The sequence below is a fragment of the Gorilla gorilla genome, chromosome 19, assembly GCF_029281585.2.
Source record: "Gorilla gorilla gorilla isolate KB3781 chromosome 19, NHGRI_mGorGor1-v2.1_pri, whole genome shotgun sequence".
In the NCBI taxonomy this organism is placed as follows: Eukaryota; Metazoa; Chordata; class Mammalia; order Primates; family Hominidae; genus Gorilla; species Gorilla gorilla.
The window spans coordinates 112,362,256-112,612,948 of record NC_073243.2 but is presented as its reverse complement, the minus strand read 5'-3'; the positions used below and the strand labels follow the sequence as shown (position 1 = coordinate 112,612,948).

The window sequence follows — 250,693 nt, the reverse complement described above, 5'->3', positions numbered from 1 at the left end:
CCTGGGCCCTGACCCTAAAACCCTAACCCTTCGCCCTTACCCTAAAACCCTAACCCTTCACCCTTACCCTAAAACCCTAACCCTAACCCTAGTGAGCCTAGACCACACATTGCACTCCAGCCTGGGTGACAGAGCATGACTCTGTCTCAAAAAAAAAAAAAAAAGAAAAAAAGACAGAGAAAAGAAAGCCAACAAGACACCATTAGGCAACCCATTGTCAGGTTATGGGAGTTTGAAAAGGAAAATAGAGAAAGGAGAAGAAAGCTTATTTAAAGAATGGCTGAAGACTGCCTAAATCATGGGAAAGATTTACACATCTAAATCCATGAAGCTTAAAGATTCCTAAAGAGGTTCAAACCAAATAGATACTCACCAAGTCACAATATAATCAAATAGTCAAAAGTTAAAGAAACTTTGCAGGTCAGGACAGAATCGAATAATACATTCAAAGTGCTGAAAGAAAAAAAGTGCCAGCAACTAATACTATGTCTGACAAAGCTGTCCTTCAGAAAGAAAAAAGAAATAACGTGCTTCCTCGACAAACAAAGCTGAGGGCATTCAGGACCACTAGGTCTACCTTAAAAAAATGCTTAACGGAGTTTTTCAAGTAAAAATGAATGAAGTTGGGAGCAGTGGCTCATGCCCGTAATCCCATTTTGGGAGGCTGAGGTGGGTGGATCACCTGAGGTCGGGAGGTCAAGACCAGCCTGGCCAACATGGCAAAACCCCACCCCCAGTAAAAATACAAAAAATTAGCCAGGTATGAAGGCCACTGAGATCGTGCCACTGCACTCCAGCCTGGGTGACAAGAGTCAAACTACATTTCAAAAACAAAAAAACAAACAAAAAAAACAAAACTTGAGGCCTGGTCTTCTGCTCCTCTCCAACCCCCACTTCTCTGGGCCCAAGCCACCTGGGCTGAGGAGGGGGTGAGGTGTGAGCCCCTGCCAGGAACTCCCTGCCCGGACCAAGTACTCGGCCCCCAGGCCTGCATTCAGTGAGGCCTCCCGTGGCGTCAGCATGTTCGTGTGGAGGAATGTGGAAGGTCACTCTGTGGCCGTGTTCCCCTGGTACTCCATCCCCTTCCTGACCCCTCCCTGCAGCCACACGAGGCCCAGCAACCTGCCAGTTACTCAGTGGCCTCCAACCAGAGAAAACAACCTGCCAAGTTGGCAGCTGTTGCTCATGAGCATCCACCAGGTGGCACAGGGAGTGTTGACCCTGGGCGGCCCCCTGGAGCCACCTGCCCTGAAAGCCCAGGGCCCGCAACCCCACACACTTTGGGGGTGGTGGAACCTGTTAAAAGCTCACCTCCCACCATGGAGGAGGAGCCCTGGGCCCCTCAGGGGAGTCCCTGCTGGACAGTGAGACAGAGAATGACCATGATGATGCTTTCCTCTCCATCATGTCTCCTGACACCCAGTTGCCTCTACCACTCAGATGATGTCAGGCCCAGTCCCTCAGTGCCCTGCGCAAGGAACAGGACTCATCTTCTGAGAAGGATGGACGCAGCCCCAACAAATGGGACAAGGACCACATCGGTGGCCCATGAGTGGCGGTCATGATCTTCAGCAAGCGGCACCAGGCCCTGGCAGGGCGCACCAGGGTCACTCCAACCAGGATATCCGGACCGTCAGCCAGATGCTGACTCTGGCCCAAAGACTTCTACTCAGTATGGAGCTCCAGGCCACTTTGCAGCCCCTGGTGAGGGAGGTGTACATACCATGAATTGTGGGACCTTCAGAGCTTTTCACTTTTCGGAAAATAGCTCCTGTTGGGGCTACAAGATGGAGTGTGAAGAGGGCCTTGGGACACAGGGAGGTGTCTGTGGACTAGGGGGAGTTCATGCACCCCTTCTTTCCCCAGAGGGGCTGGACTCAAGTGAGTATGGGGGTGGGGGCTCCTGCACTTCGACACAGGCAGCGGGAGGGTTTTCTCCCCATTCCCTCTGCACTCCCAACTTGAGCTATACTTTTTAAGAAAGTGATTCACCCTGCCTTTGCCCCCTTCCCCAGAACAGAACACGTTGATCATGGGCGATATTTTTCATTGTGCCAAACAGTTGCCATGACCGTCATTAAACCTGTTTAACACCAAATAATAAGGAAAATAAAATAAAAAATTCGGGCTTGGTGCAGAAACTCACCCCAAATAAATCACCTACCAAAATATTTACATAATGGTGGAAATATTCCAAAATTCAATATTTTGGGATTTATACACAAAAGATAAACAAATTAGAGGCCAAGAGGCTGCCAGAAGGGAAAAACGGGGCCTGGGAAGGCTGTTGTGAGGAATGAGCTGGGCCTAAAGAGGCCACTGGCAGGCGGGAGCTGGGCCTGCCGAAGCGGCCGAGAGGCAGGAGCTTTGGACTCGGGAGGCCGCAATGAGGCGAGAGCTAGCTGGGCATGGAGAGTCCGCTGTGAGTCCGCTGTGAGTCCGGGCCCGTGCAGGCCTTCGAGAGGCAGGAGGCCGGGCCTGCAAAGGCCCACTGGAGGTCAAGTTCTGGGCCTGAAGAGGCCACCAAAAGTCAAAAGCGGGGCCTGGGAAGGCCGCCAAGAGCCATGAGCTGGTCTGGGCTGAAAGAGGCCACTGGGAGGCAGGAGGAGCTGGGCCTGGAGAGGCTGACTCGAGGAAGTTTTGCACCTGGAGAGGCCGCCGAGAGGACGGAGCTGGGCCCGGGGAGGCCGACTTGCTGCTCTTCCGGGCCCAATTCCAGGCCGACTTGACGACAACTTGGGCCTGCTGGGAGCTGGGCAGGAGCTGAGTCCAAAGACGTTGTTGGGAGGCCAGAGTCAGGCCTGCAGACGCAGCCGGGAGGAAGAGCTGGGCCCGGAGAGGATGCCGGGAGGCTGCAAGTGGGTCTGGAGAGGCCGATTTGAGGAGGCCCGGCCTCCGCCTCCCGCATGGCGGCCTCTGCAGGCATAGCTGTTTCTCCTGGCTGCATCTCCCGCCTCCCAGCAAACAAGCTTTTTTGGCTCAGCTCCCGCCTGCGTTTGTAGACCCTGAAGTTTCTGCAACCAAGCTCTTCAGACCCACATCCCACCTCCCAGTACCTGAACAGTCCCAGCTCCGGCTGGAGAACAGAGTCTGTAGGCCCCGCTGTTGCCTCCCAGGGGAGTCTCCAAGCCCAGCTCTCACCCCACCACGACCTCCCAGGCCCAAGTCGCTGCCTGCCTCACAGCAGCCCGCGTGCGACCCTGCTCCTCCCTCACGGTGGCCTGTTGAGGCAGGGGCTCACGCTGACCTCTCTCAGCGTGGGAGGGGCCGGTGTGAGGCAAGGGCTCACGCTGACCTCTCTCAGCGTGGGAGGGGCCGGTGTGAGGCAAGGGGCTCACGCCGACCTCTCTCACCGTGAGAGGGGCCGGTGTGAGGCAAGGGCTCACGCCGACCTCTCTCAGCGTGGGAGGGGCCGGTGTGAGGCAAGGGGCTCACGCCAACCTCTCTCAGCGTGGGAGGGGCCGGTGTGAGGCAAGGGCTCACGCCGACCTCTCTCAGCGTGGGAGGGGCCGGGGTGAGGCAAGGGGCTCACGCTGACCTCTCCCAGCGTGGGAGGGGCCGGTGTGAGGCAAGGGCTCACGCTGACCTCTCTCAGCGTGGGAGGGGCCGGTGTGAGGCAAGGGCTCACGCTGACCTCTCTCAGCGTGGGAGGGGCCGGTGTGAGACAAGGGCTCAGGCTGACCTCTGTCAGAGTGAGAGGGGCCCGTGTGAGGCAAGGGGCTCATGCCGACCCCTCTCAGCGTGGGAGGGGCCGGTGTGAGGCAAGGGCTCACGCTGACCTCTCTCAGCGTGGGAGGGGCCGGTGTGAGGCAAGGGGCTCATGTTGACCTCTCTCAGCGTGGGAGGGGCCGGTGTGAGGCAAGGGCTCATGCCGACCTCCCTCAGCGTGGGAGGGGCCGGTGTGAGGCAAGGGGCTCATGTTGACCTCTCTCAGTGTGGGAGGGGCCGGTGTGAGGCAAGGGGCTCAAGTTGACCTCTCTCAGCGTGGGAGGGGCCGGTGTGAGGCAAGGGCTCACGCCGACCTCTCTCAGCGTGGGAGGGGCCGGTGTGAGGCAAGGGGCTCACGTTGACCTCTCTCAGCGTGGGAGGGGCCGGTGTGAGGCAAGGGCTCACGCCGACCTCTCTCAGCGTGGGAGGGGCCGGTGTGAGGCAAGGGGCTCACGCCGACCTCTCTCAGCGTGGGAGGGGCCGGTGTGAGGCAAGGGGCTCACGCCGACCTCTCTCAGCGTGGGAGGGGCCGGTGTGAGGCAAGGGGCTGACGCTGACCTCTCTCACCGTGGGAGGGGCCGGTGTGAGGCAAGGGGCTCACGCCGACCTCTCTCAGCGTGGGAGGGGCCGGTGTGAGGCAAGGGGCTGACGCTGACCTCTCTCACCGTGGGAGGGGCCGGTGTGAGTCAAGGGCTCACGCCGACCTCTCTCAGCATGGGAGGGGCCGGTGTGAGGCAAGGGCTCACGCTGACCTCTCTCAGCGTGGGAGGAGCCAGTGTCAGGCAAGGGGCTCACGCTGACCTCTCTCAGCATGGGAGGGGCCGGTGTGAGGCAAGGGCTCACGCTGACCTCTCTCAGCGTGGGAGGAGCCAGTGTGCGGCAGGGGCTCATGCCTCTGGGCAGGGTACCAGAGGCATGGGCATCAACAGGCCACCGTGAGGGAGGAGCTGGGCCGCATGCGGGCTGCTGGGAGGCAGGCAGGGACTTGGCCCCAGGTGGCCGCTGTGGGGGCAAGAGCTGGGCCTGGAGAGGCCCCTGGGAGGCAAGAGCGGGACCTGCAGAGGCCGTTCTCCAACCATTGCTGGGCCCGTACAGGCCACCGGGCGGCAGGAATGAGGCCCAAAGAACTTGGCTGGAGAAAGTTCGTGACCTACAAAGGCGGTTGGGAGCTGGGCAGGAGTTGAGCCAAAAGAGCTTGCTTACTTGCTGGGAGGCATGGCTGGGAGATGCCGACTTCAGGACAACTTGGGCCTGCAGAGGTCACCGGGAGGCCCAAGCTTGGCGTGGAGGAGCCCACCGACCGGAGACCATTTGGGTCCTGCAGGTGCCATTGGAGGGCAGGAGCTCATCGTGGAGGGGGCACCGTGAGGCCTGACCTGGGCCTGGGGAGCTTGGCTTGAGGAAGCTGTGGGCCGACCAAGGACGCCAGGAGATGGGTAGGCACTGAGTCCAAAGAGGTTGTTGAGAGGCAGGAGTCAGGCCTGGAGACGCAGCCAGGAAGAGGAGCTTGGCCCGGAGAGGACGCCTGGAGGGTGCAAGTGAGTCTGGAGAGGCCGACTTGAGGAGGTTCTCAGCCCGGAGAGGCCGCCGGAAGGGAAAAACTGGGACTGGAAAGGCTGTTGTGAGGAATGAGCCCCATGGGCCTGAAGAGGCCACTGGCAGGCGGGAGCTGGGTGTGTAGAAGCTGCTGAAAGGTTGGGAGCTTGGCTTGGGGGGTCCACAGTGAGGCAGATGCTGGGCCTGAAGAATCTGCTTAAAAAGATTTAAGCACATTTACATTTATTAGGCACTTTATTTCCATTATTACATATATATAAATATATACACGTATTATATATCCAATATATAATAAAATGATTATACAACTCACCATAATGTAGAATCAGTGGGCGTGTTAAGCTTGTTTTCCTGAAACTGGATGGTCCCACCTGAGCGTGATGGGAGAAAGTGACAGATCAATAGGTACTAGATACTCATAAGCACAGCGCAACCTAGATCCCTCACATGCACGGTTCACAACAGGGTGCGTTCTCCTATGAGAATCTAATGCTGCTGCTCATCTGAGAAGGTGGAGCTCAGGCGGGAATGTGAGCAAAGGGGAGTGGCTGTAAATACAGACGAAGCTTCCCTCACTCCCTCACTCGACACCACTCACCTGCTGTGTGGCTCCTTACGGCTCCATGGCTCAGGGGTTGGGGACCCCTGCTCAAGTGCATCCAAAGCGACCCTTCCCACACCAGTCTTCATAGTAGTCAAGGGCAGCAACCACTTAGCCCCCAAGGCATGTGACTCAGCTGGCATTTCATCACAATCAACAGTAAGTGGAAGCTTGAGACACTGTGAGGTCACTTCCTGGAAATCACCCTAACCCTGGGCCCTGACCCCAAAACCCTAACCCTGGGCCATGACCCTAAAACCCTAACACTGGGTCCTGACCCTAAAACCCTAACCCTGGGCCCTCACCCTAAAACCCTAACCCTGGGCGCTGACCCTAAAAACCTAACCCTGGGCCCTGGCCCTGACCCTAAAACCCTAACCCTGGGCCCCGGCCCCAACCCTAAAACCCTAACCCTGGGCCCTGGCCCTGAGCCTAAAACCCTAACCCTGGGCCCTGGCCCTGACCCTAAAACCCTAACCCTGGGACCTGGCCCTAAAACCCTAACCCTGGGCCATGACGCTAAAACCCTAACCCTGGGTCCTGACCCTAAAACCCTAACCCTGGGCCCTGACCCTAAAACCCTAACCCTGGGCCCTGACCCTAAAAACCTAACCCTGGGCCCAGGCCCTGACCCTAAAACCCTAACCCTGGGCCCTGGCCCTGACCCTAAAACCCTAACCCTGGGCCGTGGCCCTGACCCTAAAACCCTAACCCTGGGCCCAGGCCCTGACCCAAAAACCCTAACCCTGGGCACTGGCCCTAACCCTAAAACCCTAACCCTGGGCCCTGGACCTGAACCTAAAACCCTAACCCTGGGCCCTGGCACTGATCCTAAAACCCTACCCCTGGGCCCTGGCCCTGAGCCTAAAACCCTAACCCTGGGCCCTGGCCCTGAGCCTAAAACCCTAACCCTGGGCAATGGCCCCGACCCTAAAACCCTAACCCTGGGCCCTGGCCCTGAGCCTAAAACCCTAACCCTGGGCCCTGGCCCTGACCTTAAAACCCTAACCCTGGGCCCTGGCCCTGAGCCTAAAACCCTAACCGTGGGCACTGGCCCTGAGCCTAAAACGCTAACCCTGGACCCTGGCCCTGAGCCTAAAACCCTAACCCTGGGCCCTGACCCTAAAACAACCCTAACTTTGGGCCCTGGCCCTGACCCTAAAACACCCCTAGCCCTGGGCCCTGGCCCTGACCCTAAAACAACCCGAACCCTGGGCCCTGACCCTTAAACAACCCTAACCCTGGGCCCTGACCCTAAAACAACCCTAACCCTGGGCCCTGACCCTAAAACAACCCTAACTCTGGGCCCTGACATTAAAACAACCCTAACCCTGGGCCCTGGCCCAAATTGTAATGAGGTCTGTTGGGCAAAATTCCATATAAGCATAGTATAAATTAATAAAGCAAATCGTGATAAATTAGTACGATTCACTTTCTGGAGTTTCTGACAATAAAAGTAAGGAAAATGCAGAACACAAAGACAGAGAGTAAAAAGAGAAATTAGGAAAGCTTTCTTCATGTTTAATAGGAAGACACTGGCCGTGTTCGTGCAGCGGCAGTATGTCGTGACATGACATACCTTGGAGAGAAGTTAACAGATGAGGAAGTTGATAAAAATCATCAGAGAAGCAAAATACTGGTAGCGACACTCAAGGAAACCACGAAATTTCCATAACTTATGTCAGCAAAGTGGGAATATTGTACAGTGTGTGTTGAAGTTCCTATACAACATTGTTTATCTGCCCTTTGTTTGTTTGTAAGGAATGTATATACTAAAAGTTCTTCTTGCTGTCAAAAGAATATGTGTGAATAAGTCATTTTAACTTATTCTTCTGTTTTTCTTTTATCTTCCTGCCATCATCCCACAGCCTTACTTTAGAAATTTTTCCTTTAGAAAATTGAACAATTGCTCCTTGTGGTGGCACATACCTCGAGGATGGGAGGCAGGGGTGGAAGGGTCACTTGAGGCCATTAGTTTGACACCAGCCTGGCCAACAAAGTGAGACCCCATGTCTGCAAAACAATTTAAAAATTAGCCAAGTATCGTCATGTATACCTACAGTCCCAGCTACCTCAACTTACGGAGAAAGTTCAGGGCCTGGAGAGAAGGCTGGGCGGCAGGAGCTGGGTCTAAAGAGGCCATTGTAACGATGGAGCTGTGCCTGTGGAGGCTGTTGTGAGGCAGTAGGCTCATCTGCGGAGACTGCCGTGAGGTAGGGTATGGGCCTAAATAGGCCATTGTGAGTCATGAGCTTGGTCTGTAGAGGCTGACTGGAGAGAGTTCTGGGCCTGGCGAGGCTGCCGGGAGGTAGGAGCTGGGCCAAAAGATTTAAGCACATTTACGTTTATTAGGCACTTCATTTCCATTATTACACTGGAATATATAATAAAATAATTATAGAACTCACCATAATGTAGAATCAGTGGGCGTGTTAAGCTTGTTTTCCTGAAACTGGATGGTCCCACCTGAGCGTGATGGGAGAAAGTGACAGATCAATAGGTATTAGATTCTCATAAGCACAGCACAACCTAGATCCCTCACATGCACGGTTCACAACAGGGTGCGTTCTCCTATGAGAATCTAATGCTGCTGCTCATCTGAGAAGGTGCAGCTCAGGCGGGAATGTGAGCAAAGGGGAGTGGCTGTAAATACAGACAAGCTTCCCTCACTCCCTCACTCGACACCACTCACCTGCTGCGTGGCTCCTTACGGCTCCATGGCTCAGGGATTGGGGACCCCTGCTCAAGTGAATCCAAAGCGACCCTTCCCACACCAGTCTTCATAGTAGTCAAGGGCAGCAACCACTTAGCTCCCAAGGCATGTGCCTCAGCTGGCATTACATCACAATCAACAGTAAGTGGTAGCTTGAGTCACTGTGAGGTCACTTCCTGGAAATCACCCTAACCCTGGGCCCTGACCCTAAAACCCTAACCCTGGGCCCTGACCCTTAATCCCTAACCCTGGGCCCTGACCGTAAACACCTAACCCTGGGCCCAGGCCCTGACCCTAAAACCCTAACCCTGGGACATGGCCCTGAGCCTGAAACCCTAACCCTGGGCCCTTGCGCTGAGCCTAATACCCTAACTGTGGGCCCTGGCCCTGACTGTAAAACCCTAACCATGGGACCTGGCCCTAAAAGAACCCTAACCCTGGGACCTGGCCGTGACCCTAAAACAAGCCTAAACCTGGGCCCTAGCCCTGACCCTAAAACAACCCTAACCCTGGGCCCTGGCCCTGACCCTAAAACACTCCTAACCCTGGGCCGCGGACCTGACCCTAAAACAACCCTAACCCTGGGCACTGACCCTAAAACAACACTAACCCTGGGCACTGACCCTAAAATAACCCTAACCCTGGGCCCTGGCCCTGACCCTTAAACAAGCCTAACCGTGGGCGCTCGACCTGACCCTAAAACAAGCCTAACCCTAGGCCCTGGCCCTGACCCTGACCCTAAAACAACCCTAAACGTGGGCCCTGGCCCTGACCCTAAAACAACCCTATCCCTGGGCCCTGGCCCTGACCTAAAACAACCCTAACCCTGGGCCCTGGCCAGACCCTAAAACAACCCTAACCCTTGGCCCTTGCACTAAATCAACCCTAAACCTGCGCCAAGGACCTGACCCTAAAACAACCCTAACCCTGGGCCCTGACCCTGAAACAACCCTAACCCAGGGCCCTGACCCTGAAACAACCCTAACCCTGGGCCCTGACCTTGAAACAACCCTAACCCTGGTCCCTGACCCTGAAACAACCCTATCCCTGGGCCCTGACCCTAAAACAACCCTAACCCTGGGCCCTGACCCTAAAACAACCAAAACCCTGGGCCCTCACCCTGAAAAAACCCTAACCCTGGGACCTGACCCTGAAACAACCCTAACTCAGGGCCCTGATCCTGAAACAACCCTAACACTGGGCCCTGGCCCTGACCGTACAACAACCCTAAACCTGGGCCCTGGCCCTGACCCTAAATCAACCCTAAACCTGGGCCCTGGCCCTGACCCTTAATTAACCCTAACCCTGGGCCATGGCCCTGAGCCTAAAACCCTAACCCGAGGCCCTGGCCCTGAGCCTAAAACCCTAACTCTGGGCCCTGACCCTAAAACAACCCTAACCCTGGGCCCTGGCCCTAACCCTAAAACAAACCTAACACTGGGCCCTGGCCCTGACCCTAAAACAACCCTAACCCTGGGCCCTGGTCCTGACCCTAAAACAACCCTAACCCTGGGCCCTGGCCCTGACCCTATAACAACCCTAACCCTGGGCCCTGGCCCTGACCCTAAAACAACCCTAACCATGGGCCCTGGCCCTGAGCCTAAAACAACCCTAACCCTGGGCCCTGGCCCTGACTCTAAAACACTAACCCTGGGCCCTGACCCTGAGCCTAAAACCCTAACCCTGGGCTCTGACCCTGATCCTAAAACCCTAACCCTGGGCCCTAGCCCTGAGCCTAAAACCCTAACCCTGGGCCCTGGCCCTGAGCCTAAAACCCTAACCCTGGGCCCTGGCCCTTACCCTAAAACCCTAACCCTGGGCCCTGACCCTGATCCTAAAAATCTAATCGTGGGTCCTGACCCTAAAACAACCCTACCCTGGGCCCTGACCCTAAAACAACCCCAACCCTGGGCCCTGACCCTAAAACAACCCTAACACTGGGCCCTGACCCTAAAACAACACTAACCCTGGGCCCTGACCCTAAAACAACACTAACCCTGGGCCCTGACCCTAAAACAACCCTAACCCTGGGCCCTGACCCTTAAACAACCCTAACCCTGGGCCCTGACCCTAAAACAACCCTAACCCTGGGCCCTGACCCTAAAACAACCCTAACTCTGGGCCCTGACATTAAAACAACCCTAACCCTGGGCCCTGGCCCAAATTGTAATGAGGTCTGTTGGGCAAAATTCCATATAAGCATAGTATAAATTAATAAAGCAAATCGTGATAAATTAGTACGATTCACTTTCTGGAGTTTCTGACAATAAAAGTAAGGAAAATGCAGAACACAAAGACAGAGAGTAAAAAGAGAAATTAGGAAAGCTTTCTTCATGTTTAATAGGAAGACACCGGCCGTGTTCGTGCAGCGGCAGTATGTCGTGACATGACATACCTTGGAAAGAAGTTAACAGATGAGGAAGTTGATAAAAATCATCAGAGAAGCAAAATACTGTTAGCGACACTCAAGGAAACCACGAAATTTCCATAACTTATGTCAGCAAAGTGGGAATATTGTACAGTGTGTGTTGAAGTTCCTATACAACATTGTTTATCTGCCCTTTGTTTGTTTGTAAGGAATGTATATACTAAAAGTTCTTCTTGCTGTCAAAAGAATATATGTGAATAAGTCATTTTAACTTATTCTTCTGTTTTTCTTTTATCTTCCTGCCATCATCCCACAGCCTTACTTTAGAAATTTTTTCTTTAGAAAATTGAACAATTGCTCCTTGTGGTGGCACATACCTCGAGGATGGGAGGCAGGGGTGGAAGGGTCACTTGAGGCCATTAGTTTGACACCAGCCTGGCCAACAAAGTGAGACCCCATGTCTGCAAAACAATTTAAAAATTAGCCAAGTATCGTCATGTATACCTACAGTCCCAGCTACCTCAACTTACGGAGAAAGTTCAGGGCCTGGAGAGAAGGCTGGGCGGCAGGAGCTGGGTCTAAAGAGGCCATTGTAACGATGGAGCTGTGCCTGTGGAGGCTGTTGTGAGGCAGTAGGCTCATCTGCGGAGACTGCCGTGAGGTAGGGTATGGGCCACAATAGGCCATTGTGAGTCATGAGCTTGGTCTGTAGAGGCTGACTGGAGAGAGTTCTGGGCCTGGCGAGGCTGCCGGGAGGTAGGAGCTGGGCCAAAAGATTTAAGCACATTTACGTTTATTAGGCACTTCATTTCCATTATTACACTGGAATATATAATAAAATAATTATAGAACTCACCATAATGTAGAATCAGTGGGCGTGTTAAGCTTGTTTTCCTGAAACTGGATGGTCCCACCTGAGCGTGATGGGAGAAAGTGACAGATCAATAGGTATTAGATTCTCATAAGCACAGCACAACCTAGATCCCTCACATGCACGGTTCACAACAGGGTGCGTTCTCCTATGAGAATCTAATGCTGCTGCTCATCTGAGAAGGTGGAGCTCAGGCGGGAATGTGAGCAAAGGGGAGTGGCTGTAAATACAGACAAGCTTCCCTCACTCCCTCACTCGACACCACTCACCTGCTGCGTGGCTCCTTACGGCTCCATGGCTCAGGGATTGGGGACCCCTGCTCAAGTGAATCCAAAGCGACCCTTCCCACACCAGTCTTCATAGTAGTCAAGGGCAGCAACCACTTAGCTCCCAAGGCATGTGCCTCAGCTGGCATTACATCACAATCAACAGTAAGTGGTAGCTTGAGTCACTGTGAGGTCACTTCCTGGAAATCACCCTAACCCTGGGCCCTGACCCTAAAACCCTAACCCTGGGCCCTGACCCTTAATCCCTAACCCTGGGCCCTGACCGTAAACACCTAACCCTGGGCCCAGGCCCTGACCCTAAAACCCTAACCCTGGGACATGGCCCTGAGCCTGAAACCCTAACCCTGGGCCCTTGCGCTGAGCCTAATACCCTAACTGTGGGCCCTGGCCCTGACTGTAAAACCCTAACCATGGGACCTGGCCCTAAAAGAACCCTAACCCTGGGACCTGGCCGTGACCCTAAAACAAGCCTAAACCTGGGCCCTAGCCCTGACCCTAAAACAACCCTAACCCTGGGCCCTGGCCCTGACCCTAAAACACTCCTAACCCTGGGCCGTGGACCTGACCCTAAAACAACCCTAACCCTGGGCACTGACCCTAAAACAACACTAACCCTGGGCACTGACCCTAAAATAACCCTAACCCTGGGCCCTGGCCCTGAACCTAAAAAAAGCCTAACCCTGGGCCCTGGCCCTGACCCTTAAACAAGCCTAACCGTGGGCGCTCGACCTGACCCTAAAACAAGCCTAACCCTAGGCCCTGGCCCTGACCCTGACCCTAAAACAACCCTAAACGTGGGCCCTGGCCCTGACCCTAAAACAACCCTATCCCTGGGCCCTGGCCCTGACCTAAAACAACCCTAACCCTGGGCCCTGGCCAGACCCTAAAACAACCCTAACCCTTGGCCCTTGCACTAAATCAACCCTAAACCTGCGCCAAGGACCTGACCCTAAAACAACCCTAACCCTGGGCCCTGACCCTGAAACAACCCTAACCCAGGGCCCTGACCCTGAAACAACCCTAACCCTGGGCCCTGACCTTGAAACAACCCTAACCCTGGTCCCTGACCCTGAAACAACCCTATCCCTGGGCCCTGACCCTAAAACAACCCTAACCCTGGGCCCTGACCCTAAAACAACCAAAACCCTGGGCCCTCACCCTGAAAAAACCCTAACCCTGGGACCTGACCCTGAAACAACCCTAACTCAGGGCCCTGATCCTGAAACAACCCTAACACTGGGCCCTGGCCCTGACCGTACAACAACCCTAAACCTGGGCCCTGGCCCTGACCCTAAATCAACCCTAAACCTGGGCCCTGGCCCTGACCCTTAATTAACCCTAACCCTGGGCCATGGCCCTGAGCCTAAAACCCTAACCCGAGGCCCTGGCCCTGAGCCTAAAACCCTAACTCTGGGCCCTGACCCTAAAACAACCCTAACCCTGGGCCCTGGCCCTAACCCTAAAACAAACCTAACACTGGGCCCTGGCCCTGACCCTAAAACAACCCTAACCCTGGGCCCTGGTCCTGACCCTAAAACAACCCTAACCCTGGGCCCTGGCCCTGACCCTATAACAACCCTAACCCTGGGCCCTGGCCCTGACCCTAAAACAACCCTAACCATGGGCCCTGGCCCTGAGCCTAAAACAACCCTAACCCTGGGCCCTGGCCCTGACTCTAAAACACTAACCCTGGGCCCTGACCCTGAGCCTAAAACCCTAACCCTGGGCTCTGACCCTGATCCTAAAACCCTAACCCTGGGCCCTAGCCCTGAGCCTAAAACCCTAACCCTGGGCCCTGGCCCTGAGCCTAAAACCCTAACCCTGGGCCCTGGCCCTTACCCTAAAACCCTAACCCTGGGCCCTGACCCTGATCCTAAAAATCTAATCGTGGGTCCTGACCCTAAAACAACCCTACCCTGGGCCCTGACCCTAAAACAACCCCAACCCTGGGCCCTGACCCTAAAACAACCCTAACACTGGGCCCTGACCCTAAAACAACACTAACCCTGGGCCCTGACCCTAAAACAACACTAACCCTGGGCCCTGACCCTAAAACAACCCTAACCCTGGGCCCTGACCCTTAAACAACCCTAACCCTGGGCCCTGACCCTAAAACAACCCTAACCCTGGGCCCTGACCCTAAAACAACCCTAACTCTGGGCCCTGACATTAAAACAACCCTAACCCTGGGCCCTGGCCCAAATTGTAATGAGGTCTGTTGGGCAAAATTCCATATAAGCATAGTATAAATTAATAAAGCAAATCGTGATAAATTAGTACGATTCACTTTCTGGAGTTTCTGACAATAAAAGTAAGGAAAATGCAGAACACAAAGACAGAGAGTAAAAAGAGAAATTAGGAAAGCTTTCTTCATGTTTAATAGGAAGACACCGGCCGTGTTCGTGCAGCGGCAGTATGTCGTGACATGACATACCTTGGAAAGAAGTTAACAGATGAGGAAGTTGATAAAAATCATCAGAGAAGCAAAATACTGTTAGCGACACTCAAGGAAACCACGAAATTTCCATAACTTATGTCAGCAAAGTGGGAATATTGTACAGTGTGTGTTGAAGTTCCTATACAACATTGTTTATCTGCCCTTTGTTTGTTTGTAAGGAATGTATATACTAAAAGTTCTTCTTGCTGTCAAAAGAATATATGTGAATAAGTCATTTTAACTTATTCTTCTGTTTTTCTTTTATCTTCCTGCCATCATCCCACAGCCTTACTTTAGAAATTTTTTCTTTAGAAAATTGAACAATTGCTCCTTGTGGTGGCACATACCTCGAGGATGGGAGGCAGGGGTGGAAGGGTCACTTGAGGCCATTAGTTTGACACCAGCCTGGCCAACAAAGTGAGACCCCATGTCTGCAAAACAATTTAAAAATTAGCCAAGTATCGTCATGTATACCTACAGTCCCAGCTACCTCAACTTACGGAGAAAGTTCAGGGCCTGGAGAGAAGGCTGGGCGGCAGGAGCTGGGTCTAAAGAGGCCATTGTAACGATGGAGCTGTGCCTGTGGAGGCTGTTGTGAGGCAGTAGGCTCATCTGCGGAGACTGCCGTGAGGTAGGGTATGGGCCACAATAGGCCATTGTGAGTCATGAGCTTGGTCTGTAGAGGCTGACTGGAGAGAGTTCTGGGCCTGGCGAGGCTGCCGGGAGGTAGGAGCTGGGCCAAAAGATTTAAGCACATTTACGTTTATTAGGCACTTCATTTCCATTATTACACTGGAATATATAATAAAATAATTATAGAACTCACCATAATGTAGAATCAGTGGGCGTGTTAAGCTTGTTTTCCTGAAACTGGATGGTCCCACCTGAGCGTGATGGGAGAAAGTGACAGATCAATAGGTATTAGATTCTCATAAGCACAGCGCAACCTAGATCCCTCACATGCACGGTTCACAACAGGGTGCGTTCTCCTATGAGAATCTAATGCTGCTGCTCATCTGAGAAGGTGGAGCTCAGGCGGGAATGTGAGCAAAGGGGAGTGGCTGTAAATACAGACGAAGCTTCCCTCACTCCCTCACTCGACACCACTCACCTGCTGTGTGGCTCCTTACGGCTCCATGGCTCAGGGATTGGGGACCCCTGCTCAAGTGCATCCAAAGCGACCCTTCCCACACCAGTCTTCATAGTAGTCAAGGGCAGCAACCACTTAGCTCCCAAGGCATGTGCCTCAGCTGGCATTACATCACAATCAACAGTAAGTGGTAGCTTGAGTCACTGTGAGGTCACTTCCTGGAAATCACCCTAACCCTGGGCCCTGACCCTAAAACCCTAACCCTGGGCCCTGACCCTAAAACCCTAACCCTGGGCCCTGACCGTAAACACCTAACCCTGGGCCCAGGCCCTGACCCTAAAACCCTAACCCTGGGACATGGCCCTGAGCCTAAAACCCTAACCCTGGGCCCTTGCGCTGAGCCTAATACCCTAACTGTGGGCCCTGGCCCTGACTGTAAAACCCTAACCATGGGACCTGGCCCTAAAAGAACCCTAACCCTTGGACCTGGCCGTGACCCTAAAACAAGCCTAAACCTGGGCCCTAGCCCTGACCCTAAAACAACCCTAACCCTGGGCCCTGACCCTAAAACAACCAAAACCCTGGGCCCTCACCCTGAAAAAACCCTAACCCTGGGCCCTGACCCTGAAACAACCCTAACTCAGGGCCCTGATCCTGAAACAACCCTAACACTGGGCCCTGGCCCTGACCGTACAACAACCCTAAACCTGGGCCCTGGCCCTGACCCTAAATCAACCCTAAACCTGGGCCCTGGCCCTGACCCTTAATTAACCCTAACCCTGGGCCATGGCCCTGAGCCTAAAACCCTAACCCGAGGCCCTGGCCCTGAGCCTAAAACCCTAACTCTGGGCCCTGACCCTAAAACAACCCTAACCCTGGGCCCTGGCCCTGACCCTAAAACAAACCTAACACTGGGCCCTGGCCCTGACCCTAAAACAACCCTAACCCTGGGCCCTGGTCCTGACCCTAAAACAACCCTAACCCTGGGCCCTGGCCCTGACCCTATAACAACCCTAACCCTGGGCCCTGGCCCTGACCCTAAAACAACCCTAACCATGGGCCCTGGCCCTGAGCCTAAAACAACCCTAACCCTGGGCCCTGGCCCTGACTCTAAAACACTAACCCTGGGCCCTGGCCCTGAGCCTAAAACCCTAACCCTGGGCCCTGACCCTGATCCTAAAACCCTAACCCTGGGCCCTAGCCCTGAGCCTAAAACCCTAACCCTGGGCCCTGGCCCTGAGCCTAAAACCCTAACCCTGGGCCCTGGCCCTTACCCTAAAACCCTAACCCTGGGCCCTGACCCTGATCCTAAAAATCTAATCGTGGGTCCTGACCCTAAAACAACCCTACCCTGGGCCCTGACCCTAAAACAACCCCAACCCTGGGCCCTGACCCTAAAACAACCCTAACACTGGGCCCTGACCCTAAAACAACACTAACCCTGGGCCCTGACCCTAAAACAACACTAACCCTGGGCCCTGACCCTAAAACAACCCTAACCCTGGGCCCTGACCCTTAAACAACCCTAACCCTGGGCCCTGACCCTAAAACAACCCTAACCCTGGGCCCTGACCCTAAAACAACCCTAACTCTGGGCCCTGACATTAAAACAACCCTAACCCTGGGCCCTGGCCCAAATTGTAATGAGGTCTGTTGGGCAAAATTCCATATAAGCATAGTATAAATTAATAAAGCAAATCGTGATAAATTAGTACGATTCACTTTCTGGAGTTTCTGACAATAAAAGTAAGGAAAATGCAGAACACAAAGACAGAGAGTAAAAAGAGAAATTAGGAAAGCTTTCTTCATGTTTAATAGGAAGACACCGGCCGTGTTCGTGCAGCGGCAGTATGTCGTGACATGACATACCTTGGAGAGAAGTTAACAGATGAGGAAGTTGATAAAAATCATCAGAGAAGCAAAATACTGGTAGCGACACTCAAGGAAACCACGAAATTTCCATAACTTATGTCAGCAAAGTGGGAATATTGTACAGTGTGTGTTGAAGTTCCTATACAACATTGTTTATCTGCCCTTTGTTTGTTTGTAAGGAATGTATATACTAAAAGTTCTTCTTGCTGTCAAAAGAATATGTGTGAATAAGTCATTTTAACTTATTCTTCTGTTTTTCTTTTATCTTCCTGCCATCATCCCACAGCCTTACTTTAGAAATTTTTCCTTTAGAAAATTGAACAATTGCTCCTTGTGGTGGCACATACCTCGAGGATGGGAGGCAGGGGTGGAAGGGTCACTTGAGGCCATTAGTTTGACACCAGCCTGGCCAACAAAGTGAGACCCCATGTCTGCAAAACAATTTAAAAATTAGCCAAGTATCGTCATGTATACCTACAGTCCCAGCTACCTCAACTTACGGAGAAAGTTCAGGGCCTGGAGAGAAGGCTGGGCGGCAGGAGCTGGGTCTAAAGAGGCCATTGTAACGATGGAGCTGTGCCTGTGGAGGCTGTTGTGAGGCAGTAGGCTCATCTGCGGAGACTGCCGTGAGGTAGGGTATGGGCCTCAATAGGCCATTGTGAGTCATGAGCTTGGTCTGTAGAGGCTGACTGGAGAGAGTTCTGGGCCTGGCGAGGCTGCCGGGAGGTAGGAGCTGGGCCAAAAGATTTAAGCACATTTACGTTTATTAGGCACTTCATTTCCATTATTACACTGGAATATATAATAAAATAATTATAGAACTCACCATAATGTAGAATCAGTGGGCGTGTTAAGCTTGTTTTCCTGAAACTGGATGGTCCCACCTGAGCGTGATGGGAGAAAGTGACAGATCAATAGGTATTAGATTCTCATAAGCACAGCGCAACCTAGATCCCTCACATGCACGGTTCACAACAGGGTGCGTTCTCCTATGAGAATCTAATGCTGCTGCTCATCTGAGAAGGTGGAGCTCAGGCGGGAATGTGAGCAAAGGGGAGTGGCTGTAAATACAGACGAAGCTTCCCTCACTCCCTCACTCGACACCACTCACCTGCTGTGTGGCTCCTTACGGCTCCATGGCTCAGGGATTGGGGACCCCTGCTCAAGTGCATCCAAAGCGACCCTTCCCACACCAGTCTTCATAGTAGTCAAGGGCAGCAACCACTTAGCTCCCAAGGCATGTGCCTCAGCTGGCATTACATCACAATCAACAGTAAGTGGTAGCTTGAGTCACTGTGAGGTCACTTCCTGGAAATCACCCTAACCCTGGGCCCTGACCCTAAAACCCTAACCCTGGGCCCTGACCCTAAAACCCTAACCCTGGGCCCTGACCGTAAACACCTAACCCTGGGCCCAGGCCCTGACCCTAAAACCCTAACCCTGGGACATGGCCCTGAGCCTAAAACCCTAACCCTGGGCCCTTGCGCTGAGCCTAATACCCTAACTGTGGGCACTGGCCCTGACTGTAAAACCCTAACCATGGGACCTGGCCCTAAAAGAACCCTAACCCTGGGACATGGCCGTGACCCTAAAACAAGCCTAAACCTGGGCCCTAGCCCTGACCCTAAAACAACCCTAACCCTGGGCCCTGGCCCTGACCCTAAAACACTCCTAACCCTGGGCCGTGGACCTGACCCTAAAACAACCCTAACCCTGGGCACTGACCCTAAAACAACATTAACCCTGGGCACTGACCCTAAAATAACCCTAACCCTGGGCCCTGGCCCTGAACCTAAAAAAAGCCTAACCCTGGGCCCTGGCCCTGACCCTTAAACAAGCCTAACCGTGGGCGCTCGACCTGACCCTAAAACAAGCCTAACCCTAGGCCCTGGCCCTGACCCTAAAACAACCCTAAACGTGGGCCCTGGCCCTGACCCTAAAACAACCCTATCCCTGGGCCCTGGCCCTGACCTAAAACAACCCTAACCCTGGGCCCTGGCCAGACCCTAAAACAACCCTAACCCTTGGCCCTTGCACTAAATCAACCCTAAACCTGCGCCAAGGACCTGACCCTAAAACAACCCTAACCCTGGGCCCTGACCCTGAAACAACCCTAACCCAGGGCCCTGACCCTGAAACAACCCTAACCCTGGGCCCTGACCTTGAAACAACCCTAACCCTGGTCCCTGACCCTGAAACAACCCTATCCCTGGGCCCTGACCCTAAAACAACCCTAACCCTGGGCCCTGACCCTAAAACAACCAAAACCCTGGGCCCTCACCCTGAAAAAACCCTAACCCTGGGCCCTGACCCTGAAACAACCCTAACTCAGGGCCCTGATCCTGAAACAACCCTAACACTGGGCCCTGGCCCTGACCGTACAACAACCCTAAACCTGGGCCCTGGCCCTGACCCTAAATCAACCCTAAACCTGGGCCCTGGCCCTGACCCTTAATTAACCCTAACCCTGGGCCATGGCCCTGAGCCTAAAACCCTAACCCGAGGCCCTGGCCCTGAGCCTAAAACCCTAACTCTGCGCCCTGACCCTAAAACAACCCTAACCCTGGGCCCTGGCCCTAACCCTAAAACAAACCTAACACTGGGCCCTGGCCCTGACCCTAAAACAACCCTAACCCTGGGCCCTGGTCCTGACCCTAAAACAACCCTAACCCTGGGCCCTGGCCCTGACCCTATAACAACCCTAACCCTGGGCCCTGGCCCTGACCCTAAAACAACCCTAACCATGGGCCCTGGCCCTGAGCCTAAAACAACCCTAACCCTGGGCCCTGGCCCTGACTCTAAAACACTAACCCTGGGCCCTGGCCCTGAGCCTAAAACCCTAACCCTGGGCCCTGACCCTGATCCTAAAACCCTAACCCTGGGCCCTAGCCCTGAGCCTAAAACCCTAACCCTGGGCCCTGGCCCTGAGCCTAAAACCCTAACCCTGGGCCCTGGCCCTTACCCTAAAACCCTAACCCTGGGCCCTGACCCTGATCCTAAAAATCTAATCGTGGGTCCTGACCCTAAAACAACCCTACCCTGGGCCCTGACCCTAAAACAACCCCAACCCTGGGCCCTGACCCTAAAACAACCCTAACACTGGGCCCTGACCCTAAAACAACACTAACCCTGGGCCCTGACCCTAAAACAACACTAACCCTGGGCCCTGACCCTAAAACAACCCTAACCCTGGGCCCTGACCCTTAAACAACCCTAACCCTGGGCCCTGACCCTAAAACAACCCTAACCCTGGGCCCTGACCCTAAAACAACCCTAACTCTGGGCCCTGACATTAAAACAACCCTAACCCTGGGCCCTGGCCCAAATTGTAATGAGGTCTGTTGGGCAAAATTCCATATAAGCATAGTATAAATTAATAAAGCAAATCGTGATAAATTAGTACGATTCACTTTCTGGAGTTTCTGACAATAAAAGTAAGGAAAATGCAGAACACAAAGACAGAGAGTAAAAAGAGAAATTAGGAAAGCTTTCTTCATGTTTAATAGGAAGACACCGGCCGTGTTCGTGCAGCGGCAGTATGTCGTGACATGACATACCTTGGAAAGAAGTTAACAGATGAGGAAGTTGATAAAAATCATCAGAGAAGCAAAATACTGGTAGCGACACTCAAGGAAACCACGAAATTTCCATAACTTATGTCAGCAAAGTGGGAATATTGTACAGTGTGTGTTGAAGTTCCTATACAACATTGTTTATCTGCCCTTTGTTTGTTTGTAAGGAATGTATATACTAAAAGTTCTTCTTGCTGTCAAAAGAATATATGTGAATAAGTCATTTTAACTTATTCTTCTGTTTTTCTTTTATCTTCCTGCCATCATCCCACAGCCTTACTTTAGAAATTTTTTCTTTAGAAAATTGAACAATTGCTCCTTGTGGTGGCACATACCTCGAGGATGGGAGGCAGGGGTGGAAGGGTCACTTGAGGCCATTAGTTTGACACCAGCCTGGCCAACAAAGTGAGACCCCATGTCTGCAAAACAATTTAAAAATTAGCCAAGTATCGTCATGTATACCTACAGTCCCAGCTACCTCAACTTACGGAGAAAGTTCAGGGCCTGGAGAGAAGGCTGGGCGGCAGGAGCTGGGTCTAAAGAGGCCATTGTAACGATGGAGCTGTGCCTGTGGAGGCTGTTGTGAGGCAGTAGGCTCATCTGCGGAGACTGCCGTGAGGTAGGGTATGGGCCTCAATAGGCCATTGTGAGTCATGAGCTTGGTCTGTAGAGGCTGACTGGAGAGAGTTCTGGGCCTGGCGAGGCTGCCGGGAGGTAGGAGCTGGGCCAAAAGATTTAAGCACATTTACGTTTATTAGGCACTTCATTTCCATTATTACACTGGAATATATAATAAAATAATTATAGAACTCACCATAATGTAGAATCAGTGGGCGTGTTCAGCTTGTTTTCCTGAAACTGGATGGTCCCACCTGAGCGTGATGGGAGAAAGTGACAGATCAATAGGTATTAGATTCTCATAAGCACAGCGCAACCTAGATCCCTCACATGCACGGTTCACAACAGGGTGCGTTCTCCTATGAGAATCTAATGCTGCTGCTCATCTGAGAAGGTGGAGCTCAGGCGGGAATGTGAGCAAAGGGGAGTGGCTGTAAATACAGACGAAGCTTCCCTCACTCCCTCACTCGACACCACTCACCTGCTGTGTGGCTCCTTACGGCTCCATGGCTCAGGGATTGGGGACCCCTGCTCAAGTGCATCCAAAGCGACCCTTCCCACACCAGTCTTCATAGTAGTCAAGGGCAGCAACCACTTAGCTCCCAAGGCATGTGCCTCAGCTGGCATTACATCACAATCAACAGTAAGTGGTAGCTTGAGTCACTGTGAGGTCACTTCCTGGAAATCACCCAAACCCTGGGCCCTGACCCTAAAACCCTAACCCTGGGCCCTGACCCTAAAACCCTAACCCTGGGCCCTGACCGTAAACACCTAACCCTGGGCCCAGGCCCTGACCCTAAAACCCTAACCCTGGGACATGGCCCTGAGCCTAAAACCCTAACCCTGGGCCCTTGCGCTGAGCCTAATACCCTAACTGTGGGCCCTGGCCCTGACTGTAAAACCCTAACCATGGGACCTGGCCCTAAAAGAACCCTAACCCTTGGACCTGGCCGTGACCCTAAAACAAGCCTATACCTGGGCCCTAGCCCTGACCCTAAAACAACCCTAACCCTGGGCCCTGGCCCTGACCCTAAAACACTCCTAACCCTGGGCCGTGGACCTGACCCTAAAACAACCCTAACCCTGGGCACTGACCCTAAAACAACACTAACCCTGGGCACTGACCCTAAAATAACCCTAACCCTGGGCCCTGGCCCTGAACCTAAAAAAAGCCTAACCCTGGGCCCTGGCCCTGACCCTAAAACAACCCTAACCCTTGGCCCTGGCCCTGACCCTAAAACAACCCTATCCCTGGGCCCTGGCCCTGACCCTACAGCAAGCCTAACCCTGGGCCCTGACCTTGAAACAACCCTAACCCTGGTCCCTGACCCTGAAACAACCCTATCCCTGGGCCCTGACCCTAAAACAACCCTAACTCAGGGCCCTGATCCTGAAACAACCCTAACACTGGGCCCTGGCCCTGACCGTACAACAACCCTAAACCTGGGCCCTGGCCCTGACCCTAAATCAACCCTAAACCTGGTCCCTGGCCCTGACCCTTAATTAACCCTAACCCTGGGCCATGGACCTGAGCCTAAAACCCTAACCCGAGGCCCTGGCCCTGAGCCTAAAACCCTAACTCTGGGCCCTGACCCTAAAACAACCCTAACCCTGGGCCCTGGCCCTGACCCTAAAACAAACCTAACACTGGGCCCTGGCCCTGACCCTAAAACAACCCTAACCCTGGGCCTTGGCCCTGACCCTAAAACAACCCTAACCCTGGGCCCTGGCCCTGACCCTATAACAACCCTAACCCTGGGCCCTGGCCCTGACCCTAAAACAACCCTAACCATGGGCCCTGGCCCTGAGCCTAAAACAACCCTAACCCTGGGCCCTGGCCCTGACTCTAAAACACTAACCCTGGGCCCTGGCCCTGAGCCTAAAACCCTAACCCTGGGCCCTGACCCTGATCCTAAAACCCTAACCCTGGGCCCTAGCCCTGAGCCTAAAACCCTAACCCTGGGCCCTGGCCCTGAGCCTAAAACCCTAACCCTGGGCCCTGGCCCTTACCCTAAAACCCTAACCCTGGGCCCTGACCCTGATCCTAAAAATCTAATCGTGGGTCCTGACCCTAAAACAACCCTACCCTGGGCCCTGACCCTAAAACAACCCCAACCCTGGGCCCTGACCCTAAAACAACCCTAACACTGGGCCCTGACCCTAAAACAACACTAACCCTGGGCCCTGACCCTAAAACAACACTAACCCTGGGCCCTGACCCTAAAACAACCCTAACCCTGGGCCCTGACACTTAAACAACCCTAACCCTGGGCCCTGACCCTAAAACAACCCTAACCCTGGGCCCTGACCCTAAAACAACCCTAACTCTGGGCCCTGACATTAAAACAACCCTAACCCTGGGCCCTGGCCCAAATTGTAATGAGGTCTGTTGGGCAAAATTCCATATAAGCATAGTATAAATTAATAAAGCAAATCGTGATAAATTAGTACGATTCACTTTCTGGAGTTTCTGACAATAAAAGTAAGGAAAATGCAGAACACAAAGACAGAGAGTAAAAAGAGAAATTAGGAAAGCTTTCTTCATGTTTAATAGGAAGACACTGGCCGTGTTCGTGCAGCGGCAGTATGTCGTGACATGACATACCTTGGAGAGAAGTTAACAGATGAGGAAGTTGATAAAAATCATCAGAGAAGCAAAATACTGGTAGCGACACTCAAGGAAACCACGAAATTTCCATAACTTATGTCAGCAAAGTGGGAATATTGTACAGTGTGTGTTGAAGTTCCTATACAACATTGTTTATCTGCCGTTTGTTTGTTTGTAAGGAATGTATATACTAAAAGTTCTTCCTGCTGTCAAAAGAATATGTGTGAATAAGTCATTTTAACTTATTCTTCTGTTTTTCTTTTATCTTCCTGCCATCATCCCACAGCCTTACTTTAGAAATTTTTTCTTTAGAAAATTGAACAAGTGCTCCTTGTGGTGGCACATACCTCGAGGATGGGAGGCAGGGGTGGAAGGGTCACTTGAGGCCATTAGTTTGACACCAGCCTGGCCAACAAAGTGAGACCCCATGTCTGCAAAACAATTTAAAAATTAGCCAAGTATCGTCATGTATACCTACAGTCCCAGCTACCTCAACTTACGGAGAAAGTTCAGGGCCTGGAGAGAAGGCTGGGCGGCAGGAGCTGGGTCTAAAGAGGCCATTGTAACGATGGAGCTGTGCCTGTGGAGGCTGCTGTGAGGCAGTAGGCTCATCTGCGGAGACTGCCGTGAGGTAGGGTATGGGCCTCAATAGGCCATTGTGAGTCATGAGCTTGGTCTGTAGAGGCTGACTGGAGAGAGTTCTGGGCCTGGCGAGGCTGCCGGGAGGTAGGAGCTGGGCCAAAAGATTTAAGCACATTTACGTTTATTAGGCACTTCATTTCCATTATTACACTGGAATATATAATAAAATAATTATAGAACTCACCATAATGTAGAATCAGTGGGCGTGTTCAGCTTGTTTTCCTGAAACTGGATGGTCCCACCTGAGCGTGATGGGAGAAAGTGACAGATCAATAGGTATTAGATTCTCATAAGCACAGCGCAACCTAGATCCCTCACATGCACGGTTCACAACAGGGTGCGTTCTCCTATGAGAATCTAATGCTGCTGCTCATCTGAGAAGGTGGAGCTCAGGCGGGAATGTGAGCAAAGGGGAGTGGCTGTAAATACAGACGAAGCTTCCCTCACTCCCTCACTCGACACCACTCACCTGCTGTGTGGCTCCTTACGGCTCCATGGCTCAGGGATTGGGGACCCCTGCTCAAGTGCATCCAAAGCGACCCTTCCCACACCAGTCTTCATAGTAGTCAAGGGCAGCAACCACTTAGCTCCCAAGGCATGTGCCTCAGCTGGCATTACATCACAATCAACAGTAAGTGGTAGCTTGAGTCACTGTGAGGTCACTTCCTGGAAATCACCCTAACCCTGGGCCCTGACCCTAAAACCCTAACCCTGGGCCATGACCCTAAAACTCTAACACTGGGTCCTGACCCTAAAACCCTAACCCTGGGCCCTGACCCTAAAACCCTAACCCTGGGACATGGCCCTGAGCCTAAAACCCTAACCCTGGGCCCTTGCGCTGAGCCTAATACCCTAACTGTGGGCCCAGGCCCTGACTGTAAAACCCTAACCATGGGACCTGGCCCTAAAAGAACCCTAACCCTGGGACCTGGCCATGACCCTAAAACAAGCCTAAACCTGGGACCTAGCCCTGACCCTAAAACCACCCTAACCCTGGGCCCTGGCCCGGACCCTAAAACACGCCTAACCCTGGGCCCTGGACCTGACCCTAAAACAACCCTAACCCTGGGCACTGACCCTAAAACAACACTAACCCTGGGCACTGACCCTTAAATAACCCTAACCCTGGGCCCTGGCCCTGACCCTAAAAAAAGCCTAACCCTGGGCCCTGGCCCTGACCCTAAAACAACCCTAACCCTTGGCCCTGGCCCTGACCCTAAAACAACCCTATCCCTGGGTCCTGGCCCTGACCCTACAACAAGCCTAACCCTGGGCCCTGGCCCTAACCCTAAAACAAGCCTAACCCTGGGCCCTGGCACTAAAACAAGCCTAAGCCTGGGCCCAGGTCCTGACCCTAAAACAACCTTAACCCTGGACCCTAGCCCTGACCCTAAAACAAGCCTAACACTGGGCCCTGGCCCTGACCCTAAAACAAGCCTAACCGTGGGCGCTCGACCTGACCCTAAAACAAGCCTAACCCTAGGCCCTGGCCCTGACCCTAAAACAACCCTAAAAGTGGGCCCTGGCCCTGACCCTAAAACAACCCTATCCCTGGGCCCTGGCCCTGACCTAAAACAACCCTAACCCTGGGCCCTGACCCTGAAACAACCCTAACCCAGGGCCCTGACCCTGAAACAACCCTAACCCTGGGCCCTGACCCTGAAACAACCCTAACCCTGGTCCCTGACCCTGAAACAACCCTATCCCTGGGCCCTGACCCTAAAACAACCCTAACCCTGGGCCCTGACCCTAAAACAACCCAAACCCTGGGCCCTCGCCCTGAAAAAACCCTAACCCTGGGCCCTGACCCTGAAACAACCCTAACTCAGGGCCCTGATCCTGAAACAACCCTAACACTGGGCCCTGGTCCTGACCGTACAACAACCCTAAACCTGGGCCCTGGCCCTTACCCTAAATCAACCCTAAACCTGGGCCCTGGCCCTGACCCTAAAAGAAGCCTAACCCTGGGCCCTGGCCCTGACCCTAAAACAACCCTAACCCTGGGCCCTGGCCCTGACCCTAAAACAAGCCTAACCCTGGGCCCTGGCCCTGACCCTACAACAACCCTAACCCTGGGCCCTGGCCCTGACCCTAAAACAACCCTATCCCTGGGCCCTGGCCCTGACCCTAAAACAAACGTATCCCTTGGCCCTGGACCTGACCTAAAACAACCCTAACCCTGGGCCCAGGCCCTGACCCTAAAACACCCCTAAACCTGGGCCCTGCCCCTGACCCTAAAACAACCCTAATGCTGGGACCTGGCCCTGACCTAAATCAACCTTGACCCTGGGCCCTGGCACTAAAACAAGGCTAACCTTGGGCCCAGGTCCTGCCCCCAAAACAACCCTAACCCTGGGCCCTAGCCCCGACCCTAAAACAACCCTAACGCTGGGCCCTGGCCCTGACCCTAAAACAACCCTAACCCAGGGCCCTATCCCTGACCCTAAAACAAGCCTAACGCTCGTCCCTGGCCCTGACCCTAAAACAAGCCTAACCCTGGGCCCTGGCCCTGACCCTAAAACAAGCCTAAACCTGGGCCCTGGCCCTGACACTAAAACAAACATAACCCTGGGCCCTGGCCCTGACCCTAAAACAACCCTAACCCTGGGACCTGACCCTGACCCTAAAACAACCCTAACCCTCGGCCCTGGCCCTGACCGAAAACAACCCTAAACCTGGGCCCCGGCCCTGACCCTAAAACAACCCTAACCCTGGGCCCTGGCACTAAAACAAGCCTAACCCTGGGCCCAGGTCCTGACCCTAAAACAACCCTAAACCTGGGCCCTGTCCTTGACCCTAAAACAAGCCTAATCCTGGGCCCTGGCCCTGAACCTACAACAACCCTAACGCTGGGCCCTGGCCCTGACCCTAAAAGAAGCCTAAGCCTGGGCCTTGGCCCTGACCCTAAAGCAACCCTAACCGTGGGCCCTGGCCCTGATCCTAAAACAAGCCTAACCCCTGAGCCCTGGCCCTGACCCTAAAACAACCCTAACCCTGGGCACTGGCCCTGATCCTAAAACAAGCCTAACCCTGGGCCCTGGCCCTGACCCTAAAACAACCCCAACCCTGGGACCTGGACCTGACCCTAAAACAAGCCTAACCCTGGGCCCTGACCCTGACACTAAAACAACCCTAACCCTGGGCCCTGGCCCTGACCCTAAAAAAACCCTATCCCTGGGCCCTCGCCCTGACCTTAAAACAAGCCTAACCCTGGGCCCTGGCCCTGACCCTAAAACAACCCTAACCCTGGGCCCTGGCCATGACCCTAAAACAAGCCTAACCCTGGGCCCTGGCCCTGACCCTAAAACAACCCTAACCCTGGGCCCTGTCCCTGACCCTAAAACAAGCCTAACCCTGGGCCCTGGCCCTGACCCTAAAACAAGCCTAACCCTGGGACCTGGCCCTGACCCTAAAACAAGCCTAACCCTGGGCCCTGGCCCTGACCCTAAAACAACCCTAACGCTGGGCCCTGGCCCTGACCCTAAAACACCCCTAAACCTGGGCCCTGTCCCTGACCCTAAAACAACCCTAATGCTGGGCCCTGGCCCTGACCTAAAACAACCCTGACCCTGGACCCTGGCCCTGAACCTAAAACAAGCCTAACCCTGGGCCATGGCCCTGACCCTAAAACAAGCCTATCCCTGGGACCTGGCCCTGACCCTAAAACAACCCTAACCCTGGGCCCTGTCCTTGACCCTAAAACAAGCCTAATCCTGGGCCCTGGCCCTGACCCTAAAACAAGCGTATCCGTGGGCCCTGGACCTCACACTAAAACAACCCTAACCCTGGGCCCTGGCCCTGACCCTAAACCAAGCCTAACCCTGGGCCCTGGCCCTGACCCTACAACAACCCTAACCCTGGGCCCTGGACCTGACCCTAAAACAAACCTATCCCTGGGCCCTGGCCCTGACCCTAAAACAAACGTATCCCTTGGCCCTGGCCCTGACCTAAAACAACCCTAAACCTGGGCCCTGGCCCTGACCCTAAAACACCCCTAAACCTGGGCCCTGGCCCTGACCCTAAAACAACCCTAATGCTGGGCCCTGGCCCTGACCTAAATCAACCCTGACCCTGGGCCCTGGCACTAAAACAAGGCTAACCTTGGGCCCAGGTCCTGCCCCTAAAACAACCCTAACCCTGGGCCCTAGCCCTGACCCTAAAACAACCCTAACGCTGGGCCCTGGCCCTGACCCTAAAACAACCCTAACCCTGGGCCCTGTCCCTGACCCTAAAACAAGCCTAACGCTCGGCCCTGGCCCTGACCCTAAAACAAGCCTAACCCTGGGCCCTGGCCCTGACCCTAAAACAAGCCTAAACCTGGGCCCTGGCCCTGACCCTAAAACAAAACTAACCCTGGGCCCTGGCCCTGACCCTAAAAGAAGCCTAACCCTGGGCCCTGGCCCTGACCCTAAAGCAACCCTAACCGTGGGCCCTGGCCCTGATCCTAAAACAAGCCTAACCCTGGGCCCTGGCCCTGACCCTAAAACAACCCTAACCCTGGGCCCTGGACCTGACCCTGAAACAAGCCTAACCCTGGGCCCTGGCCCTGACCCTAAAACAACCCTAACCCTGTGACCTGGACCTGACCCTAAAACAAGCCTAACCCTGGGCCCTGACCCTGACCCTAAAACAACCCTAACCCTGGGCACTGACCCTAAAACATCCATAACCCTGGGTACTGACCCTAAAATAACCATAACCCTGGGCCCTGGCCCTAACCCTAAAACAACCCTAACCCTGGGCCCTGGCCCTGACACTGAAACAACCCTTACCCTGGACCCTGGCCCTGACCCTAAAACACCCCTAAACCTGGGCCCTGTCCCTGACCCTAAAACAACACTGATGCTGGGCCCTGGCCCTGACCTAAAACAACCCTGACCCTGAGCCCTGGCCATGACCCTAAAAGAACCCTAACCCTGGGCCCTGGCACTAAAATAAGCCTAACCCTGGGCCCAGGTCCTGAGCCTAAAATGACCCTAACCCTGCGCCTTGGCCCTGACCCTAAAACAACCCAAATCCTGGGCCCTGGCCCTGACCCTAAAACAACACAAATCCTGGGCCCTGGCCATGACCCTAAAACAAGCCTAACCCTGGGTCCTGGCCCTGACCCAAAAACAAGCCTAACCCTGGGCCCTGGCCCTGACCCAAAAACAAGCCTAACCCTGGGCCCTGGCCCTGACCATAAAACAACCCTAACCCTGGGCCCTGTCCCTGACCCTAAAACAACCATAACCCTGGGCCCAGGCCCACACCCTAAAACAGGCCTAACCCTGGGCCCTGGCCCTGACCCTAAAACAACCCTAACCCTGGGCCCTATCCCTGACCCTAAAACAAACCTAACGCTCGGCCCTGGCCCTGACCCTAAAACAAGCCTAAACCTGGGCCCTAGCCCTGACCCTAAAACAACCCTAACCCTGGGCCCTGGCCCTGACCCTAAAACAAGCCTAACCCTGGGCCCTGGCCCTGACCCTAAAACAAGCCTAACCCTGGGCCCTGGCCCTGACCCTAAAACAACTCTAACGCTGGGCCCTGGCCCTGACCCTAAAACACCCCTAAACCTGGGCCCTGTCCCTGACCCTAAAACAACCCTAATGCTGGGCCCTGGCCCTGACCTAAAACAACCCTGACCCTGGACCCTGGCCTTGACCCTAAAACAACCCGAACCCTGGGCCCTGGCACTAAAACAAGCCTAACCCTGGGCCCAGGTCCTGACCCTAAAACAACCCTAACCCTGGGCCCTGGCCCTGACCCTAAAACAACCCTAACGCTGGGCCCTGGCCCTAACCCTAAAACAACCCTAACCCTGGGCCCTGGCCCTAACCCTAAAACAAGCCTAACCCTGGGCCATGGCCCTGACCCTAAAACAAGCCTATCCCTGGGACCTGGCCCTGACCCTAAAACAACCCTAACCCTGGGCCCTGTCCTTGACCCTAAAACAAGCCTAATCCTGGGCCCTGGCCCTGACCCTAAAACAAGCGTATCCGTGGGCCCTGGACCTCACACTAAAACAACCCTAACCCTGGGCCCTGGCCCTGACCCTAAACCAAGCCTAACCCTGGGCCCTGGCCCTGACCCTACAACAACCCTAACCCTGGGCCCTGGACCTGACCCTAAAACAAACCTATCCCTGGGCCCTGGCCCTGACCCTAAAACAAACGTATCCCTTGGCCCTGGACCTGACCTAAACCAAGCCTAACCCTGGGCCCTGGCCCTGACCCTACAACAACCCTAACCCTGGGCCCTGGACCTGACCCTAAAACAAGCCTAACCCTGGGCCCTGACCCTGACCCTAAAACAACCCTAACCCTGGGCACTGACCCTAAAACATCCATAACCCTGGGTACTGACCCTAAAATAACCATAACCCTGGGCCCTGGCCCTAACCCTAAAACAACCCTAACCCTGGGCCCTGGCCCTGACACTGAAACAACCCTTACCCTGGACCCTGGCCCTGACCCTAAAACACCCCTAAACCTGGGCCCTGTCCCTGACCCTAAAACAAGCCTGATGCTGGGCCCTGGCCCTGACCTAAAACAACCCTGACCCTGAGCCCTGGCCATGACCCTAAAAGAACCCTAACCCTGGGCCCTGGCACTAAAATAAGCCTAACCCTGGGCCCAGGTCCTGAGCCTAAAATGACCCTAACCCTGCGCCTTGGCCCTGACCCTAAAACAACCCCAACGCTGGGCCCTGGCCCTGACCCTAAAACAACCCTAATCCTGGGCCCTGGCCATAACCCTAAAACAAGCCTAACCCTGGGCCCTGGCCCTGACCCAAAAACAAGCCTAACCCTGGGCCCTGGCCCTGAACCTAAAACAAGCCTAACCCTGGGCCCTGGCCCTGACCATAAAACAACCCTAACCCTGGGCCCTGTCCCTGACCCTAAAACAACCCTAACCCTGGGCCCAGGCCCAGACCCTAAAACAGGCCTAACCCTGGGCCCTGGCACTGACCCTAAAACAACCCTAACCCTGGGCCCTATCCCTGACCCTAAAACAAACCTAACGCTCGGCCCTGGCCCTGACCCTAAAACAACCCTAACCCTGGGCCCTGGCACTAAAACAAGCCTAACCCTGGGCCCTGGCCCTGACCCTAAAACAAGCCTAATCCTGGGCCCTGGCCCTGAGCCTACAACAACCCTAACGCTGGGCCCTGGCCCTGACCCTAAAACAAGCCTAACCCTGGGCCCCGGCCCTCACCCTAAAACAACCCTAACCGTGGGCCCTGGCCCTGACCCTAAAACAAGCCTAACCCTCGGCCCAGGTCCTGACCCTAAAACAACCCTAACCCTGGGCCCTGGCCCTGACCCTAAAACAACCCTAACGCTGGGCCCTGGCCCTGACCCTAAAACAACCCTAACCCTGGGCCCTGGCCCTGACCCTGAAACAAGCCTAACCCTGGGCCCTGGCCCTGACCCTAAAACAACCCTAACCCTGGGCCCTATCCCTGACCCTAAAACAAACCTAACGCTCGGCCCTGGCCCTGACCCTAAAACAAGCCTAACCCTGGGCCCTGGCCCTGACCCTAAAACAAGCCTAAACCTGGGCCCTGGCCCTGACCCTAAAACAACCATAACCCTGGGCCCTGGCCCTGACCCTAAAACAACCCTAACCCTGGGCCCTGGCACTAAAACAAGCCTAACCCTGGGCCCTGGCCCTGACCCTAAAACAAGCCTAATCCTGGGCCCTGGCCCTGAACATACAACAACCCTAATGCTGGGCCCTGGCCCTGACCCTAAAACAAGCCTAACCCTGGGCCCTGGCCCTCACCCTAAAACAACCCTAACCGTGGGCCCTGGCCCTGACCCTAAAACAAGCCTAACCCTTGGCCCAGGTCCTGACCCTAAAACAACCCTAACCCTGGGCCCTGGCCCTGACCCTAAAACAACCCTAACGCTGGGCCCTGGCCCTGACCCTAAAACAACCCTAACCCTGGGCCCTGGCCCTAACCCTAAAACAAGCCTAAACCTGGGCCATGGCCCTGACCCTAAAACAAGCCTATCCCTGGGACCTGGCCCTGACCCTAAAAGAACCCTAACCCTGGGCCCTGTCCTTGACCATAAAACAAGAATAATCCTGGGCCCTGGCCCTGACCCTAAAACAAGCGTATCCGTAGGCCCTGGACCTGACCCTAATACAAGCCTAATACTTGGCCCTGGCCCTGACCCTAAAACAAGCCTAAACCTGGGCCCTAGCCCTGACCCTAAAACAACCCTAACCCTGGGCCCTGGCCCTGACCATAAAACAAGCCTATCCCTGGGCCCTGGACCTGACCCTAAAACAACCCTAACCCTGGGCCCTGGACCTGACCCTAAAACAACCCTAACCCTGGGCACTGACCCTAAAACATCCCTAACCCTGGGTACTGACCCTAAAATAACCATAACCCTGGGCCCTGGCCCTAACCCTAAAACAACCCTAACCCTGGGCCCTGGCCCTGACACTGAAACAACCCTTACCCTGGACCCTGGCCCTGACCCTAAAACAACCCTAACACTGGGCCCTGGCCCTGACACTGAAACAACCCTTACCCTGGGCCCTGGCCCTGACCCTAAAACACCCCTAAACCTGGGCCCTGTCCCTGACCCTAAAACAACCCTGATGCTGGGCCCTGGCCCTGACCTAAAACAACCCTAACCCTGGGCCCTGGCCATGACCCTAAAACAACCCTAACCCCGGGCCCTGGCACTAAAATAAGCCTAACCCTGGGCCCAGGTCCTGAGCCTAAAACGACCCTAACCCTGCGCCTTGGCCCTGATGCTAAAACAACCCTAAGGCTGGGCCCTGGCCCTGACCCTAAAACAACCCTAATCCTGGGCCCTGGCAATGACCCTAAAACAAGCCTAACCCTGGGCCCTGGCCCTGACCCAAAAACAAGCCTAACCCTGGGCCCTGGCCCTGACCCTAAAACAAGCCTAACCCTGGGACCTGGCCCTGACCCTAAAACAACCCTAACCCTGGGCCCTGTCCCTGACCCTAAAACAACCCTAACCCTCGGCCCTGGCCCTGACCCTAAAACAACCCTAATCCTGGGCCCTGGCGCTGACCTAAAACAAGCCTAACCCTGGGCCCTGTCCCTGACCCTAAAACAACCCTAACCCTGGGCCCTGGCAGTAAAACAAGCCTCACACTGGGCCCAGGTCCAGACCCTAAAACAACCCTAACCCTGGGCCCTGGCCCAGACCCTAAAACAGGCCTAACCCTGGGCCCTGGCCCTGACCCTAAAACAACCCTAACCCTGGGCCCTATCCCTGACCCTAAAACAAGCCTAACCCTCGGCCCTGGCCCTGACCCTAAAACAAGCCTAACCCTGGGCCCTGGCCCTGACCCTAAAACAAGCCTAAACCTGGGCCCTGGCGCTGACCCTAAAACAAACCTAACCCTGGGCCCTGGCCCTGACCCTAAAACAACCCTAACCCTGGGCCCTGGCACTAAAACAAGCCTAAACCTGGGCCCTGGCCCTGACCCTAAAACAAGCCTAACCCTGGGCCCTGGCCCTGAACCTACAACAACCCTAACGCTGGGCCCTGGCCCTGACCCTAAAACAAGCCTAACCCTGGTCCCTGGCCCTAACCCTAAAACAACCCTAACCGTGGGCCCTGGCCCTGACCCTAAAACAAGCCTAACCCTGGGCCCTGGCCCTGACCCTAAAACAAGCCTAACCCTGGGCCCTGGCCCTGACCCTAAAACAACCCTAACCCTGGGCCCTGGCCCTGACCCTAAAACAACCCTAACCCTGGGCCCTGGCACTAAAACAAGCCTAAACCTGGGCCCAGATCCTGACCCTAAAACAACCGTAACCCTGGGCCCTGGCCCTGACCCTAAAACACCCCTAACCCTGGGCCCTGGGCCTGACCTTAAAACAACCCTAACCCTGGGCCCTGTCCTTGACCCTAAAACAAGCCTAATCCTGGGCCCTGGCCCTGACCCTAAAACAAGCCTAACCGTGGGCCCAGGACCTGACCCTAAAACAAGCCTAACCCTGGGCCCTGACCCTGACCCTAAAACAACCCTAACCCTGGGCCCTGGCCCTGACCCTAAAACAACCCTAACCCTGGGCCCTGGCCATGTCCTAAAACAACCCTAACCCTGGGCACTGACCCTAAAATAACCATAACCCTGGGCCCTGGCCCTAACCCTAAAACAACCCTAACCCTGGGCCCTGGCCCTGACACGGAAACAACCCTTACCCTGGACCCTGGCCCTGACCTTAAAACAACCCTAACCCTGGGCCCGGGCACTGACCCTAAAACAACCCTAATCCTGGACCCTGGCCCTGACCTAAAACAACCCTAAACCTGGACCCTGTCCCTGACCCTAAAACAACCGTAAACCTGGGCCCTGGCACTAAAACAAGCCTAACACTGGGCCCTGGCCCTGACCCTAAAACAAGCCTAAGCCTGGGCCCTGGCCCTGACCCTAAAACAACCCTAACCCTGGGCCCTGTCCCTGACCCTAAAACAAGCCTAACGCTCGGCCCTGGCCCTGACCCTAAAACAAGCCTAACCCTGGGCCCTGGCCCTGTCCCTAAAACAAGCCTAAACCTGGGCCCTAGCCCTGACCCTAAAACAACCCTAACCCTGGGCCCTGGCCCTGACCCTAAAACAACCCTAACCCTGGGACCTGGCCCTGACCTAAAACAACCCTAACACTGGGCCATGGCCCTGACCTAAAACAACCCTAAACCTGGGCCCTGGCCCTGACCCTAAAACAAGCCGAACCCTGGGCCCTCGCCCTGACCCTAAAAAAACCCTAACCCTGGGCCCTGGCCCTAACCCTGACCCTAAAACAACCCTAACCCTGGGACCTGGCTCAGACCCTAAAACAAGCCTAACCCTGGGCCCTGGCCCTGACCCTAAAACAAGCCTAACCCTGGGCCCTCGCCCTGACCCTAAAAAAACCCTAACCCTGGGCCCTGGCCCTGACCCTAAAACAAGCCTAACCCTGGGCCCTGGCCCTGACCCTAAAACAACCCTAACCCTGGGACCTGGCCCTGACCTAAAACAACCCTAACACTGGGCCATGGCCCTGACCTAAAACAACCCTAAACCTGGGCCCTGGCCCTGACCCTAAAACAAGCCGAACCCTGGGCCCTCGCCCTGACCCTAAAAAAACCCTAACCCTGGGCCCTGGCCCTAACCCTGACCCTAAAACAACCCTAACCCTGGGACCTGGCTCAGACCCTAAAACAAGCCTAACCCTGGGCCCTGGCCCTGACCCTAAAACAAGCCTAACCCTGGGCCCTCGCCCTGACCCTAAAAAAACCCTAACCCTGGGCCCTGGCCCTAACCCTGACCCTAAAACAACCCTAACCCTGGGACCTGGCTCAGACCCTAAAACAAGCCTAACCCTGGGCCCTGGCCCTGACCCTAAAACAAGCCTAACCCTGGGCCCAGGTCCTGACCCTAAAACAATCCTAACCCTGGGCCCTGGCCCTGACCCTAAAACAACCCTAACCCTGGGCCCTGGCCCTGAACTTAAAACAACGCTAACCCTGGGCCCTGGACCTTACCCTAAAACAACCCTAAACCTTGTCCCTGGCCCTGACCCTAAAACAACCCTAACCCTGGGCCCTGTCCCTGACCCTAAAACAACCCTAACCCTGGGCCCAGGCCCAGACCCTAAAACAGGCCTAACCCTGGGCCCTGGCACTGACCCTAAAACAACCCTAACCCTGGGCCCTATCCCTGACCCTAAAACAAACCTAACGCTCGGCCCTGGCCCTGACCCTAAAACAACCCTAACCCTGGGCCCTGGCACTAAAACAAGCCTAACCCTGGGCCCTGGCCCTGACCCTAAAACAAGCCTAATCCTGGGCCCTGGCCCTGAGCCTACAACAACCCTAACGCTGGGCCCTGGCCCTGACCCTAAAACAAGCCTAACCCTGGGCCCCGGCCCTCACCCTAAAACAACCCTAACCGTGGGCCCTGGCCCTGACCCTAAAACAAGCCTAACCCTCGGCCCAGGTCCTGACCCTAAAACAACCCTAACCCTGGGCCCTGGCCCTGACCCTAAAACAACCCTAACGCTGGGCCCTGGCCCTGACCCTAAAACAACCCTAACCCTGGGCCCTGGCCCTGACCCTGAAACAAGCCTAACCCTGGGCCCTGGCCCTGACCCTAAAACAACCCTAACCCTGGGCCCTATCCCTGACCCTAAAACAAACCTAACGCTCGGCCCTGGCCCTGACCCTAAAACAAGCCTAACCCTGGGCCCTGGCCCTGACCCTAAAACAAGCCTAAACCTGGGCCCTGGCCCTGACCCTAAAACAACCATAACCCTGGGCCCTGGCCCTGACCCTAAAACAACCCTAACCCTGGGCCCTGGCACTAAAACAAGCCTAACCCTGGGCCCTGGCCCTGACCCTAAAACAAGCCTAATCCTGGGCCCTGGCCCTGAACCTACAACAACCCTAATGCTGGGCCCTGGCCCTGACCCTAAAACAAGCCTAACCCTGGGCCCTGGCCCTCACCCTAAAACAACCCTAACCGTGGGCCCTGGCCCTGACCCTAAAACAAGCCTAACCCTTGGCCCAGGTCCTGACCCTAAAACAACCCTAACCCTGGGCCCTGGCCCTGACCCTAAAACAACCCTAACCCTGGGCCCTGGCCCTAACCCTAAAACAAGCCTAAACCTGGGCCATGGCCCTGACCCTAAAACAAGCCTATCCCTGGGACCTGGCCCTGACCCTAAAAGAACCCTAACCCTGGGCCCTGTCCTTGACCATAAAACAAGAATAATCCTGGGCCCTGGCCCTGACCCTAAAACAAGCGTATCCGTAGGCCCTGGACCTGACCCTAATACAAGCCTAATACTTGGCCCTGGCCCTGACCCTAAAACAAGCCTAAACCTGGGCCCTAGCCCTGACCCTAAAACAACCCTAACCCTGGGCCCTGGCCCTGACCATAAAACAAGCCTATCCCTGGGCCCTGGACCTGACCCTAAAACAACCCTAACCCTGGGCCCTGGACCTGACCCTAAAACAACCCTAACCCTGGGCACTGACCCTAAAACATCCCTAACCCTGGGTACTGACCCTAAAATAACCATAACCCTGGGCCCTGGCCCTAACCCTAAAACAACCCTAACCCTGGGCCCTGGCCCTGACACTGAAACAACCCTTACCCTGGACCCTGGCCCTGACCCTAAAACAACCCTAACACTGGGCCCTGGCCCTGACACTGAAACAACCCTTACCCTGGGCCCTGGCCCTGACCCTAAAACACCCCTAAACCTGGGCCCTGTCCCTGACCCTAAAACAACCCTGATGCTGGGCCCTGGCCCTGACCTAAAACAACCCTAACCCTGGGCCCTGGCCATGACCCTAAAACAACCCTAACCCCGGGCCCTGGCACTAAAATAAGCCTAACCCTGGGCCCAGGTCCTGAGCCTAAAACGACCCTAACCCTGCGCCTTGGCCCTGATGCTAAAACAACCCTAAGGCTGGGCCCTGGCCCTGACCCTAAAACAACCCTAATCCTGGGCCCTGGCAATGACCCTAAAACAAGCCTAACCCTGGGCCCTGGCCCTGACCCAAAAACAAGCCTAACCCTGGGCCCTGGCCCTGACCCTAAAACAAGCCTAACCCTGGGACCTGGCCCTGACCCTAAAACAACCCTAACCCTGGGCCCTGTCCCTGACCCTAAAACAACCCTAACCCTCGGCCCTGGCCCTGACCCTAAAACAACCCTAATCCTGGGCCCTGGCGCTGACCTAAAACAAGCCTAACCCTGGGCCCTGTCCCTGACCCTAAAACAACCCTAACCCTGGGCCCTGGCAGTAAAACAAGCCTCACACTGGGCCCAGGTCCAGACCCTAAAACAACCCTAACCCTGGGCCCTGGCCCAGACCCTAAAACAGGCCTAACCCTGGGCCCTGGCCCTGACCCTAAAACAACCCTAACCCTGGGCCCTATCCCTGACCCTAAAACAAGCCTAACCCTCGGCCCTGGCCCTGACCCTAAAACAAGCCTAACCCTGGGCCCTGGCCCTGACCCTAAAACAAGCCTAAACCTGGGCCCTGGCGCTGACCCTAAAACAAACCTAACCCTGGGCCCTGGCCCTGACCCTAAAACAACCCTAACCCTGGGCCCTGGCACTAAAACAAGCCTAAACCTGGGCCCTGGCCCTGACCCTAAAACAAGCCTAACCCTGGGCCCTGGCCCTGAACCTACAACAACCCTAACGCTGGGCCCTGGCCCTGACCCTAAAACAAGCCTAACCCTGGTCCCTGGCCCTCACCCTAAAACAACCCTAACCGTGGGCCCTGGCCCTGACCCTAAAACAAGCCTAACCCTGGGCCCTGGCCCTGACCCTAAAACAAGCCTAACCCTGGGCCCTGGCCCTGACCCTAAAACAACCCTAACCCTGGGCCCTGGCCCTGACCCTAAAACAACCCTAACCCTGGGCCCTGGCACTAAAACAAGCCTAAACCTGGGCCCAGATCCTGACCCTAAAACAACCGTAACCCTGGGCCCTGGCCCTGACCCTAAAACACCCCTAACCCTGGGCCCTGGGCCTGACCTTAAAACAACCCTAACCCTGGGCCCTGTCCTTGACCCTAAAACAAGCCTAATCCTGGGCCCTGGCCCTGACCCTAAAACAAGCCTAACCGTGGGCCCAGGACCTGACCCTAAAACAAGCCTAACCCTGGGCCCTGACCCTGACCCTAAAACAACCCTAACCCTGGGCCCTGGCCCTGACCCTAAAACAACCCTAACCCTGGGCCCTGGCCATGTCCTAAAACAACCCTAACCCTGGGCACTGACCCTAAAATAACCATAACCCTGGGCCCTGGCCCTAACCCTAAAACAACCCTAACCCTGGGCCCTGGCCCTGACACGGAAACAACCCTTACCCTGGACCCTGGCCCTGACCTTAAAACAACCCTAACCCTGGGCCCGGGCACTGACCCTAAAACAACCCTAATCCTGGACCCTGGCCCTGACCTAAAACAACCCTAAACCTGGACCCTGTCCCTGACCCTAAAACAACCGTAAACCTGGGCCCTGGCACTAAAACAAGCCTAACACTGGGCCCTGGCCCTGACCCTAAAACAAGCCTAAGCCTGGGCCCTGGCCCTGACCCTAAAACAACCCTAACCCTGGGCCCTGTCCCTGACCCTAAAACAAGCCTAACGCTCGGCCCTGGCCCTGACCCTAAAACAAGCCTAACCCTGGGCCCTGGCCCTGTCCCTAAAACAAGCCTAAACCTGGGCCCTAGCCCTGACCCTAAAACAACCCTAACCCTGGGCCCTGGCCCTGACCCTAAAACAACCCTAACCCTGGGACCTGGCCCTGACCTAAAACAACCCTAACACTGGGCCATGGCCCTGACCTAAAACAACCCTAAACCTGGGCCCTGGCCCTGACCCTAAAACAAGCCTAACCCTGGGCCCTCGCCCTGACCCTAAAAAAACCCTAACCCTGGGCCCTGGCCCTAACCCTGACCCTAAAACAACCCTAACCCTGGGACCTGGCTCAGACCCTAAAACAAGCCTAACCCTGGGCCCTGGCCCTGACCCTAAAACAAGCCTAACCCTGGGCCCAGGTCCTGACCCTAAAACAATCCTAACCCTGGGCCCTGGCCCTGACCCTAAAACAACCCTAACCCTGGGCCCTGGCCCTGAACTTAAAACAACGCTAACCCTGGGCCCTGGACCTTACCCTAAAACAACCCTAAACCTTGTCCCTGGCCCTGACCCTAAAACAACCCTAACCCTGGGCCCTGGCCCTGACCCTAAAACAAGCCTAACCCTGGGCCCTGGCCCTGACCCTAAAACAACCCTAACCCTGGGCCCTGACACTGACCCTAAAACAAACCTATCCCTGGGCCCTGACCCTGACCCTAAAATAAACCCAACCATGGGCACTAACCCTAAAACAATCCTAACCCTGGGCCCTGACCCTAAAACAACCCTAACCCTGGGACCTGGCCCTGACCTAAAACAACCCTAACCCTGGGCCCTGGCCCTGACCTAAAACAACCCTAACCCTGGGCCCTGGCCCTGACCCTAAAACAACCCTAACCCTGGGCCCTGGCCCTGACCCTAAAACAACCCTAACCCTGGGCCCTGGCCCTGACCCTAAAACAACCCTAACCCTGGGCCCTGGCACTAAAACAAGCCTAACCCTGGGCCCAGGTCCTGACCCTAAAACAACCCTAACCCTGGGCCCTGGCCCTGACCCTAAAACAACCCGAACCCTGGGTCCTGGCCCTGAACCTAAAACAAGCCTAACGCTGGGCCCTGGCCCTGACCCTAAAACAAGCCTAACCCTGGGCCCTGGCACTGACCCTAAAACAACCCTAACCCTGGGCCCTGTCCCTCACCCTAAAACAAGCCTAACCCTGGGCCCTGGCCCTGACCCTAAAACAACCCTAACCCTGGGCCCTGGCCCTGACCCTAAAAGAAGCCTAACCCTGGGCCCTGGCCCTGACCCTAAAACAACCCTAACCCTGGGCCCTGGCCCTGACCCTAAAACAAGCCTAACCCTGGGCCCTGGCCCTGACCATAAAACAAGCCTAACCCTGGGCCCTGGCCCTGACCCTAAAACAAGCCTAACCCTGGGCCCTGGCCCTGACCCTAAAACAAGCCTAACCCTGGGCCCTGGCCCTGACCCTAAAACAAGCCTAACCCTGGGACCTGGCCCTGACCCTAAAACAAGCCTAACCCTGGGCCCTGCCCTGACCGTAAAACAACCCTAACGCTGGGCCCTGTCCCAGACCCTAAAACACCCCTAAACCTGGGCTCTGGCCCTGACCTTAAAACAACCCTAATGATGGGCCCTGGCACTGACCTAAAACAACCCTGACCCTGGGCCCTGGCCCTGACCCTAAAACAACCCGAACCCTGGGCCCTGGCACTAAAACAAGCCTAACACTGGGCCCAGGTCCTGACCCTAAAACAACCCTAACCCTGGGCCCTGGCCCTGACCCTAAAACAAGCCTAAGCCTGGGCCCTGGCCCTGACCCTAAAACAACCCTAACCCTGGGCCCTGTCCCTGACCCTAAAACAAGCCTAACACTGGGCCCAGGTCCTGACCCTAAAACAACCCTAACCCTGGGCCCTGTCCCTGACCCTAAAACAAGCCTAACGCTCGGCCCTGGCCCTGACCCTAAAACAAGCCTAACCCTGGGCCCTGGCCCTGTCCCTAAAACAAGCCTAAACCTGGGCCCTAGCCCTGACCCTAAAACAACCCTAACCCTGGGCCCTGGCCCTGACCCTAAAACAACCCTAACCCTGGGACCTGGCCCTGACCTAAAACAACCCTAACCCTGGGCCATGGCCCTGACCTAAAACAACCCTAAACCTGGGCCCTGGCCCTGACCCTAAAACAAGCCTAACCCTGGGCCCTCGCCCTGACCCTAAAAAAACCCTAACCCTGGGCCCTGGCCCTAACCCTGACCCTAAAACAACCCTCACCCTGGGACCTGGCTCTGACCCTAAAACAAGCCTAACCCTGGGCCCTGGCCCTGACCCTAAAACAAGCCTAACCCTGGGCCCAGGTCCTGACCCTAAAACAATCCTAACCCTGGGCCCTGGCCCTGACCCTAAAACAACCCTAACCCTGGGCCCTGGCCCTGAATTTAAAACAACCCTAACCCTGGGCCCTGGACCTTACCCTAAAACAACCCTAAACCTTGGCCCTGGCCCTGATCCTAAAACAACCCTAACCCTGGGCCCTGGCCCTGACCCTAAAACAAGCCTAACCCTGGGCCATGGCCCTGACCCTAAAACAACCCTAACCCTGGGCCCTGACACTGACCCTAAAACAAACCTATCTCTGGGCCCTGACCCTGACCCTAAAATAAACCCAACCATGGGCACTAACCTTAAAACAATCCTAACCCTGGGCCCTGACCCTAAAACAACCCTAACCCTGGGACCTGGCCCTGACCTAAAACAACCCTAACCCTGGGCCCTGGCCCTGACCTAAAACAACCCTAACCCTGGGCCCTGGCCCTGACCCTAAAACAAGCCTAACCCTGGGACCTGGCCCTGACCTAAAACAACCCTAACGCTGGGCCCTGGCCCTGACTTAAAACAACCCTAACCCTGGGCCCTGGCCCTGACCCTAAAACAACCCTAACCCTGGGCCCTGGCACTAAAACAAGCCTAACCCTGGGCCCAGGTCCTGACCCTAAAACAACCCTAACCCTGGGCCCTGGCCCTGACCCTAAAACAACCCGAACCCTGGGCCCTGGCCCTGAACCTAAAACAAGCCTAACGCTGGGCCCTGGCCCTGACCCTAAAACAAGCCTAACCCTGGGCCCTGGCACTGACCCTAAAACAACCCTAACCCTGGGCCCTGTCCCTGACCCTAAAACAAGCCTAACCCTGGGCCCTGGCCCTGACCCTAAAACAACCCTAACCCTGGGCCCTGGCCCTGACCCTAAAAGAAGCCTAACCCTGGGCCCTGGCCCTGACCCTAAAACAACCCTAACCCTGGGCCCTGGCCCTGACCCTAAAACAAGCCTAACCCTGGGCCCTGGCACTGACCCTAAAACAACCCTAACCCTGGGCCCTGTCCCTGACCCTAAAACAAGCCTAACCCTGGGCCCTGGCCCTGACCCTAAAACAACCCTAACCCTGGGCCCTGGCCCTGACCCTAAAAGAAGCCTAACCCTGGGCCCTGGCCCTGACCCTAAAACAACCCTAACCCTGGGCCCTGTCCTTGACCATAAAACAAGAATAATCCTGGGCCCTGGCCCTGACCCTAAAACAAGCGTATCCGTAGGCCCTGGACCTGACCCTAATACAAGCCTAATACGTGGCCCTGGCCCTGACCCTAAAACAAGCCTAAACCTGGGCCCTAGCCCTGACCCTAAAACAACCCTAACCCTGGGCCCTGGCCCTGACTATAAAACAAGCCTATCCCTGGGCCCTGGACCTGACCCTAAAACAACCCTAACCCTGGGCCCTGGACCTGACCCTAAAACAATCCTAACCCTGGGAACTGACCCTAAAACATCCCTAAACCTGGGAACTGACCCTAAAATAACCATAACCCTGGGCCCTGGCCCTAACCCTAAAACAACCCTAACCCTGGGCCCTGGCCCTGACACTGAAACGACCCTTACCCTGGACCCTGGCCCTGACCCTAAAACAACCCTAACACTGGGCCCTGGCCCTGACACTGAAACAACCCTTACCCTGGGCCCTGGCCCTGACCCTAAAACACCCCTAAACCTGGGCCCTGTCCCTGACCCTAAAACAACCCTGATGCTGGGCCCTGGCCCTGACCTAAAACAACCCTAACCCTGGGCCCTGGCCATGACCCTAAAACAACCCTAACCCTGGGCCCTGGCACTAAAATAAGCCTAACCCTGGGCCCAGGTCCTGAGCCTAAAACGACCCTAACCCTGAGCCTTGGCCCTGACGCTAAAACAACCCTAACGCTGGGCCCTGGCCCTGACCCTAAAACAACCCTAATCCTGGGCCCTGGCAATGACCCTAAAACAAGCCTAACCCTGGGCCCTGGCCCTGACCCAAAAACAAGCCTAACCCTGGGCCCTGGCCCTGACCCTAAAACAAGCCTAACCCTGGGACCTGGCCCTGACCCTAAAACAACCCTAACCCTGGGCCCTGTCCCTGACCCTAAAACAACCCTAACCCTCGGCCCTGGCCCTGACCCTAAAACAACCCTAATCCTGGGCCCTGGCGCTGACCTAAAACAAGCCTAACCCTGGGCCCTGGCCCTGACCCTAAAACAACCCTAACCCTGGGCCCTGGCAGTAAAACAAGCCTCACACTGGTCCCAGGTCCAGACCCTAAAACAACCCTAACCCTGGGCCCTGGCCCAGCCCCTAAAACAGGCCTAACCCTGGGCCCTGGCCCTGACCCTAAAACAACCCTAACCCTGGGCCCTATCCCTGACCCTAAAACAAGCCTAACGCTCGGCCCTGGCCCTGATCCTAAAACAAGCCTAACCCTGGGCCCTGGCCCTGACCCTAAAACAAGCCTAAACCTGGGCCCTGGCCCTGACCCTAAAACAACCCTAACCCTGGGCCCTGGCCCTGACCCTAAAACAACCCTAACCCTGGGACCTGGCACTAAAACAAGCCTAACCCTGGGCCCTGGACCTGACCCTAAAACAAGCCTAATCCTGGGCCCTGGCCCTGAACCTACAACAACCCTAACGCTGGGCCCTGGCCCTGACCCTAAAACAAGCCTAACCCTGGTCCCTGGCCCTCACCCTAAAACAACCCTAACCGTGGGCCCTGGCCCTGACCCTAAAACAAGCCTAACCCTCGGCCCTGGCCCTGACCCTAAAACAACCCTAACCCTGGGCCCTGGCCCTGACCCTAAAACAAGCCTAACCCTGGGACCTGGCCCTGACCCTAAAACAACCCTAACCCTGGGCCCTGGCCCTGACCCTAAAAACCTAACCCTGGGCCCAGGCCCTGACCCTAAAACCCTAACCCTGGGCCCTGGACCTGAACCTAAAACCCTAACCCTGGGCCCTGACCCTAAAACAACCCTAACTTTGGGCCCTGGCCCTGACCCTAAAACACCCCTAGCCCTGGGCCCTGGCCCTGACCCTAAAACAACCCGAACCCTGGGCCCTGACCCTTAAACAACCCTAACCCTGGGCCCTGACCCTAAAACAACCCTAACCCTGGGCCCTGACCCTAAAACAACCCTAACTCTGGGCCCTGACATTAAAACAACCCTAACCCTGGGCCCTGGCCCAAATTGTAATGAGGTCTGTTGGGCAAAATTCCATATAAGCATAGTATAAATTAATAAAGCAAATCGTGATAAATTAGTACGATTCACTTTCTGGAGTTTCTGACAATAAAAGTAAGGAAAATGCAGAACACAAAGACAGAGAGTAAAAAGAGAAATTAGGAAAGCTTTCTTCATGTTTAATAGGAAGACACTGGCCGTGTTCGTGCAGCGGCAGTATGTCGTGACATGACATACCTTGGAGAGAAGTTAACAGATGAGGAAGTTGATAAAAATCATCAGAGAAGCAAAATACTGGTAGCGACACTCAAGGAAACCACGAAATTTCCATAACTTATGTCAGCAAAGTGGGAATATTGTACAGTGTGTGTTGAAGTTCCTATACAACATTGTTTATCTGCCGTTTGTTTGTTTGTAAGGAATGTATATACTAAAAGTTCTTCCTGCTGTCAAAAGAATATGTGTGAATAAGTCATTTTAACTTATTCTTCTGTTTTTCTTCTATCTTCCTGCCATCATCCCACAGCCTTACTTTAGAAATTTTTTCTTTAGAAAATTGAACAAGTGCTCCTTGTGGTGGCACATACCTCGAGGATGGGAGGCAGGGGTGGAAGGGTCACTTGAGGCCATTAGTTTGACAGCAGCCTGGCCAACAAAGTGAGACCCCATGTCTGCAAAACAATTTAAAAATTAGCCAAGTATCGTCATGTATACCTACAGTCCCAGCTACCTCAACTTACGGAGAAAGTTCAGGGCCTGGAGAGAAGGCTGGGCGGCAGGAGCTGGGTCTAAAGAGGCCATTGTAACGATGGAGCTGTGCCTGTGGAGGCTGTTGTGAGGCAGTAGGCTCATCTGCGGAGACTGCCGTGAGGTAGGGTATGGGCCTCAATAGGCCATTGTGAGTCATGAGCTTGGTCTGTAGAGGCTGACTGGAGAGAGTTCTGGGCCTGGCGAGGCTGCCGGGAGGTAGGAGCTGGGCCAAAAGATTTAAGCACATTTACGTTTATTAGGCACTTCATTTCCATTATTACACTGGAATATATAATAAAATAATTATAGAACTCACCATAATGTAGAATCAGTGGGCGTGTTCAGCTTGTTTTCCTGAAACTGGATGGTCCCACCTGAGCGTGATGGGAGAAAGTGACAGATCAATAGGTATTAGATTCTCATAAGCACAGCGCAACCTAGATCCCTCACATGCACGGTTCACAACAGGGTGCGTTCTCCTATGAGAATCTAATGCTGCTGCTCATCTGAGAAGGTGGAGCTCAGGCGGGAATGTGAGCAAAGGGGAGTGGCTGTAAATACAGACGAAGCTTCCCTCACTCCCTCACTCGACACCACTCACCTGCTGTGTGGCTCCTTACGGCTCCATGGCTCAGGGATTGGGGACCCCTGCTCAAGTGCATCCAAAGCGACCCTTCCCACACCAGTCTTCATAGTAGTCAAGGGCAGCAACCACTTAGCTCCCAAGGCATGTGCCTCAGCTGGCATTACATCACAATCAACAGTAAGTGGTAGCTTGAGTCACTGTGAGGTCACTTCCTGGAAATCACCCTAACCCTGGGCCCTGACCCTAAAACCCTAACCCTGGGCCATGACCCTAAAACTCTAACACTGGGTCCTGACCCTAAAACCCTAACCCTGGGCCCTGACCCTAAAACCCTAACCCTGGGACATGGCCCTGAGCCTAAAACCCTAACCCTGGGCCCTTGCGCTGAGCCTAATACCCTAACTGTGGGCCCAGGCCCTGACTGTAAAACCCTAACCATGGGACCTGGCCCTAAAAGAACCCTAACCCTGGGACCTGGCCATGACCCTAAAACAAGCCTAAACCTGGGACCTAGCCCTGACCCTAAAACAACCCTAACCCTGGGCCCTGGCCCGGACCCTAAAACACGCCTAACCCTGGGCCCTGGACCTGACCCTAAAACAACCCTAACCCTGGGCACTGACCCTAAAACAACACTAACCCTGGGCACTGACCCTTAAATAACCCTAACCCTGGGCCCTGGCCCTGACCCTAAAAAAAGCCTAACCCTGGGCCCTGGCCCTGACCCTAAAACAACCCTAACCCTTGGCCCTGGCCCTGACCCTAAAACAACCCTATCCCTGGGTCCTGGCCCTGACCCTACAACAAGCCTAACCCTGGGCCCTGGCCCTAACCCTAAAACAAGCCTAACCCTGGGCCCTGGCACTAAAACAAGCCTAAGCCTGGGCCCAGGTCCTGACCCTAAAACAACCTTAACCCTGGACCCTAGCCCTGACCCTAAAACAAGCCTAACACTGGGCCCTGGCCCTGACCCTAAAACAAGCCTAACCGTGGGCGCTCGACCTGACCCTAAAACAAGCCTAACCCTAGGCCCTGGCCCTGACCCTAAAACAACCCTAAAAGTGGGCCCTGGCCCTGACCCTAAAACAACCCTATCCCTGGGCCCTGGCCCTGACCTAAAACAACCCTAACCCTGGGCCCTGACCCTGAAACAACCCTAACCCAGGGCCCTGACCCTGAAACAACCCTAACCCTGGTCCCTGACCCTGAAACAACCCTATCCCTGGGCCCTGACCCTAAAACAACCCTAACCCTGGGCCCTGACCCTAAAACAACCCAAACCCTGGGCCCTCGCCCTGAAAAAACCCTAACCCTGGGCCCTGACCCTGAAACAACCCTAACTCAGGGCCCTGATCCTGAAACAACCCTAACACTGGGCCCTGGTCCTGACCGTACAACAACCCTAAACCTGGGCCCTGGCCCTTACCCTAAATCAACCCTAAACCTGGGCCCTGGCCCTGACCCTAAAAGAAGCCTAACCCTGGGCCCTGGCCCTGACCCTAAAACAACCCTAACCCTGGGCCCTGGCCCTGACCCTAAAACAAGCCTAACCCTGGGCCCTGGCCCTGACCCTACAACAACCCTAACCCTGGGCCCTGGCCCTGACCCTAAAACAACCCTATCCCTGGGCCCTGGCCCTGACCCTAAAACAAACGTATCCCTTGGCCCTGGACCTGACCTAAAACAACCCTAACCCTGGGCCCAGGCCCTGACCCTAAAACACCCCTAAACCTGGGCCCTGCCCCTGACCCTAAAACAACCCTAATGCTGGGACCTGGCCCTGACCTAAATCAACCTTGACCCTGGGCCCTGGCACTAAAACAAGGCTAACCTTGGGCCCAGGTCCTGCCCCCAAAACAACCCTAACCCTGGGCCCTAGCCCCGACCCTAAAACAACCCTAACGCTGGGCCCTGGCCCTGACCCTAAAACAACCCTAACCCAGGGCCCTATCCCTGACCCTAAAACAAGCCTAACGCTCGTCCCTGGCCCTGACCCTAAAACAAGCCTAACCCTGGGCCCTGGCCCTGACCCTAAAACAAGCCTAAACCTGGGCCCTGGCCCTGACACTAAAACAAACATAACCCTGGGCCCTGGCCCTGACCCTAAAACAACCCTAACCCTGGGACCTGACCCTGACCCTAAAACAACCCTAACCCTCGGCCCTGGCCCTGACCGAAAACAACCCTAAACCTGGGCCCCGGCCCTGACCCTAAAACAACCCTAACCCTGGGCCCTGGCACTAAAACAAGCCTAACCCTGGGCCCAGGTCCTGACCCTAAAACAACCCTAAACCTGGGCCCTGTCCTTGACCCTAAAACAAGCCTAATCCTGGGCCCTGGCCCTGAACCTACAACAACCCTAACGCTGGCCCCTGGCCCTGACCCTAAAAGAAGCCTAAGCCTGGGCCTTGGCCCTGACCCTAAAGCAACCCTAACCGTGGGCCCTGGCCCTGATCCTAAAACAAGCCTAACCCCTGAGCCCTGGCCCTGACCCTAAAACAACCCTAACCCTGGGCACTGGCCCTGATCCTAAAACAAGCCTAACCCTGGGCCCTGGCCCTGACCCTAAAACAACCCCAACCCTGGGACCTGGACCTGACCCTAAAACAAGCCTAACCCTGGGCCCTGACCCTGACACTAAAACAACCCTAACCCTGGGCCCTGGCCCTGACCCTAAAAAAACCCTATCCCTGGGCCCTCGCCCTGACCCTAAAACAAGCCTAACCCTGGGCCCTGGCCCTGACCCTAAAACAACCCTAACCCTGGGCCCTGGCCATGACCCTAAAACAAGCCTAACCCTGGGCCCTGGCCCTGACCCTAAAACAACCCTAACCCTGGGCCCTGTCCCTGACCCTAAAACAAGCCTAACCCTGGGCCCTGGCCCTGACCCTAAAACAAGCCTAACCCTGGGACCTGGCCCTGACCCTAAAACAAGCCTAACCCTGGGCCCTGGCCCTGACCCTAAAACAACCCTAACGCTGGGCCCTGGCCCTGACCCTAAAACACCCCTAAACCTGGGCCCTGTCCCTGACCCTAAAACAACCCTAATGCTGGGCCCTGGCCCTGACCTAAAACAACCCTGACCCTGGACCCTGGCCCTGAACCTAAAACAAGCCTAACCCTGGGCCATGGCCCTGACCCTAAAACAAGCCTATCCCTGGGACCTGGCCCTGACCCTAAAACAACCCTAACCCTGGGCCCTGTCCTTGACCCTAAAACAAGCCTAATCCTGGGCCCTGGCCCTGACCCTAAAACAAGCGTATCCGTGGGCCCTGGACCTCACACTAAAACAACCCTAACCCTGGGCCCTGGCCCTGACCCTAAACCAAGCCTAACCCTGGGCCCTGGCCCTGACCCTACAACAACCCTAACCCTGGGCCCTGGACCTGACCCTAAAACAAACCTATCCCTGGGCCCTGGCCCTGACCCTAAAACAAACGTATCCCTTGGCCCTGGCCCTGACCTAAAACAACCCTAAACCTGGGCCCTGGCCCTGACCCTAAAACACCCCTAAACCTGGGCCCTGGCCCTGACCCTAAAACAACCCTAATGCTGGGCCCTGGCCCTGACCTAAATCAACCCTGACCCTGGGCCCTGGCACTAAAACAAGGCTAACCTTGGGCCCAGGTCCTGCCCCTAAAACAACCCTAACCCTGGGCCCTAGCCCTGACCCTAAAACAACCCTAACGCTGGGCCCTGGCCCTGACCCTAAAACAACCCTAACCCTGGGCCCTGTCCCTGACCCTAAAACAAGCCTAACGCTCGGCCCTGGCCCTGACCCTAAAACAAGCCTAACCCTGGGCCCTGGCCCTGACCCTAAAACAAGCCTAAACCTGGGCCCTGGCCCTGACCCTAAAACAAAACTAACCCTGGGCCCTGGCCCTGACCCTAAAAGAAGCCTAACCCTGGGCCCTGGCCCTGACCCTAAAGCAACCCTAACCGTGGGCCCTGGCCCTGATCCTAAAACAAGCCTAACCCTGGGCCCTGGCCCTGACCCTAAAACAACCCTAACCCTGGGCCCTGGACCTGACCCTGAAACAAGCCTAACCCTGGGCCCTGGCCCTGACCCTAAAACAACCCTAACCCTGTGACCTGGACCTGACCCTAAAACAAGCCTAACCCTGGGCCCTGACCCTGACCCTAAAACAACCCTAACCCTGGGCACTGACCCTAAAACATCCATAACCCTGGGTACTGACCCTAAAATAACCATAACCCTGGGCCCTGGCCCTAACCCTAAAACAACCCTAACCCTGGGCCCTGGCCCTGACACTGAAACAACCCTTACCCTGGACCCTGGCCCTGACCCTAAAACACCCCTAAACCTGGGCCCTGTCCCTGACCCTAAAACAACCCTGATGCTGGGCCCTGGCCCTGACCTAAAACAACCCTGACCCTGAGCCCTGGCCATGACCCTAAAAGAACCCTAACCCTGGGCCCTGGCACTAAAATAAGCCTAACCCTGGGCCCAGGTCCTGAGCCTAAAATGACCCTAACCCTGCGCCTTGGCCCTGACCCTAAAACAACCCAAATCCTGGGCCCTGGCCCTGACCCTAAAACAACACAAATCCTGGGCCCTGGCCATGACCCTAAAACAAGCCTAACCCTGGGTCCTGGCCCTGACCCAAAAACAAGCCTAACCCTGGGCCCTGGCCCTGACCCTAAAACAAGCCTAACCCTGGGCCCTGGCCCTGACCATAAAACAACCCTAACCCTGGGCCCTGTCCCTGACCCTAAAACAACCATAACCCTGGGCCCAGGCCCACACCCTAAAACAGGCCTAACCCTGGGCCCTGGCCCTGACCCTAAAACAACCCTAACCCTGGGCCCTATCCCTGACCCTAAAACAAACCTAACGCTCGGCCCTGGCCCTGACCCTAAAACAAGCCTAACACTGGGCCCTGGCCCTGACCCTAAAACAAGCCTAAACCTGGGCCCTAGCCCTGACCCTAAAACAACCCTAACCCTGGGCCCTGGCCCTGACCCTAAAACAAGCCTAACCCTGGGCCCTGGCCCTGACCCTACAACAACCCTAACCCTGGGCCCTGGCCCTGACCCTAAAACAACCCTATCCCTGGGCCCTGGCCCTGACCCTAAAACAAACGTATCCCTTGGCCCTGGACCTGACCTAAAACAACCCTAACCCTGGGCCCAGGCCCTGACCCTAAAACACCCCTAAACCTGGGCCCTGCCCCTGACCCTAAAACAACCCTAATGCTGGGCCCTGGCCCAGACCTAAATCAACCTTGACCCTGGGCCCTGGCACTAAAACAAGGCTAACCTTGGGCCCAGGTCCTGCCCCCAAAACAACCCTAACCCTGGGCCCTAGCCCCGACCCTAAAACAACCCTAACGCTGGGCCCTGGCCCTGACCCTAAAACAACCCTAACCCTGGGCCCTATCCCTGACCCTAAAACAAGCCTAACGCTCGTCCCTGGCCCTGACCCTAAAACAAGCCTAACCCTGGGCCCTGGCCCTGACCCTAAAACAAGCCTAAACCTGGGCCCTGGCCCTGACACTAAAACAAACCTAACCCTGGGCCCTGGCCCTCACCCTAAAACAACCCTAACCCTGGGACCTGGCCCTGACCCTAAAACAACCCTAACCCTCGGCCCTGGCCCTGACCTAAAACAACCCTAAACCAGGGCCCCGGCCCTGACCCTAAAACAACCCTAACCCTGGGCCCTGGCACTAAAACAAGCCTAACCCTGGGCCCAGGTCCTGACCCTAAAACAACCCTAACCCTGGGCCCTGTCCTTGACCCTAAAACAAGCCTAATCCTGGGCCCTGGCCCTGAACCTACAACAACCCTAACGCTGGGCCCTGGCCCTGACCCTAAAAGAAGCCTAAGCCTGGGCCCTGGCCCTGACCCTAAAGCAACCCTAACCGTGGGCCCTGGCCCTGATCCTAAAACAAGCCTAACCCTGAGCCCTGGCCCTGACCCTAAAACAACCCTAACCCTGGGCCCTGGCCCTGATCCTAAAACAAGCCTAACCCTGGGCCCTGGCCCTGACCCTAAAACAACCCTAACCCTGGGACCTGGACCTGACCCTAAAACAACCCTAACGCTGGGCCCTGGCCCTAACCCTAAAACAACCCTAACCCTGGGCCCTGGCCCTGACCCTAAAACAAGCCTAACCCTGGGCCATGGCCCTGACCCTAAAACAAGCCTATCCCTGGGACCTGGCCCTGACCCTAAAACAACCCTAACCCTGGGCCCTGTCCTTGACCCTAAAACAAGCCTAATCCTGGGCCCTGGCCCTGACCCTAAAACAAGCGTATCCGTGGGCCCTGGACCTCACACTAAAACAACCCTAACCCTGGGCCCTGGCCCTGACCCTAAACCAAGCCTAACCCTGGGCCCTGGCCCTGACCCTACAACAACCCTAACCCTGGGCCCTGGACCTGACCCTAAAACAAACCTATCCCTGGGCCCTGGCCCTGACCCTAAAACAAACGTATCCCTTGGCCCTGGCCCTGACCTAAAACCACCCTAAACCTGGGCCCTGGCCCTGACCCTAAAACACCCCTAAACCTGGGCCCTGGCCCTGACCCTAAAACAACCCTAATGCTGGGCCCTGGCCCTGACCTAAATCAACCCTGACCCTGGGCCCCGGCACTAAAACAAGGCTAACCTTGGGCCCAGGTCCTGCCCCTAAAACAACCCTAACCCTGGGCCCTAGCCCTGACCCTAAAACAACCCTAACGCTGGGCCCTGGCCCTGACCCTAAAACAACCCTAACCCAGGACCCTGTCCCTGACCCTAAAACAAGCCTAACGCTCGGCCCTGGCCCTGACCCTAAAACAAGCCTAACCCTGGGCCCTGGCCCTGACCCTAAAACAAGCCTAAACCTGGGCCCTGGCCCTGACCCTAAAACAAAACTAACCCTGGGCCCTGGCCCTGACCCTAAAAGAAGCCTAAGCCTGGGCTCTGGCCCTGACCCTAAAGCAACCCTAACCGTGGGCCCTGGCCCTGATCCTAAAACAAGCCTAACCCTGAGCCCTGGCCCTGACCCTAAAACAACCCTAACCCTGGGCCCTGGCCCTAATCCTAAAACAAGCCTAACCCTGGGCCCTGGCCCTGACCCTAAAACAACCCTAACCCTGGGACCTGGACCTGACCCGAAAACAAGCCTAACCCTGGGCCCTGACCCTGACCCTAAAACAACCCTAACCCTGGGCCCTGGCCCTGACCCTAAAAAAACCCTATCCCTGGGCCCTCGCCCTGACCCTAAAACAAGCCTAACCCTGGGCCCTGGCCCTGACCCTAAAACAACCCTAACCCTGGGCCCTGGCCATGACCCTAAAACAAGCCTAACCCTGGGCCCTGGCCCTGACCCTAAAACAACCCTAACCCTGGGCCCTGTCCCTGACCCTAAAACAAGCCTAACCCTGGGCCCTGGCCCTGACCCTAAAACAAGCCTAACCCTGGGACCTGGCCCTGACCCTAAAACAAGCCTAACCCTGGGCCCTGGCCCTGACCCTAAAACAACCCTAACGCTGGGCCCTAGCCCTGACCCTAAAACACCCCTAAACCTGGGCCCTGTCCCTGACCCTAAAACAACCCTAATGCTGGGCCCTGGCCCTGACCTAAAACAACCCTGACCCTGGACCCTGGCCTTGACCCTAAAACAACCCGAACCCTGGGCCCTGGCACTAAAACAAGCCTAACCCTGGGCCCAGGTCCTGACCGTAAAACAACCCTAACCCTGGGCCCTGGCCCTGACCCTAAAACAACCCTAACGCTGGGCCCTGGCCCTAACCCTAAAACAACCCTAACCCTGGGCCCTGGCCCTAACCCTAAAACAAGCCTAACCCTGGGCCATGGCCCTGACCCTAAAACAAGCCTATCCCTGGGACCTGGCCCTGACCCTAAAACAACCCTAACCCTGGGCCCTGTCCTTGACCCTAAAACAAGCCTAATCCTGGGCCCTGGCCCTGACCCTAAAACAAGCGTATCCGTGGGCCCTGGACCTCACACTAAAACAACCCTAACCCTGGGCCCTGGCCCTGACCCTAAACCAAGCCTAACCCTGGGCCCTGGCCCTGACCCTACAACAACCCTAACCCTGGGCCCTGGACCTGACCCTAAAACAAACCTATCCCTGGGCCCTGGCCCTGACCCTAAAACAAACGTATCCCTTGGCCCTGGCCCTGACCTAAAACAACCCTAAACCTGGGCCCTGGCCCTGACCCTAAAACACCCCTAAACCTGGGCCCTGGCCCTGACCCTAAAACAACCCTAATGCTGGGCCCTGGCCCTGACCTAAATCAACCCTGACCCTGGGCCCCGGCACTAAAACAAGGCTAACCTTGGGCCCAGGTCCTGCCCCTAAAACAACCCTAACCCTGGGCCCTAGCCCTGACCCTAAAACAACCCTAACGCTGGGCCCTGGCCCTGACCCTAAAACAACCCTAACCCTGGGCCCTGTCCCTGACCCTAAAACAAGCCTAACGCTCGGCCCTGGCCCTGACCCTAAAACAAGCCTAACCCTGGGCCCTGGCCCTGACCCTAAAACAAGCCTAAACCTGGGCCCTGGCCCTGACCCTAAAACAAAACTAACCCTGGGCCCTGGCCCTGACCCTAAAAGAAGCCTAACCCTGGGCCCTGGCCCTGACCCTAAAGCAACCCTAACCCTGTGACCTGGACCTGACCCTAAAACAAGCCTAACCCTGGGCCCTGACCCTGACCCTAAAACAACCCTAACCCTGGGCACTGACCCTAAAACATCCATAACCCTGGGTACTGACCCTAAAATAACCATAACCCTGGGCCCTGGCCCTAACCCTAAAACAACCCTAACCCTGGGCCCTGGCCCTGACACTGAAACAACCCTTACCCTGGACCCTGGCCCTGACCCTAAAACACCCCTAAACCTGGGCCCTGTCCCTGACCCTAAAACAACCCTGATGCTGGGCCCTGGCCCTGACCTAAAACAACCCTGACCCTGAGCCCTGGCCATGACCCTAAAAGAACCCTAACCCTGGGCCCTGGCACTAAAATAAGCCTAACCCTGGGCCCAGGTCCTGAGCCTAAAATGACCCTAACCCAGCGCCTTGGCCCTGACCCTAAAACAACCCAAACGCAGGGCCCTGGCCCTGACCCTAAAACAACCCTAATCCTGGGCCCTGGCCATGACCCTAAAACAAGCCTAACCCTGGGCCCTGGCCCTGACCCAAAAACAAGCCTAACCCTGGGCCCTGGCCCTGACCCTAAAACAAGCCTAACCCTGGGCCCTGGCCCTGACCATAAAACAACCCTAACCCTGGGCCCTGTCCCTGACCCTAAAACAACCCTAACCCTGGGCCCAGGCCCACACCCTAAAACAGGCCTAACCCTGGGCCCTGGCCCTGACCCTAAAACAACCCTAACCCTGGGCCCTATCCCTGACCCTAAAACAAACCTAACGCTCGGCCCTGGCCCTGACCCTAAAACAAGCCTAACACTGGGCCCTGGCCCTGACCCTAAAACAAGCCTAAACCTGGGCCCTAGCCCTGACCCTAAAACAACCCTAACCCTGGGCCCTGGCCCTGACCCTAAAACAAGCCTAACCCTGGGCCCTGGCCCTGACCCTACAACAACCCTAACCCTGGGCCCTGGCCCTGACCCTAAAACAACCCTATCCCTGGGCCCTGGCCCTGACCCTAAAACAAACGTATCCCTTGGCCCTGGACCTGACCTAAAACAACCCTAACCCTGGGCCCAGGCCCTGACCCTAAAACACCCCTAAACCTGGGCCCTGCCCCTGACCCTAAAACAACCCTAATGCTGGGCCCTGGCCCTGACCTAAATCAACCTTGACCCTGGGCCCTGGCACTAAAACAAGGCTAACCTTGGGCCCAGGTCCTGCCCCCAAAACAACCCTAACCCTGGGCCCTAGCCCCGACCCTAAAACAACCCTAACGCTGGGCCCTGGCCCTGACCCTAAAACAACCCTAACCCTGGGCCCTATCCCTGACCCTAAAACAAGCCTAACGCTCGTCCCTGGCCCTGACCCTAAAACAAGCCTAACCCTGGGCCCTGGCCCTGACCCTAAAACAAGCCTAAACCTGGTCCCTGGCCCTGACACTAAAACAAACCTAACCCTGGGCCCTGGCCCTCACCCTAAAACAACCCTAACCCTGGGACCTGGCCCTGACCCTAAAACAACCCTAACCCTCGGCCCTGGCCCTGACCTAAAACAACCCTAAACCTGGGCCCCGGCCCTGACCCTAAAACAACCCTAACCCTGGGCCCTGGCACTAAAACAAGGCTAACCTTGGGCCCAGGTCCTGCCCCTAAAACAACCCTACCCCTGGGCCCTGGCCCTGATCCTAAAACAAGCCTAACCCTGGACCCTGGCCCTGACCCTAAAACAACCCTAACCCTGGGACCTGGACCTGACCCTAAAACAAGCCTAACCCTGGGCCCTGACCCTGACCCTAAAACAACCCTAACCCTGGGCCCTGGCCCTGACCCTAAAAAAACCCTATCCCTGGGCCCTAGCCCTGACCCTAAAACAAGCCTAACCCTGGGCCCTGGCCCTGACCCTAAAACAACCCTAACCCTGGGCCCTGGCCATGACCCTAAAACAAGCCTAACCCTGGGCCCTGGCCCTGACCCTAAAACAACCCTAACCCTGGGCCCTGTCCCTGACCCTAAAACAAGCCTAACCCTGGGCCCTGGCCCTGACCCTAAAACAAGCCTAACCCTGGGACGTGGCCCTGACCCTAAAACAAGCCTAACCCTGGGCCCTGGCCCTGACCCTAAAACAACTCTAACGCTGGGCCCTGGCCCTGACCCTAAAACACCCCTAAACCTGGGCCCTGTCCCTGACCCTAAAACAACCCTAATGCTGGGCCCTGGCCCTGACCTAAAACAACCCTGACCCTGGACCCTGGCCTTGACCCTAAAACAACCCGAACCCTGGGCCCTGGCACTAAAACAAGCCTAACCCTGGGCCCAGGTCCTGACCCTAAAACAACCCTAACCCTGGGCCCTGGCCCTGACCCTAAAACAACCCTAACGCTGGGCCCTGGCCCTAACCCTAAAACAACCCTAACCCTGGGCCCTGGCCCTAACCCTAAAACAAGCCTAACCCTGGGCCATGGCCCTGACCCTAAAACAAGCCTATCCCTGGGACCTGGCCCTGACCCTAAAACAACCCTAACCCTGGGCCCTGTCCTTGACGCTAAAACAAGCCTAATCCTGGGCCCTGGCCCTGACCCTAAAACAAGCGTATCCGTGGGCCCTGGACCTCACACTAAAACAACCCTAACCCTGGGCCCTGGCCCTGACCCTAAACCAAGCCTAACCCTGGGCCCTGGCCCTGACCCTACAACAACCCTAACCCTGGGCCCTGGACCTGACCCTAAAACAAACCTATCCCTGGGCCCTGGCCCTGACCCTAAAACAAACGTATCCCTTGGCCCTGGACCTGACCTAAACCAAGCCTAACCCTGGGCCCTGGCCCTGACCCTACAACAACCCTAACCCTGGGCCCTGGACCTGACCCTAAAACAAGCCTAACCCTGGGCCCTGACCCTGACCCTAAAACAACCCTAACCCTGGGCACTGACCCTAAAACATCCATAACCCTGGGTACTGACCCTAAAATAACCATAACCCTGGGCCCTGGCCCTAACCCTAAAACAACCCTAACCCTGGGCCCTGGCCCTGACACTGAAACAACCCTTACCCTGGACCCTGGCCCTGACCCTAAAACACCCCTAAACCTGGGCCCTGTCCCTGACCCTAAAACAACCCTGATGCTGGGCCCTGGCCCTGACCTAAAACAACCCTGACCCTGAGCCCTGGCCATGACCCTAAAAGAACCCTAACCCTGGGCCCTGGCACTAAAATAAGCCTAACCCTGGGCCCAGGTCCTGAGCCTAAAATGACCCTAACCCTGCGCCTTGGCCCTGACCCTAAAACAACCCCAACGCTGGGCCCTGGCCCTGACCCTAAAACAACCCTAATCCTGGGCCCTGGCCATAACCCTAAAACAAGCCTAACCCTGGGCCCTGGCCCTGACCCAAAAACAAGCCTAACCCTGGGCCCTGGCCCTGAACCTAAAACAAGCCTAACCCTGGGCCCTGGCCCTGACCCTAAAACAACCCTAACCCTGGGCCCTGTCCCTGACCCTAAAACAACCCTAACCCTGGGCCCAGGCCCAGACCCTAAAACAGGCCTAACCCTGGGCCCTGGCACTGACCCTAAAACAACCCTAACCCTGGGCCCTATCCCTGACCCTAAAACAAACCTAACGCTCGGCCCTGGCCCTGACCCTAAAACAACCCTAACCCTGGGCCCTGGCACTAAAACAAGCCTAACCCTAGGCCCTGGCCCTGACCCTAAAACAAGCCTAATCCTGGGCCCTGGCCCTGAGCCTACAACAACCCTAACGCTGGGCCCTGGCCCTGACCCTAAAACAAGCCTAACCCTGGGCCCCGGCCCTCACCCTAAAACAACCCTAACCGTGGGCCCTGGCCCTGACCCTAAAACAAGCCTAACCCTCGGCCCAGGTCCTGACCCTAAAACAACCCTAACCCTGGGCCCTGGCCCTGACCCTAAAACAACCCTAACGCTGGGCCCTGGCCCTGACCCTAAAACAACCCTAACCCTGGGCCCTGGCCCTGACCCTGAAACAAGCCTAACCCTGGGCCCTGGCCCTGACCCTAAAACAACCCTAACCCTGGGCCCTATCCCTGACCCTAAAACAAACCTAACGCTCGGCCCTGGCCCTGACCCTAAAACAAGCCTAACCCTGGGCCCTGGCCCTGACCCTAAAACAAGCCTAAACCTGGGCCCTGGCCCTGACCCTAAAACAACCATAACCCTGGGCCCTGGCCCTGACTCTAAAACAACCCTAACCCTGGGCCCTGGCACTAAAACAAGCCTAACCCTGGGCCCTGGCCCTGACCCTAAAACAAGCCTAATCCTGGGCCCTGGCCCTGAACCTACAACAACCCTAATGCTGGGCCCTGGCCCTGACCCTAAAACAAGCCTAACCCTGGGCCCTGGCCCTCACCCTAAAACAACCCTAACCGTGGGCCCTGGCCCTGACCCTAAAACAAGCCTAACCCTTGGCCCAGGTCCTGACCCTAAAACAACCCTAACCCTGGGCCCTGGCCCTGACCCTAAAACAACCCTAACGCTGGGCCCTGGCCCTGACCCTAAAACAACCCTAACCCTGGGCCCTGGCCCTAACCCTAAAACAAGCCTAAACCTGGGCCATGGCCCTGACCCTAAAACAAGCCTATCCCTGGGACCTGGCCCTGACCCTAAAAGAACCCTAACCCTGGGCCCTGTCCTTGACCATAAAACAAGAATAATCCTGGGCCCTGGCCCTGACCCTAAAACAAGCGTATCCGTAGGCCCTGGACCTGACCCTAATACAAGCCTAATACTTGGCCCTGGCCCTGACCCTAAAACAAGCCTAAACCTGGGCCCTAGCCCTGACCCTAAAACAACCCTAACCCTGGGCCCTGGCCCTGACCATAAAACAAGCCTATCCCTGGGCCCTGGACCTGACCCTAAAACAACCCTAACCCTGGGCCCTGGACCTGACCCTAAAACAACCCTAACCCTGGGCACTGACCCTAAAACATCCCTAACCCTGGGTACTGACCCTAAAATAACCATAACCCTGGGCCCTGGCCCTAACCCTAAAACAACCCTAACCCTGGGCCCTGGCCCTGACACTGAAACAACCCTTACCCTGGACCCTGGCCCTGACCCTAAAACAACCCTAACACTGGGCCCTGGCCCTGACACTGAAACAACCCTTACCCTGGGCCCTGGCCCTGACCCTAAAACACCCCTAAACCTGGGCCCTGTCCCTGACCCTAAAACAACCCTGATGCTGGGCCCTGGCCCTGACCTAAAACAACCCTAACCCTGGGCCCTGGCCATGACCCTAAAACAACCCTAACCCCGGGCCCTGGCACTAAAATAAGCCTAACCCTGGGCCCAGGTCCTGAGCCTAAAACGACCCTAACCCTGCGCCTTGGCCCTGATGCTAAAACAACCCTAAGGCTGGGCCCTGGCCCTGACCCTAAAACAACCCTAATCCTGGGCCCTGGCAATGACCCTAAAACAAGCCTAACCCTGGGCCCTGGCCCTGACCCAAAAACAAGCCTAACCCTGGGCCCTGGCCCTGACCCTAAAACAAGCCTAACCCTGGGACCTGGCCCTGACCCTAAAACAACCCTAACCCTGGGCCCTGTCCCTGACCCTAAAACAACCCTAACCCTCGGCCCTGGCCCTGACCCTAAAACAACCCTAATCCTGGGCCCTGGCGCTGACCTAAAACAAGCCTAACCCTGGGCCCTGTCCCTGACCCTAAAACAACCCTAACCCTGGGCCCTGGCAGTAAAACAAGCCTCACACTGGGCCCAGGTCCAGACCCTAAAACAACCCTAACCCTGGGCCCTGGCCCAGACCCTAAAACAGGCCTAACCCTGGGCCCTGGCCCTGACCCTAAAACAACCCTAACCCTGGGCCCTATCCCTGACCCTAAAACAAGCCTAACCCTCGGCCCTGGCCCTGACCCTAAAACAAGCCTAACCCTGGGCCCTGGCCCTGACCCTAAAACAAGCCTAAACCTGGGCCCTGGCGCTGACCCTAAAACAAACCTAACCCTGGGCCCTGGCCCTGACCCTAAAACAACCCTAACCCTGGGCCCTGGCACTAAAACAAGCCTAAACCTGGGCCCTGGCCCTGACCCTAAAACAAGCCTAACCCTGGGCCCTGGCCCTGAACCTACAACAACCCTAACGCTGGGCCCTGGCCCTGACCCTAAAACAAGCCTAACCCTGGTCCCTGGCCCTCACCCTAAAACAACCCTAACCGTGGGCCCTGGCCCTGACCCTAAAACAAGCCTAACCCTGGGCCCTGGCCCTGACCCTAAAACAAGCCTAACCCTGGGCCCTGGCCCTGACCCTAAAACAACCCTAACCCTGGGCCCTGGCCCTGACCCTAAAACAACCCTAACCCTGGGCCCTGGCACTAAAACAAGCCTAAACCTGGGCCCAGATCCTGACCCTAAAACAACCGTAACCCTGGGCCCTGGCCCTGACCCTAAAACACCCCTAACCCTGGGCCCTGGGCCTGACCTTAAAACAACCCTAACCCTGGGCCCTGTCCTTGACCCTAAAACAAGCCTAATCCTGGGCCCTGGCCCTGACCCTAAAACAAGCCTAACCGTGGGCCCAGGACCTGACCCTAAAACAAGCCTAACCCTGGGCCCTGACCCTGACCCTAAAACAACCCTAACCCTGGGCCCTGGCCCTGACCCTAAAACAACCCTAACCCTGGGCCCTGGCCATGTCCTAAAACAACCCTAACCCTGGGCACTGACCCTAAAATAACCATAACCCTGGGCCCTGGCCCTAACCCTAAAACAACCCTAACCCTGGGCCCTGGCCCTGACACGGAAACAACCCTTACCCTGGACCCTGGCCCTGACCTTAAAACAACCCTAACCCTGGGCCCGGGCACTGACCCTAAAACAACCCTAATCCTGGACCCTGGCCCTGACCTAAAACAACCCTAAACCTGGACCCTGTCCCTGACCCTAAAACAACCGTAAACCTGGGCCCTGGCACTAAAACAAGCCTAACACTGGGCCCTGGCCCTGACCCTAAAACAAGCCTAAGCCTGGGCCCTGGCCCTGACCCTAAAACAACCCTAACCCTGGGCCCTGTCCCTGACCCTAAAACAAGCCTAACGCTCGGCCCTGGCCCTGACCCTAAAACAAGCCTAACCCTGGGCCCTGGCCCTGTCCCTAAAACAAGCCTAAACCTGGGCCCTAGCCCTGACCCTAAAACAACCCTAACCCTGGGCCCTGGCCCTGACCCTAAAACAACCCTAACCCTGGGACCTGGCCCTGACCTAAAACAACCCTAACACTGGGCCATGGCCCTGACCTAAAACAACCCTAAACCTGGGCCCTGGCCCTGACCCTAAAACAAGCCTAACCCTGGGCCCTCGCCCTGACCCTAAAAAAACCCTAACCCTGGGCCCTGGCCCTAACCCTGACCCTAAAACAACCCTAACCCTGGGACCTGGCTCAGACCCTAAAACAAGCCTAACCCTGGGCCCTGGCCCTCACCCTAAAACAAGCCTAACCCTGGGCCCAGGTCCTGACCCTAAAACAATCCTAACCCTGGGCCCTGGCCCTGACCCTAAAACAACCCTAACCCTGGGCCCTGGCCCTGAACTTAAAACAACGCTAACCCTGGGCCCTGGACCTTACCCTAAAACAACCCTAAACCTTGGCCCTGGCCCTGACCCTAAAACAACCCTAACCCTGGGCCCTGGCCCTGACCCTAAAACAAGCCTAACCCTGGGCCCTGGCCCTGACCCTAAAACAACCCTAACCCTGGGCCCTGACACTGACCCTAAAACAAACCTATCCCTGGGCCCTGACCCTGACCCTAAAATAAACCCAACCATGGGCACTAACCCTAAAACAATCCTAACCCTGGGCCCTGACCCTAAAACAACCCTAACCCTGGGACCTGGCCCTGACCTAAAACAACCCTAACCCTGGGCCCTGGCCCTGACCTAAAACAACCCTAACCCTGGGCCCTGGCCCTGACCCTAAAACAACCCTAACCCTGGGCCCTGGCCCTGACCCTAAAACAACCCTAACCCTGGGCCCTGGCCCTGACCCTAAAACAACCCTAACCCTGGGCCCTGGCACTAAAACAAGCCTAACCCTGGGCCCAGGTCCTGACCCTAAAACAACCCTAACCCTGGGCCCTGGCCCTGACCCTAAAACAACCCGAACCCTGGGTCCTGGCCCTGAACCTAAAACAAGCCTAACGCTGGGCCCTGGCCCTGACCCTAAAACAAGCCTAACCCTGGGCCCTGGCACTGACCCTAAAACAACCCTAACCCTGGGCCCTGTCCCTCACCCTAAAACAAGCCTAACCCTGGGCCCTGGCCCTGACCCTAAAACAACCCTAACCCTGGGCCCTGGCCCTGACCCTAAAAGAAGCCTAACCCTGGGCCCTGGCCCTGACCCTAAAACAACCCTAACCCTGGGCCCTGGCCCTGACCCTAAAACAAGCCTAACCCTGGGCCCTGGCCCTGACCATAAAACAAGCCTAACCCTGGGCCCTGGCCCTGACCCTAAAACAAGCCTAACCCTGGGCCCTGGCCCTGACCCTAAAACAAGCCTAACCCTGGGCCCTGGCCCTGACCCTAAAACAAGCCTAACCCTGGGACCTGGCCCTGACCCTAAAACAAGCCTAACCCTGGGCCCTGCCCTGACCGTAAAACAACCCTAACGCTGGGCCCTGTCCCAGACCCTAAAACACCCCTAAACCTGGGCTCTGGCCCTGACCTTAAAACAACCCTAATGATGGGCCCTGGCACTGACCTAAAACAACCCTGACCCTGGGCCCTGGCCCTGACCCTAAAACAACCCGAACCCTGGGCCCTGGCACTAAAACAAGCCTAACACTGGGCCCAGGTCCTGACCCTAAAACAACCCTAACCCTGGGCCCTGGCCCTGACCCTAAAACAAGCCTAAGCCTGGGCCCTGGCCCTGACCCTAAAACAACCCTAACCCTGGGCCCTGTCCCTGACCCTAAAACAAGCCTAACACTGGGCCCAGGTCCTGACCCTAAAACAACCCTAACCCTGGGCCCTGTCCCTGACCCTAAAACAAGCCTAACGCTCGGCCCTGGCCCTGACCCTAAAACAAGCCTAACCCTGGGCCCTGGCCCTGTCCCTAAAACAAGCCTAAACCTGGGCCCTAGCCCTGACCCTAAAACAACCCTAACCCTGGGCCCTGGCCCTGACCCTAAAACAACCCTAACCCTGGGACCTGGCCCTGACCTAAAACAACCCTAACCCTGGGCCATGGCCCTGACCTAAAACAACCCTAAACCTGGGCCCTGGCCCTGACCCTAAAACAAGCCTAACACTGGGCCCTCGCCCTGACCCTAAAAAAACCCTAACCCTGGGCCCTGGCCCTAACCCTGACCCTAAAACAACCCTCACCCTGGGACCTGGCTCTGACCCTAAAACAAGCCTAACCCTGGGCCCTGGCCCTGACCCTAAAACAAGCCTAACCCTGGGCCCAGGTCCTGACCCTAAAACAATCCTAACCCTGGGCCCTGGCCCTGACCCTAAAACAACCCTAACCCTGGGCCCTGGCCCTGAATTTAAAACAACCCTAACCCTGGGCCCTGGACCTTACCCTAAAACAACCCTAAACCTTGGCCCTGGCCCTGATCCTAAAACAACCCTAACCCTGGGCCCTGGCCCTGACCCTAAAACAAGCCTAACCCTGGGCCATGGCCCTGACCCTAAAACAACCCTAACCCTGGGCCCTGACACTGACCCTAAAACAAACCTATCTCTGGGCCCTGACCCTGACCCTAAAATAAACCCAACCATGGGCACTAACCCTAAAACAATCCTAACCCTGGGCCCTGACCCTAAAACAACCCTAACCCTGGGACCTGGCCCTGACCTAAAACAACCCTAACCCTGGGCCCTGGCCCTGACCTAAAACAACCCTAACCCTGGGCCCTGGCCCTGACCCTAAAACAAGCCTAACCCTGGGACCTGGCCCTGACCTAAAACAACCCTAACGCTGGGCCCTGGCCCTGACTTAAAACAACCCTAACCCTGGGCCCTGGCCCTGACCCTAAAACAACCCTAACCCTGGGCCCTGGCACTAAAACAAGCCTAACCCTGGGCCCAGGTCCTGACCCTAAAACAACCCTAACCCTGGGCCCTGGCCCTGACCCTAAAACAACCCGAACCCTGGGCCCTGGCCCTGAACCTAAAACAAGCCTAACGCTGGGCCCTGGCCCTGACCCTAAAACAAGCCTAACCCTGGGCCCTGGCACTGACCCTAAAACAACCCTAACCCTGGGCCCTGTCCCTGACCCTAAAACAAGCCTAACCCTGGGCCCTGGCCCTGACCCTAAAACAACCCTAACCCTGGGCCCTGGCCCTGACCCTAAAAGAAGCCTAACCCTGGGCCCTGGCCCTGACCCTAAAACAACCCTAACCCTGGGCCCTGGCCCTGACCCTAAAACAAGCCTAACCCTGGGCCCTGGCACTGACCCTAAAACAACCCTAACCCTGGGCCCTGTCCCTGACCCTAAAACAAGCCTAACCCTGGGCCCTGGCCCTGACCCTAAAACAACCCTAACCCTGGGCCCTGGCCCTGACCCTAAAAGAAGCCTAACCCTGGGCCCTGGCCCTGACCCTAAAACAACCCTAACCCTGGGCCCTGTCCTTGACCATAAAACAAGAATAATCCTGGGCCCTGGCCCTGACCCTAAAACAAGCGTATCCGTAGGCCCTGGACCTGACCCTAATACAAGCCTAATACGTGGCCCTGGCCCTGACCCTAAAACAAGCCTAAACCTGGGCCCTAGCCCTGACCCTAAAACAACCCTAACCCTGGGCCCTGGCCCTGACTATAAAACAAGCCTATCCCTGGGCCCTGGACCTGACCCTAAAACAACCCTAACCCTGGGCCCTGGACCTGACCCTAAAACAATCCTAACCCTGGGCACTGACCCTAAAACATCCCTAAACCTGGGAACTGACCCTAAAATAACCATAACCCTGGGCCCTGGCCCTAACCCTAAAACAACCCTAACCCTGGGCCCTGGCCCTGACACTGAAACGACCCTTACCCTGGACCCTGGCCCTGACCCTAAAACAACCCTAACACTGGGCCCTGGCCCTGACACTGAAACAACCCTTACCCTGGGCCCTGGCCCTGACCCTAAAACACCCCTAAACCTGGGCCCTGTCCCTGACCCTAAAACAACCCTGATGCTGGGCCCTGGCCCTGACCTAAAACAACCCTAACCCTGGGCCCTGGCCATGACCCTAAAACAACCCTAACCCTGGGCCCTGGCACTAAAATAAGCCTAACCCTGGGCCCAGGTCCTGAGCCTAAAACGACCCTAACCCTGAGCCTTGGCCCTGACGCTAAAACAACCCTAACGCTGGGCCCTGGCCCTGACCCTAAAACAACCCTAATCCTGGGCCCTGGCAATGACCCTAAAACAAGCCTAACCCTGGGCCCTGGCCCTGACCCAAAAACAAGCCTAACCCTGGGCCCTGGCCCTGACCCTAAAACAAGCCTAACCCTGGGACCTGGCCCTGACCCTAAAACAACCCTAACCCTGGGCCCTGTCCCTGACCCTAAAACAACCCTAACCCTCGGCCCTGGCCCTGACCCTAAAACAACCCTAATCCTGGGCCCTGGCGCTGACCTAAAACAAGCCTAACCCTGGGCCCTGGCCCTGACCCTAAAACAACCCTAACCCTGGGCCCTGGCAGTAAAACAAGCCTCACACTGGTCCCAGGTCCAGACCCTAAAACAACCCTAACCCTGGGCCCTGGCCCAGCCCCTAAAACAGGCCTAACCCTGGGCCCTGGCCCTGACCCTAAAACAAGCCTAACCCTGGGACCTGGCCCTGACCCTAAAACAAGCCTAAACCTGGGCCCTGGCCCTGACCCTAAAACAACCCTAACCCTGGGCCCTGGCCCTGACCCTAAAACAACCCTAACCCTGGGACCTGGCACTAAAACAAGCCTAACCCTGGGCCCTGGACCTGACCCTAAAACAAGCCTAATCCTGGGCCCTGGCCCTGAACCTACAACAACCCTAACGCTGGGCCCTGGCCCTGACCCTAAAACAAGCCTAACCCTGGTCCCTGGCCCTCACCCTAAAACAACCCTAACCGTGGGCCCTGGCCCTGACCCTAAAACAAGCCTAACCCTCGGCCCTGGCCCTGACCCTAAAACAACCCTAACCCTGGGCCCTGGCCCTGACCCTAAAACAAGCCTAACCCTGGGACCTGGCCCTGACCCTAAAACAACCCTAACCCTGGGCCCTGGCCCTGACCCTAAAACAACCCTAACCCTGGGCCCTGGCACTAAAACAAGCCTAAACCTGGGCCCAGATCCTGACCCTAAAACAACCGTAACCCTGGGCCCTGGCCCTGACCCTAAAACACCCCTAACCCTGGGCCCTGGGCCTGACCCTAAAACAACCCTAACCCTGGGCCCTGTCCTTGACCCTAAAACAAGCCTAATCCTGGGCCCTGGCCCTGACCCTAAAACAAGCCTAACCGTGGGCCCAGGACCTGACCCTAAAACAAGCCTAACCCTGGGCCCTGACCCTGACCCTAAAACAACCCTAACCCTGGGCCCTGGCCCTGACCCTAAAACAACCCTATCCCTGGGCCCTGGCCATGTCCTAAAACAACCCTAACCCTGGGCACTGACCCTAAAATAACCATAACCCCGGGCCCTGGCCCTAACCCTAAAACAACCCTAACCCTGGTCCCTGGCCCTGACACGGAAACAACCCTTACCCTGGACCCTGGCCCTGACCTTAAAACAACCCTAACCCTGGGCCCGGGCACTGACTCTAAAACAACCCTAATCCTGGACCCTGGCCCTGACCTAAAACAACCCTAAACCTGGACCCTGTCCCTGACCCTAAAACAACCGTAAACCTGGGCCTTGGAACTAAAACAAGCCTAACACTGGGCCCAGGTCCTGACCCTAAAACAACCCTAACCCTGGGCCCTGGCCCTGACCCTAAAACAAGCCTAAGCCTGGGCCCTGGCCCTGACCCTAAAACAACCCTAACCCTGGGCCCTGTCCCTGACCCTAAAACAAGCCTAACGCTCGGCCCTGGCCCTGACCCTAAAACAAGCCTAACCCTGGGCCCTGGCCCTGTCCCTAAAACAAGCCTAAACCTGGGCCCTAGCCCTGACCCTAAAACAACCCTAACCCTGGGCCCTGGCCCTGACCCTAAAACAACCCTAACCCTGGGACCTGGCCCTGACCTAAAACAACCCTAACCCTGGGCCATGGCCCTGACCTAAAACAACCCTAAACCTGGGCCCTGGCCCTGACCCTAAAACAAGCCTAACCCTGGGCCCTCGCCCCGACCCTAAAAAAACCCTAACCCTGGGCCCTGGCCCTAACCCTGACCCTAAAACAACCCTAACCCTGGGACCTGGCTCTGACCCTAAAACAAGCCTAACCCTGGGCCCTGGCCCTGACCCTAAAACAAGCCTAACCCTGGGCCCAGGTCCTGACCCTAAAACAATCCTAACCCTGGGCCCTGGCCCTGACCCTAAAACAACCCTAACCCTGGGCCCTGGCCCTGAATTTAAAACAACCCTAACCCTGGGCCCTGGACCTTACCCTAAAACAACCCAAAACCTTGGCCCTGGCCCTGATCCTAAAACAACCCTAACCCTGGACCCTGGCCCTGACCCTAAAACAAGCCTAACCCTGGGCCCTGGCCCTGACCCTAAAACAACCCTAACCCTGGGCCCTGACACTGACCCTAAAACAAACCTAACTCTGGGCCCTGACCCTGACCCTAAAATAAACCCAACCATGGGCACTAACCCTAAAACAATCCTAACCCTGGGCCCTGACCCTAAAACAACCCTAACCCTGGGACCTGGCCCTGACCTAAAACAACCCTAACCCTGGGCCCTGGCCCTGACCTAAAACAACCCTAACCCTGGGCCCTGGCCCTGACCCTAAAACAAGCCTAACCCTGGGCCCTGGCCCTGACCCTAAAACAAGCCTAACCCTGGGCCCAGGTCCTGACCCTAAAACAATCCTAACCCTGGGCCCTGGCCCTGACCCTAAAACAACCCTAACCCTGGGCCCTGGCCCTGAACTTAAAACAACGCTAACCCTGGGCCCTGGACCTTACCCTAAAACAACCCTAAACCTTGTCCCTGGCCCTGACCCTAAAACAACCCTAACCCTGGGCCCTGGCCCTGACCCTAAAACAAGCCTAACCCTGGGCCCTGGCCCTGACCCTAAAACAAGCCTAACCCTGGGCCCAGGTCCTGACCCTAAAACAATCCTAACCCTGGGCCCTGGCCCTGACCCTAAAACAACCCTAACCCTGGGCCCTGGCCCTGAACTTAAAACAACGCTAACCCTGGGCCCTGGACCTTACCCTAAAACAACCCTAAACCTTGTCCCTGGCCCTGACCCTAAAACAACCCTAACCCTGGGCCCTGGCCCTGACCCTAAAACAAGCCTAACCCTGGGCCCTGGCCCTGACCCTAAAACAACCCTAACCCTGGGCCCTGACACTGACCCTAAAACAAACCTATCCCTGGGCCCTGACCCTGACCCTAAAATAAACCCAACCATGGGCACTAACCCTAAAACAATCCTAACCCTGGGCCCTGACCCTAAAACAACCCTAACCCTGGGACCTGGCCCTGACCTAAAACAACCCTAACCCTGGGCCCTGGCCCTGACCTAAAACAACCCTAACCCTGGGCCCTGGCCCTGACCCTAAAACAACCCTAACCCTGGGCCCTGGCCCTGACCCTAAAACAACCCTAACCCTGGGCCCTGGCCCTGACCCTAAAACAACCCTAACCCTGGGCCCTGGCACTAAAACAAGCCTAACCCTGGGCCCAGGTCCTGACCCTAAAACAACCCTAACCCTGGGCCCTGGCCCTGACCCTAAAACAACCCGAACCCTGGGTCCTGGCCCTGAACCTAAAACAAGCCTAACGCTGGGCCCTGGCCCTGACCCTAAAACAAGCCTAACCCTGGGCCCTGGCACTGACCCTAAAACAACCCTAACCCTGGGCCCTGTCCCTCACCCTAAAACAAGCCTAACCCTGGGCCCTGGCCCTGACCCTAAAACAACCCTAACCCTGGGCCCTGGCCCTGACCCTAAAAGAAGCCTAACCCTGGGCCCTGGCCCTGACCCTAAAACAACCCTAACCCTGGGCCCTGGCCCTGACCCTAAAACAAGCCTAACCCTGGGCCCTGGCCCTGACCATAAAACAAGCCTAACCCTGGGCCCTGGCCCTGACCCTAAAACAAGCCTAACCCTGGGCCCTGGCCCTGACCCTAAAACAAGCCTAACCCTGGGCCCTGGCCCTGACCCTAAAACAAGCCTAACCCTGGGACCTGGCCCTGACCCTAAAACAAGCCTAACCCTGGGCCCTGCCCTGACCGTAAAACAACCCTAACGCTGGGCCCTGTCCCAGACCCTAAAACACCCCTAAACCTGGGCTCTGGCCCTGACCTTAAAACAACCCTAATGATGGGCCCTGGCACTGACCTAAAACAACCCTGACCCTGGGCCCTGGCCCTGACCCTAAAACAACCCGAACCCTGGGCCCTGGCACTAAAACAAGCCTAACACTGGGCCCAGGTCCTGACCCTAAAACAACCCTAACCCTGGGCCCTGGCCCTGACCCTAAAACAAGCCTAAGCCTGGGCCCTGGCCCTGACCCTAAAACAACCCTAACCCTGGGCCCTGTCCCTGACCCTAAAACAAGCCTAACACTGGGCCCAGGTCCTGACCCTAAAACAACCCTAACCCTGGGCCCTGTCCCTGACCCTAAAACAAGCCTAACGCTCGGCCCTGGCCCTGACCCTAAAACAAGCCTAACCCTGGGCCCTGGCCCTGTCCCTAAAACAAGCCTAAACCTGGGCCCTAGCCCTGACCCTAAAACAACCCTAACCCTGGGCCCTGGCCCTGACCCTAAAACAACCCTAACCCTGGGACCTGGCCCTGACCTAAAACAACCCTAACCCTGGGCCATGGCCCTGACCTAAAACAACCCTAAACCTGGGCCCTGGCCCTGACCCTAAAACAAGCCTAACCCTGGGCCCTCGCCCTGACCCTAAAAAAACCCTAACCCTGGGCCCTGGCCCTAACCCTGACCCTAAAACAACCCTCACCCTGGGACCTGGCTCTGACCCTAAAACAAGCCTAACCCTGGGCCCTGGCCCTGACCCTAAAACAAGCCTAACCCTGGGCCCAGGTCCTGACCCTAAAACAATCCTAACCCTGGGCCCTGGCCCTGACCCTAAAACAACCCTAACCCTGGGCCCTGGCCCTGAATTTAAAACAACCCTAACCCTGGGCCCTGGACCTTACCCTAAAACAACCCTAAACCTTGGCCCTGGCCCTGATCCTAAAACAACCCTAACCCTGGGCCCTGGCCCTGACCCTAAAACAAGCCTAACCCTGGGCCATGGCCCTGACCCTAAAACAACCCTAACCCTGGGCCCTGACACTGACCCTAAAACAAACCTATCTCTGGGCCCTGACCCTGACCCTAAAATAAACCCAACCATGGGCACTAACCTTAAAACAATCCTAACCCTGGGCCCTGACCCTAAAACAACCCTAACCCTGGGACCTGGCCCTGACCTAAAACAACCCTAACCCTGGGCCCTGGCCCTGACCTAAAACAACCCTAACCCTGGGCCCTGGCCCTGACCCTAAAACAAGCCTAACCCTGGGACCTGGCCCTGACCTAAAACAACCCTAACGCTGGGCCCTGGCCCTGACTTAAAACAACCCTAACCCTGGGCCCTGGCCCTGACCCTAAAACAACCCTAACCCTGGGCCCTGGCACTAAAACAAGCCTAACCCTGGGCCCAGGTCCTGACCCTAAAACAACCCTAACCCTGGGCCCTGGCCCTGACCCTAAAACAACCCGAACCCTGGGCCCTGGCCCTGAACCTAAAACAAGCCTAACGCTGGGCCCTGGCCCTGACCCTAAAACAAGCCTAACCCTGGGCCCTGGCACTGACCCTAAAACAACCCTAACCCTGGGCCCTGTCCCTGACCCTAAAACAAGCCTAACCCTGGGCCCTGGCCCTGACCCTAAAACAACCCTAACCCTGGGCCCTGGCCCTGACCCTAAAAGAAGCCTAACCCTGGGCCCTGGCCCTGACCCTAAAACAACCCTAACCCTGGGCCCTGGCCCTGACCCTAAAACAAGCCTAACCCTGGGCCCTGGCACTGACCCTAAAACAACCCTAACCCTGGGCCCTGTCCCTGACCCTAAAACAAGCCTAACCCTGGGCCCTGGCCCTGACCCTAAAACAACCCTAACCCTGGGCCCTGGCCCTGACCCTAAAAGAAGCCTAACCCTGGGCCCTGGCCCTGACCCTAAAACAACCCTAACCCTGGGCCCTGTCCTTGACCATAAAACAAGAATAATCCTGGGCCCTGGCCCTGACCCTAAAACAAGCGTATCCGTAGGCCCTGGACCTGACCCTAATACAAGCCTAATACGTGGCCCTGGCCCTGACCCTAAAACAAGCCTAAACCTGGGCCCTAGCCCTGACCCTAAAACAACCCTAACCCTGGGCCCTGGCCCTGACTATAAAACAAGCCTATCCCTGGGCCCTGGACCTGACCCTAAAACAACCCTAACCCTGGGCCCTGGACCTGACCCTAAAACAATCCTAACCCTGGGAACTGACCCTAAAACATCCCTAAACCTGGGAACTGACCCTAAAATAACCATAACCCTGGGCCCTGGCCCTAACCCTAAAACAACCCTAACCCTGGGCCCTGGCCCTGACACTGAAACGACCCTTACCCTGGACCCTGGCCCTGACCCTAAAACAACCCTAACACTGGGCCCTGGCCCTGACACTGAAACAACCCTTACCCTGGGCCCTGGCCCTGACCCTAAAACACCCCTAAACCTGGGCCCTGTCCCTGACCCTAAAACAACCCTGATGCTGGGCCCTGGCCCTGACCTAAAACAACCCTAACCCTGGGCCCTGGCCATGACCCTAAAACAACCCTAACCCTGGGCCCTGGCACTAAAATAAGCCTAACCCTGGGCCCAGGTCCTGAGCCTAAAACGACCCTAACCCTGAGCCTTGGCCCTGACGCTAAAACAACCCTAACGCTGGGCCCTGGCCCTGACCCTAAAACAACCCTAATCCTGGGCCCTGGCAATGACCCTAAAACAAGCCTAACCCTGGGCCCTGGCCCTGACCCAAAAACAAGCCTAACCCTGGGCCCTGGCCCTGACCCTAAAACAAGCCTAACCCTGGGACCTGGCCCTGACCCTAAAACAACCCTAACCCTGGGCCCTGTCCCTGACCCTAAAACAACCCTAACCCTCGGCCCTGGCCCTGACCCTAAAACAACCCTAATCCTGGGCCCTGGCGCTGACCTAAAACAAGCCTAACCCTGGGCCCTGGCCCTGACCCTAAAACAACCCTAACCCTGGGCCCTGGCAGTAAAACAAGCCTCACACTGGTCCCAGGTCCAGACCCTAAAACAACCCTAACCCTGGGCCCTGGCCCAGCCCCTAAAACAGGCCTAACCCTGGGCCCTGGCCCTGACCCTAAAACAACCCTAACCCTGGGCCCTATCCCTGACCCTAAAACAAGCCTAACGCTCGGCCCTGGCCCTGATCCTAAAACAAGCCTAACCCTGGGCCCTGGCCCTGACCCTAAAACAAGCCTAAACCTGGGCCCTGGCCCTGACCCTAAAACAACCCTAACCCTGGGCCCTGGCCCTGACCCTAAAACAACCCTAACCCTGGGACCTGGCACTAAAACAAGCCTAACCCTGGGCCCTGGACCTGACCCTAAAACAAGCCTAATCCTGGGCCCTGGCCCTGAACCTACAACAACCCTAACGCTGGGCCCTGGCCCTGACCCTAAAACAAGCCTAACCCTGGTCCCTGGCCCTCACCCTAAAACAACCCTAACCGTGGGCCCTGGCCCTGACCCTAAAACAAGCCTAACCCTCGGCCCTGGCCCTGACCCTAAAACAACCCTAACCCTGGGCCCTGGCCCTGACCCTAAAACAAGCCTAACCCTGGGACCTGGCCCTGACCCTAAAACAACCCTAACCCTGGGCCCTGGCCCTGACCCTAAAAACCTAACCCTGGGCCCAGGCCCTGACCCTAAAACCCTAACCCTGGGCCCTGGACCTGAACCTAAAACCCTAACCCTGGGCCCTGACCCTAAAACAACCCTAACTTTGGGCCCTGGCCCTGACCCTAAAACACCCCTAGCCCTGGGCCCTGGCCCTGACCCTAAAACAACCCGAACCCTGGGCCCTGACCCTTAAACAACCCTAACCCTGGGCCCTGACCCTAAAACAACCCTAACCCTGGGCCCTGACCCTAAAACAACCCTAACTCTGGGCCCTGACATTAAAACAACCCTAACCCTGGGCCCTGGCCCAAATTGTAATGAGGTCTGTTGGGCAAAATTCCATATAAGCATAGTATAAATTAATAAAGCAAATCGTGATAAATTAGTACGATTCACTTTCTGGAGTTTCTGACAATAAAAGTAAGGAAAATGCAGAACACAAAGACAGAGAGTAAAAGGAGAAATTAGGAAAGCTTTCTTCATGTTTAATAGGAAGACACTGGCCGTGTTCGTGCAGCGGCAGTATGTCGTGACATGACATACCTTGGAGAGAAGTTAACAGATGAGGAAGTTGATAAAAATCATCAGAGAAGCAAAATACTGGTAGCGACACTCAAGGAAACCACGAAATTTCCATAACTTATGTCAGCAAAGTGGGAATATTGTACAGTGTGTGTTGAAGTTCCTATACAACATTGTTTATCTGCCGTTTGTTTGTTTGTAAGGAATGTATATACTAAAAGTTCTTCCTGCTGTCAAAAGAATATGTGTGAATAAGTCATTTTAACTTATTCTTCTGTTTTTCTTCTATCTTCCTGCCATCATCCCACAGCCTTACTTTAGAAATTTTTTCTTTAGAAAATTGAACAAGTGCTCCTTGTGGTGGCACATACCTCGAGGATGGGAGGCAGGGGTGGAAGGGTCACTTGAGGCCATTAGTTTGACAGCAGCCTGGCCAACAAAGTGAGACCCCATGTCTGCAAAACAATTTAAAAATTAGCCAAGTATCGTCATGTATACCTACAGTCCCAGCTACCTCAACTTACGGAGAAAGTTCAGGGCCTGGAGAGAAGGCTGGGCGGCAGGAGCTGGGTCTAAAGAGGCCATTGTAACGATGGAGCTGTGCCTGTGGAGGCTGTTGTGAGGCAGTAGGCTCATCTGCGGAGACTGCCGTGAGGTAGGGTATGGGCCTCAATAGGCCATTGTGAGTCATGAGCTTGGTCTGTAGAGGCTGACTGGAGAGAGTTCTGGGCCTGGCGAGGCTGCCGGGAGGTAGGAGCTGGGCCAAAAGATTTAAGCACATTTACGTTTATTAGGCACTTCATTTCCATTATTACACTGGAATATATAATAAAATAATTATAGAACTCACCATAATGTAGAATCAGTGGGCGTGTTCAGCTTGTTTTCCTGAAACTGGATGGTCCCACCTGAGCGTGATGGGAGAAAGTGACAGATCAATAGGTATTAGATTCTCATAAGCACAGCGCAACCTAGATCCCTCACATGCACGGTTCACAACAGGGTGCGTTCTCCTATGAGAATCTAATGCTGCTGCTCATCTGAGAAGGTGGAGCTCAGGCGGGAATGTGAGCAAAGGGGAGTGGCTGTAAATACAGACGAAGCTTCCCTCACTCCCTCACTCGACACCACTCACCTGCTGTGTGGCTCCTTACGGCTCCATGGCTCAGGGATTGGGGACCCCTGCTCAAGTGCATCCAAAGCGACCCTTCCCACACCAGTCTTCATAGTAGTCAAGGGCAGCAACCACTTAGCTCCCAAGGCATGTGCCTCAGCTGGCATTACATCACAATCAACAGTAAGTGGTAGCTTGAGTCACTGTGAGGTCACTTCCTGGAAATCACCCTAACCCTGGGCCCTGACCCTAAAACCCTAACCCTGGGCCATGACCCTAAAACTCTAACACTGGGTCCTGACCCTAAAACCCTAACCCTGGGCCCTGACCCTAAAACCCTAACCCTGGGACATGGCCCTGAGCCTAAAACCCTAACCCTGGGCCCTTGCGCTGAGCCTAATACCCTAACTGTGGGCCCAGGCCCTGACTGTAAAACCCTAACCATGGGACCTGGCCCTAAAAGAACCCTAACCCTGGGACCTGGCCATGACCCTAAAACAAGCCTAAACCTGGGACCTAGCCCTGACCCTAAAACAACCCTAACCCTGGGCCCTGGCCCGGACCCTAAAACACGCCTAACCCTGGGCCCTGGACCTGACCCTAAAACAACCCTAACCCTGGGCACTGACCCTAAAACAACACTAACCCTGGGCACTGACCCTTAAATAACCCTAACCCTGGGCCCTGGCCCTGACCCTAAAAAAAGCCTAACCCTGGGCCCTGGCCCTGACCCTAAAACAACCCTAACCCTTGGCCCTGGCCCTGACCCTAAAACAACCCTATCCCTGGGTCCTGGCCCTGACCCTACAACAAGCCTAACCCTGGGCCCTGGCCCTAACCCTAAAACAAGCCTAACCCTGGGCCCTGGCACTAAAACAAGCCTAAGCCTGGGCCCAGGTCCTGACCCTAAAACAACCTTAACCCTGGACCCTAGCCCTGACCCTAAAACAAGCCTAACACTGGGCCCTGGCCCTGACCCTAAAACAAGCCTAACCGTGGGCGCTCGACCTGACCCTAAAACAAGCCTAACCCTAGGCCCTGGCCCTGACCCTAAAACAACCCTAAAAGTGGGCCCTGGCCCTGACCCTAAAACAACCCTATCCCTGGGCCCTGGCCCTGACCTAAAACAACCCTAACCCTGGGCCCTGACCCTGAAACAACCCTAACCCAGGGCCCTGACCCTGAAACAACCCTAACCCTGGGCCCTGACCCTGAAACAACCCTAACCCTGGTCCCTGACCCTGAAACAACCCTATCCCTGGGCCCTGACCCTAAAACAACCCTAACCCTGGGCCCTGACCCTAAAACAACCCAAACCCTGGGCCCTCGCCCTGAAAAAACCCTAACCCTGGGCCCTGACCCTGAAACAACCCTAACTCAGGGCCCTGATCCTGAAACAACCCTAACACTGGGCCCTGGTCCTGACCGTACAACAACCCTAAACCTGGGCCCTGGCCCTTACCCTAAATCAACCCTAAACCTGGGCCCTGGCCCTGACCCTAAAAGAAGCCTAACCCTGGGCCCTGGCCCTGACCCTAAAACAACCCTAACCCTGGGCCCTGGCCCTGACCCTAAAACAAGCCTAACCCTGGGCCCTGGCCCTGACCCTACAACAACCCTAACCCTGGGCCCTGGCCCTGACCCTAAAACAACCCTATCCCTGGGCCCTGGCCCTGACCCTAAAACAAACGTATCCCTTGGCCCTGGACCTGACCTAAAACAACCCTAACCCTGGGCCCAGGCCCTGACCCTAAAACACCCCTAAACCTGGGCCCTGCCCCTGACCCTAAAACAACCCTAATGCTGGGACCTGGCCCTGACCTAAATCAACCTTGACCCTGGGCCCTGGCACTAAAACAAGGCTAACCTTGGGCCCAGGTCCTGCCCCCAAAACAACCCTAACCCTGGGCCCTAGCCCCGACCCTAAAACAACCCTAACGCTGGGCCCTGGCCCTGACCCTAAAACAACCCTAACCCAGGGCCCTATCCCTGACCCTAAAACAAGCCTAACGCTCGTCCCTGGCCCTGACCCTAAAACAAGCCTAACCCTGGGCCCTGGCCCTGACCCTAAAACAAGCCTAAACCTGGGCCCTGGCCCTGACACTAAAACAAACATAACCCTGGGCCCTGGCCCTGACCCTAAAACAACCCTAACCCTGGGACCTGACCCTGACCCTAAAACAACCCTAACCCTCGGCCCTGGCCCTGACCGAAAACAACCCTAAACCTGGGCCCCGGCCCTGACCCTAAAACAACCCTAACCCTGGGCCCTGGCACTAAAACAAGCCTAACCCTGGGCCCAGGTCCTGACCCTAAAACAACCCTAAACCTGGGCCCTGTCCTTGACCCTAAAACAAGCCTAATCCTGGGCCCTGGCCCTGAACCTACAACAACCCTAACGCTGGGCCCTGGCCCTGACCCTAAAAGAAGCCTAAGCCTGGGCCTTGGCCCTGACCCTAAAGCAACCCTAACCGTGGGCCCTGGCCCTGATCCTAAAACAAGCCTAACCCCTGAGCCCTGGCCCTGACCCTAAAACAACCCTAACCCTGGGCACTGGCCCTGATCCTAAAACAAGCCTAACCCTGGGCCCTGGCCCTGACCCTAAAACAACCCCAACCCTGGGACCTGGACCTGACCCTAAAACAAGCCTAACCCTGGGCCCTGACCCTGACACTAAAACAACCCTAACCCTGGGCCCTGGCCCTGACCCTAAAAAAACCCTATCCCTGGGCCCTCGCCCTGACCCTAAAACAAGCCTAACCCTGGGCCCTGGCCCTGACCCTAAAACAACCCTAACCCTGGGCCCTGGCCATGACCCTAAAACAAGCCTAACCCTGGGCCCTGGCCCTGACCCTAAAACAACCCTAACCCTGGGCCCTGTCCCTGACCCTAAAACAAGCCTAACCCTGGGCCCTGGCCCTGACCCTAAAACAAGCCTAACCCTGGGACCTGGCCCTGACCCTAAAACAAGCCTAACCCTGGGCCCTGGCCCTGACCCTAAAACAACCCTAACGCTGGGCCCTGGCCCTGACCCTAAAACACCCCTAAACCTGGGCCCTGTCCCTGACCCTAAAACAACCCTAATGCTGGGCCCTGGCCCTGACCTAAAACAACCCTGACCCTGGACCCTGGCCCTGAACCTAAAACAAGCCTAACCCTGGGCCATGGCCCTGACCCTAAAACAAGCCTATCCCTGAGACCTGGCCCTGACCCTAAAACAACCCTAACCCTGGGCCCTGTCCTTGACCCTAAAACAAGCCTAATCCTGGGCCCTGGCCCTGACCCTAAAACAAGCGTATCCGTGGGCCCTGGACCTCACACTAAAACAACCCTAACCCTGGGCCCTGGCCCTGACCCTAAACCAAGCCTAACCCTGGGCCCTGGCCCTGACCCTACAACAACCCTAACCCTGGGCCCTGGACCTGACCCTAAAACAAACCTATCCCTGGGCCCTGGCCCTGACCCTAAAACAAACGTATCCCTTGGCCCTGGCCCTGACCTAAAACAACCCTAAACCTGGGCCCTGGCCCTGACCCTAAAACACCCCTAAACCTGGGCCCTGGCCCTGACCCTAAAACAACCCTAATGCTGGGCCCTGGCCCTGACCTAAATCAACCCTGACCCTGGGCCCTGGCACTAAAACAAGGCTAACCTTGGGCCCAGGTCCTGCCCCTAAAACAACCCTAACCCTGGGCCCTAGCCCTGACCCTAAAACAACCCTAACGCTGGGCCCTGGCCCTGACCCTAAAACAACCCTAACCCTGGGCCCTGTCCCTGACCCTAAAACAAGCCTAACGCTCGGCCCTGGCCCTGACCCTAAAACAAGCCTAACCCTGGGCCCTGGCCCTGACCCTAAAACAAGCCTAAACCTGGGCCCTGGCCCTGACCCTAAAACAAAACTAACCCTGGGCCCTGGCCCTGACCCTAAAAGAAGCCTAACCCTGGGCCCTGGCCCTGACCCTAAAGCAACCCTAACCGTGGGCCCTGGCCCTGATCCTAAAACAAGCCTAACCCTGGGCCCTGGCCCTGACCCTAAAACAACCCTAACCCTGGGCCCTGGACCTGACCCTGAAACAAGCCTAACCCTGGGCCCTGGCCCTGACCCTAAAACAACCCTAACCCTGTGACCTGGACCTGACCCTAAAACAAGCCTAACCCTGGGCCCTGACCCTGACCCTAAAACAACCCTAACCCTGGGCACTGACCCTAAAACATCCATAACCCTGGGTACTGACCCTAAAATAACCATAACCCTGGGCCCTGGCCCTAACCCTAAAACAACCCTAACCCTGGGCCCTGGCCCTGACACTGAAACAACCCTTACCCTGGACCCTGGCCCTGACCCTAAAACACCCCTAAACCTGGGCCCTGTCCCTGACCCTAAAACAACCCTGATGCTGGGCCCTGGCCCTGACCTAAAACAACCCTGACCCTGAGCCCTGGCCATGACCCTAAAAGAACCCTAACCCTGGGCCCTGGCACTAAAATAAGCCTAACCCTGGGCCCAGGTCCTGAGCCTAAAATGACCCTAACCCTGCGCCTTGGCCCTGACCCTAAAACAACCCAAATCCTGGGCCCTGGCCCTGACCCTAAAACAACACAAATCCTGGGCCCTGGCCATGACCCTAAAACAAGCCTAACCCTGGGTCCTGGCCCTGACCCAAAAACAAGCCTAACCCTGGGCCCTGGCCCTGACCCTAAAACAAGCCTAACCCTGGGCCCTGGCCCTGACCATAAAACAACCCTAACCCTGGGCCCTGTCCCTGACCCTAAAACAACCATAACCCTGGGCCCAGGCCCACACCCTAAAACAGGCCTAACCCTGGGCCCTGGCCCTGACCCTAAAACAACCCTAACCCTGGGCCCTATCCCTGACCCTAAAACAAACCTAACGCTCGGCCCTGGCCCTGACCCTAAAACAAGCCTAACACTGGGCCCTGGCCCTGACCCTAAAACAAGCCTAAACCTGGGCCCTAGCCCTGACCCTAAAACAACCCTAACCCTGGGCCCTGGCCCTGACCCTAAAACAAGCCTAACCCTGGGCCCTGGCCCTGACCCTACAACAACCCTAACCCTGGGCCCTGGCCCTGACCCTAAAACAACCCTATCCCTGGGCCCTGGCCCTGACCCTAAAACAAACGTATCCCTTGGCCCTGGACCTGACCTAAAACAACCCTAACCCTGGGCCCAGGCCCTGACCCTAAAACACCCCTAAACCTGGGCCCTGCCCCTGACCCTAAAACAACCCTAATGCTGGGCCCTGGCCCAGACCTAAATCAACCTTGACCCTGGGCCCTGGCACTAAAACAAGGCTAACCTTGGGCCCAGGTCCTGCCCCCAAAACAACCCTAACCCTGGGCCCTAGCCCCGACCCTAAAACAACCCTAACGCTGGGCCCTGGCCCTGACCCTAAAACAACCCTAACCCTGGGCCCTATCCCTGACCCTAAAACAAGCCTAACGCTCGTCCCTGGCCCTGACCCTAAAACAAGCCTAACCCTGGGCCCTGGCCCTGACCCTAAAACAAGCCTAAACCTGGGCCCTGGCCCTGACACTAAAACAAACCTAACCCTGGGCCCTGGCCCTCACCCTAAAACAACCCTAACCCTGGGACCTGGCCCTGACCCTAAAACAACCCTAACCCTCGGCCCTGGCCCTGACCTAAAACAACCCTAAACCAGGGCCCCGGCCCTGACCCTAAAACAACCCTAACCCTGGGCCCTGGCACTAAAACAAGCCTAACCCTGGGCCCAGGTCCTGACCCTAAAACAACCCTAACCCTGGGCCCTGTCCTTGACCCTAAAACAAGCCTAATCCTGGGCCCTGGCCCTGAACCTACAACAACCCTAACGCTGGGCCCTGGCCCTGACCCTAAAAGAAGCCTAAGCCTGGGCCCTGGCCCTGACCCTAAAGCAACCCTAACCGTGGGCCCTGGCCCTGATCCTAAAACAAGCCTAACCCTGAGCCCTGGCCCTGACCCTAAAACAACCCTAACCCTGGGCCCTGGCCCTGATCCTAAAACAAGCCTAACCCTGGGCCCTGGCCCTGACCCTAAAACAACCCTAACCCTGGGACCTGGACCTGACCCTAAAACAACCCTAACGCTGGGCCCTGGCCCTAACCCTAAAACAACCCTAACCCTGGGCCCTGGCCCTGACCCTAAAACAAGCCTAACCCTGGGCCATGGCCCTGACCCTAAAACAAGCCTATCCCTGGGACCTGGCCCTGACCCTAAAACAACCCTAACCCTGGGCCCTGTCCTTGACCCTAAAACAAGCCTAATCCTGGGCCCTGGCCCTGACCCTAAAACAAGCGTATCCGTGGGCCCTGGACCTCACACTAAAACAACCCTAACCCTGGGCCCTGGCCCTGACCCTAAACCAAGCCTAACCCTGGGCCCTGGCCCTGACCCTACAACAACCCTAACCCTGGGCCCTGGACCTGACCCTAAAACAAACCTATCCCTGGGCCCTGGCCCTGACCCTAAAACAAACGTATCCCTTGGCCCTGGCCCTGACCTAAAACAACCCTAAACCTGGGCCCTGGCCCTGACCCTAAAACACCCCTAAACCTGGGCCCTGGCCCTGACCCTAAAACAACCCTAATGCTGGGCCCTGGCCCTGACCTAAATCAACCCTGACCCTGGGCCCCGGCACTAAAACAAGGCTAACCTTGGGCCCAGGTCCTGCCCCTAAAACAACCCTAACCCTGGGCCCTAGCCCTGACCCTAAAACAACCCTAACGCTGGGCCCTGGCCCTGACCCTAAAACAACCCTAACCCAGGACCCTGTCCCTAACCCTAAAACAAGCCTAACGCTCGGCCCTGGCCCTGACCCTAAAACAAGCCTAACCCTGGGCCCTGGCCCTGACCCTAAAACAAGCCTAAACCTGGGCCCTGGCCCTGACCCTAAAACAAAACTAACCCTGGGCCCTGGCCCTGACCCTAAAAGAAGCCTAAGCCTGGGCTCTGGCCCTGACCCTAAAGCAACCCTAACCGTGGGCCCTGGCCCTGATCCTAAAACAAGCCTAACCCTGAGCCCTGGCCCTGACCCTAAAACAACCCTAACCCTGGGCCCTGGCCCTAATCCTAAAACAAGCCTAACCCTGGGCCCTGGCCCTGACCCTAAAACAACCCTAACCCTGGGACCTGGACCTGACCCGAAAACAAGCCTAACCCTGGGCCCTGACCCTGACCCTAAAACAACCCTAACCCTGGGCCCTGGCCCTGACCCTAAAAAAACCCTATCCCTGGGCCCTCGCCCTGACCCTAAAACAAGCCTAACCCTGGGCCCTGGCCCTGACCCTAAAACAACCCTAACCCTGGGCCCTGGCCATGACCCTAAAACAAGCCTAACCCTGGGCCCTGGCCCTGACCCTAAAACAACCCTAACCCTGGGCCCTGTCCCTGACCCTAAAACAAGCCTAACCCTGGGCCCTGGCCCTGACCCTAAAACAAGCCTAACCCTGGGACCTGGCCCTGACCCTAAAACAAGCCTAACCCTGGGCCCTGGCCCTGACCCTAAAACAACCCTAACGCTGGGCCCTAGCCCTGACCCTAAAACACCCCTAAACCTGGGCCCTGTCCCTGACCCTAAAACAACCCTAATGCTGGGCCCTGGCCCTGACCTAAAACAACCCTGACCCTGGACCCTGGCCTTGACCCTAAAACAACCCGAACCCTGGGCCCTGGCACTAAAACAAGCCTAACCCTGGGCCCAGGTCCTGACCGTAAAACAACCCTAACCCTGGGCCCTGGCCCTGACCCTAAAACAACCCTAACGCTGGGCCCTGGCCCTAACCCTAAAACAACCCTAACCCTGGGCCCTGGCCCTAACCCTAAAACAAGCCTAACCCTGGGCCATGGCCCTGACCCTAAAACAAGCCTATCCCTGGGACCTGGCCCTGACCCTAAAACAACCCTAACCCTGGGCCCTGTCCTTGACCCTAAAACAAGCCTAATCCTGGGCCCTGGCCCTGACCCTAAAACAAGCGTATCCGTGGGCCCTGGACCTCACACTAAAACAACCCTAACCCTGGGCCCTGGCCCTGACCCTAAACCAAGCCTAACCCTGGGCCCTGGCCCTGACCCTACAACAACCCTAACCCTGGGCCCTGGACCTGACCCTAAAACAAAACTAACCCTGGGCCCTGGCCCTGACCCTAAAAGAAGCCTAACCCTGGGCCCTGGCCCTGACCCTAAAGCAACCCTAACCCTGTGACCTGGACCTGACCCTAAAACAAGCCTAACCCTGGGCCCTGACCCTGACCCTAAAACAACCCTAACCCTGGGCACTGACCCTAAAACATCCATAACCCTGGGTACTGACCCTAAAATAACCATAACCCTGGGCCCTGGCCCTAACCCTAAAACAACCCTAACCCTGGGCCCTGGCCCTGACACTGAAACAACCCTTACCCTGGACCCTGGCCCTGACCCTAAAACACCCCTAAACCTGGGCCCTGTCCCTGACCCTAAAACAACCCTGATGCTGGGCCCTGGCCCTGACCTAAAACAACCCTGACCCTGAGCCCTGGCCATGACCCTAAAAGAACCCTAACCCTGGGCCCTGGCACTAAAATAAGCCTAACCCTGGGCCCAGGTCCTGAGCCTAAAATGACCCTAACCCAGCGCCTTGGCCCTGACCCTAAAACAACCCAAACGCAGGGCCCTGGCCCTGACCCTAAAACAACCCTAATCCTGGGCCCTGGCCATGACCCTAAAACAAGCCTAACCCTGGGCCCTGGCCCTGACCCAAAAACAAGCCTAACCCTGGGCCCTGGCCCTGACCCTAAAACAAGCCTAACCCTGGGCCCTGGCCCTGACCATAAAACAACCCTAACCCTGGGCCCTGTCCCTGACCCTAAAACAACCCTAACCCTGGGCCCAGGCCCACACCCTAAAACAGGCCTAACCCTGGGCCCTGGCCCTGACCCTAAAACAACCCTAACCCTGGGCCCTATCCCTGACCCTAAAACAAACCTAACGCTCGGCCCTGGCCCTGACCCTAAAACAAGCCTAACACTGGGCCCTGGCCCTGACCCTAAAACAAGCCTAAACCTGGGCCCTAGCCCTGACCCTAAAACAACCCTAACCCTGGGCCCTGGCCCTGACCCTAAAACAAGCCTAACCCTGGGCCCTGGCCCTGACCCTACAACAACCCTAACCCTGGGCCCTGGCCCTGACCCTAAAACAACCCTATCCCTGGGCCCTGGCCCTGACCCTAAAACAAACGTATCCCTTGGCCCTGGACCTGACCTAAAACAACCCTAACCCTGGGCCCAGGCCCTGACCCTAAAACACCCCTAAACCTGGGCCCTGCCCCTGACCCTAAAACAACCCTAATGCTGGGCCCTGGCCCTGACCTAAATCAACCTTGACCCTGGGCCCTGGCACTAAAACAAGGCTAACCTTGGGCCCAGGTCCTGCCCCCAAAACAACCCTAACCCTGGGCCCTAGCCCCGACCCTAAAACAACCCTAACGCTGGGCCCTGGCCCTGACCCTAAAACAACCCTAACCCTGGGCCCTATCCCTGACCCTAAAACAAGCCTAACGCTCGTCCCTGGCCCTGACCCTAAAACAAGCCTAACCCTGGGCCCTGGCCCTGACCCTAAAACAAGCCTAAACCTGGTCCCTGGCCCTGACACTAAAACAAACCTAACCCTGGGCCCTGGCCCTCACCCTAAAACAACCCTAACCCTGGGACCTGGCCCTGACCCTAAAACAACCCTAACCCTCGGCCCTGGCCCTGACCTAAAACAACCCTAAACCTGGGCCCCGGCCCTGACCCTAAAACAACCCTAACCCTGGGCCCTGGCACTAAAACAAGGCTAACCTTGGGCCCAGGTCCTGCCCCTAAAACAACCCTAACCCTGGGCCCTGGCCCTGATCCTAAAACAAGCCTAACCCTGGGCCCTGGCCCTGACCCTAAAACAACCCTAACCCTGGGACCTGGACCTGACCCTAAAACAAGCCTAACCCTGGGCCCTGACCCTGACCCTAAAACAACCCTAACCCTGGGCCCTGGCCCTGACCCTAAAAAAACCCTATCCCTGGGCCCTAGCCCTGACCCTAAAACAAGCCTAACCCTGGGCCCTGGCCCTGACCCTAAAACAACCCTAACCCTGGGCCCTGGCCATGACCCTAAAACAAGCCTAACCCTGGGCCCTGGCCCTGACCCTAAAACAACCCTAACCCTGGGCCCTGTCCCTGACCCTAAAACAAGCCTAACCCTGGGCCCTGGCCCTGACCCTAAAACAAGCCTAACCCTGGGACGTGGCCCTGACCCTAAAACAAGCCTAACCCTGGGCCCTGGCCCTGACCCTAAAACAACTCTAACGCTGGGCCCTGGCCCTGACCTTAAAACACCCCTAAACCTGGGCCCTGTCCCTGACCCTAAAACAACCCTAATGCTGGGCCCTGGCCCTGACCTAAAACAACCCTGACCCTGGACCCTGGCCTTGACCCTAAAACAACCCGAACCCTGGGCCCTGGCACTAAAACAAGCCTAACCCTGGGCCCAGGTCCTGACCCTAAAACAACCCTAACCCTGGGCCCTGGCCCTGACCCTAAAACAACCCTAACGCTGGGCCCTGGCCCTAACCCTAAAACAACCCTAACCCTGGGCCCTGGCCCTAACCCTAAAACAAGCCTAACCCTGGGCCATGGCCCTGACCCTAAAACAAGCCTATCCCTGGGACCTGGCCCTGACCCTAAAACAACCCTAACCCTGGGCCCTGTCCTTGACCCTAAAACAAGCCTAATCCTGGGCCCTGGCCCTGACCCTAAAACAAGCGTATCCGTGGGCCCTGGACCTCACACTAAAACAACCCTAACCCTGGGCCCTGGCCCTGACCCTAAACCAAGCCTAACCCTGGGCCCTGGCCCTGACCCTACAACAACCCTAACCCTGGGCCCTGGACCTGACCCTAAAACAAACCTATCCCTGGGCCCTGGCCCTGACCCTAAAACAAACGTATCCCTTGGCCCTGGACCTGACCTAAACCAAGCCTAACCCTGGGCCCTGGCCCTGACCCTACAACAACCCTAACCCTGGGCCCTGGACCTGACCCTAAAACAAGCCTAACCCTGGGCCCTGACCCTGACCCTAAAACAACCCTAACCCTGGGCACTGACCCTAAAACATCCATAACCCTGGGTACTGACCCTAAAATAACCATAACCCTGGGCCCTGGCCCTAACCCTAAAACAACCCTAACCCTGGGCCCTGGCCCTGACACTGAAACAACCCTTACCCTGGACCCTGGCCCTGACCCTAAAACACCCCTAAACCTGGGCCCTGTCCCTGACCCTAAAACAACCCTGATGCTGGGCCCTGGCCCTGACCTAAAACAACCCTGACCCTGAGCCCTGGCCATGACCCTAAAAGAACCCTAACCCTGGGCCCTGGCACTAAAATAAGCCTAACCCTGGGCCCAGGTCCTGAGCCTAAAATGACCCTAACCCTGCGCCTTGGCCCTGACCCTAAAACAACCCCAACGCTGGGCCCTGGCCCTGACCCTAAAACAACCCTAATCCTGGGCCCTGGCCATAACCCTAAAACAAGCCTAACCCTGGGCCCTGGCCCTGACCCAAAAACAAGCCTAACCCTGGGCCCTGGCCCTGAACCTAAAACAAGCCTAACCCTGGGCCCTGGCCCTGACCCTAAAACAACCCTAACCCTGGGCCCTGTCCCTGACCCTAAAACAACCCTAACCCTGGGCCCAGGCCCAGACCCTAAAACAGGCCTAACCCTGGGCCCTGGCACTGACCCTAAAACAACCCTAACCCTGGGCCCTATCCCTGACCCTAAAACAAACCTAACGCTCGGCCCTGGCCCTGACCCTAAAACAACCCTAACCCTGGGCCCTGGCACTAAAACAAGCCTAACCCTGGGCCCTGGCCCTGACCCTAAAACAAGCCTAATCCTGGGCCCTGGCCCTGAGCCTACAACAACCCTAATGCTGGGCCCTGGCCCTGACCCTAAAACAAGCCTAACCCTGGGCCCCGGCCCTCACCCTAAAACAACCCTAACCGTGGGCCCTGGCCCTGACCCTAAAACAAGCCTAACCCTCGGCCCAGGTACTGACCCTAAAACAACCCTAACCCTGGGCCCTGGCCCTGACCCTAAAACAACCCTAACGCTGGGCCCTGGCCCTGACCCTAAAACAACCCTAACCCTGGGCCCTGGCCCTGACCCTGAAACAAGCCTAACCCTGGGCCCTGGCCCTGACCCTAAAACAACCCTAACCCTGGGCCCTATCCCTGACCCTAAAACAAACCTAACGCTCGGCCCTGGCCCTGACCCTAAAACAAGCCTAACCCTGGGCCCTGGCCCTGACCCTAAAACAAGCCTAAACCTGGGCCCTGGCCCTGACCCTAAAACAACCATAACCCTGGGCCCTGGCCCTGACTCTAAAACAACCCTAACCCTGGGCCCTGGCACTAAAACAAGCCTAACCCTGGGCCCTGGCCCTGACCCTAAAACAAGCCTAATCCTGGGCCCTGGCCCTGAACCTACAACAACCCTAATGCTGGGCCCTGGCCCTGACCCTAAAACAAGCCTAACCCTGGGCCCTGGCCCTCACCCTAAAACAACCCTAACCGTGGGCCCTGGCCCTGACCCTAAAACAAGCCTAACCCTTGGCCCAGGTCCTGACCCTAAAACAACCCTAACCCTGGGCCCTGGCCCTGACCCTAAAACAACCCTAACGCTGGGCCCTGGCCCTGACCCTAAAACAACCCTAACCCTGGGCCCTGGCCCTAACCCTAAAACAAGCCTAAACCTGGGCCATGGCCCTGACCCTAAAACAAGCCTATCCCTGGGACCTGGCCCTGACCCTAAAAGAACCCTAACCCTGGGCCCTGTCCTTGACCATAAAACAAGAATAATCCTGGGCCCTGGCCCTGACCCTAAAACAAGCGCATCCGTAGGCCCTGGACCTGACCCTAATACAAGCCTAATACTTGGCCCTGGCCCTGACCCTAAAACAAGCCTAAACCTGGGCCCTAGCCCTGACCCTAAAACAACCCTAACCCTGGGCCCTGGCCCTGACCATAAAACAAGCCTATCCCTGGGCCCTGGACCTGACCCTAAAACAACCCTAACCCTGGGCCCTGGACCTGACCCTAAAACAACCCTAACCCTGGGCACTGACCCTAAAACATCCCTAACCCTGGGTACTGACCCTAAAATAACCATAACCCTGGGCCCTGGCCCTAACCCTAAAACAACCCTAACCCTGGGCCCTGGCCCTGACACTGAAACAACCCTTACCCTGGACCCTGGCCCTGACCCTAAAACAACCCTAACACTGGGCCCTGGCCCTGACACTGAAACAACCCTTACCCTGGGCCCTGGCCCTGACCCTAAAACACCCCTAAACCTGGGCCCTGTCCCTGACCCTAAAACAACCCTGATGCTGGGCCCTGGCCCTGACCTAAAACAACCCTAACCCTGGGCCCTGGCCATGACCCTAAAACAACCCTAACCCCGGGCCCTGGCACTAAAATAAGCCTAACCCTGGGCCCAGGTCCTGAGCCTAAAACGACCCTAACCCTGCGCCTTGGCCCTGATGCTAAAACAACCCTAAGGCTGGGCCCTGGCCCTGACCCTAAAACAACCCTAATCCTGGGCCCTGGCAATGACCCTAAAACAAGCCTAACCCTGGGCCCTGGCCCTGACCCAAAAACAAGCCTAACCCTGGGCCCTGGCCCTGACCCTAAAACAAGCCTAACCCTGGGACCTGGCCCTGACCCTAAAACAACCCTAACCCTGGGCCCTGTCCCTGACCCTAAAACAACCCTAACCCTCGGCCCTGGCCCTGACCCTAAAACAACCCTAATCCTGGGCCCTGGCGCTGACCTAAAACAAGCCTAACCCTGGGCCCTGTCCCTGACCCTAAAACAACCCTAACCCTGGGCCCTGGCAGTAAAACAAGCCTCACACTGGGCCCAGGTCCAGACCCTAAAACAACCCTAACCCTGGGCCCTGGCCCAGACCCTAAAACAGGCCTAACCCTGGGCCCTGGCCCTGACCCTAAAACAACCCTAACCCTGGGCCCTATCCCTGACCCTAAAACAAGCCTAACCCTCGGCCCTGGCCCTGACCCTAAAACAAGCCTAACCCTGGGCCCTGGCCCTGACCCTAAAACAAGCCTAAACCTGGGCCCTGGCGCTGACCCTAAAACAAACCTAACCCTGGGCCCTGGCCCTGACCCTAAAACAACCCTAACCCTGGGCCCTGGCACTAAAACAAGCCTAAACCTGGGCCCTGGCCCTGACCCTAAAACAAGCCTAACCCTGGGCCCTGGCCCTGAACCTACAACAACCCTAACGCTGGGCCCTGGCCCTGACCCTAAAACAAGCCTAACCCTGGTCCCTGGCCCTCACCCTAAAACAACCCTAACCGTGGGCCCTGGCCCTGACCCTAAAACAAGCCTAACCCTGGGCCCTGGCCCTGACCCTAAAACAAGCCTAACCCTGGGCCCTGGCCCTGACCCTAAAACAACCCTAACCCTGGGCCCTGGCCCTGACCCTAAAACAACCCTAACCCTGGGCCCTGGCACTAAAACAAGCCTAAACCTGGGCCCAGATCCTGACCCTAAAACAACCGTAACCCTGGGCCCTGGCCCTGACCCTAAAACACCCCTAACCCTGGGCCCTGGGCCTGACCTTAAAACAACCCTAACCCTGGGCCCTGTCCTTGACCCTAAAACAAGCCTAATCCTGGGCCCTGGCCCTGACCCTAAAACAAGCCTAACCGTGGGCCCAGGACCTGACCCTAAAACAAGCCTAACCCTGGGCCCTGACCCTGACCCTAAAACAACCCTAACCCTGGGCCCTGGCCCTGACCCTAAAACAACCCTAACCCTGGGCCCTGGCCATGTCCTAAAACAACCCTAACCCTGGGCACTGACCCTAAAATAACCATAACCCTGGGCCCTGGCCCTAACCCTAAAACAACCCTAACCCTGGGCCCTGGCCCTGACACGGAAACAACCCTTACCCTGGACCCTGGCCCTGACCTTAAAACAACCCTAACCCTGGGCCCGGGCACTGACCCTAAAACAACCCTAATCCTGGACCCTGGCCCTGACCTAAAACAACCCTAAACCTGGACCCTGTCCCTGACCCTAAAACAACCGTAAACCTGGGCCCTGGCACTAAAACAAGCCTAACACTGGGCCCTGGCCCTGACCCTAAAACAAGCCTAAGCCTGGGCCCTGGCCCTGACCCTAAAACAACCCTAACCCTGGGCCCTGTCCCTGACCCTAAAACAAGCCTAACGCTCGGCCCTGGCCCTGACCCTAAAACAAGCCTAACCCTGGGCCCTGGCCCTGTCCCTAAAACAAGCCTAAACCTGGGCCCTAGCCCTGACCCTAAAACAACCCTAACCCTGGGCCCTGGCCCTGACCCTAAAACAACCCTAACCCTGGGACCTGGCCCTGACCTAAAACAACCCTAACACTGGGCCATGGCCCTGACCTAAAACAACCCTAAACCTGGGCCCTGGCCCTGACCCTAAAACAAGCCTAACCCTGGGCCCTCACCCTGACCCTAAAAAAACCCTAACCCTGGGCCCTGGCCCTAATCCTGACCCTAAAACAACCCTAACCCTGGGACCTGGCTCAGACCCTAAAACAAGCCTAACCCTGGGCCCTGGCCCTCACCCTAAAACAAGCCTAACCCTGGGCCCAGGTCCTGACCCTAAAACAATCCTAACCCTGGGCCCTGGCCCTGACCCTAAAACAACCCTAACCCTGGGCCCTGGCCCTGAACTTAAAACAACGCTAACCCTGGGCCCTGGACCTTACCCTAAAACAACCCTAAACCTTGGCCCTGGCCCTGACCCTAAAACAACCCTAACCCTGGGCCCTGGCCCTGACCCTAAAACAAGCCTAACCCTGGGCCCTGGCCCTGACCCTAAAACAACCCTAACCCTGGGCCCTGACACTGACCCTAAAACAAACCTATCCCTGGGCCCTGACCCTGACCCTAAAATAAACCCAACCATGGGCACTAACCCTAAAACAATCCTAACCCTGGGCCCTGACCCTAAAACAACCCTAACCCTGGGACCTGGCCCTGACCTAAAACAACCCTAACCCTGGGCCCTGGCCCTGACCTAAAACAACCCTAACCCTGGGCCCTGGCCCTGACCCTAAAACAACCCTAACCCTGGGCCCTGGCCCTGACCCTAAAACAACCCTAACCCTGGGCCCTGGCCCTGACCCTAAAACAACCCTAACCCTGGGCCCTGGCACTAAAACAAGCCTAACCCTGGGCCCAGGTCCTGACCCTAAAACAACCCTAACCCTGGGCCCTGGCCCTGACCCTAAAACAACCCGAACCCTGGGTCCTGGCCCTGAACCTAAAACAAGCCTAACGCTGGGCCCTGGCCCTGACCCTAAAACAAGCCTAACCCTGGGCCCTGGCACTGACCCTAAAACAACCCTAACCCTGGGCCCTGTCCCTCACCCTAAAACAAGCCTAACCCTGGGCCCTGGCCCTGACCCTAAAACAACCCTAACCCTGGGCCCTGGCCCTGACCCTAAAAGAAGCCTAACCCTGGGCCCTGGCCCTGACCCTAAAACAACCCTAACCCTGGGCCCTGGCCCTGACCCTAAAACAAGCCTAACCCTGGGCCCTGGCCCTGACCATAAAACAAGCCTAACCCTGGGCCCTGGCCCTGACCCTAAAACAAGCCTAACCCTGGGCCCTGGCCCTGACCCTAAAACAAGCCTAACCCTGGGCCCTGGCCCTGACCCTAAAACAAGCCTAACCCTGGGACCTGGCCCTGACCCTAAAACAAGCCTAACCCTGGGCCCTGCCCTGACCGTAAAACAACCCTAACGCTGGGCCCTGTCCCAGACCCTAAAACACCCCTAAACCTGGGCTCTGGCCCTGACCTTAAAACAACCCTAATGATGGGCCCTGGCACTGACCTAAAACAACCCTGACCCTGGGCCCTGGCCCTGACCCTAAAACAACCCGAACCCTGGGCCCTGGCACTAAAACAAGCCTAACACTGGGCCCAGGTCCTGACCCTAAAACAACCCTAACCCTGGGCCCTGGCCCTGACCCTAAAACAAGCCTAAGCCTGGGCCCTGGCCCTGACCCTAAAACAACCCTAACCCTGGGCCCTGTCCCTGACCCTAAAACAAGCCTAACACTGGGCCCAGGTCCTGACCCTAAAACAACCCTAACCCTGGGCCCTGTCCCTGACCCTAAAACAAGCCTAACGCTCGGCCCTGGCCCTGACCCTAAAACAAGCCTAACCCTGGGCCCTGGCCCTGTCCCTAAAACAAGCCTAAACCTGGGCCCTAGCCCTGACCCTAAAACAACCCTAACCCTGGGCCCTGGCCCTGACCCTAAAACAAGCCTAACCCTGGGCCCTGGCCCTGACCCTAAAACAAGCCTAACCCTGGGCCCTGGCCCTGACCCTAAAACAAGCCTAACCCTGGGACCTGGCCCTGACCCTAAAACAAGCCTAACCCTGGGCCCTGCCCTGACCGTAAAACAACCCTAACGCTGGGCCCTGTCCCAGACCCTAAAACACCCCTAAACCTGGGCTCTGGCCCTGACCTTAAAACAACCCTAATGATGGGCCCTGGCACTGACCTAAAACAACCCTGACCCTGGGCCCTGGCCCTGACCCTAAAACAACCCGAACCCTGGGCCCTGGCACTAAAACAAGCCTAACACTGGGCCCAGGTCCTGACCCTAAAACAACCCTAACCCTGGGCCCTGGCCCTGACCCTAAAACAAGCCTAAGCCTGGGCCCTGGCCCTGACCCTAAAACAACCCTAACCCTGGGCCCTGTCCCTGACCCTAAAACAAGCCTAACACTGGGCCCAGGTCCTGACCCTAAAACAACCCTAACCCTGGGCCCTGTCCCTGACCCTAAAACAAGCCTAACGCTCGGCCCTGGCCCTGACCCTAAAACAAGCCTAACCCTGGGCCCTGGCCCTGTCCCTAAAACAAGCCTAAACCTGGGCCCTAGCCCTGACCCTAAAACAACCCTAACCCTGGGCCCTGGCCCTGACCCTAAAACAACCCTAACCCTGGGACCTGGCCCTGACCTAAAACAACCCTAACCCTGGGCCATGGCCCTGACCTAAAACAACCCTAAACCTGGGCCCTGGCCCTGACCCTAAAACAAGCCTAACCCTGGGCCCTCGCCCTGACCCTAAAAAAACCCTAACCCTGGGCCCTGGCCCTAACCCTGACCCTAAAACAACCCTCACCCTGGGACCTGGCTCTGACCCTAAAACAAGCCTAACCCTGGGCCCTGGCCCTGACCCTAAAACAAGCCTAACCCTGGGCCCAGGTCCTGACCCTAAAACAATCCTAACCCTGGGCCCTGGCCCTGACCCTAAAACAACCCTAACCCTGGGCCCTGGCCCTGAATTTAAAACAACCCTAACCCTGGGCCCTGGACCTTACCCTAAAACAACCCTAAACCTTGGCCCTGGCCCTGATCCTAAAACAACCCTAACCCTGGGCCCTGGCCCTGACCCTAAAACAAGCCTAACCCTGGGCCATGGCCCTGACCCTAAAACAACCCTAACCCTGGGCCCTGACACTGACCCTAAAACAAACCTATCTCTGGGCCCTGACCCTGACCCTAAAATAAACCCAACCATGGGCACTAACCCTAAAACAATCCTAACCCTGGGCCCTGACCCTAAAACAACCCTAACCCTGGGACCTGGCCCTGACCTAAAACAACCCTAACCCTGGGCCCTGGCCCTGACCTAAAACAACCCTAACCCTGGGCCCTGGCCCTGACCCTAAAACAAGCCTAACCCTGGGACCTGGCCCTGACCTAAAACAACCCTAACGCTGGGCCCTGGCCCTGACTTAAAACAACCCTAACCCTGGGCCCTGGCCCTGACCCTAAAACAACCCTAACCCTGGGCCCTGGCACTAAAACAAGCCTAACCCTGGGCCCAGGTCCTGACCCTAAAACAACCCTAACCCTGGGCCCTGGCCCTGACCCTAAAACAACCCGAACCCTGGGCCCTGGCCCTGAACCTAAAACAAGCCTAACGCTGGGCCCTGGCCCTGACCCTAAAACAAGCCTAACCCTGGGCCCTGGCACTGACCCTAAAACAACCCTAACCCTGGGCCCTGTCCCTGACCCTAAAACAAGCCTAACCCTGGGCCCTGGCCCTGACCCTAAAACAACCCTAACCCTGGGCCCTGGCCCTGACCCTAAAAGAAGCCTAACCCTGGGCCCTGGCCCTGACCCTAAAACAACCCTAACCCTGGGCCCTGGCCCTGACCCTAAAACAAGCCTAACCCTGGGCCCTGGCACTGACCCTAAAACAACCCTAACCCTGGGCCCTGTCCCTGACCCTAAAACAAGCCTAACCCTGGGCCCTGGCCCTGACCCTAAAACAACCCTAACCCTGGGCCCTGGCCCTGACCCTAAAAGAAGCCTAACCCTGGGCCCTGGCCCTGACCCTAAAACAACCCTAACCCTGGGCCCTGTCCTTGACCATAAAACAAGAATAATCCTGGGCCCTGGCCCTGACCCTAAAACAAGCGTATCCGTAGGCCCTGGACCTGACCCTAATACAAGCCTAATACGTGGCCCTGGCCCTGACCCTAAAACAAGCCTAAACCTGGGCCCTAGCCCTGACCCTAAAACAACCCTAACCCTGGGCCCTGGCCCTGACTATAAAACAAGCCTATCCCTGGGCCCTGGACCTGACCCTAAAACAACCCTAACCCTGGGCCCTGGACCTGACCCTAAAACAATCCTAACCCTGGGCACTGACCCTAAAACATCCCTAAACCTGGGAACTGACCCTAAAATAACCATAACCCTGGGCCCTGGCCCTAACCCTAAAACAACCCTAACCCTGGGCCCTGGCCCTGACACTGAAACGACCCTTACCCTGGACCCTGGCCCTGACCCTAAAACAACCCTAACACTGGGCCCTGGCCCTGACACTGAAACAACCCTTACCCTGGGCCCTGGCCCTGACCCTAAAACACCCCTAAACCTGGGCCCTGTCCCTGACCCTAAAACAAACCTGATGCTGGGCCCTGGCCCTGACCTAAAACAACCCTAACCCTGGGCCCTGGCCATGACCCTAAAACAACCCTAACCCTGGGCCCTGGCACTAAAATAAGCCTAACCCTGGGCCCAGGTCCTGAGCCTAAAACGACCCTAACCCTGAGCCTTGGCCCTGACGCTAAAACAACCCTAACGCTGGGCCCTGGCCCTGACCCTAAAACAACCCTAATCCTGGGCCCTGGCAATGACCCTAAAACAAGCCTAACCCTGGGCCCTGGCCCTGACCCAAAAACAAGCCTAACCCTGGGCCCTGGCCCTGACCCTAAAACAAGCCTAACCCTGGGACCTGGCCCTGACCCTAAAACAACCCTAACCCTGGGCCCTGTCCCTGACCCTAAAACAACCCTAACCCTCGGCCCTGGCCCTGACCCTAAAACAACCCTAATCCTGGGCCCTGGCGCTGACCTAAAACAAGCCTAACCCTGGGCCCTGGCCCTGACCCTAAAACAACCCTAACCCTGGGCCCTGGCAGTAAAACAAGCCTCACACTGGTCCCAGGTCCAGACCCTAAAACAACCCTAACCCTGGGCCCTGGCCCAGCCCCTAAAACAGGCCTAACCCTGGGCCCTGGCCCTGACCCTAAAACAACCCTAACCCTGGGCCCTATCCCTGACCCTAAAACAAGCCTAACGCTCGGCCCTGGCCCTGATCCTAAAACAAGCCTAACCCTGGGCCCTGGCCCTGACCCTAAAACAAGCCTAAACCTGGGCCCTGGCCCTGACCCTAAAACAACCCTAACCCTGGGCCCTGGCCCTGACCCTAAAACAACCCTAACCCTGGGACCTGGCACTAAAACAAGCCTAACCCTGGGCCCTGGACCTGACCCTAAAACAAGCCTAATCCTGGGCCCTGGCCCTGAACCTACAACAACCCTAACGCTGGGCCCTGGCCCTGACCCTAAAACAAGCCTAACCCTGGTCCCTGGCCCTCACCCTAAAACAACCCTAACCGTGGGCCCTGGCCCTGACCCTAAAACAAGCCTAACCCTCGGCCCTGGCCCTGACCCAAAAACAAGCCTAACCCTGGGCCCTGGCCCTGACCCTAAAACAAGCCTAACCCTGGGACCTGGCCCTGACCCTAAAACAACCCTAACCCTGGGCCCTGTCCCTGACCCTAAAACAACCCTAACCCTCGGCCCTGGCCCTGACCCTAAAACAACCCTAATCCTGGGCCCTGGCGCTGACCTAAAACAAGCCTAACCCTGGGCCCTGGCCCTGACCCTAAAACAACCCTAACCCTGGGCCCTGGCAGTAAAACAAGCCTCACACTGGTCCCAGGTCCAGACCCTAAAACAACCCTAACCCTGGGCCCTGGCCCAGCCCCTAAAACAGGCCTAACCCTGGGCCCTGGCCCTGACCCTAAAACAACCCTAACCCTGGGCCCTATCCCTGACCCTAAAACAAGCCTAACGCTCGGCCCTGGCCCTGATCCTAAAACAAGCCTAACCCTGGGCCCTGGCCCTGACCCTAAAACAAGCCTAAACCTGGGCCCTGGCCCTGACCCTAAAACAACCCTAACCCTGGGCCCTGGCCCTGACCCTAAAACAACCCTAACCCTGGGACCTGGCACTAAAACAAGCCTAACCCTGGGCCCTGGACCTGACCCTAAAACAAGCCTAATCCTGGGCCCTGGCCCTGAACCTACAACAACCCTAACGCTGGGCCCTGGCCCTGACCCTAAAACAAGCCTAACCCTGGTCCCTGGCCCTCACCCTAAAACAACCCTAACCGTGGGCCCTGGCCCTGACCCTAAAACAAGCCTAACCCTCGGCCCTGGCCCTGACCCTAAAACAACCCTAACCCTGGGCCCTGGCCCTGACCCTAAAACAAGCCTAACCCTGGGACCTGGCCCTGACCCTAAAACAACCCTAACCCTGGGCCCTGGCCCTGACCCTAAAACAACCCTAACCCTGGGCCCTGGCACTAAAACAAGCCTAAACCTGGGCCCAGATCCTGACCCTAAAACAACCGTAACCCTGGGCCCTGGCCCTGACCCTAAAACACCCCTAACCCTGGGCCCTGGGCCTGACCCTAAAACAACCCTAACCCTGGGCCCTGTCCTTGACCCTAAAACAAGCCTAATCCTGGGCCCTGGCCCTGACCCTAAAACAAGCCTAACCGTGGGCCCAGGACCTGACCCTAAAACAAGCCTAACCCTGGGCCCTGACCCTGACCCTAAAACAACCCTAACCCTGGGCCCTGGCCCTGACCCTAAAACAACCCTATCCCTGGGCCCTGGCCATGTCCTAAAACAACCCTAACCCTGGGCACTGACCCTAAAATAACCATAACCCCGGGCCCTGGCCCTAACCCTAAAACAACCCTAACCCTGGTCCCTGGCCCTGACACGGAAACAACCCTTACCCTGGACCCTGGCCCTGACCTTAAAACAACCCTAACCCTGGGCCCGGGCACTGACTCTAAAACAACCCTAATCCTGGACCCTGGCCCTGACCTAAAACAACCCTAAACCTGGACCCTGTCCCTGACCCTAAAACAACCGTAAACCTGGGCCTTGGAACTAAAACAAGCCTAACACTGGGCCCAGGTCCTGACCCTAAAACAACCCTAACCCTGGGCCCTGGCCCTGACCCTAAAACAAGCCTAAGCCTGGGCCCTGGCCCTGACCCTAAAACAACCCTAACCCTGGGCCCTGTCCCTGACCCTAAAACAAGCCTAACGCTCGGCCCTGGCCCTGACCCTAAAACAAGCCTAACCCTGGGCCCTGGCCCTGTCCCTAAAACAAGCCTAAACCTGGGCCCTAGCCCTGACCCTAAAACAACCCTAACCCTGGGCCCTGGCCCTGACCCTAAAACAACCCTAACCCTGGGACCTGGCCCTGACCTAAAACAACCCTAACCCTGGGCCATGGCCCTGACCTAAAACAACCCTAAACCTGGGCCCTGGCCCTGACCCTAAAACAAGCCTAACCCTGGGCCCTCGCCCCGACCCTAAAAAAACCCTAACCCTGGGCCCTGGCCCTAACCCTGACCCTAAAACAACCCTAACCCTGGGACCTGGCTCTGACCCTAAAACAAGCCTAACCCTGGGCCCTGGCCCTGACCCTAAAACAAGCCTAACCCTGGGCCCAGGTCCTGACCCTAAAACAATCCTAACCCTGGGCCCTGGCCCTGACCCTAAAACAACCCTAACCCTGGGCCCTGGCCCTGAATTTAAAACAACCCTAACCCTGGGCCCTGGACCTTACCCTAAAACAACCCAAAACCTTGGCCCTGGCCCTGATCCTAAAACAACCCTAACCCTGGACCCTGGCCCTGACCCTAAAACAAGCCTAACCCTGGGCCCTGGCCCTGACCCTAAAACAACCCTAACCCTGGGCCCTGACACTGACCCTAAAACAAACCTAACTCTGGGCCCTGACCCTGACCCTAAAATAAACCCAACCATGGGCACTAACCCTAAAACAATCCTAACCCTGGGCCCTGACCCTAAAACAACCCTAACCCTGGGACCTGGCCCTGACCTAAAACAACCCTAACCCTGGGCCCTGGCCCTGACCTAAAACAACCCTAACCCTGGGCCCTGGCCCTGACCCTAAAACAAGCCTAACCCTGGGACCTGGCCCTGACCTAAAACAACCCTAACGCTGGGCCCTGGCCCTGACTTAAAACAACCCTAACCCTGGGCCCTGGCCCTGACCCTAAAACAACCCTAACCCTGGGCCCTGGCACTAAAACAAGCCTAACCCTGGGCCCAGGTCCTGACCCTAAAACAACCCTAACCCTGGGCCCTGGCCCTGACCCTAAAACAACCCGAACCCTGGGTCCTGGCCCTGAACCTAAAACAAGCCTAACGCTGGGCCCTGGCCCTGACCCTAAAACAAGCCTAATCCTGGGCCCTGGCACTGACCCTAAAACAACCCTAACCCTGGGCCCTGTCCCTCACCCTAAAACAAGCCTAACCCTGGGCCCTGGCCCTGACCCTAAAACAACCCTAACCCTGGGCCCTGGCCCTGACCCTAAAAGAAGCCTAACCCTGGGCCCTGGCCCTGACCCTAAAACAACCCTAACCCTGGGCCCTGGCCCTGACCCTAAAACAAGCCTAACCCTGGGCCCTGGCCCTGACCCTAAAACAAGCCTAACCCTGGGCCTTGGCCCTGACCCTAAAACAAGCCTAACCCTGGGCCCTGGCCCTGACCCTAAAACAAGCCTAACCCTGGGCCCTGGCCCTGACCCTAAAACAAGCCTAACCCTGGGACCTGGCCCTGACCCTAAAACAAGCCTAACCCTGGGCCCTGCCCTGACCGTAAAACAACCCTAACGCTGGGCCCTGTCCCAGACCCTAAAACACCCCTAAACCTGGGCTCTGGCCCTGACCTTAAAACAACCCTAATGATGGGCCCTGGCACTGACCTAAAACAACCCTGACCCTGGGCCCTGGCCCTGACCCTAAAACAACCCGAACCCTGGGCCCTGGCACTAAAACAAGCCTAACACTGGGCCCAGGTCCTGACCCTAAAACAACCCTAACCCTGGGCCCTGGCCCTGACCCTAAAACAAGCCTAAGCCTGGGCCCTGACCCTAAAACAACCCTAACCCTGGACCCTGACCCTAAAACAACCCTAACCCTGGGCGCTGACCCTAAAACAACCCTAACCCTGGGACGGGACCCTAAAACAACCCTAACCACGGGCCCTGACCCTAAAACAACACTAACCCCGGGCCCTGTCCCTAAAACAACCCTAACCCTGGGCCCTGACCCTAAAACAACCCTAAAACTGGGCCCTGACCCTAAAACAACCCTAACCCTGGGCCCTGACCATAAAACAACCGTAACCCAGGGCCCTGACCCTAAAACAACCCTAACCCTGGGCCCTGAACTTAAAACATCCCTACCCCTGTGCCCTGACCCCAAAACAACCCTAACCCTGGGCCCTGACACTGAGCCTAAAACCCTAACCTTGGGCTCTGGCCCTGAGCCTGAAACCCCAATCCTGGGCCCTGGCCCTTACCCTAAAACCCTAACCCTGGGCCCTGACCCTGAGCCTAAAACCCTAACCCTGGGCCCTGTCCCTGAGCCTAAAACCCTAACCCTGGGCCCTAACCCTAAAAGAACCATAACCCTGGGCCCTGACCCTAAAACAACCCTAACCCTGGGCCCTGACCCTAAAACAACCCTAACCCTGGGCCCTGACCCTAAAACAAACCTAACCCTCAGCCCTGACCCTAAAACAACCATAATCCTGGTCCCTAGCCCTGACCCTAAAAGAACCCTAACCCTGGGACCTGGCCATGACCCTAAAACAACCCTAACCCTAGGCCCTGGCCCTGACTCTAAAACAACCCTAAACCTGGGCCCTGGCCCTGAGCCTAAAACCCTAACCCTGGGCCCTGGACCTGAGCCTGAAACCCTAACCCTGGGCCCCGAACCTAAAACAACCCTAACTTTGGGCCCTGGCCCTGACCCTAAAACAACCCTAACCCTGGGCCCTGACCCTAAAACAACCCTAACTTAGAGCCCTGGGCCCTGACCCTAAAACAACCGTAACCCAGGGCCCCGGGCCCTGACACTAAAGCCCTAACACTGGGCCCCGGGCCCAGGTCCTAAAGCCCTAACCCTGGGCCCCGGGCCATGCCACTAAAGCCCTAACCCTGAGCCCCGGGCCCTGCCCCTAAAGCCCTAACCCTGGGCCCCGGGCCCGGGCCCTGGCCCTAAAGCCCTAACCCTGGGCCCTGGGCCCTGGCCCTAAAGCCCTAACCCTGGGCCACGGGCCCTGGCCCTAAAACCCTAACCCTGGGCCCGGGGCCCTGAGCCTAAACCCTAACCATGGGCCCTGGCCCTGAGCCGAAAAACCTAACCCTGGGCCCTGGCCCTGAGCCGAAAACCCTAACCCTGGGCCCTGACCCTAAAACAACCCTAACCTTGGGCCCTGACCCTGAGCCTAAAACCCTAACCCTGGGCCCTGGCCCTGAGCCGAAAACCCTAACCCTGGGCCCTGACCCTAAAACAACCCTAACCCTGGGCCCTGGCCCTGAGCCTAAAACCCTAACCCTGGGACCTGGCCCTGAGCCTAAAACCCTAACCTTGGGCTCTGGCCCTGAGCCTGAAACCGCAACCCCAGGCCCTGGCCCTGAGCATAAAACACTAACCCTAGGCCCTGGCCCTGAGCCTAAAACCCTAACCCTGGGCCCTGGCCCTGAGCCTAAAACCCTAACCCTGGGACCTAACACTAAAACAACCATAACCATGGGCCCTGACCCTAAAACAACCCTAACCCTTTGCCCCGACCCTAAAACAACCCCAACCCTGGGCACTGACCCTAAAACAACCCTAACCCTGGGCTCTGACCCTAAAACAACGATAACCCTGGGCCCTGACCCTGACCCTAAAACAACCCTAACCCTGGGCCCTGGCCATGACCCTAAAACAACCCTAACCCTTAGCCCTGGACCTGACCCTAAAACAACCCTAAACCTGGGCCCTGGACCTGAGCCTAAAACCCTATCCCTGGGCCCTGGACCTGAGCCTAAAACCCTAACCCTGGGCCCTGACCCTAAAACAACCCTAAACCTGGGCCCTGGCCCTGACCCTAAAACAACCCTAACCCTGGGCCCTGACCCTAAAACAACCCTAAACCTGGACCCTGACCCTAAAACAACCCTACCCTGGGCCCTGACCCTAAAGCAACCCTAACCCTGGGCCCTGACCTGAAAACAACCCTAACCATGGGCCCTGACCCTAAAACAACCCTAACCCTGGGCCCTGACCCCAAAACAACCCTAACCCTGGGCCCTGTCCCTAAAACAACCCTAACCCTGGGCCCTGACCCTAAAACAACCCTAAACCTGGGCCCTGGCCCTGACCCTAAAACAACCCTAACCCTGGGCCCTGACCCTAAAACAACCCTGAACCTGGACCCTGACCTTAAAACAACCCTAACCCTGGGCCCTGACCCTAAAACAACCCTAACCCTGGGCCATGACCCTAAAACAACCGTAACCGAGGGCCCTGACCCTAAAACAACCCTAATCCTGGGCCCTGACCTTAAAACATCCCTACCCCTGTGCCCTGACCCTAAAACAACCCTAACCCTAACCCTGGCCCTGAGCCTAAAACCCTAACCCTGGGCCCTGGCCCTGAGCCTAAAAACCCTAACCCTGGGCCCTAACCCTAAAAGAAACATAACCCTGGGCCCTGACCCTAAAACAACCCAAACACTGGGCCCTGACCCTAAAACAACCCTAACCCTGGGCCCTGACCCTAAAACAAACCTAACCCTCAGCCCTGACCCTAAAACAACCATAACCCTGGGCCCTAGCCCTGACCCTAAAAGAACCCTAACCCTGGGACCTGGCCATGACCCTAAAACAACCCTAACCCTGGGCCTTGGCCCTGACTCTAAAACAACCCTAAACCTGGACCCTGGCTCTGAGCCTAAAACCCTAACCCTGGGCCCTGGACCTGACCCTAAAACAACATTAACCCTGGGCCCTGGCCCTGACCCTATAAAAACCCTTCCCCTGGGCCCTGTCCCTAAAACAACCCTAATCCTGAGCCCTGACCCTAAAACAACACTAACCCTGGGCCCTGACCCTAAAACAACACTAACCCTGGGCCCTGACCCTAAAACAACACTAACCCTGGGCCCTGACCCTAAAACAACACTAACACTGGGCACTGACCCTAAAACAACCCTAACTTAGGGCCCCGGGCCCTGACCCTAAAACAACCCTAACCCTGGGCCCCGGGCCCGGACCCTAAAGCCCTAACCCTGGGCCCCGGGCCCAGGTCCTAAAGCCCTAACCCTGGGCCCCGGGCCCTGACCCTAAAGCCCTAACCCTGGGCCCCGGGCACTGCCACTAAAGCCCTAACCCTGGGCCCCGGGCCCTGCCCCTAAAACCCTAACCCTGGGCCACGGACCCTGGCCCTAAAGCCCTAACACTGGGCCCCGGACCCTGGCCCTAAACCCTAACCCTGGGCCCCGGGCCCTGGCCCTAAAGCCCTAACCCTGGGCCACGGGCCCTGGCCCTAAAACCCTAACCCTGGGCCCGGGGCCCTGAGCCTAAAACCCTAACCCTGGGCCCTGGCCCTGAGCCGAAAACCCTAACCCTGGGCCCTGGCCCTGAGCCTAAAACCTTAACACTGGGCCCTGGCCCTGAGCCTAAAACCCTAACCCTGGGCCCCGGCCCTGAGCCTGAAACCCTAATCCTGGGCCCCGACCCTAAAACAACCCTAACCCTGGGCCCTGACCCTAAAACAACCCTAACCCTGGGCCCTGACCCTAAAACAACCATAACCCAGGGCCCTGACCCTAAAACAACCCTAACCCTGGGCCCTGACCTTAAAACATCCCTACCCCTGTGCCCTGACCCTAAAACAAACCAAACCCTGGGCCCTGACACTGAGCCTAAAACCCTAACCTTGGGCTCTGGCCCTGAGCCTGAAACCCCAATCCTGGTCCCTGGCCCTGAGCCTAAAACCCTAACCCTGGGCCCTGGCCCTGAGCCTAAAACCCTAACCCTGGGCCCTAACACTAAAAGAACCATAACCCTGGGCCCTGACCCTAAAACAACCCTAACTCTGGGCCCTGACCCTAAAACAACCCTAACCCTGGGCCCTGACACTAAAACAAACCTAACCCTCAGCCCTGACCCTAAAACAACCATAACCCTGGGCCCTAGCCCTGACCCTAAAAGAACCCTAACCCTGGGACCTGGCCATGACCCTAAAACAACCCTAACCCTAGGCCCTGGCCCTGACTCTAAAACAACCCTAAACCTGGGCCCTGGCCCTGAGCCTAAAACCCTAACCCTGGGCCCTGGACCTGAGCCTAAAACCCTAAACCTGCGCCCCGAACCTAAAACAACCCTAACTTTGGGCCCTGGCTCTGACCCTAAAACAACCCTAACCCTGGGCCCTAGCCCTGAACCTATAACAACCCTAACCATGGGCCCTGACCCTAAAACAACCCTAACCCTGGGCCCTGACCCTAAAACAACACTAACCCTGGGCGCTGACCCTAAAACAACACTAACCCTGGGCCCTGACCCTAAAACAACACTAACCCTGGGCCCTGACCCTAAAACAACCCTAACTTAGGGCCCCGGGCCCTGACCCTAAAACAACCCTAACCCAGGGCCCCGGGCCCAGGTCCTAAAGCCCTAACCCTGGGCCCCGGGCCATGCCACTAAAGCCCTAACCCTGGGCCCCGGGCCCTGCCCCTAAAGCCCTAACCCTGGGCCCCGGGCCCTGCCCCTAAAGCCCTAACCCTGGGCCCCGGGCCCGGGCCCTGGCCCTAAAGCCCTAACCCTGGGCCCCGGGCCCTGGCCCTAAAGCCCTAACCCTGGGCCCCGGGCCCTGGCCCTAAAGCCCTAACCCTGGGCCACGGGCCCTGGCCCTAAAAACCTAACCCTGGGCCCGGGGCCCTGAGCCTAAACCCTAACCCTGGGCCCTGGCCGTGAGCCGAAAACCCTAACCCTGGGCCCTGGCCCTGAGCCTAAAACCCTAACCCTGGGCCCTGGCCCTGAGCCTAAAACCCTAACCCTGGGCCCTGGCCCTGACCCTAAAACCCTAAACCTGGGCCCTGGCCCTGACCCAAAAACCCTAACTGTGGGCCCTGACCCTAAAACAACCCTAACCCTGGGCCCTGGACCTCACCCTAAAACAACCCTAACCCTGGGCCCTGGCCCTGAGCCTAAAACCCTAACCCTGGGCCCGGGGCCCTGAGCCTAAAACCCTAACACTGGGCCCTGACCCTGAGCCTAAAACCCTAACCCTGGGCCCTGGGCCTGAGCCTAAAACCCTATCCCTGGGCCCTGGCCCTGAGCCTAAAACCTTGACCCTGGGCCCTGGCCCTGAGCCTAAAACATTGACCCTGGGCCCTGACCCTGAACCTAAAACCCCAACCCTGGGCCCTGGGCCTGAGCCTGAAACCCTAACCCTGGGCCCTGACCCTAAAACAACCCTAACCCTGGTCCCTGACCCTAAAACAACCCTAACCCTGGGCCCTGACCCTAAAACAACCCTAACCCTGGGCCCTGACCCTAAAACAACCCTAACCCTGGGCCCTGACCCTAAAACAACCCTAACCCTGGGCCCTGACCCTAAAACAACCCTAACCCTGGGCCCCGGGCCCTGACCCTAAAGCCCTAACCCTGGGCCCCGGGCCCTGGCCCTAAAGCCCTAACCCTGGGCCCCGGGCCCTGCCACTAAAGCCCTAACCCTGGGCCCCGGGCCCTGCCCCTAAAGCCCTAACCCTGGGCCCCGGGCCCTGGCCCTAAAGCCCTAACCCTGGACCCCGGGCCCTGGCCCTAAAGCCCTAACCCTGGTCCCCGGGCCCTGGCCCTAAAGCCCTAACCCTGGTCCCCGGGCCCTGGCCCTAAAGCCCTAAACCTGGTCCCCGGGCCCTGGCCCTAAAGCCCTAACCCTGGGCCCCGGGCCCTGGCCCTAAAGCCCTAGCCCTGAGCCACGGGCCCTGGCCCTAAAACCCTAACCCTGGGCCCGGGGCCCTGAGCCTAAAACCCTAACCCTGGGCCCTGGCCCTGAGCCTAAAACCCTAACCCTGGGCCCTGACCCTGAGCCTAAAACCCTAACCCTGGGCCCTGGGCCTGAGCCTAAAACCCTATCGCTGGGCCCAGGCCCTGAGCCTAAAACCTTGACCCTGGGCCCTGGCCCTGAGCCTAAAACCTGGACCCTGGGCCCTGACCCTGAACCTGAAACCCTAACCTTGGGCTCTGGCCCTGAGCCTGAAACCGAAACCCTGGGCCCTGGGCCTGAGCATGAAACCCTAACCCGGGGCCCTGACCCTAAAACAAACCTAACCCTGGTCCCTGACCCTAAAACAACCCTAACCCTGGGCCCTGACCCTAAAACAACCCTAACCCTGGGCCCTGACCCTAAAACACCCCTAACCCTGGGCCCTGACCCTAAAACAACCCTAACCCTGGGCCCTGACCCCAAAACAACCCTAACCCTGGGCCCTGTCCCTAAAACAACCCTAACCCTGGGCCCTGACCCTAAAACAACCCGAACCCTGGGCCCCGGGCCCTGACCCGAAAGCCCTAACCCTGGGCCCCGGGCCCAGGTCCTAAAGCCCTAACCCTGGGCCCCGGGCCCAGGCCCTAAACCCTAACCCTGGGCCCCGGGCCCTGGCCCTAAAGCACTAACCCTGGGCCACGGGCCGTGGCCCTAAAACCCTAACCCTGGGCCCGGGGCCCTGACCCTAAAACCCTAACCCTGGGCCCTGGCCCTGAGCCGAAAACCCTAACCCTGGGCCCTGGCCCTGAGCCTAAAACCTTAACCCTGGGCCCTGGCCCTGAGCCTAAAACCCTAACCCTGGGCCCTGGCCCTGAGCCTCAAACCCTAACCCTGCGCCCCGACCCTAAAACAACCCTAACCCTGGGCCCCGACCCTAAAACAACCCTAACCCTGGGCCCCGACCCTAAAACAACCCAAACCCTGGGCCCTGACCCTAAAACAACCCTAACCCTGGGTCCTGACCCTAAAACAACCCTAACCCTGGGTCCTGACCCTAAAACAACGCTAACCCTGGGCCCTGGCCATGACTCTAAAACAACCCTAACCCTGGGCCCTGGACCTGACCCTAAAACAACCCTAAACCTGGGCCCTGGCCCTGAGCCTAAAACCCTAACCCTGGGCCCTGGACCTGAGCCTAAAACCCTAACCCTGGGCCCTGACCCTAAAACAACCCTAACTTTGGGCCCTGGCCCTGACCCTAAAACAACCCTAACCCTGGGCCCCGGTCCTGAGCCTAAAACCCTAACCCTGGGCCCTGGCCCTGAGCCTAAAACCCTAACCTTGGACTCTGGCCCTGAGCCTGAAACCCCAACCCTAGGCCCTGGCCCTGAGTCTAAAATCCTAACCCTGGGCCCTGGCCCTGAGCCTAAAACCCTAACCCTGGGCCCTAACACTAAAACAACCATAACCATGGGCCCTGACCCTAAAACAACCCTAACCCTTCGCCCTGACCCTAAAACAACCCTAACCCTGGGCCCTGACCCTAAAACAACCCTAACCCTGGGCCCTGACCCCAAAACAACCCTAACCCTGGGCCCCTGGCCCTGACCCTAAAGCCCTAACCCTGGGCCCCGGACCCTGGTCCTAAAGCCCTAACCCTGGGCCCCGGGCCCTGACCCTAAAGCCCTAACCCTGGGCCCCGGGCCCTGCCACTAAAGCCCTAACCCTGGGCCCCGGGCCCTGCCCCTAAAGCCCTAACCAAGGGCCCCGGGACCTGGGCCCTGGGCCTGAGCCTAAAACCCTAACCCTGGGCCCTGGGCCTGAGCCTAAAACCCTAACCCTGGGCCGTGACCCTAAAACAACCCTAACTTTGGGCCCTGACCCTAAAACACCCTTAGCCCTGGGCCCTGGCCCTGACCCTAAAACAACCCTAACCCTGGGCCCTGGCCCTGAGCCTAAAACCCTAACCCTGGGCCCTGGCCCTGAGCCGAAAACCCTAACCTTGGGCTCTGGCCCTGAGCCTGAAACCCCAACCCTAGGCCCTGGCCCTGAGCCTAAAACCCTAACCCTGGGCCCTGGCCCTGAGCCTAAAACCCTAACCCTGGGCCCTAACACTAAAACAACCATAACCATGGGCCCTGACCCTAAAACAACCCTAACCCTTGGCCCTGACCCTAAAACAACCCTAACCCTGGGCTCTGACCCTAAAACAACCATAACCCTGGGCCCTGACCCTGACGCTAAAACAACCCTAACCCTGGGCCCTGGCCATGACCCTAAAACAACCCTAACCCTGAGCCCTGGACCTGACACTAAAACAACCCTAAACCTGGGCCCTGGCCCTGACCCTAAAGCCCTATCCCTGGGCCCTGGACCTGAGCCTAAAACCCTAACGCTGGGCCCTGACCCTAAAACAACCCTAAACCTGGGCCCTGGCCCTGACCCTAAAACAACCCTAACCCTGGGCCCTGACCCTAAAACAACCCGAACCCTTGGCCCTGACCCTAAATCAACCCCAACCCTGGGCCCTGACCCTAAAACAACCCTAACCCTGGTCCCTGACCCTAAAACAACCATAACCATGGGCCCTGGCCCTGACCCTAAAACAACCCTAACCCTGGGCCCTGGCCATGACCCTAAAACAACCCTAACCCTGGGCCCTGGCCCTGACCCTAAAACAACCCTAAACCTGGGCCCTGGCCCTGAGCCGAAAACCCTAACCCTGGGCCCTGGACCTGAGCCTAAAACCCTAACCCTGGGCCCTGACCCTAAAACAACCCTAACTTTGGGCCCTGCCCCTGACCCTAAAACAACCCTAACCCTGGCCCCTGGCCCTGACCCTAAAACAACGCTAACCATGGCCCCTGGCCCTGACCCTAAAACAACCCTAACCCTGGGCCCCGGGCCCTGGTCCTAAATCCCTAACCCTGGGCCCCGGGCCCTGGCCCTAAAGCCCTAACCCTGGGCCCCGGGCCCTGGCCCTAAAGCCTTAACCCTGGGCCCCGGGCCCTGGCCCTAAAGCCCTAACCCTGGGCCCTGGGCCCTGGCCCTAAAGCCCTAACCCTGGCCCCGGGCCCTGGCCCTAAAGCCCTAACCCTGGGCCCCGGGCCCTGGCACTAAAGCCCTAACCCAGGGCCACGGCCCTGGCCCTAAAACCCTAACCCTGGACCCTGGCCCTCAGCCTAAAACCCTAACCCTGGGCCCTGACCCTCAGCCTAAAACCCTAACCCTGGGCCCTGACCATGAGCCTAAAACCCTAACCCTGGGCCCTCACCCTGAGCCTAAAACCCTAACCCTAGGCCCTGGCACTGAGCCTAAAACCTTAACCCTGGGCCCTGATCCTGAACCTAAAACCCCAACCCTGGGCTCTGGCCCTGAGCCTGAAACCCCAACCCGGGGCCCTGGACCTCAGCCTGAAACCCTAACCCTGGGCCCTGACCCTAAAACACCCCTAACCCTGGGCCCTGACCCTAAAACAACCCTAACCCTGGGCCCTGACCCTAAAACAACCCTAACCCTGGGCCCTGGCCCTGAGCCTAAAACCTTGACCCTGGGCCCTGACCCTGAACCTAAAACCCTAACCTTGGGCTCTGGCCCTGAGCCTGAAACCCCAACCCTGGGCCCTGGGCCTGAGCCTGAAACCCTAACCCTGGGCCCTGACCCTAAAACAACCCTACCCCTGGTCCCTGACCCTAAAACAACCCTAACCCTGGGCCCTGACCCTAAAACAACCCTAACCCTGGGCCCTGACCCTAAAACAACCCTAAACCTGGGCCCTGGCCCTGAGCCTAAAACCATAACCCTGGGCCCTGGACCTGAGCCTAAAGCCCTAACCCTGGGCCCTGAACCTAAAACAACCCTAACTTTGGGCCCTGGCCCTGACCCTAAAACCCTAACCCTGGGCCCCGGGCCCTGCCCCTAAAGCCCTAACCCTGTGCCCCGGGCCCTGCCCCTAAAGCCCTAAACCTGGGCCCCGGGCCCTGGCCCTAAAGCCCTAACCCTGGGCCCTGACGCTAAAACAACCCTAACCCTGGGCCCCGGGCCCTGACCCTAAAGCCCTAACCCTGGGCCCCGGGCCCTGGTCCTAAAGCCCTAACCCTGGGCCCCGGGCCCTGTCCCTAAAGCCCTACGCCTGGGCCCCGGGCCCTGCCACTAAAGCCCTAACCCTGGGCCCCGGGCCCTGCCCATAAAGCCCTAACCCTGGGCCCCGGGCCCTGGCCCTAAAGCCCTAACCCTGGGCCCCGGGCCCTGGCCCTAAAGCCCTAACCCAGGGCCCCGGGCCCTGGCCCTAAAGCCCTAAACCTGGTCCCCGGGCCCTGGCCCTAAAGCCCTAACCCTGGGCCCCGGGCCCTGGCCCTAAAGCCCTAACCCTGGGCCACGGACCCTGGCCCTAAAACCCTAACCCTGGGCCCGGGGCCCTGAGCCTAAAACCCTAACACTGGGCCCTGACCCTGAGCCTAAAACCCTAACCCTGGGCCCTGGGCCTGAGCCTAAAACCCTAACCCTGGGCCCTGGCCCTGAGCCTAAAACCTTGACCCTGGGCCCTGACCCTGAACCTAAAACCCTAACCTTGGGCTCTGGCCCTGAGCCTGAAACCCCAACCCTGGGCCCTGGGCCTGAGCCTGAAACCCTAACCCTGGGCCCTGACCCTAAAACAACCCTAACCCTGGGCCCTGACCCTAAAACAACCCTAACCCTGGGCCCTGACCCTAAAACAACCCTAACCCTGGGCCCTGACCATAAAACAACGCTAAACCTGGGCCCTGACCCTAAAACAACCCTAACCCTGGGCCCCGGGCCCTGAACCTAAAGCCCTAACCCTGGGCCCCGGGCCCTGGTCCTAAAGACCTAACCCTGGGCCCCGGGCCCTGACCTTAAAGCCCTAACCCAGGGCCCCGGGCCCTGCCACTAAAGCCCTAACCCTGGGCCCCGGGCTCTGCCCCTAAAGCCCTAACCCTGGCCCCCGGGCCCTGGCCCTAAAGCCCTAACCCTGGGCCCCGGGCCCTGGCCCTAAAGCCCTAACCCTGGGCCCCGGGCCCTGGCCCTAAAGCCCTAACCCTGGGCCACGGACCCTGGCCCTAAATCCCTAACCCTGGGCCCGGGGCCCTGAGCCTAAAACCCTAACCCTGGGCCCTGGCCCTGAGCCTAAAACCCTAACCCTGGGCCCTGGGCCTGAGCCTAAAACCCTAACCATGGGCCCTGGCCCTGAGCCTAAAACCCTAACCCTGGGCCCTGGCCCTGAGCCTAAAACCTTGACCCTGGGCCCTGACCCTGAACCTAAAACCCTAACCTTGGGCTCTGGCCCTGAGCCTGAAACCCCAACCCTGGGCCCTAGGCCTGAGCCTGAAACCCTAACCCTGGGCCCTGACCCTAAAACAACCCTAACCCTGGTCCCTGACCCTAAAACAACCCTAACCCTGGGCCCTGACCCTAAAACAACCCTAACAATGGGCCCTGACACTAAAACAACCCTAACCCTGGGCCCTGACCCTAAAACAACCATAACCCTGAGCCCTGGCCCTGACCCTACAACAACCCTAACCCTGGGACCTGGCCATGACCCTAAAACAACCATAACCCTGGGCCCTGGCCCTGACCCTAAAACAACCCTAAACCTGGGCCCTGGCCCTGAGCCTAAAACCATAACCCTGGGCCCTGGACCTGAGCCTAAAGCCCTAACCCTGGGCCCTGAACCTAAAACAACCCAACTTTGGGCCCTGGCCCTGACCCTAAAACCCTAACCCTGGGCCTCAGGCCCTGCCCCTAAAGCCCTAACCCTAGGCCCCAGGCCCTGCCCCTAAAGCCCTAACCCTGGACCCCGGGCCCTGGCCCTAAAGCCCTAACCCTGGGCCCCGGGCCCTGGCCCTAAAGCCCTAACCCTGGCCCCGGGCCCTGGCCCTAAAGCCCTAACCCTGGGCCCCGGGCCCTGGCCCTAAAGCCCTAACCCTGGGCCCCGGGCCCTGGCACTAAAGCCCTAACCCAGGGCCACGGACCCTGGACCTAAAACCCTAACCCTGGGCCCGGGGCCCTGAGCCTAAAACCCTAACCCTGGGCCCTGGCCCTGAGCCTAAAACCCTAACCCTGGGCCCTGGCCCTCAGCCTAAAACCCTAACCCTGGGCCCTGGCCCTCAGCCTAAAACCCTAACCCTGGGCCCTGACCATGAGCCTAGAACCCTAACCCTGGGCCCTCACCCTGAGCCTAAAACCCTAACCCTAGGCCCTGGCCCTGAGCCTAAAACCTTAACCCTGGGCCCTGACCATGAACCTGAAACCCTAACCTTGGGCTCTGGCCCTGAGCCTGAAACCCCAACCCTGGGCCCTGGACCTGAGCCTGAAACCCTAACCCTGGGCCCTGACCCTAAAACAACCCTAACCCTGGGCCCTGACGCTAAAACAACCCTAACCATGGGCCCTGACCCTAAAACAACCCTAACCCTGGGCCCTGACCCTATAACCCTAACCCTGGGCCCTGGCCCTGAGCCTAAAACCCTATCTCCGGTCCCTGGCCCTGAGCCTAAAACCCTAACCCTGGGACCTGGCCCTGAGCCTAAAACCTTAACCCTGGGCCCTGGCCCTGAGCCTAAAACCCTAACCCTGGGCCCTGGCCCTGAGCCGAAAACCCTAACCTTGGGCTCGGGCCCTGAGCCTGAAACCCCAACCCTGGGCCCTGGCCCTGAGCCTAAAACCCTAACCCTGGGCCCTGGCCCTGAGCCTAAAACCCTAACCCTGGGCCCTAAACCTAAGAGAACCATAACCCTAGGCCCTGACCCTAAAACAAGCCTAACCCTGGGCCCTGACCCTAAAACAACCCTAACCCTGGGCCCTGACCCTAAAACAACCCTAACCCTGGGCCCTGGCCCTGAGCCTAAAACCATAACCCTGGGCCCTGGACCTGAGCCTAAAGCCCTAACCCTGGGCCCTGAACCTAAAACAACCCTAACTTTGGGCCCTGGCCCTGACCCTAAATCCCTAACCCTGGGCCCTGACCCTAAAACTCTAACCCTGGGCCCTGGCCCTGACCCTAAAAACCTAACCCTGGGCCCTGGCCCAGAGCCTAAAACCCTAACTCTGAGCCCTGGCCCTGAGCCTAAAACCCTAACCCTGGGCCCTGGCCCTGAGACTAAAACCCTAACCCTGGGCCCTGGCCCTGACCCTAAAACCCAAAACCTGGGCCCTGGCCCTGACCCTAAAACCCTAATCCTGGGCCCTGGCCCTTGCCCTAAAACCCTAACCCTGGGCCCTGACCCTGATCAAAAAACCCTAACTGTGGACCCTGACCCTAAAACAACCCTAACCCTGGGCCCTGACGCTAAAACAATGCTAACCCTGGGCCCTGACCCTAAAACAACCCTAACCCTGGCCCCTGACCCTAAAACAACCCTAACTTTGGGCCCTGACCCTAAAACAACCCTAACCCTGGGCCCTGACCCTAAAACAACCCTAACCCTGGGCCCTGACTCTATAACCCTAACCCTGGGCCCTGGCCCTGAGCCTAAAACCCTAACCCTGGGCCCTGGCCCTGAGCCTAAAACCCTAACCTTGGACTCTGGCCCTGAGCCTGAAACCCCAACCCTAGGCCCTGGCCCTGAGCCTAAAATCCTAACCCTGGGCCCTGGCCCTGAACCTAAAACCCTAACCCTGGGCCCTAACACTAAAAAAACCATAACCATGGGCCCTGACCCTAAAACAACCCTAACCCTGGGCTCTGACCCTAAAACAACGCTAACCCTGGGCCCTGGCCATGACCCTAAAACAACCCTAACCCTGGGCCCTGGCCCTGACCCTAAAACAACCCTAACCCTGGGCCCTGGCCCTGAGCCTAAAACCCTAACCCTGGGCCCTGGACCTGAGCCTAAAACCCTAACCCTGGGCCCTGACCCTAAAACAACCCTAACGTTGGGCCCTGGCCCTGACCCTAAAACAACCCTAATCCTGGGCCCTGGCAATGACCCTAAAACAAGCCTAACCCTGGGCCCTGGCCCTGACCCAAAAACAAGCCTAACCCTGGGCCCTGGCCCTGACCCTAAAACAAGCCTAACCCTGGGACCTGGCCCTGACCCTAAAACAACCCTAACCCTGGGCCCTGTCCCTGACCATAAAACAACCCTAACCCTCGGCCCTGGCCCTGACCCTAAAACAACCCTAATCCTGGGCCCTGGCGCTGACCTAAAACAAGCCTAACCCTGGGCCCTGGCCCTGACCCTAAAACAACCCTAACCCTGGGCCCTGGCAGTAAAACAAGCCTCAGACTGGTCCCAGGTCCAGACCCTAAAACAACCCTAACCCTGGGCCCTGGCCCAGCCCCTAAAACAGGCCTAACCCTGGGCCCTGGCCCTGACCCTAAAACAACCCTAACCCTGGGCCCTATCCCTGACCCTAAAACAAGCCTAACGCTCGGCCCTGGCCCTGATCCTAAAACAAGCCTAACCCTGGGCCCTGGCCCTGACCCTAAAACAAGCCTAAACCTGGGCCCTGGCCCTGACCCTAAAACAACCCTAACCCTGGGCCCTGGCCCTGACCCTAAAACAACCCTAACCCTGGGACCTGGCACTAAAACAAGCCTAACCCTGGGCCCTGGACCTGACCCTAAAACAAGCCTAATCCTGGGCCCTGGCCCTGAACCTACAACAACCCTAACGCTCGGCCCTGGCCCTGACCCTAAAACAAGCCTAACCCTGGTCCCTGGCCCTCACCCTAAAACAACCCTAACCGTGGGCCCTGGCCCTGACCCTAAAACAAGCCTAACCCTCGGCCCTGGCCCTGACCCTAAAACAACCCTAACCCTGGGCCCTGGCCCTGACCCTAAAACAAGCCTAACCCTGGGACCTGGCCCTGACCCTAAAACAACCCTAACCCTGGGCCCTGGCCCTGACCCTAAAACAACCCTAACCCTGGGCCCTGGCACTAAAACAAGCCTAAACCTGGGCCCAGATCCTGACCCTAAAACAACCGTAACCCTGGGCCCTGGCCCTGACCCTAAAACACCCCTAACCCTGGGCCCTGGGCCTGACCCTAAAACAACCCTAACCCTGGGCCCTGTCCTTGACCCTAAAACAAGCCTAATCCTGGGCCCTGGCCCTGACCCTAAAACAAGCCTAACCGTGGGCCCAGGACCTGACCCTAAAACAAGCCTAACCCTGGGCCCTGACCCTGACCCTAAAACAACCCTAACCCTGGGCCCTGGCCCTGACCCTAAAACAACCCTATCCCTGGGCCCTGGCCATGTCCTAAAACAACCCTAACCCTGGGCACTGACCCTAAAATAACCATAACCCCGGGCCCTGGCCCTAACCCTAAAACAACCCTAACCCTGGTCCCTGGCCCTGACACGGAAACAACCCTTACCCTGGACCCTGGCCCTGACCTTAAAACAACCCTAACCCTGGGCCCGGGCACTGACTCTAAAACAACCCTAATCCTGGACCCTGGCCCTGACCTAAAACAACCCTAAACCTGGACCCTGTCCCTGACCCTAAAACAACCGTAAACCTGGGCCTTGGAACTAAAACAAGACTAACACTGGGCCCAGGTCCTGACCCTAAAACAACCCTAACCCTGGGCCCTGGCCCTGACCCTAAAACAAGCCTAAGCCTGGGCCCTGGCCCTGACCCTAAAACAACCCTAACCCTGGGCCCTGTCCCTGACCCTAAAACAAGCCAAACGCTCGGCCCTGGCCCTGACCCTAAAACAAGCCTAACCCTGGGCCCTGGCCCTGTCCCTAAAACAAGCATAAACCTGGGCCCTAGCCCTGACCCTAAAACAACCCTAACCCTGGGCCCTGGCCCTGACCCTAAAACAACCCGAACCCTGGGCCCTGGCACTAAAACAAGCCTAACACTGGGCCCAGGTCCTGACCCTAAAACAACCCTAACCCTGGGCCCTGGCCCTGACCCTAAAACAAGCCTAAGCCTGGGCCCTGGCCCTGACCCTAAAACAACCCTAACCCTGGGCCCTGTCCCTGACCCTAAAACAAGCCTAACGCTCGGCCCTGGCCCTGACCCTAAAACAAGCCTAACCCTGGGCCCTGGCCCTGTCCCTAAAACAAGCCTAAACCTGGGCCCTAGCCCTGACCCTAAAACAACCCTAACCCTGGGCCCTGGCCCTGACCCTAAAACAACCCTAACCCTGGGACCTGGCCCTGACCTAAAACAACCCTAACCCTGGGCCATGGCCCTGACCTAAAACAACCCTAAACCTGGGCCCTGGCCCTGACCCTAAAACAAGCCTAACCCTGGGCCCTCGCCCCGACCCTAAAAAAACCCTAACCCTGGGCCCTGGCCCTAACCCTGACCCTAAAACAACCCTAACCCTGGGACCTGGCTCTGACCCTAAAACAAGCCTAACCCTGGGCCCTGGCCCTGACCCTAAAACAAGCCTAACCCTGGGCCCAGGTCCTGACCCTAAAACAATCCTAACCCTGGGCCCTGGCCCTGACCCTAAAACAACCCTAACCCTGGGCCCTGGCCCTGAATTTAAACCAACCCTAACCCTGGGCCCTGGACCTTACCCTAAAACAACCCAAAACCTTGGCCCTGTCCCTGATCCTAAAACAACCCTAACCCTGGACCCTGGCCCTGACCCTAAAACAAGCCTAACCCTGGGCCCTGGCCCTGACCCTAAAACAACCCTAACCCTGGGCCCTGACACTGACCCTAAAACAAACCTAACTCTGGGCCCTGACCCTGACCCTAAAATAAACCCAACCATGGGCACTAACCCTAAAACAATCCTAACCCTGGGCCCTGACCCTAAAACAACCCTAACCCTGGGACCTGGCCCTGACCTAAAACAACCCTAACCCTGGGCCCTGGCCCTGACCTAAAACAACCCTAACCCTGGGCCCTGGCCCTGACCCTAAAACAAGCCTAACCCTGGGACCTGGCCCTGACCTAAAACAACCCTAACGCTGGGCCCTGGCCCTGACTTAAAACAACCCTAACCCTGGGCCCTGGCCCTGACCCTAAAACAACCCTAACCCTGGGCCCTGGCACTAAAACAAGCCTAACCCTGGGCCCAGGTCCTGACCCTAAAACAACCCTAACCCTGGGCCCTGGCCCTGACCCTAAAACAACCCGAACCCTGGGTCCTGGCCCTGAACCTAAAACAAGCCTAACGCTGGGCCCTGGCCCTGACCCTAAAACAAGCCTAACCCTGGGCCCTGGCACTGACCCTAAAACAACCCTAACCCTGGGCCCTGTCCCTCACCCTAAAACAAGCCTAACCCTGGGCCCTGGCCCTGACCCTAAAACAACCCTAACCCTGGGCCCTGGCCCTGACCCTAAAAGAAGCCTAACCCTGGGCCCTGGCCCTGACCCTAAAACAACCCTAACCCTGGGCCCTGGCCCTGACCCTAAAACAAGCCTAACCCTGGGCCCTGGCCCTGACCCTAAAACAAGCCTAACCCTGGGCCTTGGCCCTGACCCTAAAACAAGCCTAACCCTGGGCCCTGGCCCTGACCCTAAAACAAGCCTAACCCTGGGCCCTGGCCCTGACCCTAAAACAAGCCTAACCCTGGGACCTGGCCCTGACCCTAAAACAAGCCTAACCCTGGGCCCTGCCCTGACCGTAAAACAACCCTAACGCTGGGCCCTGTCCCAGACCCTAAAACACCCCTAAACCTGGGCTCTGGCCCTGACCTTAAAACAACCCTAATGATGGGCCCTGGCACTGACCTAAAACAACCCTGACCCTGGGCCCTGGCCCTGACCCTAAAACAACCCGAACCCTGGGCCCTGGCACTAAAACAAGCCTAACACTGGGCCCAGGTCCTGACCCTAAAACAACCCTAACCCTGGGCCTTGGCCCTGACCCTAAAACAAGCCTAAGCCTGGGCCCTGACCCTAAAACAACCCTAACCCTGGACCCTGACCCTAAAACAACCCTAACCCTGGGCCCTGACCCTAAAACAACCCTAACCCTGGGCCCTGACCCTAAAACAACCCTAACCCTGGGCGCTGACCCTAAAACAACCCTAACCCTGGGACGGGACCCTAAAACAACCCTAACCACGGGCCCTGACCCTAAAACAACACTAACCCCGGGCCCTGTCCCTAAAACAACCCTAACCCTGGGCCCTGACCCTAAAACAACCCTAAAACTGGGCCCTGACCCTAAAACAACCCTAACCCTGGGCCCTGACCATAAAACAACCGTAACCCAGGGCCCTGACCCTAAAACAACCCTAACCCTGGGCCCTGAACTTAAAACATCCCTACCCCTGTGCCCTGACCCCAAAACAACCCTAACCCTGGGCCCTGACACTGAGCCTAAAACCCTAACCTTGGGCTCTGGCCCTGAGCCTGAAACCCCAATCCTGGGCCCTGGCCCTTACCCTAAAACCCTAACCCTGGGCCCTGACCCTGAGCCTAAAACCCTAACCCTGGGCCCTGTCCCTGAGCCTAAAACCCTAACCCTGGGCCCTAACCCTAAAAGAACCATAACCCTGGGCCCTGACCCTAAAACAACCCTAACCCTGGGCCCTGACCCTAAAACAACCCTAACCCTGGGCCCTGACCATAAAACAAACCTAACCCTCAGCCCTGACCCTAAAACAACCATAACCCTGGTCCCTAGCCCTGACCCTAAAAGAACCCTAACCCTGGGACCTGGCCATGACCCTAAAACAACCCTAACCCTAGGCCCTGGCCCTGACTCTAAAACAACCCTAAACCTGGGCCCTGGCCCTGAGCCTAAAACCCTAACCCTGGGCCCTGGACCTGAGCCTAAAACCCTAACCCTGGGCCCCGAACCTAAAACAACCCTAACTTTGGGCCCTGGCCCTGACCCTAAAACAACCCTAACCCTGGGCCCTGACCCTAAAACAACCCTAACTTAGAGCCCCGGGCCCTGACCCTAAAACAACCCTAACCCAGGGCCCCGGGCCCTGACCCTAAAGCCCTAACACTGGGCCCCGGGCCCAGGTCCTAAAGCCCTAACCCTGGGCCCCGGGCCATGCCACTAAAGCCCTAACCCTGAGCCCCGGGCCCTGCCCCTAAAGCCCTAACCCTGGGCCCCGGGCCCGGGCCCTGGCCCTAAAGCCCTAACCCTGGGCCCTGGGCCCTGGCCCTAAAGCCCTAACCCTGGGCCACGGGCCCTGGCCCTAAAACCCTAACCCTGGGCCCGGGGCCCTGAGCCTAAACCCTAACCATGGGCCCTGGCCCTGAGCCGAAAAACCTAACCCTGGGCCCTGGCCCTGAGCCGAAAACCCTAACCCTGGGCCCTGACCCTAAAACAACCCTAACCTTGGGCCCTGACCCTGAGCCTAAAACCCTAACCCTGGGCCCTGGCCCTGAGCCGAAAACCCTAACCCTGGGCCCTGACCCTAAAACAACCCTAACCCTGGGCCCTGGCCCTGAGCCTAAAACCCTAACCCTGGGACCTGGCCCTGAGCCTAAAACCCTAACCTTGGGCTCTGGCCCTGAGCCTGAAACCGCAACCCTAGGCCCTGGCCCTGAGCATAAAACACTAACCCTAGGCCCTGGCCCTGAGCCTAAAACCCTAACCCTGGGCCCTGGCCCTGAGCCTAAAACCCTAACCCTGGGACCTAACACTAAAACAACCATAACCATGGGCCCTGACCCTAAAACAACCCTAACCCTTTGCCCCGACCCTAAAACAACCCCAACCCTGGGCACTGACCCTAAAACAACCCTAACCCTGGGCTCTGACCCTAAAACAACGATAACCCTGGGCCCTGACCCTGACCCTAAAACAACCCTAACCCTGGGCCCTGGCCATGACCCTAAAACAACCCTAACCCTTAGCCCTGGACCTGACCCTAAAACAACCCTAAACCTGGGCCCTGGACCTGAGCCTAAAACCCTATCCCTGGGCCCTGGACCTGAGCCTAAAACCCTAACCCTGGGCCCTGACCCTAAAACAACCCTAAACCTGGGCCCTGGCCCTGACCCTAAAACAACCCTAACCCTGGGCCCTGACCCTAAAACAACCCTAAACCTGGACCCTGACCCTAAAACAACCCTACCCTGGGCCCTGACCCTAAAGCAACCCTAAACCTGGGCCGTGACCTGAAAACAACCCTAACCATGGGCCCTGACCCTAAAACAACCCTAACCCTGGGCCCTGACCCCAAAACAACCCTAACCCTGGGCCCTGTCCCTAAAACAACCCTAACCCTGGGCCCTGACCCTAAAACAACCCTAAACCTGGGCCCTGGCCCTGACCCTAAAACAACCCTAACCCTGGGCCCTGACCCTAAAACAACCCTGAACCTGGACCCTGACCTTAAAACAACCCTAACCCTGGGCCCTGACCCTAAAACAACCCTAACCCTGGGCCCTGACCCTAAAACAACCGTAACCGAGGGCCCTGACCCTAAAACAACCCTAATCCTGGGCCCTGACCTTAAAACATCCCTACCCCTGTGCCCTGACCCTAAAACAACCCTAACCCTAACCCTGGCCCTGAGCCTAAAACCCTAACCCTGGGCCCTGGCCCTGAGCCTAAAACCCTAACCCTGGGCCCTAACCCTAAAAGAAATATAACCCTGGGACCTGACCCTAAAACAACCCTAACACTGGGCCCTGACCCTAAAACAACCCTAACCCTGGGCCCTGACCCTAAAACAAACCTAACCCTCAGCCCTGACCCTAAAACAACCATAACCCTGGGCCCTAGCCCTGACCCTAAAAGAACCCTAACCCTGGGCCCTGGCCCTGACCCTAAAACAACCCTAACCCTGGGCCCTGGCACTAAAACAAGCCTAAACCTGGGCCCAGATCCTGACCCTAAAACAACCGTAACCCTGGGCCCTGGCCCTGACCCTAAAACACCCCTAACCCTGGGCCCTGGGCCTGACCTTAAAACAACCCTAACCCTGGGCCCTGGCCCTGACCCTAAAACAAGCCTAACCCTGGGACCTGGCCCTGACCCTAAAACAAGCCTAACCCTGGGCCCTGCCCTGACCGTAAAACAACCCTAACGCTGGGCCCTGTCCCAGACCCTAAAACACCCCTAAACCTGGGCTCTGGCCCTGACCTTAAAACAACCCTAATGATGGGCCCTGGCACTGACCTAAAACAACCCTGACCCTGGGCCCTGGCCCTGACCCTAAAACAACCCGAACCCTGGGCCCTGGCACTAAAACAAGCCTAACACTGGGCCCAGGTCCTGACCCTAAAACAACCCTAACCCTGGGCCCTGGCCCTGACCCTAAAACAAGCCTAAGCCTGGGCCCTGGCCCTGACCCTAAAACAACCCTAACCCTGGGCCCTGTCCCTGACCCTAAAACAAGCCTAACACTGGGCCCAGGTCCTGACCCTAAAACAACCCTAACCCTGGGCCCTGTCCCGGACCCTAAAACAAGCCTAACGCTCGGCCCTGGCCCTGACCCTAAAACAAGCCTAACCCTGGGCCCTGGCCCTGTCCCTAAAACAAGCCTAAACCTGGGCCCTAGCCCTGACCCTAAAACAACCCTAACCCTGGGCCCTGGCCCTGACCCTAAAACAACCCTAACCCTGGGACCTGGCCCTGACCTAAAACAACCCTAACCCTGGGCCATGGCCCTGACCTAAAACAACCCTAAACCTGGGCCCTGGCCCTGACCCTAAAACAAGCCTAACCCTGGGCCCTCGCCCTGACCCTAAAAAAACCCTAACCCTGGGCCCTGGCCCTAACCCTGACCCTAAAACAACCCTAACCCTGGGACCTGGCTCTGACCCTAAAACAAGCCTAACCCTGGGCCCTGGCCCTGACCCTAAAACAAGCCTAACCCTGGGCCCAGGTCCTGACCCTAAAACAATCCTAACCCTGGGCCCTGGCCCTGACCCTAAAACAACCCTAACCCTGGGCCCTGGCCCTGAATTTAAAACAACCCTAACCCTGGGCCCTGGACCTTACCCTAAAACAACCCTAAACCTTGGCCCTGGCCCTGATCCTAAAACAACCCTAACCCTGGGCCCCGGCCCTGACCCTAAAACAAGCCTAACCCTGGGCCCTGGCCCTGACCCTAAAACAACCCTAACACTGGGCCCTGACACTGACCCTAAAACAAACCTATCTCTGGGCCCTGACCCTGACCCTAAAATAAACCCAACCATGGGCACTAACCCTAAAACAATCCTAACCCTGGGCCCTGACCCTAAAACAACCCTAACCCTGGGACCTGGCCCTGACCTAAAACAACCCTAACCCTGGGCCCTGGCCCTGACCCTAAAACAAGCCTAACCCTGGGACCTGGCCCTGACCTAAAACAAACCTAACGCTGGGCCCTGGCCCTGACTTAAAACAACCCTAACCCTGGGCCCTGGCCCTGACCCTAAAACAACCCTAACCCTGGGCCCTGGCACTAAAACAAGCCTAACCCTGGGCCCAGGTCCTGACCCTAAAACAACCCTAACCCTGGGCCCTGGCCCTGACCCTAAAACAACCCGAACCCTGGGCCCTGGCCCTGAACCTAAAACAAGCCTAACGCTGGGCCCTGGCCCTGACCCTAAAACAAGCCTAACCCTGGGCCCTGGCACTGACCCTAAAACAACCCTAACCCTGGGCCCTGTCCCTGACCCTAAAACAAGCCTAACCCTGGGCCCTGGCCCTGACCCTAAAACAACCCTAACCCTGGGCCCTGGCCCTGACCCTAAAAGAAGCCTAACCCTGGGCCCTGGCCCTGACCCTAAAACAACCCTAACCCTGGGCCCTGGCCCTGACCCTAAAACAAGCCTAACCCTGGGCCCTGGCACTGACCCTAAAACAACCCTAACCCTGGGCCCTGTCCCTGACCCTAAAACAAGCCTAACCCTGGGCCCTGGCCCTGACCCTAAAACAACCCTAACCCTGGGCCCTGGCCCTGACCCTAAAAGAAGCCTAACCCTGGGCCCTGGCCCTGACCCTAAAACAACCCTAACCCTGGGCCCTGTCCTTGACCATAAAACAAGAATAATCCTGGGCCCTGGCCCTGACCCTAAAACAAGCGTATCCGTAGGCCCTGGACCTGACCCTAATACAAGCCTAATACGTGGCCCTGGCCCTGACCCTAAAACAAGCCTAAACCTGGGCCCTAGCCCTGACCCTAAAACAACCCTAACCCTGGGCCCTGGCCCTGACCATAAAACAAGCCTATCCCTGGGCCCTGGACCTGACCCTAAAACAACCCTAACCCTGGGCCCTGGACCTGACCCTAAAACAATCCTAACCCTGGGCACTGACCCTAAAACATCCCTAAACCTGGGAACTGACCCTAAAATAACCATAACCCTGGGCCCTGGCCCTAACCCTAAAACAACCCTAACCCTGGGCCCTGGCCCTGACACTGAAACAACCCTTACCCTGGACCCTGGCCCTGACCCTAAAACAACCCTAACACTGGGCCCTGGCCCTGACACTGAAACAACCCTTACCCTGGGCCCTGGCCCTGACCCTAAAACACCCCTAAACCTGGGCCCTGTCCCTGACCCTAAAACAACCCTGATGCTGGGCCCTGGCCCTGACCTAAAACAACCCTCACCCTGGGCCCTGGCCATGACCCTAAAACAACCCTAACCCTGGGCCCTGGCACTAAAATAAGCCTAACCCTGGGCCCAGGTCCTGAGCCTAAAACGACCCTAACCCTGAGCCTTGGCCCTGACGCTAAAACAACCCTAACGCTGGGCCCTGGCCCTGACCCTAAAACAACCCTAATCCTGGGCCCTGGCAATGACCCTAAAACAAGCCTAACCCTGGGCACTGGCCCTGACCCAAAAACAAGCCTAACCCTGGGCCCTGGCCCTGACCCTAAAACAAGCCTAACCCTGGGACCTGGCCCTGACCCTAAAACAACCCTAACCCTGGGCCCTGTCCCTGACCCTAAAACAACCCTAACCCTCGGCCCTGGCCCTGACCCTAAAACAACCCTAATCCTGGGCCCTGGCGCTGACCTAAAACAAGCCTAACCCTGGGCCCTGGCCCTGACCCTAAAACAACCCTAACCCTGGGCCCTGGCAGTAAAACAAGCCTCACACTGGTCCCAGGTCCAGACCCTAAAACAACCCTAACCCTGGGCCCTGGCCCAGCCCCTAAAACAGGCCTAACCCTGGGCCCTGGCCCTGACCCTAAAACAACCCTAACCCTGGGCCCTATCCCTGACCCTAAAACAAGCCTAACGCTCGGCCCTGGCCCTGATCCTAAAACAAGCCTAACCCTGGGCCCTGGCCCTGACCCTAAAACAAGCCTAAACCTGGGCCCTGGCCCTGACCCTAAAACAACCCTAACCCTGGGCCCTGGCCCTGACCCTAAAACAACCCTAACCCTGGGACCTGGCACTAAAACAAGCCTAACCCTGGGCCCTGGACCTGACCCTAAAACAAGCCTAATCCTGGGCCCTGGCCCTGAACCTACAACAACCCTAACGCTGGGCCCTGGCCCTGACCCTAAAACAAGCCTAACCCTGGTCCCTGGCCCTCACCCTAAAACAACCCTAACCGTGGGCCCTGGCCCTGACCCTAAAACAAGCCTAACCCTCGGCCCTGGCCCTGACCCTAAAACAACCCTAACCCTGGGCCCTGGCCCTGACCCTAAAACAAGCCTAACCCTGGGACCTGGCCCTGACCCTAAAACAACCCTAACCCTGGGCCCTGGCCCTGACCCTAAAACAACCCTAACCCTGGGCCCTGGCACTAAAACAAGCCTAAACCTGGGCCCAGATCCTGACCCTAAAACAACCGTAACCCTGGGCCCTGGCCCTGACCCTAAAACACCCCTAACCCTGGGCCCTGGGCCTGACCCTAAAACAACCCTAACCCTGGGCCCTGTCCTTGACCCTAAAACAAGCCTAATCCTGGGCCCTGGCCCTGACCCTAAAACAAGCCTAACCGTGGGCCCAGGACCTGACCCTAAAACAAGCCTAACCCTGGGCCCTGACCCTGACCCTAAAACAACCCTAACCCTGGGCCCTGGCCCTGACCCTAAAACAACCCTATCCCTGGGCCCTGGCCATGTCCTAAAACAACCCTAACCCTGGGCACTGACCCTAAAATAACCATAACCCCGGGCCCTGGCCCTAACCCTAAAACAACCCTAACCCTGGTCCCTGGCCCTGACACGGAAACAACCCTTACCCTGGACCCTGGCCCTGACCTTAAAACAACCCTAACCCTGGGCCCGGGCACTGACTCTAAAACAACCCTAATCCTGGACCCTGGCCCTGACCTAAAACAACCCTAAACCTGGACCCTGTCCCTGACCCTAAAACAACCGTAAACCTGGTCCTTGGAACTAAAACAAGCCTAACACTGGGCCCAGGTCCTGACCCTAAAACAACCCTAACCCTGGGCCCTGGCCCTGACCCTAAAACAAGCCTAAGCCTGGGCCCTGGCCCTGACCCTAAAACAACCCTAACCCTGGGCCCTGTCCCTGACCCTAAAACAAGCCTAACGCTCGGCCCTGGCCCTGACCCTAAAACAAGCCTAACCCTGGGCCCTGGCCCTGTCCCTAAAACAAGCCTAAACCTGGGCCCTAGCCCTGACCCTAAAACAACCCTAACCCTGGGCCCTGGCCCTGACCCTAAAACAACCCTAACCCTGGGACCTGGCCCTGACCTAAAACAACCCTAACCCTGGGCCATGGCCCTGACCTAAAACAACCCTAAACCTGGGCCCTGGCCCTGACCCTAAAACAAGCCTAACCCTGGGCCCTCGCCCCGACCCTAAAAAAACCCTAACCCTGGGCCCTGGCCCTAACCCTGACCCTAAAACAACCCTAACCCTGGGACCTGGCTCTGACCCTAAAACAAGCCTAACCCTGGGCCCTGGCCCTGACCCTAAAACAAGCCTAACCCTGGGCCCAGGTCCTGACCCTAAAACAATCCTAACCCTGGGCCCTGGCCCTGACCCTAAAACAACCCTAACCCTGGGCCCTGGCCCTGAATTTAAAACAACCCTAACCCTGGGCCCTGGACCTTACCCTAAAACAACCCAAAACCTTGGCCCTGGCCCTGATCCTAAAACAACCCTAACCCTGGGCCCTGGCCCTGACCCTAAAACAAGCCTAACCCTGGGCCCTGGCCCTGACCCTAAAACAACCCTAACCCTGGGCCCTGACACTGACCCTAAAACAAACCTAACTCTGGGCCCTGACCCTGACCCTAAAATAAACCCAACCATGGGCACTAACCCTAAAACAATCCTAACCCTGGGCCCTGACCCTAAAACAACCCTAACCCTGGGACCTGGCCCTGACCTAAAACAACCCTAACCCTGGGCCCTGGCCCTGACCTAAAACAACCCTAACCCTGGGCCCTGGCCCTGACCCTAAAACAAGCCTAACCCTGGGACCTGGCCCTGACCTAAAACAACCCTAACGCTGGGCCCTGGCCCTGACTTAAAACAACCCTAACCCTGGGCCCTGGCCCTGACCCTAAAACAACCCTAACCCTGGGCCCTGGCACTAAAACAAGCCTAACCCTGGGCCCAGGTCCTGACCCTAAAACAACCCTAACCCTGGGCCCTGGCCCTGACCCTAAAACAACCCGAACCCTGGGTCCTGGCCCTGAACCTAAAACAAGCCTAACGCTGGGCCCTGGCCCTGACCCTAAAACAAGCCTAATCCTGGGCCCTGGCACTGACCCTAAAACAACCCTAACCCTGGGCCCTGTCCCTCACCCTAAAACAAGCCTAACCCTGGGCCCTGGCCCTTACCCTAAAACAACCCTAACCCTGGGCCCTGGCCCTGACCCTAAAAGAAGCCTAACCCTGGGCCCTGGCCCTGACCCTAAAACAACCCTAACCCTGGGCCCTGGCCCTGACCCTAAAACAAGCCTAACCCTGGGCCCTGGCCCTGACCCTAAAACAAGCCTAACCCTGGGCCTTGGCCCTGACCCTAAAACAAGCCTAACCCTGGGCCCTGGCCCTGACCCTAAAACAAGCCTAACCCTGGGCCCTGGCCCTGACCCTAAAACAAGCCTAACCCTGGGACCTGGCCCTGACCCTAAAACAAGCCTAACCCTGGGCCCTGCCCTGACCGTAAAACAACCCTAACGCTGGGCCCTGTCCCAGACCCTAAAACACCCCTAAACCTGGGCTCTGGCCCTGACCTTAAAACAACCCTAATGATGGGCCCTGGCACTGACCTAAAACAACCCTGACCCTGGGCCCTGGCCCTGACCCTAAAACAACCCGAACCCTGGGCCCTGGCACTAAAACAAGCCTAACACTGGGCCCAGGTCCTGACCCTAAAACAACCCTAACCCTGGGCCCTGGCCCTGACCCTAAAACAAGCCTAAGCCTGGGCCCTGACCCTAAAACAACCCTAACCCTGGACCCTGACCCTAAAACAACCCTAACCCTGGGCCCTGACCCTAAAACAACCCTAACCCTGGGCCCTGACCCTAAAACAACCCTAACCCTGGGCGCTGACCCTAAAACAACCCTAACCCTGGGACGGGACCCTAAAACAACCCTAACCACGGGCCCTGACCCTAAAACAACACTAACCCCGGGCCCTGTCCCTAAAACAACCCTAACCCTGGGCCCTGACCCTAAAACAACCCTAAAACTGGGCCCTGACCCTAAAACAACCCTAACCCTGGGCCCTGACCCTAAAACAACCGTAACCCAGGGCCCTGACCCTAAAACAACCCTAACCCTGGGCCCTGAACTTAAAACATCCCTACCCCTGTGCCCTGACCCCAAAACAACCCTAACCCTGGGCCCTGACACTGAGCCTAAAACCCTAACCTTGGGCTCTGGCCCTGAGCCTGAAACCCCAATCCTGGGCCCTGGCCCTTACCCTAAAACCCTAACCCTGGGCCCTGACCCTGAGCCTAAAACCCTAACCCTGGGCCCTGTCCCTGAGCCTAAAACCCTAACCCTGGGCCCTAACCCTAAAAGAACCATAACCCTGGGCCCTGACCCTAAAACAACCCTAACCCTGGGCCCTGACCCTAAAACAACCCTAACCCTGGGCCCTGACCCTAAAACAAACCTAACCCTCAGCCCTGACCCTAAAACAACCATAATCCTGGTCCCTAGCCCTGACCCTAAAAGAACCCTAACCCTGGGACCTGGCCATGACCCTAAAACAACCCTAACCCTAGGCCCTGGCCCTGACTCTAAAACAACCCTAAACCTGGGCCCTGGCCCTGAGCCTAAAACCCTAACCCTGGGCCCTGGACCTGAGCCTGAAACCCTAACCCTGGGCCCCGAACCTAAAACAACCCTAACTTTGGGCCCTGGCCCTGACCCTAAAACAACCCTAACCCTGGGCCCTGACCCTAAAACAACCCTAACTTAGAGCCCTGGGCCCTGACCCTAAAACAACCCTAACCCAGGGCCCCGGGCCCTGACCCTAAAGCCCTAACACTGGGCCCCGGGCCCAGGTCCTAAAGCCCTAACCCTGGGCCCCGGGCCATGTCACTAAAGCCCTAACCCTGAGCCCCGGGCCCTGCCCCTAAAGCCCTAACCCTGGGCCCCGGGCCCGGGCCCTGGCCCTAAAGCCCTAACCCTGGGCCCTGGGCCCTGGCCCTAAAGCCCTAACCCTGGGCCACGGGCCCTGGCCCTAAAACCCTAACCCTGGGCCCGGGGCCCTGAGCCTAAACCCTAACCATGGGCCCTGGCCCTGAGCCGAAAAACCTAACCCTGGGCCCTGGCCCTGAGCCGAAAACCCTAACCCTGGGCCCTGACCCTAAAACAACCCTAACCTTGGGCCCTGACCCTGAGCCTAAAACCCTAACCCTGGGCCCTGGCCCTGAGCCGAAAACCCTAACCCTGGGCCCTGACCCTAAAACAACCCTAACCCTGGGCCCTGGCCCTGAGCCTAAAACCCTAACCCTGGGACCTGGCCCTGAGCCTAAAACCCTAACCTTGGGCTCTGGCCCTGAGCCTGAAACCGCAACCCCAGGCCCTGGCCCTGAGCATAAAACACTAACCCTAGGCCCTGGCCCTGAGCCTAAAACCCTAACCCTGGGCCCTGGCCCTGAGCCTAAAACCCTAACCCTGGGACCTAACACTAAAACAACCATAACCATGGGCCCTGACCCTAAAACAACCCTAACCCTTTGCCCCGACCCTAAAACAACCCCAACCCTGGGCACTGACCCTAAAACAACCCTAACCCTGGGCTCTGACCCTAAAACAACGATAACCCTGGGCCCTGACCCTGACCCTAAAACAACCCTAACCCTGGGCCCTGGCCATGACCCTAAAACAACCCTAACCCTTAGCCCTGGACCTGACCCTAAAACAACCCTAAACCTGGGCCCTGGACCTGAGCCTAAAACCCTATCCCTGGGCCCTGGACCTGAGCCTAAAACCCTAACCCTGGGCCCTGACCCTAAAACAACCCTAAACCTGGGCCCTGGCCCTGACCCTAAAACAACCCTAACCCTGGGCCCTGACCCTAAAACAACCCTAAACCTGGACCCTGACCCTAAAACAACCCTACCCTGGGCCCTGACCCTAAAGCAACCCTAACCCTGGGCCCTGACCTGAAAACAACCCTAACCATGGGCCCTGACCCTAAAATAACCCTAACCCTGGGCCCTGACCCCAAAACAACCCTAACCCTGGGCCCTGTCCCTAAAACAACCCTAACCCTGGGCCCTGACCCTAAAACAACCCTAAACCTGGGCCCTGGCCCTGACCCTAAAACAACCCTAACCCTGGGCCCTGACCCTAAAACAACCCTGAACCTGGACCCTGACCTTAAAACAACCCTAACCCTGGGCCCTGACCCTAAAACAACCCTAACCCTGGGCCATGACCCTAAAACAACCGTAACCGAGGGCCCTGACCCTAAAACAACCCTAATCCTGGGCCCTGACCTTAAAACATCCCTACCCCTGTGCCCTGACCCTAAAACAACCCTAACCCTAACCCTGGCCCTGAGCCTAAAACCCTAACCCTGGGCCCTGGCCCTGAGCCTAAAAACCCTAACCCTGGGCCCTAACCCTAAAAGAAACATAACCCTGGGCCCTGACCCTAAAACAACCCTAACACTGGGCCCTGACCCTAAAACAACCCTAACCCTGGGCCCTGACCCTAAAACAAACCTAACCCTCAGCCCTGACCCTAAAACAACCATAACCCTGGGCCCTAGCCCTGACCCTAAAAGAACCCTAACCCTGGGACCTGGCCATGACCCTAAAACAACCCTAACCCTGGGCCTTGGCCCTGACTCTAAAACAACCCTAAACCTGGACCCTGGCTCTGAGCCTAAAACCCTAACCCTGGGCCCTGGACCTGACCCTAAAACAACATTAACCCTGGGCCCTGGCCCTGACCCTATAAAAACCCTACCCCTGGGCCCTGTCCCTAAAACAACCCTAATCCTGAGCCCTGACCCTAAAACAACACTAACCCTGGGCCCTGACCCTAAAACAACACTAACCCTGGGCCCTGACCCTAAAACAACACTAACCCTGGGCCCTGACCCTAAAACAACACTAACACTGGGCACTGACCCTAAAACAACCCTAACTTAGGGCCCCGGGCCCTGACCCTAAAACAACCCTAACCCTGGGCCCCGGGCCCGGACCCTAAAGCCCTAACCCTGGGCCCCGGGCCCAGGTCCTAAAGCCCTAACCCTGGGCCCCGGGCCCTGACCCTAAAGCCCTAACCCTGGGCCCCGGGCACTGCCACTAAAGCCCTAACCCTGGGCCCCGGGCCCTGCCCCTAAAACCCTAACCCTGGGCCACGGACCCTGGCCCTAAAGCCCTAACACTGGGCCCCGGACCCTGGCCCTAAACCCTAACCCTGGGCCCCGGGCCCTGGCCCTAAAGCCCTAACCCTGGGCCACGGGCCCTGGCCCTAAAACCCTAACCCTGGGCCCGGGGCCCTGAGCCTAAAACCCTAACCCTGGGCCCTGGCCCTGAGCCGAAAACCCTAACCCTGGGCCCTGGCCCTGAGCCTAAAACCTTAACACTGGGCCCTGGCCCTGAGCCTAAAACCCTAACCCTGGGCCCCGGCCCTGAGCCTGAAACCCTAATCCTGGGCCCCGACCCTAAAACAACCCTAACCCTGGGCCCTGACCCTAAAACAACCCTAACCCTGGGCCCTGACCCTAAAACAACCGTAACCCAGGGCCCTGACCCTAAAACAACCCTAACCCTGGGCCCTGACCTTAAAACATCCCTACCCCTGTGCCCTGACCCTAAAACAAACCAAACCCTGGGCCCTGACACTGAGCCTAAAACCCTAACCTTGGGCTCTGGCCCTGAGCCTGAAACCCCAATCCTGGTCCCTGGCCCTGAGCCTAAAACCCTAACCCTGGGCCCTGGCCCTGAGCCTAAAACCCTAACCCTGGGCCCTAACACTAAAAGAACCATAACCCTGGGCCCTGACCCTAAAACAACCCTAACTCTGGGCCCTGACCCTAAAACAACCCTAACCCTGGGCCCTGACACTAAAACAAACCTAACCCTCAGCCCTGACCCTAAAACAACCATAACCCTGGGCCCTAGCCCTGACCCTAAAAGAACCCTAACCCTGGGACCTGGCCATGACCCTAAAACAACCCTAACCCTAGGCCCTGGCCCTGACTCTAAAACAACCCTAAACCTGGGCCCTGGCCCTGAGCCTAAAACCCTAACCCTGGGCCCTGGACCTGAGCCTAAAACCCTAAACCTGCGCCCCGAACCTAAAACAACCCTAACTTTGGGCCCTGGCTCTGACCCTAAAACAACCCTAACCCTGGGCCCTAGCCCTGAACCTATAACAACCCTAACCATGGGCCCTGACCCTAAAACAACCCTAACCCTGGGCCCTGACCCTAAAACAACACTAACCCTGGGCGCTGACCCTAAAACAACACTAACCCTGGGCCCTGACCCTAAAACAACACTAACCCTGGGCCCTGACCCTAAAACAACCCTAACTTAGGGCCCCGGGCCCTGACCCTAAAACAACCCTAACCCAGGGCCCCGGGCCCAGGTCCTAAAGCCCTAACCCTGGGCCCCGGGCCATGCCACTAAAGCCCTAACCCTGGGCCCCGGGCCCTGCCCCTAAAGCCCTAACCCTGGGCCCCGGGCCCTGCCCCTAAAGCCCTAACCCTGGGCCCCGGGCCCGGGCCCTGGCCCTAAAGCCCTAACCCTGGGCCCCGGGCCCTGGCCCTAAAGCCCTAACCCTGGGCCCCGGGCCCTGGCCCTAAAGCCCTAACCCTGGGCCACGGGCCCTGGCCCTAAAAACCTAACCCTGGGCCCGGGGCCCTGAGCCTAAACCCTAACCCTGGGCCCTGGCCGTGAGCCGAAAACCCTAACCCTGGGCCCTGGCCCTGAGCCTAAAACCCTAACCCTGGGCCCTGGCCCTGAGCCTAAAACCCTAACCCTGGGCCCTGGCCCTGACCCTAAAACCCTAAACCTGGGCCCTGGCCCTGACCCAAAAACCCTAACTGTGGCCCCTGACCCTAAAACAACCCTAACCCTGGGCCCTGGACCTCACCCTAAAACAACCCTAACCCTGGGCCCTGGCCCTGAGCCTAAAACCCTAACCCTGGGCCCGGGGCCCTGAGCCTAAAACCCTAACACTGGGCCCTGACCCTGAGCCTAAAACCCTAACCCTGGGCCCCGGGCCTGAGCCTAAAACCCTATCCCTGGGCCCTGGCCCTGAGCCTAAAACCTTGACCCTGGGCCCTGGCCCTGAGCCTAAAACATTGACCCTGGGCCCTGACCCTGAACCTAAAACCCCAACCCTGGGCCCTGGGCCTGAGCCTGAAACCCTAACCCTGGGCCCTGACCCTAAAACAACCCTAACCCTGGTCCCTGACCCTAAAACAACCCTAACCCTGGGCCCTGACCCTAAAACAACCCTAACCCTGGGCCCTGACCCTAAAACAACCCTAACCCTGGGCCCTGACCCTAAAACAACCCTAACCCTGGGCCCTGACCCTAAAACAACCCTAACCCTGGGCCCCGGGCCCTGACCCTAAAGCCCTAACCCTGGGCCCCGGGCCCTGGCCCTAAAGCCCTAACCCTGGGCCCCGGGCCCTGCCACTAAAGCCCTAACCCTGGGCCCCGGACCCTGCCCCTAAAGCCCTAACCCTGGGCCCCGGGCCCTGGCCCTAAAGCCCTAACCCTGGGCCCCGGGCCCTGGCCCTAAAGCCCTAACCCTGGTCCCCGGGCCCTGGCCCTAAAGCCCTAACCCTGGTCCCCGGGCCCTGGCCCTAAAGCCCTAAACCTGGTCCCCGGGCCCTGGCCCTAAAGCCCTAACCCTGGGCCCCGGGCCCTGGCCCTAAAGCCCTAGCCCTGAGCCACGGGCCCTGGCCCTAAAACCCTAACCCTGGGCCCGGGGCCCTGAGCCTAAAACCCTAACCCTGGGCCCTGGCCCTGAGCCTAAAACCCTAACCCTGGGCCCTGACCCTGAGCCTAAAACCCTAACCCTGGGCCCTGGGCCTGAGCCTAAAACCCTATCGCTGGGCCCAGGCCCTGAGCCTAAAACCTTGACCCTGGGCCGTGGCCCTGAGCCTAAAACCTTGACCCTGGGCCCTGACCCTGAACCTGAAACCCTAACCTTGGGCTCTGGCCCTGAGCCTGAAACCGAAACCCTGGGCCCTGGGCCTGAGCATGAAACCCTAACCCGGGGCCCTGACCCTAAAACAAACCTAACCCTGGTCCCTGACCCTAAAACAACCCTAACCCTGGGCCCTGACCCTAAAACAACCCTAACCCTGGGCCCTGACCCTAAAACAACCCTAACCCTGGGCCCTGACCCTAAAACAACCCTAACCCTGGGCCCTGACCCCAAAACAACCCTAACCCTGGGCCCTGTCCCTAAAACAACCCTAACCCTGGGCCCTGACCCTAAAACAACCCGAACCCTGGGCCCCGGGCCCTGACCCGAAAGCCCTAACCCTGGGCCCCGGGCCCAGGTCCTAAAGCCCTAACCCTGGGCCCCGGGCCCAGGCCCTAAACCCTAACCCTGGGCCCCGGGCCCTGGCCCTAAAGCACTAACCCTGGGCCACGGGCCGTGGCCCTAAAACCCTAACCCTGGGCCCGGGGCCCTGACCCTAAAACCCTAACCCTGGGCCCTGGCCCTGAGCCGAAAACCCTAACCCTGGGCCCTGGCCCTGAGCCTAAAACCTTAACCCTGGGCCCTGGCCCTGAGCCTAAAACCCTAACCCTGGGCCCTGGCCCTGAGCCTGAAACCCTAACCCTGCGCCCCGACCCTAAAACAACCCTAACCCTGGGCCCCGACCCTAAAACAACCCTAACCCTGGGCCCCGACCCTAAAACAACCCAAACCCTGGGCCCTGACCCTAAAACAACCCTAACCCTGGGTCCTGACCCTAAAACAACCCTAACCCTGGGTCCTGACCCTAAAACAACGCTAACCCTGGGCCCTGGCCATGACTCTAAAACAACCCTAACCCTGGGCCATGGACCTGACCCTAAAACAACCCTAAACCTGGGCCCTGGCCCTGAGCCTAAAACCCTAACCCTGGGCCCTGGACCTGAGCCTAAAACCCTAACCCTGGGCCCTGACCCTAAAACAACCCTAACTTTGGGCCCTGGCCCTGACCCTAAAACAACCCTAACCCTGGGCCCCGGTCCTGAGCCTAAAACCCTAACCCTGGGCCCTGGCCCTGAGCCTAAAACCCTAACCTTGGACTCTGGCCCTGAGCCTGAAACCCCAACCCTAGGCCCTGGCCCTGAGTCTAAAATCCTAACCCTGGGCCCTGGCCCTGAGCCTAAAACCCTAACCCTGGGCCCTAACACTAAAACAACCATAACCATGGGCCCTGACCCTAAAACAACCCTAACCCTTCGCCCTGACCCTAAAACAACCCTAACCCTGGGCCCTGACCCTAAAACAACCCTAACCCTGGGCCCTGACCCCAAAACAACCCTAACCCTGGGCCCCTGGCCCTGACCCTAAAGCCCTAACCCTGGGCCCCGGACCCTGGTCCTAAAGCCCTAACCCTGGGCCCCGGGCCCTGACCCTAAAGCCCTAACCCTGGGCCCCGGGCCCTGCCACTAAAGCCCTAACCCTGGGCCCCGGGCCCTGCCCCTAAAGCCCTAACCCTGGGCCCCGGACCCTGGCCCTAAAGCCCTAACCCTGGGCCCCGGGCCCTGACCCTAAAGCCCTAACCCTGGGCCCCGGACCCTGGTCCTAAAGCCCTAACCCTGGGCCCCGGGCCCTGACCCTAAAGCCCTAACCCTGGGCCCCGGGCCCTGCCACTAAAGCCCTAACCCTGGGCCCCGGGCCCTGCCCCTAAAGCCCTAACCAAGGGCCCCGGGACCTGGGCCCTGGGCCTGAGCCTAAAACCCTAACCCTGGGCCCTGGGCCTGAGCCTAAAACCCTAACCCTGGGCCGTGACCCTAAAACAACCCTAACTTTGGGCCCTGACCCTAAAACACCCTTAGCCCTGGGCCCTGGCCCTGACCCTAAAACAACCCTAACCCTGGGCCCTGGCCCTGAGCCTAAAACCCTAACCCTGGGCCCTGGCCCTGAGCCGAAAACCCTAACCTTGGGCTCTGGCCCTGAGCCTGAAACCCCAACCCTAGGCCCTGGCCCTGAGCCTAAAACCCTAACCCTGGGCCCTGGCCCTGAGCCTAAAACCCTAACCCTGGGCCCTAACACTAAAACAACCATAACCATGGGCCCTGACCCTAAAACAACCCTAACCCTTGGCCCTGACCCTAAAACAACCCTAACCCTGGGCTCTGACCCTAAAACAACCATAACCCTGGGCCCTGACCCTGACGCTAAAACAACCCTAACCCTGGGCCCTGGCCATGACCCTAAAACAACCCTAACCCTGAGCCCTGGACCTGACACTAAAACAACCCTAAACCTGGGCCCTGGCCCTGACCCTAAAGCCCTATCCCTGGGCCCTGGACCTGAGCCTAAAACCCTAACGCTGGGCCCTGACCCTAAAACAACCCTAAACCTGGGCCCTGGCCCTGACCCTAAAACAACCCTAACCCTGGGCCCTGACCCTAAAACAACCCGAACCCTTGGCCCTGACCCTAAATCAACCCCAACCCTGGGCCCTGACCCTAAAACAACCCTAACCCTGGTCCCTGACCCTAAAACAACCATAACCATGGGCCCTGGCCCTGACCCTAAAACAACCCTAACCCTGGGCCCTGGCCATGACCCTAAAACAACCCTAACCCTGGGCCCTGGCCCTGACCCTAAAACAACCCTAAACCTGGGCCCTGGCCCTGAGCCGAAAACCCTAACCCTGGGCCCTGGACCTGAGCCTAAAACCCTAACCCTGGGCCCTGACCCTAAAACAACCCTAACTTTGGGCCCTGCCCCTGACCCTAAAACAACCCTAACCCTGGCCCCTGGCCCTGACCCTAAAACAACGCTAACCATGGCCCCTGGCCCTGACCCTAAAACAACCCTAACCCTGGGCCCCGGGCCCTGGTCCTAAATCCCTAACCCTGGGCCCCGGGCCCTGGCCCTAAAGCCCTAACCCTGGGCCCCGGGCCCTGGCCCTAAAGCCCTAACCCTGGGCCCCGGGCCCTGGCCCTAAAGCCCTAACCCTGGGCCCTGGGCCCTGGCCCTAAAGCCCTAACCCTGGCCCCGGGCCCTGGCCCTAAAGCCCTAACCCTGGGCCCCGGGCCCTGGCACTAAAGCCCTAACCCAGGGCCACGGCCATGGCCCTAAAACCCTAACCCTGGACCCTGGCCCTCAGCCTAAAACCCTAACCCTGGGCCCTGACCCTCAGCCTAAAACCCTAACCCTGGGCCCTGACCATGAGCCTAAAACCCTAACCCTGGGCCCTCACCCTGAGCCTAAAACCCTAACCCTAGGCCCTGGCACTGAGCCTAAAACCTTAACCCTGGGCCCTGATCCTGAACCTAAAACCCCAACCCTGGGCTCTGGCCCTGAGCCTGAAACCCCAACCCGGGGCCCTGGACCTCAGCCTGAAACCCTAACCCTGGGCCCTGACCCTAAAACACCCCTAACCCTGGGCCCTGACCCTAAAACAACCCTAACCCTGGGCCCTGACCCTAAAACAACCCTAACCCTGGGCCCTGGCCCTGAGCCTAAAACCTTGACCCTGGGCCCTGACCCTGAACCTAAAACCCTAACCTTGGGCTCTGGCCCTGAGCCTGAAACCCCAACCCTGGGCCCTGGGCCTGAGCCTGAAACCCTAACCCTGGGCCCTGACCCTAAAACAACCCTACCCCTGGTCCCTGACCCTAAAACAACCCTAACCCTGGGCCCTGACCCTAAAACAACCCTAACCCTGGGCCCTGACCCTAAAACAACCCTAAACCTGGGCCCTGGCCCTGAGCCTAAAACCATAACCCTGGGCCCTGGACCTGAGCCTAAAGCCCTAACCCTGGGCCCTGAACCTAAAACAACCCTAACTTTGGGCCCTGGCCCTGACCCTAAAACCCTAACCCTGGGCCCCGGGCCCTGCCCCTAAAGCCCTAACCCTGTGCCCCGGGCCCTGCCCCTAAAGCCCTAAACCTGGGCCCCGGGCCCTGGCCCTAAAGCCCTAACCCTGGGCCCTGACGCTAAAACAACCCTAACCCTGGGCCCCGGGCCCTGACCCTAAAGCCCTAACCCTGGGCCCCGGGCCCTGGTCCTAAAGCCCTAACCCTGGGCCCCGGGCCCTGTCCCTAAAGCCCTACGCCTGGGCCCCGGGCCCTGCCACTAAAGCCCTAACCCTGGGCCCCGGGCTCTGCCCATAAAGCCCTAACCCTGGGCCCCGGGCCCTGGCCCTAAAGCCCTAACCCAGGGCCCCGGGCCCTGGCCCTAAAGCCCTAACCCAGGGCCCCGGGCCCTGGCCCTAAAGCCCTAAACCTGGTCCCCGGGCCCTGGCCCTAAAGCCCTAACCCTGGGCCCCGGGCCCTGGCCCTAAAGCCCTAACCCTGGGCCACGGACCCTGGCCCTAAAACCCTAACCCTGGGCCCGGGGCCCTGAGCCTAAAACCCTAACACTGGGCCCTGACCCTGAGCCTAAAACCCTAACCCTGGGCCCTGGGCCTGAGCCTAAAACCCTAACCCTGGGCCCTGGCCCTGAGCCTAAAACCCTAACCCTGGGCCCTGGCCCTGAGCCTAAAACCTTGACCCTGGGCCCTGACCCTGAACCTAAAACCCTAACCTTGGGCTCTGGCCCTGAGCCTGAAACCCCAACCCTGGGCCCTGGGCCTGAGCCTGAAACCCTAACCCTGGGCCCTGACCCTAAAACAACCCTAACCCTGGGCCCTGACCCTAAAACAACCCTAACCCTGGGCCCTGACCCTAAAACAACCCTAACCCTGGGCCCTGACCATAAAACAACGCTAAACCTGGGCCCTGACCCTAAAACAACCCTAACCCTGGGCCCCGGGCCCTGAACCTAAAGCCCTAACCCTGGGCCCCGGGCCCTGGTCCTAAAGCCCTAACCCTGGGCCCCGGGCCCTGACCTTAAAGCCCTAACCCAGGGCCCCGGGCCCTGCCACTAAAGCCCTAACCCTGGGCCCCGGGCTCTGCCCCTAAAGCCCTAACCCTGGCCCCCGGGCCCTGGCCCTAAAGCCCTAACCCTGGGCCCCGGGCCCTGGCCCTAAAGCCCTAACCCTGGGCCCCGGGCCCTGGCCCTAAAGCCCTAACCCTGGGCCACGGACCCTGGCCCTAAATCCCTAACCCTGGGCCCGGGGCCCTGAGCCTAAAACCCTAACCCTGGGCCCTGGCCCTGAGCCTAAAACCCTAACCCTGGGCCCTGGGCCTGAGCCTAAAACCCTAACCATGGGCCCTGGCCCTGAGCCTAAAACCCTAACCCTGGGCCCTGGCCCTGAGCCTAAAACCTTGACCCTGGGCCCTGACCCTGAACCTAAAACCCTAACCTTGGGCTCTGGCCCTGAGCCTGAAACCCCAACCCTGGGCCCTAGGCCTGAGCCTGAAACCCTAACCCTGGGCCCTGACCCTAAAACAACCCTAACCCTGGTCCCTGACCCTAAAACAACCCTAACCCTGGGCCCTGACCCTAAAACAACCCTAACAATGGGCCCTGACACTAAAACAACCCTAACCCTGGGCCCTGACCCTAAAACAACCATAACCCTGAGCCCTGGCCCTGACCCTACAACAACCCTAACCCTGGGACCTGGCCATGACCCTAAAACAACCATAACCCTGGGCCCTGGCCCTGACCCTAAAACAACCCTAAACCTGGGCCCTGGCCCTGAGCCTAAAACCATAACCCTGGGCCCTGGACCTGAGCCTAAAGCCCTAACCCTGGGCCCTGAACCTAAAACAACCCAACTTTGGGCCCTGGCCCTGACCCTAAAACCCTAACCCTGGGCCCCAGGCCCTGCCCCTAAAGCCCTAACCCTAGGCCCCAGGCCCTGCCCCTAAAGCCCTAACCCTGGACCCCGGGCCCTGGCCCTAAAGCCCTAACCCTGGGCCCCGGGCCCTGGCCCTAAAGCCCTAACCCTGGCCCCGGGCCCTGGCCCTAAAGCCCTAACCCTGGGCCCCGGGCCCTGGCCCTAAAGCCCTAACCCTGGGCCCCGGGCCCTGGCACTAAAGCCCTAACCCAGGGCCACGGACCCTGGACCTAAAACCCTAACCCTGGGCCCGGGGCCCTGAGCCTAAAACCCTAACCCTGGGCCCTGGCCCTGAGCCTAAAACCCTAACCCTGGGCCCTGGCCCTCAGCCTAAAACCCTAACCCTGGGCCCTGGCCCTCAGCCTAAAACCCTAACCCTGGGCCCTGACCATGAGCCTAGAACCCTAACCCTGGGCCCTCACCCTGAGCCTAAAACCCTAACCCTAGGCCCTGGCCCTGAGCCTAAAACCTTAACCCTGGGCCCTGACCATGAACCTGAAACCCTAACCTTGGGCTCTGGCCCTGAGCCTGAAACCCCAACCCTGGGCCCTGGACCTGAGCCTGAAACCCTAACCCTGGGCCCTGACCCTAAAACAACCCTAACCCTGGGCCCTGACGCTAAAACAACCCTAACCATGGGCCCTGACCCTAAAACAACCCTAACCCTGGGCCCTGACCCTATAACCCTAACCCTGGGCCCTGGCCCTGAGCCTAAAACCCTATCTCCGGTCCCTGGCCCTGAGCCTAAAACCCTAACCCTGGGACCTGGCCCTGAGCCTAAAACCTTAACCCTGGGCCCTGGCCCTGAGCCTAAAACCCTAACCCTGGGCCCTGGCCCTGAGCCGAAAACCCTAACCTTGGGCTCGGGCCCTGAGCCTGAAACCCCAACCCTGGGCCCTGGCCCTGAGCCTAAAACCCTAACCCTGGGCCCTGGCCCTGAGCCTAAAACCCTAACCCTGGGCCCTAAACCTAAGAGAACCATAACCCTAGGCCCTGACCCTAAAACAAGCCTAACCCTGGGCCCTGACCCTAAAACAACCCTAACCCTGGGCCCTGACCCTAAAACAACCCTAACCCTGGGCCCTGGCCCTGAGCCTAAAACCATAACCCTGGGCCCTGGACCTGAGCCTAAAGCCCTAACCCTGGGCCCTGAACCTAAAACAACCCTAACTTTGGGCCCTGGCCCTGACCCTAAATCCCTAACCCTGGGCCCTGACCCTAAAACTCTAACCCTGGGCCCTGGCCCTGACCCTAAAAACCTAACCCTGGGCCCTGGCCCAGAGCCTAAAACCCTAACTCTGAGCCCTGGCCCTGAGCCTAAAACCCTAACCCTGGGCCCTGGCCCTGAGACTAAAACCCTAACCCTGGGCCCTGGCCCTGACCCTAAAACCCAAAACCTGGGCCCTGGCCCTGACCCTAAAACCCTAATCCTGGGCCCTGGCCCTTGCCCTAAAACCCTAACCCTGGGCCCTGACCCTGATCAAAAAACCCTAACTGTGGACCCTGACCCTAAAACAACCCTAACCCTGGGCCCTGACGCTAAAACAATGCTAACCCTGGGCCCTGACCCTAAAACAACCCTAACCCTGGCCCCTGACCCTAAAACAACCCTAACTTTGGGCCCTGACCCTAAAACAACCCTAACCCTGGGCCCTGACCCTAAAACAACCCTAACCCTGGGCCCTGACTCTATAACCCTAACCCTGGGCCCTGGCCCTGAGCCTAAAACCCTAACCCTGGGCCCTGGCCCTGAGCCTAAAACCCTAACCTTGGACTCTGGCCCTGAGCCTGAAACCCCAACCCTAGGCCCTGGCCCTGAGCCTAAAATCCTAACCCTGGGCCCTGGCCCTGAACCTAAAACCCTAACCCTGGGCCCTAACACTAAAAAAACCATAACCATGGGCCCTGACCCTAAAACAACCCTAACCCTGGGCTCTGACCCTAAAACAACGCTAACCCTGGGCCCTGGCCATGACCCTAAAACAACCCTAACCCTGGGCCCTGGCCCTGACCCTAAAACAACCCTAACCCTGGGCCCTGGCCCTGAGCCTAAAACCCTAACCCTGGGCCCTGGACCTGAGCCTAAAACCCTAACCCTGGGCCCTGACCCTAAAACAACCCTAACGTTGGGCCCTGGCCCTGACCCTAAAACACCCCTAGCCCTGGGCCCTGGTCCTGACCCTAAAACAACCCTAACCCTGGGCCCTAGCCCTGACCCTAAAACAACCCTAACCCTGGGCCCTGGCCCTGAGCCTAAAACCCTAACCCTGGGCCCTGGCCCTGAGCCTAAAACCCTAACCTTGGACTCTGGCCCTGAGCCTGAAACCCCAACCCTAGGCCCTGGCCCTGAGCCTAAAACCCTAACCCTGGGCCCTAGCCCTGAGCCTAACACCCTAACCCTGGGCCCTAACACTAAAACAACCATAACCATGGGCCCTGGCGCTAAAACAAACCTAACCCTTGGCCCTGACCCTAAAACAACCCTAACCCTGGGCCCTGACCCTAAAACAACCCTAACCCTGGGCCCTGACCCTAAAACAACCCTAATCCTGGGCCCCGGGCCCTGACCCTAAAGCCCTAACCCTGGGCCCCGGGCCCTGGCCCTAAAGCCCTAACCCTGGGCCCCGGGCCCTGACCCTAAAGCCCTAACCCTGGGCCCCGGGCCCTGCCACTAAAGCCCTAACCCTGGGCCCCGGGCCCTGCCCCTAAAGCCCTAACCCTGGGCCCCGGGCCCTGGCCCTAAAGCCCTAACCCTGGGCCCCGGGCCCTGGCCCTAAAGCCTTAACCCTGGGCCCCGGGCCCTGGCCCTAAAGCCCTAACCCTGGGCCCTGGGCCCTGGCCCTAAAGCCCTAACCCTGGCCCCGGGCCCTGGCCCTAAAGCCCTAACCCTGGGCCCCGGGCCCTGGCACTAAAGCCCTAACCCAGGGCCACGGCCCTGGCCCTAAAACCCTAACCCTGGACCCTGGCCCTCAGCCTAAAACCCTAACCCTGGGCCCTGACCCTCAGCCTAAAACCCTAACCCTGGGCCCTGACCATGAGCCTAAAACCCTAACCCTGGGCCCTCACCCTGAGCCTAAAACCCTAACCCTAGGCCCTGGCACTGAGCCTAAAACCTTAACCCTGGGCCCTGATCCTGAACCTAAAACCCCAACCCTGGGCTCTGGCCCTGAGCCTGAAACCCCAACCCGGGGCCCTGGACCTCAGCCTGAAACCCTAACCCTGGGCCCTGACCCTAAAACACCCCTAACCCTGGGCCCTGACCCTAAAACAACCCTAACCCTGGGCCCTGACCCTAAAACAACCCTAACCCTGGGCCCTGGCCCTGAGCCTAAAACCTTGACCCTGGGCCCTGACCCTGAACCTAAAACCCTAACCTTGGGCTCTGGCCCTGAGCCTGAAACCCCAACCCTGGGCCCTGGGCCTGAGCCTGAAACCCTAACCCTGGGCCCTGACCCTAAAACAACCCTACCCCTGGTCCCTGACCCTAAAACAACCCTAACCCTGGGCCCTGACCCTAAAACAACCCTAACCCTGGGCCCTGACCCTAAAACAACCCTAAACCTGGGCCCTGGCCCTGAGCCTAAAACCATAACCCTGGGCCCTGGACCTGAGCCTAAAGCCCTAACCCTGGGCCCTGAACCTAAAACAACCCTAACTTTGGGCCCTGGCCCTGACCCTAAAACCCTAACCCTGGGCCCCGGGCCCTGCCCCTAAAGCCCTAACCCTGTGCCCCGGGCCCTGCCCCTAAAGCCCTAAACCTGGGCCCCGGGCCCTGGCCCTAAAGCCCTAACCCTGGGCCCTGACGCTAAAACAACCCTAACCCTGGGCCCCGGGCCCTGACCCTAAAGCCCTAACCCTGGGCCCCGGGCCCTGGTCCTAAAGCCCTAACCCTGGGCCCCGGGCCCTGTCCCTAAAGCCCTACGCCTGGGCCCCGGGCCCTGCCACTAAAGCCCTAACCCTGGGCCCCGGGCTCTGCCCATAAAGCCCTAACCCTGGGCCCCGGGCCCTGGCCCTAAAGCCCTAACCCTGGGCCCCGGGCCCTGGCCCTAAAGCCCTAACCCAGGGCCCCGGGCCCTGGCCCTAAAGCCCTAAACCTGGTCCCCGGGCCCTGGCCCTAAAGCCCTAACCCTGGGCCCCGGGCCCTGGCCCTAAAGCCCTAACCCTGGGCCACGGACCCTGGCCCTAAAACCCTAACCCTGGGCCCGGGGCCCTGAGCCTAAAACCCTAACACTGGGCCCTGACCCTGAGCCTAAAACCCTAACCCTGGGCCCTGGGCCTGAGCCTAAAACCCTAACCCTGGGCCCTGGCCCTGAGCCTAAAACCCTAACCCTGGGCCCTGGCCCTGAGCCTAAAACCTTGACCCTGGGCCCTGACCCTGAACCTAAAACCCTAACCTTGGGCTCTGGCCCTGAGCCTGAAACCCCAACCCTGGGCCCTGGGCCTGAGCCTGAAACCCTAACCCTGGGCCCTGACCCTAAAACAACCCTAACCCTGGGCCCTGACCCTAAAACAACCCTAACCCTGGGCCCTGACCCTAAAACAACCCTAACCCTGGGCCCTGACCATAAAACAACGCTAAACCTGGGCCCTGACCCTAAAACAACCCTAACCCTGGGCCCCGGGCCCTGAACCTAAAGCCCTAACCCTGGGCCCCGGGCCCTGGTCCTAAAGACCTAACCCTGGGCCCCGGGCCCTGACCTTAAAGCCCTAACCCAGGGCCCCGGGCCCTGCCACTAAAGCCCTAACCCTGGGCCCCGGGCTCTGCCCCTAAAGCCCTAACCCTGGCCCCCGGGCCCTGGCCCTAAAGCCCTAACCCTGGGCCCCGGGCCCTGGCCCTAAAGCCCTAACCCTGGGCCCCGGGCCCTGGCCCTAAAGCCCTAACCCTGGGCCACGGACCCTGGCCCTAAATCCCTAACCCTGGGCCCGGGGCCCTGAGCCTAAAACCCTAACCCTGGGCCCTGGCCCTGAGCCTAAAACCCTAACCCTGGGCCCTGGGCCTGAGCCTAAAACCGTAACCATGGGCCCTGGCCCTGAGCCTAAAACCCTAACCCTGGGCCCTGGCCCTGAGCCTAAAACCTTGACCCTGGGCCCTGACCCTGAACCTAAAACCCTAACCTTGGGCTCTGGCCCTGAGCCTGAAACCCCAACCCTGGGCCCTAGGCCTGAGCCTGAAACCCTAACCCTGGGCCCTGACCCTAAAACAACCCTAACCCTGGTCCCTGACCCTAAAACAACCCTAACCCTGGGCCCTGACCCTAAAACAACCCTAACAATGGGCCCTGACACTAAAACAACCCTAACCCTGGGCCCTGACCCTAAAACAACCATAACCCTGAGCCCTGGCCCTGACCCTACAACAACCCTAACCCTGGGACCTGGCCATGACCCTAAAACAACCATAACCCTGGGCCCTGGCCCTGACCCTAAAACAACCCTAAACCTGGGCCCTGGCCCTGAGCCTAAAACCATAACCCTGGGCCCTGGACCTGAGCCTAAAGCCCTAACCCTGGGCCCTGAACCTAAAACAACCCAACTTTGGGCCCTGGCCCTGACCCTAAAACCCTAACCCTGGGCCCCAGGCCCTGCCCCTAAAGCCCTAACCCTAGGCCCCAGGCCCTGCCCCTAAAGCCCTAACCCTGGACCCCGGGCCCTGGCCCTAAAGCCCTAACCCTGGGCCCCGGGCCCTGGCCCTAAAGCCCTAACCCTGGCCCCGGGCCCTGGCCCTAAAGCCCTAACCCTGGGCCCCGGGCCCTGGCCCTAAAGCCCTAACCCTGGGCCCCGGGCCCTGGCACTAAAGCCCTAACCCAGGGCCACGGACCCTGGACCTAAAACCCTAACCCTGGGCCCGGGGCCCTGAGCCTAAAACCCTAACCCTGGGCCCTGGCCCTGAGCCTAAAACCCTAACCCTGGGCCCTGGCCCTCAGCCTAAAACCCTAACCCTGGGCCCTGGCCCTCAGCCTAAAACCCTAACCCTGGGCCCTGACCATGAGCCTAGAACCCTAACCCTGGGCCCTCACCCTGAGCCTAAAACCCTAACCCTAGGCCCTGGCCCTGAGCCTAAAACCTTAACCCTGGGCCCTGACCATGAACCTGAAACCCTAACCTTGGGCTCTGGCCCTGAGCCTGAAACCCCAACCCTGGGCCCTGGACCTGAGCCTGAAACCCTAACCCTGGGCCCTGACCCTAAAACAACCCTAACCCTGGGCCCTGACGCTAAAACAACCCTAACCATGGGCCCTGACCCTAAAACAACCCTAACCCTGGGCCCTGACCCTATAACCCTAACCCTGGGCCCTGGCCCTGAGCCTAAAACCCTATCTCCGGTCCCTGGCCCTGAGCCTAAAACCCTAACCCTGGGACCTGGCCCTGAGCCTAAAACCTTAACCCTGGGCCCTGGCCCTGAGCCTAAAACCCTAACCCTGGGCCCTGGCCCTGAGCCGAAAACCCTAACCTTGGGCTCGGGCCCTGAGCCTGAAACCCCAACCCTGGGCCCTGGCCCTGAGCCTAAAACCCTAACCCTGGGCCCTGGCCCTGAGCCTAAAACCCTAACCCTGGGCCCTAAACCTAAGAGAACCATAACCCTAGGCCCTGACCCTAAAACAAGCCTAACCCTGGGCCCTGACCCTAAAACAACCCTAACCCTGGGCCCTGACCCTAAAACAACCCTAACCCTGGGCCCTGGCCCTGAGCCTAAAACCATAACCCTGGGCCCTGGACCTGAGCCTAAAGCCCTAACCCTGGGCCCTGAACCTAAAACAACCCTAACTTTGGGCCCTGGCCCTGACCCTAAATCCCTAACCCTGGGCCCTGACCCTAAAACTCTAACCCTGGGCCCTGGCCCTGACCCTAAAAACCTAACCCTGGGCCCTGGCCCAGAGCCTAAAACCCTAACTCTGAGCCCTGGCCCTGAGCCTAAAACCCTAACCCTGGGCCCTGGCCCTGAGACTAAAACCCTAACCCTGGGCCCTGGCCCTGACCCTAAAACCCAAAACCTGGGCCCTGGCCCTGACCCTAAAACCCTAATCCTGGGCCCTGGCCCTTGCCCTAAAACCCTAACCCTGGGCCCTGACCCTGATCAAAAAACCCTAACTGTGGACCCTGACCCTAAAACAACCCTAACCCTGGGCCCTGACGCTAAAACAATGCTAACCCTGGGCCCTGACCCTAAAACAACCCTAACCCTGGCCCCTGACCCTAAAACAACCCTAACTTTGGGCCCTGACCCTAAAACAACCCTAACCCTGGGCCCTGACCCTAAAACAACCCTAACCCTGGGCCCTGACTCTATAACCCTAACCCTGGGCCCTGGCCCTGAGCCTAAAACCCTAACCCTGGGCCCTGGCCCTGAGCCTAAAACCCTAACCTTGGACTCTGGCCCTGAGCCTGAAACCCCAACCCTAGGCCCTGGCCCTGAGCCTAAAATCCTAACCCTGGGCCCTGGCCCTGAACCTAAAACCCTAACCCTGGGCCCTAACACTAAAAAAACCATAACCATGGGCCCTGACCCTAAAACAACCCTAACCCTGGGCTCTGACCCTAAAACAACGCTAACCCTGGGCCCTGGCCATGACCCTAAAACAACCCTAACCCTGGGCCCTGGCCCTGACCCTAAAACAACCCTAACCCTGGGCCCTGGCCCTGAGCCTAAAACCCTAACCCTGGGCCCTGGACCTGAGCCTAAAACCCTAACCCTGGGCCCTGACCCTAAAACAACCCTAACGTTGGGCCCTGGCCCTGACCCTAAAACACCCCTAGCCCTGGGCCCTGGTCCTGACCCTAAAACAACCCTAACCCTGGGCCCTAGCCCTGACCCTAAAACAACCCTAACCCTGGGCCCTGGCCCTGAGCCTAAAACCCTAACCCTGGGCCCTGGCCCTGAGCCTAAAACCCTAACCTTGGACTCTGGCCCTGAGCCTGAAACCCCAACCCTAGGCCCTGGCCCTGAGCCTAAAACCCTAACCCTGGGCCCTAGCCCTGAGCCTAACACCCTAACCCTGGGCCCTAACACTAAAACAACCATAACCATGGGCCCTGACGCTAAAACAAACCTAACCCTTGGCCCTGACCCTAAAACAACCCTAACCCTGGGCCCTGACCCTAAAACAACCCTAACCCTGGGCCCTGACCCTAAAACAACCCTAACCCTGGGCCCCGGGCCCTGACCCTAAAGCCCTAACCCTGGGCCCCGGGCCCTGGCCCTAAAGCCCTAACCCTGGGCCCCGGGCCCTGACCCTAAAGCCCTAACCCTGGGCCCCGGGCCCTGCCACTAAAGCCCTAACCCTGGGCCCCGGGCCCTGCCCCTAAAGCCCTAACCCTGGGCCCCGGGCCCTGGCCCTAAAGCCCTAACCCTGGGCCCCGGGCCCTGACCCTAAAGCCCTAACCCTGGTCCCCGGGCCCTGGCCCTAAAGCCCTAACCCTGGTCCCCGGGCCCTGGCCCTAAAGCCCTAAACCTGGTCCCCGGACCCTGGCCCTAAAGCCCTAACCCTGGGCCCCGGGCCCTGGCCCTAAAGCCCTAGCCCTGAGCCACGGGCCCTGGCCCTAAAACCCTAACCCTGGGCCCGGGGCCCTCAGCCTAAAACCCTAATCCTGGGCCCTGGCCCTGAGCCTAAAACCCTAACCCTGGGCCCTGACCCTGAGCCTAAAACCCTAACCCTGGGCCCTGGGCCTGAGCCTAAAACCCTATCGCTGGGCCCAGGCCCTAAGCCTAAAACCTTGACCCTGGGCCCTGGCCCTGAGCCTAAAACCTTGACCCTGGGCCCTGACCCTGAACCTGAAACCCTAACCTTGGGCTCTGGCCCTGAGCCTGAAACCCAAACCCTGGGCCCTGGGCCTGAGCCTGAAACCCTAACCCGGGGCCCTGACAATAAAACAAACCTAACCCTGGTCCCTGACCCTAAAACAACCCTAACCCTGGGCCCTGACCCTAAAACAACCCTAACCCGGGGCCCTGACCCTAAAACAACCCTAACCCTGGGCCCTGACCCTAAAACAACCCTAACCCTGGGCCCTGACCCCAAAACAACCCTAACCCTGGGCCCTGTCCCTAAAACAACCCTAACCCTGGACCCTGACCCTAAAACAACCCGAACCCTGGGCCCCGGGCCCTGACACGAAAGCCCTAACCCTGGGCCCCGGGCCCAGGTCCTAAAGCCCTAACCCTGGGCCCCGGGCCTAGGCCCTAAACCCTAACCCTGGGCCCCGGGCCCTGGCCCTAAAGCCCTAACCCTGGGCCACGGGCCGTGGCCCTAAAACCCTAACCCTGGGCCCGGGGCCCTGACCCTAAAACCCTAACCCTGGGCCCTGGCCCTGAGCCGAAAACCCTAACCCTGGGCCCTGGCCCTGAGCCTAAAACCTTAACCCTGGGCCCTGGCCCTGAGCCTAAAACCCTAACCCTGGGCCCTGGCCCTGAGCCTGAAACCCTAACCCTGCGCCCCGACCCTAAAACAACCCTAACCCTGGGCCCCGACCCTAAAACAACCCTAACCCTGGGCCCCGACCCTAAAACAACCCAAACCCTGGGCCCTGACCCTAAAACAACCCTAACCCTGGGTCCTGACCCTAAAACAACGCTAACCCTGGGCCCTGGCAATGACCCTAAAACAACCCTAACCCTGGGCCCTGGCCCTGACCCTAAAACAACCCTAACCCTGGGCCCTGGCCCTGAGCCTAAAACCCTAACCCTGGGCCCTGGACCTGAGCCTAAAACCCTAACCCTGGGCCCTGACCCTAAAACAACCCTAACGTTGGGCCCTGGCCCTGACCCTAAAACACCCCTAGCCCTGGGCCCTGGTCCTGACCCTAAAACAACCCTAACCCTGGGCCCTAGCCCTGACCCTAAAACAACCCTAACCCTGGGCCCTGACCCTAAAACAACCCTAAACCTGGGCCCTGGCCCTGAGCCTAAAACCATAACCCTGGGCCCTGGACCTGAGCCTAAAGCCCTAACCCAGGGCCCTGAACCTAAAACAACCCTAACTTTGGGCCCTGGCCCTGACCCTAAAACCCTAACCCTGGGCCCCGGGCCCTGCCCCTAAAGCCCTAACCCTGTGCCCCGGGCCCTGCCCCTAAAGCCCTAAACCTGGGCCCCGGGCCCTGGCCCTAAAGCCCTAACCCTGGGCCCTGACGCTAAAACAACCCTAACCCTGGGCCCCGGGCCCTGACCCTAAAGCCCTAACCCTGGGCCCCGGGCCCTGGTCCTAAAGCCCTAACCCTGGGCCCCGGGCCCTGTCCCTAAAGCCCTACGCCTGGGCCCCGGGCCCTGCCACTAAAGCCCTAACCCTGGGCCCCGGGCTCTGCCCATAAAGCCCTAACCCTGGGCCCCGGGCCCTGGCCCTAAAGCCCTAACCCTGGGCCCCGGGCCCTGGCCCTAAAGCCCTAACCCAGGGCCCCGGGCCCTGGCCCTAAAGCCCTAAACCTGGTCCCCGGGCCCTGGCCCTAAAGCCCTAACCCTGGGCCCCGGGCCCTGGCCCTAAAGCCCTAACCCTGGGCCACGGACCCTGGCCCTAAAACCCTAACCCTGGGCCCGGGGCCCTGAGCCTAAAACCCTAACACTGGGCCCTGACCCTGAGCCTAAAACCCTAACCCTGGGCCCTGGGCCTGAGCCTAAAACCCTAACCCTGGGCCCTGGCCCTGAGCCTAAAACCCTAACCCTGGGCCCTGGCCCTGAGCCTAAAACCTTGACCCTGGGCCCTGACCCTGAACCTAAAACCCTAACCTTGGGCTCTGGCCCTGAGCCTGAAACCCCAACCCTGGGCCCTGGGCCTGAGCCTGAAACCCTAACCCTGGGCCCTGACCCTAAAACAACCCTAACCCTGGGCCCTGACCCTAAAACAACCCTAACCCTGGGCCCTGACCCTAAAACAACCCTAACCCTGGGCCCTGACCATAAAACAACGCTAAACCTGGGCCCTGACCCTAAAACAACCCTAACCCTGGGCCCCGGGCCCTGAACCTAAAGCCCTAACCCTGGGCCCCGGGCCCTGGTCCTAAAGACCTAACCCTGGGCCCCGGGCCCTGACCTTAAAGCCCTAACCCAGGGCCCCGGGCCCTGCCACTAAAGCCCTAACCCTGGGCCCCGGGCTCTGCCCCTAAAGCCCTAACCCTGGCCCCCGGGCCCTGGCCCTAAAGCCCTAACCCTGGGCCCCGGGCCCTGGCCCTAAAGCCCTAACCCTGGGCCCCGGGCCCTGGCCCTAAAGCCCTAACCCTGGGCCACGGACCCTGGCCCTAAATCCCTAACCCTGGGCCCGGGGCCCTGAGCCTAAAACCCTAACCCTGGGCCCTGGCCCTGAGCCTAAAACCCTAACCCTGGGCCCTGGGCCTGAGCCTAAAACCGTAACCATGGGCCCTGGCCCTGAGCCTAAAACCCTAACCCTGGGCCCTGGCCCTGAGCCTAAAACCTTGACCCTGGGCCCTGACCCTGAACCTAAAACCCTAACCTTGGGCTCTGGCCCTGAGCCTGAAACCCCAACCCTGGGCCCTAGGCCTGAGCCTGAAACCCTAACCCTGGGCCCTGACCCTAAAACAACCCTAACCCTGGTCCCTGACCCTAAAACAACCCTAACCCTGGGCCCTGACCCTAAAACAACCCTAACAATGGGCCCTGACACTAAAACAACCCTAACCCTGGGCCCTGACCCTAAAACAACCATAACCCTGAGCCCTGGCCCTGACCCTACAACAACCCTAACCCTGGGACCTGGCCATGACCCTAAAACAACCATAACCCTGGGCCCTGGCCCTGACCCTAAAACAACCCTAAACCTGGGCCCTGGCCCTGAGCCTAAAACCATAACCCTGGGCCCTGGACCTGAGCCTAAAGCCCTAACCCTGGGCCCTGAACCTAAAACAACCCAACTTTGGGCCCTGGCCCTGACCCTAAAACCCTAACCCTGGGCCCCAGGCCCTGCCCCTAAAGCCCTAACCCTAGGCCCCAGGCCCTGCCCCTAAAGCCCTAACCCTGGACCCCGGGCCCTGGCCCTAAAGCCCTAACCCTGGGCCCCGGGCCCTGGCCCTAAAGCCCTAACCCTGGCCCCGGGCCCTGGCCCTAAAGCCCTAACCCTGGGCCCCGGGCCCTGGCCCTAAAGCCCTAACCCTGGGCCCCGGGCCCTGGCACTAAAGCCCTAACCCAGGGCCACGGACCCTGGACCTAAAACCCTAACCCTGGGCCCGGGGCCCTGAGCCTAAAACCCTAACCCTGGGCCCTGGCCCTGAGCCTAAAACCCTAACCCTGGGCCCTGGCCCTCAGCCTAAAACCCTAACCCTGGGCCCTGGCCCTCAGCCTAAAACCCTAACCCTGGGCCCTGACCATGAGCCTAGAACCCTAACCCTGGGCCCTCACCCTGAGCCTAAAACCCTAACCCTAGGCCCTGGCCCTGAGCCTAAAACCTTAACCCTGGGCCCTGACCATGAACCTGAAACCCTAACCTTGGGCTCTGGCCCTGAGCCTGAAACCCCAACCCTGGGCCCTGGACCTGAGCCTGAAACCCTAACCCTGGGCCCTGACCCTAAAACAACCCTAACCCTGGGCCCTGACGCTAAAACAACCCTAACCATGGGCCCTGACCCTAAAACAACCCTAACCCTGGGCCCTGACCCTATAACCCTAACCCTGGGCCCTGGCCCTGAGCCTAAAACCCTATCTCCGGTCCCTGGCCCTGAGCCTAAAACCCTAACCCTGGGACCTGGCCCTGAGCCTAAAACCTTAACCCTGGGCCCTGGCCCTGAGCCTAAAACCCTAACCCTGGGCCCTGGCCCTGAGCCGAAAACCCTAACCTTGGGCTCGGGCCCTGAGCCTGAAACCCCAACCCTGGGCCCTGGCCCTGAGCCTAAAACCCTAACCCTGGGCCCTGGCCCTGAGCCTAAAACCCTAACCCTGGGCCCTAAACCTAAGAGAACCATAACCCTAGGCCCTGACCCTAAAACAAGCCTAACCCTGGGCCCTGACCCTAAAACAACCCTAACCCTGGGCCCTGACCCTAAAACAACCCTAACCCTGGGCCCTGGCCCTGAGCCTAAAACCATAACCCTGGGCCCTGGACCTGAGCCTAAAGCCCTAACCCTGGGCCCTGAACCTAAAACAACCCTAACTTTGGGCCCTGGCCCTGACCCTAAATCCCTAACCCTGGGCCCTGACCCTAAAACTCTAACCCTGGGCCCTGGCCCTGACCCTAAAAACCTAACCCTGGGCCCTGGCCCAGAGCCTAAAACCCTAACTCTGAGCCCTGGCCCTGAGCCTAAAACCCTAACCCTGGGCCCTGGCCCTGAGACTAAAACCCTAACCCTGGGCCCTGGCCCTGACCCTAAAACCCAAAACCTGGGCCCTGGCCCTGACCCTAAAACCCTAATCCTGGGCCCTGGCCCTTGCCCTAAAACCCTAACCCTGGGCCCTGACCCTGATCAAAAAACCCTAACTGTGGACCCTGACCCTAAAACAACCCTAACCCTGGGCCCTGACGCTAAAACAATGCTAACCCTGGGCCCTGACCCTAAAACAACCCTAACCCTGGCCCCTGACCCTAAAACAACCCTAACTTTGGGCCCTGACCCTAAAACAACCCTAACCCTGGGCCCTGACCCTAAAACAACCCTAACCCTGGGCCCTGACTCTATAACCCTAACCCTGGGCCCTGGCCCTGAGCCTAAAACCCTAACCCTGGGCCCTGGCCCTGAGCCTAAAACCCTAACCTTGGACTCTGGCCCTGAGCCTGAAACCCCAACCCTAGGCCCTGGCCCTGAGCCTAAAATCCTAACCCTGGGCCCTGGCCCTGAACCTAAAACCCTAACCCTGGGCCCTAACACTAAAAAAACCATAACCATGGGCCCTGACCCTAAAACAACCCTAACCCTGGGCTCTGACCCTAAAACAACGCTAACCCTGGGCCCTGGCCATGACCCTAAAACAACCCTAACCCTGGGCCCTGGCCCTGACCCTAAAACAACCCTAACCCTGGGCCCTGGCCCTGAGCCTAAAACCCTAACCCTGGGCCCTGGACCTGAGCCTAAAACCCTAACCCTGGGCCCTGACCCTAAAACAACCCTAACGTTGGGCCCTGGCCCTGACCCTAAAACACCCCTAGCCCTGGGCCCTGGTCCTGACCCTAAAACAACCCTAACCCTGGGCCCTAGCCCTGACCCTAAAACAACCCTAACCCTGGGCCCTGGCCCTGAGCCTAAAACCCTAACCCTGGGCCCTGGCCCTGAGCCTAAAACCCTAACCTTGGACTCTGGCCCTGAGCCTGAAACCCCAACCCTAGGCCCTGGCCCTGAGCCTAAAACCCTAACCCTGGGCCCTAGCCCTGAGCCTAACACCCTAACCCTGGGCCCTAACACTAAAACAACCATAACCATGGGCCCTGACGCTAAAACAAACCTAACCCTTGGCCCTGACCCTAAAACAACCCTAACCCTGGGCCCTGACCCTAAAACAACCCTAACCCTGGGCCCTGACCCTAAAACAACCCTAACCCTGGGCCCCGGGCCCTGACCCTAAAGCCCTAACCCTGGGCCCCGGGCCCTGGCCCTAAAGCCCTAACCCTGGGCCCCGGGCCCTGACCCTAAAGCCCTAACCCTGGGCCCCGGGCCCTGCCACTAAAGCCCTAACCCTGGGCCCCGGGCCCTGCCCCTAAAGCCCTAACCCTGGGCCCCGGGCCCTGGCCCTAAAGCCCTAACCCTGGGCCCCGGGCCCTGGCCCTAAAGCCCTAACCCTGGTCCCCGGGCCCTGGCCCTAAAGCCCTAACCCTGGTCCCCGGGCCCTGGCCCTAAAGCCCTAAACCTGGTCCCCGGACCCTGGCCCTAAAGCCCTAACCCTGGGCCCCGGGCCCTGGCCCTAAAGCCCTAGCCCTGAGCCACGGGCCCTGGCCCTAAAACCCTAACCCTGGGCCCGGGGCCCTCAGCCTAAAACCCTAATCCTGGGCCCTGGCCCTGAGCCTAAAACCCTAACCCTGGGCCCTGACCCTGAGCCTAAAACCCTAACCCTGGGCCCTGGGCCTGAGCCTAAAACCCTATCGCTGGGCCCAGGCCCTAAGCCTAAAACCTTGACCCTGGGCCCTGGCCCTGAGCCTAAAACCTTGACCCTGGGCCCTGACCCTGAACCTGAAACCCTAACCTTGGGCTCTGGCCCTGAGCCTGAAACCCAAACCCTGGGCCCTGGGCCTGAGCCTGAAACCCTAACCCGGGGCCCTGACAATAAAACAAACCTAACCCTGGTCCCTGACCCTAAAACAACCCTAACCCTGGGCCCTGACCCTAAAACAACCCTAACCCGGGGCCCTGACCCTAAAACAACCCTAAACCTGGGCCCTGACCCTAAAACAACCCTAACCCTGGGCCCTGACCCCAAAACAACCCTAACCCTGGGCCCTGTCCCTAAAACAACCCTAACCCTGGACCCTGACCCTAAAACAACCCGAACCCTGGGCCCCGGGCCCTGACACGAAAGCCCTAACCCTGGGCCCCGGGCCCAGGTCCTAAAGCCCTAACCCTGGGCCCCGGGCCTAGGCCCTAAACCCTAACCCTGGGCCCCGGGCCCTGGCCCTAAAGCCCTAACCCTGGGCCACGGGCCGTGGCCCTAAAACCCTAACCCTGGGCCCGGGGCCCTGACCCTAAAACCCTAACCCTGGGCCCTGGCCCTGAGCCGAAAACCCTAACCCTGGGCCCTGGCCCTGAGCCTAAAACCTTAACCCTGGGCCCTGGCCCTGAGCCTAAAACCCTAACCCTGGGCCCTGGCCCTGAGCCTGAAACCCTAACCCTGCGCCCCGACCCTAAAACAACCCTAACCCTGGGCCCCGACCCTAAAACAACCCTAACCCTGGGCCCCGACCCTAAAACAACCCAAACCCTGGGCCCTGACCCTAAAACAACCCTAACCCTGGGTCCTGACCCTAAAACAACGCTAACCCTGGGCCCTGGCAATGACCCTAAAACAACCCTAACCCTGGGCCCTGGCCCTGACCCTAAAACAACCCTAACCCTGGGCCCTGGCCCTGAGCCTAAAACCCTAACCCTGGGCCCTGGACCTGAGCCTAAAACCCTAACCCTGGGCCCTGACCCTAAAACAACCCTAACGTTGGGCCCTGGCCCTGACCCTAAAACACCCCTAGCCCTGGGCCCTGGTCCTGACCCTAAAACAACCCTAACCCTGGGCCCTAGCCCTGACCCTAAAACAACCCTAACCCTGGGCCCTGACCCTAAAACAACCCTAAACCTGGGCCCTGGCCCTGAGCCTAAAACCATAACCCTGGGCCCTGGACCTGAGCCTAAAGCCCTAACCCAGGGCCCTGAACCTAAAACAACCCTAACTTTGGGCCCTGGCCCTGACCCTAAAACCCTAACCCTGGGCCCCGGGCCCTGCCCCTAAAGCCCTAACCCTGTGCCCCGGGCCCTGCCCCTAAAGCCCTAAACCTGGGCCCCGGGCCCTGGCCCTAAAGCCCTAACCCTGGGCCCTGACGCTAAAACAACCCTAACCCTGGGCCCCGGGCCCTGACCCTAAAGCCCTAACCCTGGGCCCCGGGCCCTGGTCCTAAAGCCCTAACCCTGGGCCCCGGGCCCTGTCCCTAAAGCCCTACGCCTGGGCCCCGGGCCCTGCCACTAAAGCCCTAACCCTGGGCCCCGGGCTCTGCCCATAAAGCCCTAACCCTGGGCCCCGGGCCCTGGCCCTAAAGCCCTAACCCTGGGCCCCGGGCCCTGGCCCTAAAGCCCTAACCCAGGGCCCCGGGCCCTGGCCCTAAAGCCCTAAACCTGGTCCCCGGGCCCTGGCCCTAAAGCCCTAACCCTGGGCCCCGGGCCCTGGCCCTAAAGCCCTAACCCTGGGCCACGGACCCTGGCCCTAAAACCCTAACCCTGGGCCCGGGGCCCTGAGCCTAAAACCCTAACACTGGGCCCTGACCCTGAGCCTAAAACCCTAACCCTGGGCCCTGGGCCTGAGCCTAAAACCCTAACCCTGGGCCCTGGCCCTGAGCCTAAAACCCTAACCCTGGGCCCTGGCCCTGAGCCTAAAACCTTGACCCTGGGCCCTGACCCTGAACCTAAAACCCTAACCTTGGGCTCTGGCCCTGAGCCTGAAACCCCAACCCTGGGCCCTGGGCCTGAGCCTGAAACCCTAACCCTGGGCCCTGACCCTAAAACAACCCTAACCCTGGGCCCTGACCCTAAAACAACCCTAACCCTGGGCCCTGACCCTAAAACAACCCTAACCCTGGGCCCTGACCATAAAACAACGCTAAACCTGGGCCCTGACCCTAAAACAACCCTAACCCTGGGCCCCGGGCCCTGAACCTAAAGCCCTAACCCTGGGCCCCGGGCCCTGGTCCTAAAGCCCTAACCCTGGGCCCCGGGCCCTGACCTTAAAGCCCTAACCCAGGGCCCCGGGCCCTGCCACTAAAGCCCTAACCCTGGGCCCCGGGCTCTGCCCCTAAAGCCCTAACCCTGGGCCCCGGGCCCTGGCCCTAAAGCCCTAACCCTGGGCCCCGGGCCCTGGCCCTAAAGCCCTAACCCTGGGCCCCGGGCCCTGGCCCTAAAGCCCTAACCCTGGGCCACGGACCCTGGCCCTAAATCCCTAACCCTGGGCCCGGGGCCCTGAGCCTAAAACCCTAACCCTGGGCCCTGGCCCTGAGCCTAAAACCCTAACCCTGGGCCCTGGGCCTGAGCCTAAAACCCTAACCCTGGGCCTTGGCCCTGATCAAAAAACCCTAACTGTGGGCCCTGACCCTAAAACAACCCTAACCCTGGTCCCTGACCCTAAAACAACCCTAACCCTGGGCCCTGACCCTAAAACAACCCTAACCCTGGGCCCTTACCCTAAAAAAACCCTACCTCTGGGCCCTGACCCTAAAACAACCCTAACACTGGGCCCTGACCCTAAAACAACCCTAACCCTGGGCCCTGGCCCTGACCCTAAAACAACCCTAACTCTGGGCCCTGGCCCTGACCCTAAAACAACCCTAACCCTGGGCCCTGGCCCTGAGCCTAAAACCCTAACCCTGGGCCCTGGACCTGAGCCTAAAACCCTAACCCTGGGCCGTGACCCTAAAACAACCCTAACTTTGGGCCCTGACCCTAAAACACCCTTAGCCCTGGGCCCTGGCCCTGACCCTAAAACAACCCTAACCCTGGGCCCTGGCCCTGAGCCTAAAACCCTAACCCTGGGCCCTGGCCCTGAGCCGAAAACCCTAACCTTGGGCTCTGGCCCTGAGCCTGAAACCCCAACCCTAGGCCCTGGCCCTGAGCCTAAAACCCTAACCCTGGGCCCTGGCCCTGAGCCTAAAACCCTAACCCTGGGCCCTAACACTAAAACAACCATAACCATGGGCCCTGACCCTAAAACAACCCTAACCCTTGGCCCTGACCCTAAAACAACCCTAACCCTGGGCTCTGACCCTAAAACAACCATAACCCTGGGCCCTGACCCTGACGCTAAAACAACCCTAACCCTGGGCCCTGGCCATGACCCTAAAACAACCCTAACCCTGAGCCCTGGACCTGACACTAAAACAACCCTAAACCTGGGCCCTGGCCCTGACCCTAAAGCCCTATCCCTGGGCCCTGGACCTGAGCCTAAAACCCTAACGCTGGGCCCTGACCCTAAAACAACCCTAAACCTGGGCCCTGGCCCTGACCCTAAAACAACCCTAACCCTGGGCCCTGACCCTAAAACAACCCGAACCCTTGGCCCTGACCCTAAATCAACCCCAACCCTGGGCCCTGACCCTAAAACAACCCTAACCCTGGTCCCTGACCCTAAAACAACCATAACCATGGGCCCTGGCCCTGACCCTAAAACGACCCTAACCCTGGGCCCTGGCCATGACCCTAAAACAACCCTAACCCTGGGCCCTGGCCCTGACCCTAAAACAACCCTAAACCTGGGCCCTGGCCCTGAGCCGAAAACCCTAACCCTGGGCCCTGGACCTGAGCCTAAAACCCTAACCCTGGGCCCTGACCCTAAAACAACCCTAACTTTGGGCCCTGCCCCTGACCCTAAAACAACCCTAACCCTGGCCCCTGGCCCTGACCCTAAAACAACGCTAACCATGGCCCCTGGCCCTGACCCTAAAACAACCCTAACCCTGGGCCCCGGGCCCTGGTCCTAAATCCCTAACCCTGGGCCCCGGGCCCTGGCCCTAAAGCCCTAACCCTGGGCCCCGGGCCCTGGCCCTAAAGCCTTAACCCTGGGCCCCGGGCCCTGGCCCTAAAGCCCTAACCCTGGGCCCCGGGCCCTGGCCCTAAAGCCCTAACCCTGGCCCCGGGCCCTGGCCCTAAAGCCCTAACCCTGGGCCCCGGGCCCTGGCACTAAAGCCCTAACCCAGGGCCACGGCCCTGGCCCTAAAACCCTAACCCTGGACCCTGGCCCTCAGCCTAAAACCCTAACCCTGGGCCCTGACCCTCAGCCTAAAACCCTAACCCTGGGCCCTGACCATGAGCCTAAAACCCTAACCCTGGGCCCTCACCCTGAGCCTAAAACCCTAACCCTAGGCCCTGGCACTGAGCCTAAAACCTTAACCCTGGGCCCTGATCCTGAACCTAAAACCCCAACCCTGGGCTCTGGCCCTGAGCCTGAAACCCCAACCCGGGGCCCTGGACCTCAGCCTGAAACCCTAACCCTGGGCCCTGACCCTAAAACACCCCTAACCCTGGGCCCTGACCCTAAAACAACCCTAACCCTGGGCCCTGACCCTAAAACAACCCTAACCCTGGGCCCTGGCCCTGAGCCTAAAACCTTGACCCTGGGCCCTGACCCTGAACCTAAAACCCTAACCTTGGGCCCTGGCCCTGAGCCTGAAACCCCAACCCTGAGCCCTGGGCCTGAGCCTGAAACCCTAACCCTGGGCCCTGACCCTAAAACAACCCTACCCCTGGTCCCTGACCCTAAAACAACCCTAACCCTGGGCCCTGACCCTAAAACAACCCTAACCCTGGGCCCTGACCCTAAAACAACCCTAAACCTGGGCCCTGGCCCTGAGCCTAAAACCATAACCCTGGGCCCTGGACCTGAGCCTAAAGCCCTAACCCTGGGCCCTGAACCTAAAACAACCCTAACTTTGGGCCCTGGCCCTGACCCTAAAACCCTAACCCTGGGCCCCGGGCCCTGCCCCTAAAGCCCTAACCCTGTGCCCCGGGCCCTGCCCCTAAAGCCCTAAACCTGGGCCCCGGGCCCTGGCCCTAAAGCCCTAACCCTGGGCCCTGACGCTAAAACAACCCTAACCCTGGGCCCCGGGCCCTGACCCTAAAGCCCTAACCCTGGGCCCCGGGCCCTGGTCCTAAAGCCCTAACCCTGGGCCCCGGGCCCTGTCCCTAAAGCCCTACGCCTGGGCCCCGGGCCCTGCCACTAAAGCCCTAACCCTGGGCCCCGGGCTCTGCCCATAAAGCCCTAACCCTGGGCCCCGGGCCCTGGCCCTAAAGCCCTAACCCTGGGCCCCGGGCCCTGGCCCTAAAGCCCTAACCCAGGGCCCCGGGCCCTGGCCCTAAAGCCCTAACCCAGGGCCCCGGGCCCTGGCCCTAAAGCCCTAACCCTGGTCCCCGGGCCCTGGCCCTAAAGCCCTAACCCTGGGCCCCGGGCCCTGGCCCTAAAGCCCTAACCCTGGGCCACGGACCCTGGCCCTAAAACCCTAACCCTGGGCCCGGGGCCCTGAGCCTAAAACCCTAACACTGGGCCCTGACCCTGAGCCTAAAACCCTAACCCTGGGCCCTGGGCCTGAGCCTAAAACCCTAACCCTGGGCCCTGGCCCTGAGCCTAAAACCCTAACCCTGGGCCCTGGCCCTGAGCCTAAAACCTTGACCCTGGGCCCTGACCCTGAACCTAAAACCCTAACCTTGGGCTCTGGCCCTGAGCCTGAAACCCCAACCATGGGCCCTGGGCCTGAGCCTGAAACCCTAACCCTGGGCCCTGACCCTAAAACAACCCTAACCCTGGTCCCTGACCCTAAAACAACCCTAACCCTGGGCCCTGACCCTAAAACAACCCTAACAATGGGCCCTGACACTAAAACAACCCTAACCCTGGGCCCTGACCCTAAAACAACCATAACCCTGAGCCCTGGCCCTGACCCTACAACAACCCTAACCCTGGGACCTGGCCATGACCCTAAAACAACCATAACCCTGGGCCCTGGCCCTGACCCTAAAACAACCCTAAACCTGGGCCCTGGCCCTGAGCCTAAAACCATAACCCTGGGCCCTGGACCTGAGCCTAAAGCCCTAACCCTGGGCCCTGAACCTAAAACAACCCAACTTTGGGCCCTGGCCCTGACCCTAAAACCCTAACCCTGGGCCCCAGGCCCTGCCCCTAAAGCCCTAACCCTAGGCCCCAGGCCCTGCCCCTAAAGCCCTAACCCTGGACCCCGGGCCCTGGCCCTAAAGCCCTAACCCTGGGCCCCGGGCCCTGGCCCTAAAGCCCTAACCCTGGCCCCGGGCCCTGGCCCTAAAGCCCTAACCCTGGGCCCCGGGCCCTGGCCCTAAAGCCCTAACCCTGGGCCCCGGGCCCTGGCACTAAAGCCCTAACCCAGGGCCACGGACCCTGGACCTAAAACCCTAACCCTGGGCCCGGGGCCCTGAGCCTAAAACCCTAACCCTGGGCCCTGGCCCTGAGCCTAAAACCCTAACCCTGGGCCCTGGCCCTCAGCCTAAAACCCTAACCCTGGGCCCTGGCCCTCAGCCTAAAACCCTAACCCTGGGCCCTGACCATGAGCCTAGAACCCTAACCCTGGGCCCTCACCCTGAGCCTAAAACCCTAACCCTAGGCCCTGGCCCTGAGCCTAAAACCTTAACCCTGGGCCCTGACCATGAACCTGAAACCCTAACCTTGGGCTCTGGCCCTGAGCCTGAAACCCCAACCCTGGGCCCTGGACCTGAGCCTGAAACCCTAACCCTGGGCCCTGACCCTAAAACAACCCTAACCCTGGGCCCTGACGCTAAAACAACCCTAACCATGGGCCCTGACCCTAAAACAACCCTAACCCTGGGCCCTGACCCTATAACCCTAACCCTGGGCCCTGGCCCTGAGCCTAAAACCCTATCTCCGGTCCCTGGCCCTGAGCCTAAAACCCTAACCCTGGGACCTGGCCCTGAGCCTAAAACCTTAACCCTGGGCCCTGGCCCTGAGCCTAAAACCCTAACCCTGGGCCCTGGCCCTGAGCCGAAAACCCTAACCTTGGGCTCGGGCCCTGAGCCTGAAACCCCAACCCTGGGCCCTGGCCCTGAGCCTAAAACCCTAACCCTGGGCCCTGGCCCTGAGCCTAAAACCCTAACCCTGGGCCCTAAACCTAAGAGAACCATAACCCTAGGCCCTGACCCTAAAACAAGCCTAACCCTGGGCCCTGACCCTAAAACAACCCTAACCCTGGGCCCTGACCCTAAAACAACCCTAACCCTGGGCCCTGGCCCTGAGCCTAAAACCATAACCCTGGGCCCTGGACCTGAGCCTAAAGCCCTAACCCTGGGCCCTGAACCTAAAACAACCCTAACTTTGGGCCCTGGCCCTGACCCTAAATCCCTAACCCTGGGCCCTGACCCTAAAACTCTAACCCTGGGCCCTGGCCCTGACCCTAAAAACCTAACCCTGGGCCCTGGCCCAGAGCCTAAAACCCTAACTCTGAGCCCTGGCCCTGAGCCTAAAACCCTAACCCTGGGCCCTGGCCCTGAGACTAAAACCCTAACCCTGGGCCCTGGCCCTGACCCTAAAACCCAAAACCTGGGCCCTGGCCCTGACCCTAAAACCCTAATCCTGGGCCCTGGCCCTTGCCCTAAAACCCTAACCCTGGGCCCTGACCCTGATCAAAAAACCCTAACTGTGGACCCTGACCCTAAAACAACCCTAACCCTGGGCCCTGACGCTAAAACAATGCTAACCCTGGGCCCTGACCCTAAAACAACCCTAACCCTGGCCCCTGACCCTAAAACAACCCTAACTTTGGGCCCTGACCCTAAAACAACCCTAACCCTGGGCCCTGACCCTAAAACAACCCTAACCCTGGGCCCTGACTCTATAACCCTAACCCTGGGCCCTGGCCCTGAGCCTAAAACCCTAACCCTGGGCCCTGGCCCTGAGCCTAAAACCCTAACCTTGGACTCTGGCCCTGAGCCTGAAACCCCAACCCTAGGCCCTGGCCCTGAGCCTAAAATCCTAACCCTGGGCCCTGGCCCTGAACCTAAAACCCTAACCCTGGGCCCTAACACTAAAAAAACCATAACCATGGGCCCTGACCCTAAAACAACCCTAACCCTGGGCTCTGACCCTAAAACAACGCTAACCCTGGGCCCTGGCCATGACCCTAAAACAACCCTAACCCTGGGCCCTGGCCCTGACCCTAAAACAACCCTAACCCTGGGCCCTGGCCCTGAGCCTAAAACCCTAACCCTGGGCCCTGGACCTGAGCCTAAAACCCTAACCCTGGGCCCTGACCCTAAAACAACCCTAACGTTGGGCCCTGGCCCTGACCCTAAAACACCCCTAGCCCTGGGCCCTGGTCCTGACCCTAAAACAACCCTAACCCTGGGCCCTAGCCCTGACCCTAAAACAACCCTAACCCTGGGCCCTGGCCCTGAGCCTAAAACCCTAACCCTGGGCCCTGGCCCTGAGCCTAAAACCCTAACCTTGGACTCTGGCCCTGAGCCTGAAACCCCAACCCTAGGCCCTGGCCCTGAGCCTAAAACCCTAACCCTGGGCCCTAGCCCTGAGCCTAACACCCTAACCCTGGGCCCTAACACTAAAACAACCATAACCATGGGCCCTGACGCTAAAACAAACCTAACCCTTGGCCCTGACCCTAAAACAACCCTAACCCTGGGCCCTGACCCTAAAACAACCCTAACCCTGGGCCCTGACCCTAAAACAACCCTAACCCTGGGCCCCGGGCCCTGACCCTAAAGCCCTAACCCTGGGCCCCGGGCCCTGGCCCTAAAGCCCTAACCCTGGGCCCCGGGCCCTGACCCTAAAGCCCTAACCCTGGGCCCCGGGCCCTGCCACTAAAGCCCTAACCCTGGGCCCCGGGCCCTGCCCCTAAAGCCCTAACCCTGGGCCCCGGGCCCTGGCCCTAAAGCCCTAACCCTGGGCCCCGGGCCCTGGCCCTAAAGCCCTAACCCTGGTCCCCGGGCCCTGGCCCTAAAGCCCTAACCCTGGTCCCCGGGCCCTGGCCCTAAAGCCCTAAACCTGGTCCCCGGACCCTGGCCCTAAAGCCCTAACCCTGGGCCCCGGGCCCTGGCCCTAAAGCCCTAGCCCTGAGCCACGGGCCCTGGCCCTAAAACCCTAACCCTGGGCCCGGGGCCCTCAGCCTAAAACCCTAATCCTGGGCCCTGGCCCTGAGCCTAAAACCCTAACCCTGGGCCCTGACCCTGAGCCTAAAACCCTAACCCTGGGCCCTGGGCCTGAGCCTAAAACCCTATCGCTGGGCCCAGGCCCTAAGCCTAAAACCTTGACCCTGGGCCCTGGCCCTGAGCCTAAAACCTTGACCCTGGGCCCTGACCCTGAACCTGAAACCCTAACCTTGGGCTCTGGCCCTGAGCCTGAAACCCAAACCCTGGGCCCTGGGCCTGAGCCTGAAACCCTAACCCGGGGCCCTGACCATAAAACAAACCTAACCCTGGTCCCTGACCCTAAAACAACCCTAACCCTGGGCCCTGACCCTAAAACAACCCTAACCCGGGGCCCTGACCCTAAAACAACCCTAACCCTGGGCCCTGACCCTAAAACAACCCTAACCCTGGGCCCTGACCCCAAAACAACCCTAACCCTGGGCCCTGTCCCTAAAACAACCCTAACCCTGGACCCTGACCCTAAAACAACCCGAACCCTGGGCCCCGGGCCCTGACACGAAAGCCCTAACCCTGGGCCCCGGGCCCAGGTCCTAAAGCCCTAACAATGGGCCCCGGGCCTAGGCCCTAAACCCTAACCCTGGGCCCCGGGCCCTGGCCCTAAAGCCCTAACCCTGGGCCACGGGCCGTGGCCCTAAAACCCTAACCCTGGGCCCGGGGCCCTGACCCTAAAACCCTAACCCTGGGCCCTGGCCCTGAGCCGAAAACCCTAACCCTGGGCCCTGGCCCTGAGCCTAAAACCTTAACCCTGGGCCCTGGCCCTGAGCCTAAAACCCTAACCCTGGGCCCTGGCCCTGAGCCTGAAACCCTAACCCTGCGCCCCGACCCTAAAACAACCCTAACCCTGGGCCCCGACCCTAAAACAACCCTAACCCTGGGCCCCGACCCTAAAACAACCCAAACCCTGGGCCCTGACCCTAAAACAACCCTAACCCTGGGTCCTGACCCTAAAACAACGCTAACCCTGGGCCCTGGCAATGACCCTAAAACAACCCTAACCCTGGGCCCTGGCCCTGACCCTAAAACAACCCTAACCCTGGGCCCTGGCCCTGAGCCTAAAACCCTAACCCTGGGCCCTGGACCTGAGCCTAAAACCCTAACCCTGGGCCCTGACCCTAAAACAACCCTAACGTTGGGCCCTGGCCCTGACCCTAAAACACCCCTAGCCCTGGGCCCTGGTCCTGACCCTAAAACAACCCTAACCCTGGGCCCTAGCCCTGACCCTAAAACAACCCTAACCCTGGGCCCTGACCCTAAAACAACCCTAAACCTGGGCCCTGGCCCTGAGCCTAAAACCATAACCCTGGGCCCTGGACCTGAGCCTAAAGCCCTAACCCAGGGCCCTGAACCTAAAACAACCCTAACTTTGGGCCCTGGCCCTGACCCTAAAACCCTAACCCTGGGCCCCGGGCCCTGCCCCTAAAGCCCTAACCCTGTGCCCCGGGCCCTGCCCCTAAAGCCCTAAACCTGGGCCCCGGGCCCTGGCCCTAAAGCCCTAACCCTGGGCCCTGACGCTAAAACAACCCTAACCCTGGGCCCCGGGCCCTGACCCTAAAGCCCTAACCCTGGGCCCCGGGCCCTGGTCCTAAAGCCCTAACCCTGGGCCCCGGGCCCTGTCCCTAAAGCCCTACGCCTGGGCCCCGGGCCCTGCCACTAAAGCCCTAACCCTGGGCCCCGGGCTCTGCCCATAAAGCCCTAACCCTGGGCCCCGGGCCCTGGCCCTAAAGCCCTAACCCGGGGCCCCGGGCCCTGGCCCTAAAGCCCTAACCCGGGGCCCCGGGCCCTGGCCCTAAAGCCCTAAACCTGGTCCCCGGGCCCTGGCCCTAAAGCCCTAACCCTGGGCCCCGGGCCCTGGCCCTAAAGCCCTAACCCTGGGCCACGGACCCTGGCCCTAAAACCCTAACCCTGGGCCCGGGGCCCTGAGCCTAAAACCCTAACACTGGGCCCTGACCCTGAGCCTAAAACCCTAACCCTGGGCCCTGGGCCTGAGCCTAAAACCCTAACCCTGGGCCCTGGCCCTGAGCCTAAAACCCTAACCCTGGGCCCTGGCCCTGAGCCTAAAACCTTGACCCTGGGCCCTGACCCTGAACCTAAAACCCTAACCTTGGGCTCTGGCCCTGAGCCTGAAACCCCAACCCTGGGCCCTGGGCCTGAGCCTGAAACCCTAACCCTGGGCCCTGACCCTAAAACAACCCTAACCCTGGGCCCTGACCCTAAAACAACCCTAACCCTGGGCCCTGACCCTAAAACAACCCTAACCCTGGGCCCTGACCATAAAACAACGCTAAACCTGGGCCCTGACCCTAAAACAACCCTAACCCTGGGCCCCGGGCCCTGAACCTAAAGCCCTAACCCTGGGCCCCGGGCCCTGGTCCTAAAGCCCTAACCCTGGGCCCCGGGCCCTGACCTTAAAGCCCTAACCCAGGGCCCCGGGCCCTGCCACTAAAGCCCTAACCCTGGGCCCCGGGCTCTGCCCCTAAAGCCCTAACCCTGGGCCCCGGGCCCTGGCCCTAAAGCCCTAACCCTGGGCCCCGGGCCCTGGCCCTAAAGCCCTAACCCTGGGCCCCGGGCCCTGGCCCTAAAGCCCTAACCCTGGGCCACGGACCCTGGCCCTAAATCCCTAACCCTGGGCCCGGGGCCCTGAGCCTAAAACCCTAACCCTGGGCCCTGGCCCTGAGCCTAAAACCCTAACCCTGGGCCCTGGGCCTGAGCCTAAAACCCTAACCCTGGGCCTTGGCCCTGATCAAAAAACCCTAACTGTGGGCCCTGACCCTAAAACAACCCTAACCCTGGTCCCTGACCCTAAAACAACCCTAACCCTGGGCCCTGACCCTAAAACAACCCTAACCCTGGGCCCTTACCCTAAAAAAACCCTAACTCTGGGCCCTGACCCTAAAACAACCCTAACACTGGGCCCTGACCCTAAAACAACCCTAACCCTGGGCCCTGGCCCTGACCCTAAAACAACCCTAACTCTGGGCCCTGGCCCTGACCCTAAAACAACCCTAACCCTGGGCCCTGGCCCTGAGCCTAAAACCCTAACCCTGGGCCCTGGACCTGAGCCTAAAACCCTAACCCTGGGCCGTGACCCTAAAACAACCCTAACTTTGGGCCCTGACCCTAAAACACCCTTAGCCCTGGGCCCTGGCCCTGACCCTAAAACAACCCTAACCCTGGGCCCTGGCCCTGAGCCTAAAACCCTAACCCTGGGCCCTGGCCCTGAGCCGAAAACCCTAACCTTGGGCTCTGGCCCTGAGCCTGAAACCCCAACCCTAGGCCCTGGCCCTGAGCCTAAAACCCTAACCCTGGGCCCTGGCCCTGAGCCTAAAACCCTAACCCTGGGCCCTAACACTAAAACAACCATAACCATGGGCCCTGACCCTAAAACAACCCTAACCCTTGGCCCTGACCCTAAAACAACCCTAACCCTGGGCTCTGACCCTAAAACAACCATAACCCTGGGCCCTGACCCTGACGCTAAAACAACCCTAACCCTGGGCCCTGGCCATGACCCTAAAACAACCCTAACCCTGAGCCCTGGACCTGACACTAAAACAACCCTAAACCTGGGCCCTGGCCCTGACCCTAAAGCCCTATCCCTGGGCCCTGGACCTGAGCCTAAAACCCTAACGCTGGGCCCTGACCCTAAAACAACCCTAAACCTGGGCCCTGGCCCTGACCCTAAAACAACCCTAACCCTGGGCCCTGACCCTAAAACAACCCGAACCCTTGGCCCTGACCCTAAATCAACCCCAACCCTGGGCCCTGACCCTAAAACAACCCTAACCCTGGTCCCTGACCCTAAAACAACCATAACCATGGGCCCTGGCCCTGACCCTAAAACGACCCTAACCCTGGGCCCTGGCCATGACCCTAAAACAACCCTAACCCTGGGCCCTGGCCCTGACCCTAAAACAACCCTAAACCTGGGCCCTGGCCCTGAGCCGAAAACCCTAACCCTGGGCCCTGGACCTGAGCCTAAAACCCTAACCCTGGGCCCTGACCCTAAAACAACCCTAACTTTGGGCCCTGCCCCTGACCCTAAAACAACCCTAACCCTGGCCCCTGGCCCTGACCCTAAAACAACGCTAACCATGGCCCCTGGCCCTGACCCTAAAACAACCCTAACCCTGGGCCCCGGGCCCTGGTCCTAAATCCCTAACCCTGGGCCCCGGGCCCTGGCCCTAAAGCCCTAACCCTGGGCCCCGGGCCCTGGCCCTAAAGCCTTAACCCTGGGCCCCGGGCCCTGGCCCTAAAGCCCTAACCCTGGGCCCTGGGCCCTGGCCCTAAAGCCCTAACCCTGGCCCCGGGCCCTGGCCCTAAAGCCCTAACCCTGGGCCCCGGGCCCTGGCACTAAAGCCCTAACCCAGGGCCACGGCCCTGGCCCTAAAACCCTAACCCTGGACCCTGGCCCTCAGCCTAAAACCCTAACCCTGGGCCCTGACCCTCAGCCTAAAACCCTAACCCTGGGCCCTGACCATGAGCCTAAAACCCTAACCCTGGGCCCTCACCCTGAGCCTAAAACCCTAACCCTAGGCCCTGGCACTGAGCCTAAAACCTTAACCCTGGGCCCTGATCCTGAACCTAAAACCCCAACCCTGGGCTCTGGCCCTGAGCCTGAAACCCCAACCCGGGGCCCTGGACCTCAGCCTGAAACCCTAACCCTGGGCCCTGACCCTAAAACACCCCTAACCCTGGGCCCTGACCCTAAAACAACCCTAACCCTGGGCCCTGACCCTAAAACAACCCTAACCCTGGGCCCTGGCCCTGAGCCTAAAACCTTGACCCTGGGCCCTGACCCTGAACCTAAAACCCTAACCTTGGGCCCTGGCCCTGAGCCTGAAACCCCAACCCTGAGCCCTGGGCCTGAGCCTGAAACCCTAACCCTGGGCCCTGACCCTAAAACAACCCTACCCCTGGTCCCTGACCCTAAAACAACCCTAACCCTGGGCCCTGACCCTAAAACAACCCTAACCCTGGGCCCTGACCCTAAAACAACCCTAAACCTGGGCCCTGGCCCTGAGCCTAAAACCATAACCCTGGGCCCTGGACCTGAGCCTAAAGCCCTAACCCTGGGCCCTGAACCTAAAACAACCCTAACTTTGGGCCCTGGCCCTGACCCTAAAACCCTAACCCTGGGCCCCGGGCCCTGCCCCTAAAGCCCTAACCCTGTGCCCCGGGCCCTGCCCCTAAAGCCCTAAACCTGGGCCCCGGGCCCTGGCCCTAAAGCCCTAACCCTGGGCCCTGACGCTAAAACAACCCTAACCCTGGGCCCCGGGCCCTGACCCTAAAGCCCTAACCCTGGGCCCCGGGCCCTGGTCCTAAAGCCCTAACCCTGGGCCCCGGGCCCTGTCCCTAAAGCCCTACGCCTGGGCCCCGGGCCCTGCCACTAAAGCCCTAACCCTGGGCCCCGGGCTCTGCCCATAAAGCCCTAACCCTGGGCCCCGGGCCCTGGCCCTAAAGCCCTAACCCTGGGCCCCGGGCCCTGGCCCTAAAGCCCTAACCCAGGGCCCCGGGCCCTGGCCCTAAAGCCCTAACCCAGGGCCCCGGGCCCTGGCCCTAAAGCCCTAACCCTGGGCCCCGGGCCCTGGCCCTAAAGCCCTAACCCTGGGCCCCGGGCCCTGGCCCTAAAGCCCTAACCCTGGGCCACGGACCCTGGCCCTAAAACCCTAACCCTGGGCCCGGGGCCCTGAGCCTAAAACCCTAACACTGGGCCCTGACCCTGAGCCTAAAACCCTAACCCTGGGCCCTGGGCCTGAGCCTAAAACCCTAACCCTGGGCCCTGGCCCTGAGCCTAAAACCCTAACCCTGGGCCCTGGCCCTGAGCCTAAAACCTTGACCCTGGGCCCTGACCCTGAACCTAAAACCCTAACCTTGGGCTCTGGCCCTGAGCCTGAAACCCCAACCATGGGCCCTGGGCCTGAGCCTGAAACCCTAACCCTGGGCCCTGACCCTAAAACAACCCTAACCCTGGTCCCTGACCCTAAAACAACCCTAACCCTGGGCCCTGACCCTAAAACAACCCTAACCCTGGGCCCTTACCCTAAAAAAACCCTAACTCTGGGCCCTGACCCTAAAACAACCCTAACACTGGGCCCTGACCCTAAAACAACCCTAACCCTGGGCCCTGGCCCTGACCCTAAAACAACCCTAACCCTGGGCCCTGGCCCTGACCCTAAAACAACCCTAACCCTGGGCCCTGGCCCTGAGCCTAAAACCCTAACCCTGGGCCCTGGACCTGAGCCTAAAACCCTAACCCTGGGCCGTGACCCTAAAACAACCCTAACTTTGGGCCCTGACCCTAAAACACCCTTAGCCCTGGGCCCTGGCCCTGACCCTAAAACAACCCTAACCCTGGGCCCTGGCCCTGAGCCTAAAACCCTAACCCTGGGCCCTGGCCCTGAGCCGAAAACCCTAACCTTGGGCTCTGGCCCTGAGCCTGAAACCCCAACCCTAGGCCCTGGCCCTGAGCCTAAAACCCTAACCCTGGGCCCTGGCCCTGAGCCTAAAACCCTAACCCTGGGCCCTAACACTAAAACAACCATAACCATGGGCCCTGACCCTAAAACAACCCTAACCCTTGGCCCTGACCCTAAAACAACCCTAACCCTGGGCTCTGACCCTAAAACAACCATAACCCTGGGCCCTGACCCTGACGCTAAAACAACCCTAACCCTGGGCCCTGGCCATGACCCTAAAACAACCCTAACCCTGAGCCCTGGACCTGACACTAAAACAACCCTAAACCTGGGCCCTGGCCCTGACCCTAAAGCCCTATCCCTGGGCCCTGGACCTGAGCCTAAAACCCTAACGCTGGGCCCTGACCCTAAAACAACCCTAAACCTGGGCCCTGGCCCTGACCCTAAAACAACCCTAACCCTGGGCCCTGACCCTAAAACAACCCGAACCCTTGGCCCTGACCCTAAATCAACCCCAACCCTGGGCCCTGACCCTAAAACAACCCTAACCCTGGTCCCTGACCCTAAAACAACCATAACCATGGGCCCTGGCCCTGACCCTAAAACAACCCTAACCCTGGGCCCTGGCCATGACCCTAAAACAACCCTAACCCTAGGCCCTGGCCCTGACCCTAAAACAACCCTAAACCTGGGCCCTGGCCCTGAGCCGAAAACCCTAACCCTGGGCCCTGGACCTGAGCCTAAAACCCTAACCCTGGGCCCTGACCCTAAAACAACCCTAACTTTGGGCCCTGCCCCTGACCCTAAAACAACCCTAACCCTGGCCCCTGGCCCTGACCCTAAAACAACGCTAACCATGGCCCCTGGCCCTGACCCTAAAACAACCCTAACCCTGGGCCCCGGGCCCTGGTCCTAAATCCCTAACCCTGGGCCCCGGGCCCTGGCCCTAAAGCCCTAACCCTGGGCCCCGGGCCCTGGCCCTAAAGCCTTAACCCTGGGCCCCGGGCCCTGGCCCTAAAGCCCTAACCCTGGGCCCTGGGCCCTGGCCCTAAAGCCCTAACCCTGGCCCCGGGCCCTGGCCCTAAAGCCCTAACCCTGGGCCCCGGGCCCTGGCACTAAAGCCCTAACCCAGGGCCACGGCCCTGGCCCTAAAACCCTAACCCTGGACCCTGGCCCTCAGCCTAAAACCCTAACCCTGGGCCCTGACCCTCAGCCTAAAACCCTAACCCTGGGCCCTGACCATGAGCCTAAAACCCTAACCCTGGGCCCTCACCCTGAGCCTAAAACCCTAACCCTAGGCCCTGGCACTGAGCCTAAAACCTTAACCCTGGGCCCTGATCCTGAACCTAAAACCCCAACCCTGGGCTCTGGCCCTGAGCCTGAAACCCCAACCCGGGGCCCTGGACCTCAGCCTGAAACCCTAACCCTGGGCCCTGACCCTAAAACACCCCTAACCCTGGGCCCTGACCCTAAAACAACCCTAACCCTGGGCCCTGACCCTAAAACAACCCTAACCCTGGGCCCTGGCCCTGAGCCTAAAACCTTGACCCTGGGCCCTGACCCTGAACCTAAAACCCTAACCTTGGGCTCTGGCCCTGAGCCTGAAACCCCAACCCTGGGCCCTGGGCCTGAGCCTGAAACCCTAACCCTGGGCCCTGACCCTAAAACAACCCTACCCCTGGTCCCTGACCCTAAAACAACCCTAACCCTGGGCCCTGACCCTAAAACAACCCTAACCCTGGGCCCTGACCCTAAAACAACCCTAAACCTGGGCCCTGGCCCTGAGCCTAAAACCATAACCCTGGGCCCTGGACCTGAGCCTAAAGCCCTAACCCTGGGCCCTGAACCTAAAACAACCCTAACTTTGGGCCCTGGCCCTGACCCTAAAACCCTAACCCTGGGCCCCGGGCCCTGCCCCTAAAGCCCTAACCCTGTGCCCCGGGCCCTGCCCCTAAAGCCCTAAACCTGGGCCCCGGGCCCTGGCCCTAAAGCCCTAACCCTGGGCCCTGACGCTAAAACAACCCTAACCCTGGGCCCCGGGCCCTGACCCTAAAGCCCTAACCCTGGGCCCCGGGCCCTGGTCCTAAAGCCCTAACCCTGGGCCCCGGGCCCTGTCCCTAAAGCCCTACGCCTGGGCCCCGGGCCCTGCCACTAAAGCCCTAACCCTGGGCCCCGGGCTCTGCCCATAAAGCCCTAACCCTGGGCCCCGGGCCCTGGCCCTAAAGCCCTAACCCTGGGCCCCGGGCCCTGGCCCTAAAGCCCTAACCCAGGGCCCCGGGCCCTGGCCCTAAAGCCCTAAACCTGGTCCCCGGGCCCTGGCCCTAAAGCCCTAACCCTGGGCCCCGGGCCCTGGCCCTAAAGCCCTAACCCTGGGCCACGGACCCTGGCCCTAAAACCCTAACCCTGGGCCCGGGGCCCTGAGCCTAAAACCCTAACACTGGGCCCTGACCCTGAGCCTAAAACCCTAACCCTGGGCCCTGGGCCTGAGCCTAAAACCCTAACCCTGGGCCCTGGCCCTGAGCCTAAAACCTTGACCCTGGGCCCTGACCCTGAACCTAAAACCCTAACCTTGGGCTCTGGCCCTGAGCCTGAAACCCCAACCCTGGGCCCTGGGCCTGAGCCTGAAACCCTAACCCTGGGCCCTGACCCTAAAACAACCCTAACCCTGGGCCCTGACCCTAAAACAACCCTAACCCTGGGCCCTGACCCTAAAACAACCCTAACCCTGGGCCCTGACCATAAAACAACGCTAAACCTGGGCCCTGACCCTAAAACAACCCTAACCCTGGGCCCCGGGCCCTGAACCTAAAGCCCTAACCCTGGGCCCCGGGCCCTGGTCCTAAAGCCCTAACCCTGGGCCCCGGGCCCTGACCTTAAAGCCCTAACCCAGGGCCCCGGGCCCTGCCACTAAAGCCCTAACCCTGGGCCCCGGGCTCTGCCCCTAAAGCCCTAACCCTGGGCCCCGGGCCCTGGCCCTAAAGCCCTAACCCTGGGCCCCGGGCCCTGGCCCTAAAGCCCTAACCCTGGGCCCCGGGCCCTGGCCCTAAAGCCCTAACCCTGGGCCACGGACCCTGGCCCTAAATCCCTAACCCTGGGCCCGGGGCCCTGAGCCTAAAACCCTAACCCTGGGCCCTGGCCCTGAGCCTAAAACCCTAACCCTGGGCCCTGGGCCTGAGCCTAAAACCCTAACCCTGGGCCTTGGCCCTGATCAAAAAACCCTAACTGTGGGCCCTGACCCTAAAACAACCCTAACCCTGGTCCCTGACCCTAAAACAACCCTAACCCTGGGCCCTGACCCTAAAACAACCCTAACCCTGGGCCCTTACCCTAAAAAAACCCTAACTCTGGGCCCTGACCCTAAAACAACCCTAACACTGGGCCCTGACCCTAAAACAACCCTAACCCTGGGCCCTGGCCCTGACCCTAAAACAACCCTAACTCTGGGCCCTGGCCCTGACCCTAAAACAACCCTAACCCTGGGCCCTGGCCCTGAGCCTAAAACCCTAACCCTGGGCCCTGGACCTGAGCCTAAAACCCTAACCCTGGGCCGTGACCCTAAAACAACCCTAACTTTGGGCCCTGACCCTAAAACACCCTTAGCCCTGGGCCCTGGCCCTGACCCTAAAACAACCCTAACCCTGGGCCCTGGCCCTGAGCCTAAAACCCTAACCCTGGGCCCTGGCCCTGAGCCGAAAACCCTAACCTTGGGCTCTGGCCCTGAGCCTGAAACCCCAACCCTAGGCCCTGGCCCTGAGCCTAAAACCCTAACCCTGGGCCCTGGCCCTGAGCCTAAAACCCTAACCCTGGGCCCTAACACTAAAACAACCATAACCATGGGCCCTGACCCTAAAACAACCCTAACCCTTGGCCCTGACCCTAAAACAACCCTAACCCTGGGCTCTGACCCTAAAACAACCATAACCCTGGGCCCTGACCCTGACGCTAAAACAACCCTAACCCTGGGCCCTGGCCATGACCCTAAAACAACCCTAACCCTGAGCCCTGGACCTGACACTAAAACAACCCTAAACCTGGGCCCTGGCCCTGACCCTAAAGCCCTATCCCTGGGCCCTGGACCTGAGCCTAAAACCCTAACGCTGGGCCCTGACCCTAAAACAACCCTAAACCTGGGCCCTGGCCCTGACCCTAAAACAACCCTAACCCTGGGCCCTGACCCTAAAACAACCCGAACCCTTGGCCCTGACCCTAAATCAACCCCAACCCTGGGCCCTGACCCTAAAACAACCCTAACCCTGGTCCCTGACCCTAAAACAACCATAACCATGGGCCCTGGCCCTGACCCTAAAACAACCCTAACCCTGGGCCCTGGCCATGACCCTAAAACAACCCTAACCCTGGGCCCTGGCCCTGACCCTAAAACAACCCTAAACCTGGGCCCTGGCCCTGAGCCGAAAACCCTAACCCTGGGCCCTGGACCTGAGCCTAAAACCCTAACCCTGGGCCCTGACCCTAAAACAACCCTAACTTTGGGCCCTGCCCCTGACCCTAAAACAACCCTAACCCTGGCCCCTGGCCCTGACCCTAAAACAACGCTAACCATGGCCCCTGGCCCTGACCCTAAAACAACCCTAACCCTGGGCCCCGGGCCCTGGTCCTAAATCCCTAACCCTGGGCCCCGGGCCCTGGCCCTAAAGCCCTAACCCTGGGCCCCGGGCCCTGGCCCTAAAGCCTTAACCCTGGGCCCCGGGCCCTGGCCCTAAAGCCCTAACCCTGGGCCCTGGGCCCTGGCCCTAAAGCCCTAACCCTGGCCCCGGGCCCTGGCCCTAAAGCCCTAACCCTGGGCCCCGGGCCCTGGCACTAAAGCCCTAACCCAGGGCCACGGCCCTGGCCCTAAAACCCTAACCCTGGACCCTGGCCCTCAGCCTAAAACCCTAACCCTGGGCCCTGACCCTCAGCCTAAAACCCTAACCCTGGGCCCTGACCATGAGCCTAAAACCCTAACCCTGGGCCCTCACCCTGAGCCTAAAACCCTAACCCTAGGCCCTGGCACTGAGCCTAAAACCTTAACCCTGGGCCCTGATCCTGAACCTAAAACCCCAACCCTGGGCTCTGGCCCTGAGCCTGAAACCCCAACCCGGGGCCCTGGACCTCAGCCTGAAACCCTAACCCTGGGCCCTGACCCTAAAACACCCCTAACCCTGGGCCCTGACCCTAAAACAACCCTAACCCTGGGCCCTGACCCTAAAACAACCCTAACCCTGGGCCCTGGCCCTGAGCCTAAAACCTTGACCCTGGGCCCTGACCCTGAACCTAAAACCCTAACCTTGGGCTCTGGCCCTGAGCCTGAAACCCCAACCCTGGGCCCTGGGCCTGAGCCTGAAACCCTAACCCTGGGCCCTGACCCTAAAACAACCCTACCCCTGGTCCCTGACCCTAAAACAACCCTAACCCTGGGCCCTGACCCTAAAACAACCCTAACCCTGGGCCCTGACCCTAAAACAACCCTAAACCTGGGCCCTGGCCCTGAGCCTAAAACCATAACCCTGGGCCCTGGACCTGAGCCTAAAGCCCTAACCCTGGGCCCTGAACCTAAAACAACCCTAACTTTGGGCCCTGGCCCTGACCCTAAAACCCTAACCCTGGGCCCCGGGCCCTGCCCCTAAAGCCCTAACCCTGTGCCCCGGGCCCTGCCCCTAAAGCCCTAAACCTGGGCCCCGGGCCCTGGCCCTAAAGCCCTAACCCTGGGCCCTGACGCTAAAACAACCCTAACCCTGGGCCCCGGGCCCTGACCCTAAAGCCCTAACCCTGGGCCCCGGGCCCTGGTCCTAAAGCCCTAACCCTGGGCCCCGGGCCCTGTCCCTAAAGCCCTACGCCTGGGCCCCGGGCCCTGCCACTAAAGCCCTAACCCTGGGCCCCGGGCTCTGCCCATAAAGCCCTAACCCTGGGCCCCGGGCCCTGGCCCTAAAGCCCTAACCCTGGGCCCCGGGCCCTGGCCCTAAAGCCCTAACCCAGGGCCCCGGGCCCTGGCCCTAAAGCCCTAACCCAGGGCCCCGGGCCCTGGCCCTAAAGCCCTAAACCTGGTCCCCGGGCCCTGGCCCTAAAGCCCTAACCCTGGGCCCCGGGCCCTGGCCCTAAAGCCCTAACCCTGGGCCACGGACCCTGGCCCTAAAACCCTAACCCTGGGCCCGGGGCCCTGAGCCTAAAACCCTAACACTGGGCCCTGACCCTGAGCCTAAAACCCTAACCCTGGGCCCTGGGCCTGAGCCTAAAACCCTAACCCTGGGCCCTGGCCCTGAGCCTAAAACCCTAACCCTGGGCCCTGGCCCTGAGCCTAAAACCTTGACCCTGGGCCCTGACCCTGAACCTAAAACCCTAACCTTGGGCTCTGGCCCTGAGCCTGAAACCCCAACCCTGGGCCCTGGGCCTGAGCCTGAAACCCTAACCCTGGGCCCTGACCCTAAAACAACCCTAACCCTGGGCCCTGACCCTAAAACAACCCTAACCCTGGGCCCTGACCCTAAAACAACCCTAACCCTGGGCCCTGACCATAAAACAACGCTAAACCTGGGCCCTGACCCTAAAACAACCCTAACCCTGGGCCCCGGGCCCTGAACCTAAAGCCCTAACCCTGGGCCCCGGGCCCTGGTCCTAAAGCCCTAACCCTGGGCCCCGGGCCCTGACCTTAAAGCCCTAACCCAGGGCCCCGGGCCCTGCCACTAAAGCCCTAACCCTGGGCCCCGGGCTCTGCCCCTAAAGCCCTAACCCTGGGCCCCGGGCCCTGGCCCTAAAGCCCTAACCCTGGGCCCCGGGCCCTGGCCCTAAAGCCCTAACCCTGGGCCCCGGGCCCTGGCCCTAAAGCCCTAACCCTGGGCCACGGACCCTGGCCCTAAATCCCTAACCCTGGGCCCGGGGCCCTGAGCCTAAAACCCTAACCCTGGGCCCTGGCCCTGAGCCTAAAACCCTAACCCTGGGCCCTGGGCCTGAGCCTAAAACCCTAACCCTGGGCCTTGGCCCTGATCAAAAAACCCTAACTGTGGGCCCTGACCCTAAAACAACCCTAACCCTGGTCCCTGACCCTAAAACAACCCTAACCCTGGGCCCTGACCCTAAAACAACCCTAACCCTGGGCCCTTACCCTAAAAAAACCCTAACTCTGGGCCCTGACCCTAAAACAACCCTAACACTGGGCCCTGACCCTAAAACAACCCTAACCCTGGGCCCTGGCCCTGACCCTAAAACAACCCTAACTCTGGGCCCTGGCCCTGACCCTAAAACAACCCTAACCCTGGGCCCTGGCCCTGAGCCTAAAACCCTAACCCTGGGCCGTGACCCTAAAACAACCCTAACTTTGGGCCCTGACCCTAAAACACCCTTAGCCCTGGGCCCTGGCCCTGACCCTAAAACAACCCTAACCCTGGGCCCTGGCCCTGAGCCTAAAACCCTAACCCTGGGCCCTGGCCCTGAGCCGAAAACCCTAACCTTGGGCTCTGGCCCTGAGCCTGAAACCCCAACCCTAGGCCCTGGCCCTGAGCCTAAAACCCTAACCCTGGGCCCTGGCCCTGAGCCTAAAACCCTAACCCTGGGCCCTAACACTAAAACAACCATAACCATGGGCCCTGACCCTAAAACAACCCTAACCCTTGGCCCTGACCCTAAAACAACCCTAACCCTGGGCTCTGACCCTAAAACAACCATAACCCTGGGCCCTGACCCTGACGCTAAAACAACCCTAACCCTGGGCCCTGGCCATGACCCTAAAACAACCCTAACCCTGAGCCCTGGACCTGACACTAAAACAACCCTAAACCTGGGCCCTGGCCCTGACCCTAAAGCCCTATCCCTGGGCCCTGGACCTGAGCCTAAAACCCTAACGCTGGGCCCTGACCCTAAAACAACCCTAAACCTGGGCCCTGGCCCTGACCCTAAAACAACCCTAACCCTGGGCCCTGACCCTAAAACAACCCGAACCCTTGGCCCTGACCCTAAATCAACCCCAACCCTGGGCCCTGACCCTAAAACAACCCTAACCCTGGTCCCTGACCCTAAAACAACCATAACCATGGGCCCTGGCCCTGACCCTAAAACAACCCTAACCCTGGGCCCTGGCCATGACCCTAAAACAACCCTAACCCTGGGCCCTGGCCCTGACCCTAAAACAACCCTAAACCTGGGCCCTGGCCCTGAGCCGAAAACCCTAACCCTGGGCCCTGGACCTGAGCCTAAAACCCTAACCCTGGGCCCTGACCCTAAAACAACCCTAACTTTGGGCCCTGCCCCTGACCCTAAAACAACCCTAACCCTGGCCCCTGGCCCTGACCCTAAAACAACGCTAACCATGGCCCCTGGCCCTGACCCTAAAACAACCCTAACCCTGGGCCCCGGGCCCTGGTCCTAAATCCCTAACCCTGGGCCCCGGGCCCTGGCCCTAAAGCCCTAACCCTGGGCCCCGGGCCCTGGCCCTAAAGCCTTAACCCTGGGCCCCGGGCCCTGGCCCTAAAGCCCTAACCCTGGGCCCTGGGCCCTGGCCCTAAAGCCCTAACCCTGGCCCCGGGCCCTGGCCCTAAAGCCCTAACCCTGGGCCCCGGGCCCTGGCACTAAAGCCCTAACCCAGGGCCACGGCCCTGGCCCTAAAACCCTAACCCTGGACCCTGGCCCTCAGCCTAAAACCCTAACCCTGGGCCCTGACCCTCAGCCTAAAACCCTAACCCTGGGCCCTGACCATGAGCCTAAAACCCTAACCCTGGGCCCTCACCCTGAGCCTAAAACCCTAACCCTAGGCCCTGGCACTGAGCCTAAAACCTTAACCCTGGGCCCTGATCCTGAACCTAAAACCCCAACCCTGGGCTCTGGCCCTGAGCCTGAAACCCCAACCCGGGGCCCTGGACCTCAGCCTGAAACCCTAACCCTGGGCCCTGACCCTAAAACACCCCTAACCCTGGGCCCTGACCCTAAAACAACCCTAACCCTGGGCCCTGACCCTAAAACAACCCTAACCCTGGGCCCTGGCCCTGAGCCTAAAACCTTGACCCTGGGCCCTGACCCTGAACCTAAAACCCTAACCTTGGGCTCTGGCCCTGAGCCTGAAACCCCAACCCTGGGCCCTGGGCCTGAGCCTGAAACCCTAACCCTGGGCCCTGACCCTAAAACAACCCTACCCCTGGTCCCTGACCCTAAAACAACCCTAACCCTGGGCCCTGACCCTAAAACAACCCTAACCCTGGGCCCTGACCCTAAAACAACCCTAAACCTGGGCCCTGGCCCTGAGCCTAAAACCATAACCCTGGGCCCTGGACCTGAGCCTAAAGCCCTAACCCTGGGCCCTGAACCTAAAACAACCCTAACTTTGGGCCCTGGCCCTGACCCTAAAACCCTAACCCTGGGCCCCGGGCCCTGCCCCTAAAGCCCTAACCCTGTGCCCCGGGCCCTGCCCCTAAAGCCCTAAACCTGGGCCCCGGGCCCTGGCCCTAAAGCCCTAACCCTGGGCCCTGACGCTAAAACAACCCTAACCCTGGGCCCCGGGCCCTGACCCTAAAGCCCTAACCCTGGGCCCCGGGCCCTGGTCCTAAAGCCCTAACCCTGGGCCCCGGGCCCTGTCCCTAAAGCCCTACGCCTGGGCCCCGGGCCCTGCCACTAAAGCCCTAACCCTGGGCCCCGGGCTCTGCCCATAAAGCCCTAACCCTGGGCCCCGGGCCCTGGCCCTAAAGCCCTAACCCTGGGCCCCGGGCCCTGGCCCTAAAGCCCTAACCCAGGGCCCCGGGCCCTGGCCCTAAAGCCCTAAACCTGGTCCCCGGGCCCTGGCCCTAAAGCCCTAACCCTGGGCCCCGGGCCCTGGCCCTAAAGCCCTAACCCTGGGCCACGGACCCTGGCCCTAAAACCCTAACCCTGGGCCCGGGGCCCTGAGCCTAAAACCCTAACACTGGGCCCTGGCCCTGAGCCTAAAACCCTAACCCTGGGCCCTGGGCCTGAGCCTAAAACCCTAACCCTGGGCCCTGGCCCTGAGCCTAAAACCCTAACCCTGGGCCCTGGCCCTGAGCCTAAAACCTTGACCCTGGGCCCTGACCCTGAACCTAAAACCCTAACCTTGGGCTCTGGCCCTGAGCCTGAAACCCCAACCCTGGGCCCTGGGCCTGAGCCTGAAACCCTAACCCTGGGCCCTGACCCTAAAACAACCCTAACCCTGGGCCCTGACCCTAAAACAACCCTAACCCTGGGCCCTGACCCTAAAACAACCCTAACCCTGGGCCCTGACCCTAAAACAACGCTAAACCTGGGCCCTGACCCTAAAACAACCCTAACCCTGGGCCCCGGGCCCTGAACCTAAAGCCCTAACCCTGGGCCCCGGGCCCTGGTCCTAAAGCCCTAACCCTGGGCCCCGGGCCCTGACCTTAAAGCCCTAACCCAGGGCCCCGGGCCCTGCCACTAAAGCCCTAACCCTGGGCCCCGGGCTCTGCCCCTAAAGCCCTAACCCTGGGCCCCGGGCCCTGGCCCTAAAGCCCTAACCCTGGGCCCCGGGCCCTGGCCCTAAAGCCCTAACCCTGGGCCCCGGGCCCTGGCCCTAAAGCCCTAACCCTGGGCCCCGGGCCCTGGCCCTAAAGCCCTAACCCTGGGCCCCGGGCCCTGGCCCTAAAGCCCTAACCCTGGGCCCCGGGCCCTGGCCCTAAAGCCCTAACCCTGGGCCACGGACCCTGGCCCTAAATCCCTAACCCTGGGCCCGGGGCCCTGAGCCTAAAACCCTAACCCTGGGCCCTGGCCCTGAGCCTAAAACCCTAACCCTGGGCCCTGGGCCTGAGCCTAAAACCCTAACCCTGGGCCTTGGCCCTGATCAAAAAACCCTAACTGTGGGCCCTGACCCTAAAACAACCCTAACCCTGGTCCCTGACCCTAAAACAACCCTAACCCTGGGCCCTGACCCTAAAACAACCCTAACCCTGGGCCCTTACCCTAAAAAAACCCTAACTCTGGGCCCTGACCCTAAAACAACCCTAACACTGGGCCCTGACCCTAAAACAACCCTAACCCTGGGCCCTGGCCCTGACCCTAAAACAACCCTAACTCTGGGCCCTGGCCCTGACCCTAAAACAACCCTAACCCTGGGCCCTGGCCCTGAGCCTAAAACCCTAACCCTGGGCCCTGGACCTGAGCCTAAAACCCTAACCCTGGGCCGTGACCCTAAAACAACCCTAACTTTGGGCCCTGACCCTAAAACACCCTTAGCCCTGGGCCCTGGCCCTGACCCTAAAACAACCCTAACCCTGGGCCCTGGCCCTGAGCCTAAAACCCTAACCCTGGGCCCTGGCCCTGAGCCGAAAACCCTAACCTTGGGCTCTGGCCCTGAGCCTGAAACCCCAACCCTAGGCCCTGGCCCTGAGCCTAAAACCCTAACCCTGGGCCCTGGCCCTGAGCCTAAAACCCTAACCCTGGGCCCTAACACTAAAACAACCATAACCATGGGCCCTGACCCTAAAACAACCCTAACCCTTGGCCCTGACCCTAAAACAACCCTAACCCTGGGCTCTGACCCTAAAACAACCATAACCCTGGGCCCTGACCCTGACGCTAAAACAACCCTAACCCTGGGCCCTGGCCATGACCCTAAAACAACCCTAACCCTGAGCCCTGGACCTGACACTAAAACAACCCTAAACCTGGGCCCTGGCCCTGACCCTAAAGCCCTATCCCTGGGCCCTGGACCTGAGCCTAAAACCCTAACGCTGGGCCCTGACCCTAAAACAACCCTAAACCTGGGCCCTGGCCCTGACCCTAAAACAACCCTAACCCTGGGCCCTGACCCTAAAACAACCCGAACCCTTGGCCCTGACCCTAAATCAACCCCAACCCTGGGCCCTGACCCTAAAACAACCCTAACCCTGGTCCCTGACCCTAAAACAACCATAACCATGGGCCCTGGCCCTGACCCTAAAACAACCCTAACCCTGGGCCCTGGCCCTGACCCTAAAACAACGCTAACCATGGCCCCTGGCCCTGACCCTAAAACAACCCTAACCCTGGGCCCCGGGCCCTGGTCCTAAATCCCTAACCCTGGGCCCCGGGCCCCGGCCCTAAAGCCTTAACCCTGGGCCCCGGGCCCTGGCCCTAAAGCCCTAACCCTGGGCCCTGGGCCCTGGCCCTAAAGCCCTAACCCTGGCCCCGGGCCCTGGCCCTAAAGCCCTAACCCTGGGCCCCGGGCCCTGGCACTAAAGCCCTAACCCAGGGCCACGGCCCTGGCCCTAAAACCCTAACCCTGGACCCTGGCCCTCAGCCTAAAACCCTAACCCTGGGCCCTGACCCTCAGCCTAAAACCCTAACCCTGGGCCCTGACCATGAGCCTAAAACCCTAACCCTGGGCCCTCACCCTGAGCCTAAAACCCTAACCCTAGGCCCTGGCACTGAGCCTAAAACCTTAACCCTGGGCCCTGATCCTGAACCTAAAACCCCAACCCTGGGCTCTGGCCCTGAGCCTGAAACCCCAACCCGGGGCCCTGGACCTCAGCCTGAAACCCTAACCCTGGGCCCTGACCCTAAAACACCCCTAACCCTGGGCCCTGACCCTAAAACAACCCTAACCCTGGGCCCTGACCCTAAAACAACCCTAACCCTGGGCCCTGGCCCTGAGCCTAAAACCTTGACCCTGGGCCCTGACCCTGAACCTAAAACCCTAACCTTGGGCTCTGGCCCTGAGCCTGAAACCCCAACCCTGGGCCCTGGGCCTGAGCCTGAAACCCTAACCCTGGGCCCTGACCCTAAAACAACCCTACCCCTGGTCCCTGACCCTAAAACAACCCTAACCCTGGGCCCTGACCCTAAAACAACCCTAACCCTGGGCCCTGACCCTAAAACAACCCTAAACCTGGGCCCTGGCCCTGAGCCTAAAACCATAACCCTGGGCCCTGGACCTGAGCCTAAAGCCCTAACCCTGGGCCCTGAACCTAAAACAACCCTAACTTTGGGCCCTGGCCCTGACCCTAAAACCCTAACCCTGGGCCCCGGGCCCTGCCCCTAAAGCCCTAACCCTGTGCCCCGGGCCCTGCCCCTAAAGCCCTAAACCTGGGCCCCGGGCCCTGGCCCTAAAGCCCTAACCCTGGGCCCTGACGCTAAAACAACCCTAACCCTGGGCCCCGGGCCCTGACCCTAAAGCCCTAACCCTGGGCCCCGGGCCCTGGTCCTAAAGCCCTAACCCTGGGCCCCGGGCCCTGTCCCTAAAGCCCTACGCCTGGGCCCCGGGCCCTGCCACTAAAGCCCTAACCCTGGGCCCCGGGCTCTGCCCATAAAGCCCTAACCCTGGGCCCCGGGCCCTGGCCCTAAAGCCCTAACCCTGGGCCCCGGGCCCTGGCCCTAAAGCCCTAACCCAGGGCCCCGGGCCCTGGCCCTAAAGCCCTAAACCTGGTCCCCGGGCCCTGGCCCTAAAGCCCTAACCCTGGGCCCCGGGCCCTGGCCCTAAAGCCCTAACCCTGGGCCACGGACCCTGGCCCTAAAACCCTAACCCTGGGCCCGGGGCCCTGAGCCTAAAACCCTAACACTGGGCCCTGACCCTGAGCCTAAAACCCTAACCCTGGGCCCTGGGCCTGAGCCTAAAACCCTAACCCTGGGCCCTGGCCCTGAGCCTAAAACCCTAACCCTGGGCCCTGGCCCTGAGCCTAAAACCTTGACCCTGGGCCCTGACCCTGAACCTAAAACCCTAACCTTGGGCTCTGGCCCTGAGCCTGAAACCCCAACCCTGGGCCCTGGGCCTGAGCCTGAAACCCTAACCCTGGGCCCTGACCCTAAAACAACCCTAACCCTGGGCCCTGACCCTAAAACAACCCTAACCCTGGGCCCTGACCCTAAAACAACCCTAACCCTGGGCCCTGACCCTAAAACAACGCTAAACCTGGGCCCTGACCCTAAAACAACCCTAACCCTGGGCCCCGGGCCCTGAACCTAAAGCCCTAACCCTGGGCCCCGGGCCCTGGTCCTAAAGCCCTAACCCTGGGCCCCGGGCCCTGACCTTAAAGCCCTAACCCAGGGCCCCGGGCCCTGACCTTAAAGCCCTAACCCAGGGCCCCGGGCCCTGCCACTAAAGCCCTAACCCTGGGCCCCGGGCTCTGCCCCTAAAGCCCTAACCCTGGGCCCCGGGCCCTGGCCCTAAAGCCCTAACCCTGGGCCCCGGGCCCTGGCCCTAAAGCCCTAACCCTGGGCCCCGGGCCCTGGCCCTAAAGCCCTAACCCTGGGCCACGGACCCTGGCCCTAAATCCCTAACCCTGGGCCCGGGGCCCTGAGCCTAAAACCCTAACCCTGGGCCCTGGCCCTGAGCCTAAAACCCTAACCCTGGGCCCTGGGCCTGAGCCTAAAACCCTAACCCTGGGCCTTGGCCCTGATCAAAAAACCCTAACCGTGGGCCCTGACCCTAAAACAACCCTAACCCTGGTCCCTGACCCTAAAACAACCCTAACCCTGGGCCCTGACCCTAAAACAACCCTAACCCTGGGCCCTTACCCTAAAAAAACCCTAACTCTGGGCCCTGACCCTAAAACAACCCTAACACTGGGCCCTGACCCTAAAACAACCCTAACCCTGGGCCCTGGCCCTGACCCTAAAACAACCCTAACTCTGGGCCCTGGCCCTGACCCTAAAACAACCCTAACCCTGGGCCCTGGCCCTGAGCCTAAAACCCTAACCCTGGGCCCTGGACCTGAGCCTAAAACCCTAACCCTGGGCCGTGACCCTAAAACAACCCTAACTTTGGGCCCTGACCCTAAAACACCCTTAGCCCTGGGCCCTGGCCCTGACCCTAAAACAACCCTAACCCTGGGCCCTGGCCCTGAGCCTAAAACCCTAACCCTGGGCCCTGGCCCTGAGCCGAAAACCCTAACCTTGGGCTCTGGCCCTGAGCCTGAAACCCCAACCCTAGGCCCTGGCCCTGAGCCTAAAACCCTAACCCTGGGCCCTGGCCCTGAGCCTAAAACCCTAACCCTGGGCCCTAACACTAAAACAACCATAACCATGGGCCCTGACCCTAAAACAACCCTAACCCTTGGCCCTGACCCTAAAACAACCCTAACCCTGGGCTCTGACCCTAAAACAACCATAACCCTGGGCCCTGACCCTGACGCTAAAACAACCCTAACCCTGGGCCCTGGCCATGACCCTAAAACAACCCTAACCCTGAGCCCTGGACCTGACACTAAAACAACCCTAAACCTGGGCCCTGGCCCTGACCCTAAAGCCCTATCCCTGGGCCCTGGACCTGAGCCTAAAACCCTAACGCTGGGCCCTGACCCTAAAACAACCCTAAACCTGGGCCCTGGCCCTGACCCTAAAACAACCCTAACCCTGGGCCCTGACCCTAAAACAACCCGAACCCTTGGCCCTGACCCTAAATCAACCCCAACCCTGGGCCCTGACCCTAAAACAACCCTAACCCTGGTCCCTGACCCTAAAACAACCATAACCATGGGCCCTGGCCCTGACCCTAAAACAACCCTAACCCTGGGCCCTGGCCATGACCCTAAAACAACCCTAACCCTGGGCCCTGGCCCTGACCCTAAAACAACCCTAAACCTGGGCCCTGGCCCTGAGCCGAAAACCCTAACCCTGGGCCCTGGACCTGAGCCTAAAACCCTAACCCTGGGCCCTGACCCTAAAACAACCCTAACTTTGGGCCCTGCCCCTGACCCTAAAACAACCCTAACCCTGGCCCCTGGCCCTGACCCTAAAACAACGCTAACCATGGCCCCTGGCCCTGACCCTAAAACAACCCTAACCCTGGGCCCCGGGCCCTGGTCCTAAATCCCTAACCCTGGGCCCCGGGCCCTGGCCCTAAAGCCCTAACCCTGGGCCCCGGGCCCTGGCCCTAAAGCCTTAACCCTGGGCCCCGGGCCCTGGCCCTAAAGCCCTAACCCTGGGCCCCGGGCCCTGGCCCTAAAGCCCTAACCCTGGCCCCGGGCCCTGGCCCTAAAGCCCTAACCCTGGGCCCCGGGCCCTGGCACTAAAGCCCTAACCCAGGGCCACGGCCCTGGCCCTAAAACCCTAACCCTGGACCCTGGCCCTCAGCCTAAAACCCTAACCCTGGGCCCTGACCCTCAGCCTAAAACCCTAACCCTGGGCCCTGACCATGAGCCTAAAACCCTAACCCTGGGCCCTCACCCTGAGCCTAAAACCCTAACCCTAGGCCCTGGCACTGAGCCTAAAACCTTAACCCTGGGCCCTGATCCTGAACCTAAAACCCCAACCCTGGGCTCTGGCCCTGAGCCTGAAACCCCAACCCGGGGCCCTGGACCTCAGCCTGAAACCCTAACCCTGGGCCCTGACCCTAAAACACCCCTAACCCTGGGCCCTGACCCTAAAACAACCCTAACCCTGGGCCCTGACCCTAAAACAACCCTAACCCTGGGCCCTGGCCCTGAGCCTAAAACCTTGACCCTGGGCCCTGACCCTGAACCTAAAACCCTAACCTTGGGCTCTGGCCCTGAGCCTGAAACCCCAACCCTGGGCCCTGGGCCTGAGCCTGAAACCCTAACCCTGGGCCCTGACCCTAAAACAACCCTACCCCTGGTCCCTGACCCTAAAACAACCCTAACCCTGGGCCCTGACCCTAAAACAACCCTAACCCTGGGCCCTGACCCTAAAACAACCCTAAACCTGGGCCCTGGCCCTGAGCCTAAAACCATAACCCTGGGCCCTGGACCTGAGCCTAAAGCCCTAACCCTGGGCCCTGAACCTAAAACAACCCTAACTTTGGGCCCTGGCCCTGACCCTAAAACCCTAACCCTGGGCCCCGGGCCCTGCCCCTAAAGCCCTAACCCTGTGCCCCGGGCCCTGCCCCTAAAGCCCTAAACCTGGGCCCCGGGCCCTGGCCCTAAAGCCCTAACCCTGGGCCCTGACGCTAAAACAACCCTAACCCTGGGCCCCGGGCCCTGACCCTAAAGCCCTAACCCTGGGCCCCGGGCCCTGGTCCTAAAGCCCTAACCCTGGGCCCCGGGCCCTGTCCCTAAAGCCCTACGCCTGGGCCCCGGGCCCTGCCACTAAAGCCCTAACCCTGGGCCCCGGGCTCTGCCCATAAAGCCCTAACCCTGGGCCCCGGGCCCTGGCCCTAAAGCCCTAACCCTGGGCCCCGGGCCCTGGCCCTAAAGCCCTAACCCAGGGCCCCGGGCCCTGGCCCTAAAGCCCTAAACCTGGTCCCCGGGCCCTGGCCCTAAAGCCCTAACCCTGGGCCCCGGGCCCTGGCCCTAAAGCCCTAACCCTGGGCCACAGACCCTGGCCCTAAAACCCTAACCCTGGGCCCGGGGCCCTGAGCCTAAAACCCTAACACTGGGCCCTGACCCTGAGCCTAAAACCCTAACCCTGGGCCCTGGCCCTGAGCCTAAAACCTTGACCCTGGGCCCTGACCCTGAACCTAAAACCCTAACCTTGGGCTCTGGCCCTGAGCCTGAAACCCCAACCCTGGGCCCTGGGCCTGAGCCTGAAACCCTAACCCTGGGCCCTGACCCTAAAACAACCCTAACCCTGGGCCCTGACCCTAAAACAACCCTAACCCTGGGCCCTGACCCTAAAACAACCCTAACCCTGGGCCCTGACCCTAAAACAACCCTAACCCTGGGCCCTGACCATAAAACAACGCTAAACCTGGGCCCTGACCCTAAAACAACCCTAACCCTGGGCCCCGGGCCCTGAACCTAAAGCCCTAACCCTGGGCCCCGGGCCCTGGTCCTAAAGCCCTAACCCTGGGCCCCGGGCCCTGACCTTAAAGCCCTAACCCAGGGCCCCGGGCCCTGCCACTAAAGCCCTAACCCTGGGCCCCGGGCTCTGCCCCTAAAGCCCTAACCCTGGGCCCCGGGCCCTGGCCCTAAAGCCCTAACCCTGGGCCCCGGGCCCTGGCCCTAAAGCCCTAACCCTGGGCCCCGGGCCCTGGCCCTAAAGCCCTAACCCTGGGCCACGGGCCCTGGCCCTAAATCCCTAACCCTGGGCCCGGGGCCCTGAGCCTAAAACCCTAACCCTGGGCCCTGGCCCTGAGCCTAAAACCCTAACCCTGGGCCCTGGGCCTGAGCCTAAAACCCTAACCCTGGGCCTTGGCCCTGATCAAAAAACCCTAACTGTGGGCCCTGACCCTAAAACAACCCTAACCCTGGTCCCTGACCCTAAAACAACCCTAACCCTGGGCCCTGACCCTAAAACAACCCTAACCCTGGGCCCTTACCCTAAAAAAACCCTAACTCTGGGCCCTGACCCTAAAACAACCCTAACACTGGGCCCTGACCCTAAAACAACCCTAACCCTGGGCCCTGGCCCTGACCCTAAAACAACCCTAACTCTGGGCCCTGGCCCTGACCCTAAAACAACCCTAACCCTGGGCCCTGGCCCTGAGCCTAAAACCCTAACCCTGGGCCCTGGACCTGAGCCTAAAACCCTAACCCTGGGCCGTGACCCTAAAACAACCCTAACTTTGGGCCCTGACCCTAAAACACCCTTAGCCCTGGGCCCTGGCCCTGACCCTAAAACAACCCTAACCCTGGGCCCTGGCCCTGAGCCTAAAACCCTAACCCTGGGCCCTGGCCCTGAGCCGAAAACCCTAACCTTGGGCTCTGGCCCTGAGCCTGAAACCCCAACCCTAGGCCCTGGCCCTGAGCCTAAAACCCTAACCCTGGGCCCTGGCCCTGAGCCTAAAACCCTAACCCTGGGCCCTAACACTAAAACAACCATAACCATGGGCCCTGACCCTAAAACAACCCTAACCCTTGGCCCTGACCCTAAAACAACCCTAACCCTGGGCTCTGACCCTAAAACAACCATAACCCTGGGCCCTGACCCTGACGCTAAAACAACCCTAACCCTGGGCCCTGGCCATGACCCTAAAACAACCCTAACCCTGAGCCCTGGACCTGACACTAAAACAACCCTAAACCTGGGCCCTGGCCCTGACCCTAAAGCCCTATCCCTGGGCCCTGGACCTGAGCCTAAAACCCTAACGCTGGGCCCTGACCCTAAAACAACCCTAAACCTGGGCCCTGGCCCTGACCCTAAAACAACCCTAACCCTGGGCCCTGACCCTAAAACAACCCGAACCCTTGGCCCTGACCCTAAATCAACCCCAACCCTGGGCCCTGACCCTAAAACAACCCTAACCCTGGTCCCTGACCCTAAAACAACCATAACCATGGGCCCTGGCCCTGACCCTAAAACAACCCTAACCCTGGGCCCTGGCCATGACCCTAAAACAACCCTAACCCTGGGCCCTGGCCCTGACCCTAAAACAACCCTAAACCTGGGCCCTGGCCCTGAGCCGAAAACCCTAACCCTGGGCCCTGGACCTGAGCCTAAAACCCTAACCCTGGGCCCTGACCCTAAAACAACCCTAACTTTGGGCCCTGCCCCTGACCCTAAAACAACCCTAACCCTGGCCCCTGGCCCTGACCCTAAAACAACGCTAACCATGGCCCCTGGCCCTGACCCTAAAACAACCCTAACCCTGGGCCCCGGGCCCTGGTCCTAAATCCCTAACCCTGGGCCCCGGGCCCTGGCCCTAAAGCCCTAACCCTGGGCCCCGGGCCCTGGCCCTAAAGCCTTAACCCTGGGCCCCGGGCCCTGGCCCTAAAGCCCTAACCCTGGGCCCTGGGCCCTGGCCCTAAAGCCCTAACCCTGGCCCCGGGCCCTGGCCCTAAAGCCCTAACCCTGGGCCCCGGGCCCTGGCACTAAAGCCCTAACCCAGGGCCACGGCCCTGGCCCTAAAACCCTAACCCTGGACCCTGGCCCTCAGCCTAAAACCCTAACCCTGGGCCCTGACCCTCAGCCTAAAACCCTAACCCTGGGCCCTGACCATGAGCCTAAAACCCTAACCCTGGGCCCTCACCCTGAGCCTAAAACCCTAACCCTAGGCCCTGGCACTGAGCCTAAAACCTTAACCCTGGGCCCTGATCCTGAACCTAAAACCCCAACCCTGGGCTCTGGCCCTGAGCCTGAAACCCCAACCCGGGGCCCTGGACCTCAGCCTGAAACCCTAACCCTGGGCCCTGACCCTAAAACACCCCTAACCCTGGGCCCTGACCCTAAAACAACCCTAACCCTGGGCCCTGACCCTAAAACAACCCTAACCCTGGGCCCTGGCCCTGAGCCTAAAACCTTGACCCTGGGCCCTGACCCTGAACCTAAAACCCTAACCTTGGGCTCTGGCCCTGAGCCTGAAACCCCAACCCTGGGCCCTGGGCCTGAGCCTGAAACCCTAACCCTGGGCCCTGACCCTAAAACAACCCTACCCCTGGTCCCTGACCCTAAAACAACCCTAACCCTGGGCCCTGACCCTAAAACAACCCTAACCCTGGGCCCTGACCCTAAAACAACCCTAAACCTGGGCCCTGGCCCTGAGCCTAAAACCATAACCCTGGGCCCTGGACCTGAGCCTAAAGCCCTAACCCTGGGCCCTGAACCTAAAACAACCCTAACTTTGGGCCCTGGCCCTGACCCTAAAACCCTAACCCTGGGCCCCGGGCCCTGCCCCTAAAGCCCTAACCCTGTGCCCCGGGCCCTGCCCCTAAAGCCCTAAACCTGGGCCCCGGGCCCTGGCCCTAAAGCCCTAACCCTGGGCCCTGACGCTAAAACAACCCTAACCCTGGGCCCCGGGCCCTGACCCTAAAGCCCTAACCCTGGGCCCCGGGCCCTGGTCCTAAAGCCCTAACCCTGGGCCCCGGGCCCTGTCCCTAAAGCCCTACGCCTGGGCCCCGGGCCCTGCCACTAAAGCCCTAACCCTGGGCCCCGGGCTCTGCCCATAAAGCCCTAACCCTGGGCCCCGGGCCCTGGCCCTAAAGCCCTAACCCTGGGCCCCGGGCCCTGGCCCTAAAGCCCTAACCCAGGGCCCCGGGCCCTGGCCCTAAAGCCCTAAACCTGGTCCCCGGGCCCTGGCCCTAAAGCCCTAACCCTGGGCCCCGGGCCCTGGCCCTAAAGCCCTAACCCTGGGCCACGGACCCTGGCCCTAAAACCCTAACCCTGGGCCCGGGGCCCTGAGCCTAAAACCCTAACACTGGGCCCTGACCCTGAGCCTAAAACCCTAACCCTGGGCCCTGGGCCTGAGCCTAAAACCCTAACCCTGGGCCCTGGCCCTGAGCCTAAAACCCTAACCCTGGGCCCTGGCCCTGAGCCTAAAACCTTGACCCTGGGCCCTGACCCTGAACCTAAAACCCTAACCTTGGGCTCTGGCCCTGAGCCTGAAACCCCAACCCTGGGCCCTGGGCCTGAGCCTGAAACCCTAACCCTGGGCCCTGACCCTAAAACAACCCTAACCCTGGGCCCTGACCCTAAAACAACCCTAACCCTGGGCCCTGACCCTAAAACAACCCTAACCCTGGGCCCTGACCCTAAAACAACGCTAAACCTGGGCCCTGACCCTAAAACAACCCTAACCCTGGGCCCCGGGCCCTGAACCTAAAGCCCTAACCCTGGGCCCCGGGCCCTGGTCCTAAAGCCCTAACCCTGGGCCCCGGGCCCTGACCTTAAAGCCCTAACCCAGGGCCCCGGGCCCTGCCACTAAAGCCCTAACCCTGGGCCCCGGGCTCTGCCCCTAAAGCCCTAACCCTGGGCCCCGGGCCCTGGCCCTAAAGCCCTAACCCTGGGCCACGGACCCTGGCCCTAAATCCCTAACCCTGGGCCCGGGGCCCTGAGCCTAAAACCCTAACCCTGGGCCCTGGCCCTGAGCCTAAAACCCTAACCCTGGGCCCTGGGCCTGAGCCTAAAACCCTAACCCTGGGCCTTGGCCCTGATCAAAAAACCCTAACTGTGGGCCCTGACCCTAAAACAACCCTAACCCTGGTCCCTGACCCTAAAACAACCCTAACCCTGGGCCCTGACCCTAAAACAACCCTAACCCTGGGCCCTTACCCTAAAAAAACCCTAACTCTGGGCCCTGACCCTAAAACAACCCTAACACTGGGCCCTGACCCTAAAACAACCCTAACCCTGGGCCCTGGCCCTGACCCTAAAACAACCCTAACTCTGGGCCCTGGCCCTGACCCTAAAACAACCCTAACCCTGGGCCCTGGCCCTGAGCCTAAAACCCTAACCCTGGGCCCTGGACCTGAGCCTAAAACCCTAACCCTGGGCCGTGACCCTAAAACAACCCTAACTTTGGGCCCTGACCCTAAAACACCCTTAGCCCTGGGCCCTGGCCCTGACCCTAAAACAACCCTAACCCTGGGCCCTGGCCCTGAGCCTAAAACCCTAACCCTGGGCCCTGGCCCTGAGCCGAAAACCCTAACCTTGGGCTCTGGCCCTGAGCCTGAAACCCCAACCCTAGGCCCTGGCCCTGAGCCTAAAACCCTAACCCTGGGCCCTGGCCCTGAGCCTAAAACCCTAACCCTGGGCCCTAACACTAAAACAACCATAACCATGGGCCCTGACCCTAAAACAACCCTAACCCTTGGCCCTGACCCTAAAACAACCCTAACCCTGGGCTCTGACCCTAAAACAACCATAACCCTGGGCCCTGACCCTGACGCTAAAACAACCCTAACCCTGGGCCCTGGCCATGACCCTAAAACAACCCTAACCCTGAGCCCTGGACCTGACACTAAAACAACCCTAAACCTGGGCCCTGGCCCTGACCCTAAAGCCCTATCCCTGGGCCCTGGACCTGAGCCTAAAACCCTAACGCTGGGCCCTGACCCTAAAACAACCCTAAACCTGGGCCCTGGCCCTGACCCTAAAACAACCCTAACCCTGGGCCCTGACCCTAAAACAACCCGAACCCTTGGCCCTGACCCTAAATCAACCCCAACCCTGGGCCCTGACCCTAAAACAACCCTAACCCTGGTCCCTGACCCTAAAACAACCATAACCATGGGCCCTGGCCCTGACCCTAAAACAACCCTAACCCTGGGCCCTGGCCATGACCCTAAAACAACCCTAACCCTGGGCCCTGGCCCTGACCCTAAAACAACCCTAAACCTGGGCCCTGGCCCTGAGCCGAAAACCCTAACCCTGGGCCCTGGACCTGAGCCTAAAACCCTAACCCTGGGCCCTGACCCTAAAACAACCCTAACTTTGGGCCCTGCCCCTGACCCTAAAACAACCCTAACCCTGGCCCCTGGCCCTGACCCTAAAACAACGCTAACCATGGCCCCTGGCCCTGACCCTAAAACAACCCTAACCCTGGGCCCCGGGCCCTGGTCCTAAATCCCTAACCCTGGGCCCCGGGCCCTGGCCCTAAAGCCCTAACCCTGGGCCCCGGGCCCTGGCCCTAAAGCCTTAACCCTGGGCCCCGGGCCCTGGCCCTAAAGCCCTAACCCTGGGCCCTGGGCCCTGGCCCTAAAGCCCTAACCCTGGCCCCGGGCCCTGGCCCTAAAGCCCTAACCCTGGGCCCCGGGCCCTGGCACTAAAGCCCTAACCCAGGGCCACGGCCCTGGCCCTAAAACCCTAACCCTGGACCCTGGCCCTCAGCCTAAAACCCTAACCCTGGGCCCTGACCCTCAGCCTAAAACCCTAACCCTGGGCCCTGACCATGAGCCTAAAACCCTAACCCTGGGCCCTCACCCTGAGCCTAAAACCCTAACCCTAGGCCCTGGCACTGAGCCTAAAACCTTAACCCTGGGCCCTGATCCTGAACCTAAAACCCCAACCCTGGGCTCTGGCCCTGAGCCTGAAACCCCAACCCGGGGCCCTGGACCTCAGCCTGAAACCCTAACCCTGGGCCCTGACCCTAAAACACCCCTAACCCTGGGCCCTGACCCTAAAACAACCCTAACCCTGGGCCCTGACCCTAAAACAACCCTAACCCTGGGCCCTGGCCCTGAGCCTAAAACCTTGACCCTGGGCCCTGACCCTGAACCTAAAACCCTAACCTTGGGCTCTGGCCCTGAGCCTGAAACCCCAACCCTGGGCCCTGGGCCTGAGCCTGAAACCCTAACCCTGGGCCCTGACCCTAAAACAACCCTACCCCTGGTCCCTGACCCTAAAACAACCCTAACCCTGGGCCCTGACCCTAAAACAACCCTAACCCTGGGCCCTGACCCTAAAACAACCCTAAACCTGGGCCCTGGCCCTGAGCCTAAAACCATAACCCTGGGCCCTGGACCTGAGCCTAAAGCCCTAACCCTGGGCCCTGAACCTAAAACAACCCTAACTTTGGGCCCTGGCCCTGACCCTAAAACCCTAACCCTGGGCCCCGGGCCCTGCCCCTAAAGCCCTAACCCTGTGCCCCGGGCCCTGCCCCTAAAGCCCTAAACCTGGGCCCCGGGCCCTGGCCCTAAAGCCCTAACCCTGGGCCCTGACGCTAAAACAACCCTAACCCTGGGCCCCGGGCCCTGACCCTAAAGCCCTAACCCTGGGCCCCGGGCCCTGGTCCTAAAGCCCTAACCCTGGGCCCCGGGCCCTGTCCCTAAAGCCCTACGCCTGGGCCCCGGGCCCTGCCACTAAAGCCCTAACCCTGGGCCCCGGGCTCTGCCCATAAAGCCCTAACCCTGGGCCCCGGGCCCTGGCCCTAAAGCCCTAACCCTGGGCCCCGGGCCCTGGCCCTAAAGCCCTAACCCAGGGCCCCGGGCCCTGGCCCTAAAGCCCTAAACCTGGTCCCCGGGCCCTGGCCCTAAAGCCCTAACCCTGGGCCCCGCGCCCTGGCCCTAAAGCCCTAACCCTGGGCCACGGACCCTGGCCCTAAAACCCTAACCCTGGGCCCGGGGCCCTGAGCCTAAAACCCTAACACTGGGCCCTGACCCTGAGCCTAAAACCCTAACCCTGGGCCCTGGGCCTGAGCCTAAAACCCTAACCCTGGGCCCTGGCCCTGAGCCTAAAACCCTAACCCTGGGCCCTGGCCCTGAGCCTAAAACCTTGACCCTGGGCCCTGACCCTGAACCTAAAACCCTGACCTTGGGCTCTGGCCCTGAGCCTGAAACCCCAACCCTGGGCCCTGGGCCTGAGCCTGAAACCCTAACCCTGGGCCCTGACCCTAAAACAACCCTAACCCTGGGCCCTGACCCTAAAACAACCCTAACCCTGGGCCCTGACCCTAAAACAACCCTAACCCTGGGCCCTGACCATAAAACAACGCTAAACCTGGGCCCTGACCCTAAAACAACCCTAACCCTGGGCCCCGGGCCCTGAACCTAAAGCCCTAACCCTGGGCCCCGGGCCCTGGTCCTAAAGCCCTAACCCTGGGCCCCGGGCCCTGACCTTAAAGCCCTAACCCAGGGCCCCGGGCCCTGCCACTAAAGCCCTAACCCTGGGCCCCGGGCTCTGCCCCTAAAGCCCTAACCCTGGGCCCCGGGCCCTGGCCCTAAAGCCCTAACCCTGGGCCCCGGGCCCTGGCCCTAAAGCCCTAACCCTGGGCCCCGGGCCCTGGCCCTAAAGCCCTAACCCTGGGCCACGGACCCTGGCCCTAAATCCCTAACCCTGGGCCCGGGGCCCTGAGCCTAAAACCCTAACCCTGGGCCCTGGCCCTGAGCCTAAAACCCTAACCCTGGGCCCTGGGCCTGAGCCTAAAACCCTAACCCTGGGCCTTGGCCCTGATCAAAAAACCCTAACTGTGGGCCCTGACCCTAAAACAACCCTAACCCTGGTCCCTGACCCTAAAACAACCCTAACCCTGGGCCCTGACCCTAAAACAACCCTAACCCTGGGCCCTTACCCTAAAAAAACCCTAACTCTGGGCCCTGACCCTAAAACAACCCTAACACTGGGCCCTGACCCTAAAACAACCCTAACCCTGGGCCCTGGCCCTGACCCTAAAACAACCCTAACTCTGGGCCCTGGCCCTGACCCTAAAACAACCCTAACCCTGGGCCCTGGCCCTGAGCCTAAAACCCTAACCCTGGGCCCTGGACCTGAGCCTAAAACCCTAACCCTGGGCCGTGACCCTAAAACAACCCTAACTTTGGGCCCTGACCCTAAAACACCCTTAGCCCTGGGCCCTGGCCCTGACCCTAAAACAACCCTAACCCTGGGCCCTGGCCCTGAGCCTAAAACCCTAACCCTGGGCCCTGGCCCTGAGCCGAAAACCCTAACCTTGGGCTCTGGCCCTGAGCCTGAAACCCCAACCCTAGGCCCTGGCCCTGAGCCTAAAACCCTAACCCTGGGCCCTGGCCCTGAGCCTAAAACCCTAACCCTGGGCCCTAACACTAAAACAACCATAACCATGGGCCCTGACCCTAAAACAACCCTAACCCTTGGCCCTGACTCTAAAACAACCCTAACCCTGGGCTCTGACCCTAAAACAACCATAACCCTGGGCCCTGACCCTGACGCTAAAACAACCCTAACCCTGGGCCCTGGCCATGACCCTAAAACAACCCTAACCCTGAGCCCTGGACCTGACACTAAAACAACCCTAAACCTGGGCCCTGGCCCTGACCCTAAAGCCCTATCCCTGGGCCCTGGACCTGAGCCTAAAACCCTAACGCTGGGCCCTGACCCTAAAACAACCCTAAACCTGGGCCCTGGCCCTGACCCTAAAACAACCCTAACCCTGGGCCCTGACCCTAAAACAACCCGAACCCTTGGCCCTGACCCTAAATCAACCCCAACCCTGGGCCCTGACCCTAAAACAACCCTAACCCTGGTCCCTGACCCTAAAACAACCATAACACTGGGCCCTGGCCCTGACCCTAAAACAACCCTAACCCTGGGCCCTGGCCATGACCCTAAAACAACCCTAACCCTGGGCCCTGGCCCTGACCCTAAAACAACCCTAAACCTGGGCCCTGGCCCTGAGCCGAAAACCCTAACCCTGGGCCCTGGACCTGAGCCTAAAACCCTAACCCTGGGCCCTGACCCTAAAACAACCCTAACTTTGGGCCCTGCCCCTGACCCTAAAACAACCCTAACCCTGGCCCCTGGCCCTGACCCTAAAACAACGCTAACCATGGCCCCTGGCCCTGACCCTAAAACAACCCTAACCCTGGGCCCCGGGCCCTGGTCCTAAATCCCTAACCCTGGGCCCCGGGCCCTGGCCCTAAAGCCCTAACCCTGGGCCCCGGGCCCTGGCCCTAAAGCCTTAACCCTGGGCCCCGGGCCCTGGCCCTAAAGCCCTAACCCTGGGCCCTGGGCCCTGGCCCTAAAGCCCTAACCCTGGCCCCGGGCCCTGGCCCTAAAGCCCTAACCCTGGGCCCCGGGCCCTGGCACTAAAGCCCTAACCCAGGGCCACGGCCCTGGCCCTAAAACCCTAACCCTGGACCCTGGCCCTCAGCCTAAAACCCTAACCCTGGGCCCTGACCCTCAGCCTAAAACCCTAACCCTGGGCCCTGACCATGAGCCTAAAACCCTAACCCTGGGCCCTCACCCTGAGCCTAAAACCCTAACCCTAGGCCCTGGCACTGAGCCTAAAACCTTAACCCTGGGCCCTGATCCTGAACCTAAAACCCCAACCCTGGGCTCTGGCCCTGAGCCTGAAACCCCAACCCGGGGCCCTGGACCTCAGCCTGAAACCCTAACCCTGGGCCCTGACCCTAAAACACCCCTAACCCTGGGCCCTGACCCTAAAACAACCCTAACCCTGGGCCCTGACCCTAAAACAACCCTAACCCTGGGCCCTGGCCCTGAGCCTAAAACCTTGACCCTGGGCCCTGACCCTGAACCTAAAACCCTAACCTTGGGCTCTGGCCCTGAGCCTGAAACCCCAACCCTGGGCCCTGGGCCTGAGCCTGAAACCCTAACCCTGGGCCCTGACCCTAAAACAACCCTACCCCTGGTCCCTGACCCTAAAACAACCCTAACCCTGGGCCCTGACCCTAAAACAACCCTAACCCTGGGCCCTGACCCTAAAACAACCCTAAACCTGGGCCCTGGCCCTGAGCCTAAAACCATAACCCTGGGCCCTGGACCTGAGCCTAAAGCCCTAACCCTGGGCCCTGAACCTAAAACAACCCTAACTTTGGGCCCTGGCCCTGACCCTAAAACCCTAACCCTGGGCCCCGGGCCCTGCCCCTAAAGCCCTAACCCTGTGCCCCGGGCCCTGCCCCTAAAGCCCTAAACCTGGGCCCCGGGCCCTGGCCCTAAAGCCCTAACCCTGGGCCCTGACGCTAAAACAACCCTAACCCTGGGCCCCGGGCCCTGACCCTAAAGCCCTAACCCTGGGCCCCGGGCCCTGGTCCTAAAGCCCTAACCCTGGGCCCCGGGCCCTGTCCCTAAAGCCCTACGCCTGAGCCCCGGGCCCTGCCACTAAAGCCCTAACCCTGGGCCCCGGGCTCTGCCCATAAAGCCCTAACCCTGGGCCCCGGGCCCTGGCCCTAAAGCCCTAACCCTGGGCCCCGGGCCCTGGCCCTAAAGCCCTAACCCAGGGCCCCGGGCCCTGGCCCTAAAGCCCTAAACCTGGTCCCCGGGCCCTGGCCCTAAAGCCCTAACCCTGGGCCCCGGGCCCTGGCCCTAAAGCCCTAACCCTGGGCCACGGACCCTGGCCCTAAAACCCTAACCCTGGGCCCGGGGCCCTGAGCCTAAAACCCTAACACTGGGCCCTGACCCTGAGCCTAAAACCCTAACCCTGGGCCCTGGGCCTGAGCCTAAAACCCTAACCCTGGGCCCTGGCCCTGAGCCTAAAACCCTAACCCTGGGCCCTGGCCCTGAGCCTAAAACCTTGACCCTGGGCCCTGACCCTGAACCTAAAACCCTAACCTTGGGCTCTGGCCCTGAGCCTGAAACCCCAACCCTGTGCCCTGGGCCTGAGCCTGAAACCCTAACCCTGGGCCCTGACCCTAAAACAACCCTAACCCTGGGCCCTGACCCTAAAACAACCCTAACCCTGGGCCCTGACCCTAAAACAACCCTAACCCTGGGCCCTGACCATAAAACAACGCTAAACCTGGGCCCTGACCCTAAAACAACCCTAACCCTGGGCCCCGGGCCCTGAACCTAAAGCCCTAACCCTGGGCCCCGGGCCCTGGTCCTAAAGCCCTAACCCTGGGCCCCGGGCCCTGACCTTAAAGCCCTAACCCAGGGCCCCGGGCCCTGCCACTAAAGCCCTAACCCTGGGCCCCGGGCTCTGCCCCTAAAGCCCTAACCCTGGGCCCCGGGCCCTGGCCCTAAAGCCCTAACCCTGGGCCCCGGGCCCTGGCCCTAAAGCCCTAACCCTGGGCCCCGGGCCCTGGCCCTAAAGCCCTAACCCTGGGCCACGGACCCTGGCCCTAAATCCCTAACCCTGGGCCCGGGGCCCTGAGCCTAAAACCCTAACCCTGGGCCCTGGCCCTGAGCCTAAAACCCTAACCCTGGGCCCTGGGCCTGAGCCTAAAACCCTAACCCTGGGCCTTGGCCCTGATCAAAAAACCCTAACTGTGGGCCCTGACCCTAAAACAACCCTAACCCTGGTCCCTGACCCTAAAACAACCCTAACCCTGGGCCCTGACCCTAAAACAACCCTAACCCTGGGCCCTTACCCTAAAAAAACCCTAACTCTGGGCCCTGACCCTAAAACAACCCTAACACTGGGCCCTGACCCTAAAACAACCCTAACCCTGGGCCCTGGCCCTGACCCTAAAACAACCCTAACTCTGGGCCCTGGCCCTGACCCTAAAACAACCCTAACCCTGGGCCCTGGCCCTGAGCCTAAAACCCTAACCCTGGGCCCTGGACCTGAGCCTAAAACCCTAACCCTGGGCCGTGACCCTAAAACAACCCTAACTTTGGGCCCTGACCCTAAAACACCCTTAGCCCTGGGCCCTGGCCCTGACCCTAAAACAACCCTAACCCTGGGCCCTGGCCCTGAGCCTAAAACCCTAACCCTGGGCCCTGGCCCTGAGCCGAAAACCCTAACCTTGGGCTCTGGCCCTGAGCCTGAAACCCCAACCCTAGGCCCTGGCCCTGAGCCTAAAACCCTAACCCTGGGCCCTGGCCCTGAGCCTAAAACCCTAACCCTGGGCCCTAACACTAAAACAACCATAACCATGGGCCCTGACCCTAAAACAACCCTAACCCTTGGCCCTGACCCTAAAACAACCCTAACCCTGGGCTCTGACCCTAAAACAACCATAACCCTGGGCCCTGACCCTGACGCTAAAACAACCCTAACCCTGGGCCCTGGCCATGACCCTAAAACAACCCTAACCCTGAGCCCTGGACCTGACACTAAAACAACCCTAAACCTGGGCCCTGGCCCTGACCCTAAAGCCCTATCCCTGGGCCCTGGACCTGAGCCTAAAACCCTAACGCTGGGCCCTGACCCTAAAACAACCCTAAACCTGGGCCCTGGCCCTGACCCTAAAACAACCCTAACCCTGGGCCCTGACCCTAAAACAACCCGAACCCTTGGCCCTGACCCTAAATCAACCCCAACCCTGGGCCCTGACCCTAAAACAACCCTAACCCTGGTCCCTGACCCTAAAACAACCATAACCATGGGCCCTGGCCCTGACCCTAAAACAACCCTAACCCTGGGCCCTGGCCATGACCCTAAAACAACCCTAACCCTGGGCCCTGGCCCTGACCCTAAAACAACCCTAAACCTGGGCCCTGGCCCTGAGCCGAAAACCCTAACCCTGGGCCCTGGACCTGAGCCTAAAACCCTAACCCTGGGCCCTGACCCTAAAACAACCCTAACTTTGGGCCCTGCCCCTGACCCTAAAACAACCCTAACCCTGGCCCCTGGCCCTGACCCTAAAACAACGCTAACCATGGCCCCTGGCCCTGACCCTAAAACAACCCTAACCCTGGGCCCCGGGCCCTGGTCCTAAATCCCTAACCCTGGGCCCCGGGCCCTGGCCCTAAAGCCCTAACCCTGGGCCCCGGGCCCTGGCCCTAAAGCCTTAACCCTGGGCCCCGGGCCCTGGCCCTAAAGCCCTAACCCTGGGCCCTGGGCCCTGGCCCTAAAGCCCTAACCCTGGCCCCGGGCCCTGGCCCTAAAGCCCTAACCCTGGGCCCCGGGCCCTGGCACTAAAGCCCTAACCCAGGGCCACGGCCCTGGCCCTAAAACCCTAACCCTGGACCCTGGCCCTCAGCCTAAAACCCTAACCCTGGGCCCTGACCCTCAGCCTAAAACCCTAACCCTGGGCCCTGACCATGAGCCTAAAACCCTAACCCTGGGCCCTCACCCTGAGCCTAAAACCCTAACCCTAGGCCCTGGCACTGAGCCTAAAACCTTAACCCTGGGCCCTGATCCTGAACCTAAAACCCCAACCCTGGGCTCTGGCCCTGAGCCTGAAACCCCAACCCGGGGCCCTGGACCTCAGCCTGAAACCCTAACCCTGGGCCCTGACCCTAAAACACCCCTAACCCTGGGCCCTGACCCTAAAACAACCCTAACCCTGGGCCCTGACCCTAAAACAACCCTAACCCTGGGCCCTGGCCCTGAGCCTAAAACCTTGACCCTGGGCCCTGACCCTGAACCTAAAACCCTAACCTTGGGCTCTGGCCCTGAGCCTGAAACCCCAACCCTGGGCCCTGGGCCTGAGCCTGAAACCCTAACCCTGGGCCCTGACCCTAAAACAACCCTACCCCTGGTCCCTGACCCTAAAACAACCCTAACCCTGGGCCCTGACCCTAAAACAACCCTAACCCTGGGCCCTGACCCTAAAACAACCCTAAACCTGGGCCCTGGCCCTGAGCCTAAAACCATAACCCTGGGCCCTGGACCTGAGCCTAAAGCCCTAACCCTGGGCCCTGAACCTAAAACAACCCTAACTTTGGGCCCTGGCCCTGACCCTAAAACCCTAACCCTGGGCCCCGGGCCCTGCCCCTAAAGCCCTAACCCTGTGCCCCGGGCCCTGCCCCTAAAGCCCTAAACCTGGGCCCCGGGCCCTGGCCCTAAAGCCCTAACCCTGGGCCCTGACGCTAAAACAACCCTAACCCTGGGCCCCGGGCCCTGACCCTAAAGCCCTAACCCTGGGCCCCGGGCCCTGGTCCTAAAGCCCTAACCCTGGGCCCCGGGCCCTGTCCCTAAAGCCCTACGCCTGGGCCCCGGGCCCTGCCACTAAAGCCCTAACCCTGGGCCCCGGGCTCTGCCCATAAAGCCCTAACCCTGGGCCCCGGGCCCTGGCCCTAAAGCCCTAACCCTGGGCCCCGGGCCCTGGCCCTAAAGCCCTAACCCAGGGCCCCGGGCCCTGGCCCTAAAGCCCTAAACCTGGTCCCCGGGCCCTGGCCCTAAAGCCCTAACCCTGGGCCCCGCGCCCTGGCCCTAAAGCCCTAACCCTGGGCCACGGACCCTGGCCCTAAAACCCTAACCCTGGGCCCGGGGCCCTGAGCCTAAAACCCTAACACTGGGCCCTGACCCTGAGCCTAAAACCCTAACCCTGGGCCCTGGGCCTGAGCCTAAAACCCTAACCCTGGGCCCTGGCCCTGAGCCTAAAACCCTAACCCTGGGCCCTGGCCCTGAGCCTAAAACCTTGACCCTGGGCCCTGACCCTGAACCTAAAACCCTGACCTTGGGCTCTGGCCCTGAGCCTGAAACCCCAACCCTGGGCCCTGGGCCTGAGCCTGAAACCCTAACCCTGGGCCCTGACCCTAAAACAACCCTAACCCTGGGCCCTGACCCTAAAACAACCCTAACCCTGGGCCCTGACCCTAAAACAACCCTAACCCTGGGCCCTGACCATAAAACAACGCTAAACCTGGGCCCTGACCCTAAAACAACCCTAACCCTGGGCCCCGGGCCCTGAACCTAAAGCCCTAACCCTGGGCCCCGGGCCCTGGTCCTAAAGCCCTAACCCTGGGCCCCGGGCCCTGACCTTAAAGCCCTAACCCAGGGCCCCGGGCCCTGCCACTAAAGCCCTAACCCTGGGCCCCGGGCTCTGCCCCTAAAGCCCTAACCCTGGGCCCCGGGCCCTGGCCCTAAAGCCCTAACCCTGGGCCCCGGGCCCTGGCCCTAAAGCCCTAACCCTGGGCCCCGGGCCCTGGCCCTAAAGCCCTAACCCTGGGCCACGGACCCTGGCCCTAAATCCCTAACCCTGGGCCCGGGGCCCTGAGCCTAAAACCCTAACCCTGGGCCCTGGCCCTGAGCCTAAAACCCTAACCCTGGGCCCTGGGCCTGAGCCTAAAACCCTAACCCTGGGCCTTGGCCCTGATCAAAAAACCCTAACCGTGGGCCCTGACCCTAAAACAACCCTAACCCTGGTCCCTGACCCTAAAACAACCCTAACCCTGGGCCCTGACCCTAAAACAACCCTAACCCTGGGCCCTTACCCTAAAAAAACCCTAACTCTGGGCCCTGACCCTAAAACAACCCTAACACTGGGCCCTGACCCTAAAACAACCCTAACCCTGGGCCCTGGCCCTGACCCTAAAACAACCCTAACTCTGGGCCCTGGCCCTGACCCTAAAACAACCCTAACCCTGGGCCCTGGCCCTGAGCCTAAAACCCTAACCCTGGGCCCTGGACCTGAGCCTAAAACCCTAACCCTGGGCCGTGACCCTAAAACAACCCTAACTTTGGGCCCTGACCCTAAAACACCCTTAGCCCTGGGCCCTGGCCCTGACCCTAAAACAACCCTAACCCTGGGCCCTGGCCCTGAGCCTAAAACCCTAACCCTGGGCCCTGGCCCTGAGCCGAAAACCCTAACCTTGGGCTCTGGCCCTGAGCCTGAAACCCCAACCCTAGGCCCTGGCCCTGAGCCTAAAACCCTAACCCTGGGCCCTGGCCCTGAGCCTAAAACCCTAACCCTGGGCCCTAACACTAAAACAACCATAACCATGGGCCCTGACCCTAAAACAACCCTAACCCTTGGCCCTGACCCTAAAACAACCCTAACCCTGGGCTCTGACCCTAAAACAACCATAACCCTGGGCCCTGACCCTGACGCTAAAACAACCCTAACCCTGGGCCCTGGCCATGACCCTAAAACAACCCTAACCCTGAGCCCTGGACCTGACACTAAAACAACCCTAAACCTGGGCCCTGGCCCTGACCCTAAAGCCCTATCCCTGGGCCCTGGACCTGAGCCTAAAACCCTAACGCTGGGCCCTGACCCTAAAACAACCCTAAACCTGGGCCCTGGCCCTGACCCTAAAACAACCCTAACCCTGGGCCCTGACCCTAAAACAACCCGAACCCTTGGCCCTGACCCTAAATCAACCCCAACCCTGGGCCCTGACCCTAAAACAACCCTAACCCTGGTCCCTGACCCTAAAACAACCATAACCATGGGCCCTGGCCCTGACCCTAAAACAACCCTAACCCTGGGCCCTGGCCATGACCCTAAAACAACCCTAACCCTGGGCCCTGGCCCTGACCCTAAAACAACCCTAAACCTGGGCCCTGGCCCTGAGCCGAAAACCCTAACCCTGGGCCCTGGACCTGAGCCTAAAACCCTAACCCTGGGCCCTGACCCTAAAACAACCCTAACTTTGGGCCCTGCCCCTGACCCTAAAACAACCCTAACCCTGGCCCCTGGCCCTGACCCTAAAACAACGCTAACCATGGCCCCTGGCCCTGACCCTAAAACAACCCTAACCCTGGGCCCCGGGCCCTGGTCCTAAATCCCTAACCCTGGGCCCCGGGCCCTGGCCCTAAAGCCCTAACCCTGGGCCCCGGGCCCTGGCCCTAAAGCCTTAACCCTGGGCCCCGGGCCCTGGCCCTAAAGCCCTAACCCTGGGCCCTGGGCCCTGGCCCTAAAGCCCTAACCCTGGCCCCGGGCCCTGGCCCTAAAGCCCTAACCCTGGGCCCCGGGCCCTGGCACTAAAGCCCTAACCCAGGGCCACGGCCCTGGCCCTAAAACCCTAACCCTGGACCCTGGCCCTCAGCCTAAAACCCTAACCCTGGGCCCTGACCCTCAGCCTAAAACCCTAACCCTGGGCCCTGACCATGAGCCTAAAACCCTAACCCTGGGCCCTCACCCTGAGCCTAAAACCCTAACCCTAGGCCCTGGCACTGAGCCTAAAACCTTAACCCTGGGCCCTGATCCTGAACCTAAAACCCCAACCCTGGGCTCTGGCCCTGAGCCTGAAACCCCAACCCGGGGCCCTGGACCTCAGCCTGAAACCCTAACCCTGGGCCCTGACCCTAAAACACCCCTAACCCTGGGCCCTGACCCTAAAACAACCCTAACCCTGGGCCCTGACCCTAAAACAACCCTAACCCTGGGCCCTGGCCCTGAGCCTAAAACCTTGACCCTGGGCCCTGACCCTGAACCTAAAACCCTAACCTTGGGCTCTGGCCCTGAGCCTGAAACCCCAACCCTGGGCCCTGGGCCTGAGCCTGAAACCCTAACCCTGGGCCCTGACCCTAAAACAACCCTACCCCTGGTCCCTGACCCTAAAACAACCCTAACCCTGGGCCCTGACCCTAAAACAACCCTAAACCTGGGCCCTGGCCCTGAGCCTAAAACCATAACCCTGGGCCCTGGACCTGAGCCTAAAGCCCTAACCCTGGGCCCTGAACCTAAAACAACCCTAACTTTGGGCCCTGGCCCTGACCCTAAAACCCTAACCCTGGGCCCCGGGCCCTGCCCCTAAAGCCCTAACCCTGTGCCCCGGGCCCTGCCCCTAAAGCCCTAAACCTGGGCCCCGGGCCCTGGCCCTAAAGCCCTAACCCTGGGCCCTGACGCTAAAACAACCCTAACCCTGGGCCCCGGGCCCTGACCCTAAAGCCCTAACCCTGGGCCCCGGGCCCTGGTCCTAAAGCCCTAACCCTGGGCCCCGGGCCCTGTCCCTAAAGCCCTACGCCTGGGCCCCGGGCCCTGCCACTAAAGCCCTAACCCTGGGCCCCGGGCTCTGCCCATAAAGCCCTAACCCTGGGCCCCGGGCCCTGGCCCTAAAGCCCTAACCCTGGGCCCCGGGCCCTGGCCCTAAAGCCCTAACCCAGGGCCCCGGGCCCTGGCCCTAAAGCCCTAAACCTGGTCCCCGGGCCCTGGCCCTAAAGCCCTAACCCTGGGCCCCGGGCCCTGGCCCTAAAGCCCTAACCCTGGGCCACGGACCCTGGCCCTAAAACCCTAACCCTGGGCCCGGGGCCCTGAGCCTAAAACCCTAACACTGGGCCCTGACCCTGAGCCTAAAACCCTAACCCTGGGCCCTGGGCCTGAGCCTAAAACCCTAACCCTGGGCCCTGGCCCTGAGCCTAAAACCCTAACCCTGGGCCCTGGCCCTGAGCCTAGAACCTTGACCCTGGGCCCTGACCCTGAACCTAAAACCCTAACCTTGGGCTCTGGCCCTGAGCCTGAAACCCCAACCCTGGGCCCTGGGCCTGAGCCTGAAACCCTAACCCTGGGCCCTGACCCTAAAACAACCCTAACCCTGGGCCCTGACCCTAAAACAACCCTAACCCTGGGCCCTGACCCTAAAACAACCCTAACCCTGGGCCCTGACCATAAAACAACGCTAAACCTGGGCCCTGACCCTAAAACAACCCTAACCCTGGGCCCCGGGCCCTGAACCTAAAGCCCTAACCCTGGGCCCCGGGCCCTGGTCCTAAAGCCCTAACCCTGGGCCCCGGGCCCTGACCTTAAAGCCCTAACCCAGGGCCCCGGGCCCTGCCACTAAAGCCCTAACCCTGGGCCCCGGGCTCTGCCCCTAAAGCCCTAACCCTGGGCCCCGGGCCCTGGCCCTAAAGCCCTAACCCTGGGCCCCGGGCCCTGGCCCTAAAGCCCTAACCCTGGGCCCCGGGCCCTGGCCCTAAAGCCCTAACCCTGGGCCACGGACCCTGGCCCTAAATCCCTAACCCTGGGCCCGGGGCCCTGAGCCTAAAACCCTAACCCTGGGCCCTGGCCCTGAGCCTAAAACCCTAACCCTGGGCCCTGGGCCTGAGCCTAAAACCCTAACCCTGGGCCTTGGCCCTGATCAAAAAACCCTAACTGTGGGCCCTGACCCTAAAACAACCCTAACCCTGGTCCCTGACCCTAAAACAACCCTAACCCTGGGCCCTGACCCTAAAACAACCCTAACCCTGGGCCCTTACCCTAAAAAAACCCTAACTCTGGGCCCTGACCCTAAAACAACCCTAACACTGGGCCCTGACCCTAAAACAACCCTAACCCTGGGCCCTGGCCCTGACCCTAAAACAACCCTAACTCTGGGCCCTGGCCCTGACCCTAAAACAACCCTAACCCTGGGCCCTGGCCCTGAGCCTAAAACCCTAACCCTGGGCCCTGGACCTGAGCCTAAAACCCTAACCCTGGGCCGTGACCCTAAAACAACCCTAACTTTGGGCCCTGACCCTAAAACACCCTTAGCCCTGGGCCCTGGCCCTGACCCTAAAACAACCCTAACCCTGGGCCCTGGCCCTGAGCCTAAAACCCTAACCCTGGGCCCTGGCCCTGAGCCGAAAACCCTAACCTTGGGCTCTGGCCCTGAGCCTGAAACCCCAACCCTAGGCCCTGGCCCTGAGCCTAAAACCCTAACCCTGGGCCCTGGCCCTGAGCCTAAAACCCTAACCCTGGGCCCTAACACTAAAACAACCATAACCATGGGCCCTGACCCTAAAACAACCCTAACCCTTGGCCCTGACCCTAAAACAACCCTAACCCTGGGCTCTGACCCTAAAACAACCATAACCCTGGGCCCTGACCCTGACGCTAAAACAACCCTAACCCTGGGCCCTGGCCATGACCCTAAAACAACCCTAACCCTGAGCCCTGGACCTGACACTAAAACAACCCTAAACCTGGGCCCTGGCCCTGACCCTAAAGCCCTATCCCTGGGCCCTGGACCTGAGCCTAAAACCCTAACGCTGGGCCCTGACCCTAAAACAACCCTAAACCTGGGCCCTGGCCCTGACCCTAAAACAACCCTAACCCTGGGCCCTGACCCTAAAACAACCCTAAACCTGGACCCTGACCCTAAAAGAACCCTAACCCTGGGACCTGGCCATGACCCTAAAACGACCCTAACCCTGGGCCCTGGCCCTGACTCTAAAACAACCCTAAACCTGGGCCCTGGCCCTGAGCCTAAAACCCTAACCCTGGGTCCTGAACCTAAAACAACCCTAACTTTGGGCCCTGGCCCTGACCCTAAAACAACCCTAAGCCTGGGCCCTGGCCGTGACCCTAAAACAACGCTAACCCTGGGCCCTGGCACTGACCCTATAACAACCCTAACCCTGGGCCCTGACCCTAAAACAACCCTAACCCTGGGCCCTGACCCTAAAACAACACTAACCCTGGGCCCTGACCCTAAAACAACCCTAACTTAGGGCCCCGGGCCCTGTAACAAAAACAACCCTAACCCTGGGCCCCGGCCCCTGACCCTAAAGCCCTAACCCTGGGCCCCGGGCCCTGACCCTAAAGCCCTAACCCTGGGCCCCGGGCCCTGGCCCTAAAGCCCTAACCCTGGGCCCCGGGCCCTGACACTAAAGCCCTAACCCTGGGCCCCGGGCCCTGGCCCTAAAGCCCTAACCCTGGGCCCCGGGCCCTGGCCCTAAAGCCCTAACCCTGGGCCCCGGACCCTGGCCCTAAAGCCCTAACCCTGGGCCCCGGGCCCTGGCCCTAAAGCCCTAACCCTGGGCCTCGGGCCCTCACCCTAAAACAACCCTAACCCTGGGCCCTGAGCCTAAAACCCCAACCCTGGGCCCTGGCCCTGAGCCTAAAACCCTAACCCTGGGCCCTGGCCCTGAGCCTAAAACCCTAACCCTGGGCCCTGGCCCTGAGCCTAAAACCCTAACCCTGGGCCCTGGCCCTGAGCCTAAAACCTTAACCCTGGGCCCTGACCCTGAACCTAAAACCCTAACCTTGGGCTCTGGCCCTGAGCCTGAAACCCCAACCCTGGGCCCTGGACCTGTGCCTGAAACCCTAACCCTGGGCCCCGACCCTAAAACAACCCTAACCCTGGGCCCTGACCCTAAAACAACCCTAGGCAGCCTAGGCAGGAGGATCGCTTGAGGCCAGGAGTTGGAGACCAATCAGTGTTAAATAGTGAGACTCTGTGTCTACCAAAAAAAAGAGACATTAGCCAGGTGTGGTAGTGGTGCACACCCGTAGTTCCAGCTACCTGGGAGTCTGGGGTGGGAGAAATCCCTTGAGCCTGGGAAGTCTACACTACAGTGAGCCAAGATTGTGCCACTGCACTCCAGCCTGGGCGACAGAGTGAGACCCTGTCTTAGAAAGAAAAAAGAAAAGAAAGTGTTAATCCCCCTATGGGAATCTCCTCTTCTCCTGCCCTCTCTGGAACCTCACTTGTCGGTTCTTCCTCCCACTCTCCTTTATCTTTAACCTATCCCCCACTTTTAGCTCCTTCTCATCATCATTTAAATTACTCAAACTTCTTTTGTTTTAAAAACCTCTCCCTAAACTCACAGAGAGGTCTCCTGCACACCCATTGAGCCATCTGCTCTCCCTGGTGCCCTCTCCACAGCAGCCACAGCCATGTCTCTAATCCATGAATCTCATCAGGTTACTCCCCCAATGCATTAGCATTGGAAGCGATGGTGTGGATTAGATCAGTGATAGGCCATGGTGTGGATATTATTACATTACTATTGGAAGCGATGGTGTGGATTAGATCAGTGTTAGGGCATGGTGTGGATATTATTACATTAGTACTGGAGGCGATGGTGTGGATTAGATCAGTGTTAGGGCATGCTCTGGATATTATTACATTAGTATTGGAAGCGATGGTGTGGATTAGATCAGTGATAGGCCATGGTGTGGATATTATTACATTACTATTGGAGGCGATGGTGTGGATTAGATCAGTGATAGGCCATGGTGTCGATATTATTACATTAGTATTGGAGGCGATGGTGTGGATTACATCATTGTTAGGGCATGGTGTGGACATTACTACATTAGTATTGGAGGCGATGGTGTGGACTAGATCAGTGATAGGGCATGGTGTGGATATTATTACATTAGTATTGGAAGTGATGGTGTGGACTAGATCAGTGATAGGGCATGGTGTGGATATTATTACATTAGTATTGGAAGCGATGGTGTGGATTAGGTCAGTGATACGGCCACGGTGTGGATATTATTACATTAGTATTGGAGGCGATAGTGTGGACTAGATCAGTGATAGGGCATGGTGTGGATATTATTACATTAGTATTGGAAGCGATGGTGTGGATTAGGTCAGTGATACGGCCACGGTGTGGATATTACTACATTAGTATTGGAGGCGATGGTGTGGACTAGATCAGTATTAGGGCATGGTGTGGACATTATTACATTAGTATTGGAAGTGATGGTGTGGATTAGATCAGTGATAGGGCATGGTATGGATATTACTACATTAGTATTGGAGGCGATGGTGTCGACTAGATCAGTGATAGGGCATGGTGTGGATATTACTACATTAGTATTGGAGGCGATGGTGTGGATTAGATCACTGATAGGGCATGGTGTCATTACTACATTAGTATTGGAAGTGATGGTGTCGATTAGATCAGTGTTAAGGCATGGTGTGGATATTATTACATTAGTATTGGAGGCAATGGTGTGGATTAGATCAGTGTTAAGGCATGGTGTGGATATTACTACATTAGCACTGGAGGAGATGGTGTGGATTAGATCAGTGATGGGGCATGGTGTGGATATTACTACATTAGTATTTGAAGCGATGCTCTCGATTAGATCAATGATAGGGAATGGTGTGGATATTATTCCATTAGTATTGGAAGTGATGGTGTGGATTAGATCAGTGTTAAGTCATGGTATAGATATTATTATATTAGTATTGAAAGCGATGGTGTGGACTAGATCAGTGGTAGGGCATGGTGTGGATATTATTACATTAGTATTGGAAGCGATGGTGTGGATTAGATCAGTGATAAGGCATGGTGTGGATATTATTACATTAGTATTGGAAGCGATGTTGTCGATTAGATCAGTGATAGGGCATGGTGTGGATATTATTTCATTACTATTGGAGGCGATGGTGTGGACTAGATCAGTGACAGGGCATGGTGCGGATATTACTACCTTAGTATTGGAAGGGATGGTGTGGATTTGATCAGTGATAGGACATGGTGTGTATATTATTACATTAGTATTGGAAAGGATAGTGTGGATTAGATCAGCGATTGGGCACGGTGTGGATCATATTACAGTACTATTGGAGGCGATGGTTTGGATTAGATCAGTGTTAAGGCATGGTGTGGATATGACCACATTAGTATTGGAAGGGATGGTGTGAATTAGATCAGTGATAGGGCATGGTGTGCATATTATTACATTAGTATTGGAAGCGATGGTGTGGATTAGATCAGTGATAGGGCATGGTTTGGATATTATTACATTAGTATTGGAAGCGATGGTGTGGACTAGATCACTGATAGGGCATGGTGTGGATATTATTACATTAGTATTAGTAGCGATGATGTGGATTAGATCAGTGTTAGGGCATGGTGTGGATATTATTACATTAGTATTGGAAGCGATGGTGTGGATTAGATCAGTGTTAGGGCATGGTGTGGATATTATTACATTAGTATTAGTAGCGATGATGTGGATTAGATCAGTGTTAGGGCATGGTGTGGATATTATTACATTAGTATTGGAAGCGATGGTGTGGATTAGATCAGTGTTAGGGCATGGTGTGGATATTATTACATTAGTATTAGTAGCGATGATGTGGATTAGATCAGTGTTAGGGCATGGTGTGGATATTACTACATTAGTATTGGAATTGATGGTGTGGATTAGATCAGTGTTAGGGCATGGTGTGGATATTGCTACATTAGTATTGGGAGCGATGGTGTCGATTATATCAGTGGTAAGGCATGGTGTGGATATTATTACATTAGTACTGGAAGCGATGTTGTGGACTACGTCAGTGTTAGGGCACGGTGTGGATATGATCACATTAGTATTGCAGGCGATGGAGTGGATTAGATCAGTGACAGGGCGTGGTGTGGATATTATTACATTAGTCTTGGAAGTGACGGTGTGGATTAGATCAGTGTTAAGGCATGGTGTTGATATTATTATACCAGCATTGGAAGCAATGCTGTGGATTCGACCAGTGATACGGTATGGTGTGGATATTATTACATTAGTACCGGAGGCGATGGTGTGGATGACATCAGTGATAGGGCATTGTTTGATATTATTACATTAATATTGGAGGCGATGGTGTGGATTACATCATTGTTGGGGCATGGTGTGGACATTACTACATTAGTATTGGAGGCGATGGTGTGGATTAGATCAGTGATAGGCCATGGTGTCGATATTATTACATTAGTATTGGAGGCGATGGTATGGATTACATCATTGTTAGGGCATGGTGTGGGCATTACTACATTAGTATTGGAGGCGATGGTGTGGATTCGATCACTGATAGGGCATGCTGTGGATATTATTACATTAGCATTGGAAGCGATGGTGTGGATTAGATCAGTGTTAAGGCATGGTGTGGATATTACTACATTAGTATTGGAAGCGATGGTGTGGATTAGATCAGTGATAGGGCATGGTGTGGATATTATTACATTAGTATTGGAAGCGATGGTGTGGACTAGATCAGCGATAGGGCATGGTGAGAATATTACTACATTAGTATTGGAGGCGATGGTGTGGACTTGATCAGTGTTAGGGTATGGTGTGGATATTATTACATTAGGATTGGAGGCGATGGTCTGGATTAGATCAGTGATAGGGCATGGTGTGGATATTACTACATAAGTATTAGAAGCGATGATGTGGATTGGATCAGTGATAGAGCATGGTGTGGATATTACTACATTAGTATTGGAAGTGATGGTGTGGATTAGATCAGTGTTAAGGCATGTTGTGAATATTATTACATTAGTATTGGTAGTGATGGTGTGGATTAGATCAGTGATAGGGCATGGTGTGGATATTATTACATTAATACTGGAAGCGATGGTGTGGATTAGATCAGTGTTAAGGCATGGTGTGAAGATTACTACATTAGTATTGGAGGCGATGGTGTGGATTAGATCATTGTTAGGGCATGGTGTGGATATTATTACATTAGTATTGGAAGTGATGGTGTGCATTAGATCACTTTTAAGTCATGGTATAGATATTATTACATTAGTATTGGAAGCGATGGTGTGGATTAGATCAGTGTTTAGGCATGGTGTGGATATTATTACATTAGTATTGGAAGCGATGGTGTGGATTACATCAGTGATAGGGCATGGTGTGGATATTACTACATTAGTATTGGAAGTGATGGTGTCGATTAGATCAGTGTTAAGGCATGGTGTGGATATTATTACATTAGCATTGGAAGCGATGTTGTCGATTAGATCAGTGATAGGGCATGGTGTGGATATTATTTCATTACTATTGGAGGCGATGGTGTGGACTAGATCAGTGATAGGACATGGTGTGGATATTATTACATTAGTATTGGAAGTGATGGTGTGGATTAGATCAGTGTTAATGCATGGTGTGGATATTATTAAATTAGTATTGGAAGCGATGGTGTGGACTAGATCAGTGACAGGGCATGGTGTGGATATTACTACCTTAGTATTGGAAGGGATGCTGTGGACTAGATCACTGATAGGGCATGGTGTGGATATTATTACATTAGTATTGGTAGCGATGGTGTGGATTAGATCAGTGGTAGGGCATGGTATGGATATTATTACATTAGTATTGGAAGCGATGTTGTGGATTAGATCAGTGATAGGGCATCGTGTGGATATTACTACATTAGTATTGGAAGCAATGCTGTTGATTAGATCAGTGATAGGACATGGTGTGGATATTATTACATTAGTATTGGAAAGGATGGTGTGGATTAGATCGGTGATTGGGCATGGTGTGGATATTATTACAATACTATTGGAGGCGATGGTCTGGATTAGACCAGTGTTAAGGCATGGTGTGGATATTATTACATTAGTATTGGAAGGGATGGTGTGAATTAGATCAGTGTTAAGGCATGGTGTACATATTATTACATTAGTATTGGAAGCGATGGTGTGGATGAGATCAGTGATCGGGCATGGTGTGGATATTATTACATTAGTATTGGAAGCGATGGTGTGGACTAGATCAGCGATAGGGCATGGTGAGAATATTACTACATTAGTGTTGGAGGCGATGGTGTGGACTTGATCAGTGTTAGGGTATGGTTTGGATATTATTACATTAGGATTGGAGGCAATGGTCTGGATTAGATCAGTGATAGGGCATGGTGTGGATATTATTACATTAGTATTGGAAGCGATGGTGTGGATTACATCAGTGATAGGGCATGGTGTGGATATTATTACATTAGTATTGGAAGCGATGGTGTGGAATACATCAGTGATAGGGCATGGTGTGGATATTATTGCATTAGTATTGGAAGCGATGGTGTGGATTAGATCAGTGATAGGGCATGGTGTGGATATTATCGCATTAGTATTGGAATTGATGGTGTGGATTCGATCAGTGTTAGGGCATGGTGTGGATATTACTACATTAGTATTGGGAGCGATGGTGTCGATTATATCAGTGGTAAGGCATTGTGTGGATATTATTACATTAGTACTGGAAGCGATGTTGTGGACTACATCAGTGTTAGGGCACGGTGTGGATATGATCACATTAGTATTGGAGGCGATGGTGTGGATTAGACCAGTGATAGGGCATGGTGTGGATATTATTACATTAGTATTGGAAGTGACGGAGTGGATTAGATCAGTGTTAAGGCATGGTGTTGATATTATTATACCAGCATTGGAAGCGATGCTGTGGATTAGACCAGTGATAGGGTATGGTGTGGATATTATTACATTAGTACTGGAGGCGATGGTGTGGATTAGATCAGTGATAGGCCATGGTGTCGATATTATTACATTAGTATTGGAGGCGATGGTGTGGATTACATCATTGTTAGGGCATGGTGTTGGCATTACTACATTAGTATTGGAGGTGATGGTGTGGATTAGATCACTGATAGGGCATGGGGTGGATATTATTACATTAGTATTGGAAGCGATGGTGTGGATTAGATCAGTGATAGGGCATGGTGTGGATATTACTACATTAGTATTGGAAGGGATGGTGTGGATTAGATCAGTGATAAGGCATGGTGTGGATATTATTACATTAGTATTGGAAGCGATGGTGTGGATTACATCAGTGATAAGGCATGGTGTGGATATTATTACATTAGTATTGGAAGCGATGGTGTGGATTACATCAGTGACAGGGCATGGTGTGGATATTATCACATTAGTATTGGAAGCGATGGTGTGGATTATATCAGGGATAGGGCATGGTGTGAATATTATTATATTAGTATTGGAAACGATGGTGTGGATTAGATCAGTGACAGGGCATGGTGTGGATATTATTACATATCTATTGGAGGCGATGGTGTGGATTAGATCAGTGTTAAGGCATGGTGTGGATATTACTACATTAGTATTAGAAGTCATGATGTGGATTAGATCAGTGTTAAGGCATGGTGTGGATATTATTACATTAGTATTTGAAACGGTGTGGATTAGATCACTGATAGGGCATGGTGTGGATATTATTACATTAGTATAGGAGGCGATCGTGTGGATTAGATCAGTGTTAAGGCAAGGTGTGGATATTACTACATTAGTATTGGAAGTGATTGTGTGGATTAGATCAGTGTTAAGGCATGGTGTGGATATTATTACATAAGTATTGGAAACGATCGTGTGGATTAGATCAGTGATAGGGCATGGTGTGGATATTATTACATTACTATTGGAGGCGATGGTGTGGATTAGATCAGTGTTAAGGCATGGTGTGAATATTATTAAATTAGTATTGGAAGCGATGGTGTGGATTAGATCAGTGATAGGGCATGGTGTGGATATTATTACATTAGTATTGGAAGCGATGGTGTGGACTAGATCAGCGATAGGGCATGGTGAGAATATTACTACATTAGTGTTGGAGGCGATGGTGTGGACTTGATCAGTGTTAGGGTATGGTTTGGATATTATTACATTAGGATTGGAGGCAATGGTCTGGATTAGATCAGTGATAGGGCATGGTGTGGATATTACTACATAAGTATTAGAAGCGATGATGTGGATTGGATCAGTGATAGAGCATGGTGTGGATATTACTACATTAGTATTGGAAGTGATGGTGTGGATTAGATCAGTGTTAAGGCATGGTGTGGAGATTACTACATTAGTATTGGAGGCGATGGTGTGGACTAGATCAGTGATAGGGCATGGTGTGGATATTATTACATTAGTATTGGAAGTGATGGTGTGGATTAGATCACTGTTAAGTCATGGTATAGATATTATTACATTAGTATTGAAAGCGATGGTGTGGATTAGGTCAGTGATAGGGCATGGTGTGGATATTATTACATTAGTATTGGAGGCGATGGTGTGGATTAGATCAGTGTTAAGGCATGGTGTGCATATTATTACATTAGTATTGGAAGCGATGGTGTGGATGAGTTCAGTGATAGAGCATGGTGTGGATGTTATCACAATAGTATTGGAAGCGATGTTGTGGACTAGATCAGTGACAGGGCATGGTGCGGATATTACTACATTAGTATTGGAAGCGATGGTGTCGACTAGATCACTGATAGGGCATGGTGTGGATATTAATACATTAGTATTGGTAGCGATGGTGTGGATTAGATCAGTGATAGGGCATGGTGTGGATATTATTACATTAGTATTGGAAGCGATGGTGTGGATTAAATGATCAGTGATAGGGCATGGTGTGGATATTACTACATTAGTATTGGAAGCGATGCTGTTGATTAGATCAGTGATAGGGCATGGTGTCGATATTATTACATTAGTATTGGAGGCGATGGTGTGGATTACATCATTGTTAGGGCATGGTGTGGGCATTACTACATTAGTATTGGAGGTGATGGTGTGGATTAGATCACTGATAGGGCATGGGGTGGATATTATTACATTAGTATTGGAAGCGATGGTGTGGATTACATCACCGATAGGGCATGGCGTGGATATTATTACATTAGTATTGGAAGCGATGGTGTGGATTAGATCAGTGTTCGGGCATGGTGTGGATATTACTACATTAGTATTGAAAGCAATGGTGTGGATTAGATCAGTGATAGGGCATGGTGTGGATATTATTACATTAGCAGTGGAAGCGATGGTGTGGATTAGATCAGTGTTAGGTCATGGTGTGGGTATTACTACATTAGTATTGGAAGCGATGGTGTGGATTGGATCAGTGTTAGGGTATGCTGTGGATATTATTATGTTAGCTTTGCAAACGACGGTGTGAACTAGATCAGTGATAGGGCATGGTGTGGATATTACTACATTAGTATTGGAAGTGATGGTGTGGATTAGATCAGTCATAGGGCATGGAGTGGATATTATTACATTAGTATTGGAAGCGATGGTGTGGATTAGATCAGTGATAGGGCAAGGTGTGGATATTACTACATTAGTATTGGAAGCGATGGTGTGGATTAGATCAGTGATAGGGCAGTTTGTGGATATTATTATATTAGTATTGGAAGCGATCTTGTGGATTAGATCAGTGTTAGGGCATGGTGTGGATATTAGTACATTAGTATTGGAAACGATGGTGTGGACTAGATCACTGATAGGGCATGGTGTGGATATAATTACATTAATATTGGAAGTGATGTTGTGGATTAGATCAGTGATAGGACTTGGTGTGGATGTTATTACATTAGTATTGGAAGCGATGGTGTGGATTACTTCAGTGATAGGGCATGGTGTGGATATCACTACATTGGTATTGGAGGCGATGGTGTGGATTACATCGGTGTTAGGGCATGGTGCGGATGTTATTGCATTAGCAGTGGAAGTGATGGTGTGGACTAGATCAGTGATAGGGCATGGTGTTCATATAACTGCATTAGTATTGGAAGCCATGGTGTGGATTAGATCAGTGATAGGGCATGGTGTGGATATTACTACATTAGTATTGGAAGCGATGGTGTGGATTAGATCAGTCATAGGGCATGGAGTGGATATTATTACATTAGTATTGGAAGCCATGGTGTGGATTAGATCAGTGTTAGGGCATGGTGTGGATATTATTACATTAGCATTGGAAGCGATGGTGTGGACTAGATCAGACATAGGGCATGGTGTGGATATTATTACATTAGCATTGGATGCGATGGTGTGGATTAGATCGGTGATAGGGCATGGTGTGGATATTATTACATTAGTATTGGAAGCGATGGTGTGGATTAGATCAGTGATAGGGTATGCTGTGTATATTATTACATTAGTATTGGAAATGATGGTGTGGATTAGATCAGTGTTAGGGCATGGTGTGGATTTTATTACATTACTAGTGGAAGCGATGGTGTGGACTAGATCAGTGATAGGGCATGTTGTGGATTTTATTACATTAATATCAGAAGCGATGGTGTGGATTAGATCAGTGACAGGGCATGGTGTGGATATTACTATATTAGTATTGGAAGCGATGGTGTGAATTATAACAGTGATAGGGCATGGTGTGGATAATACTACTTTAGTATTGGAAGCGATGGTGTGGATTAGATCAGTCATAGGGCATGGTGTGGAAATCATTTCATTAGTATTGGAAGCAATGCCGTGGACTAGATCAGTGATAGGGCGTGGTGTGGATAAAATTACATTAGTGTTCGAAGAGATGGTGTGGATTAGATCACTGTTAGGTCCTGGTGTGGATATTACTACAATAGTATTGGAAGCGATGGTGTGGATTAGATCACCGACAGGGCATGGTGTGGGTATTATGACATTAGCATTGGAAGCCATGGTGTGGACTAGATCAGTGATAGGGTATGGTGTGGATATTAGTACATTAGTATTGGAAGTGATGGTGTGGATTAGATCAGTGTTAGGGCATGGTGTGGATATTACTACATTAGTATTGGAAGCGATGATGTGGATTATATCAGTGTTAGGGGATGGTGTGGATATTACTACATTAGTATTGGAAGCGATGATGTGGATTACATCAGTGTTAGGGCATGGTGTGGATATTATTACATTAGTATTGGAAGCGATGATGTGGATTACATCAGTGTTAGGGCATGGTGTGGATATTATTACATTAGTATTGGAAGCGATGATGTGGATTATATCAGTGTTAGGGCATGGTGTGGATATTATTACATTAGTATTGGAAGCGATGGTGTGGATTGCATCAGTGTTAGGGCATGGTGTGGATATTATATGGGTGTTAGGGCACGGTGTGGATATCATAGTAATGTAGGGCACAGTGTGATTATTATATTAGAGGCCACTGTAAGAATATATATTAGCAGCCACTGTGTCTTGGACATTGACAATGATGTTAGGGTGTACTCCAAACAGTGAGATTTGGGGGTTTTATTTTTCTAGATGAATTTCTTCCTCTGCTGAGTGCTCTAAAGACTCACTCCTTGGCACTCAGGGCCGTGGACAGGAGCTTTTTACTCACCAATGAAGAACACCAAGGTAACACGACCCTCGTGCTGCACTGGGGAAGTTGAAGCTCCTCGCTGCTTCTGGCACCTCCGCGGGAAGTTGGTTGGGGCGGGATCGCGCGCCCTCTGGTGGCTCCGTGGTTCAGCACAGACGCTCTTGCCCACAGTCTCTCGGCGGATGTGCGCCCCCTCCTGGCTGTCCTGAAATACCTATAAAATTCAATATTCAGTGTCATAATTTTGCAAATTCAAACCGAAATAAAGGCCACTATATCCATACCCTTCCCATAAATGGTGATGGAAGAATTATTTGGAAGCCATATAGAATGAAATGACTCTATACACAAATTAAAACAGAAAAACCTACTCAAAATAGTCCAGAGACTACAACTTCAAATGCAAAACTATAAATAATCTAAAAGAAAACCTAAGAGACATTGGATCTGGTGTTGAGTTTTAACACACAGCATCAAGTGCCAATTCGTGAAAATACTGAGAACAGACTTTATAAAGCTAAATTTTCTACTATGAAAAACCCTATTCAGAGAACAAAAAGACAAGACACACTGTGAGAAGATATTTACAGAATACAAACGTGATCTTAAAAACTGTATTGAAAATACACAAAGAACTCTTCAAACGAACACTAAGAAAACTAAAAACCCAAATAAAACTGGGTAAATATCTGAACAGACATCCAGCCAAATAAAATATATAGATAGCAGGCCAGGTGTGGTGGCTCATGCCTATAACCCCAGCACTTTGGGAGGCTGAGGTGGGTGAGTCACCCGAGGTCAGGAATTTGAGATCAGCCTGGCCAACATAGTGATACCCCCTCTCTACTAAAAATACAAAAAAATTAGCAAGGCATGGTGGTGGGTGCCTGTAATCCCAGCTACTTGGGAGGCTGATGCAAGAGAATTGCTTGAACATCGGAGGTGGAGGTTGCAGTGACCCAAGATCACGCCACTGCACTCCAGCCTGAGTGACAGAACGAGACTCTATCTCAATAAAAATAGAAAGAAAAAAGAAAAAAAAGAAAATATACAGATAGCACATAATCACACAAAAGGATGCTCAATATATCTCATTAGGAGACTGCAAATTAAAATAATGCTGAGATATCACTGCACACCTAGTGCAACTGTGGGACTCTTAAAAAAGCTCAACAGTAACAATTGGAGGTTGAAGAACAATAGGTACGGCCATTCATTACTGGCAGAATGCATGAATGGGTACAGTCACTTTGGGAAATAGTTTGACAGTTTTTCCCAAAGATAAACAAGTCTTACCTTACAATCCAACAAATGCACCCCTAAATTGTGTATGTTTAGACAGCTGCTTTGAAAAATTATGTTCAAACAAAAACTAGCATGTAATTATATACGAGGCACTCTACTCATAATGGCCAAAACTTGAAGTAATCAGAACGTTCTTCAATAGCTGAATGCACAATCAATTTGAAGTACAACCATGCAATGGAATACCATTCACCAACAGAAAGGAATGAACTGTCAATCCATGAAAACAAATGAATGAATCTTGCATCTATGTTGCTAAGTAAAGGGTGGCAGTATGAAGATGCTATACATTATATGACTCCATTCATATAACATTCTGGAAAAAGCACAACCAAAGAGATGATAGTCAGATCAGTGACTGTCTGGGGTGGGGATTTGAAGTATTCTGTATGCTACTTCAGTAGTGGATATCTGACACTATGCATTTGATAAAACCCACAGAATTTTAATGCACAAAGAACAAATCACAATCTACACAAATTAAATTATTTAGGATGTGGAAGTATCTAAGGACAAAATACAGAGTGCAACCAAGAATCTAACTGTATTACCAATGTATGTTGCAAGTGGTGGGCCAAAGGTGCTGAGCTGGAAATGAGTAGAATCCATAGACTAAAAACAAAACGTACTATATACACGAACAGTGGACTCTATTTTATAAAGTTATTTCCCATAGGGATAATAGTTAATTTTGAAACTACTATATCTGTAAAAAGAAAAATAACCATGATTTTCCTCTATACTATCAACACTCCACTTTTAACAGCAAATTGTGGGGGGTGGGGGGTGTTTCCCATACCAACCGATATTCCAACTCTCTGGAAAACAATTGGGTATCCTGTAATTCAACTGTGACACTGATTACCTGGAGTTAGTATACACCCTACAGGTTAAGGGCTTAGTAACACCAGACTGTCCACAACCTCAGATGCCAATCACAAGTTGTGAATCCCCAGTTTACCCAAACTTCTATATGACTTGGCTAGAAACTAGATATTCCTACACCCCCTCTTCAGGTTTGACAATTTGCTATGATGGCTTATGGAACTAGGAAATACTTACTTATGTTTACTAGTTATTATGGTCTCAATGTGTGTACACCCCCACCCCAAATTCCTATTTTGAAATGTAATCCCCAAAGGGATGGTATTCAGAGGTAACCGAGAGGTGATCGGATCATGAGAGTGCTGTCCTCATGAATGAAACCAGTGCCCTTATAAAAGCATCTAGGAGCCCGTTTCCCCATTCTGCCATGTCACGACATGCTAAAAGGCACTATCTATGATAGATGAGCCCTCACTAGACATCAAATCTGTCAGCCTTGATCTGGAACTTTCCAAATTCCATATTTTAGGAATTTTTATGGAAGCTTCATCATGTAGACATGACGGATTATTAACTCCATTTCCAGTCCCTTCACACCCTCAAAGGATTGCATGTTAAGCTAAAAGTTACAACCTTCTTATCATGGCTTGGTCTTTCTGGTGACCATCCCCATCCTGAAACCATCCAGGAACCCACAGAGTGTCCTTATTAGAACAGAAGCCATTCGTATTATCCAGGAGATTCCAAGAGATTTAGGAACTCTGCATCAGGAACCAGGGCCAAAGACCAAATATTAGAACACAAGATGCTCCTAGCAGCCCTACTGTTCAGGAAATTATAATAGTTTTAGAAGCTCTGTACCAGGAACTGCAGACACAGACCAAACATATATTTCTTATTAAGTCCCAACCTGGAATCTTGATCAAGAATGAACTCCTTGTTCCCAATAGTACAAGGGATGAAATAAATGGCAGATAGTAGGAGCCAGGTTCCTCACTATTACAGTGAGAAGTTACAGATAAAAAATAGGGAAGCCTAGAATGATCTCTGTCATAATGAGTCAGAATATATATATATACAACATAAGTATAAACTCACATTTAGCTTAACATATACATAGATGGTTCCACATAGAAACCTTTATAATTAAGTGGGTACATATAAGTTAGAAGACACACATATATTTCTTTGCACTGTCAGCTGTAAGTGTCATGACGCAATGACCATATTTAGTGGCCAGATGTAAGTTTTTCATACCATTCTCTAACAAAAGAAATCAGGGCTATTAGAAGAAATAGCTGAAACTAGGACTGGGACAGAAAATATATGAGCCAGGGTACTTTTGAAGTAACAGAAATAAATTATAAAAAAAAACCATGAAATTATGTAAAAGGAGCCAGTGGAAAGAGCTACCAATGGCCACAGCTATGAACAAAGAGCAACAAAATACTGTACAATTAGATAACAACCAAAAGATTAAAGTAACTATCTGTGGACCCATACTGGTATAAATAAATGATTAAACAGATATGCAAATGGGCTGAATAGAAATCTCTTATACAGAAGAATTCCAAATACCTGATATAGACAGCCATCAAGGAGGTGAGGCTAACTCCCCACTCCTTTAAGTATGAGCTCTGCATGATGACTTCCTCCAAAAGCATACATACAATATAGACATGGGAAAAAAGTAACCTCACAGTGAAAAACCTGAAAACACTGCCTCAACCAAGTGATAAAAGTTAACATTAATGGTGATAACACATCTTGAGAGCATGAAGTGACAGCATGAAGTGACTACACTAGCACTTGCAAACCAAAAATAAAATTCAAAGATCTTTCCCACAACCACCTCTCCACCAGGGGACACCAAAGTTAACCTGGAAGACTGGTTCAGGCTATGATGGGAAAGAGGTGGTCAGACATGCCTCATTATGCCCTCCTCCCTTTTGGAATTCAGGAAAAGCCAATCAGCATTTAACATCAACACAACCTTAAATCTGATAAGAAACATTTACAATCTATTCTCTCTGAAGCCTGCTACCTGGAAGCTTCATCTCCATGATAAAACCTTGGTCTCCATAACCCCTTATCATAACCCAGACACTCCTTTCTATTGATAGTAAGTCTTTCAACAAACTGCCAATCAGAAAACTTTTAAATGTACCTATAACCTGGAAGCCCCACCCCACCCTAATCCATTGGGTTGTCCCACCTTTCTGGACCGAACCAATATATATCTTAAATACACTTGATTGATGTCTCCTATCTCCCTAAAATGTATAGAACCAACCTGTACCCCAACGACCTTGAGCACATGTTCTCAGGGTCTCCTGAGGGCTGTGTCAAGGGCCATGGTCACTCATATTTGGCTCAGAATACATCTCTTCAAATATTTTACAGTCTTTGACTCTTTTTGTGGACACACTACACATCTGCTCTGCTTCCCGCAAACCCCTAAACCCAGGCTGATTATGAGAAAAACCCCAAGTAAACCACAATGGAGGACATTCTACACAATACCTGACCAATCCTCCTAACACTGTTCCAGGTCCTCAGAAGTAAAGTCTGAGAGACTGTCACAGCCAAGAAGAGCCTGACATGATGACTAAATGTCCTATGGGATCCTAGATAGGATCCTGGGAGAGAAAAAGGCAGAACTAAGGGAAACCAAATAAGATGTGAGCTTATTTAATAATATAGTAATACCCAGTCATTAAGTATGACAAGAAATGATGTAAGATGTTGGTCAGGAGTGGTGGCTCATGCCTGTAATCCCAGCACTTTGGGAGGCTGAGGCGGGCGGATCACCTGAGATCAGGAGTTCAAGACCAGCCTGGCCAATGTAGTGAAACCTCATCTCTACTAAAAATACAAAAATTAGCCGGGCATGATGGCAGGCACCTGTAATACCAGCTACTCAGGAGGCTGAGGCAGGAGAATCACTTGAACCTGGGAGGCGGAGGTTGCAGTGAGCCGAGATCATGCCACTGCACTCCAGCCTGGTTGAGACTCTGTCTGGGAAAAAAAAAAAAAAAAAAGATGTTAAACCTATCTGATACATGTTGATATGTTAAAAAGAGGGGAAACTAGGTTGCATCTACATGGGAAATCTGCATTTTCTTCCCAATTTCTGTATGAATCTAAAACAAATTTAAAATAAAACCTCTATTTAAGAATTGTAATTTTTTCAGATATCTGCTAAATTATTTGTACTAAAAATTAGTAATTGACAGTAACTACTCCTATTTTTAAAAATAAGAGCATTCATGATACTGCAAAGTAAATTATACAGACTAATATATACTTTCAAAGAAATGCCCCTTTTACATGTTTTATGTTAAGATAACATATACGTGTAAACATGGTCATATCATTTTTCTTATGGTGTAGTTCACTCTCTAAGAAAGCTGGTCATCTTAGAACCAGGGAAAAAAATTCACATTTTGGAGACTATTTCAATTTATGGCTGGACGTTTTCAAAGTATGACTTTGTGGAAAAAAAAAAAAAGTTCAAATTGATTCCTTGTGACTGGATCACTTATTCTAATGAATGCTTGTCTTTATTTTGTTTCCCAGCATTCCTTTCAGCTACGATACAACAGAAGCAAATATTTGCCACTGGAAAAAAATATTCAAAGACACTCTTAGGTTAATCTATAGCTGATGACAGTCAGTCTAGTCTACATAGCAAGCAGCTTCAAGATATGATTACTTAGCTAAGAGGGAAATGGGACGTGACTGCTGCCTCATTCCCACGCCTCCCTGGACCTGATAATTTAGAGGAAGCTCACATTCGCAAGATAAAAATTTTCTTTTCTTTCTCAGTATTAAATATGCTGTCACAATAGAAGAAAGCTTTACTGACTTCTTAAATGATGTGTTGAGACCGGAAACCTAAAATGATAGTTACTGAGAATACTGCTAATGCCCTAAGTTTTTAGTCACACCCTCACCTAGGTAGGAACCTAACCAAAAGGGGAGAACTGTTGAACAAATTACGGGAGGTCATTGTTTTGGTCACAACTCCCGCATTAGGCCACACTGAGCAGGCAAAACCAGAATGGAGACACTCACGCTGAATGACACACAACAAAGCTGAAACTTTAAGGAAGTAGATAGATCCCAAAAGAGCTCCCTTTTTCCCTGAAGAGATTCCAGTCTACCTGAGTCAGCATAAAGAAGTCCCCTCTGCTTTAATTCTTACCAAAACAAGTAACTTGAAGTAATCTGATATTAACAAATCAGTTGTTATTTTCTATTGCTCTATTTCCGCCTTACACAACAGTGTTCTGATATTGCCCAGAGGGCACTGAGACCAAATAAAACTTGAAAATGCCACACTGAAAGCAAATAAGTCCTAATAACTCAATTTACAACGATAACAAAGAGTGACACCAATGCCCAAAGTTTTGATCAATATCTCAAAATTGAGAGGCTGACCAAAAGGGAGGAATTCTTACATCAAACAACATTTGGGCTTTAGAAGCCTCTCAAGGAGTCCTTGTAAAGAGTCGCGGCCGGGCGCCGTGGCTCACGCCTGTAATCCCGGCACTTTGGGAGGCCGAGACGGGTGGATCATGAGGTCAGGAAATCGAGACCATCATGGCTTACAAGGTGAAACCCAGTCTCTACTAAAAAAAAATACAAAAAAATTAGCCGGACTTGGTGGTGGCAGCCTGCAGTCCCAGCTACTCGGGAGGCCGGGACAGGAGAATGGCACGAACCCGGGAGGCGGAGCTTGCTGTGAGCTGAGATCGCGCCACTGCACTCCAGCCTGGGCGACAGAGCGAGACTCCGCCTCAAAAAAGAAAAAAGAAGAAGAAGAAGAATCGCAACCTAATTTAGTATAGAAACAAACTGAAAATCTGACTTGGGAATGTATCATGGTAACAAATAGCGGCGGTTCAGCCAATCACATCAGCCGAGTGTCAGTCAATGGCCGGCAGCCAGCTGTTCAAAACAAGTTCCAAGAAGGCAAATCCAGGCTGTAACCAGGTCTGTAACCAATCCAGCCACCTCTATACCTCACTTCTGTTTTCTGTATGTCACTTTTTTTCTCTGGCTATAAATATAACCCGCACATGTTGTGTGGCAGATCATTCTGAACCATTTTTGGTCTGGACTGCTGCCTGATTCTAGAACCACAAAAAAAAGCCAATTAAGACCTGCAAACCCACATTTGTTGTAATTTTGTATTTTAACAGTTGTGCCCTACAAAAGACATTAAGCTGAAATTAATTAAAAATCATTTACGGTCATGATTAGGTCATAAAAAATTGTCAAACATAACAATTCTTCAAAAAAGCTAAAAAGTATATTTTAAAAATATTGTTGATGGAAAAAAGAGTGCAAAAGTAGATAGGAAAATTATGTACAAAACTAAAAACAGAGGAGAAATTAAAAGTCAAATAATTGCATCAAACTGGAAACCTAGAAAAATGGGTGATTTACTAGTAAAAATACACATTAACAAAATGGGCACTGAAATAAGGCAACTATGAATATACCAATTAGCATAGAAAAGCTAAGAAAGGTCCTTAAAGATCTCCCAGTGGAAAAAGGCCCCAGGACCATCTGGGTCCATAGCTTAGTGTAAGCTGACTTAACTAAATGTGATTTTACACTCGTGCATTGCATACATATGATGGTGGTCCCATGAGATAAAAATGGAGCTGAAAAATTCCTTCCTAGCCATCTTGTCATAAACTCATGGCTCAATGCATTACCTTTTCTCTGTTCTGATACCATGAAAGGAAAATAAATCTCAGGACCCCCAAATCACTAAGCCAAGGGAAAAGTCAAGCTGGGAGCTATGTCAGGCAAATCTGCCCTCATTCTATTCCTAACTAAGATAGCTACAAAGATAAAAAGGTACATACCTCACTCACAATCTGCCCACAAAGAATTTCCTTTTGGACAAAGGACAGACAGCACTCAAAGTCATCCCTCACCTGAGACAGATGCATATCTGACTGCTTCCTCTGCCCTATTATTTATGTAAAAATGCAGATTCATTGAGCCAGACTAAATTGTGTATTCAGTGGAAGGCTGATGAAGGATTCAAAAGAATGCAGCCTTTTGTCTCTAACCTACTTCTGACCTGGAAGCACCCCCACTTCCTGCTTCCAGTTGTCCCGCCTTACTGGGCCAAATGACTGTACATCTTACACGTCTCATGTATCCCTAAAATGTACAAAAGCAAGCTCTACCCTGGCCACCTTGGACACACGTCGTCAGGACCTCCTGAGGCTGTGTCATGGGCGTGTCCTTAATCTTGGCAAAATAAGCTTTCTAAATTGACTGAGGCGCGCCGGCGCAGGCGCGTCCCCTGGGGGGCGAGGGGGAGGCGCGGCGCAGGCGCAGAGACGCACGTCGTTGGGCTGTGGGTTTGGGGGGAGGTGAGTGGTGCAGACGCAGAGTCACACGCCACCGCCGGGGTGGAGCGTTGTAGGCGCAGAGACGCACGTCCCCGGGGGCGCGGCGCAGAGACGGGTTGAACCTCAGTAATCCGAAATGCCGGGCTCAGGTGCCCCCTGCTTGCAGCCAGGCACTACAGGACCCGCTTGTCCGCGGTGCCGTCCCAGTGCCCCCCCCTGCTAGCGACTAGGGCAACTGCAGGGCCCTCTTGCTTACAGTAGTGGCCAGCGCCCCCTGCTGGCGCCGGGGCACTGCAGGGCTCTCTTGCTCGCAATATAGTGGCCGCACGCCTCCTGCAGGCAGCTAGGGACGTTGCAGGGCCCTCTTGCTCACAGTGTAGTGGCAGCACGCCCACCTGCTGGCAGATGGGGACACTGCCAGGCCCTCTTGCTTGCAGTGTAGTCGGGGCACGCCCTCTTCTGGCCGCTGGGGGCACGACAGGATCCTCTTGCTCACAGTGTAGTGGCAGCACGACAGGGCACTGCAGGGTCCTCTTGCTCATGGTGTGGTGCCCGTACGCCATCTGCTGGCAGCTGAGGACACTGCAGGGCCCTCTTGCTCACAGTGTAGTTGTCGTACGCCCACTGCTGGCAGCTGGGGACACTGCCGGACCCTATTGCTGTCAGTGTCGTGGCAGCACACCACCTGCGGGCAGATGGGGACTAGGCAGGGCCCTCTTGGTCCCGGTGTGACGGCCTCCTGCACCACTAAAGTCAGAGCGCCAGTTATTAAGCCCCATCAGTTCTGTAAATTCAAACTGAAACGGAGCTATTACTGGGGAGAGCTGATGTCCCAGTTCTTGTTTAACTTGGAAGAAACATTTTCACCAAGAGGCAGTACAAAGATGGCAGATAACTTCATTGAAAAGAAATACAGTGTAAAGAGCTTATTGTAGAAAAATAGGGAGGAGTGGGCTGAGCGTGCATTAAAGCAGCCTAAGAGTCCTGTGCAGGGAATTTTATTTTGGATTTCTTCACATTCCTGCCTCTGTCTCAAGTCTCCACCTGTTTTCTTTGTCTGGTTTTCCTGCTACTGCCTTAGCTCCCCAACTTGCCCCACTTAGGCTTGTGGGACCTCCTCACTGTTGGTTGAGGTACATGTGTGGTGATCAATACGAATCCACTTTAGCACCAGCCTCCTTCCCACCATCCCAGGCACGCTGACAGCGATCACATTTGTACCTACTGCGCCTGCCTCTTTTGAATGTCCTTCTCTGCCCTAATCTGTACTTATGGTGCCAGGTTTCTCTTAAGAATGTCCCCTTTGGCCTTCTTATCAGCATGTAGCTAGCACTATTCTGACATTTTTATTGCAGAGTGAATGATTGGGGCATCTTCAGAGGAGTTCTAGGGTGTTTCTTTCTGCATAGGCACCTCTTCTCCCTCCTACCCACAATTGACAAGTGCCCATCCACTCCAGCACTAGAGATGCTACTAATATGTGAATTTTTGGTGGTCTCTCCAGGTGAGCCTTCCTAGACTTTCCCTTTTCCAGGAGGGCCCCTCCTGTTCATGTCTAGCTACCTATCTACTCTAACAAAGCCCACTATCCTGTGACTTTCCCAAAAATAGTGAGGGAACGATTAATTGGAAACCATAAGAAATGATATGGATATAGACGAAAACTTTACAACTTACACAAATAATCACTCAAAATCATCCTTACACTAAAAATGCAAAACTATACAACTTCTAGAAGAAACAATAGAAGAAAAGCTATCTGCCTTTGGGTTTGGTAATGAATTTTAACAAATGACACAAAAGGTAGATATACACAAAAGAAATGACAGTGTGGATTTCTTAATATTTAAAGTTTATACTCTGGAAGAGACCTTCTTAAGAGAACAAAAAGACAAGCCACATATTGAAGAAAATATTTGCAAAATACACATCTGAGAAAGAATTTGTCTTCAAAATATATAAAAAATTATTAAAACTAAACAATAAGTTAAACAGCCCAACTAAAAATGCACACACATCTGAACAGACACCTCACCAAAGAAGATCTACAGATGGCAAGTAAACACATTGAAACCACAATGTGGTTACAATTGAAAACCACAATGAGATAGCACAGCTGGTCTATATCTGTTAGAATTGCTAAACTGACCCTGACCCTGACCCTGACCCAGACCCTGACCCTGACCCTGACCCTGACCCTAACCCTAACACCCTAACCCTGACCCTGACCCTAACCCTAACCCTAACCATAACCCTAACCAACAACATAAGAAGACCCCATCTATACAAAAAATAAAAGACATTAGCCAAATGGGGTGGTGGGAACCCTGTAATTCCAGCTACTTGAGAGGCTGAAGCAGGAGAATCACTTGAGCCCTGGAGGTTGAGGCTTCAATGAGCTATGATTGCACCACTGCACACCAGCTTGGACAACAGAGTGAGGCCCTGTCTCTTAAAAAGAAAAGAAAAAAAACCTGTTTTTCTAAGTTCTGTGAGTTGTTCTAGTAAATAATTAAACTCAAGAAGAGGGTCATGGGAAACCCTGATTTCTAACTGGTTGGTCCAAATACAGGTGACAACCTAGGACTTGCAACTGGCATCTGAAGTGAGGGTGGTCTTGTGGGGCTGAGCCCCTAACCTGTGGGTTCTGTGCTAACTCTAGGTAGTGTCAGAATGGAATCGTGGGATACGCAGTTGGTATCCAGAGAGTTGGAGAACTGGTGTAGAAACTCTGCACACACATTTGGTCAGAAGTCTGTGAGTAGAGAGAAACGTGTTGCGGGAAGTCAGGGACCCCAAACGGAGGGACTGGCTGAAGCCACGGCAGAAGAACATAAATTGTGAAGATTTCATGGACATTTATTAGTTCCCCAAATTAATACTTCTATAATTTCTTAGGCCTGTCTTTACTGCAATCTCTGAACATAAATTCTGAAGATTTCATGGACACTTATCACTTCCCCAATCAATACCCTTGTGATTTCCTATGCCTGTCTTTAATCTCTTAATCCGGTCATCTTCGTAAGCTGAGGATGAATGTCCCCGCAGGACCCTGTGATAATTGCGTTAACTGCACAGTCAGGGAACCTGGCTCAGCCTGGCCCAAGCCTTCTCCCACAGGGGGGTACACAGCCTGGACGGCAGGGAAATAGACCATCAGGCACTACAGGAATTGACACAGGTGGTGTCTGGCACTGCATCATACTCTGGCCCAAAGCCTTCTACTCAGTATGGAGCTCCAGGCCACTCTGCAGCCCCTGGTGAGGGAGGTGACCAGTGGGCAGCCCTGCTGCTGTCCACCTGAGCTGCTCATTCCCAGCACATGGCCAGTGAGGACATAGCGAGTGATGAGGAGCACACGGTCATCCATGAGGAGGAGGGGGTGATGATGTCATTGCTGATGATGGCTTTAGCACCACTGACACTGATCTGAAGTTCAAGGAGTGGGTGACCGACTGAGAGTGGGGACAACTCTGGGGAGGAGCCAGAGGGCAACAAGGGCTTTGGTGGGAAGGTATTTGCACCTGTCATTCCTTCCTCCTTTACTCCTGCCGCCCCTTGCTGGATCCTGAGCCCCCACGGTCCCCCGATCCACCTGCAGCTTTTGGCAAAGTCTATGGTCCCACCCTGTCCTCCTCCTACACATACTCGGATGCTTCCTCCTCAACCTTGGCACCCACCTCCTTCTTACTGGGCCCAGGAGCCTTCAAAGCCCAGGAGTATGGTCAAGGCAGCAGAGCGGGCCCCCTATGGCCCCTACCCCTGGGGATGGGGACCCACGGACGCCTTCCAAGGTGACCTGTTTCCTCCCAATGGATTCTGCCACCTTCTGGGGCAAGAGGCCTGAAAGCGTGGGTGACCTGGAGCTACCAGGCTCCTCAGTCATCAGGGTCCCAAATCCTTTCAGTTTGGGATGGAATAAGGCCTGCCTCTTTTTTTTTTTTTTTTTTTTGAGACGGAGTCTTGCTCTGTCGCCCAGGCTGGAGTGCAGTGGTGCGATCTTGGCTCACTGCAACCTCTTCCTGCCGGGTTCACGCCATTCTCCTGCCTCAGCCTTCCGGGTAGCTAGGATTACAGGTGCACGCTACCACGTCCGGCTAATTTTTGTATTTTTAGTACAGACGGGGCTTCATCATCTTGGCCAGGCTGATTTCGATCTCCTGACATCGTGATCCGCCTGCCTCCACCTCCCAAAGTGCTGGGATTACAGGCGTGAGCCACCACGCCTGGCCAACGCCTGGTCCTCTTATCTATACCCCCTACCCTTGCAGCTGCGCCGGGGGAAAGCTGGGCAGTTTCCCTCCTCCGAGCCCCTGTACATACCATGAATTGTGGGACCTTCAGAGCTTTTCACTTTTCGGAAAATAGCTCCTGTTGGGGCTACAAGATGGAGTGTGAAGAGGGCCTTGGGCCACAGGGAGGTGCCTGTGGACTAGGGGGAGTTCATGCACCCCTTCTTTCCCCAGAGGGGCTGGACTCAGGTGAGTATGGGGGTGGGGGCTCCTGCACTTCGACACAGGCAGCGGGAGGGTTTTCTCCCCATTCCCTCTGCACTCCCAACTTGAGCTATACTTTTGCAGAAAGTGATTCACCCTGCCTTTGCCCCCTTCCCCAGAACAGAACACGTTGATCATGGGCGATATTTTTCATTGTGTCAAACAGTTGCCGTGACCGTCATTAAACCTGTTTAACACCAAATAATAAGGAAAATAAAATAAAAAATTCGGGCTTGGTGCAGAAACTCACCCCAAATAAATCACCTACCAAAATATTTACATAATGGTGGAAATATTCCAAAATTCAATATTTTGGGATTTATACACAAAAGATAAACAAATTAGAGGCCAAGAGGCTGCCAGAAGGGAAAAACGGGGCCTGGGAAGGCTGTTGTGAGGAATGAGCTGGGCCTAAAGAGGCCACTGGCAGGCGGGAGCTGGGCCTGCCGAAGCGGCCGAGAGGCAGGAGCTTTGGACTCGGGAGGCCGCAATGAGGCGAGAGCTAGCTGGGCATGGAGAGTCCGCTGTGAGTCCGCTGTGAGTCCGGGCCCGTGCAGGCCTTCGAGAGGCAGGAGGCCGGGCCTGCAAAGGCCCACTGGAGGTCAAGTTCTGGGCCTGAAGAGGCCACCAAAAGTCAAAAGCGGGGCCTGGGAAGGCCGCCGAGAGCCATGAGCTGGTCTGGGCTGAAAGAGGCCACTGGGAGGCAGGAGGAGCTGGGCCTGGAGAGGCTGACTCGAGGAAGTTTTGCACCTGGAGAGGCCACCGAGAGGACGGAGCTGGGCCCGGGGAGGCCGACTTGCTGCTCTTCCGGGCCCAATTCCAGGCCGACTTGACGACGACTTGGGCCTGCTGGGAGCTGGGCAGGAGCTGAGTCCAAAGACGTTGTTGGGAGGCCAGAGTCAGGCCTGGAGACGCAGCCGGGAGGAAGAGCTGGGCCCGGAGAGGATGCCGGGAGGCTGCAAGTGGGTCTGGAGAGGCCGATTTGAGGAGGCCTGGCCTCCGCCTCCCGCATGGCGGCCTCTGCAGGCACAGCTGTTTCTCCTGGCTGCATCTCCCGCCTCCCAGCAAACAAGCTTTTTTGGCTCAGCTCCCGCCTGCGTTTGTAGACCCCGAAGTTTCTGCAACCAAGCTCTTCAGACCCACATCCCACCTCCCAGTACCTGAACAGTCCCAGCTCGGGCTGGAGGCGAGCGTCTGCAGGCCCCGCTGTTGCCTCCCAGGGGTGTCTCCAGGCCCAGCTCTCACCCCACCACGACCTCCCAGGCCCAAGTCGCTGCCTGCCTCCCAGCAGCCCGCGTGCGACCCTGCTCCTCCCTCACGGTGGCCTGTTGAGGCAGGGGGTCACGCCGACCTCTCTCAGCGTGAGAGGGGCCGGTGTGAGGCAAGGGGCTCCCATGGACCTCTGTCAGTGTGGGAGGGGCCGGTGTGAGGCAAGGGGCTCACGCTGACCTCTCTCAGCGTGGGAGGGGCCGGTGTGAGGCAAGGGGCTCCCATGGACCTCTGTCAGTGTGGGAGGGGCCGGTGTGAGGCAAGGGCTCACTCTGACCTCTCTCAACGTGGGAGGGGCCGGTGTGAGGCAAGGGGCTCACGCCGAACTCTCTCAGCGTGGCAGGGGCCGGTGTGAGGCAAGGGCTCACGCTGACCTCTCTCAGCGTGGGAGGAGCCAGTGTGTGGCAGGGGCTCATGCCTCTGGGCAGGGTACCAGCAGATCCACCCTGTCTATACTACCTTCCTGTCCAGCAGATCGACCCTGTCTACACTACCTGCCGGGCCAGTAGATCCACGCTATATACACTACCTGCCTTGCAAGCAGATCCACCCTGTCTACACTACCTGCTTGTGCAGCAGGTCCACCCTGTCTAAACTACCAGCCTGTGCAGCAGGTGCACCCTATCTACACTACCTGCCTCTCCAGCAGATCCACTCTGTCTATACTACCTGCCTGTTGAACAGATCCACCCTGTCTACACTGTCTGACTATCCAGCAGATCCACTTTGTCTATACTACCTGCCTTTCAAGCCGATCCACCCTGTCTATACTACCTGCCTATCCAGCAGGTCCACCGTGTTTCCACTACCTGCTTGCCCAGAAGATCCACCCTGTCTACACAACCTGACTGCCAGTAGATCCACGCTACCTACACTACCTGCCTGGCCAGGAGATCCACCCTGTCATCACTACCCGCTTCTCCAGCAGGTCCACCCAGTATACACTACTTCCTTCCCAGCAGATCAACCCTGTCGATACTACCTGCCTGGCCAGTAGTTCAACGCTATCTACCCTACCTGCCTGATCAGCAGACACGCCCTGCATATACTACTTGCCTGTCCAGCAGGTCTACCGTGTCTAAACTACCTACCTGCCCTGCAGATCCACCCTGTCTATACTACCTCCCTGGCCAGCAGATCCAACCTATCTATACTACCTGTCTGGCCAGCAGATCCACCCTGTCTACACTACCTGCCAGTCAAGCAGGTATACCCTGTCTACAATACCTGCCTGCCCAGCAGGTCCACCCTGTCTACACTACCTGCCTGTCCAGTAGATCCATACTATCTACACTACCTGCCTGCCCAGCAGATCCACCCTGTCTACACTACCTGCCCGCCCAGCAGATCCACCCTGTCTATACTACCTGCCTGTCCAGTAGATCCATGCTATCTACACTACCTGCCTGCCCAGCAGATCCACCCTGTCTACAATACCTGCCCGCCCAGCAGATCCACCCTGTCTATACTACCTGCCTGGCCAGTAGTTCCACGCTATCTCCACTACCTGCCTGACCAGCAGACACGCCCTGTCTATACTACGTGCCTCTGCAGCAGATCCACTCTGTCTACACTACCTGCCAGTCCAGCAGATCCGCCCTGTCTCTACTACCTACCTCTCCAGCACATCCACTCGGTCTACACTAACTGCCTGGCCAGTAGATCCACCCTATCTACACTGTATCCCTGGCCAGCAGATCCGCCCTGTCTACACTACCTACTTGACCAGCAGATCCGCCCTGTCTACACTATCTACCTGGCCAATACATCCACGCTATCTACATTACCTGCCTGGCCAGCAGAACCACCCTGTCTACACTACCTGTTTGTCTAGCAGGTCCACCCTGCCTACACCAGCTGCCCGTACAGCAGATCCACCCTATATACACTACCTGCCCGTCCAGCAGATCCACCCTGTCTATACTACCTGCCTATCCAGCAGATCTACCCTGTCTACACTACCTGGCGGCCCAGCAGATTCAACCTATCTATACTACCGGCCTGGCCAGTAGATCCACGCTATCTACACTACCTGCCTGTCCAGCGAATCCACGCTGTCTATACGACCTACCTGTACAGCAGGTCCACCCTGTCTACACTACCTGTTTGTCTAGCAGGTCCACCCTGCCTACACCAGCTGCCCGTACAGCAGATCCACCCTATATACACTACCTGCCCGTCCAGCAGATCCACCCTGTCTATACTACCTGCCTATCCAGCAGATCTACCCTGTCTACACTACCTGGCGGCCCAGCAGATTCAACCTATCTATACTACCGGCCTGGCCAGTAGATCCACGCTATCTACACTACCTGCCTGTCCAGCGAATCCACGCTGTCTATACGACCTACCTGTACAGCAGGTCCACCCTGTCTACACTACCTGTTTGTCTAGCAGGTCCACCCTGCCTACACCAGCTGCCCGTACAGCAGATCCACCCTATATACACTACCTGCCTGCCCAGCAGATCCACCCTGTCTACACTACCTGCCTGGCCATTATCTCCACGCTATCTACACTACCTTCCTGGCCAACAAATACACCCTGTCTATACTATCTGCCTGTCCAGCACATCCGCCCTGTCTACACTACCTGCCTGTCCAGCAGATCCGCCCTCTCTACACTACCTGCCTGTCCAGCAGATCCGCCCTGTCTACACTACCTGCCTGTCCAGCAGATCTACCCTGTCTACACTACCTGCCTGCCCAGCAGATCCACCCTGTCTATACTACCTGCCTGGCCAGTAGATCCACGCTATCTACACTACGTGCCTGGCCAGCAGATCCACCCTGTCTACACTACCTACCTGTACAGCAGGTCCACCCGCTACACACTACCTGCCTGTCCAGCAGATCCGCCCTGTCCACACTACCTCCCTGGCCAGAAGATCCGCCCTGTCTACACTACCTGCCTGTCCAGAAGTTCCGCCATGTCTACACTACCTGCCTGTCCTGCAGATCCACCCTGTCTACACTACCTGCCTGGCCAGTAGATCCACGCTATCTACACTACCTGCCTGGCCAGCGGATCTACGCTGTCTATACTACCTGCCTATACAGCAGGTCCACCCTGTCTACACTACCTGCCTGCCCAGCAGATCCACCCTGTCTACACTATCTGCCTGGCCAGTAGATCCACGCTATCTACACTACCTGCCTGGCCAGCGGATCTACGCTGTCTATACTACCTGCCTGGCCAGCAGGTCCACCCTGTCTACACTACCTGCCTGTCCAGCAGAACCACCCTGTCTACAGTACCTGCCTCTAAAGCAGGTCCACCCTGCCTACACTACCTGCCTGTCCAGCAGGTCCGCCCTGTCTACACTACCTTCCCGTCCCGCAGATCCGCCCTGTCTACACTACCTGCCTGTCCAGCAGATCCACCATTTCTATACTACCTGCCTGGCCAGTAGATCCACGCTATCTACACTACGTGCCTGGCCAGCAGATCCACCCTGTCTACACTACCTGCCTGTCCAGCAGATCCACCATTTCTATACTACCTGCCTGGCCAGTAGATCCACGCTATCTACACTACGTGCCTGGCCAGCACATCCGCCCTGTCTACACTACCTGCCTGTCCAGCAGATCCGCCCTCTCTTCACTACCTGCCTGTCCAGCAGATCCGCCCTGTCTACACTACCTGCCTGTCCAGCAGATCTACCCTGTCTACACTACCTGCCTGCCCAGCAGATCCACCCTGTCTATACTACCTGCCTGGCCAGTAGATCCACGCTATCTACACTACGTGCCTGGCCAGCAGATCCACCCTGTCTACACTACCTACTTGTCCAGCAGGTCCACCCGCTACACACTACCTGCCTGTCCAGCAGATCCGCCCTGTCCACACTACCTCCCTGGCCAGAAGATCCGCCCTGTCTACACTACCTGCCTGTCCAGAAGTTCCGCCATGTCTACACTACCTGCCTGTCCTGCAGATCCACCCTGTCTACACTACCTGCCTGTCCAGCAGATCCACCTTGTCTACACTACCTGCCTTTCAAGCAGGTCTAACCTGTCTACACTACATGCCTTTCAAGCAGGTCCACCCTGTCTACACTACCAGCCTGTCCAGCAGGTCCACCCTGTCTACACTGCCTGCCTGTCCAGCAGGTCCACCCTGTCTACACTTCCTGCCTGTCCAGCAGATCCGACCAATCTATACTACCTGACTGGCCAGCAGATCCACCCTGTCTACACTACCTGCCAGTCAAGCAGGTATACCCTGTCTACAATACCTGCCTGCCCAGCAGGTCCACCCTGTCTACACTACCTGCCTGGCCAGTAGATCCACGCTATCTACACTACCTGCCTGTCCAGTAGATCCATGCTATCTACACTACCTGCCTGCCCAGCAGATCCACCCTGTCTACACTACCTGCCCGCCCAGCAGATCCACCCTGTCTATACTACCTGCCTGGCCAGTAGTTCCACGCTATCTCCACTACCTGCCTGACCACCAGACACGCCCTGTCTATATTACGTGCCTCTGCAGCACATCCACTCTGCCTACACTACCTGCCTGGCCAGTAGATCCACCCTATCTACACTGTATCCCTGGCCAGCAGATCCGCCCTGTCTACACTACCTACCTGACCAGCAGATCCGCCCTGTCTGCACTATCTACCTGGCCAATACATCCACGCTATCTACATTACCTGCCTGGCCAGCAGAACCACCCTGTCTACACTACCTGTTTGTCTACCAGGTCCACCCTACCTACACCAGCTGCCCGTACAGCAGATCCACTCTATATACACTACCTGCCCGTCCAGCAGATCCACCCTGTCTATACTACCTACCTATCCAGCAGATCTACCCTGTCTACACTACCTGGCGGCCCAGGAGATTCAACCTATCTATACTACCGGCCTGGCCAGTAGATCCACGCTATCTACACTACCTGCCTGTCCAGCGAATCCACGCTGTCTATATGACCTGCCTGTACAGCAGGTCCACCCTGTCTACACTACCTGCCTGCCCAGCAGATCCACCCTGTCTACACTACCTGCCTGGCCAACAAATACACCCTGTCTATACTATCTGCCTGTCCAGCAGATCCACCCTGTCTACACTACCTTCATATACAGCAGATGCACCCTGTCTATACTACCTCCCTGGCCAGCTGATCCACCCTGTCTATACTACCTGCCTGGCCAGCAGATCCACCGTGTCTATACTACCTGCCTGTCCAGCAGACCAAACTGTCCACACTACCTCGCTGCCCAGCAAGTCCGACCTGTGTACACTACCGGCCTGCCCAGCAGATCCGCCCTGTCTACACTACCTGCTTGACCAGTAGATCCACCCTGTCTACACTACCTGCCCGCCCAGCAGATCCACCCTGTCTATACTGCCTCCCTGGCCAGTACATCCACGCTATCTACACTACCTGCCTGGCCAGCAGATCCGCCCTGTCTACACTACTTGCTTGTGCAGCAGGAATACCCTGTCTACACTACCTGGCTGCCCTGCAGATCCACCCTGTCTACACTACCTGCCTGGCCAGCAGATCCACCCTCTCTACACTGCCTGCCTTTCCAATAGATCCACCATCTCTATACTACCTCCCTGGCCAGTAAATCCACCCTGTCTATGCTACCTACCTGGCCAGCAGATCCACCCTGTCTACACTACCTGCCTGTCCAGCATATCCGCCCTGTCTACACTACCTGCCTGTCCAGCCCATCCACGCAATCAACACTACCTGCCTAGCCAGCAGATCCACCTTGTCTACACTAGCCGCTTGTCCAGCAGGTCCACCCTGTCTACACTACCTGTCTACCCAGCAGATCCACCCTGTCTACACTACCTGTCTGCCCGGTAGATCCACACTATCTACACTACTGGCCTGGCCAGCAGATCCACCCTGTGTATACTACCTGCTTGTCCAGAAGATCCACCCTGTCTATACTACCTCCCTGGGCAGCAGATCCAACATGTCTACACTACCAGCCTGGCCAGCACATCCACCCTGTCCACACTACCTGCCTGGCCAGCAGATCCACGCTATCTACACTACCTGCCTGGACAGCAGATCCACGCTGTCTACACTGCCTGCCTCAGCAGCAGATCCACCCTGTCTATATTACTTGCTTGTCCAGCAGGTCCACCCAGTGTACACCCAGCAAGTGCAACCTGTCTACACTACCTGCTGGCCAATAGATCCACACTATCTCCACTACCTGCCTGTCCAACAGATCCACCCTGTCCATACTACCTGCTTGTCCAGCAGATCGACCCTGTCTACACTACCTGCCTGGCCAGTAGATCCACGCTATCTACACTACCTGCCTTGAAAGCAGATCCACCCTGTTTACACTACCTGCCTGTCCAGCAGGTCCACCCTGTCTACACTACTGGCCTGTCCAGCAGGTGCACCCTATCTATACTACCTGCCTGTCCAGCAGATCCATCCTGTCTATACTACCTGCCTATCCAGCAGGTCCACCCTGTCTACAATACCTGCCTGGCCAGTAGATCCACGGTACCTACACTACCTCCCTGGCCAGCAGATCCACCCAGTCTACACTACCTGCTTGTCCAGCAGGTCCACCCTGTCTAAACTATGTGCCTGCCAGCAGATCCAAGCTGTCTACACTACCTGCCTGTCCAGTAGATCCACGCTATCTACACTACCTGCCTGGCCAGCAGATCCAACCTGTCTACACTACCTGCCTGGCCATTATCTCAACGCTATCTGCACTACATGCCTGGCCAGCAGATACACCTTATCTATACTATCTGCCTGTCCAGCAGATCCACCCTGTCTATACTACCTCCCTGGCCAGCTGAACCACCCTGTCTATACAACCTGCCTGGCCAGCAGATCCACCGTGTCTATACTACCTGCCTGTCCAGCAGACCACCCTGTCTACACTACCTGCCTGCGCAGCAGGTCGTCCCTGTCTACACTACCTGCCTACCCAGCAGATCCGCCCTGTCTACACTACCTGCTTGTCCAGTAGATCCACCCTGTCTACACTACCCATCTGCCCCGCAGATCTACCCAGTCTACACTACCTGCCTGGCCATTACATCCATGCTATCTACACTTCCTACCTGTCCAGCAGATCCACTCTGTCTATACTACCTGCCTATCCAGCAGATCTACCCTGTCTACACTACCTGCCTGCCCAGCAGATCCACCCTGTCTATACTACCTCCCTGGCCAGTAGATCCACGCTATCTACACTACCTGCCTGTCCAGCGAATCCACGCTGTCTATACGACCTACCTGTACAGCAGGTCCACCCTGTCTACACTACCTGCCTGCCCAGCAGATCCACCCTGTCTACACTACCTGCCTGGCCATTATCTCCACGCTATCTACACTACCTTCCTGGCCAACAAATACACCCTGTCTATACTATCTGCCTGTCCAGCAGATCCACCCTGTCTATACTACCTCCCTGGCCAGCTGATCCAACCTGTCTATACTACCTGCCTGGCCAGCAGATCCACCGTGTCTATACTACCTGCCTGTCCAGCAGACCAAACTGTCCACACTACCTGGCTGCCCAGCAGGTCCGACCTGTGTACACTACCTGCCTGCCCAGCAGATCCGCCCTGTCTACACTACCTGCTTGACCAGTAGATCCACCCTGTCTACACTACCTGCCCGCCCAGCAGATCCACCCTGTCTATACTGCCTCCCTGGCCAGTACATCCACGCTATCTACACTACCTGCCTGGCCAGCAGATCCGCCCTGTCTACACTACTTGCTTGTGCAGCAGGAATACCCTGTCTACACTACCTGCCTGCCCTGCAGATCCACCCTGTCTACACTACCTGCCTGGCCAGCAGATCCACCCTCTCTACACTGCCTGCCTTTCCAATAGATCCACCATGTCTATACTACCTCCCTGGCCAGTAAATCCACCCTGTCTATGCTACCTACCTGGCCAGCAGATCCACCCTGTCTACACTGCCTGCCTGTCCAGCATATCCGCCCTGTCTACACTACCTGCCTGTCCAGCCCATCCACGCAATCAACACTACCTGCCTAGCCTGCAGATCCACCTTGTCTACACTAGCTGCTTGTCCAGCAGGTCCACCCTGTCTACACTACCTGTCTACCCAGCAGATCCACCCTGTCTACACTACCTGTCTGGCCGGTAGATCCACACTATCTACACTACTGGCCTGGCCAGCAGATCCACCCTGTGTATACTACCTGCTTGTCCAGAAGATCCACCCTGTCTATACTACCTCCCTGGCCAGCAGATCCAACATGTCTACACTACCAGCCTGGCCAGCACATCCACCCCGTCCACACTACCTGCCTGGCCAGCAGATCCACGCTATCTACACTACCTGCCTGGACAGCAGATCCACGCTGTCTACACTGCCAGCCTGAACAGCAGATCCACCCTGTCTATATTACCTGCTTGTCCAGCAGGTCCACACAGTGTACACCCAGCAGGTGCAACCTGTCTACACTACCTGCTGGCCAATAGATCCCCGCTATCTCCACTACCTGCCTGTCCAGCAGATCCACCCTGTCCATACTACCTGCTTGTCCAGCAGATCGACCCTGTCTACACTACCTGCCTGGCCAGTAGATCCACGCTATCTACACTACCTGCCTTGAAAGCAGATCCACCCTGTTTACACTACCTGCCTATCCAGCAGGTCCACCCTGTCTACACTACTGGCCTGTCCAGCAGGTGCACCCTATCTATACTACATGCCTGTCCAGCAGATCCACCCTGTCTATACTACCTGCCTATCCAGCAGGTCCACCCTGTCTACAATACCTGCCTGGCCAGTAGATCCACCCTGTCTACACTACCTGCCTGCCCAGCAGACCACCCTGTCTACACTACCTGCTTGTCCAGCAGGTCCACCCTGTCTATACTACCTGACTGGCCAGTACATCCACGCCATCTACACACTGCCTGCCTGGCCAGCAGATCCACCCTCTCTACACTACCTGCTTATCCAGCAGGTCCACCCTGTCTACACTACCTGCCTGCCTAGCAGGTCGCCCCTGTCTACACTACCTGCCTACCCAGCAGATCCGCCCTGTCTACACTACCTGCTTGTCCAGTAGATCCACCCTGTCTAAACTACCTGCCTGGCCTGCAGATCTACCCTGTCTACACTACCTGCCTGGCCATTACATCCATGCTATCTACACTCCCTGCCTGTCCAGCAGATCCACCCTGTCAATACTACCTGCCTATCCAGCAGATCTACCCTGTCTACACTACGTGCCTGCCCAGCAGATCAACCCTGTCTATACTACCTCCCTGGCCAGCAGATCCACGCTATCTACACTACCTGTCTGACCAGCAGATCCGCCCTGTCTACACTACTTGCTTATCCAGCAGGTCTACCCTGTCTACACTACCTGCCCGCCCTGCAGATCCACCATGTCTACACTACCTGCCTGCCCATTACATCCATGCTATCTACACTCCCTGCCAGTCCAGCAGATAGGCCCTGTCTCTACTACCTGCCTCTCCAGCACATCCACTCTCTCTACAATACCTGCCTGGCCAGTAGATCCACCCTATCTACACTATATGCTTGGCCAGCAGATCCGCCCTGTCTGCACTACCTACCTGACCAGCAGATCCGCCCTGTCTACACTATCTACCTGGCCAATACATCCACGCTATCTACATTACCTGCCTGGCCAGCAGAACCACCCTGTCTACACTACCTGTTTGTCCAGGAGGTCCACCCTGTCTACACCAGCTGCCCGTACAGCAGATCCACCCTATATACACTACCTGCCTGTCCAGCAGATCCACCCTGTCTATACTACCTGCCAATCCAGCAGATCTACCCTGTCTACACTACCTCGCGGCCCAGCAGATCCAACCTATCTATACTACCGACCTGGCCAGGAGATCCACGCTATCTACACTACCTGTCTGTCCAGCGGATCCACGCTGTCTATACTACCTGCCTGTACAGCAGGACCACCCTGTCTACACTACCTGCCTGCCCAGGAGATCCACCCTGTCTACACTATCTGCCTGGCCAGTAGATCCACGCTATCTACACTACCTGCCTGTCCAGCGGCTCCACGCTGTCTATACTACCTGCCTATACAGCAGGTCCACCCTGTCTACACTACCTGCCTGCCCAGCAGATCCACCCTGTCTACACTATCTGCCTGGCCAGTACATCCACGCTATCTACACTATCTGCCTGGCCAGCGGATCTACGCTGTCTATACTACCTGCCTATACAGCAGGTCCACCCTGTCTACACTACCTGCCTGCCCAGCAGATCCACCCTGTCTACACGATCTGCCTGGCCAGTAGATCCACGCTATCTACACTACCTGCCTGGCCAGCGGATCTATGCTGTCTATACTACCTGCCTGGCCAGCAGGTCCACCCTGTCTACACTACCTGCCTGTCCAGCAGATCCACCCTGTCTACAGTACCTGCCTCTAAAGCAGGTCCACCCTGCCTACACTACCTGCCTGTCCAGCAGGTCCGCCCTGTCTACACTACCTTCCCGTCCCGCAGATCCGCCCTGTCTACACTACCTGCCTGTCCAGCAGATCCACCATTTCTATACTACCTGCCTGGCCAGTAGATCCACGCTATCTACACTACGTGCCTGGCCAACAGATCCACCCTGTCTACACTACCTGCCTGTCCAGCAGATCCACCATTTCTATACTACCTGCCTGGCCAGCAGATCCACGCTATCTACACTACGTGCCTGGCCAGCACATCCGCCCTGTCTACACTACCTGCCTGTCCAGCAGATCCGCCCTCTCTACACTACCTGCCTGTCCAGCAGATCCGCCCTGTCTACACTACCTGCCTGTCCAGCAGATCTACCCTGTCTACACTACCTGCCTGCCCAGCAGATCCACCCTGTCTATACTACCTGCCTGGCCAGTAGATCCACGCTATCTACACTACGTGCCTGGCCAGCAGATCCACCCTGTCTACACTACCTACTTGTCCAGCAGGTCCACCCTCTACACACTACCTGCCTGACCAGCAGATCCGCCCTGTCCACACTACCTCCCTGGCCAGAAGATCCGCCCTGTCTACACTACCTGCCTGTCCAGAAGTTCCGCCATGTCTACACTACCTGCCTGTCCTGCAGATCCACCCTGTCTACACTACCTGCCTGTCCAGCAGATCCACCCTGTCTACACTACCTGCCTTTCAAGCAGGTCTAACCTGTCTACACTACATGCCTTTCAAGCAGGTCCACCCTGTCTACACTACCAGCCTGTCCAGCAGGTCCACCCTGTCTACACTACCTGCCTGTCCAGCAGGTCCACCCTGTCTACACTTCCTGCCTGTCCAGCAGATCCGACCAATCTATACTACCTGACTGGCCAGCAGATCCACCCTGTCTACACTACCTGCCAGTCAAGCAGGTATACCCTGTCTACAATACCTGCCTGCCCAGCAGGTCCACCCTGTCTACACTACCTGCCTGGCCAGTAGATCCACGCTATCTACACTACCTGCCTGTCCAGCAGATCCATGCTATCTACACTACCTGCCTGCCCAGCAGATCCACCCTGTCTACACTACCTGCCCGCCCAGCAGATCCACCCTGTCTATACTACCTGCCTGGCCAGTAGTTCCATGCTATCTCCACTACCTGCCTGACCAGCAGACACGCCCTGTCTATACTACGTGCCTCTGCAGCAGATCCACTCTGTCTACACTACCTGCCAGTCCAGCAGATCTGCCCTGTCTCTACTACCTACCTCTCCAGCACATCCACTCTGTCTACACTACCTGCCTGGCCAGTAGATCCACCCTATCTACACTGTATCCCTGGCCAGCAGATCCGCCCTGTCTACACTACCTACCTGACCAGCAGATCCGCCCTGTCTGCACTATCTACCTGGCCAATACATCCACGCTATCTACATTACCTGCCTGGCCAGCAGAACCACCCTGTCTACACTACCTGTTTGTCTACCAGGTCCACCCTACCTACACCAGCTGCCCGTACAGCAGATCCACCCTATATACACTACCTGCCCGTCCAGCAGATCCACCCTGTCTATACTACCTGCCTATCCAGCAGATCTACCCTGTCTACACTACCTGGCGGCCCAGGAGATTCAACCTATCTATACTACCGGCCTGGCCAGTAGATCCACGCTATCTACACTACCTGCCTGTCCAGCGAATCCACGCTGTCTATATGACCTGCCTGTACAGCAGGTCCACCCTGTCTACACTACCTGCCTGCCCAGCAGATCCACCCTGTCTACACTACCTGCCTGGCCATTATCTCCACGCTATCTACACTACCTTCCTGGCCAACAAATACACCCTGTCTATACTATCTGCCTGTCCAGCAGATCCACCCTGTCTACACTACCTTCATATACAGCAGATGCACCCTGTCTATACTACCTCCCTGGCCAGCTGATCCACCCTGTCTATACTACCTGCCTGGCCAGCAGATCCACCGTGTCTATACTACCTGCCTGTCCAGCAGACCAAACTGTCCACACTACCTGGCTGCCCAGCAAGTCCGACCTGTGTACACTACCGGCCTGCCCAGCAGATCCGCCCTGTCTACACTACCTGCTTGACCAGTAGATCCACCCTGTCTACACTACCTGCCCGCCCAGCAGATCCACCCTGTCTATACTGCCTCCCTGGCCAGTACATCCACGCTATCTACACTACCTGCCTGGCCAGCAGATCCGCCCTGTCTACACTACTTGCTTGTGCAGCAGGAATACCCTGTCTACACTACCTGCCTGCCCTGCAGATCCACCCTGTCTACACTACCTGCCTGGCCAGCAGATCCACCCTCTCTACACTGCCTGCCTTTCCAATAGATCCACCATCTCTATACTACCTCCCTGGCCAGTAAATCCACCCTGTCTATGCTACCTACCTGGCCAGCAGATCCACCCTGTCTACACTACCTGCCTGTCCAGCATATCCGCCCTGTCTACACTACCTGCCTGTCCAGCCCATCCAAGCAATCAACACTACCTGCCTAGCCTGCAGATCCACCTTGTCTACACTAGCCGCTTGTCCAGCAGGTCCACCCTGTCTACACTACCTGTCTACCCAGCAGATCCACCCTGTCTATACTACCTGTCTGGCCGGTAGATCCACACCATCTACACTACTGGCCTGGCCAGCAGATCCACCCTGTGTATACTACCTGCTTGTCCAGAAGATCCACCCTGTCTATACTACCTCCCTGGGCAGCAGATCCAACATGTCTACACTACCAGCCTGGCCAGCACATCCACCCTGTCCACACTACCTGCCTGGCCAGCAGATCCACGCTATCTACACTACCTGCCTGGACAGCAGATCCACGCTGTCTACACTGCCTGCCTCAGCAGCAGATCCACCCTGTCTATATTACTTGCTTGTCCAGCAGGTCCACCCAGTGTACACCCAGCAAGTGCAACCTGTCTACACTACCTGCTGGCCAATAGATCCACACTATCTCCACTACCTGCCTGTCCAACAGATCCACCCTGTCCATACTACCTGCTTGTCCAGCAGATCGACCCTGTCTACACTACCTGCCTGGCCAGTAGATCCACGCTATCTACACTACCTGCCTTGAAAGCAGATCCACCCTGTTTACACTACCTGCCTGTCCAGCAGGTCCACCCTGTCTACACTACTGGCCTGTCCAGCAGGTGCACCCTATCTATACTACCTGCCTGTCCAGCAGATCCATCCTGTCTATACTACCTGCCTATCCAGCAGGTCCACCCTGTCTACAATACCTGCCTGGCCAGTAGATCCACGGTACCTACACTACCTCCCTGGCCAGCAGATCCACCCAGTCTACACTACCTGCTTGTCCAGCAGGTCCACCCTGTCTAAACTACGTGCCTGCCAGCAGATCCAAGCTGTCTACACTACCTGCCTGTCCAGTAGATCCACGCTATCTACACTACCTGCCTGGCCAGCAGATCCAACCTGTCTACACTACCTGCCTGGCCATTATCTCAACGCTATCTGCACTACATGCCTGGCCAGCAGATACACCCTATCTATACTATCTGCCTGTCCAGCAGATCCACCCTGTCTATACTACCTCCCTGGCCAGCTGAACCACCCTGTCTATACAACCTGCCTGGCCAGCAGATCCACCGTGTCTATACTACCTGCCTGTACAGCAGACCAACCTGTCTACACTACCTGCCTGCGCAGCAGGTCGCCCCTGTCTACACTACCTGCCTACCCAGCAGATCCGCCCTGTCTACACTACCTGCTTGTCCAGTAGATCCACCCTGTCTACACTACCCATCTGCCCCGCAGATCTACCCAGTCTACACTACCTGCCTGGCCATTACATCCATGCTATCTACACTTCCTGCCTGTCCAGCAGATCCACTCTGTCTATACTACCTGCCTATCCAGCAGATCTACCCTGTCTACACTACCTGCCGGCCCAGCAGATCCACCCTGTCTATACTACCTCCCTGGCCAGTAGATCCACGCTATCTACACTACCTGCCTGGCCAGCAGATCCGCCCTGTCTACACTACTTGCTTATCCAGCAGGTCTACCCCGTCTACACGACCTGCCGGCCCTGCAGATCCACCATGTCTACACTACCTGCCTGGCCATTACATCCATGCTATCTACACTCCCTGCCTGTCCAGCAGATCCACCCTGTCTATACTACCTGCCTGTCCAGCAGATCCACCCTGTCTATACTACCTACCTATCAAGCAGGTCCACCCTGTCTACACCACCGGCTTGCCCAGCAGAACCACCCTGTCTACACTACCTGCCTGGTCATTAGATCCAAGCTATCTACACTACCTCCCTGGCCAGCAGATCCATCCTCTCTACACTACCTGTTTGTCCAGCAGGTCCACCCTGTCTACACTACGTGCCTGCCAGCAGATCCACCCCGTCTACACTACCTGCCTGGCCAGTAGATCCATGCTATCTCCACTACCTACCTGTCCAGCAGATCCACCCTCTCTATACTACCAGCCTGTCCAGCAGATCGACCCTGTCGACACTACCTGCCTGGCCAGAAGATCCAAGCTATCTACAACTACATGCCTTGCCAGCAGATCCACCCTGTCTACACTACCTGCTTCTCCAGCAGGTCCACCATGTCTAAACTACCAGCCTGTCCAGCACGTGCACCGTATCTACACGACCTGCCTGTCCAGCAGATCAACTCTGTGTACACTTCCTGCCTGTCCAGCAGATCCGCCCTGTGTATACTACCTGCCTCTCCAGCACGTCCACCGTGTCTATACTACCTGCCTGTCCAGGGGATTCGCCCTGTCTACACGACCTGCCTGGCCAGTAGATCCACCTTACCTACACTACATGCCTGGCCAGCAGATTCGCCCTGTCTACACTACCTACCTGACCAGCAGATCCGCCCTGTCTACACTAACTGCCTGGCCAATACATCCACGATATCTACACTACCGGCCTGGCCAGCAGGTCCACCCTGTCTATACCATCTGCCTGTCCAGCAGATCCACCCTGTCCACACTACCTCCCTGGCCAGCTGATCCACCCTGTCTATACTACGTGCCTGGCCAGCAGATCCACCGTGTCTATACTACCAGCCTGTCCAGCAGGTCCACCCTGTCTACACTTCCTGCCTGTTCAGCAGATCCGCCCAATCTATACTACCTGACTCGCCAGCACATCCGCCCTGTCTACACTATCTGCCTGCCCAGCAGATCCACCCTTTCTACACTACCTGCTTGCCCAGTGGATCCACGCTATCTACACTACCTGCCTGGCATGCAGATCCACCATGTCTACACTACCTGCCTGGCCATTAGCTCCACGCTATCTACACTACCTGCCTGGCCAGGATATACACCCTGTCTATACTACCTACCTCTCCAGCAGATCCACCCTGTCTATACTACCTCACTGGCCAGCTGACCCAATCTGTCTATACTACCTGCCTGGCCAGCAGATCCACCGTGTCTATGCTACCTGCCTGTCCAGCAGACCACCCTGTCTACACTACCGGCCTGGCCAGCAGGTCCACCCTGTCTACACTACCTGCCTGTCCAACAGGTCCACCCTGTGTACACTAGCTGCCCGTCCAGCAGGTCCACCCTATCTACACTACCTGCCCGTCCAGCAGATCCACCCTGTCTATACTACCTGCCCATCCAGCAGATCTACCCTGCCTACACTACCTGCCTGCCCAGCAGATACAACCTGTCTATACTACCTGCCAGGCCAGTAGATCCACGCTATCTACACTATGTGCCTGGACAGCAGATCCACCCTGTATACACCACCTGCCTGTCCAGCATGTCCGCCCTGTCTATACCACCACCCTGGCCAGCATATCCGCCCTGTCTATACTACCTGCCCGGCCAGCAGATCCGACCTGTCTACACTACCTGCCTGGCCAGCAGATCCACCCTGTCTACATTACCTTCCTGCCCAGCAGATCCACTCTGTCTACACAACCTGCCTGTCCAGTAGATCAACGCTATCTACACTACCTGCCTGACCAGCAGATCCACCCTGTCTACACTACCTGCCTGCCCATTATGTCCACGCTATCTGCACTACATGCCTGGCCAGCAGACACACCCTGTCTATACCATCTGCCTGTCCAGCAGATCCACCCTGTCTACACTACCTCCCTGGCCAGCTGATCCACCCTGTCT

At 57.3% G+C, this 250,693-nt stretch overlaps 3 long non-coding RNA genes across 4 annotated transcripts; all 3 read right to left on the bottom strand.

Moving 5' to 3' along the window:
• Positions 1 to 2,030: 2,030 nt before the first annotated feature.
• On the bottom strand, positions 2,031 to 25,550 carry LOC134757645 (uncharacterized). The gene is made up of 15 exons (XR_010131868.1): positions 25,414 to 25,550; positions 25,129 to 25,186; positions 24,803 to 25,035; positions 21,891 to 21,948; positions 21,565 to 21,797; positions 18,331 to 18,388; positions 18,005 to 18,237; positions 15,369 to 15,426; positions 15,043 to 15,275; positions 11,804 to 11,861; positions 11,478 to 11,710; positions 8,275 to 8,332; positions 7,949 to 8,181; positions 5,579 to 5,636; positions 2,031 to 5,457 (listed from the first exon to the last, which is right to left on the bottom strand). It is a non-coding gene; the product is annotated as an uncharacterized lncRNA (long non-coding RNA).
• A 20,797-nt stretch (positions 25,551 to 46,347) lies between these two features.
• Positions 46,348 to 47,270, bottom strand: LOC134757571 (uncharacterized). Its single transcript, XR_010131684.1, has 3 exons — positions 46,983 to 47,270; positions 46,698 to 46,755; positions 46,348 to 46,604 (listed from the first exon to the last, which is right to left on the bottom strand). It is a non-coding gene; the product is annotated as an uncharacterized lncRNA (long non-coding RNA).
• A 28,406-nt stretch (positions 47,271 to 75,676) lies between these two features.
• Positions 75,677 to 224,948, bottom strand: LOC134757644 (uncharacterized). 2 transcript variants are annotated; one of them, XR_010131867.1, is made up of 4 exons: positions 224,841 to 224,948; positions 219,825 to 220,020; positions 76,027 to 76,084; positions 75,677 to 75,933 (listed from the first exon to the last, which is right to left on the bottom strand). It is a non-coding gene; the product is annotated as an uncharacterized lncRNA (long non-coding RNA). The 2 variants fall into 2 exon arrangements; XR_010131866.1 differs by lacking the exons at positions 219,825 to 220,020; positions 224,841 to 224,948 and adding an exon at positions 76,312 to 76,592.
• Positions 224,949 to 250,693: the final 25,745 nt, after the last annotated feature.